The 288358-nt window shown below is 42.9% G+C and overlaps 2 protein-coding genes across 2 annotated transcripts; both read left to right on the forward strand.

The window, feature by feature from the left end:
• The first annotated feature begins 2733 nt into the window (after positions 1-2733).
• Positions 2734-231653, forward strand: LOC144773925 (nicotinamide N-methyltransferase-like). The gene is made up of 3 exons (XM_078658984.1): positions 2734-2881; positions 37965-38172; positions 231218-231653. Exons 1-3 carry the CDS (start codon positions 2734-2736, stop codon positions 231651-231653), a joined length of 792 nt encoding a protein of 263 aa, XP_078515110.1.
• LOC144773243 (uncharacterized) lies at positions 63877-67386 on the forward strand. Its single transcript, XM_078658147.1, has 2 exons — positions 63877-65107; positions 67184-67386. The coding sequence occupies exons 1-2, from the start codon at positions 63877-63879 to the stop codon at positions 67384-67386; spliced, it is 1434 nt and encodes a 477-aa protein (XP_078514273.1).
• Positions 231654-288358: the final 56705 nt, after the last annotated feature.

Raw genomic sequence — 288358 nt, forward strand, 5'->3', positions numbered from 1 at the left:
AAACACATCTGAAGTGTTGGAATTGACAAACAATTAAAATGTTACTTTCATTTTCTACTTTTTTTACCTGACATTTGATTGGTTATGTACCTGAATATATATAAAGAAAGAGAGAGAAACACAGCCATTTTGACTACTACTTCCTGAACAACATTGCAAGATCATTTTCACTGACAACTTAAACTTGTTTTTAAAAGGTAAGATGTTATTTTATAAATTTGAAAACATTTTCAGATAGTTATATACTATCCCTCTGTAAGAGTTAGACATTGAGAAAGGCTTGTTTATTATAATTATGGATTGATTTAGGTTTCTGTGGTATAATTATGAATTTACTTAGGCTTTTTCACAGGCACTTTTTAATAGTACTACTTCACGCCTGAAAAGTACCTGTCTGAACTGAAACCCAACAGTGCCCTATCTCTACTGATATATTTATTTTTTATGCAAATTTCAGCACAAAAATGGAAGGAGAACAGAACGTTTCCTTTGAAATTGCCCTAGAGATGAACAATGAGGAAATCATTGAACCCATTGACTTGGAATTCATGGATGAATCACGAGACCATGAACTTCTACAATGTGTAGAATCTGTGGATTTCTTACTTCAATATGAAGACGGTCAAATGTGGGAAGTTATGTTCAGTCAAAAAGAAGACATATCGGACAGTCAAATGTTAGACGTTCTATTAAATTTTGAAAAAGAATCAGAAAAATAAATGTATATTTAATAATCAAAAATTGTTCGAGTCTTTAATCATTTTTATATCTAATTCATAAACTAGTACCAAATTGATTATAATGTAAAGTCAGACTTATAGTATACTGTGGAACTTTATATTATCTCCAATGTGTATTTAACATCTCTTTATCATCTCCTGCCTCCATATTGTTTCTGCTTTCCTGACACACTATGGTATGAATTCCATATTCCACAATAACTTCTGAAACAACATGCAAGATATCTACAAAGGAGACGGTGTATATTATTTTTTTGACTCTGCATTGGTACCTACATATTGCTACTTAAATAAAAGAAACGAAAAAAACAACAACAAAACGAACAATCAATAAACATACAATATTTAAAAAGTCTATCATTCTTTTTTCCTTATAATACGCTCCCCGGACCGCTTCCCGGTGTGCGTACCGGGCGCTCCCCACGCAAAAAAAACGAAAAAAAAATAAAATTATTTTCCCCGCGGGGCCCTTTTAAAGCCTCCACATCAAACCTAGGGGGTCAGGGAGGATCTGCTATGCCCCCTTATGGTCATTTACCCCTTTGTTTTGGCCTCCTCTTGTCTCTCGATCCTACCGAGAGACAAGATGGCGGCCGCTCCGGACTGTTTAGAATGTTGACAGACACCGGAGAGCCAATCAGCTTCGCTTCGCGAAGTTCCGTTACGTGTCAGGTACGCGAACCGGGGCGCTGCCCGGAGCGCGCTTACAGATATATATATTTTTTTGAACGTTAATTTCTCAAAATCCACTGGAACACATATATTGAGACCTAGCAAAGGCACATCGGGCTACCAGTCCCTACAATTTTGCCAAGTTTCGTGGAAATCCATTCAGCCGTTCGAGCTAAAAGTGAGGCCAACCGCCCTATGGAAAATTGCATGGGAAAAACGCGTTTTGGGACCCCCCTTTTTTCTCGCCCCCCCCTTGACGAAACCCCCCCAAAGTTTATGGGGCTGCTCAGAAACAAAATATTCCATTTTCCTGAAAATTTCAGCCAATTCCGTCCTCAAACGCCAAAGTTATTCGACATAGAATTTTCAAAAATCCCATAGAGAAAAAATCCTAACTATATATACCTACTGGCGACCGCCAGTAGGTAATATATATATATACATAAATATATGACAAATACGCTGCACACCAATATTCCATGAAACACTAAGCACTTTAATAATGAATATCAAAGTGTGTAGCAGCTCGTCCTGTCACATTTCGGCTTGGGGCCTTGTTCAAAGGTGACCATTGTAAAGCGAGGCCCTAGAAACACAAGAATTTAAGAACCTCAGTGGGCGTGTCCGAGCCTCTACCACAATGGCACATAGAAAGAAAATAATGGAATTGATAAGGCTGAAATGTGGTAAGGTCACAGTCCAAATGCACTGAAGTCCAGTATTATATTCAATCTTTCTAAAATGCACAGTGTTCAATGCCCCTTATTTAGCTATTCCGCCACACAAGTACAAATCAGAATAAAGAAACTTTATTCTGAATCGTCAAAAAGGGATACCAATCTCCCTTCTCGCTTCTTTGCCGACCTCCAATAGTCATTTGTGATTGGATAATCCTCTTAGTGATCCTAGGAGGCACGCGCCCCCAAATAGAAACTCCAAGCATTTGCCCTGGAGAGGGGGCCCCAGTCTTTAACCTCGCAAATGCATGTTTTTGAAGGACTTTTACAAAAATCCTATTCAGTGTAGCAGCACTAGTACTGTTGTACCTTTTTCAATTAAGTGACAGAAAATTATTTCTGTTTGTCTCAACCAGTTGGGGGCATATTTGACAAGATGACCTCTTGCAAACAGGATGAAAAATGTTTAAGCGCTTCACTCAGCTGACATCAAAAGAGAATAGAATTTGAATGGAATGAGGTTTGAAACAAATGCAAATCAAATTGGCTTTTGTATGTCAATAATTTAAAATGTAAATTATTTAGTATAAATAGCTGCACACACAGAGAGGGGAAACAGCAATTACAATTTTGCATCATTGAAAATGGCATCAATGTCTGAGCTGAAAAAGATCCATGATCAATACTTAGATGCTACTATGGCAATTGAAACATATAAAGTAAAAGAATCTGCCTTCATTGATGATGCGATTACACGTATGCTACCTATTTTCAACAAAATCTTTATGACAGGTATGTAATGTTTATATTCATGTACGTGTGTATTCATGTTATGTTTTCTATAAATTCTGTTATACTTGTTGAAAGTGTGGAGAATCATTACTATTTAGCAAATATACTGAACTCTGAAAATATTTGGTGAGAGCTGTTTTGCTTTCAGTGACTGATTTGTTTTATCAAGTCTGGTTATTTCAATACAGGTAGGATCGATGTTTTGAATACAAATGCATGTTGTTAGTAGAATTGGAAGCAGCAAGGGAAAATTTACAGAATGAGCAAATGTAAATTCTTGTTTCTTCGGCTAAAGCGCATTGTTGATGAAAAGTGCATGATATACTATCTAATATTTACAACCATTCCAAAATCTGTCATAGATTGTGTATTGATTGGCAAGTAAGTGGAAAAAAATAAAAATCTTTTCTCTGAAATGGCACAAAATGGTAGACATATTGAGATAAGAAAATGAGAATGCAACATAGGAGATGGCTTCTGCAACTCACTATCCAGTATGCACTAGAGACTGAGATGGTATCAATTGATTTGCAGATCAAGTTCCATTAAATACTAGTGACATTGAAATCCTGCAGATTGTATTGGAATTTAACAAAATATTCCCCATGTTCTTTTTAATGAGTGTTTTATATTTCATTCCTGAGTGCAGAAGCACAGTTACAGATATTCTACTGTAGATTACATAAAGTAAACCAATTGCGCATCAGACATAACACTTAGCCCCACATGTCTTTTTTTGCCTACCCTCAGCATAAATAGTGCATTGTTTGAGGACTGCATTAAAATAACATCTTCCCACCACATTTCTGTAGCTGACAGTTGAATTTCTACTGTGGTCATTTAAATTGTGTGCTAAATTGGCATACTGTGGGCCTATTAACAAAGGTAAATCTTCACATATAGATGTACTACTAATAAATTTACTCTCACACATTTGAGTAATTTTACTACAGTGAGCCTATTCACAAAAGCCACATTTATGAGTTTAAAGTTACTACTGCCACAAAAAAAGCATTAGTAATGATGGTAGTGTATTAAAATAATGCACCATAGTAAACAAACTGATTTAAAATAGTCCAAAAATATTAATATTTTGTATTTTAAATACTTTCTATTAAAAGTATCCCAAAATAAAACATCATTTTATATTAGTTTACCTTTTAATACCATTTTATCATTTAAAAATTAACGTAAACTCACTTTTTCTTTAGAATATGATTTAAATTACTTTTAATTATTTATATACATCACTTTTAATCATTATCAATACATAAGAAAAATGTATACATAATTTACTCCAGGTGGGATTTTCTTTCAATATAACTCGAAAGAAATATATTATTACTGGAATTTTATATACTTAACGTGTGGAACATTGTATCCACCAAACTGACAGTCTGGACATCCTTTTTAGGGTTGGAAGGAACAAACAGAGAGCTATCTTGAACAGACCCAAAATGTAGAAGACTGTCAAATGGAGCACCTTACGCAGCTGCCCCAAGTTACTGTGAACTTTGTGAGGCCTTTTTTCTGCCTCTCACCGTCAGTCAACACCTGGTGTGGGGACAGAAAAACATGAATATTAATAATGACCTTACACCAAGGAAAACATTCCCTGGAAATGGGGATAATTTTTCTTTGTTTTTGTTTGCTCCGAAACCACTGTGGTGTGCAAAGTTCTGCAGAATCTGGCATGCATGGAGCCTGCTGGCACTGAGCGAGGAACAGTGCCCTGCCAACAAGTTTCAGGTGCCACAGGGGTATTTCAACTCTTCAAAACAAAGCAGATACAGATTTGAGGAATGCTTACAATTTTTCTAACCACTGCGTAGCATTCCAACCTATTCTTCTTCTGCCTGCCATGCCACTTCTGATTTGTCCAATCTATAAGCAAATCAGTCTTTTTCCTTCTCTAATAGGTACAGTCCAGTCGTAACTGCCAAGCTAAGTCCTCTCTAAAGTAGAAGAAAAGCAACCCAGATGCAGCATGAGTCCAGAGACAGTGAGCAAGGGATCCATTTTTGGACATACCCATGCCAACTTAGGGTGTTACAATAGACAGAAAAGAGTTGATGGCAGGAATGCATGTGGTTTGTCTATCCACTAGGAAACACTTGGGGGAGTGTTCCAACCCATTGTCATTTTACCTTCAATGCTATCTCAGAAATAAATCCAGCCCTATGCAAATTAGTCTTGGTACTGCTCTAGTAGGAATAGTCCAGAACAAATTGCCAAGGCAGGTCCTCTGAACCAGTACAAAAGCTGTATTGTGTGTGTAAGGATGTGTGAGTGGCTGCACTGGTGTGTCGCTGGGTGTGCGAGTTGCTGTATCGGTGTGTGGATGGGTATGTGAATGGCTCTATCAGTGTGTTGCTGGGTGAGTGAGTATCTGGATCACTGTGTCCCTGGGTGTGTAAGTTGCTGTATTAGTGTGTGAGTGTCTATAGGATTGTCTTAGTGTTATTATCAGTGTGTGAGTGTGTGTGAGAGTAGCTGTATGGGAGTATAAGTGGGTATCCGACTTTCTAAGTGAGTGTATGTGAAACAAAGTATAGGTGAGTGCTTGGCTATATGAGTGGCTGTATGTGCGAGTGAGTATGTGTTAGTGTCTGTATCAATAAGTGTACTCTTGAAAACCCTGGGAACTTAATCTCATGCTGAAACACTGATAGAACTAATTAGTAAATCACATTACTCCAATAAATGTTGCCATTTATTTGTATAAAAAGAAAAGTAAACATATATGAATTAGTATAACAATTTATAAAAAACCATTTAATTAAAAAAAATGCATAATTTCAAAATTAAAACAAATTAATACAAATTTCTAATGCTGTGCCAATATGTTGCAATAAAAATAAGAATTTCATTTTCCTTTCATTTACTGTTCTTAGCTTTTATACTTATACACCATAAATGTAGTACTGTATAAAGAATCATCCTTGAACAGTGGGTAAAATCATATTGACTGTATAAAAAATGGTCATTATGTCACTGCAAATACGGAACACTGTGCATTGCACTCAATATAAATTTTTTAAGCGATCCTTTGACCTATACTTGCTCTACTTAGCCAAAGAAAAATATGCTGGAATTGAGAACATTTTCATTAGAAGTACTAGTACATATATAAGGCTCACCAGAATAGGAAAAACGTTATAAAGACATCACCCTTTGTTGGCCACATCATGTCATAAATCCTAATAATGCAACTACAATAGCAAGACTATTTCACTTTTGAAGCTGTAACACTCCTTAGAACTTTGGTTCCAAAAGCAAAAGATAGGAATTTGCTAACTTCCAAGGCAACATTTACTTACATTTTAGCTTGCTATCATTGCATTTCTGTCCATCCACTTTTACTTTTTAGATAGACAGCTTAATGACCAGATGTAATACTAACTCCTTCATGAAAAATGATAGCACTGGTAGTATATATTTGACCAGAAATAGATATTTGTCCAGCTGTAAAGTTAGTAATCTATGCTTCTAATTTAGTGTCATCTGTTCTGCATCATTGTAGCATTGAAAAAACATATTTGCCACTTCTTGCTACATGTAAAGTTCACAGAAGATCTATTCGACAATTTGGGCATACAGTGTTTTGTGTAGCATGTTTCAGCAATCTGTCAAAAGTCACAGCTTTGCAATCTTGTATAGTTAGATAACTAAAACACTTCAAATCTATTTCTGTAGTTGATGTGTAAGCGACCTTCACGTTCTAGTAACTACGTTCAAATAATGCATCAAAACATACTTCCTCTTCTTCAAAATCTCCAAAGATCACCATTAGAAACTCCTGTGCCTCCTCTTGAGTGTTTTGAGTAAACTGTACAGATTGAGTACACACATCTACAATGTCTTAAATTGCTGATACAGAATGTACTTTAGTTCTCTCACTACAAAGAAGCTTGAACAGAACAGACAGTGCGGAAGAAAATACCTTCTATTGTTTTTCTTCAATTGAACTATAACACGGGGAAATGAAAGCAATGCATTTCGTACAACATTAGCACAGCAGTCGACACCAGATGGATTTGACAACTGGTAACCAGCAAGATTTCCCTTATTTTCAGTATTTTAACAACTTCCTTTTTGTCTTTCAATTCCTTCTTTCAAACAACATCACTACACTGCTTTGAAAGTTTCACCTTTGGACAGATGGGACATTTCTCATAAACTGGAGCATAACCACTTATTAATCGGTTGTATTCATTAACACAACTTGAATGTGCATTTACTCTGCTGTCATCAAATGCAAACAGATACAAACAAGACAATGTGCTAACTTGAGACAAAGCTACATATGGCATACGTTACTTGAATACTGGACTATCAATATTAATGAATGCTGCAATTGAACTTAAACCTTGAGATGTAAGAATAGTAGCAGCATATGCTAGATAAACTTAAAACTCTTTCCGCAAAGCATGTAAATATTTCACAAGCAAAAAACATGCAGTATATTATGCAATTTGCCTAGTGTTGCCAACCTGATCAAATATAATCGGAAAGTATTCCACCTCATGACCATTAGGAAAATGTATAAAATCAATAACTTTACCCATAGCACATTAACCAAAGCTACTTTAAACTTACATTTTGACACAAAATCACCATACAGTTATTGCATGGACATAAAATTCTTTCCAATCCTCCAGCTTGCAGAACACATTTTTCTATTGAATCCAGTTTTACTTGCAACTTTTCATTTAGCAATACAGTCAAATCCTGGTGTTTCATTTTATCTTTTACCTTCATTTGTAAAATATCTTCTTTCTCCAATTCAAACAATTGTTTGTTGAAAGATGCACACTGCTCCAATATAGGCATTAGACACAAAATATAATTGCCTTCTTGTATAAAAGTGAACATTAGTTATGCTGCTGTCTTCGTTGTTGGATACAGTGTTTTAAGAAGATGATTTTCTAGAACATGCCTTCCCTCTTTTGAAAGACGTCCTACTCTAATATCTTTCAGAATATTACCATATTCAATGTCAGATACTTGTAGCATATTCCTCATTAATACTTTGCATTTGAGGCTGACCCTTCACTGGGGTAAGTTGCAGTAGATCTCCAAAAACAATCAAATGTTTTCTACCAAATAGGACATCAAAATCCTTTCTCAGAATCTCTTGCTTTCTTAAATGCACAAGGGCAAGTATTAAGTTTGAGACCATGCTCACATCATCAAAGATTAAAAGTTTAAACTATTTTAACTCTCTTGACACTTCATGGCAAGCTTCACCAGATAACGTTTGGCATTGCAGTTTATTGTCTTGTTCCACAGGCAGCATCAGAAGACGAAGTAAAGTAATACCTTTGATATTGTGTGCAGCCAACCCAGTAGGTGCTGTAACCAAACATTATAAATTAGAGTTAGTAGTCAACTGTAGAAAAGCAGTAAGAACTTGTATCAAGAAGCTTTTACCAGTCCCAGCTTGACCGCTTATATGCAATAGTATAGGCTTAAATGTTGAACACTCACACTCTTCCTTGTCACGAAGAAGTCCATGCTTAACTGTAGCTTTCACTTCAATATAAATTTCCATTTGCTCATCATTTAGTTGTCCAAATAAATCTGTCAAATCAATAGTTTCCTGTCTTGCTTGTTCCATGGTAGTCTCCATCTCATTCATTGCAATAGCAGCCTCATTTGGAATGATTAGTTCTCTAAGTGGGTCCTAACTTTGAGGACCTGTACTTTGGCTGCTTTGTAATTTCTCCTTATCGACCTCAGCAGCCGATACATCTTCCTGTTCAATTACATCCTTCAACATTTGCAAGTAGTTTGGAAAGAGTCTTCATAGCAGTCAAAGTCTCCTAGTAATTCTGTTTCAGAGGGCCAAGGTTTAAACAATTGAAAAAGTGCAAAATAGAAAAATATTCTTTTTTCGGCAGTTTGGCAACTCAGCTTTCTTTGGCTAATTCGACTGGCCTTGCCGTGTCGCACCAAATGCAACCAACTACTGCAACACATTGTTTCTACATGTGTAATACTGGAGTACTTCATATATACAGACATTTTCAAGATGTACACTCCTTTTTGGGAAGTTAGTATACAACATGTTTGTTTTCACAATGCATGTACTGTCTGGCTCAGACTCTGCAAAATATTCAATTTCCTGGAAAAGATTTTGAAGCTCAGTTCTGACTTGATTCTAGGCCTAGATTCACCTAAACAATTCCTTTTGACTAGGAACGTACACTAGCAGAACTCAAATGGTCACCATACTCATAGGATTACATTTCCCTGTATGAAAGCATCTTTAAACTTAAGCTGTACACATTTTTTGTAAGAGACTTTTCAGCAGAAATCTCTTTCCACACATCTTTCCTCTCTGTCTTCTTAGATTTCATTATGTGTGAAGCAACATAATGAGCAACAGCTATAGTGTTGTAAGCCACAAACTGAATATACATATTGGTATTGCACATTTTCAAAATTCCAGGATTGTAGTCAATATTATATTTTGAAGCCTCTGTTCTCTTGAGGTTGTACATGTTGGTGGATGATTTAAAAGTAAGTGTATATCTCATGGCAGACGTACAACTGTTCACTCTTCTTTTTGAAATAACAGGTCTTGGAAATCCAAAACGACATTTTGTGTAAAAACTTTCCTTTTCCTCTGTAATTCCACCAACAGTACGTTCCACATCTTTGTGGTTGAAAATGCAGTACTTGCTGCTTTAGGCCTGTTCTCTCATTTTATTTTAGAATAGCACATGTAACATACTGTTTGTGAAAGAAAGTACAGACTCATCAATGTCTGTTCAAAATGTAGGTGCATCTTTCACCTACAACTTCATATGAATATGAGGAGCCCTTCTTGCTTGGTAATCTTTTCATCAAATGAAATCAGATACTTCTCCAAGAGGTAGATTTATTTTGTTGTAGATGAAGGATGTTAGAACTGGGGGTCTCTAGTTGGCAATGGTATACACCTTTGACCAAATAGGGACCCTTTCTTCTAAGTCAGGACAAGGGGATTACACTCCTAGATAACCCCTGCTCACCCCCTTGGTAGCTTGCACGAGCAGACAGACTTATCCCAAAGGCAGTGTGTTAAGCATTTGTGAATATACACAGTAATACAGTTAAAACACCACACAGGTTTTTTTTAAAAATAAGTATTCTTTATATAGACTTAACACAAGACCACAAACAACAAAAATCCACAATACTGTACTTAAAGTTGACTTAAAGATGGTAAAAGTTACTTACTTCAAGTTGGTGATAAATGAGACACAGCTCTCACAAAAGTACCTGGATGTGTAACGCAAAACAAACAAAAGGCTTGCAGAGTGGGAGATGCATCGGTTCCGTGCTTCGGGGGGAGATGATGCGACGTGTCTCAATGCTTGTGCAGAGTAGGGGATGCGCCTCGATCCTTACCGGAGCGGAGATGATGCGTAGATGGCGCCTCGATGTGATGCGACAATCCTGGTGCAATGCAATAAGATGGCCTCCTGGAAGCAACGACGTGGCGTACATGCCCTGTCAGCCTTGCGATGACTCTGTATTTTGGAGCCGCGACAGGCCCAGCGACACGCTTCTTCGGTGATGTGACAACGACACCCTCGATGGCGTCACGCTTATCCGGTGATCCGACAGCAGACAGCTGCGACGAAGACACGCTTCTGGGGAGATGCGTAGGCGGCACACCTCTCCGGCGATGCGACGACTACAGCTGCGGAGGCGACTCGCTTCTTCTCGTTGCATTGTGCTTCCAGCTCCCTGCGACACACAGGCTTCTGTGGATAGAATTTCCAGCAGGAAAATTCTGTGGGGAGCTGGTGGTGAAGTCTTTTGTCCCTGAGACTTCAGCAGGAGGCAAACACAAGTTCAAGCCCTTGGAGAAATATTCTGTAAGATGATGAAAGTTCTTTGAAAGTTCCGCCTCCTTTTCTTGGCAATAAAGAAACAACTGTAGGCCAACCCAACAAACAGCACACTGGCAGAGGGGCAGTCCAAAACTCCTGCAGCTTCCTTAGTTCTTCTCCTAGGAAAAAGGTTTGTCTTGTTCCCAGAAGTGATCTAAAGTTTTTGGGTCTGGGTCCCGATATTTATACTACTTTTCCCTTTGTTCTCTGAAGGCAGAGAGGCCTCTGTCTAGTCCCAACCAGTTCTGGAGCACTCTGTTTACAGGACTCCTTCTTTCCTTTCACAGTGCAGGGCAGATACATCAGACACCCCACAGGAGGTGGAGCCAGCATTGTGGAGGGAAGGCACAGCCCTGGAGTACTTTGTTGACTTGACTCATTATTTCCTTTCACAGTGCAGGGCAGAGACATCAGACACACCCCAGGAGGTGGACCCAACATTGTGTAGGGAAGGCCCAGCCCTATTCAGGTACCAGGTGCAACTCCTCCCTCCCATCTAGATGCAGAACTCTCTATTCACCACTGGGCTGATTCATCCTGTCTCCTGGAATCCCCCAGCCCTGCCACTCAAACCCCAGACAAGGAATACCTAGCAGAGGCAGGCTTGGATAGTTAGACAAGAAAATAACTACTTTTTGGCCCATTCTGACCAATGGAGAACAGGTAGGCTTGCAATAGTGAAAAACACAAATGGCTGTAATTCACTATTAGGACATGCTACACATGCCAGGGCATGTCCTTCCTTATACTTACAATGCACTCTGCCCTTGGGCCTACATTAGGGGTGTCTGATATGATGAAGAAAAGGGAAGGTTTAGGGACTGGCAAGCGGGTGCACTTGCCAAGTCGACATGGCAGTCACAGACTGCACACGGGCCTTGCAATGACAGGCCTGAGACACACTTTACAAGCTGCTTCTGTGGGTGGCACAACCAGTACTGCAGGCCCACCAGCAGAATTTGATTTACAAGCCCTGGGCAAACATGGTGCACTGTACTAGGATCTGACCAGTAAATCAAATAGCCCGATCATAGAGTCACTAATTAGTACATTCATTTAACATAGCGAGCACTTGCACTGTGGCACTGAATAGCAGTGGCACAGTGCCCAAAGCATATAACCAGCGAAACATATCAAAAACAGAGGAGGCAATCAGTAAAAATGGAAGGGAGACTCAAGGCAATGATGCCAGGTCTAACAAATGTCCCTCCGGCTAAAATGTGGGGAGAACTACCCTTCCCCTTGGGAGTTCTCTTCACTAAGGTGGAAAAATCTGAACAGACCATCAGCGTTGCCGTGTTCTGTACCAGGGCAGTGTTCCACCGTAAAGTCCATCCCCTGTAGGGAAATGGACCACCTCAACAACTTTGGGTTCTCACCCCTCATCTGCATCAACCATCTGCCAGTACCGAGACGTCAAATCAAAGGTGCTGAGGTACCGTGCAGCCCCTAACCAATCAATGAGCTCATCAGCTCTGGGGATGGGGTGCGCGTCAGTCTGGGTGACTGAATTGAGTCCTCTGTAGTCCACACAGAACCGGAGTTCAGGTGTGGCACCAGGTGCGGCAGCCTTTGGCACCAAGACCGCTAGGCTGACCCAAGGACTATTGGAGGACTCAATCACCCCTAAAGCAAACATCTTGGGGACATGCTCCTTGATGTAAGCTCTGACCTTGTCAGTCACTCAGTAAGCCTTGTGCTTCCCAGGGGGACTGTCCCCAGTATCCACATCATGGACGCACCACTCAGTGACACCAGGAACTAATGAAAACAAATCTGAGAATTGTCCCAACAGTTGGCAACAATCTTGCTGCTGATCAGGGGTCAGTGTGGCAGAGAGGCTGACACCATCCACTGACCCATCTTGCTCTGTTGCAGATAGGAGGTCAAGAAGAGGCTCGGTCTCCTCCTCCATTCCATCATCTGTCGCTAGGAGCATGCCCACTTCAGACCTTTCTAAGTGGGGCTTCAGGCGGTTCACATGTAGGACCCGCAAAGGGTTCCTTGGAGACCTCAATTTCACCAGGTAGGTGATATCACTCTTGCACTCCACCACCTCAAATGGACCGGTCCACCTGTCCTGGAGCGCACAAGGCTCTACAGGGGCCATGACCCAAACCTTCTGTAGAGGCTGAAGCTCAATCAGAGTGGCATTCTGATCGTACCACCGCTTCATCTCTTCCTGGCTGGCTTCCAGATTCACCTGAGCGAGCTCTCTGAATCGCTGAGTCTGGTTCCTGAAGGCCAGCATGTAACTGTATACATCCTGGGGAGGTTTCCTGGGAGATTGCTCCCAGACTTCCTTGACCAGACTCAAAGGTCCTCTTACCGGGTGTCCATACAACAGTTCAAAGGGACTGAATCCTAAGGACTTTTGTGGCACCTCACCGTAAGCAAACAGAAGGCATGGCAAGAGAACGTCCCACTTACGCCTCATCGGTTCCTCAAGATCATGCCTTTAACGGTCCGGTTGAATCTCTCAACCAGCCCATTACCTTGTGGGTGGTAAGGAGTGGTGAACTTATAGGTAACACCACACTCCTTCCACAGAGACTTCATATAACTGGAAATGAAGTTTGTACCTCAGTCAGACACCACCTCTCTGGGGAACCCCACACGAGAGAAAATCCCCATCAGCGCACGTCCCACCACAAAGGCCGTCACTGTCCTGAGCGGGATGGCTTCCGGGTACCGGGTAGCATGGTCCACCAAGACCAGGATAAACCTGTTGCCCATGGCTGTCTTAGAGTCCAGTGGCCCCACAATGCCAATGCCCACCCGTTCAAAGGGGGTACTGACTACAGGGAAAGGTTGGAGAGGAACCTTGGGCTTCCTTCCACTTTTCCCACCTGCCTGGCAAGTTTGACAAGTCCTACAATGAGTATCTGAACTTTTCCGCATCTGGGGCCAATAAAAGTGTGTGACAAGCCTTTCAAAGGTCTTGTACTGCCCCAGATGTCCAACTAAAGGCATGTCATGAGCCAACCCCAGAAGGAAGGCTCTGAAGCGCTGGGGTACCACCAGCAAACGGGCTGACCCAGGTTCAGCAGCCTTAGGTTCGCTATACAGGAGGTCTTTCTCCCAGTAGATCCAATGTGATCCTAACTGATCACCTGCTGCCTGGTTTGTAGCCTGTTGCCGCAAACCCACAAGAGAAGGGCAATTCTTCTGCTCTGCACAAAATTCCTCCCTGGAGGGCTCTCCTTCTTGCTGCCAGTGGGTCAGCTCAGGTAGGTCCCTAGTTCAGAAACTTGTTCCCCTGTATTTTCCAGGGCATCCCCCTCAAGGTCTGCCTCCTCCAAGACCGTGGGAACAATGGGGGCTGGCTTCCAGTACCCCCACCTCTTCTCTTTACAGCAGGTTCCTGGGCCATACTTCCAGGCTCCAGGATCTCTTGAACACCCTTAGCTGCCATAGACCGAGTGGTCACACACGCAGACTCAGGCAGACCCAAAATCTCTAAATGAGCCTTCTTCTCCACCTTAGCCCAAGGGGAGCTTTCCAAATCATTGCCTAACAAACAATCAACAGGCATGGCGGACCTCCCAGCTACTTTAAGAGTACCAGCGAACCCCCCCCCCACCCAAAGGGAACCTGAGCCACCTTGCAATGGCTCTCTGTGTTGTCAGTGGCAACAACTGGGAAGAATGCATTGGGACCAGCTGCTCTTCAGACATCAAGTGACACTTGACAGCTGTCACACTGGCTCCGGTGTCTCTAAGAGCCTCCACTCTATGGCCATTGATGGTCACCCACTGCCTGTACTTTTTAGGGTTATCAGGCAGCTGAGTTTTAGGGACCATCCCAAAGTCTTCTAAAAAGACAAGGGACATTTCTGTGGGACCCCACCCACCTTGGGCACCCATCTCCTCCCCACCCAGGGCTACACTGGCCATCTGAAAGGGTGGTGCACGGGGTGGCACATACGGACCCCTTTGGGGACACTGGGGATCATACCAACGGTGTCCCACCTGCTTACACTGGAAATAGGTAGCTGGCCCCCTGTGAACAGGTTTACCTGTCGGGGTATCTGACTTCTTCTCAGGGGGAGGCTGGGGAACCCTTACTTTGGTTCCCTTGGGAATTACTTTGGGGCCCTTTCTGGAACTCCCTCTGTTTAAAAGGGGGTGGTGATGGACTGGGCATCTGAATCAATCAAACACTCACACCTAGTCAAAAGATCTGGGTTTAATCCATCACCGTTCTTTAGCCCACTCTGCCACCCCAGTTCAGACATGGCTATATGCAAATCAGTCTGACCCTGTGCCTCATGGGAACAGTCCAGCCCGAACTGCCAAGCCATTTCTTCCCTGGGCCGGAAGCAAGCTTCCTAGGACCGGTTTCTGGCATTCCAGCCGTCTTCAGCCCGGCTTGCTTGAAGCCAATCCACTCCCTCTGTTTACCCTTGCCCCCCCCACTCTTCTGCTGGGGACCCCGCCCACCTTTGGTGGAATCTCCCACATGACCCTTGTGGACCCTGGTACTGACCCAGTGGTCCGCCTCCTCAGCAAGCTTCCTAGGGTTAGTCAACTTGATATCAATAAGGTGCTGGCGTAACTCTGGTAAACAATTAGCAGTCATGTGCTCCCTTACAATCAAATCATAGAGTGCTTCAAAAGTATCCACTTTGCTACCCTTCACCCAACCATCTATAGCTCTGTAAAAGAAAGATACATATTCTACCCAAGTGGTTCCCTCCAGATTATTACAATTCCTGAACCTCTGTCTATAGAGTTCTGGGGGCAAACCATATCTTGGCATCTGTGTTTCCTTCATGTGGTCATAAGACATTCTATTCTCACTGGGTAGGTCTAACAAAGTATCCCCCCCTTACTCACAAAGCAGCCCCACAACACCGCTCCACAATCCTTGTCAGGGATCCAGTGGACCAACATTGCTATTTCATAGGCTGCAAACCACTGCCCAATATCTTAATGCTTATGGAAATCTATGATGACATCCTTGGGAATATATACCCTGCCTTCTGAAGGCACAGATGGTGCGCTGCCACCAGAGGGATTGGATCTCTAAGCCATTTGCCTTGATCTCTAACTCCCTCAACATCCTCTCAAGTTCCATTCTCATTCTCTCTCTCTCCAAGGACAGTCTGTTATCCTCTGCTTCCCACTGACCCTCCATCTTAAGCTTAGCCATCTCCAGCTTGTGTGCCCTATTTCTCTCTCTGTCTTTCAACTCTCTGGGAGACAGGTCATTGGTAGAGATACTACTATCAGGTGGGGACGGTACCCCTCCCCTGGCTGGAAACACTGGCCTATCTAGTTGCCCATATGCATCCCCAGCTGGCTCCACCACAAGATCTGGGGCATTTCTTGCTTTTAACCAGGCCCTCAGCACCTTTTGGTAGTCATCCTTTTTAGAAATGCCTGGTGTAGCAACTTTCATGTTCTTGCAGATATGCTTGAGCTGTCTCAAAGTGTAAGTTTCCAATCTCTCTTCCTCAAAATCAAGATCCATAGATGCAACAGATGCTGGTCTACTCATGCTAGTAAGAATTAGGAGTTGTCAGAAAAAAATAACAGTCCAAGGAAAAAAAATTTGACCAGAAAAAAGTAGGTGGTCGCGTTTGGTCTGCACTCACTAGTAGTGTACACCAATTACTGTATATTAGTCACAAATGCAGGTCCAAATCCTTAATGCTGCCCACCAATGTTAGCACTGGGGGTCTCTAGTTGGCAATGGTATACACCTTTGACCAAATAGGGACCCTTGCTTCTAAGTCAGGACAAGGTGATTACACTCCTAGATAACCCCTGCTCCCCCTTTGGTAGCTTGGCACGAGCAGACAGACTTATCCCAGAGGCAGTGTGTTAAGCATTTGTGAATATAGACAGTGATACAGCGAGGCATATAACCAGCAAAACATATCAAAAACAGAGGAGGTAATCAGTAAAAATGGAAGGGAGACCCACGCCAATGATGCCAGGTCTAACAAAGGACAACATGGCTTGAAATCTATGGTTAAAATACCTGCAAGCATTTGCAGAATCCAAAGACTAAGGTTCTCCTGGTGTTTCCCATGCATACTCTGCACAACTCAGTGTTACAAACAAAGTTGGTCCACCTAAATTTTGAAACTTACTCTTGAGCTCACAGTATTCAGTGGTCATACACTGGGAAGTCTTATGCAGACACATTTTTTGCAATGACTCCTGTCTTAAGAATATGGTTAAGAGCATAAGACAGACCTGATAAATCTCTTTCAAAGAAGAGATTGAATACATGTCACATTCTTTGTCAAGATCTAGGGACTTCTATAAATACCCTTGTCGACCTATACTCAGGTGCGGGTATTTGCACAGGGCAGTCATCATACTGCCCATCTAATCCACTCGGAAATAGTTGAGGAAAACATCCAGCTTCTAAACCTTTCTCCCACAAACTCATTGCAGCCTCCTTAGCTTATTTTATCTAGTACAGTTCAATATCACCCCTCAAACCTCTATTGAATGCAGTGGATGGATTCTTTGAGGCTTTCTTCAGATCTGCTTTTATCCACTTTTTACAAACTGTCTACTTAAAGGCAACATTTCTTCCTCCATGCAACTTCAATGTGCGGCAACACCTATATCTTTACAGTACACTTGTCTTTGAGATAGAAAATAGTTTTCTTCCACTGTTTACATCCACTAGTTTTTGCCACATTTGTATTGTTTTTGTGGGCACACCATTTACTAGAATACCAAGTGGTTCTTCAAAATCACTTTCTACACCTAGAGTTGCAATGTTGTTTTTAAAATCTAAAGGTAAATACACAACTCTATATCACACAAATAATCTGCGGGTCTATCAGGCTTAAAACAGCTCTAGAACGCAAACAGTACAAGCAATGGCTCATACTCAAATACTGGGGAGTCCTTTAAAGAGGACAGAATCCCATCACCAACTGAGGTGGCATGCTTCATCATATGGGATCTCCTCTTGGTTGTAATTCCTAGTTCAACCAAGGGCTACAAACCCTTCACTGTGTGGAAGGAGCTCAGGGATGTTTGCATTCTAGAGCTGTTCTAAACTCAATAGACCTGCAGATTATTTGTGTGACATTGTATTGGTTGTGGGGAATCAATCCGCGCTGGTCTTTAAACCTTCCCTTAAACCCTCCACCCACGATTTTGTGTAAATACACAACTCTACCTTTAAGGCCTTTCTGAATCTCAGTGGCTGGCATTTTTCAAGTCATTGGTTCCATACAAACTACTGCTTGAAAAATGTGAATAGATTGTAACAGTATTGTCTCATAAACATTTAAATGTCAAAGTTTACTGGAATTTCAAGCACCTCTTACTTATTGTGCATTGGTCTGGCAGGCATTTTGTTGTCCTCTAATTTGTCATAGCAATATTTGCACTTGATGTGGCGTGTTGACAAATCAAAATGTTCTTCCACAAATAAATACACTGCAAATGTTGGCCATTTTTCGCTGTTTTCTTCTTCAGCTTTTAAAGACACATCAATATTTAGAAGTTGACTTTATAGTGGGTGCGCTGACAGCAAATAAAAACCTAGGGCCTTATTCGACTTCCACTGAAGCAGTCCGACCGCTGGATTCTGATCCTGCAGTCTCAAGCATTGGGTAGAGGGACAGCACGCTGCTTTTCCCATAGGCTCCTTGAACCCATTGGGGCAGTGGGGAGATTGTAATCTCTGCAATAGGGGTGGTGCACCGCTGTAGGGATTACCATATCCGTTTTCCTCTGCCTTTTCATTGCAGTCTAACCGCTAGGAAATGGCTGCCAGAAAGGGACTCTGGGGGTCCCTAGCAGGGCCTGTCCACTCTGGGCCTCCGCTATGGGGAATGGGGGACGCATGTGATACTCCCCCAAACATCCATGCACTGTGTGACAGGCACCACATGGTGCCTGGCAAATGGTGAATGGATGTTTCAAAGGGAGAGGAACCACCTGACTAGCAGTCAGCAGTTCCACCCCTGTATTCCAATGCGACCACCATCACAGCGTTTGGAAAAATGCCTTTTTCAATTGCAGATTGTCCTGTTGCCCTGTTCCAGGCCACAGCACAAGCTGCAATTGAAAAAGGCATATTTCCAAACGCCGTGCTGGTGGTCACATTGGAATACAGGGGGTAGAACCCCCAACTACTAGTCAGGTGGTTCCATTCCCACTGCGATGTCAGTCAGACACTCGCCTGACCGGCATCGTGATGAGCCCCATAGTTTAGTTTCTCAGTAGAAACTGCATTACCCATTGCTATTACTCATCTAAACTTATCAGTACTAATATCTAAATACCAACTTCTCATTTTGGCCATACTGCACTTCAGGACTAAAGTAACGTCAATGAATATCTTCACAAACTTTTTCAACCTTTGATAATGTATTATACCTTCGAACTAAATATTACTTCTTTGAATGATAAACAGCCAACATTAAAAAATGTTGAAAAGTATGTTTGCGTACTTTCTTCGATAAGCACCCCAATGAATGTCCTCGTGAAAAATACTGCTATTGAAGTTCAAAGAGTTTTGCTACTTCACACTCCACTACCCCTACCTTCAATAACTACCCTATGAGAGTTGTCTCTCTTTCATTTTTGTGCCTGAGTTATGCTAGTAGCGAGTAGCATCTCTGGCTGCCAGGCTGCAGCCCGTCCCTCTTCTCTTTCTCTGGTTGCACCAGCTGTACACTGTGCGTGTGCCTCCGCCTTGCACCCTTTTTAATGCTAATGGCATGTGGCATCCCGGGGGAGCTAGGTGTAAGTTAAGCAAAACCCCTCTAGCTGTGCAGCATTGTCTGGCTGGGGACAGCGCAGGACTCAGGATGCTCTAGATAGACAAGGCGGTGCAAGGAACAAATATCTTGTTCTCTCAAGAGTATCACACAGTGTTGCTGCTCACTGTGATAATGCCCTGCAATTCTGTAAAATGTCTCTTGTGCACATTATGCACTGCCACCGACCACCTTTCACACTCAAATGTAATTACTGTGGGTGACAGTGGTAATCTGTGCAGTATTTCATATTGGCTTTGCCAGCGTTAACTGTAATGATGGGGGCCCTGGACCCTCATGCTGGAAAGAAGTGACGCAGACGCAGTGGGCTACATGGTACAACTGGCCCAGAGCACGTGGGCTCGGCCTCTTTTATTCAAGCTGTGTCACCTGACCAGTGACATCAGTGGTGGGTGGGTGCTTAGTGTAGGGCATACAGAAAACGCTACACTGCTGACTGTGACTCTGGGTCACTACATCCCTCCCAAACTTGGGGGAAAATGAAAACAAAAGAAAGTCCAAACTGTGGGAGAAAAAGTGCAGTTCGCAAACCCCACGACAAAGTTCAAACCTGTGGGAAAGAAAATGTATATACAATATAACACTGGACTCCATGATTTGAAGTGAGTCTCTTTGGCGGATTGCAGGTCGCAGATGGTGTAGTTACTACATCCAGGACTCATGAGTCACTGTGGCATGGTTTGCCGTTATTCGGCGGGTCCTATCTTCTGTATGCGCCGCCTGGACGTTGTTCTCGGTCTTGCCTTTGCTTGGCACCACTGGTGACAGTTGGTAGTTAGAGAGAAGGATGACATGATCTGAGTATTGTTTATCTTCTCGGTTCTCCTCTTCAGTCCTGGTCGTTGGTGATGTCTCTGGGCAGGCTTCAAAGTATTTCTGGGCAGATGAAAGGAGTAGGTGCATACATCCCTCTCACTAGGATGCCCCTCTCGCCGGTATTCCTCTCTCACAAGATGTCCGGGAGGACCTCTTTGCCAGGTTTCCACTGGACTGGTGTTTTCGGTCATGTTGCTCCACCATAGCCTTCGGGCCGTGAGCGGGGCGCTCCACGATCTTCACCGTTTTGTCCTAGTTCCACCTGAAGTTTACGCTGTCGACTCTTTTCTTGCACGTGAAGCTTTCCTCTCCATGGGTTTTGCAGATGCACCGCTGTGGACCTGTCTCTCTTGTGGGACTTGCTGCCACCAGAATCCCTTGAGGCCTTTGTTTCTCGGGCTGCCACGGGTTGGTGTGGAGTGGTCAGTTCCTCAGCCGGATGTGTGAGCACTCTCGCCATCCAATCTTCCGCTCAACCCCAAAGGTAGATTGTTGTCAACAGTCCAAACTTGCCCTCTTCTGCGATCGCCACCTGGATGGATGGCTCGTAGGTGGATATCTTTGACTGGTGCCGCCGGTGTTCATGCCAGGCCTTGTTCTCCGCTGCACTCCGGTGTTCTGGTGCATGTCACCATCTTCTTCTGATGGGTGTGTGAGTTGACTGGTCACACCTCCTCTCATCTTGTGATCTTCTAGTGGCACCGTGGCACTCACTACCCTTCTTCTCCTCCATTCCTTTCACGACATGGTCGGTCCCTTTTCTTGGCTTAACTACCCAGGCCATCTCCGTGTGGCGTGCACTCCACACGTGTCTCCCTGGTTGCGTCCTACCCTTAGGACACGCCTTCTCTTCTTCCGATGACCAAAACCAGGCATTGCACCTTTCTTCCTGTCGCTCCTCCTTTCCTTCGGGTCGGTGTTATCAGACCTCTTCTGGGTCCCATCCATGGACCTCTTCTTGAACTTCACGTCAGTCTTCATGTCAGACTATTCAGTTACTTTAGCTTTGACTTTCTGGCAAGTCATCTTCGCAGTCGTGACCTTCTGGCAGGTCATCTTCTCCTTTTCTTTCCGGGCGACCATCTGACTGGTCATCTTCTCCTTTTCTTTCCGGGCGACCATCTGACTGGTCATCTTCTCCTTTTCTTTCCAGGTGACCATCTGACTGGTCATCTTCTCCTTTTCTTTCCGGGCGACCATCTGCCTGGTCAGCTTCTTCCTTTCCTTTCGGGCGACCAACTGACTGGTCCGCGTCTTCTTTCCTTTCTTTTCCGGGTGACCATCTGACTGGTCCGCATCTTGCGGTGACTTTCTGGCAAGTCATCTTCGCTGTGACCTACGTGACTCGGTCGTGGTGGCGTGGAATTCCTTCACTCCTTGCGTGTTCCTGCGCAGTGCTGTTCGGTCCTGAGGTGTGGAGTTCCTTCACTCCTTGCGCGTTCCTGCGCAGTGCAGTGTTGTCCTGTTGTGTGGAGTTCCTTCACTCCTTGCGCATTCCTGCGCAGTGCTGTTCTATGGCGTTGGCGTGTCGCTGTGCAGCGTCACTCTGGCACTCTTGATTCCTGGCGCTCCTGGCACGTTCCTGCGCTGTCCTGCGCGGTCCTGTCGTGCGGGTGTGGGGTTCCTTCACTCCTTGCTCGTTCTGCGCAATGCTTTGCTTCTGGCGCGTCCCGGCGCTGTCTCCTTGTGTGTTCCTGGAGTTTCCGGCGCGTTCCTGCGCTGTCTCCTGGCGCGTTCCTGAATGTTCTGGCGCATTTCTGCGCTGACTCCTGAACACTTCTTGCGCTTCCTGGGGTGTACATGCGATTGGTCAGTCTCCTTGGGTGTCTGCTAGGTAAGTGTCTTTCTTTGCTGCTGTGGTATGCTTGTTTGTAATTGGTTGACCCAAGGCTTGTTCCCTTCTGTGGAGCTCTTCCCTTGCCTGTGAGCGCAGTGAGGCAGTTTGGCCAGTAGATGGCTCTGCTGTCCAGGCAGCTCTCTGATGCTTGTTTTACTCGTCCCGGCCGGGAGGCGAGGAGCAGGCTCTGGAGCAAGGAGGCAGGCAAGTGGAGAGGTCTTTATTTATTTATTTTTTTGAGGGCTTGCTCAACTCCGATTCATTTGGGGGCAGCGCTAGTCGTACTGTGATCTTCCCCGTTTGTTACTCTCCTCAAGCTTTCCGCCCGCAGCAGCTTCACATTTCTCATGCTGCGCGGGGCGGAGGAGGGCTGGCTCTGCTACCAGAGACTGTTTGCTGTGTAGGGGCACGGGTGCGGGGGAAAAGATTGAGGCACAGACACCAGGCTCCTGTTTGGTACATCTACGCCCGGCAGCTTGGCACACGCTGCGGGGCTTATCATTAGGTGCTGAGTGTGTGTGATTTTCTGCTACTCTCCCCTCGTTACCCCCGCCCGCAGCAGCCTCTCATTCACATGCTGCGCGGTGGGGGAAAATGGCTGGCACTGCTCCTCTTGCTGCGAGGTGGGCACTCATATCCGTCGGCCTCTGTTGCTGCGCGGGTGGGCTCCGCTGCAGTTCCTGATGTCGGGCGCTCCTTTGGGGATCAGTCACCCCGCCGCCACAGCCTCAATCACACGCGGCACGGTGGGACAGGGGTCGCTGTTAGCAGGCCGCGGGTGGGCTCCACTTCATTTACTTAGGGCCCGGCAGCTCTCCGCACGCTGCGGGCTCACTCACCTCACCGCCGCACTTCACCTACGCTGCGGGAAGGGAGATGCTGCAGGCAGGCCGCGGGTGGGCTCCGCGAGTCCTGCGTTATCAAAGGGCAATCGCTGGCGTCGCTCACACTGCTGGGGGCACAGTCAATGTTCGCAGCTTATAGCGGGTGGGCTCCGCTTTCGGTGCTTGACTGTAGGCTCACCTTCGGCCAAAGGGCCTCCTTTGCCACGCGGGTGGGCTCCGCTTCAGTCACCATGCGGTGGGGCCTCACTTGCGGCCGACGCGGGTGGGCTCCGGTCGAACCGCTGCACTTTCTCCTCACGCAGGGAGGCTCACGCTGGGCACGGAGGTGCGGGGTGAGCTCCCAGTCACCTCCTCCTGGATGTCTAGGCCCGGGGCAAGGCACATGCCCCCCGGGCCTCAGGGCGGCCGGCGCCGCCTCCCCAGGGGTTTGCCCTTCTCATGGGCAGTTCCCTTCTTCTTTCCGGGGTTTTTCCTTCTTTTATATGTGGCACGCATGGCTAGCGTCCGCCCTCCTCGTCGCCAATGTAATGATGGGGGCCCTGGGCCCTCATACTGGAAAGAACTGACGCAGACACAGTGGGCTACATGGTACAACTGGCCCAGAGCACCTGGGCTCGGCCTCTTTTATTCAAGCTGTGTCACCTGGCCAGTGACATCAGTGGTGGATGGGTGTTTAGTGTAGGGCATACAGAAAAGGCTAGACTGCTGACTGTGACTCTGGGTCACTACATTAACATCAGGGGATATGTTTCGCTCAGCACGTGCGCAGACCGAAAACAGAGCTCTCTTTCAGTCTAAAGCAAACGAAAAAAAAACGATTTGGACGGAGAGCTGATTTTTTTCTAACAGTTTTCTGTCCTGGTTTGTAATGAGGGCTCCTAGAGTTAAAGAGCAATGGCTTTCATGAGTTTTGCAAGGTGGTTTATACTGACAGTAAAAGGTAACGGGAAAGGATTTGGTTATTAAATAGAAAGGGCATTGTGCAGCAGTGTGTATAGCAGCTCCGCCGGTGAGCAGAACTCTGCAAAGTAGAGCACAGTTTTGGGGGTTATTTCACGGAATCCTGAATAGCTGAACTCCATGAACTCCGCCCACCTGTAGTAAATTACTGCATTTCCTTACTTTACTTGGATCTAATCCTTGCAACATTGCAATTTTCTGCTTTACACATTCACATGGAAATTCAAGAAAGGTTCTTAATGTTTCAATTGATTCCCGATGAATACTACAAATATTACTGCAACTGTCCCATTTATACAGAGGGCCATGTTATGTTATGTTATGTTATCAGCATTTATAGAGCGCATGGCTGCCCCAGCAATGGGGCGTCCCATCGCTAAATCAGATAGAGGAGGACAAAGAGGCGGTTGGCTGAAGATTGGAGAAAAGCCACGTCTTAATCATTTTCCTAAAAGCCCAATGTTATGCCTATGTCTTCCTTGGACCTCTTCAGCAATCTCCTCTTCTACATTTCTAGGAACCATCTCCTGCTTTGCAATAGGAGTACCGTCTTTTACTTCATAGCATTAGGCAGTTGTTTCAACTGCATGTGCTAATTAATTCTCTTGTAAGTAGCTTTCCTTACTAAAGAAAGAAACAGTGATGGACACATACTTCCACTCTCCATTGACTATTTAGAATTTTCTTTATTAATAATCTTTTTTGTCTAGTTTCTTCAACAACAACACTACTTATTTCAGTGTTCTCATTCTGTTTAGTTTCAAAATAACTAGTTAACCAAACTCTCAATATATTGTTTTTGTCTGAGTGCTGCTCTTTTCATCTTACTCTCCTTCATTTTTCACACTACATTCTGCAGTACCCAACTTCTAAACGTTCTAATTCCTTTTTCTTTAAATTGTTTCTGCCTCCTCGCCAAATTTTTATAACATGTTTTATTTATATGCTGACATGCTTCTCCATTCTGAGTCATATGTAAACCTCATTTTTTATTTGAAACTGTTTCCACATTTTGCATTTTACCATATACATGTTTTAACAAACTTCTTAGTACTCTTACCAGTAGCTCTTTTTTCCTGGTATGTTCTCCATATCATGTGCTTTTTCACTCTCACTTTGAAGCATATAGTGCTGTTTTCTTCTCCTTTCTGTCTTTTTCATCATTATAAATCCTCCCTTTAAACACAGGTGGATATCTGAAAGGCGAATACAGAAAACATTTAACTTTATAATACATACTATTAAATTGCAAACCATAAGCAAGTGAGTAGCTAGACAAGTGGTTATGTCAGTTTATAAGACACTGTTTAAGTGTCTCAATATGGGTGTATAAATGGGCATTTAAGTAGTTGTTTAGGAAAGTGAACAGGTTTGTGAGTGCTTCATTGCATATGTGAGTGACTTTCAGTGTCTGGGTGTGTGTCTGGGTGTGTTTGTCACGATATGGGTGTTTAAATAGGTGTATAAGTGGATCTATGGATTGGTAACTGACTGTGTTAATGGGTGTTTTGGTGTGGAACTGTTTGTGCGAGTGACTCTGTTACTAGTGGATACATAAGTGATGTGTGAGTATGCCAGTGGATATGAAAGTGCCTCTCTCGCTATCTGACTGAGTGTGTGAGTGGCTATATAGTCTTTTATATAAGTATCTGAGTGGCAGTATGAGCAGGAGACTGAGTGTAGAACTAGGTGTTTGGGTGTGTAAGTTCATGTATAAGTTACTGTCTCACATGTAGAGCTGAATCAGTGATTGGGTATGACAGTGCCTGTATAGACGTGTGAATGACTATGTAAGTGGATGTATAACTAAGTAATTAGGTGTGTGAATGCTTTTATGGGTGTGAGACTCAGTATTTCAATCACTGGCTATATGTGCCTTTGTGTTTGTCACTGGATGTGTAAGTAGCTATCTGGGTGGGCACCTGGCTGCGATAGTGACTGTATAGTTGTCTAAATAGGTATATGCTTCATGGGTTGGTAATTGACTATGTTAATTGGTGTTTTGGGTTGTAACTGTTTGTGCAAATGGCGCTTTTACTAGTGGATACATAAATGTTGTGTGGGTGCATCAGTGGATATGTAAGTGCCTCTCTCGCTGTCTGAATGAGTGTGTGACTGACTCTATGGTTTTCTAAATAGATATGTAACTGGTTCTATAGGTTGGTGACTGGGAGTATAACTTGGCCTAAGGGTGTGTAAGTGCCTGTGTAGCTCACTGTCTGACTGCTGGGCACATGTATAGCTCTATTAGTCAATCAATCAATCAATCAAGAATTTGTAGAGCACACTACTTACCCGTGAGGGTCTCAAGGCACTGGGGAAAAAAAGGGGGGCGCTCCTGGTCGAACAGCCAGGTCTTGAGTAGCCTCCTGAAGGTCAGCAGGTCTTGGGTCTGTCGTAGGCTCAGTGGGAGGGTGTTCCAGGTCTTGGCGTTGAGGTGGGAGAAGGATCTGCCGCCGGTGGTTGTTCTATAAATGCCAGGGACGGTGGCGAGGGCCAGGTCGGCGGAACGGAGCTGGCGGTTGGGGATGTAGAAGAAGAGTCGTCTGTTAAGGTAGGCTGGGCCGGTCTTGTGGAGTGCCTTGGGTGCGTGGATGAGGAGCTTGAAGGAAATCCTCTTGTTGACGGAGAGCCAATGCAGGGTTCTCAGGTGGGGGGTGATGTGGCTGTGACGAGGGATGTCGAGGATCAGGCGTGCAGAGGCGTTCTGTATGTGTTGCAGTCGTTTGATGAGCATGGCCGGGGCTCCCGCGTAGAGGGCGTTTCCATAGTCGAGTCTGCTACTGACGAGGGCCTGGGTGACTGTTCTTCTTGTATCTGTCGGGATCCACCTTTAGATCTTGCGGAGCATGCGGAGGGTGTTGAAGCAAGAGGAGGAGATTGCGTTGACTTGCTTGGTCATGGAGAGTGATGAGTCGAGGATGACTCCCAGGTTGCGTGCGTGGTCGGTGGGTGTCGAGGCTGCTCCCAGTGCTGTAGGCCACCAGGAGTCGTCCCATGCTGAAGGGTTGGAGCCGAGGATGATGACCTCTGTCTTGTCCGCGTTCAACTTCAGTCGGCTGATCTTCATCCAGTTGGCGACGGCCTTCAATCCTTTGTGGAGGGTGGATTTGGCGGTGAGGGGGTCCTTAGTGAGGGAGAGGATCAGTTGAGTGTCGGCGGCATAGGAGGTTATGTTGAGGTCGAGCTGTCGGGCGACTTGTGCGAGTGGGGCCATGTAGATGTTGAACAGTGTCGGGCTGAGGGATGATCCCTGGGGTACGCCGCAGATTATCTTGGAGGCTTCGGATCGGAATGGGGGGAGGCGGACGCTCTGGGTTCTGCTGGAGAGGAAGGAGGTGGTCCATTCCAGGGCCTTGTCTCTGATCCCTGCGTCATGGAGGCATGTGCATTGTGTGTGGTGGCCGACGGTGTCGAAGGCGGCGGAGAGGTCCAGGAGGATGAGGGCCGCGGTCTCACTGTTGTCCAATTAGTGTGTGACTGAGTGTGACAGTGCCTCTATGGATGTGTGAATGACTATGCAAGTGGATGTATAGATGAGTAAGTGGGTGCTTGAATGCTTTTAGGGCTATGTAACTGAGTGTATAAATAGCTGTCTGGCTGTATCATTAGTTGGAAAATAAATGATTTTCTGGGCTTGTAACTGGGTGTGTAAGCCCCAATCTGAATGAGTGAATGCATACAAATTAAATACTATTAAATTACATACTACAAGTAACCATCCACATCTAATATCCAAACCAGTCATTCATACTGGCTTAATAAAAATAAGTATACTTTCACTAGCAATGAAATGAAATGAAATGAAAGGGGTTTTGTAAAGCGCGACTGCTGCCCGAGGGCGTCCAAGCGCTAATTAGATAAAATAGAACTCTGAGGGACAGGAGGAGAAGCCAGGGGGGTACTAGTTTCTGAAGAGGAATGTTTTTAACTCTTTACGGAAGGACAAAAGAGTAGGGTTGGACCTCAGGGAGAGGGGAAGGGAGTTCCATAATTTAGCAGCGTTGAGCGTGAAGGACCTGCTGCTCTGGACCTTTTAACCCTAGGAACTGCAGCAAGGAATGCGTTCATAGATCGGAATGATTTACCGGGACAATAGGGAGTGAGAAGTGAGTGGTTAATCTCAGGACTAGCTCTATGGAAGGCTTGATGCGATATGCACAGGGTTTTGAATTTTACTCTTTCCCTGACAGGGAGCCAGTGGAGTGCCCTGATCCCTGACTTAGCTGATTCCATGCGAGGGATCTGGAGGAGCGTGCGAGCTGCACAGTTCTGCGTGTGCTGAAGTTTGTGCAGCATGTATTCAGGTGCTCCTAAGTAGAGGGAGTTGTTGAAATCAAGTCGGGACTGGATAAGGCCCTGAATAACAACCTGCTTAGCTTCCAAGGGAAGAATCGACAGGATCTTTCTCAGCATTTGGATAATCCCGAAGCAGGTTGCTGCTGTTTTGGTTGCCTGAGTATTAAAGGTGAGGGTTTTGTCCAGCCAGCTTCCCAGACTTTTAATGTCCTCCTTCGGGGTTGGAGGTGGGCCCAGACTGGAGGGCCATAGCTGGACAATGGAGGTGGGGGAAGGGGGGCCGAGGAGCATGATCTCGGTCTTATCGCCGCTGAGTTTTAATGAGGATGCTGTCATCCATCTTCTAACATCCTCCATGCAGGCTGCCAGGTTGGATTGAGGGAGCCCGCTGTTCTTCTGTGCCAGAGAGACCACCAGCTGAGTGTCGTCCGCATACGAGATGATCTTGATACCGTATTCTCGGACGACCCCAGCCAGCGGCCTCATGTACACATTGAACAGCGTGGGGCTCATGGATGAACCTTGGGGTACCCCACAGTTTAGAGGTCTGCTAGTAGAGCAGGAGTCACCATCGAAGACCTGAAAGGTCCTTCCGCTCAGAAAGGAACCCAACCAGCCAAGAGCGTCTCCGGAGACTCCCAGATCGGCTAGTCGAGACAGCAGGGTTTTATGGCACACCGTGTCGAACGAGGCGCTTAAATCGAGGAGGACCACTGCCACTGATCCCCCTCGGTCCAAGATCCTCCTGTATTCTTCCGTCACGGCTAGAAGAGCTGTTTCTGTGCCATGTTTGGGACGGAATCCTGTTTGGGTGGAGTCCAATAGTAGATTCTCCTCGAGGAATTTAGTAAGGTGGAGATTAATATGCTTCTCCAGAATTTTACTTGCCCAAGGCAACAGGGAGATTGGACGGTAGTTGTCAGGGGCCGTAGGGTTGAGATTGGGCTTCTTAAGTAATGCTCTCACCATTGCCTGTTTCCAGGAAGGGGGGACCACTCCTGTTTGCATGGAGCTTTTGAGTAGGTCCATGAGGGTGGCGAGGATGACTTGGTTGGCCATATTCATCATCTGTGGGGGCGCTGGGTCGAGGGGAGAGCCTGATTTTATCTGATGTGCAAGGGATTTGAGTGACTCCAAGTCTAGTGGTGGGAATTCATTCAAGGAAACTTGCGGGGGGTGTTCTGCGGTGCTTGGAGGTGGTGGTTTGGCAGTGATAATCTTTGAGCTGGGGGTTGTGAAGGATAAGTATATTTTATTGACCTTTTGAAAGAAGAATTCAGCCAGCTTGTTGCATCGAGCTATGGGATTGTCGGTTGTGGCTGTGGAAGGGAAGATCTTAGAAAGGCTTTTAACTACTCGGTATATTTCTCTTGGCTTAGATCGGGCTGCCATAATTTTCTCTTTGTAGTAATTGGTTTGGGCTGAGTTTATTTCAAGTTTGTATGCCCTAATAGCTTCCCTATACCTATTTTTTTCTGTGATGGCGTATCCTAGGCGCCACTTCCTTTCCAGCTTTCTACACTGACGTTTTAACTCCCTGAGCTCCTCCGAATACCAGGGGGCAGTTTCTCGTCCTCTTTTCACCCTGATTTTCCTGGTGGGGAGGATGGAGTCGATGGAGTCCTTGATCCATTTATTGAATGTCCTACTATCGGGTATGGGACTCTGGGAAAGAGAGGGTTTGGAAGTGGAAAGGAGGCTTGACCACTGCTCTAGCGGGAGTCTCGACCAGTTCCTCATCTTTCGTGAGGTGGGGGAGAGGGGAGTGGGTCTGAGGGTGGACCAGTTAAGGGGATTGAGAAAGTGATCAGTCCATGGGAGGTGAGTAATGTTACCAACCGTGAGGTTGGGTCAATTGCTAAAGACCGGGTCGAGCAGGTGGCCTTTGTTATGTGTGGGGGACCTAATTAATTGTTCTAGTTGAATAGCGGCTAAGCTAGAAACTAGCTCATTAGCGGTGCTGTCAGTGCTGTTGTCAAAGTGAATATTGAAGTCACCCAGCACCGTGAAGTTGGAGGAAGACATAGCAGATTCGGCCGCTATCGAGGGTAGTGAGGAGTGGAAGTGGTTCAATGGGCCTGGGGGGAGATATACAAGTGCCCCTGTTAGACTGTCGTTGAGGGTGAGTTTGAGACAAAAAGACAAGCTTTCGCAGTCTGGGATTGGATCCAGGATACAGTGACACTGGTATGTGGATTTATGAATAATGGCAAGGCCTCCTCCTTTTCCGCATGTGCGGTCCCTACGAGAAATTTGGTAGCCCGGTGGGAGGGCTTGAATCACATCTGGGTCACAGTCTGGGGTTAACCAGGTCTCGGTTAGGAAGATGGCGTCAGGAGTCCGCTCATCTAAGAGCAGGAAGATTTGTGCACTAAGTTTTGGCAGAGACCTGCAATTTAGGAGCAGTAGGGTGTAGTTTTGCTAGGCCGGTCTGAGCCGTGCGGTTTGGAGGTTAGTCTTGCAATGTTGACAGTAGGTGGGGAGGTTCAGGGGATGATGTTGGTGAAAGCAGCTAGCTTCCGTGGGGGGTTGAAGTGTAAGGAGGGCAGCAGTACTATATTGTAATCTAGGATGAGGGCCAAGGGGAGTAGCCCCTTTCCCCGGCCGGCCGCGGACGGGGTGACAGGCTTGCCTTTGGCGCACCTTCGACGCGCTGACGGCGCGCCTGCTGCGTGTCCGGTGAATGCACATTGATGTAGGGGGTGCGGGCGTGGCCTAACTTGAGTGGGCGTGGCCAAGGGTTTGTCGTGGAATGGAGGCGAAGGCTTCCTCAACCCGCAACAGTGCTACGATCCGCTGCGTGGGGGAATTTTGGCAGGAAATGCAGGGGGAAAGTGCCCAGAAGTAGGTAACAATCAGTTAAAATTACAACAGATACAGTGCTTTTAAAAACAAATAGCGAGGGCTTCTACCGGCTGTGCCTCAGGAGTGTTCAATATCCTCATCCTCATTTGCGGCTTACTATATTTTTACCTAATGTCCTCATCTCACGTCCATTCTATGTTGCCTTATAGCTCTTGTGTCGAGAAGCTACACATTTTCTTTCAGCCTATATTTTTACATATATTTTTAGTATACCCTAATTCACATACCTGTAGAATCTCTTTGCTGTTCTCTAACTTTTCTATTAATATCAGTTAATATCTCTTTTCAGTGCAAATCACAAGATAGTAATATAGTAATGCTCTTCCACTCTGAGTACCAAAGTACCAATAATGGCTCTCCTTTCCATTGTGCTTTCGCTCAAAATCCTCTCCTTAGCAAATCCCAGAATACCTTTCATTTATTAATTTTGTTATACCACTTCTAAATGGTCACTGGTTTTTAATCATTTCCATGATTTTTGTAACAAAGCACAATTTGGTAGGGTTTTTTGGGATCCGCAGATCCACCATGGTGCTCAGCCCAGCCCCTGATGAAAATTTGTGGTAGATCCACGTGGAAACCCTTACAAGCATTTTACAATATTTAGGTAATCCTTTCCATTTACGTTTTACTTTTTAAAAAATAGTCAATTTCAAGCCAAAACACTTCCTTATGAGCAATGTGTGTACACCACTCTACTTTTGAGTTTCAGACTACAGTCTCTTCTATTCCCTTCCCCAAAACTCTTTCAGATCTGTTTACATGGTCACTAGGTTTCCACCAGTCTCTGGCTACCAGTAGGTCAAAAGTTCACAATTCTTTCTCTTTGCAGAATTCTAGCTTCACATTAACTGTAGCAGGTGTGATTAATTGTTTGCAATTCCAAGTGCATCCCAAACCACATAACTTTTTTTCCAAAGCCATTCACAGAGGTAGTTACTTTTCTGCGAGCATCCCTTCCTAATGTAACTTTCTTGCACATCTCCACCATCCAATCAAATATGTTATTTTGTATTTTAGATTCTGGCCTCACTTTTAACTTCCTTTCATCTTCAAATGTGCCTCATTCTGCTGCAGCCTTTTCATGTGTGCTACTTCTGCTTGTCTCCAAACTGGTCAGAGTCTGAATTGTGGGCCATAGTTTTGTGCGTTGGGCCGGAGAGATTGCTAGCAAGATTGCTAGAGAGGGTTACAGCAGCATCAATTTCTGCCTTTTCCTTGAAAGCATTGTGGATTGAAAACATTCGGCCTCCCTATTGTGCACTGGTATTGTGGTTGCAATGACCTAGCCAAATTAAGAAGACAGGACATGGTAAATGAATGTCACTTTTCCCTCATACTGCCTTGATGTACTCCAACACTTGCCAAAGATGATAGTGGCAATGGTCAACCAAATTCAATCCACAGATAGAGAACTAAAGTAAACATGCACATAAAACTGTTTCTGCATTCCTCCAAAACCACAACGTGAGCTCTATATAGCATAGTAACTTACACTTTGATATAGATAGAATATATCGAAACAATGGAATTCATTTAATAGCAGCAGGGTGTTTCTGAACAACTTAAAAACCTGCATTATGTTCTATGCGTAATTAACATCTACATATCAGAAACACAATGGCTCTATTCAGAGCCAACCTTTTCCCTAACACTATTCCTTTTTTTCAAATCCTTTTTTTATTAATTTCTCACTCAGATCTGTGAACCTGTGGTGGATCTGCAAACCAAAAGCACACTTTCATTACAAATAAGAAATTGTAGGATTCATGGCTGATCTGCAGATCAGTTCCCAACCAAAAGCACTTATTCAAAAATATCAGCACGTTTAATGCCTGTGAGGGGCTCAATGGGTGTGTGCGAGAGTGTATGAGCATGTGTATGGGTGTGTAAGTGGGTATGTGAGTGGCTGCTTGGGTTTATAAATTGATGTGTGTCAATGTATGTGTCTCTGAGTATGTAAGTGGCTGGCTGGGTGTGTGAGTGGGTGTGTCAGTGTCTGAGCGGGTGTGTGAGTGGCTGTGTGGGTTTGTGAGTGGGTATTTATGTATGTGAGTAAGTATGTGGGTGACTGTGTAGGTCGGATGTATGACGTTACATTGCATACTTTTACAACGCCTACCTTTACAATGCATTTTTTACACCGCAACATCCATTAAAACGCACACCTTTACAACGCATGCCATTACAACGAATTCTTTGAAACTACCCTTACAACGCATCCCACTACAACGCATACTACATTTACAACGCATACCATTACAACGCATTACATTACATTGCATGTAAGGTAAGTGTTGGATAGTGTAGGGGTAAAAATTACTATTCTAACTCCAGGGGGTGCAACAGTAGGGTAAGTGTTGGATAGTGTAGGGGTAAACATTACTATTCTAACTCCAGGGGGTGCAACAGTAGGGTAAGTGTTAGATAGTGTAAGGGTACTATGTGTTGTAATGCTATGCGTTGTAATGGCATGCGTTGTAATGACTGCCTTTGTAATGGCATGCATTGTAGTGGTGTGCGTTGTAGTGTCATGCGTTGTAAAGACTGTGTTGTAAATGCATGTGTTGTAATGGATGTTGCGTTGTAAAAGTTTTGTTGTAATGGTAGTGCGTTGTAAAAGTTGCGTTGTAAAGGTTGTATACCGTGTAGGTCTATAGGTTGGTGTGTGAGTGAATGTGTGGGTGTTTGGATTTGTGAATGGGTGTGTAAGTGGGTGTGTGGGTGATTAGCTGTGCGGGTCTATACATCAGTGTGTGTAACTGTATGGGTAGGTGTGTGAGTGTTTGTGTTGGTGTTTGTGTTGCTGTGTGGGTTTGTAATTTGTTGTGTAAGTGGGAGTGTTGGTGTGTGAATGTGTATGTGAGTCTATGTGTGGGTGTGTGAGTGGGTGTATGAGTGTCTGTGTGGGTGTGTGAATGGGTTTGTGAGTGTCTGTGTGGGTATGTGAGTAGCTGTGTGAATGGGTGTGTAGGTGTCTGTGGGTATGTGCATGAATGTGTGAGCCCCTAGATGGGTGTGTGACTACCTCTGTGGGTGTGGATATGTGACGGCCTATGTGGGTGTCCGACTGTAGGATGAGTGGCTGTATGGGTGTGTGAGTTTGTGAGTGTCTGTGTAGGTGTGTGAGTGGATGGGTCAGTGGCTGTGTAGGTGTGACAGTAGGTATGTGAGTGACTGTATCAGTGAGTGACTAGATATGTAAGTGGCTATATCAGTGTGTGAGTGGGTATGTGAGTTGCAGTATCAGTATGTGAGTATATGTGAAAGTATATGTGTGGGTGTGTGTGAGTGGGTTTGTGGGTGTCTGTGCTGGTATGTGAGTGGGTGTATAAATGGCTGCATTAGTGTGTGATTGGATATGTGAGTGACTGTATCAGTGTGTGAGTGGGTGTGTGAGTTGCTGTATCAGTACATGAGTATCTGTTTGGTATGTGAGTGGCATATGGGTGGGTGAGTGTCAGTGTGGGTTCTGGATCCATGGATCCATCACAGATTCACATGAGTGGTTGTTATTATCGCCGTGATGTATTTGTGGATCCTCACAAGTGTTAAAAAAGGTATTGAGTAATCTTTTGCCCATCAGGGGTCCCTCACAGACAACTCTATTTTACCCATGGGGTCAGGGTACATCTACCCTGACCCTTTCTATTATTTTTCACTTCTATTTTTAGACCGTGCCCTGATATCTAAAATCGCGGCCACAACTTTCCTATCAGGTTGCGGCCAGCCAATCACAGCATTGCTGCTTGCACATGGATCCATAGATCCACCGCGCTGAATCTGCATCCCTAGATATATTTAAATCTCTTTTCTTTAATATAACCAAAAGTACTGAACACATTTACACCACATTAGAAAAAGAGTGTTTTCTGGACCAAGGTATACCCTTTTCCCAAATTTGGTGTATTTCCGTTCATTGGTTTGGGCTGTAGTTGTATTCAAAATCCCTATATGCAATTGAATGGGGAAAAGTTGTTATGGAACTCCCCTTTTTCTCAGCCCCCACTTCACAAATAACCCCAAAACTTTCTAGAAACCAGTTGAGGTAAATGTTGTACTGGTTTTGATGATTTCTTGAATATTTTTCAAATGGTGCCAAAGTTATTTGAAAAACAAAAATGCTTTGTCTAAAGAAACTAGGTCCTAACGATAACTACCTACTGGTGACCATCAGTAGACAATGTCAAATATGCTTTCTGTATTTGGGCTACAGTTTGGAGGCTATGTAGGACTTGGTTAGTTGGAAATAGGAGTGCTCTTTTAGTTTAAAGTGGTAGGCATTTGGCAGGTTTGGATTGATAGCTTAGAGCATAATGCTTGAATAAGGACATTTTACCTATGCAGGTTCCAATAGCTGTGTTCTTTTTTTAGTCTTTCTATAAATTGGTCAGGGCTAGTGTGGCTTTTCCCAAAAGTTCCTTGGAAGCAGTAATTCTTCCATCCCTTCACACCATTATTGTTGTTGACTTCACGAGCGTTAGTGCTGTTGTACACATTCCACCAGGGAATGTGGAGCTTGATTCGGTTCCTGTAACATGAGCAGAGCATGTGCCCACATAAGTGTCCTTGAAACATTCCTAGAGGAGAGTTCATTTTTCCTTACTGGCATGCTAGAGAAGGGATTCCAGAAGCAAGTTATAATGTGTAAGTGGGACATACGGTAGGACAATTCCTTTCCTTGTTTCCAAATTCCAGTTGGGTGTTTCTGTAGTAAACAATGATTAAAGTGTAGTTTGCCTTGTATTGCTCGGTGAGGAAATACTTTAAAGATAGTTTGAATCAGTCAATGGACTCTCACCCAGTCTTAAAAAATGTGTTTGTCCCTAATTTCAGCTTTTATCCAGAAATTGTCCTCTTTATTTAAAAGGGCTCTCGTACACACAAAATTGGGTTGCATGCTTCATCCTCAAGTTTAGAAACGTCACAATTTTATGTGGGTTTCTGATTTGTCTATTTCTCTGTCTATTGGAATAGCACCATCCTTCCTTTTGTCCATCTTCACACCATATGGATCAATCTGTTCCACCCCGACAGAGGGTCTTTCTTCATTTTTGAAGCAGCGGGATCTCTGCTCCTGTAAATGTCCCTGCAGATTGTTGAGAGGTTACATGAGACATATCAATTGTTGCATCTTACAGGTAGTCCAGGATTAGTGTCAAATCCTCTGCCTCTTCACTTTCAATGTCCAGAGTGGAGAATTTATTTTGTTTCGTGATAGTCTGTTTTAAGAAGTCTGCATCAAAAATAGATGTTGTATTTTTGAAAGAAGAATGGGTCATTGTGTTTTTTGGCTGATTTGATGACCTCTCCTGCCTGCAGGTGCTTCACAAAATAAGCCATTATGGGTCTCAGATGTTTTTGCCATCTAAAATCAATGGACTGTTATATATGTGCCCTCAGAAACTCAACTGGCAGGGGGAATTCACACTGCAATACTTCTTGAAGGAAAGTGGTCAGGGCTCTCACCAAGTCTTCCTGCACTGGACCTTTTGGCACCCCCGTGATAAATACATTATTTTATTTGCTTCCATCCTCCTGGTCCACCATTTCCTCCGCATTTTATGGACTCCCTGTCCTAAGTCTGTTCCTCTGACAGGTTCTCTATTCATTGTTTTGCAATGCCCAGCTAAGATTGGAGTTTGGCCACGTCTGTACACAAAGGCTTTAACTTAACAGCTGTTTCAGAGGTATTTTTCCATACCAAACAAAAGGAGGATTTAATTAAAGTTAGTTTTTGATGGAGAGTTGCCTGGGAGATGGGGGAGAAGACTGAATGTCATTAAGGTACAGATGATCCTGGAGTTGAAAAAGGAGACTGTGGGTCTGATTTAGCGTTCAGTAGAAGGGTTACTCTTCTCACAAATGTGATGGATATCTTGTCTACTATATTACAAGTGCCACTGGATATAATAAGGCAGACAGGATGTCCAACATGTTTGTGATGAAGTAACCAGTCCTCCAAACATTAAATCAGGCCTTCTGTAACCAGGGAGGGGGCAAATAGGAATGAATCCAGTACTGGCTTGAGGGTACACCCAGGGTAGATGAGAGAGAGTGGCAACTTTTTTTCCCACTGCTGGATTGCGAGCATGCTGTCATTACTCATTACTTGGTAAGAGATGCTTGACAATTATTTTCAATGCCCTGGACTCAATGGAAAGACATTCTGCACTGCAGTATCCAACTACCACTCATTATGGAATGTTGTCTCTGTTTATTATTTCATACAGTTTTGTATGCCATAAGATCCCTGATTCTCCAATTACAGAATCACATGAGGAACAAGCCTGTAGTGCCAGAAAAGTAAGCAAACACAATTATTTACTCCCTTAATTAAAGTATCACCCGTCCAAGGCATTGAGTGGAAATAATTGACTTTTTTTCATTAACCCTCTATATGTCCTACCTTAACAAGATAGATCTCTTCATCACAGAAGGCTCCAAATTTCAACAGTTCACTTTCTAAGGTCTTACCCATTCTTCATTGCATTCCCATATTGTTCTCCAACTCTTATGCAAGTTTTACAATTTCAAATTTTTAATTTGTTTTAGCTCTGTTTCATGCAATTATATACTAAAATGTATTTCCATTTTGCTAGTCAACTCATGTTTTAATGCTTCTTGTGCAATGTTTATAATTTTAAATTGTAAACCTTTTTGTGCTCAGTTTATATAATTTTGTACTAATTGTTTTCTAAATTATGTTGAGACTGGGACTAAATTCTAATTTAAAAGAAAATTAATGGGGGAGAGTTCACGCCTTTGTTATTCTCTTGAGTAATCCAGTGTTCAACATTTTTCTTAACAGGCAATTGTAAAGGTGAGATGCTGATGTGTCTGTCCTATGCTCCTTACTTCGAATGGACTTTTGCAGCAAGTGAATATTTTTCAGACATCATTCTTGGAGGCTCAACTGATAAATGCATTGCAGGGATACAGAAGTGGTGGAAAAATGAACCTGGATGTTTGGACTGGAGTCATGTAGGAGAGGGGCTTTGTGAGCTTCAGAGCACGGGGTTTGTATTCTTTTTCTTCTTCTTTAGTCCTTTTATCACCTGTAGATACAAATTATAAGTGATTACCTCTGTACATTTGCCCATATCAGGCCTGAAACAGACCTTATCTGATTTGAGTTTTGCTGCTGCCTTTACCCAGATAACTGGGTAAATCTAGTAATAATGCAATCATTGGGCAATATTGGGCAATATTGGAATTTCACCAATCTTGATACCATTGCAAATAAGGTATTTCTTGATTTAGTGTCTTTTTTTCTTTGTCAGTTTTTATGGTGTAGACAATTGATGTAAGCCATTCACCTGTGGGAAATCAGGTTACAGCAAATGTTTACCTATTTTTCTTCTGGCAAATCGGAGCAGATAAAAAGGAAGTAGCCTCTATAAGGGTTGCATGAATGTACACTAGCTCTGTTTGAAAGAGTATTACAATTCAGCTTACCTTAACATTTTGCAAAAATGCAGATAATGTTGCCTCTTTCCAAAATTGACTGAGACCTGGGCAAATCACAAACAGGTTCATCATTGGCCTTACTTAGCTTGCATCTCTTACAATATGGAACATTAGGGTTAGATAGTTTGGGTACAATATATCTTTTTCAAGGTAAACATAAGTTGTTTTGTTTTCACGATGCAGGTTGATTACTGCTGTTAGGCCTGTCAGCCTTAGTGTGGTCTTCTACCAAACAGTTTGTCTATTTGCCTCCCATTTGTGCAGGTTTTAGTGCTTCTGCTAGCCTTAGAACTCTGTGCACTTTACCTGTGCTAACCAATAATAAAGTGATTGTGTTCACTCCCCTTATCATGGTTTGGTTGGCACATATCTAATTGTCATTTTTAATATTCTACTAAAACCCTTGTAAAGTGGTGTACCATATACTCAGGGATTGTAAATTAAATTCTACTAGTGGGCCAGCAGTACTTTTAGGGCCACCCACCTTAGTAGCTCTCTAAAACTTGTCCCAGGCCTACCATTGCAGCCTAAATTCAGTCTCAAATTGCCATGTCGACTTGGCGTTTAACCCCCTTTCCAAACTATAAACTCTCCTTTTATTATATATAAATCACCGCCTAAGATAGGCCCTGTTGGTTTTTTATGCTGTATTTTTTAGGGATTATACACTTGTTTTTTTATTCGGATAGAGGGTAAAGTTTTGGACAAACAGAATTGTTAGAATGCAAAGTTTGTTAGGCCGTTATCTGCAGAACTTCAAAATGTGGATTGAGTCTTTCTGTCTCTTGGGAGATTCTAAATTGAGGAGCAGCTTCCAACCCACTGACCAGCAGTCTAAGCTTTCTTATTGACTCCCTACTTCCCAAGCAATCCTGAGCCCTCCTCTCACACATGCCCAGCGTCCTTAAGGGTTTGTTGAGTGTACTCCAAAATATTCACCTCCATTTTGTTAGCTGCAGTTTCCTTGTGCCCAAGATTGCAGTGTGTCAAGGACCAGGTGGTGGTAAGCAGGCAGACTTGTGCTGTCTCTTTCTTAAAATGTAAAAAGTGATTTTCCTATACAAGTGATTGCATCATTTTCACCTGTTTTGCTTGTGGTTGTTACAGTTTAAAAATGTGAGTTTTTACCTGCCCGTGATTGCGTCATTTTTCACTTGTTTTGTTTAGAAATTTGAAGTTTTTACTTACCTGTGACTGTTTTATTTTACTTGTTGAATTGTGGGCTTTGCAGTCCAAAATCAGTTTTTTTTAACATTGCCCATGACTACCTGATTTTCCCTCCTAGTTTTTCCCTTGATCTGTGTTCAGCCTGTGTGTTGAGCAATCCACTCCATCTCCTATTTTGTCTTAGTAAGTGAGTGCAACCAGATTAAACCCCCCATTTGCCATTAGCAACAGAGATATTATAAATCAGAGACTGAACAGAGGGTACTCTGAGACATCAGTAAACTGCTGTTAGTTTTTAAGCTATGTTTTTTAGGGATTGTAAAAAAAAATTGGGTAGGAGAGTGAGTAAAGTTTTGGACACACAGTATTGTTAGAATGCAAAGTTTCTTAGACCCTTACCTGCAGAACTCTAAAGTGTGGATTGAGCCTGTCTGTCTCCTAGGAGATTCTGAATTGAGGAGCATCTTGCAGCCCCCTGGCCAGCAAACATTGCCTGACATTGCAGGGACCTTATATAGGGTGCTATTGGATGCTACATTTGTGCACTGATTGGTGGTTGTATCTGGTGTTTCAATTAGATTAGGGTTAGTGTTCTCATTGGTTGAGTATTTGAGGATGCTGATTGGTTACTGGGTCAGTGGTTCTATTGTTGTGGGGATTAGGGTTGGTGATCTGATTGGTGGATAGATTTAGAGTTTCTGAATGGTTCTTGGGGCTGGGCTTTCTATTGGACATAGGGTTTAGGGTTTCCTGTATTATTGGCTGCTGGGACTAGGGTTTGGACTTGGGTTGGGAATAGGGCTGGGGTTAGGCTTTCTATCTGATGTAGGGCTTAGGGTTTCTTACCTGATTGGATGGTGGGACTAGGGCTGTGATTGGCTGCAAGAGACTGCTGTCCTAGAGGTTCTACAGCTTAGGGCTAGTGTTGTGATTGGTTGGGGTTAGGGCTAGGGTTCCCATTGCCTGGAAGGATCACCTGATGACCAGGGCTATTTAACCTCTTCCGTTCGGCCCCGATTCCCCCCCCCCCGGTGCTGAGCCCTAATGAAAACGGGCGTGGTCATGACGGAACGGTTCCGTCATAAGCACAGCTCGACCGATGCTCATGACGGAACCGTTCCGCCATGAGCATCGAAGGGGTTAATGCCAGGGTTCAGGGTGTCTTAGCCTGGGCCTTGAGGCTAGGGGTAGAGAGGAAAACGTCAATTGCCTGTTTAGCCTGTTCAAGACTGGTCAAGAAATGCTGCCTAATTTCATATGCATCAGCACCCACCCTACCCCATCCACAACCAGAGTAACACACTCACAGCACCAGTACCCTACTAATTCAGTATAAACTAACCCAAGAAAAAGATCAATGCCTCACCACCCACTACAAAACCCAAGAAATCAAACCTATACGCCCTTCTATCCCAGCTACCACACATTTCCACCATTACCAACAAACATTACATAACTCTATTCTATACCACTAACCTATCCACTGATAACTAACACAAACCAAATCCACACCATATTTAAATATATTCCATCCATACACACACTCTCTGCTCTAATCACTCCTAACAGACCCCTTTTTGTCACTAACAAACCTTTACTCAGCATTCCATCATTTCTCCAACCAACAACCTCCGCTTTTTTCTACCACAATAACACAACCACAGAACACGTACACTCCACTGTACCAAACATATTACCTCTTGCAGATACCAAGTATAAGACAAACACTCTTAACTCTACTTCATCCCCTCTTACACTCAAAATACACTCTAGTCACAAATACATCAACACTCCCTTTACCTTACAACATCCACTCACAAACAATACTATACAAACAAATCCATTGCATAAAACAAATGCATCAGCACCTCATTTCACTACTCCTCAAAAACAAAACATAACACACACCAGCACAACTAAATCTCTCAAGCGAAACACCTCATAATACTTTCCATCACAAACTACAAACATACACCCACCTTTACGACTACACAAATGAACACACTCCACTGCCAAGCTTTCGCTCCACTACCACACCTAACATATATACAGCAACACAGCAACTCTCTTTTAACTGCCTCTCATCCATTGAACAATTTAGAACGTTACTACATGACCCACATGCTGCACCACCACCCCTAACTCATACACCGTTCACCCATGACAGGTGCAAACAAAATAGGCAACATGCCATACCTCACAACTTCACCTTTCCATGTCTACTGCACAACAAGGTTATACAACAAAAACAACACACCAACTACCTCTCAACCACCGTCTCCACCACCTACACACACAGACCCATCATAATGCATTCTTAGCCTGCTGGATGAGTAACATGATAAAGAACAGCTACATAATTGCTATCCTCATACAACTAATACCAACATTAAGGACACACCTGCTACAAGCCCACAAAATACTGCTCACTCTTCTGCAAAACAAAGTCACACTATCGCCAAAGCACGTTCTCTATTCTTTGTACTAATAAATGCACAATCGCTGTCTAAACATAAACCTCACATCTACGATCTTCTCACTGACACAAAAACTGACATACTATTCACGACCAAATCATGGTTGGGAGATAATATGGCTCCAGTCCTGCATGAATCCCTTCTTGTAGGTGATCAAACTATCACCGAAAATCGTGTAGGCAAAAGAGGAGATGGTCCAGCTGTTGTGCATCTTTCTCCAGTAGCTTCCTGCTCTTTTACAGACATCCACCTAGCAATGCAACATTCCCAGACACACTTCTAAACACGGTTTCAAACCTGATAACACTACACTCCAACCTTTGCGTTCATGGTGACCTCAACATTTGGTTTGATAAACCCAATATGCCCCATTCGAAAACAATCATTGCCTGCCTAAATGCACTGAATCTGCATCAGAACATCGAGAAACCCACATGCATCACTGGCCACATCCTAGATGTCATTTTTGAAAATACAGAACTAGTTACCTTTCAAACAATGACTCCAGTAACATGGTCAGATCACCATTTGCTTGCTTTCCAACTTATAACAAAACTAAGCGATGCACCTGAAACCACCTTATGTGTATCCACCTATCGACCAAGAAACAAACAAAATTTGGATCACTTAGCAACACTTCCTTAACTACACAAAATATTTCAAGAACTAAAAAGTCATACATAGGCCCAGTACTGAAGAAAACAAACTTGCACCCTCTGAACCCTGGCAACTACAGACACATTACAAATAGACCTTTCCTGGGCAAGATGATAGAAAGAGCAGCATTCACCCATATTTCACAATTCATTGAAGACAATGTCATACTTTCGGACTTACAAACGGGATTCCATTCAGGAAGAAGCACAGAATCTCCCCTCGTTGCCCTCTAGGATAACCTAAAGAACACAGTTGATCGCAACAGGGTTGCTGCGCTACTTCTCTTAGAACTCTCAGCTGCCTTTGACACAGTTGACCATGACACTCTATGAAGCCAGCATAGAGGGAACTGCCCTAGATTGGATCACATCCTACCTTCACAACAGAACTAATGTCATCCATACCCCCCTTTCTCATCCAAACCGTACTTCACAAAAGCAGGTGTCCCTCAAGGCTCTATTATCTCACCCATGCTTTTCAACATCTACATGAAGTCATTATCTCTTATTCATCTCAAACCCATACCTGTACTATGATCCCCAAAATAACTCTTTCTAGACTCTTCCTTACTCTAACCCTCCTTGCATCATCTCATATCTCTTTTACTATTCAGATCTCCCAAACAAGCCTTTCTAAACCCTTAACCTCTGACACTTCTCCCTCTATCTCCCTTTTGCTCATCCCAAGCCTCCTCCTACTGCTATGAGCTCCCAATAAAATCTAAATCCTACCCTTTTCTTTCCCTCCACTATTCTTTTCAATCCAAATAGTAGACTAACATCTACATGAAGTCATTATCAGCACTGATCAATCAATTTCACTTCATATGTTATAACTATGCAGATGAAAGGCAAATACTCCGTCAACTGGAATGCCACAAAGATATTGGAAACTCCCCAATTTTCAGTTGTCTCAGAGCCGTGGATGAATGGATGACATGGAACCATCTCAAATTGAATGCTCCCAAAAAGGAAATACTAAGTGTGGCAATTGTAAAAATTATTACCCACTCGCCGCCTAGCCTGATAATCTGTGAACACCGCTTAAAGTATCGAAGGAAGTAAGAAACCTCAGAATGACCATGGACTCCAAGCTAAACTAGCAAGATTAAGCTTTGTTACTATAAAAACTCTGCAACAAATCTTCCCCCATTTGGGATTTCAACACAAGGTCCAGGCTACCATCTCTCTTGTTCTGTCCATACTGGATTATGCCAATAGCCTCTATCATGGATCACCTTTAACAACTGTGAAAAGACTACAATGGATTCAGAACTCGGCAGCCAGACTACTCTTACATACAACGCCGCAAGACCACATTTCCCCTTCCTCGAAAGCCCTGCATTGGTACTTACCAGTTGCCAGAATATCCTCGTCCAAGCTGCTTTGTATCACCCACAAAGTGATACTTGAACAGAACCACACTTCATCAGGAATAAAATCACCAAACACATTCAACAATGGAACCTCCACTCTAGAGTGGCACCTCACTTCAAAATCATAACATACAAAAAAAATCATGGGTGGCATATCCTTCTGTGTTCAAGCAGCCAAACTATGGAACTATTTATCCCCAACATAATATCCATGGATAAACACCTCATCTTCAGAAAACTACTCAATTATTGACTCTTTCTATCATAACCACTATATTCAAACAGAAATATACAGCATATCCCTCTGCATATAAACATTTATTTGGAATATAGATATGTAACTATATATATGTATTTGGCTTGTGTAAATGTGTATATTAATTATGTTTTTAAAAATATAGATATTCATTATTTCTGCTTAACAAATGTACATATTACTGATAGTAACATTATTCTAATTTTTTTACGTATATAAATGACTGCATAAATAAATAAATATTTTATCATAACTATTTAACTACAATTGCTTCACCATTGAAATACAAAAAAAACTTAAAACATGGATTTAAAGAACAACATCCCGAGAAGCTTTAAATGCATCTTTAATCTACATACTTCCTTCCTTATGCATATATATACCTTCCATATACCTATGTATCTAGAACAAATACTCTGAACACATGCAATATTTTTAATGTGCTCAGACATTATTTGTTCTTTTTGCCTATTTTTGGGGATGAAGGCTGACATCCCCACTCTGGTAGCACTGCTTACTTTTAAGATTACAAATATTTTGGTTACAATGTCCTTGTGCGCCTGATTTCTCTTATTCACCCACAGTACTTATGTATCTATATTTTTTTTACATTTCTTCTAATTCAGCATATCAATGCACTACCATATTTCTCGCCCTATACATCTCTCAATATATCCTCTACCTCAACTCTCTCATTCATCTCAAACCCCATACCTTTACTATGATCCCCAAAATAACTGTTTCTAGACTCTTCCTTACTCTACCCCTCCTTGCATCATCTCATACCTCTTTTACTATTCAGATCTCCCAAACAAGCCTTTCTAAACCCTTAACCTCTGACACTTCCCCCTCTATCGACCTTTTACTCATCCCAATCCTCCTCCTTCTCCTACTGCTATAAGCTCATCTCAAACCTCATTCTACTACTCATTCCAATGTGCTACCCTACTTCTCACACTATACCTCTATCAATATATCCTCTACCTCCACTCTCTTATTCATCTCAAACCCCATACCTGTACTAGGACCCCCAAAATAACCCTTTCTAGACAGCGCGGCCAGTAGTGGGAGTACCGGCCGGGCAGTGACGTGGTGGGGGAGGGGCAGGGTGGGGTGTAGTAATGTATGGATTACGGACTTTACAGAAAGGAAACATAAAAATAAAAAAACAAATTTCGTTGCGCGCACTGCATTGCATTTTGTGATACAGTGCAAGCAACGAAATTTGTTTTATTTATTTTTATGTTTACTTACCTGTTAAAGTCCGTAATCCATACATTAGTACCCCCCACCCTTTCCCTCCCCCTCCCTACGTCACCGCCCAGCTGGTACTCCCACTACCGGCCACGGCTGTTTCTAGACTCTTCCTTACTCTACCCCTCCTTGCATCATCTCATAACTCTTTTTCTATTCAGATCTCCCAAACAAGCCTTTCTAAACCCTTAACCTCTGACACTTCTCCCTCTATCTCCCTTTTACTCATCCCAAGCCTCCTCCTACTCCTATGAGCTCCCCAAAAAATCTAAATCCTTCCCTTTTCTATCCCTCCACTATTCTCTTCAATCCAAATAATAGTCTAACATGTCCACCACTGAAGTTAATTTCATATTTCACTTTACTAATTAACCACTAATTCTTTATGGGTTCTGGAGTAGCATACTACTGAGCAAAAAAGCACTTCAACACCTCATCGCGGGTAGCAAGCGCTGTATAGATGAAAACCTTTCCCTCTATCCCTCCACAACCCTTCTCAATCCAAATAACTGGCATGCAACCTGAAAAATACAACACAATACAACGAAGGCTCGACTGATGAATGCTTTGCATAAATAGAGGGTCATGTCACTTTTGAAGTCCAACAAAAATCTACTTATTCTGCCTCAGAGAATTGCAATCATATTTGTTTAGAAAAGTTAATAGAATGGAATTAAACAAAAATGTCAGTTTAAGAAGAATTTACATTTTTATTAGGGCCCTTCATCCATTAATTCTTAATAGGAATGGTGTCAATTTATTTAGCAGGACCTCTATGTCTTTCATAACTTTGTTCACGTTTTAATCTGGTGTCTTCTCTATCTCTTTAGTGACGCCCAAATATCTTACCTCTTTTGTAGTTCTTAAAGTTTTCATAGTCTAGGTTCCAGGCCACTATATCTGCCGTTGTTTTGTTAATCTGGTAGCCTGATAATTTGCTAAACTTTTCTACTAGTGTCTCTACTCACGACATGAATATAAAATCTGTGTAAAGAGTAATTGTATGGGTTAGTTATTGAAACACATAAGGGAATAATTCTCTATTGTTCCTAAATAGCTGTGTGAGGGGTTCTCTGTGCACACTTAATATTAGAGGGGATGAAGGGCATCCCTGTCTGTTCCTTCTTTAAATATAAAAATTATCCATCAGGTTCTCATTTACCATGGTCTGAACACAGGGAGAGGTATACAAGGAATTTGCTATGTTAATACATTTGTTTTTAAGCCAAAATAGGTCAAGTTCTCTCATAAATATGCTCAGTTTAGCCTATCAAAGGCTTTTGCTGTGTCAAGGGGATGTCTGCTAGCAGATGCCCAAATGTCCCTGTTGTGTAAATGACCCCAATTATCTGATGTGGTAAATCTCGAAGGCACATCGTGAGACAGATATCATCTGATCCCTTTGTACAAGGTAGGAGACAACTCCTGCCAATCTGTTAGCCAGGAACCCTGTAAAAAGCACTATTGAGGGCTCATGATATGTTGAGGGTGGCTCACTATTATTACATTATATTTCAGTATCTTCTAGAAAGGTATTTTGGCCTTTTTCTGTCTTGCTATTATTTAGGTAAAGCCCCATTTTTTCCTCTGTATTCTCCTTGGCTAGGGCTGATGTCTGGTCGAATGTTAGCCTTGGAAGGCTTTTACCCTTTAGCCAAGATTAAAGTCTTTGTGTCTCTGTGCACGGTTGACTAAGCGGCTGATTTTGACTTCACCGTTGTGTGAGCGAACCACCATGCCACCACCCTGCTCTCACACTGCCAAAGTCGTGCGCTCACCACCCACCAGATTAGGAGTTTCCTCCTGGTCTGGTGGGCAGTGCCTTTGCAGTCCCACAGTGGTGCCATTCTAAGGCTTATATGTGAGCCTCAGCAAGGCAGCGCAGTGAGAGCACCAAAGCCCATTCCTGCACGGCTTGGGCTGGTGCACTCCATGCCAGGCAGGAACTGGGGTGCATGCACACAGGGGGCACAAGATGTGCTCCCCTGCACGCACCCCATGGTCCTGAGTCAACAGGGGGGACTGTAGGCCCCTTTAGTTTCCTCACTGCCACAGTTTTCATGGCAAGCTAACATCATCAATTCCTCTCTTTCCACAGGCTTTGTTCCCGCTTCCCTTCAGCTAGGCCAAATCTCACCCATCGTCAAAAACACCTCCGCTGACCCTAACACCTTAACAACCTACATCCCATCTCTAACCTACCTTTCCTCTCAAAAGCCCTAGAAAAATGTGTCCTGACCCAACTGGATAACCATATCACCTCATTCAATCTCCTAGACATATTCCAATCTGGTTTCAGAAAAGGATGGAATACTGAAACGTGTAGGAAAAGTACAGTTATAGCAAACATTCAATTAATAAGTGCCATATCTCTCAAAGTGATAAACATTTATACTGTATAAAAAAGGGGGACGAGCGACCTAGCTGCTACTCTTATAAGTATTGCAACACAAATTACTTTGATATAAACATTTTATTTCATATTTTAAAGTCAAACATAGTTAATTTTTAAATATTTTTTTCATTTTGCAGTTCATTAAATTGTGAGATCTACAAGCATAGCAAACAATTGACAAATTACATAAAAGCAGACGAAAAAGACACACAAAAATTACAGAATGTCACACTGGACCGGTCTATATTCTATTGTTGTAGGCAAAGCGGTTGGATTTTACTACGCGCGTTTCGGCAATCTGCCTTCATCAGGTGACCGTCATTCGCACATACATTGGACAGGACATAAACTGAAAGAAAAATACAGAATATATATATATATATATATATATATATGTACATTTTATACATCAGTCGCATATTGCAGATTCTATTTACAAATATCAACAAGAGAGACAAGGTCACTATTTACATTGAAATCTATGTAAAAAAACAGTCGAAATATATACAAACATAGAAGCTCATATATTGTAGTCCAGTTGTTTGATCAAAAGTTATTGTTTTTTAAGTTTAAACAGACACTCCAACCCATTTCCATATACATATTATCCTATCATATCTCCTTGCAAAAGACAAATGCTCAATATCGCATATGTATACATCCTCAGTTTATTGAAAAGAAGGAATATAATAAAGACTGGGTAGACCATGTTATGTCCTACAGTGGTTGTATCTAGTTCTATGGTATTTTTCTCATGTTGTCAATAACTCACCTATGGTTACTCCAGGAGGGTGTGAGAAACATGAAGCGTAAACGAAAGATGAAAACAAGAGGAAATACAGATCAAAAGACCATATCGCATGTTCCACATTTAACTAATAAATGTATTTGTCACAGATGTTAGAACCTAGGTCGTAAAAAATCTATTATAACATATTTTGAAGATACTTACATAGACATGGTGTTTAGATGGATAATGAGGCAACTGAAATTCCTTCTTTAGTGTAGCATCTAGCAATTATATATCTATTAATTCTTGTTGCGACATGTGGTTTACCTGTATATGATCAATAGGGACACAGTTTTAATAAATAGTACTTGTTTATTAGTATAGAACTAATTAGGTGGATCTCTTATTATTTCCATTGCTTATTGGTAGGTAGCTGCTAGCTACGGATAATGTTGATGGAAAATAAGATGGTATTTGCACTTGCGACTTTTAACCTGAAGGTATAGCATTGTTATCTACCGGATATGACGCAAACTGTGGCTTGAATAAAGTCGATGACAAATATAGCAGAAATAGAAGACCATATACGGTTCAGACAGGTAATTGCGTGTTTGATCGGAGACCCAAATGGACCTAGATAGGCAAAACAAATGAACATCTCACTAGAGTATCTGGCCGTAATTTGCACTAATCTAGCATGTATGGGATTCAGATAGTTATTTTTACCTTATAATGATGAAAGAAGAACATTCAGATATGTAGGTCCGAAGAATAAACAAATGTATCCAGATCACGTGATGCAAGCAGCAAATTGCTGCATAAGGAGAAATGCAAACACGGACACTTATTCAGTTTAACCTGAACATAGTTATAATAATACTATGTATTCCTGGCTCTAGTTGAAATAGTAAACATGTTCGGTACCTTTTTCAATTCTACGTATTCTGAGCGGGAGACTGGTCGAGTTCCGAACAGGGCATACAGAGACTTTTTGCAGCGATAATTCAATGCTAGACAGCCCAGAAATAAAGAAAACAGCTGTTCAAAATGCCACTACTTAGCTATAATGTGCCGAAAAAAGAGAGGGACCGCCTTCCCGATGCTAGTCTTACCTTCATGATGGTTTATACAATCGAACCACCAGACCTCTCGATAGTCTTCCGTGTTGTAGGCTCCTCGCAGTTCTATGGGGAACTCGGAGTGTGTATTTATACCGAAACTTTCCCGCGTTGTTACGAACCGATTGCGAACACCTGTGTGCAAGCAACAGCGCACTACTGGTGACGTATGTGTACTGCGACAAATCGGCATGAAAATAGAAAACAGATATGCCGATAAATAAGTACAACACATTTTGATATTTATTAATCGTTTCTATCCGGCTAGATTGTATCCAAAGGATTTAAACAATATTTTATATAAAAGCGACAACACTAGCCAAAGTAAAGCAGGGAGAATTGCCGATATGTAAAGCGCCAGAACATGCTAGATAATACTGAATCGGCATCTAGAATTTGCCCTCCAACATTATTTATTATGACCATTTTATGTTTACAATTTCATATTTCTTTAGCGGTCACCAGGATTGTAAAATTTCACGTGGAATTGACTCAAGAAATGAACCGAGGTTGCCAAAGATTACCCATTTGATGGTTCGTAGAGTCCATATGATAGACATATATGTTTTCAAGATAGACCATGACAACCATGATCTGATAGTTATTGTATTTGCATATCTAGTTCAATATGTAGAACATATATGTACTCGATGACGAGAGATAGTTACTCAAATACAGTTCAGCTATTCGAAGCAGTATGGGGACCTAATATGGGTATCAATTAAAACCAAGGTTTTCAGGTTTTAATAGAGACAAAAATCCCATTGTTTTATGTCCTATATGATCGCCTGCTCCCATGGAATGTCCAAGTTAAGACCTCTGTTGACAGTATCCAGAGAGAATATCCAGAATACCTCATGTTTCCTACGGATCTTGTCCGGGCATAGACCATCTCTTACTTGAATTCGTTCCAGAATTATCCAGCGGATATCTTCTGGTTTATGGTTGCATTCTATGTAGTGGAATACCATGGGTGCATTGCGTTTTTTAGTCCTTATTGCAGATTTGTGTTCAGTTACCCTAGTGTTAAGGGACGTAGATGATTCACCAACATAGCCCAAATTACATGGGCATATTAATAGATACACAACGTTTTTGGTTTTACAATTGGTCATACCTTTGATCTGAATTTTTACTCCATTGTGTGTCAGTTCTTTTGTTTCAATAGCCTGAGGACAAACTTTGCATACTCCACATTTATAGTTACCAACAACGGGACTCTGAGTTGTAATGCTTCTTTGAGTACATTCCATGGTTGTAGGCATACGCGATCTAACTACCAGATCCTTAATATTACTGTTTTTTCGGTACGCAAAAAGTGGTTTTGGAAAACGATCTTGGTCTGTCTTGTTGACATTAAGAATATGCCAATTTGAATACAGAATCTGCCGTACTTGATTGTTTAACATGGAGTGTCGAGAGACGAACACCAGGTTAGTTTCTTGTTTCGATGTTTTGCCAAGTAGTAAATGCTGGCGATCATAGAATCTAGCTCTTTTAAAGGCTTGGCGTACCAATCTGTGTGGGTAACCACGTGCTTCAAATTTATTGCTCATTACTATAGATCTTTCATCGTAATCTTTTAGTCTCGTACAGTTTCTCCTTAGCCGTAAAAATTGGCTAAAGGGGATGCTGGTTTTCTGTGTGACCGGATGAAAACTATCATAATGAAGGATGGTATTGCGTGCTGTTGGTTTTACATAAAGGTCCATAAATAGCTGGCCTTGATCGTGTTTAACAGTAACGTCCAGAAATTCCATTTCTGAATTGCTTATATGTGCAGTAAATTTCAGATTGGTGTCACAAGCATTGAGCCAAAGAATGAATTCATTTAAAGTGTCTTCTGTGTCATCCCATATAAAGATGACGTCATCAATATATTGTGACCAATAAAACACAGTTTCGAAAAATGGTGACATTTCGTTAAAGATGTTAAATTTTTCGAACTGTGCCACATAGATATCAGCAATGGTACTCACGCCTTTTGTTTGTTTGTAGAGAGTGCCTCTAAATTCAAATACATTGTCCTCCAGGACAATTTTGAGGCAGCCCAAAATGAAGTTGATATTGCAATCAATGTTATACGTTTCAATGAACCATTTTGTGGCATCTATTGCCCCTAAACATGGAATGTTGGAATAAAGACTTTCGACATCAAGTGTCACAATCCATTGTCTTTGGGCATTAAAGGCAGTACCTTCTAATTGATTGATGATGTGGCATGTATCCCGTACATATCCTGGTATACCTGAAATATGAGGGCGCAAAATTGCGTCCAAATATTTGGATAATGGTTCCGTTATACTGCCTATAGTTGTCACAATGGGTCGAAGGGGGGAATCCAATTCATTTTTGTGCACCTTGGGGGTGCCATATAGACTGGCCATCCTAGGATGCTCCTTATGCAGCAATTTACCGCTTGCATCACGTGATCTCGATACATTTGTTTATTCTTCGGACCTACATATCTGAATGTTCTTCTTTCATCATTATAAGGTAAAAATAACTATCTGAATCCCATACATGCTAGATTAGTGCAAATTATGTCCAGATACTCTATAGTGAGATGTTCATTTGTTTTGCCTATCTAGGTCCATTTGGGTCTCCGATCAAACACGCAATTACCTGTCTGGACCGTATATGGTCTTCTATTTCTGCTATATTTGTCATCGACTTTATTCAAGCCACAGTTTTCGTCATATCCGGTAAATAACAATGCTATACCTTCAGGTTAAAAGTTGCACGTGCAAATACCATCTTATTTTCCATCAGCATTATCCGTAGCTAGCAGCTACCTACCAATAAGCAATGGAAATAATAAGAGATCCGCCTAATTAGTTCTATACTAATAAATAAGTACAATTTATTAAAACTTTGTCCCTATTGATCATATACAGGTAAACCACATGTCGCAGCAAGAATTGATAGATATATAATTGCTAGATGCTACACTAAAGAAGGAATATCAGTTGCCTCATTATCCATCTAAACACCATGTCTATGTAAGTATCTTCAAAATATGTTATAATAGATTTTTTCCGACCTAGGTTCTAACATCTGTGACAAATACATTTATTAGTTAAATGTGGAACATGCGATATGGTCTTTTGATCTGTTTTTCCTCTTGTTTTCATCTTTCGTTTACGCTTCATGTTTCTCACACCCTCCTGGAGGAACCATAGGTGATTTATTGACAACATGAGAAAAATACCATAGAACTAGATACAACCACTGAGGGACATAACATGGTCTACCCAGTCTTTATTATATTCCTTCTTTTCAATTAACTGAGGATGTATACACATGCGATATTGAGCATTTGTCTTTTGAAAGGAGATATGATAGGATAATATGTATATGGAAATGGGTTGGAGTGTCTGTTTAAAGTTAAAAAACAATAACTTTTGATCAAACAACTGGACTGCTATGTTTGTATATATTTCAACAGTTTTTTATATAGATTTTAATGTAAATAGTGACCTTGTCTCTCTTGTTGATATTTGTAAATAGAATCTGCAATAATTCATATGCGACTGATGTATAAAATGTACATATATATATATATATATATTTTGTATTTTTCTTTCAGTTTATGTCCTGTCCAATGTATGTGCGAATGACGGTCACCTGATGAAGGCAGATTGCCGAAACGCGCCTAGTAAAATCCAACCGCTTTGCCTACAACAATAGAATATAGACCGGTCCAGTGTGACATTCTGTAATTTTTGTGTGTCTTTTTCGTCCGCTTTTATGTAATTTGTCAATTGTTTGCTATGCTTGTAGATCTCACAATTTAATGAACTGCAAAATGAAAAAAATATTTAAAAATTAACTATGTTTGACTTTAAAATATGAAATTAAATGTTTATATCAAAGTAATTTGTGTTGCAATACTTATAAGAGTAGCAGCTAGGTCGCTCGTCCCCCTTTTTTATACAGTATAAATGTTTATCGCTTTGAGAGATATGGCACTTATTAATTGAATGTTTGCTATAACTGTACTTTTCCTACATTGTTCACTTCCCTACGTATAGCAAACCTATTTTTGTAGGGGTCCCCTGTTTTTCAAATAGTGCAATACTGAAACGGCCATGCTCAATATTACAGATGACATCCATCGCTCCTTAGACAAAGGCGAATCCTCACTACTAATCCTCCTTGACCTCTCGGTTGCCTTTGATACTGTCCATCATCCCACCCTTCTTAACACCCTTGAAGTTCGCTTCGGTCTCGAGGGCACCGTACTCAAATGGTTCTCCTCATTCCTTCAAAATAGATCCCAACAAATTAAGCTCAGCCACTGCCTCTCCAAGCCCCAACCTGTCTCACTTGGTGTTCCGCAAGGCTCCATCCTCTCCCCTTCCTTATTTAACCTATTCATGGAACCTCTCACCCTCATCCTTAAACAAGCTAAAATATGCTACCACCTTTATGCAGATGACACCCAACTATACTACGGGATTAAATCTCACAATGACATCCTTCACATCAACGAGACCCTGATTAAAATCCAAGCTTGGTTCCATCTTAATCATCTCAAACTAAACCCAAAACAAACTGAAATCATCCTTTTCACTCCTAAAAGCAACTCCCTCCCCATTCACCTCTGGATCAAGGATATTACAGCTCTCAATTGCCCCCTCTCCCCCTCGAACACTGTCAAATCCCTAGGCATCAGCATTGACCATAACATGAGTCTCATCCCACACATCAAAAATGCCGCCAAGGGTGCCCTCTTCACCCTCCACCACCTCAAAAATCTCAAACCTTTCATACCAGCAGACGACTTTAAAACCGTTGTCCAATCGCTTGTCCTTTCCCGTATTGACTATGGTAACGCCACACTCGCTGGCACCCCTAAAGCCCACCTAGCACTGCTCAAATCTGTCCTCAACCTTGCCGCCAGACTTATCTCCGATTGTAAAAAATTCGACCACATCTCTCCGGTCCTAAAAAACCTCAATTGGCTCCCAATAGAAGGTAGATCCACCTACAAGATTGCATGTATCACGCACAAAGCCCTTCACCTAAACACCCCCTCCTGCCTGGCTGAGAAACTGCAAAAAGCTGGATGCTCCAGGTCCCTGAGGAGCACCAACTCCCTTGTCCTAATCCCTCCCAGACTCAAGCACAAAAAAAAACAATCTTGTGCTTTTTCTGGGAACGCCCCCACGATCTGGAACTCTCTCCCCAAAGATCTTCGATGCAACCCCTCCTACCCTCTCTTCAAAAAAAGACTGAAAATACTCCTTCACAACAAATATTGGACTGAACTTCAACACCCCCTCCCCCTATTGATCTCTATCGCCCCTAAACACCCAGCACATTCTATCACCCTATTTTATGTAACTCATGTTTTAATTGCACATTGTTTTACTTTATTGTAATTGTTTACCTATCTTGTAAAGCGCTCGGATACCCCCGGGTCCCGTAGCGCTATATAAAACCTTGGAAATAAATAAATAAATACCATGAAAACCATGGCTGTGAGCAAACTCAGAATATGCTTGGCAGTGCCACAGCGGCACCACCAGCATATTGCTGGGCTAGACCTCTGCAGCACTACTGCGGGATCACGGATCCCCGACAGTTGCGGCAGTCCTGTGGCCGTGAAACCGATGCACTCGTAAAGTGCAGCGGTTCCCACCACGCCACCACGAGTTTGGCGGTCTGATGGACAACCAAACCCATAATCAGCCCCTTCATGTTTTACCCATCTGTGCTTCTATAGCTCTAAAATTGCACTTCTCCCTCCCTGTGTTCATATTGAATAGTGAGTCTATGTATATTTGTTTTCCAACCTATACAGCACCACTTTTTCCTCCATGTTTAAAATGCTGTTGTCTTCTAGCTTGCCAACATACTTGGAGTTGCTTTTCTAGCATCAAATTTTGCCTATTCAGTTTTTTATAATTTTTGATGTCTTACATCATATACAATAGTAGTAAGGTTTAGACTAGAATATTCTGTAATGCATGCCTCTGTGAATCTTTTTCTAAGAGACTTATTTCTTGTTTCAACCTATTTTCTTCTTCCATTTCAGAGAGTTTTTTTTCACACATGCTGTTTATATAAGAGTGCCATAATATAGTTAAAAGAGGCTGTACCTGTATTTGTTTTTCAGAAGTTCTTGGAGCTTTGGGAAATGTTTTTTATAACTTCAGAATCTAGAAGTAATGTACAATTAAGCATCCATCTCTGCTGGGCTTTTAATTGTCGAAACACTAATTGGATGTACACTGAAGTGTAATCTGAACAGTGTGGAAAGATAATTTTTATATCTTTTACTCTATTTATTAATGGTCAATCCAATAAAAAGTTAACTAACCTTGAGAAAGAACTATTTTTTTGCTGTAAAATATGTATTTGCTCTGCCTTCCTGCCATCATTCACCATATGTCATATAACTCAAGATCTCTTATCATGGTCTTTCATGCTCCACACCCATTTGGGATATTGATATATTGATACTTTGTTGTCCTATCTACTTCTTTATTGGGAATTTCATTAAAGTCCCCCTGACCGTCATGGGAAAGGGTGTTCCAAAATATGCTCGCTAACTTCATTAAGAAAAGTAAGATCATCCCAATTTGAACCATAGTAGCATATACATGATCATTTCACGTGGCCCACTGATATGCTAGCAAGGACCTATCTTCTTGAGGTGTCAGATTCAAAATCAGCTAAATTGATCCCAAAGTTCGTTCTTCTTTAGTAGGAGTGCAACTCCTTGAGAACAACCTTTCTGGTTTGAAGTCATTACCTGCTGTATCCAGTTGTTTTTCCTAGAAAATGTCTTGCATTTTAATCATGTGGAATGAATTTCTTACAATATGAATAGTCTTTCATACATAGGATTATTCTCTGTTTCCTTTTTGTGCAGAGGCCATTAGCATTTCAATTGATTGCCTTTATTTATTTTCTTTTACATTATTATTAACTACTTTTTTGATGTCTAGGTTTAACTGTTTCTTATCAGCATGAGCCTGACTTCTTCTTTACTTAATGTGATAATGTTTCCAATGTGATCAGAACTTTATTTTCATGTTATGTTTTCCCTGCATGCTACCCACCCAGTGATGTGAAAGCCCCTGACGGGGAAACCTTCCCTTTCTTTTCTGACATTGTATTCAAATGCTGATTTCAGATCTCCTTCCCCCGGAACAATAACAGAATGAGAGTAGAATAGTACATTTAAAAAAAACGTTATTTTCTCCAACCCATCCTCTGTCCTCACCCCTGCATCTTACAATTTACTGGCAGTAGCACTCCCTCTTGGGGTACCTTGCATCTATTTAATCAAGTCATCTACAACTTCTGTTTTTCTCAGAATATGCATCTCACACCTTCACATAATCCTCCACATAGCTGGAAACCTTAAATGGATTTTGCCCCTAGTCTTTGTTTCTATCATCAGTTTATCCATGTCTCTGTGATATTGCTTGGCAAATTGCTGATATTTCTTTAATGCAAATGTGTTGTGTGTCAATGCCTTAGCTTTTAATGCAATTATAGGTACCTTCTCTTTAGGCGTGTATGATAACAGTTTCACTAAAATCTTCAATGTTGTCCTATTGAGCTTGTGTTTAAAGAGTCTCTATGTACCCTCACAATCTCCTTTTCTACCGTTGCTCCTGTATAATTATTTAGGACCCCCTCTTTTAACAATCTTTTTATGAAGTGCCTCAAATCACTACCCCCTGCCATTCTGAACATCAAATATCCTCACAATATAGTGCCTTGGGTGTTTTGCAATCTTTCTAGACTCATGGTTTGGAGTTTAAATTGTTTTATGTCATCAGCATTTATGTATAAATTGAATTTGACTTTCATCTGCTCACTCACCTCATCCAATTTAGCTGCCAGGGCCTTTCATGATCCGTGGATGTCCCTTTGATTTAAATAAACAAGTCTCAATCTTTGCATTTCTGATTTTAGATCCTATAAGAATGAATCCAGGGAATTTCCCACTTCACTTTGTGCTATGCCTCCTGGAACGGTTAATACAAGTGCCTTCCCGGCAGACCCAGTAGTTGTTAGGTCTGTGTTCTAGTTCCTCTATCATTATGTCGAGCATTCAAGACCTCTTCTATATACTTTAGTATATACTTATATGTGTATGTACTTTGTGAGCTTCTGAGATCAGTCCTAGGACTTGTCTGCTTCCTCTTAGGGACTTTGTTTCTGTTCAACTGTCTCTATTTAACTTTCTTAATAGAAAACGACAAGCAGAGGTCAGTAAAATACCAGAATTGCTTTCTGCTTAGGGAACTTCTTTATTTTTTGTCTGGCAACTGCCTCTATTTAAATTTCTTGATAGAAAACTACCTGCAGAGGTCAATAAAATATCAGGATCACTTTAGTATTCTCTGGATTCCAGTCTATAGAAATTGGCTTCCATGAGCACCTATAGACAATAATATTTTTTTCAAATTTTGTATTTTTCAGTGATATGACCACCGAAGGCCCTGATTGTATATTAAAAACAGAGATTTGGACTATACTGTTTCCCGCTGAAAGGCAATATTTCTCTCCATGGTTTCCCATACCCAGCATGTCATACAGTTTGGTGCTTATTTTTCCGCCATGTTAAAGAAGAGTAGATGTTTCAGCACCCAGGTTAAACTTGCTGCAGAGCTAAATATATATAAGATCCCAAAGGCGAGACCGATTGCATTGTAAATGCTTGTTTTTGATTTATTTGTACTGGGGATGTTAGCACCATATGTTATTGCTGTTGTTTTGGGGCTCTCACCTAGTATGTCATGCATTGTATTAACTGTTAAATCCTCTTGTGGAGCTGAAACTCAGTCCAAATTCTCTGTCTGTTTTTCCTATTAGGAAGCAAGTTTAGTTTCACCTATATCGGGTTGTAGATGCATATTTTTGTCATGAAACTGTGTTTGTAATAGCTAATCATTCTTCCTTCACCACTTTGGTGTGGAGGATTAAGTAATGGTGGTTATTGACTGCTTTCTGTTAAGGGTGACAGGTTTTGGCTTTACCTTGTCTTGGTGTGTTTCAAGCCCTTTCTTCATTAAGTTAAAGTGTAGGGAGTATTTATTTCTGTCAATTAAGGGGAGTCATTGTCCTAATACTACATGCCTCATCTTTTGCATGCACAGCGGACTGTATTCCCTTCTACTCCTTACACACAGTAACCCTGTCCTACCCATAGCTTATATACTTCGGGTTCCTTCAATTGTATTGACCCTTTTCCATGCCTCAGCGGAGTCCCTTTTATGAAGAGAAAGATGTTTGTCACTCCCACCCCTATACCGTCTTCCCTGAGTCTGACTTCTCTTTGGGGTCATGTTGCTCCATGGTTGCGTTGGGACTTTTGCTGGCTCTGCCAATGCCGCCTCGGAAGGAGATCAGAGCAATCGTGTCTCTCCCCATTGCATTCATGCCAACAATTTTATCCTGTAAAGGGAGAGAATTTCAAAACCAAATCAAGAGAATGCCTTTTCCCTATCGACTTCTAGTGAAGCAGAGGCACTTTTAGGTGGGAGACAGATAAAAAGAAGAAATTTTTCGTTTAAAAAATCCGGAGCGTACCTCCTGAATCGGGTCTGTTGGCATGTATACCCTGTACTTCAGACATGTGTCACGGCTACAGCTACAGTGCATCTCAGGGCTTGTCTCCTGCATTCCCCAGGTATGTGTTCTGCACCAGATGAGTATTTCGAATGCCTCCCTTTGTTTTTTATTTCAACAGTGGTGGCTAGAAGGCCAGCAGGTGTACTTCATAACACCAAGTTTAAACATTCCAAAGGAGCTCAACATATTTATCTCATTACTACTATAAAACTAGTGAATTGCAAGGCCTTCAACAACATTCTCTCCATCTTTAAACCTCTAAGTGAGCAAACATGAAAGATTGGCTCTAAACTTTCCTTGAAATGCTTCAATCTATCAATCAAGAAGTTAAAAATGATTTTTCTGTTGTAAACCCTAGCGCTTTGCCATTGATTTTAAACTCAATTTGTGTAGGGTTTATTCGTCAAGCGGGGGCTAAAAAAAATGGGGGACCTAAAACACGTTTTCCCATGCAATTTCACATTGGCTTTTTTGACACAACTACAGCCCAAACATCTGGGCGGAACTACACCAAATGTAGCACTTTTGGTCAAGAATGTGTGATTCTTGTCATTTGGTGTAAATCCGTATAGTAGTTTTTGGAGTTATTATTGAAGAAAGAAATGTAGCTATCTGGGCAGAGCTGAAGCACAGATCTAATGGGAGGATCTGAATGGCTGCCAGCACTTTAACCAGGAAGTGCCTGCAGCCATCATGGGACTCAGACTTCGCGGTGTCCCAAGAGGACCGGTGGTGGTGATCGGGCTGCTGCGCTTGTTTTATATATGCCCCCAAGTGGGCCTGATCCCGGTGTGTAATAATTTGTATATGATTGCGTGAGAGTGTTGGGAAGTGTCTGGGTGGAAGTGGGGAGACCCAGGACACGAGCTTGCTTTTCAACAGTTTTATCTGCGGCTTCGAGCCACAGGGGAGCCTGATGCAGACCAGCACATAACTGTCCAATGACACAGCCACAAGGGACCTGAAGAGGGTCAGAGGAATGTTTATATCAGTCATGGATGTGCCCAGCTGAATGCCTGCGGTTGTGCAGCAACCCAGGTACAGTACATGTAAGTCCTGGCAGTTGGGCACTAGTGCCCTGTACACAGACCACTGCATGGCACACTTAACTTGGTTATTTTGGATCAAATTAAACCTGATATCAAGAATAGGGTGTAGTTGCACGTGTCATGCTTATCCAAGAAGAACGGAAGCTGAAAAATGCTGTCCTACAGCTGCTAACTTTGAAACTGGAAATGGGCTTAGAGTCTCGGTATCGGTGTAACATAATGTTATTCTGGCTAGTCATTTAATTTCCACATGCCTAAAAACATGAATGCAACTTTGTGTAATGTAACTGATGCTTATGTAGCTCATTTAAGATGCTCCAATACCAGGGGTGAGCAGCAAACTCCGCTTTGCTGGGGGAGTTTGCCGAGAGTGGCAAAACTCTGCAAACTCTGCCGGCAAAGCGGAGGTTGCCACTTACCGCCATCATACGTCTGGGTCAAGTCCAAGCTACATAAAGATGCCAACCTCCTTCCTAATACTATCTAGAGTTATATTAAGTGGCTGGAAGGTTTATTGATATTCCCCAGCAATTGCACAGGTCCTTCCAAAAGGCTATTACAGTGGCGTAACAAAACTTGAGGGGACCCCCCCCTTTAAAGTTCATAGAGGTCACTGTAGTGTCCTGCTGGACACGTTCTAGTGTTCTGCCTATGTTTGCACCCCACACCATGCACCCACCCATCACAGGCGCCACCTGTCAGGTGTTCCTGCTAATAAAAGGAACCGGGCGCCCTTGCCTTGGACCAGTTCTAGTCGCACACCCACTGTGTTTGCCTGATTATTACCCTAGCACATGGGCCCAGGACCCAGAACACCACATTGGCGATGAGTGGGTCTAACCCCGTGATGGCTGTCGTATCCCAGAGCCCCAAGGATCACAGGACACGGTGGCTGGTATTAAGGTACCTTTATTCTTTCTCTTAGTACAGCATCTATGCATGTCTTGCCCCTTGCCCTGCTAGTCATCTTCTCTCCCTGCCCTCATCCCTGACCGGAAGTGGTGTCCGGTGTCCCCTTCCCTTTGCTCCAGTCCCAGGGTCCTAGCGCCCACTGTCTGGGCACGACAATGTCTGCTGCTGAACTGCTCCTTGTGAAGGGGGAAATAATCTTCAAACTATGAGGCGCCCCGCACCTGCTATGAGCACGATGTAAGGTGCATGCCCCCTTCGGCAGCCTACCATACTGACTGGCTGTGAGGTGGGAGGGAAGAGGTTTGTTGTCTCCCTCAGGCCGGTGCTTCCGTTGTCACCCCCCCAGGTAGGTCGCGGCATGACCAGGACAGCGTAATAAGGAGGCATCCATGCCAATGAGTGGACAAGGCTCGACTGGCCCTCGAGGTATGGCAAGACCCCAAGGCTCGACTGCCCCTCGACCTTCGGCAAGACCCCATGTACTGAGGCTTCCGCAATTTGTCCCTACCTGCCCCTGTTCTGTCCAGTTGAGGAGGGGAGAGAATCGCGTTCCTAATGAGGCACGTGCCAAGTGAGCTCAGAATGCAATGAGAGGGACACTGGTACTTGATTCGCAGCACCCCACCAGAGGGTTATACAACACTATGCCCGTATCAGCCCCACATCAGCTTTTCCTGCCCTGCTCTTCCGGGAAACAGCATTTACATCATGGATTTTACTATCAATTAATTATAAGAATTTATCATCAACGGGATAATGATTTTCTTATTACATGTATATAATTGTTGGCTAATGAATCTTTGTAACAAAATGAATTGTTATTCCAATAGATCAGTGGTGAAACCTATGTAACTGTGGTACATGGGGCACATTTTTGCAAAAGGATTGTAAAGCCTAATCATGTTAAGATGGCCACCACGTAAATGCAAGTCAGGAAACTGTTTTGAGAAGTGCTTTGTTTGTGTTAATGTAAATCACTTGCTGACGAATGAAGTAACTTATTATTTAAAGGTTAAAATTCACTGAGTTAACTAACACTGACGAAGGCCAGGGTGCCAGAACGCGTGTGTTAGCCTTCCTCGTTCTCCTGGACCTGAAATAAAAATGAATTTGCACAATCGAGCCTGAGTGTGCAGCCATGTTTTTTTCTACGTGGAGAAGCTGTAATGCCAAATGTTTTCGTGTGCTGCACCCGCACTTTTGAGAGCGAGAAAAGTTGGGCGGTTTCTGTGTTTAGTTTGCAAATCAATCAACTCGCTCCGCCGCCACCGGGAATTGGCAGTTCGGCAAGGAACTGCGGGGTCGACAAGTCGCTGAGGAGGAGCACCGAGACGCAGTGGGACCAAAGGTTGATGCTAGCATCTTACCGACGTGACAGCTGCCCTGGTGAATGCCTATTACTGTAATTCTATGGCAGGACAGGAGGCTCAGATTATGCTTTCTCGATTTCTTTACTACTAACAGCAGCCAATAGGAACACAGTAAAGAAACGAAAAACTACAACTCCCATGAGCACTTAGATAACCATAGAGAGCATAACCCTATATAATGAACCATAGAGGGCAAGACTTCCTCTTTCTTTGCTGCTTCGCAGCCAGTTAAGTCATTTATCCTACTTTATTATTCTCTTGTGCTTATTGCCTTGTTTTGCGTTGTGCCTGCTTTGTGCGCGCCTATTACCTTTGCTTGTTTGCTGCGAGCGTCTGTTGCAGTCTCCTGCTGCTACGCTCCGTGTCTTTCGGCTTGTTTCTTCGCCGTGTGTGTTAGAGAGCGCGGTGTCGCCTCTCTTTTGGCTCGGGCGCTTTCTGTGCCCTTGTCTCTGGTGGAGTGGGACTGGGGACTGGAGCGGTCGCGCGTTTCCATCGCGCGCCGCTCCCTTTCAGCATTCACTGGCAGGCGGGCGTCTGCGCATGCGCGACGACCCATTGTTTACATTTCCGTGTACCTCACGGATTAGTTGACACGCTGACGGCGGCGTTTCTTCAAGCCTGTGCCCACGGCCTGCCGAGTGCTCCCCTTTGACACCCTTCCTTCGTGAAAGTTGGGGTTGGATAATTTGTAGAGGCTTTTGCCTAGAGTGGCTTTTTGCAAGCCTGTCCCTCCACATTGTATTTTGTTTCTTGCGTGGAGAGTGTGTTGCTCTCCATTGTTGAGGCTTGCTGAGGGGTTTGTCACTCCCCCTGACTGGGTCACTTCGGTGTCCTCTTTGTATCTTTTCAGTGTGGGCTATTGTCTGTCTGTCCTTATCAACCTTGTTATTGCAATGGCTGGTTATGAGGAAGAAGACGCATATTATTATGACGAGGAGCCTGAGGACTCCTTTGAGTACGATTTAGTTGACGCACTTGATCAAGGGGTGCAGCATTCTGTGAATTCTGCGCTGGTCCGTGCCATTGGGCCACTGAAGCGTCACCTGACGGATTATGCTCATCAACAGGGCTGGATTCCTTCTGCTTCTGCCAAGCGCTCTTCGAAGTCGCCAGGGAACCCCCACAGGTCGGACTTTGTCAAATTGGCGAAAACTTTATCCAGTTCCAAGGGTACTAAGGTGGCTGTGTCTTCTACCCCGGATACTGAGGATGCCTCGTCCTCTTCGTCCTCTTCTGGTCCATCTGCTCCTCCGGCTAAGAAGTCGAGGAAGGAACATTTTGTTGACGCATCGGCGCATCCACCGGTGCTTACCTTTGAGCCTACCGATATCGTACATCCCAGTTCAAAGTCCTGGCTTCCAGCTCCTGAGGTCGCGGAGTACGTCCAGGACCATATTCGGCATTCCTTTGACCAGGAGGAGCGTTCTCGCCTGCGTTCCGAGTGTCCTCGCCCGGATTTGGCGGATAAACTCGCAGACACTCCTGAGGTAGATCCCACGATCCTTACTTACCTTCGGAAGTTCACGAAGGATCCCAAAAAGGGCATTGATCGATCCTGGCGCCTGTGCCAGGATAAATTGTTGGATCTCCTTGGTCCGCTCACTAAGATCCTGGATTTGGGGTACCAGGCTCAAGGGTCTGCTTCTGGTATCGACCCGGACGAACTGATTGGTTGGGCCCAACGGGCTATTTGTCAGTTGGGCAATGCGAATTGTGCTCTTTCTACGGAACGTCGCAGTTCCATCCTTCTTAAGATGGACCCACGTTTGACAGAATTGGCCTCTTCGGAGTCGGGGCCCCTGGCTCAGGGTCTCTTGTTCGGCCAGCCGTTCCTCAAGGAATTGACGAAATTTGTTTCGACATTTAGTGGCCTGGACAAAGCACAATCTCAGCTACGCAGGGCGTTCCGCCCGGTTTTTGGCAGGGCCGGACGTTCACAGGGACGTTCGTTCGGCCGTGGTTCTGGCCAACAGCGTGGCAATCAGTCCCAGCAGGGTGGAGGTCAACAATCCGCCTATTCCGGTTCCAAGTCCAAGTTCTACCCCTCCCGCAAAGGCCGTGGGCAGGCCTCTAAAGGCGGTTATGGCGGACAGCAAGGTGGACGACAAGATTTCGCAAACTCAGGTGAGCCTAATTCCTTACGATTCAGTTGTTCTGGGGGGCAGAGTGCAATATTTCCTCCCCAATTGGCGTACAATCTCCAGCGATGCTTGGGTGTTACAGACGGTTCTAGGTTACCGCATCGAGTTTTATCATCCTCCCTTTCAAACTCTCGCCCCTTCTCCCCTTGTTTTTTCCCAACGAGATCGGGCCGTCATCTCGGTGGAACTCGAGTCCCTTCTGGTCAAGGGAGCCATTGTTCGGACGTCTCGGCATCCTCAGGGGTTCGTCAGCAATGTGTTCCTGGTGGAGAAGAAGGGGGGAGGTTCTCGCCTAGTGCTCAATCTAAAGGAGTTCAACAACGGAGTGGTTTATCGCCATTTCAAAATGGAGGGAATCCATCTTCTCAGGGATCTCCTTCGCAAGGGCGACTGGATGGTTCGTCTGGATTTGAAGGACGCTTACTTGTCCATTCCCATCTTTCCGCCTCATCGCTGTTTCCTTCAATTCCAATGGTCGGGGAGGTGGTTCGAATACACGGTTCTCCCGTTCGGTCTCTCGTCCGCTCCGTGGTGCTTCACGAAGCTCCTACGACCGGTCATGGAATCGCTGAGGGCGCGCGGGGTGCGTCTGATCGTGTATCTGGACGACATTTTGTTAATGGCTCAGTGTCCAGTCCTTCTGCAGTCCCATTTGGCGTGGACGGTCGATCTGTTACAGTCTCTAGGGTTTCTAGTGAATCCTCAAAAATCTCATTTAATTCCCACTCAGTCGATCGAGTTCCTGGGTTTCCTGGTCGATTCAGTCTCTTGCCAACTTCTCTTACCCTCCCAGAAAATCAGGTCTATCAAGAGGGAGTTGAAGTTACTGTTGTCCACACAGAGTGTGTCCTTACGATCGATCGCTCGGATTGTCGGGCTGTTGGCCTCCTCCATTCAAGCGATCTTTCCGGGTCCCTTGCATTATCGGGCCCTGCAACGACTCAAGATCAGACATTTGCAGAAGGGTCTTCGCTATTCCGATCTGATTCCTCTGTCACCGGAAGCGCGGTCGGAGATGAGGTGGTGGCTCAACCACATGGAGGCATGGAACGGGAAAGCCCTGTTCGGCTCCACTCCGGATATGGTGCTGGAATCGGATGCGAGTCTTTGGGGCTGGGGAGCCCGGTGCGGGGATGTAACGACGGGAGGCCGTTGGTCACAAGACGAACTGGGTCTTCACATCAATTGTCTGGAGCTCCTGGCGGGATCGTTTGCGATCCGCAGCCTTGCTCCTCAGGCTACCAGTTGTTGCATACTGCTCCGCATGGACAACATTTCTGCGGTGAGGTATGTGAACAAGCTGGGGGGTACGAGATCGAAACTTTTGGCCGAGATTGCGAAGGACTTCTGGCATTTCTGCCTTCAGAAGAAGATCACTCTTATTGCAGAGTATCTTCCGGGTCGCCAGAACCAGGTGGCCGACTGGAACTCTCGCCATCTGCTGGACTTCAGCGATTGGCGACTTCACCCCCGGGTTTTTCGGAACCTGTCTCGCCTTTGGGGTCGGCCTTGGATCGATCTGTTTGCATCTCGCCTCAATGCCCAGTTGCCCAGGTTTTACAGCTGGCGTCCGGATCCGGAGGCTCTGGCCACGGATGCCTTTCTTCAAACGTGGCCCCCTCATCTTTGCTATGCGTTTCCCCCGTTCGCGATGATTCCGCGACTCCTGGCACGAGCAAAGCACTTCCAGTCAGAAATGGTTCTCATTGCTCCTCTTTGGAGGGCTCAAGCATGGTTTCCGGATCTTCTGGAGATGAGTTGCTCGACGCCGTTCCTGCTTCCACAGACGTGGAACTTGTTGTTGGATCCTCTACTCCGCCCGCATCCTCTGGTACTGTCCAGTCAGCTCCGACTGGTTGCGTGGCGCCTTTCGGGGAACGCTGGCAAATCCCTGGCTTATCTGGAGACGCTTCGCGATTTATCTCTGAAGCTTGGGCCCCCAACACGCGCAAGCGTTATGCATCAGCTTGGCGCCGATGGTGTGGTTGGTGTTCTGAACGACACTTGGATCCCGCTTCAGCGGATGTTACTTTAGTGGCTAATTTTCTTGCTTCCATAGCTTCTTCTGGTTCTGCCTACCGGACGGTCAATTCCTTTCGCTCCGCTATATCTGCGGGCCATGATTTTGTTGATGGGAAACCTATTGGGGAGCATCCAATGGTTTCTAAATTGCTTCGTGGTATTCGGCTACTTAAACCGCCTTGTCCGAAGTATGTGGCACTTTGGGATGTTTCCATTGTCTTACGTTTTTTGGAAGCTTAGCCTCCCAACTCTTCCTTGTCTCGCAAGCAACTTTCAGCGAAGTTGACTATGCTTCTTTGTTTAGTGTCTTGTAAACGCCTTTCGGATGTCCGAGCATTAGACCTCGCAGGGCGTTCATTTTCTCCGGATGGAGTCACTTTTACAATTTCCCGACGCACCAAAACTAATATGTCCTCTGTTTCTTACCCGGCCTTTCCTCAGAACCCACAGTTATGTGTGGTACAATGCGTGAAGGATTATGAGGTAAGTACTGCTCCTTTTCGGCAGGATTTGTCTGGACAGTTGTTGATTGCTTTACAAAAACCATTTCGGCCAGTAACGCCTGCTGCCCTGGCCCGTTGGGTACGTTGGCTCATGGCTGAGGCTGGTATTGATGTCTCCATTTTCGGAGCGCATTCCACTCGGGGTGCCATGGCCTCTAAGGCTTTTGCTGTTGGTGTGAGTTTGTTGGACATTATGAAGGCCGCAGATTGGTCTTCTGATACTGTGTTTAAAACCTTCTATTTCAAACCTGTTGTGGATATTGCTTCTGTGGTGGTGAACCAGCTTTGAACAAGCATAATCTGAGCCTCCTGTCCTGCCATAGAATTAAAAATTTGCAACATTCGTGACAAGAATTTTCAATTCTATTAAGGACACGGAGGCGAGGATTATCCCACCCATCTGTAATTTACTGCATGTATCATGTATTTTATCATCGTTATGACTCTATGACATGTTTTCTTGCACTGTTTCCCTACCCTTTTGTATTTTGCCTTCTGGTACTGGGAATGTGTATTACGGCTCTGGTTTTCTTTTAGGTTCTGACCAGAAGTGAGCTTCAGTGGTTTTCTCCTGCGTCGGTCCCGGTCTTTCGGCTTCTGGACCTGTGGAATTCTGCTTTTCCAGTCTCCTGTTCCTTGTTTTTCCTCTGGATTGTCGTTGGATGCTCCTTCTCCTGCTGCCTACGGATGTTTCTCCAGGCTGTTCTGCGGTTCCACGTGAATTGACTTTTTTTCTATTGACTTTTACTTACTGACCAAAGAAAGAGGAAGTCTTGCCCTCTATGGTTCATTATATAGGGTTATGCTCTCTATGGTTATCTAAGTGCTCATGGGAGTTGTAGTTTTTCGTTTCTTTACTGTGTTCCTATTGGCTGCTGTTAGTAGTAAAGAAATCGAGAAAGCATAATCCTCGCCTCCGTGTCCTTAATAGAATTGAAAATTCTTGTCACGAATGTTTGCAAATTTTTAATTGTCGGCAAGTGCGTAGAGCTCTGGCAATCTATGCTGATATCTCAAGACTCTATTTAGGGAATTGTCATTTCCAGGAGGGGAGATGTTTATCAACGCCGAAAGACAAGAAGCGGCGGATTTCGTTTTTAAAGGCGCCGCGTTTGCACAGCAAGTGGACGGAGGCGCGAGCACAAGTAAAGGCCACTTCCCTTCAGAGGTATTTGGATGTGGGACGCATACCTAGGGGGCTTACCCCTAGATGCATCATTGTTGCCGTTTGCGATTGCAAAATTGTGAAAATTAAGGAATCGCAATTTAGAAATCGCAAACGGCAATGCATGAACAATTCGCATTTTTTTTGCGATTCGGTATTTTTCCTTAATTGCGATTCACAATTTGCGAATCGCAATTAAGGAAAACCCTTCCCATTGATTCCTATGGGCCAAAAGGCCTTAGGAATGAATGGGAAGGCAATCACATTTTGCGAATTTCAAATTGCGATTCGCAAAATGTGAATGCAATTTCAAGGGTGCAGGGGGGGTCCAAAGAACCCCTCCCTGCACCCCTGAAATGTAACTTTAAATGCAATTTACACACCCACACATGCCCTTGGTGTGTGTGTGTAAATTTAAACTTCCAAAAATGCAATTTGTGCATATTTGATAGTTTTAGGTAAATTAGCATGAAGTTCAATTTCATGCTATTTTACCTCTTCCAAACTGCGAATTCGCAATTTAAAAATAATCATGCATTGCATTTAAGAAAGCTCTAATTGCGATTTCTTAAATGCAATCGCAATTTTAGAAATCGCAACATGGTTGCGATTCCTAAAATTGCGAAATGCATGATGCATTCCAAATTAGTCAATTGCATTCGCAAATGGACGAAAATTGCGATTCGCACCGTTTGCGAATGCAATTCTGTTTGATGCATCTAGGCATAAGAATCTACACCATCCCTTCTTATGAGAACCCGGACCACAATCTAATAAAAGATTGAGTAGACCATACAGTGACATCATCTAAAGGTATGGTACAAATTCTGATAACTTATGCCAAGAGCGATAGAGTGAAATTATTGAATGAGATCAAAGACATTGAAGGGCAAATCACAACCCTCGGCAATCAGACAGAGATAGATTATCTCAGAGCAAAAATGAAAACCAGACTCATCTCATATGTAAATGACATAAAACGACGCAAACAAAATAAGTTTGCAAGAGACCAGCAGGACTATGAGTCAGGCTGAGTGCTAACCTTTGCCTCAAAATATGATGCACCAAGGAAAGTATTACAGACAACAGCATCATAGGCGAAGCAGCAGGACCCAAGAGATACATCTGAGACAGAAACTTAAACTGATCTGTCTGAGGCGCAGAATCCCAGAAGGGATAGGCAATAGCCAGCACCAGTCAAGAAACACATTTTCAGAAGGAATACAAATTGATGAAGGAATCATGGAGAAGGTATCCCCAAAGGAAAACACCAGAAAACCAGAAGAGGGGGGAAAAACAGGAAGAGCTGGGTTTACCCCTCGGATGACAAGGAGCAAAAGGGGTGGCAACAAAATGTAAATTAGCTGGCTGTGATCAATCTGTCTTCCAGAACGTTGTCGGATATGGAAATTAAAATCCTAGAAATGGGTCTCACATTCTGTCCAACAACAGATTGGGACTATGTGCAGACACAAATTGATCTTTATCATTTTGTACGGAAGTTAACATTAAAAAATACTTTTATCCTACATCCAAGACATCCTGGATCTAGAACAACACAGGATGTGACAGATGATCTCACGGGACATGACCTAGAAGAGTTGCAAACTCGACATGAGCTACAAATGGATACCACACAAAGAGAACACAATGAAGAGAATAATGGGAACATGGACTGTCTGGGGATTGAGCAAACAAGTGGTAAAAGCAGGTTCTAAGTCAAATCCAAGTTCATCCCCAAGATGCCCTTCGATGCCATTGACTGTTTCCATGTGACAATGATCAAGGATTTAAATAACTTGAGAGCTGGTAATTTACAGTCAAGTTACAAACGCAAATTCAATCTCTCAAAATCTCAATAGTTAGCAGTCAGGCATTGAAAGAGCACACTTCCACCACAATTAAACAGTCTGATTAAGGTGGCAATGTGGTGGTTATATCAAAAGCACTATATAAGGAGGAAGCATTACGCCTTTTAGGAGACAGGACGAGCTACATGAAAGTCAGAAGAGACAGATATAACACCAGTGTTTTATCGTTCTATCACCGACTTGAGAAATGGAGGGCAAGTGGCATTTTGGAAGAGGACGAGTTTCAGTTTATGAAGTTGGACTGTCCTGTGTTTCCTACATTTTACCACTTGCCGAAGTGTACAAAGACGCCCTCTAACCACCAGGGCATCCCATAGTTTCAAGTAAAGAGAGCCTGCTAGAAAAGGCGTCTATCTATGTGGACAATTTTCTTTTTCCACTAGAAAACGATCTTAGCTCTTTCATTCAGGACACAACCGATTTTATAGGACGTATCCAAGACATCCAATGGGAACCAGACTTTCTCCTCATCATTATGGACATAACCAGCCTGTACACTGGTATAGCACATGATGGAGGCCTAATGGCTCTCAAAAACTTCCTGAAAACCAGGCCCTTGAAGTTTCAGATACAAAGCAGGATGTTACTTGAGATTGCTGAATTCCATCTATGTAGCAATATTTTTCTTTTTGTGGGTCAGCTCTATTTACAAACACAGGGGACCACGATGGACACGTGCTTCACCCCCAGCTATGCAAATTTGTTTATAGGCTGGTGGGAGAAGCACATGGCCCGGGCAGAAGACAATGAAAGGTGGGTCAAAAAAATTTCCCCTTGGGCACGTTATATTGACGACCTCTTCATTGTCTGGAGAGGCACCCCGGAAGAGGCAGAAGAATACATCAGAGTTCTAAATGACAATGCACTCAACCTCAGGTTCACAAGCTATATGAGCAAAACTGAAGTGCCTTTTTTAGATCTCGCAGGTTTCGTGGCAAATGATAAGATATGCACGAAACTCGGGGTCGCGTCCGAATCCTGTGATTCTGGGCAAATCACTTAATCTCCCCGTGCTTGAATGTGTAATGTAAATACGGTGCTCATGTAAAGCGCTCCAATACCTTCGGGTCGAGTTCTAGCTATATAAAATATGCACAAAAAACAGTCAACACCCCCGGAACTTGATCCATAGCATTCCCTATGAAGAGTTGTTGGGTCTAAAGAGGAACTGCACACTCTCCGCAGATTATACACAAGCTGCTAGTGAGTCTATAGGGAGATTTAGACAGAGGGGCTATCATAATCATCGGTTGCATGAGACAGCCATGAGGGTACAAGCAACAGAGAGGCAGACACTGTTGGAATACAAAGGTGCAGAGAAGTCTCAAGAAAGTGAAGATGCAGTGAGACTGATTTTGGGATCCCTTAGCAACTCTGTGCTCACCTGTGTGGGACCGTTGTGAAACCTCCTACCTCTCGCCGCACCCGCTATGCGGGTGCCGCTTCGTGGCGCTAGGTCAACGAGAGCCGCTGGGAGCCGTCGCAGCTCGCTGCTCTGGACGCCTGAGGTTTGCTTTGGCTGTTTGTGGATGGTGAGGAGGCCCTTTGGAGCGGCGCTGCAGGGACTCGCTCTACCAGGAGTCCCTGCTCGGCAGTCCACCTGGTCCGCCCACAGGACACCGCCTGGTTAAAGGCCCTGCTTCCTGTGAGACAACTGGGATCCCTTAGCAACTCTGCGCTCACCTGTGTGGGACCGTTGTGAAACCTCCTACCTCTCGCCGCACCCGCTACGCGGGTGCCGCTTTGTGGCGCTAGGTCAACGGGATCCGCTGGGAGCCGTCGCATCTCGCTGCTCTGGACGCCTGAGGTTTGCTGTGGCTGTTTGTGGACGGTGAGGAGGCCCTTTGGAGCAGCGCTGCAGGGACTCGCTCTACCAGGAGTCCCTGCTCGGCAGTCCACCTGGTCCGCGCTGCCTGCCTGCCCCGCCCACAAGATGGTTATTTAATAGAACGGTAATCCCGCTGCGCGGGAGTGCGCCGGGCTAAGCCCGGGCAAAGGGCGGGCAGTCTGTGGCAGTCCGGGGCTGTAGAATGCTGTGCTGGGCCACGGACCCTGGCAGTACTAATTCATCATCTTACAGTGAGACTTTTAACGTTTTAAACTTAAAGGACGTTGAGTTCTTGACATTGATTTATTTGTGTGCTTCATGATTGCTTTGGTACTTTTATTTTATTTCTGTTAAGCAGGCTACGTTTAAAGCTCTGAGTATGTCTAAAATTAAACCCACTAAAACCCCTTCAGTACCAGCAACTCTAGATAACTACCTAGTTAAAGTAGTTAATAAAATTATTAACGAACGACGACGTTCTTTAAGTCGTGTTAGCCCCCCCGGTTCTCCCTCTACTCTGTTAATTTCTTTGGATACACCAGTTTTAGACAATACCCAAAATTTTGGAACAAAGGAGGTAATAAATAATGATATACCGTCATCACCGGCCCCTGATCAGGTTGTGCTGGATGTTTCCCCTGATACCCCTCACCAACACTCACCGGTTCGAAGAGTAGTCAGCGCGTGTCGGAAGTTACCAATTAAGCGAGGGGGGAATAGAAAGACTAAGAGACCGTCAACACCGCCTAAAAGCCTAGTTGGAGAAGATGTCTTGGAAGGGGATGGAATGACTAAATTGAATTCTGAGCAATTTGATATGTTGGTCAGAATTATTGATGGTAAATTTGATAAACTGGTCAAACCCTTAATGGCAAATTAGACCAGATGTCCAAAGAAGTAGTCAGATTGGGTGACCTCTTGGATACACATATTACTTTGGCTGTGAGGATATTAATAAACCTGTCACTGGAAACATTAAAGATATAACGGTCTCTGGGTTAGCCAGGGAGGTGAACCCTTTTTTGGTACATAACTGCGGGGCTTTATCAAGCGGTAACCATAGGGAGGAAAATAGCCCTAATGTAATTACGATACCAGATAGGACTAACATAGGGGTTAATGGGACCTCTATTGTCAGCTGGAACGTCGCAGGTCTAAAATCTAAGGGGAGGGTTCTGGGCTGGCAGAACTTTATCAATGCCCATGACATTCTCTGTTTTCAGGAGACTTGGTGCAGGGAGGTAGTCATTTCATTTGCCTGCGGAGGGGGCTGGACCGGGTAGGGCAAAAGGGGGTTTACTGATATTGGTTACAATTAATCGCCCAATTATAGTAAAAAGGCACACAACTGTAGGAGAACATGCTCAGATTCTCTGGTTGCTAGAGGAACCAAATCACAATATTCTACTGGTAAACTATTATACACAACATTTTTGATAGTACCAGGGATGTAGTGGTTCACGATCTGGCCAGTACCATTGAAAATTTGAAGCTAGAGGCTAATGTTTCTTTTGATATGATATGGGTTGGGGACTTCAATATTCCTTTGTGTAAATTGCCAACAGGAAAAGTATGTGGATCTAGTGATGAGTCCGGGGTGGACGACCTGCCTTTTGGCCATAACAATTATGGAGAGGCATTAAACTATTTTATGGGCTGTTATGAGTTGGAAATTTTAGGCCTCCCTAAAGATGAAAATGGACATACCATCCCGACCTTTAAGAATCAGCAATCCAGCTCAGTTATTGATCATGTGATTATTTCCTCTAGTATTATTTCTTGTTGTGCTCCTCCGAGGATTGAAGTAACTACTATTAGTGACCATAATTATGTTATATTGGAAACTACTCTATGGGGTGAATGTCATGTTAGAGTGGGTAATACGGTTTCCAATGTGGAACCGTATTAACCAAATGGAGTTCGTTTAAGATGGGCAGGGGAACAAGCCAACAAACTAATCGGTTCTATTGTCAGGGACTGTCTAACAGACATTTCTTTTATCCTTGACAATAGCACAGATTTAAAGCAGGTTGTAAATGCTTTTAATGATATTAATAAAATTATTAATGCCAGGTTCACTAAACCGATAGGTGGCCAATGTAGAATGGACCGGGGTGGTTCGACCATTTGTGCACCAGTCTACTAACTAAATTAAAATTAGCACTTGCTAACAAACCGATGGACACCAACTCTGTAATTAAACTGAAATCAGAATACAAGCTTGCTTTAAAGCGGAGGAAAAGTGAGCTACAGCAGTTGGCATGGGACTCTTTAAACCAGGCAGCCGAACTATCTAACAGCACCCTTTTTTGGGTTACTGTTAAATCTCCTTTTCTTAAGGATGAAAACATCCCAGCCCTAACCTCTAATGTCCCGAGTGACGGCTGGATTGCCCATTTTTCGAATATATTTGATTCTAACAGCAGTATGGCCACCAACCCGGATAGATGGCCTGTTTTACTTCTGGATATTACAGCTAGTGAGGTTGAATCTGGCATACACGCTAGTAAGGGGGGTAAAGCCCAGGGCCCGGATGGGGTGTCCATAGACGTATATAAAACAGCGCCCGAGAGGTGGAGCCCTCTCCTAGCCTTAGTTTTTAATGCTGCCATATGTACCGATGCCCCCGATACATGGGGGGAATCCATTATTATCCCGATACATAAAAAGGGTAGCAGGTCGGATGTAAAAAATTATCGACCTATCTCTCTCCTTGACTCCTCAGTTAAGATCATGAGTAGAGTTATGTTAGTGAGGTTAGAGGAATGGGCTGAACAAGAGGGTATCCTCGCCGATAGCCAGTATGGATTTAGAAAGGGCCGGGGCACAATCGATCAGTGTTTAAATTTAGATTTACTGATCGGGAAATATACTGCAGCCAAAACCGGCTCACTCTACCTCTGTTTTGCAGACCTTAGTAGTGCTTTTGATATAGTTGACCATTCAATTTTATGGTCAACCTTGATACAGTTAGGAACACCAGAGGGTATAATTTATTTTCTGGCTAGGCTGTACCAGAGACAAAAACATGTCTGCGTTTTGGCACCAAAGGAGAATGCACCCCAAAATTTAATATTAAAAGGGGGATCAGACAGGGCTGTGTACTGGCCCCCTCCTTTTTATTTTATTTATTAACGGAATCAACAAGATTTTAAAAAGTGTTAAAGCAGATGCCCCACAGGTCAAAGGTTCCCCGGTACCGGTGTTATTATACGCCGATGACGCTGTCCTGCTCTCTAGAACACCAATAGGACTACAGCGCCTGATCGATCGGTTTTCTACCTTTATTAAGGATAGGAAATTGATTATCAACAAGGGGAAAACCTATACAATGAATAAATTCTTGCTTTTTTATTGACAAAGAAAAGGTGCACCAAGTAGATACCTTTTGTTACCTAGGTATCACCTTCTCTAAAAAAGGAAAGTGGCATAATGAATTGAAAAATATCTGTATTAAAATGGCAAAAAATGCCCACGGTGTTTTCAGGTTTGCAGCGAAGGTCGGGGACCGACGAACCAGGGATATGCTCAAGATCTATCAAGCTAGGTGTATTAGTATTGCACTATATGGGGCAGGTGTCTGGGGACACAATTGTGCGCGCACTCTGCAGCTGGAGGAAAATACTTTTTTAAAAAAGCTTTTGATTTTGCCATCCTCTGCTGCCACCGAGCTGATCCACCGAGAATTGGACATTAATTTTCTGATTGAACAACTATCCTTGAGGCCACTTATGATCTGGCGTTCAATTTGGCTTCAAGAGGAAAAATCCTTCTCTAGATCGATCATTGAGGATTGTTTTTCGTTGGATAAAGTTTTAAATATTTCCTGGTTAAAATACATCGTTAGATGTTTTTCTGAGATTTTTAACTTGAACATCTTGGTTGACCCTAGAGAAGTTTTGCTAATACCTAAACATGAGATGAAAACAACATTTTTATCCTTTGCTGCAAGGAAACGGGCAGTTGCCAGCGGATCCTTATCCACTGTCATGTTTTACAACAACTATATAACTGATGAAGGTTTTCCTATCTATCTAGTTTGGGTGACGGTGACTAGGCCAACTCATAAGTATGTGCTGACTAGACTGAGGCTTGGTATAGCGCATCACTTAGTGGCACTGCCTACACTGAAGAAACATTCGCAGGGGCCATGTATGTGTGATGGCGTATCCAAACAGAGCACTTTGCACTTTCTTTTAATCTGTAAACTGTATACAAATTTTCGTATTGCATTTTTAAAACCTATGTTTGTAAAATATGGCATACGTACAGTAAATCAGGCTATGAGATTAGTTTTTAATCTACAATATGTCGATATCTGTTTTTTTACTGCTATGTTTTTAACCCAATCAATTAGGGCCAGGAAAATTATGTGTTTTTAAATTATTTTGTAAGTTATATTTGGTTGGTTTCCCTTGTCTGTAATCTGCTGTACTTGTTATATTATGTATGTATTTTTGTGCTTTTATGGTCATTTTATATGTACCGAATAAAGCTTCATGAAATGAAAAAATGGGTTTCTCTTCAGAGTCAGGGACAAGCAGGAAGTTGGTAAAAAGAAATTGGAAAGTGCTGCGGACAGACAGCATTATTGGAAATTTGGTACCAAGCAGGCCCGATATTACCTATCGGAAGAGCAAATCTTTAAAAGATCTGCTAGTACCCAGCCATTTTGTAGCGACCATACAAAAAACATCAGTGACAGGATTCTTTCCTTGCACTTTGTGCAAGACTTGTAAAAGCAGTGTTAAAGTGAAAGAGTATCCAATCCCAGGGAAAAAGGGGAAACGTAGCATTGAGAAACTGATGAATTGCAACACAAGCTTTGTGGTCTATTGCTTGATATGCCCGTGTGGTCTCCAGTATGCTGTTAGCAAGTATGTTAGCACACGTTGCATACAGATAAATTGCAGGTATGCAATTAGTCCCAGGATCAGGGGAAGTCCGCCAAAAATCGAATGGACGAAATCTGGAAAAATACCCAGTATGGCTTTGAATGGTGTTAATGCCATCGAAAATACTGTCTTAAATACCCCTGAGATCCCATTGGTATCAGAAATATTTAAGATTTCACTCAGGATTTCCGCGAAATGTACGGGGGAATTAGTTGATAATAATGTATGTATCTCTGCAGTCGTCCTTGCGACTTGTAGATCATACATTTCTTTTGATGACGTGAGCCTTGTAGGCGTCTGTAGAAGCACTGTTTTCATTCTGCTTAAAGTATCTATTCGAATAGAAGTAATTTTCAAATTGGGCCATGCCCTTGCCTCCCTGTCTGGAAAGGAGCTGGGGAACAAAGAACGTCCACAGCACTTGACCTTCGCTGTCGTAGTGACTAGATAAGGAGTCCCGGGCATAAGACTACAACATCTGCGGTCTACAATAAGAATGTAACTCCCATTATAGAGTCTTTGAAAGAATGGTTCTATTTCAGTTGCAGGTGCGCCTTGCTGGTGACATGAAAGGTTGTATGAATTCCCTTCACAGGCTCCATGCAAACTAATTCCGTTACACAGAAGCGTGCCGCTTAGTGACATAGCACAATTGTTGCCACTAAGAAACACTTTCTGTCCTTTATTACTGACACATGCATGTGAATAGGGTAGGTTCCAAGTTGTTTTAAGGTACCCTTTACCCAATTTCTCGTACATGCCAGCCTGTATATATTTTTGGCAGTGTTGAAACCTGAAGGTTGAGATTGGAATATTTATGATTCCGTGTATTATCCATTCACTGACAGGTCGTTCTGACATTGTCATTGGTAATCTTTCTAGTTTTTCAATGCTCAAAATTGTATAATCAGCACCCTTTTGCGCCATACCGATTTGTCTATCAGTAAGGTTAAAGATTTGGAATAGTGACGTTGTGTTGATTAAACGCCAAGGCACATAGCCTGAACGCAGATTTTGTAACGTCCAGCCAAGCTGTACAATAGAACGCAATTGTGACTGACCATGTTGTAATAACAGTAAGTCTTGCGATAATATATCGATTGCTGAAGACACAATGCTGTCCAATGAAAAAATTCTGGAGTACAGAGTCATTAACCCATTGTCCACTACAGAAAGTGATTTTTCCAAATTGATACGGTAAATTTCCCGTATTCTTTCTGCTGTTTCAATTTGAGTAACCTTCCAGGCCTCATTGTATGCTGCATATACAGAGGCTGCTATGAAACGCTTTTGACGCTGTTTGCGTGGTCCCAGAATGAAATCACGCAAGTCAGCACCATCAGTAAGTAAAGTTAGGTGTTGCTTAATTTCAGGCAGTGTGGAAGTTTGAAGCCATTGAAGGCATAATTTGCCCACACTGTAGGTTGTTATTATCCCTGGGTGATGTCTTTGGGGATATCTTGGGTCTGGCCTGGTCATTCTGAACCCCTGTGTTTTATTCAGGAATCTGTCTTGACAGTTATTTGTATCTGTGGGCCAGATCAACCATTGTTTCCAATCAGGATGTGTTCTGTTTTGGTTTAATATATGGTTTACGTCTATCTCTTCATCTGTATCAGAGCTATTGTTAAACATTGTTGGCTTTGGAATAGACAGTTTATTTAAATCTTTGATTTTGGCTAAGCCAAGACAGGTGGTTTGTTGAACAGTGTCATTTAAAAATATCATTTGTTCTGGGATCATGCAGGCTCTAAACAAGGCTTCTATACCCTGTACTTGCCATTCTTTTGTACCCCAAACACTTTTCAAACCAACATTTTTGTCCCAATAATCAAATCCAAAAGTATTCATTTGTTCAAAGAATGAGTCTGAATAAATCAATTTTGTGTTGGTTATCATGGTTTTCATCCCTGTCTTGTTTGACAATTTAAAATAAAATGTTTCAGCATTACTTGTGTTAAAACCTGAAAAATATGAATATTTGTCATACACGGTTCTAGAGCTCCCTTTTGGAGGTGTAGCACAATGTTCCCATTGATTATAATTTAAAACATTTCTAGGTTGTGCAGATTTATGTAAAAAATGGTTACCATAATGGTTATAGCAATACATACTATCATAATTTGTAGAACCTTGCAAATAATCATGTTTTGTAAATTTAGCAGACATTACTAAGTCAGACATCATGTTGTTAATGCTTTCGAAGTCCCAATCATCAGCAAATGAGTTTGGTTTTGCAAAATCACTCAAGGAGATCTTGATTTGGTGTGGATATTTCAGGATCTCGACCGGACCATAAATTTCATAGTCAGTGTTATCCCAGGCTACCCCACCAGGTATCGGATTGGCTGTGAAGTTGGCTGAAGAAAGTTCTCTTTTCTCGACGTGTGAAGATGTGTGTGGTTTGAGGATCAAGTTGATGTTCTGACTTGCTGTGTCCATTTTAGCATATTTTCCCTCAATGAAGCGTCCCAAAGTAAATACCATGATGAGCCAAAGTATGAGGATAAATGCACCAAAACCCACCCAAAATTCAATCCATGGAGAAATCAGATATGTTTCTTTCAGTTGTTTCAAAAGTTCCTTAGCTTTGTCTTTAAAGGATTTTGATGATGGCTGTGTCTTTGATTCACTGAAGCCGTCAGAGGAATCATCGAAGTTGATGAAGTAACCGGATGCAGTTCTGTCAATTGTTCCAATTGGTTCAGGATTTTTGTTTTTTGCATTTTCACTTGGTACTTCAGTATAGATTGGTGTGTCTCTGCTAAATGTCTTTATTTGGGTTTTCAGAGGTCTGAGTTCTATTGCATTGTTGCATAGTCCTTCTTGTTCTTCTGTAGGCGTTTCGAATGTGATGAGCCTTTTTGATAGGACCTCTGTACTGGTAGCAAACCTTGGTGTTCTGCTACTTATTGGGAGTCCACTTGGCCTACTGTTTGTTATCGGCCACATGTTGTGGTTTTACCAGGTCGATGGATACAACTCGGTTCTCCTTTTTTCCAGCAAGTGGCGGTAGTACAACTGATCTTGTCCCGTTGACAGACAAGACAGGAACTGATTTTCTGTAAGAAGGCCCAAATTCCTTCTTTACCGCGATCTTCTCCCTGACTAGATCCCCGACTTTTGGAATCCAGACAGGTCTTGCTGGGACAGGTGGTGATTCTTCAGTGGTTGTCGGCTGTTGTTTCAACTGTATGTTGCTCAGGTCTTTTCTTGTTTTGTTTAAGTCCTGCAAAATAGCCAAACGGTCTTTGACATCAAAGGTTTTTTCTTTCACCACTGAAGTCTGACTATCAAGGTCAGAGATCATCATCCTAGTTCCAAATAATAATTCGTACGGACTGAATCCCTTCAGAGAATTTCTTGGCAAGTTATTTAGACTACATTGGACACTTATTAGATGTTTGACCCACCCAGCTCCCGAACCTAATATCCTTTCCATTATAGATTGCTTTCTGCCTTGGTTTTTTCTTTACACCATCCCGTACCCTCAGGAAGGAAGTGAGAAGATTCCCGCTGGACTGTGCTCATTTGGCCATGTTTCCCCCCAGGCCGGTATGCCTGAGTGAAAACAATGGTCAAACGTAACATGCTCTTAGCGTATATGCCATTTAGACTCGCAAATCTTGTATAATAGTCCGGACGTCAGCCGAGTGCTGGTGATCTACATTATAAGTGGAAACTAGCCTGTATATGTTAATCGCCAGCCATTCTTTTTGCTGGTAATATTATCTGCCTTGATACGACGAGGTATTAAACTGCTTCTCTCCCCACTGCGATCTCTGTTGCAGTTTGGGCAGTTTTTTACAAACATGGTGTAGTGCAGGCTCATGCCTGGCCACCAGTACCGTGATTGTAATTCTTCCAGAGAATCTTTTAATTTAAGGTGTCTGAGACCCTCGCCCATGTGTGCGTCTGCGATTAACAAGTTTCTCCTGTCCATGTTTGGAATCACTCTATCCCCCTGTGGTAAATAAATAAATAATACCCTATTTTTGACTAGGCATATAGCATAACAGATAGCTCAATAAATAAGAGTCAAGATTCGAGGTAGTAGGAGTTTCTGCAGGTTTATTACAGCATAAGGACAGGATCAGGACAACCTGCATAGGAACAGAATGGCAGGGCTAGAGTGGCCCGGCAGCTGCCGGGGCTGGGTCTGGGATGAGCGCGCTAACTTTTAATAACAATACAGGAGCATTTATACATAGCGCAAACACATAGCATTACATTGCAGTAGGCGTAGCAGTGGGTGGAGCAGAAGGCGTGACGCGTAGCAGTCGCGAAAGATAACAGTAAAAGTAGGTGTAACTGGGCGTATACATAGACATGTGGTGCAAACGTAACAGAATATGTCATGAATGGGGCGGAAACATAGGAGGGGGCTACCTAAGGAGCCGGGACCTCTAACCTGGTGGTGCACGCAAACTGGCAATGACGTATTATTAGGAGAAGCTGGGGGCTATGAACTCTGTGCTAGGAGCAGAGACTAAAGTCTGGAGGGTCAGAGCGACATGTACCTAAACCCTATCTAGTATCTGATGTTTAGGGAACATGTTGATATAAACTAGAAGTCATGAGGGGAAAAACTAACTTGACTCTAAGACTGGACCATGCATTATTCTACATGTAGTGTGTGATGAAGAATACTAAATGACCATTAAATACAGTATTTCTCTAACGTGGAGCCGCATAGGCTAGACAATGACGGGAACTATTGATGCAGTTCAGTAGCTTAGGAATGCAGAGAAGGAGGACTGAACTGATAACTGGAACTATAACATACTTTTGGCAGACTCAGAGGCAGGGCCAAGCTGCACCGGGCACTGCGAGGCAGGAAGTAAGTGAAGGGTCGAGGATACAGGTGGGGGCTGTATCGCTCCTCAGCGAGACTTCAGGAGACAGGAGCTGAATCTGTGGTCCGGGCCCTTTTGAGGCCTGGAAACGGGGACTTTATAATGGAATAACGTGCACACTGAGAAACGTGGCAACGTAACTTTACATAGGCCTGATATTCGTAGTATTCACGAGGACTGGAAACTAGCATACTAAAGGTGGACACAACTGTAATTGCGTCATTAATCGGACATGGGGAATAACATATGCATATTGGTCATGCACACATAACATATGATGGATGAGGCGTAGGGACACAGAACATGGCAAAATTTACTTTTCCACATTCCCTCCTTGTCACTACGTTTCCATCAGGAAACATCAATTTTCATGATACCATCTATCATTTCATACAGTACCATTTGCTCGTCTCGAATTATCTTGGAACGGGACTTAGAACGGGGCTTAGGACTAGGAATACAAGAGGTAGCACACATGCTGCAAATCGCAGGGCCACATTGTATACAGAGGCAGCAGCTAAATATGATCGCTACTGCAATACTTAGAAAGGACAGGAATTTCCATCCCCATGCGGAAATTATATTCCAGAACCAACCGGACCATGTCCAGGTGCCTGGATCTTGATGTAACAGATGGGCAATTTTATGGAGTCTGGTTATAGCTGAATAAACAGACGGCGCGTTATTTGGAATGAAAATGCAACAACTAGATCCGAGGACTCTACAGGCCCCGCCCCTATCGGCCAGTATGACGTCAAGGACGAGACGATTCTGTAAAACGACAATTCTCATAAAGGATTGCTCTTCAGTTAAGTTACCTAGAGCGGAGGCAGTCTCATCTACTACTGCTTCAAGGGTTCTTGTTAACCTACGAATTAGCTTACTATTTACAACTGTGCCTAAATAAGGGAAAACACCTTTATCTATATCAATGAATTGCTCTGCGGCAGTTTCAGTATAATCGACAATCGGGAGATTTCTCTTGTGTCTAGTATGTAATAGGAAGGAATTCCTATGGTAGTCAGGTGGGGCTAGAAAAACAGGTGGCAGTAGGAAGGCAATGTAACAGGTTCCCTCCCAATCGAGGGGCAGATGAACATATGCAGTTTGACCACAAACAAAATAAGAATGACGTGAGGCTTTAAAAATAGATTTCCCACTGTCACTATACTTGATAACAGTAGTACATTCACTATGTCCTACGTGTACAGAACCATAATTACGGACACATAATTCGCCTTTGACTGGTAGTACTGAAATAGCAGGTGAGTCTGGAGTAGTATCAGACTGAACATTCAGGACCATGAAATTCGACGAATAATTACCTAAATTATACACTTCATTTTCTAGTTCTAACCCGGTTCTGTGGGGGAGACCTTGCTTGTCTGGGAAACATGTACTGTTAAGAAAAGACATATCTGTTGCGGATGACGTTAACGTGGACCATGCTCCACACGAACCATTATGTGAAAAAGGATAAGGAAAGAGTGGCAGAACTCCCTTCGGTGTCTGGAAAGGGGGGAGTCGACCACACACCCAACAATTAGTAGCATTGCTGGTCTGGTGTGAATAATGTAACATACGGATAAATGAATTATTACGCATAGCGAGGCGGTAAGAATATTCGTGAGGAGGCAGATCACTAAACGTGTGCTCTACTGTAGCATTAGCAGACTTATTTACATGAGAAATTGGAAAATACAGGAAAAAGGCATAACTGGTGCAGGAAATCATTAGGCTGATGAATAATATGAAACTTAGAAAAACGATACATTGAATTGAGTTTTTACTGACTCTCTCACTATGGGGGTCTATTTTATACATGTCAGAAACAATCTAACCGTTTCACCTAGGGGAGGACTTATACAATCAAACTGACTGACTTACTAGACCGTAGTTTTTGCTTATACTCCTGTTGCGGAGTTTTCTCTAACAGGGAAGGGGTTGTAGCAATGTCTTTTGCGGGAAAGTCCTTAGGAACAATATTTCGGCAGTCTTTAAAATCCTGGGAATCCTTGGAAATGTTTTTAGAAACGGGTTTCAATCCATTGAAAAGTTTTACATGAGAAAGGTGGACCCACCCCTTCCTGCCTTCCAGCTTGACGGCAGTACGGGTGGTCAAGAGGACCTGACGTGGCTCCTTCCAACGAGGTTCCAGCGGACTTGATCTGTCAAAATTCCGGACCATCACAAGGGAACCTGGAACGATTTCATGCGGTGCCACCTCGGTATTGTCTGGAAATGCGGCGGCAACCTGTGAACGACATGAGTTGAGGGCAGACATCAAGGAAGCTAGGTAATCTGTCAACATATTACATGAAACATCGGTAATACTTCGGGGTCTAGGAGTACCCCACATGTTAGGGGGGCGGCCGAATACGACCTCATACGGGGACAGACCTGATCTGGAATGTGCGACCATGCGCATATAAAATAGAGCAACTGGCAGAGCTACTAGCCAGTCCACACCTTTTTCTTTACAAACTTTTGCAATACGGATTTTCAGGGTCTGATTATGTCTCTCGACTAGACCGGCTGCTTCAGGATGGCGTACACAATGGAACTTCCACTGGTACCCTAACAACAGGGAAACATGTTTCATTAACTCTGAGGAGAATGGCTGACCGTTATCAGAATATACGACTCTAGGGAGTCCATATCTAGGGAAGAATTCACGAACCAACTGCTTGGCAGTGGTCGCGGCTGTGTAATCTGGGACTGGATATGCTTCTGTCCACCTGGACAAAGCGCATACTACTACAAGGACATACTTGAAACCTCGACATCGCTCCATTTGAATATAATCCATCTGGAGGACCTCAAAAGGGTGGTCAGGGGGCTGGAAACCACCTTGTTCCACCGGGACACTTTTACCTGGATTAAACTGACAACATATCATACAGGTACGGACTTTCTGCTTGGCTGCAGCTCGTAAATGCTTGTTGAACCAAATGTTCTGGATACTGTCTAACATAGCTTTTTCTCCTAAATGTGCTGGACTATGTGCGGTATTGATAATGACTTGAACCATAGAGTCGGGGAGAAACCATGTGGTTCTACCCTTTGTTAACCATCCTTGATCTGTCTGGACCCCTCCTTGTTCGGACCATTTCTTGATTTCCTCGGGAGTAGCATGTAACTGGATATCTATGACATCTTGTGTAGGGTCCTTAACTGTCATGCATGTAGTCGGATCTGGAGTATGTGTCTGATTAACTGGAATGTCTAGAGTCTGTGCTGTAAGCTTGGCTGTGCGGTCTGCTAGATCGTTACCCTGGGAAATAATGTCAGTAACTTTCGTATGTGCTTTGCATTTCATGATAGCAATGGATGTCGGTAAATGTATGGCATCTAACAGAGCTTGAATAAGGAGACCATGCTGAATCTTGGTTCCATGAGAAGTCATGAAACCTCTCTCCTGCCAGAGCACTCCGAAGTCGTGTACAACTCCGAATGCGTAACGTGAATCTGTATAAACATTAACTTTCAGGTTCTTGGCGTGTATACAGGCTTGTGTCAGAGCAACTAGCTCTGCTGCTTGAGCGGACAGGGTATCAATACGGTGTGTTTCAATAACTTCGGTGTCAGTAGTCACTGCATACGCGGCGACTAGTTCTCCTGTACTAGTTCTCATACATGAACCATCCACATAAAGTGTCAGGTCAGGATCTGGTAACGGAATGTCTGTCAGGTCTTGTCTTGGCTTTGTCGTAATGTTAACTACTTCCACACAGTCATGTGGGTCAGGGTTCAAACTGACTGATGGTAACAGTGTAGCAGGATTCAGGACGTTGCAGCGTCTAATTTCTATGTGTGGCTGGAACAGTGTCAATTCATAACCTGTTAAACGTGCAATTGTCAAGTGCTGAGTTTGTGTTCGGTTTAAAAGAACTTCCACGGAATGTGGAACTTGTACTGTCAGGGAATGTCCTAAAACTATGGAATCACTTTGTCTGATAGCTAGTGCGGTGGCTGCAACTGACTTAAGGCACGCAGGCAACGCCTGGGCGACTGGATCTAGTGTGCTAGAAAAGTAAGCACAGGGCTTGGATTGTCCTGCTTGATCTTGTGTGAGAACAGATAATGCTGTACCTTCACGTTCAGTAACGAAAAGTGTAAAAGACTTATTGTAGTTCGGTGTAGCTAGAACTGGAGCTTGACATAGGGCTTTCTTTAACTCGTTGAAACTAAGTGTATGTTCAGATGTCCAAGGGAGGACAGTCGATACGGCTGCCTCCTGTGTCGTTAACTGTATCAGTGGCTTGGCTAAAAATGCATACTGGGGAATCCATTGTCTACAATAAGAAGTAAGGCCGATAAAAGCACGTACCTCCTTCTGGGTTCTGGGCTGGGGAAGACTCGCTATTAACTGGATACGGTCGGGTGTCAACTGCCTACCCCTCTTGGACAGTAAGTGTCCTAAGTAGACCACTTGCTGGACACAGAATTGAAGCTTCGAAGGGGACACCTTGTGCCCCATCTCGGCTAGAAAATACAAGACTGTAAGTGATGCTCGCTCGCAAGCACGTTCAGAACGGGCTGTGATCAGTAGATCATCGACATACTGGAGCAGGGCAGTGTCAGTTGGCATGTGAATGTTGTCTAGTTGTCTCTTAAGTGCCTGACTGTAAATACTAGGACTTTCTGTGAAACCTTGAGGAGCGCGTGTGAACATATAGCTCCTTCCATTTAAACAAAATCCGAAAAGAAACTGGCTGTCTGGATGAATGGGAACACTAAAAAATGCATTCTTGAGGTCTATGACAGTGAAGAACGTAGCTTCGGAATCAATGGCTGTTAATAGGGAAGAGATATCTGGGACTACTGGGTACTGAGGAATAATACATTTGTTAAGCTCTCGTAAATCAATCACTAATCGATATACTGGGGGTGCATTTGGATCAGTACGTTTCATGACTGGAATGATCGGAGAATTACATACATTGGAGTCAGTTTCTACAACTACTCCTTGAGCCATGAGCTCGTCAATAATTTTGGATAAGGCTGCTACAGCCTCGGGTGGCAATCTGTACTGTCTGATTCGTGGTAACACTACACCTGGTTTGAGAGTCACACGATAGGGTGTGATTTGCATATAACCTACATCTGTTGGACCTTGTGCCCATAGATGCTGCGGAACATTAGACAGTCTGGAATCAAAATCTCGTAATATATAGTGACCCTTAAAGTCACGTAGGAACAGATGTATTCCCTCTGGGGAACAGCAAATGACTGCACCTAACTCTTTCAGTGTCTTAATGCCTAATAGATTTTCTGGACATGACTTAGTAAGTAACAGATCAGTAGTGCGGGACAATGGACCTACTTCTAGAGTAACTGGCTTTGAGATCTCATTTATAATGGGTTTTCCTGAAAATCCAAGGGAAACATTTCTTGAGCCTGAGAGCGGAGCCCCTGGAACTTCGGCATGACTAATTGTGGTCCTACTTGCCCCTGTATCGATCAAAAACTTTCTGTCTTTCCCTAATACTTGACTGTGAACATAGGGACCTTCTTGATCTACAGGTATCTCGATGAGAGGCAAGCCTACCTCCCTCTCTAGGCTGTTTCATGAAAATGGCTGATACTCTGGATACTCGGACTGTGCATACTGGTACATCTGTGATGTGACATGCTGTGTTGCAGCAATAGGCTGCGGTGCTGTAACTGTCTGTTGTGCATTCTGTGACTGAGGAGTCTGTGAAACTTGTTCTTGTCTAGGCGGACGTGGTCTTTCTTTAGTCTTACCAGTAGCTATGTTATGTTTCAGAACTGCACACTCGTTTATAAAATGACCTGGCTGTTTACAATAATTGCAGTTCCCTTTAACGGGAGCTGCAGGATGACTGGCTTGATTCGGACCCCTCTTCTGACTGTCTTGAGGAACAGATTGTGCAACTAGCACTTTCATTTTCGTGTCTTTCATACGTTTTCTTTCGTGTTCTTGCTCTTCTCTGATTCTATTCTGGTGGTATTGGAGCATCTGGAGCATCTGGGACGGAGTATTTGCTTGCCAGGTGCTTTCGACTTTCAAAACTCGATTTTTAATTTGAGGACTTGAATTCTCGACTAATTTAGTAACGAAAAGGTGAGGGTATGACTCACTACTTGTCTTGAGACCACTGTTGATACTGAAACATTTTTCAAATCTAGAATAAAAATCACTAATATCTTCGTCTTGTTTCTGTTTACAGGCTGAGATTGCATCCCAGTCTTCCTTTCTCGTTGTCAATAATCTGGGTAAAACTTGAATCAATAATTCTGGTAATTCTTTACATTTATCTCCAAGACCGGTACCTGGTACTCGAGCCTTGTCTTCAGCTTCTAGAGCTGTCCAATCGATCTTTTTCTCTCCCACCTGCCATTCTTTTTCCTTTAGCTTTTCATACACCCCTGCGGGTAACAGGACCTTTAACATTTTAATGATATCTGGGTAAGTGTATTCTCCCATACGGAGCATGTCTTTTAATTCTCTATGGAACCCTGCTGGATCTTTGTCATGACAGGGAATTAATTTCTTCATTTCAAGAAGTTCCATCTTTGTTATTGGAGTGTATACAAACACTCGTTGCATTTCGCCACCCGTCCCTCTGACTGGGTGGACTTCTCGTAACGGATTCTGTCGGTCTATGTAGAATGATTTACTTTCTGGGGGTGAGACATGAACAAAATGTGGGTTCAAGAACGTTCTATATTTGTGGCGTTGTTCTAGAATGACACTAATTAAATCGGTACCTAGACCTCTCCATCTGTACTGGAGTAACTCGTTCAGGATATCATGTAACGGACCTGGATCAGAGTGTTGACCCTCATACAGAGTAATGAGGTGCTGAATCATATACATACCCACCAGTCGTTGCTCGGCTGGGGGCATTTTCAGAAACATTTGTGCTACTATTTCGTCTGGAAAAGTGGTAGAATCAGTAATCCATCGGACTGCTGATCGGGCTAGTTCTTGTTCATGCATGGTACTTAACTCACTATAACCGATTCGTGATTTCAGAATATGATCGGTAGCTTGAAATACTTGTTCTAGAGAACCTTGTTCTGGTGCTGAATGATGAAAAATAGACTTGGGTTCTAGGCGTAAATGGCGATCTGGAAATCTAGATTTTCCTACATACGCTATTCTGGCGGGATTCTCGTCCTCTTCTTCTTCGGGATCAGAGATACTTTCTTTCTCGCTTACTTGTGCTGCTTTACGCTGTTCGTGTATCTTTATTATCTCTTTACGGATTTTCTTGTACATACTCTCCATAGCACCGACGGTCTTGTGCTTACCCTCGGCTATATTATCACTCCACCTTGTCAGGATTCTCATTTCGGCGGCATCTTTAGACGGGTAATCTTGTTCTCTTATTAGACAATTGATCAGGAACTTTAATATCATGAGCTGGATCTCGGCTTTCCTTTGAGACATAGTCTCGCTAATACTTTCTGGATCATCCCCTGTACGGATGAATCGATATATTCTGTCTAGATCTTCTTTCATATTCGGTAAGGTGACTAGATACTCGGCCACCTTTCTTACGCGAAATGAATATAAAACCATATTATCCTCGCCTGGGACTGGATCATAGCAACATTCGGCAAGGGATTTTCTTATTTCTGCAACAGACTGATACCTAGGCGTACGCTGTGATGCTTGTGCATGTAATTCGGCTAACGTTAAACGCTTGTGTGGCGGCGGGGTTTGAGGAGGACCTCCTCCTGCGGCCCCTAAACTGGAGTCGTCTACTGAGGCTCTACGTCCTGGCAGAGTGGGAAATGGAAATGTAGGCTGGACTTGTATGACGGGCTGGACCGGGGGTACCGTAACAGGTACTCCGGTGTCTGGAAGAGCGGGAAGTGCCTGATTTACAGGGACTGGCGGAGCGCGAACAGGATTTGCATATTCTGGGACTGTGTCGTCCAAATAGGACGAAATAAAAATATCAGCTGCGGTCGGTTTGTGACGTAGCTTGGTCGGAAGTAATGGTGGCGGGAAATTACTGGATGCCTCTGGGGTCGCTTTTGGCAAGCCCTCGGCAAGAAGAGGATACATACCCTTAATGAGGGCATGCCTCTGTCTGTCTGACTGTTCGGCTTTGACTCGTTCACCTATCTCGATTAATTCTCTTTCTTGGGCTCGTTCTTGGGATTCTCTACCTAACTCTGACTTTCTGACTTCCTTTTCGGTTCTTCTATGCGCTTCTTTACGCCATAACTCGATGGCATCTTTCTGTGACTGTCTGGCTTTCTTTTTCCATAATGCTTCTTCTACTCGCATGATACATTCGGCATCCCATGTACCCGATACGGGCCATCTATACTTTTCTTCTAACTGTTTGGTATACTTTACCCATAAATCTAGATACAATATGGCGCTTATGCCATGTTTCTGATACATAAAGTGACCTGGACTGTCCCTAGGCGGGACAGGAACTGCTTCTTCTAATAAACCCTTTCTAGTTTTTAGCTGACGTAATCTTGAAAAGAGCGGCATTGTAAACTTGAATCGGAACACAATACAATACACGAAGAACAATAACAATTGGGAAAACAATTCAGGCATACCACGACATTGGAATTACATTAAACAATATCATAACATAACAGTTCGAACAGAATATTACCTGGAATACTTGAGAACAGAAACAGAACAGAATTTCTCGAGAATGGAACAGACTAGAATTATTGGATGCACTGCTGAAACAGTACGGAACATACCGGTCCCATAAAGGAACGCATCAAGACCCGTATCCACCTAGGTGAACACTTCGTTTGTGAGTCTGGGTACCACCAACCCACGGACCAGGAGTCAATTTAGATTGGTCCTGTCTAGATACTACCCCAGCAATGGTACTCACCGGGCAGCAAGAACGGAAGGCCTCGGACGGGACTGGGCTGACGACGACGGACTTCGGACTTCAGTTACGGGTGGGCCTCCGGATACCTCGGACCTTGGACTCTCGGCTTGGGCTCTGGTCGGGACTCGCCGCGTTCCTCCACCGTCTCGTTCAGATGCTGGACCGCCTCCTCCGTCTCCTCCGTGGGCCTGAGGGATACTTGAGCAGAAATATCTGCCACTGCGCAGAAGAGTTCCGTCACGACTGTAGAGGGTCAGGGGGTCGGCGTGGCTTCACCGACGCGTGGGGAAAGGGCGAGTCCCTATTCGGGCGCCATTATGTGGTAAATAAATAAATAATACCCTATTTTTGACTAGGCATATAGCATAACAGATAGCTCAATAAATAAGAGTCAAGATTCGAGGTAGTAGGAGTTTCTGCAGGTTTATTACAGCATAAGGACAGGATCAGGACAACCTGCATAGGAACAGAATGGCAGGGCTAGAGTGGCCCGGCAGCTGCCGGGGCTGGGTCTGGGATGAGCGCGCTAACTTTTAATAACAATACAGGAGCATTTATACATAGCGCAAACACATAGCATTACATTGCAGTAGGCGTAGCAGTGGGTGGAGCAGAAGGCGTGACGCGTAGCAGTCGCGAAAGATAACAGTAAAAGTAGGTGTAACTGGGCGTATACATAGACATGTGGTGCAAACGTAACAGAATATGTCATGAATGGGGCGGAAACATAGGAGGGGGCTACCTAAGGAGCCGGGACCTCTAACCTGGTGGTGCACGCAAACTGGCAATGACGTATTATTAGGAGAAGCTGGGGGCTATGAACTCTGTGCTAGGAGCAGAGACTAAAGTCTGGAGGGTCGGAGCGACATGTACCTAAACCCTATCTAGTATCTGATGTTTAGGGAACATGTTGATATAAACTAGAAGTCATGAGGGGAAAAACTAACTTGACTCTAAGACTGGACCATGCATTATTCTACATGTAGTGTGTGATGAAGAATACTAAATGACCATTAAATACAGTATTTCTCTAACGTGGAGCCGCATAGGCTAGACAATGACGGGAACTATTGATGCAGTTCAGTAGCTTAGGAATGCAGAGAAGGAGGACTGAACTGATAACTGGAACTATAACATACTTTTGGCAGACTCAGAGGCAGAGCCAAGCTGCACCGGGCACTGCGAGGCAGGAAGTAAGTGAAGGGTCGAGGATACAGGTGGGGGCTGTATCGCTCCTCAGCGAGACTTCAGGAGACAGGAGCTGAATCTGTGGTCCGGGCCCTTTTGAGGCCTGGAAACGGGGACTTTATAATGGAATAACGTGCACACTGAGAAACGTGGCAACGTAACTTTACATAGGCCTGATATTCGTAGTATTCACGAGGACTGGAAACTAGCATACTAAAGGTGGACACAACTGTAATTGCGTCATTAATCGGACATGGGGAATAACATATGCATATTGGTCATGCACACATAACATATGATGGATGAGGCGTAGGGACACAGAACATGGCAAAATTTACTTTTCCACACCCCACTCCAGGGATTCGAGCAAAAGGGACGGAGTTTGCATCGATTATGTATGTATAATTGAGTGGATAGTTGATCGGTAGTGCTGAGCAGTCGCCTTTTGATGACGTTTTCACCGCCAGCAATGTTTCACCGTCAATGTATTTTAATGTACGCTTTTTTCGAACTACGGGAGCCGAGTTAGTGGCTGCCGCTGTGGCTGTTTCAGCCAATGAATTCCCTGCAACGTGAACGCCATCACGCTGGTGACTCAGTGAGTGTGTCACGTGAGTCTTTGGTAGTTCTTTTTGTAAAAGAGCTATTTGTTCCCAGAGCAGTTTCTGCTTTATTGGTGCATCTGTGTCATCTTTGTAACCGTTTTGAATCCATGTCTGCAAATCCTTGTTGTATGATTTGACGCAGTAATATGAATCTGACACTATAAGTGTCGGGAATTCGCGATCCGCATTATCTAGCGCCATTTTCAATGCTATTATTTCAGTTTGTTTTTCTGAATTAGTTTCTACTGAGTGTGATTTTGTTAATAGAGGTCTCAGTTTACCTCCGCGCCACACTTCTTTTGTAATCTCACATGTGGGGTTGTATGCTTGTTCTCCCCAAACGGAGGGTTGAGCATGTCCGTCTGTATAGATTACACAGGCGTAATGTCGTACAGGCAGAATGTCGATTGGCAGAGGATATGTTTTTTTATATTCTAGATTTTCCATTTCTTCTAGTTCTTAGAAAATTGTCAGCCAGGCTATACTTGATAATTCATATCCTACGTACTGGACATTCAGATGGGCAATTCTGGATTTTTTAAAGTTGAATTTGTAACCCTCTGTAGCGAACCCAAGTATTATGGTGTTCACTCTTTTCAAGTGAGTCTCCAAGTCATCATCTGTTAAGTAAATGTCATCGACATAAGATAATGCTTCATCATCATATAGTTGTAGTAATTCTGTTACTCTCGCTGAGAATACCCCCGGGCTGTTCTTGTACCCCTGGGCTAACCGACAGAATTGTTTTTGAGTGCCATTTACTGAGAATGCAGTTAAATATCTGCTCTCTGGTGCTATGTTTTGACAAAAGAATCCATTGGAGATGTCCAAGGTTGTTTTGTATTTTTTGCGCACTATGTTATTCATTAGTGCAGCACTGTGTGAGTTTTGCACTGCAAAAGTTTTGCAACATGTGTTAAGGTGTCGGTAATCCAAAACTAGACAATATGAATTGTCTGGTTTGGAGACCGGAAACAAAGGATTGTTCATTTGTGAGGTGCAAGTTTCAATCACCCCCTGGTATTCTAGCTGATCTAGTATTTCATTTACCTGTTTTTTAGCTTCCTGCTTAATTGGGTACTGCCTTTGTGCAGTAGGTTGCGATTTTAACTGGATTTTGTGAGGAGGAGAATCCTCATCCCATCCTACATGATTTTTATATAAAGCAGGTGCTAAGGCCACTGCCCACTTTCTAGCAAGTGTATATTTTTTATGAATCGGGATTTGATTCGAGAAGGCAGGCATAATTACTTCTTCGCCATGAGGGCACTCCCTGACAAACTCAGGTGGCCAGTCTTTTTCAGCTAGGAGGATGTCATAACCCTTAGAGAGATTATCCCAAAATAGTCCCCTTATTTTCCTAGTCTTATCTCCCTCTATACGTAATGTTATCTCGTATATCTTGTGGGGTTTGCTAACTCTGGTGTCTGCAGTTTCCACTTGAAGATATTCATTCGTGTCCACTGTCTCCAGATGATTCATAAGGACTTTGCGAGCTATGCTCACCTCTGCTGCGCTGTCTAGCATTGTCTGAGCCCACTCTCCGTTTTTCAGTTGTGTCCTCAGTATTCTCGGCATTGTTAACTACCTTGATACTGGCTACCTTCTTTTTTGGAAATTGTAATTTCTTTTTTAGCTGAGCAGGTTCCTTGTCTTTGGACTTGGCGTGCTCTTCTGATCGTCCTCTTCTTTCCGATTTCTGCGAGGAAGTCTGAAAAGATTGAGAGGGACGTGTATCAATGTCTTGATATCTATCAGGTTTTTTAATATTATCCCTATTTCTAAGGTTATATCTATTCCCAGAGGGGTCACCCTGTCTTTGGTTTGGAGATTTCTCTCTTCGCCTGGGAGACCTCCCTCGGGACTGGAATTTCTTTTCTTTAGGATTGGATTGTTTGTTTCCATCCCAGTTCTTTTTTGGTGAAATATTATTAAAAAATATTTTTTCTGGACTTGTAGTCAGTTGCGGTTTTACTGGTATTCCACCTAGACTATCTCTGCCTAGTTCTTCATAGGATTTTTCTATGATTCTGGCAATTTCAGCTGGTTGGTCTGCTATATCTGTCTCTTTTAACCTCTGGCGGATCGCCACGTTTGCTGCTTCTCCTTTTATGTTGGCTAATAATATAGCCGAGACCTGCTTGAAGTCTTTTAGTAATTTCATACCAAGAGTTAAAGCAGGTTCTGGACCGTATTCATCTTGAATTTGTTTTAGCACATCTGGTATTACCGAAATGGATGGAACACCGTGCGTTTTTGTGTAGATGGAAGCAAAGACTGTACCCCAAGTGTCACAGTCCTCAATGTGTGGTGCGATTCCCATTGGGAGACATATAGTCAGAATCCTGTGTTTTTCTAATGGGGTGGTGTCAGGAAACACCGCCTCTATTTGGGTAATTTTCTGTGCCAACCAGAATGGTATTTGTTCCCGTTTAGCTGGAACTTTACCTAGGCAGGATTGGATGTTCTGTGGTGTAATTTTATTTGTGTTCCCCTGGTGAGGGGTCAGCTGTGGAAGTTTAATCGCTGGCTGAATTGTTGAAGTCCGCATTACATACTGAACTAATTGTCTATGAATTTTTAGTAGTTGTTTTAGCTGTATTAACAGCTCTGCTGCAGGCATTCTTTCGATGTCTGGATGTGGTGTGTATCCGGCTAAGACCGGCCACGTTGCTCCTGGTCTTCCTAAAGGACCGAGCCTTGTAATGTGATTGTTATGTATTAGGGCGCCATCAAATAAGAGCAAATGCTCTTGGAATTTGAGTGGTACTTCCACCTCCTCGAAAGGAGTGTACTCATTAGGAGGTTCCTCTACTTTGTAATAGTGGAAGTACTTTGTTACAGCATTAGCTGCTGGAAAATGTATCCATGAATAATATACCTCTGTCTGCCGATATTCGTGTGCCTCGATTACGAATATGACTGTGCCACCTCTAGGTGTCAGTCCATTTTCTATAAGTTTTAAGGTTATAGATCTCCTTTTAATGACCGGAATGAGTGTTATATTCGGGTCTGCTGCTTGCATGGTAGCATCAGCATCTGCGAGTTCAGTTGCTAATCTAACTGCCTCTCTTTCATCATCACTTTCAGTCATTTTACTGACCGGATGGTATTATATTTGTTTGCAGATCAGGTTTCTTTATGGAAACAGAGATTAGATGCACAATATTTTGGAACAGTGTATCCTTCAACGTTGACTATACCAAGAACCATACATAGGAGTTCCCTCCTGCGAGGTTTTGGAGGATATAACCTTTCACCCACTCCAGACGTCTTTGGAGTATAATGGGAAAAGGGGTCTGAGTGAGAAAGCACGACTGAGTTACTCTAAATGTCTTACGTTAGTTTTATCGCCCTTTCCAAACGCGTTGGGCGCCATGTAGTGTAGCTCCTATTTTCCCAATAGGCTCTGCGCATTGGAATAATACCTACAGCAGTAAAGGCCTAGACCAGACGTTAACTAGGTCTACTACTGTCGATACTAGACTTAATTTTTGGGTTTGCCAGCGTAGCTCAGAGTTCGCTAGAAACTTTCTCGAATGTTCAAGGAGGAATTAACTTCCCTGATTAGACAAGAAGGGATTTAGTTTCTGACAACCATAGAACATGACAACTTTGCTCTCCCCTAATCAAGAGTCAATCTCGAGAGTCGTGTGAGCACAAGGCAATTATTTTACTCAGTCAGTACGTGCATTCTTAGTCTCATCAGATTGTAGAGAAAAGGAAGAGACGGGCGTGTTCAATAAAAGATGCTATTTATTGATCAGTCTCTTTTCTCATACATGAGAAATGGATCGATATTATTGCAATACTTATAGTTAAGTAAAGTGCATACATTAAAAGCAATAGTATAAAATAATACTGTAAAAACATTGATATGGTTTCTGAGCCATATGATGTTTTAAAATGATTAAAATATATTTACATACACATATACATTTGACTAAACGTACTCAACTGGTGTTTCTAAATACGCCTACCCCGTGTACCTGACCTAAGTCTAATGCGTGGGCGGGAATAGAAAGTTACAGTTTAAGTTAAGTTTGTTTTTGCCAAGTGAATAACTAAAGAATTCTCTATGAGGGGTTATTCAGTTCTGTACCTGGAAGTTAGGATGAATGAGGAATGGTATCTCTTTCTCTGCTCTCGATATTCCAGGCTGCCTGCGAGGGCTGCCCGAAAGCGCCGGTGCTTTCCAACAGCCCGTAAAACAATTCAACATCGGCTAAAGTCATTACTGCTGAAGCCGCAGCTTCTGTTAATTCCTTATCGTAGGCTGTGGGATTCTTACGGGGATCGGGAAGTTGTGATTTTAAGGCCAGAACTTCACTTCTCTTCCATGGAGTGTATACCCATTGCTCCTAAAACCAAGCCTCTACTCTATCTCTCATTACTACATCCTGATCATTACGTAGTTCGGGTACTTCGGGATGGAAAATGGGATGCACTTCCCTCATGGGATGTTGAGAATCCCAATTGGGGCATTTCAAAAACATTCTACTTCAGTATTTTACCAATGTCTCTACATTCCTGTACATTTCCTCTGGGCTTAGATCAAACTTATGAGTTCGGTCCATAATGTCAAACAATATCTGAGGAGCCAACTCGTTTCGAAAACATTGCTCCCAAATTTCAATAAGAGAACGAGACATTTGATATAATGCATGCTGTTGCATGACGGGTACAAGATCCCTTATGGTACTCCATAAGTCAGTAACAGTATATAAATTTTTCCGCATCCATTTAACTACCTGCTCTGCTATTGCCTCTTTTTCACTATATCCAACTGCTGCCCTAGTGAATAGTCGCCTAGCGTTTAGTCCACTTGTGTTCCCTAACGGAGTCTGGTCCCTTACTTCAGGTGTGGTACCAGCTGACTGAGAAGTCCATATAGGACTTGGGGATGCTAAAATTACATAATAACTTCCTATGGGTTGCTGTATACCGGGAATTAGGGTAGCTGTATCTCTTAGTGAGGTAGATGTGGCACTCGAAGTACCAGCAGTAGCTAGAGATATGACTACAACGGGGCTGGCGCTAGGGGAGTAGTGGGCACCTCAAGGGTAATAGCAGGATACACGCGCTGCGGCGCATGCGGTGGGGGAGGTTGAACGGCCAATAAATCCTCTATTTCGTCTTCAGCTTTATTTTGAGTAACATAACTCTTGTCTGTCTGCAATCTGAACTGTCTATTCAAACAATTAATATTCTGTTCAGTCTGATTTTTGTCATAAGCTACAGCTTTCTGGGTAACAGTCTGTCCTGCTTTTATCTTGACTAACTTCTCTGCTCTGATGCGCCTGCGCTTTGCTTCTTTCTGCCATATATTAAGGGTGTCAAACATGGCTTGTCTGCTTCACTTAGAAAATCGACGATCTTGTAAATATTGAATCTTTTTCTCATCAAAAGACCCTGTCAACGGCATTGCAGTTCTACATTGTCCTTTGTATATTTGTGCCACAAGGTATTAAACAGGAGGGGGGTAATCCCGTGCTTGCAATACATATCATGACTAGGGCTCCCTTCTGGAGAGGCCGGCTGACACTCATCCAATCTTGTGCCTTTCCGACAAATACAGCCGAAACATAACTTACTGAAGCACGGCATTTTTCTTTTTAGAGTCTAATTTCCCTATCTGGAAAGAATAGAAAGTTAATTACAACACTCTCATACACATGGCCATGTCCAAGCAACTTCAACTATTCACATACAAGGAACATACAACAATCTTCTGACAACATAAAAGATGAGGAACTGTTCAAATCGACATGTCTTTACCAAACAAAAGGCGGAGCCCGTCGACTCCTGCTCATGGAGAACTTGTGTATTTTCCAATTCTTAACAAAAAGAAACCCAAAGTCAAGAAGTCATATCCTCAGACTACCTAGAGATAGCCACACAGGTTTTCAAACCACAGACCGACCTACGGACCATCCGACAGCCTTCCTGGTTCACCTCCTGGACTATTCTGGCTTAGCCCGCTGTTTAAGCGCCGCTCCAGATCTGCCCAAGGGCTACCCAATCCTAACTGCCAGCATTTCCGAGAGCAGTCCGGCCGGGTGCAAACTATCACAAGTCACACCTAGGCGTCTGGTTCATATCTCTGTTACTCAACAAGATGGCAAAAAACAGGAGCGTCTGCCCGTGCAGTCTCAGTACTGCCCCGTCAGACCTCCACCAAGTTCTCCGTGGTCTCAAACCACCAAATACCGATATCCAAAATCAAAGTGTGTCAAACACAAAACAAGACGAATCACTCACCTGGTGCCCTCAGGTTCGATTGCAAGTTTCTCCACTGCCAACTCCTGGAGACCAACACGGTCTGCTTCTGGGTTACACCCGTAGGTCTCCGGCATGGTGCCACTAGCAGCTGAGGCTCCCTGATTGGGAGAGCGGATTAACTCCCATACTTCGGTCAGTCCACCCCCTCGACCAAGATTACCTTTTCTAACGTCCCGATCTTTTCCGATTACGGAGGGATGACCCCAACGCGGAGTCCCGGCGGAGTCGCCAACTGAGGTACCGAAAATAAATAATACCATATAGAGCTATACTTACTGATAGCCCCCAATACCAATTACCAATAACCAGTCAGTTGGCAGTGAAGAAGGTTCAATCATTTATTATACAAAGACTCTGCCAGAGGAGCTTCTCGCGACCTAACCCCTCGAGGTCCACCGAGAAGACTGCTGGCACATTATCAAGAGATCACATATATACTGTTACATTTCAAAACCGTTACCTAAGAAGGAAAAATACAAGTTGGTACAGGTTGCTGGAAAGGAAGAACCATATATGGCACACAAAGCAACTTCAGTTCAGCTCAGCTCATTATAGCAAGGTCGATGAAGGTGACTCCCTTCTGCCTATCATTTAGCAGGGCTCGCATAGCGCCTCCTGGAATGTGCTTATCCGGCCTACCCCCACCTATAACCTTGACAGGCCTAACATGCAGGAGCAGCAGTTTGTTACAGCTGTTACGCTATTTCTTGAAGGAGCAAACCTTACTGACTAAAGTGTGATGGGTTTTGCTAGTGCTACAGTCAGGCTAGGCCACAAAATGGCGCTGGTCGGGTTAAGTTATAATACCCGTTAGAAGGTAGGGACTTATATAGCGAGAGTAACAACCACTAAATATTGAATTATGTGATACCCATTAGTGCATTAGTGCTTATACAGAACTAAATAGATACATCACGCTAATTTCTAAACGTGCCCGTGTGTTCACGACTTACTCATAAGGCCTAATTTAGACTTCAGTTCCTCAAGGTGCATCAGATTGTCACGTGGACGATGTCATCAGTGATGTCATTTGAGAAATAACATCAGTGATGTCATCAGTGGTGTCACTGACCATGTCGTGAGGGATGTAATATATGACATCATCAGCAGTGCATTGCGGGGGCGCGAGTTATAGTTAGCCCAACTAACTATAAGAGCGAAATTTCTATAGTTTTGTATGAGTAAAATGTCCAACTAACTATAAAGTCCCTGAAACCTAAGGTATTTTCTGCGAATTTCTAAGGTTTTTTTAAATGCTAATTCCTAACTATAACGTCTGTAAAACCTATGATTTTTTCAGTGAATTTCAAAGGTTTTTTAAATGGTAATTTCTAACTATAACGTTCCTGAAACGGATGTATGACATTACAACGCATGCTTTTACATCGCATGCTTTTACAACGCGGTTTTTACAACGCATACAATTACAATGCATAGAGCTTTTAGGCGCTGGATAGTGAATTGTTTAATTTACTATTCCACTCCAGTCCCCGTGGATAGTAGGGAAGGTGTTGGATAGTACATTAAACCTATTCCCTATCCTAGAGCGTCCCCCAGCGCAATGCGTTGTAATGGTTTGCGTTGTAAAAGTTGCGGTGTAAAGGTTGTTTACCTCCTGAAACCTATGGTTTTTTCAGTGAATTTCAAAGGTTTTTTAAATGCTAAGTTCTATTTATAATGTTCATTAAACATATCTTTTTTTTCGGTGTTTTTTAATTATCATCTCATTCTCAACCTGGTGAAAACTGCAAATCTCACCACTCTTCTATCGATACCTTCTGCCAACAAAATCTCCACAACGAGAGCCACAACTAACGCTAATGATATGCAAAGTAGGCGTTCCCATACAAATAAAACACGAAAACACCACTTCCCCATATTTTAAACAGCCAGCCAAATCTGCAATGCAATCCAAAAAGCAGATAACAAGCCAACTTACCAGTAACAAATTAACATCAACCTTTAACTGGTGTAAGGAGGTCGACTATCTACTACGTGAATTAGACCCAATTCTCAGCCACATCTAAATACCAACACGTGATAGAGCTACTGATCATGGAGCTCTGACACCCAACAAGGCCCAACACCCAGTGCCACCACCACCAGAACCTCCCCCTGGACCACCCCCGCTACTACCACAGAGGCAGGGCAAAACAGGACAACAGACCTTCCTAAAATACCATGGCCCCTCAGCCGCACAATAGCTGAATGTTGGGAGATGTGGCAACCAGTTATATATGAAGAAAGCAAGTCACCCATCAATAATAATGCACACAATGCCAAGTGTAACAATGATGTGCTGCACAGACCTCATTATGCAAACCACAAACCTCTCCATGTGGAGATATACTAATGATACTTGTAGTGTAGTGCACAGTGGACGCAACCATGCTACCTCAGGCAGTGGGGAAGATCTCAGTCATGTAGCTGTGTTGTTCCCCCCTGGAAGCGGAAGCGGAGTGGTCTGATTCAACGTATGCCACTCCAGTGTAGGAGTATGAATAAATAGGCCAGGCCCTAGGCGTGGTTCACTTCTGGAAAGACCAACGAGTCTGCTAGAGCAGTGGCTCTCACCCTGGCATGTGGCTGCCGCATTGACCGTGGGCCTCCTCCACACAGACCCCCTGCAAACCCAGCGGCACAGCACAGCAGACTTATGTCTGTACCAACTACTGCCTTCGATCTACACTGTGGACAGCATAGACTTGTACTCTATGTCCTCCGATTTTGTCAAGAAGTGACAAAAAGCATTCCTCGATGTCTATGCTAACTACTGCCTTCAATCTACACTGCGGACAGCAGGGCTCACAATTCAGATGCAGTGGCGATTGCAGATGACATAGTCCAGTTCGCAAGAGATGTTGCTCCCAGTGGAGCCCGCCGGGACCATGTATCATCACAGAATGCACACACGCTGTGTGCTTCAGGTGCTACTAACTCACTGCACCATAAGTCATCTCCACGTGGCCTTATCGAGGCAAGACATTGTTCCCAGTGTGGCTCGCCGGGACCACGTATCATCACTGGGTGCGCACACACTGAGTGCTCCAGGTGCCACTAACTGTGCAGCTCAACTCAACGCCACAAGGCTGTGCGCCCATCCTGACCGCTGCCTGTGCCCTACACTGGGGTTACATGGTTCACAATTCAAGATTAATAGTGACGCAAATTGTGTAAGAGACTATAATGGGTTAAGAAGACCAAATGCTCCCAATCTGTGCAGCTCCAGTCAACGTCACCTGCCTGTGCGCCTTTGGTGACCACTGCCTCCGGTCTGCACTGTAGAAGACCGGCGACACATGGTGCCAACTAACCCTGTTCAACGCAAGCCGATCCCACATGTGTAACTGGTCCCTGAGTCCTGAATGGCAGCGAACCCAACTTCTTTGCAGCAACAATAGCACCAGACTCCCTTTAATCAGTGAGGCATATTTGCTTATGAAAGGCAAGCGAAATGTGGTGCCACAGAACCTGCACTATGCAGGTCGGTGGGGCCACCAACATATGCACGTGACTGTGGGCCCTTGCTCACCGCTACCTCTGGCCTACAGTGTGGAACACCGGCGACACATGGTGCCACTAACCGTCTTCTATACTAGCCAATCACACATGTGTAACTGTGTCCTGAGTCCTGAATAGCAGTGACTCCCAACTCTGTGAGACAACTTCAGCAGCAGACTCCCTTCAATCAGTGAGGCATATTGCCATATGGAAGGCTGGCAACATGTAAGGCCACTAACTCTGTTCAACACAAGCCAATCCCACATGTGTATAAGTGTGTCCTGGGTCCTAAATGGTAGTAACCCCAAGTCTGTGGCAGCGACCACAGCACCTTCGATCAGTGAGGCATATTTCCATATGCAACGGCGGCAACACTTAGTGCCACTAACTTTGTTCAACACACGCCGATCCCACATGTGTAACTGTGTCCAGAGTTCTGAATCTCACTGACCCCAAGTCCATGGCAGCGACCACAGCACCCCAGCCCTTCGATCAGTGAGGCATATTTCTATATGAAAGGCCGGCGTCACGTAGTCCCACTAACCCTCTTTAACACAAGCCGATCCCACATGTGTAACTATGTCCTGAGTCCTGAATTGCAGTGACCCCCACTTCGTGGCAGTGACCACAGCACCTCACTCCCTTTGATCAGTGAGGCATATGTCGATATACAAGGCCGGCGACACGTAGTCCCACTAACCCTCTTTAACACAAGCCAATCCCACATGTGTAACTGTGTCCTGAGTCCTCAATTGCAGCGACCCAAACTCTGTGGCAGTGACCACAGCACCTCACTCCCTTTGATCAGTGAGGCATATTTCGATATACAAGGCCGGCGACACGTAGTCCCACTAACCCTCTTTAACACAACCCGATCCCACATGTGTAACTGTGTCCTAAGTCCTGAATTTCAGTGACCCCAACTTCGTGGCAGCGACCACAGCACCTCACTCCCTTCGATTAGTGAGGAGTATTTACAGATTGAAGTCTGCCGACAAGTGGTGCCACTGAACCTGCACTATGCAGGCCGGTGGAGCCACCAACGTATGCACATGGCTGTGGGCCCTTCCTCTTTGCTACCTCAGGTCTACACTACGGTCAGCAGAGCTCAAAATTCAGATAGAGTCCTGATTCCACATGACGCAGTCCAGCAGTTCACACACATTACTCCCAGTGAGGCCGTCCACACCAAGCACCATCACAGGCTCATGCAGTCTCAATGCTTCTGGTGCCACTAACCCTATTTAACACAAACAAATCCCCCATGTGCAACTGTGTCCTGCGTCCTGAACGGCAGTGACCCCAACTTCGTGGCAGCGACCACAGCACCAGACTCCCTTTAGTCTTATTTGTTGTTCTTTTCTTTATATAATTTGTTTCATATGTAAATCTATACATGACTAAGATTCCTCTTTCTCCTACCACACAGGGACACTTCTGGGCCCAAGAAGGTTGTTGGGGGTATGTTGGTAATGTGGTGAGAGGGAGCGTTAAAGGGGTATCACTCAAAGAAATAACTCCAATATCTTTTCACAAATGCCTCAGACAGATGTCAGCTGACAGACTGAATCACAAAATGGTTTTTCAATACTTATATAGTGTGAGTTATCAACAGTTCGGACCCAGGCTCACAGAGGGACAGCTGCGGCCTGTCCGCTTGACTCCCAGACGCATTACTATGAGCCGTTCGCGTCATTGTGTTTATCCCTGCCCTGTTCCGTCATATGCCATGCCACCCCACATCACTCCGATTACGTTTCTGACATTAGCCCCACATAGCTACCTGTCGCAGGTGTACTCACTGTTGGTGTGCAGGTCAGTGGTCTTGTTCTCAACATCTCACAGCCACTCCCTGAGGACAGGTTTGCACACACATCACACCCATCTGGTACATGCGGCACAGGCCATGTGACCATGCAAATGTAATAGATCGACAATGTCACATCCTTTATTGCTGGTGCTGACTAGCCGGCGAATGCTCCATGGGTCTAAACCATAAAGAGTCCATGAAAAGTTGCGCAGAAGGTTAGTCGCACCCTCAGCTGTATGGCTGTCAGCAGCCTACCATCCCCCTTGGCGGGGACTTTATATGCATAGGGTTAGTGCCACCCCAAACTCATGTGGCCATCAGGAGCCTACCACCACGTGGCAAAAACTTGAGTTCCACAGACTTAGCGGCACCAAACCCTGAGGTGGTCTCCCCCATTGATGACTCAGAACTCAGCAACATGGCTGAGATCTGCCGGGCCGCGGAGAAACTGAAGTGGTCTCCACCATTCGGGACTCAGCGACATCTGTCACTTCCGCGGAACAGCAAATGTGGTCTCCGCCATTCAGGACTCAGGACTCAGTGACATCTATAAGATCCGCACAGAATCTGACGTAGTCTCCGCCATTCAGGACTCAGCAACACATCTGAGATCAGCGGAGTATCTGATGTGGTCTCCGCCATTCATGACTCAGGACTCAGCAACACATCTGAGATCGGTGAGATTTTGATGGGCACGTGCAGTCCGCCCACTGCTGCTCAGTCCGCCGGCACTATGTAATTATTTGCTTATGGATAAGCAGAGGCGATATTCTGTCTCTCTCTCTCTCTCTCTCTGTCTCTCTCTCTCACTTCCCTCTCTTCTCTCTCTCTCACTCTCTTCAATCCTTTCCTTCTATATCTCCCTTCTCCCTTTCTCACTCCCTTTCTTTCCTTTCCTCTCTTTTTCTCTCTGGCTTGTTTTTCCTTCTCTGTTTCTCTCTCTCAGTCCTTTGATATTACACACGTCCTTATTTTGTGCTTTATTTTTCAGGCTCTGTCGTCAACATCCATGGTCCCCACAGGAGTCTTCCACCTTGTTTTATTCTATTATGTTTGTAAATTTTGTTTATTGGTTTATTTTTTTAATATATAATAATACAAATAAAAAAATAAAAAATAGTTTATGGTTTTTAGAAAATAAAGTTTGACAAAAAAAAGATTAACCTTTTCGGTTGTTTTCTTAACTGCTGTGTGACTTTCTTGTTCTTATTACTGTTATTTACTGGTATCCACCACGGTGTTAAAATTTGGACCACTTATTGCGGGAATGCTGGTAATCTCTGCAGTTTGCACCAACTTCTGAATACTTTGTTAGAGTTATCTCAACTTAAGTTGCATTAAAGTGCTGATAATGAAATGCAGAGTAGCCGTGCCCATGCAAAAAGACACGAGGTGCTGTCGTGTATTCCTATAGGTTCTGAATCGATCCCCCTATTCCTGACCCTATTCTGGTTAAACTAACTATCAAGTTAACTAACAGTCAGCCCATGAGGCAAGACAAGCCCCCATGATGCAGATACCGTTATCTGACGCAGTCACACTACGGCACAGGAACGTGTTATCTGATTAGGTCATAACGCTTGAGATCTAATTAGACAAGCGACATTCCTCCAGCCCCTGATAAGGCATACGACGTTCTCATAACAAATCAAACCTATGACAACCTGGGAAAAACCCTGCGGCCATTGTTTTGATTTCACCGAGAACTTTAGTAAAGAATGTGCTAACGAGCAAGTCGTATGACATCTTTATTGACGTATCTATGTCCATCCTTACGTCAATCTCGGCACCTTTAAGGTATAAATATTACCGATCTTGCCCTATGCAAACACACGCGTGGTGACGAGACGGAGCAGCCATACTTGCCGAAGCCGAGAGCAGAAGCAGACCCCGCTGGCGCAGCCCCGCCTTCCTGACGCGCTGAGAGATGCGCTGCTATCTCAAGCCGAGAGACCCAGCACCGGCGCTTTCGGGCAGCCCTCGCAGGCAGCCTGGAATATCGAGAGCAGAGAAAGAGATACCATTCCTCATTCATCCTAACTTCCAGGTACAGAACTGAATAACCCCTCATAGAGAATTCTTTAGTTATTCACTTGGCAAAAACAAACTTAACTTAAACTGTAACTTTCTATTCCCGCCCACGCATTAGACTTAGGTCAGGTACACGGGGTAGGCGTATTTAGAAACACCAGTTGAGTACGTTTAGTCAAATGTATATGTGTATGTAAATATATTTTAATCATTTTAAAACATCATATGGCTCAGAAACCATATCAATGTTTTTACAGTATTATTTTATACTATTGCTTTTAATGTATGCACTTTACTTAACTATAAGTATTGCAATAATATCGATCCATTTCTCATGTATGAGAAAAGAGACTGATCAATAAATACCATCTTTTATTGAACACGCCCGTCTCTTCCTTTTCTCTACAATCTGATGAGACTAAGAATGCACGTACTGACTGAGTAAAATAATTGCCTTGTGCTCACACGACTCTCGAGATTGACTCTTGATTAGGGGAGAGCAAAGTTGTCATGTTCTATGGTTGTCAGAAACTAAATCCCTTCTTGTCTAATCAGGGAAGTTAATTCCTCCTTGAACATTCGAGAAAGTTTCTAGCGAACTCTGAGCTACGCTGGCAAACCCAAAAATTAAGTCTAGTATCGACAGTAGTAGACCTAGTTAACGTCTGGTCTAGGCCTTTACTGCTGTAGGTATTATTCCAATGCGCAGAGCCTATTGGGAAAATAGGAGCTACACTACATGGCGCCCAACGCGTTTGGAAAGGGCGATAAAACTAACGTAAGACATTTAGAGTAACTCAGTCGTGCTTTCTCACTCAGACCCCTTTTCCCATTATACTCCAAAGACGTCTGGAGTGGGTGAAAGGTTATATCCTCCAAAACCTCGCAGGAGGGAACTCCTATGTATGGTTCTTGGTATAGTCAACGTTGAAGGATACACTGTTCCAAAATATTGTGCATCTAATCTCTGTTTCCATAAAGAAACCTGATCTGCAAACAAATATAATACCATCCGGTCAGTAAAATGACTGAAAGTGATGATGAAAGAGAGGCAGTTAGATTAGCAACTGAACTCGCAGATGCTGATGCTACCATGCAAGCAGCAGACCCGAATATAACACTCATTCCGGTCATTAAAAGGAGATCTATAACCTTAAAACTTATAGAAAATGGACTGACACCTAGAGGTGGCACAGTCATATTCGTAATCGAGGCACACGAATATCGGCAGACAGAGGTATATTATTCATGGATACATTTTCCAGCAGCTAATGCTGTAACAAAGTACTTCCACTATTACAAAGTAGAGGAACCTCCTAATGAGTACACTCCTTTCGAGGAGGTGGAAGTACCACTCAAATTCCAAGAGCATTTGCTCTTATTTGATGGCGCCCTAATACATAACAATCACATTACAAGGCTCGGTCCTTTAGGAAGACCAGGAGCAACGTGGCCGGTCTTAGCCGGATACACACCACATCCAGACATCGAAAGAATGCCTGCAGCAGAGCTGTTAATACAGCTAAAACAACTACTAAAAATTCATAGACAATTAGTTCAGTATGTAATGCGGACTTCAACAATTCAGCCAGCGATTAAACTTCCACAGCTGACCCCTCACCAGGGGAACACAAATAAAATTACACCACAGAACATCCAATCCTGCCTAGGTAAAGTTCCAGCTAAACGGGAACAAATACCATTCTGGTTGGCACAGAAAATTACCCAAATAGAGGCGGTGTTTCCTGACACCACCCCATTAGAAAAACACAGGATTCTGACTATATGTCTCCCAATGGGAATTGCACCACACATTGAGGACTGTGACACTTGGGGTACAGTCTTTGCTTCCATCTACACAAAAACGCACGCTGTTCCATCCATTTCGGTAATACCAGATGTGCTAAAACAAATTCAAGATGAATACGGTCCAGAACCTGCTTTAACTCTTGGTATGAAATTACTAAAAGACTTCAAGCAGGTCTCGGCTATATTATTAGCCAACATAAAAGGAGAAGCAGCAAACGTGGCGATCCGCCAGAGGTTAAAAGAGACAGATATAGCAGACCAACCAGCTGAAATTGCCAGAATCATAGAAAAATCCTATGAAGAACTAGGCAGAGATAGTCTAGGTGGAATACCAGTAAAACCGCAACTGACTACAAGTCCAGAAAAAATATTTTTTAATAATAATTCACCAAAAAAGAACTGGGATGGAAACAAACAATCCAATCCTAAAGAAAAGAAATTCCAGTCCCGAGGGAGGTCTCCCAGGCGAAGAGAGACATCTCCAAACCAAAGACAGGGTGACCCCTCTGGGAATAGATATAACCTTAGAAATAGGGATAATATTAAAAAACCTGATAGATATCAAGACATTGATACACGTCCCTCTCAATCTTTTCAGACTTCCTCGCAGAAATCGGAAAGAAGAGGACGATCAGAAGAGCACGCCAAGTCCAAAGACAAGGAACCTGCTCAGCTAAAAAAGAAATTACAATTTCCAAAAAAGAAGGTAGCCAGTATCAAGGTAGTTAACAATGCCGAGAATACTGAGGACACAACTGAAAAACGGAGAGTGGGCTCAGACAATGCTAGACAGCGCAGCAGAGGTGAGCATAGCTCGCAAAGTCCTTATGAATCATCTGGAGACAGTGGACACGAATGAATATCTTCAAGTGGAAACTGCGGACACCAGAGTTAGCAAACCCCACAAGATATACGAGATAACATTACGTATAGAGGGAGATAAGACTAGGAAAATAAGGGGACTATTTTGGGATAATCTCTCCAAGGGCTATGACATCCTCCTAGCTGAAAAAGACTGGCCACCTGAGTTTGTCAGGGAGTGCCCTCATGGCGAAGAAGTAATTAAGCCTGCCTTCTCGAATCAAATCCCGATTCATAAAAAATATACACTTGCTAGAAAGTGGGCAGTGGCCTTAGCACCTGCTTTATATAAAAATCATGTAGGATGGGATGAGGATTCTCCTCCTCACAAAATCCAGTTAAAATCGCAACCTACTGCACAAAGGCAGTACCCAATTAAGCAGGAAGCTAAAAAACAGGTAAATGAAATACTAGATCAGCTAGAATACCAGGGGGTGATTGAAACTTGCACCTCACAAATGAACAATCCTTTGTTTCCGGTCTCCAAACCAGACAATTCATATTGTCTAGTTTTGGATTACCGACACCTTAACACATGTTGCAAAACTTTTGCAGTGCAAAACTCACACAGTGCTGCACTAATGAATAACATAGTGCGCAAAAAATACAAAACAACCTTGGACATCTCCAATGGATTCTTTTGTCAAAACATAGCACCAGAGAGCAGATATTTAACTGCATTCTCAGTAAATGGCACTCAAAAACAATTCTGTCGGTTAGCCCAGGGGTACAAGAACAGCCCGGGGGTATTCTCAGCGAGAGTAACAGAATTACTACAACTATATGATGATGAAGCATTATCTTATGTCGATGACATTTACTTAACAGATGATGACTTGGAGACTCACTTGAAAAGAGTGAACACCATAATACTTGGGTTCGCTACAGAGGGTTACAAATTCAACTTTAAAAAATCCAGAATTGCCCATCTGAAGGTCCAGTACGTAGGATATGAATTATCAAGTATAGCCTGGCTGACAATTTTCTAAGAACTAGAAGAAATGGAAAATCTAGAATATAAAAAAACATATCCTCTGCCAATCGGCATTCTGCCTCTACGACATTACGCCTGTGTAATCTATACAGACGGACATGCTCAACCCTCCGTTTGGGGAGAACAAGCATACAACCCCACATGTGAGATTACAAAAGAAGTGTGGCGCGCAGGTAAACTGAGACCTCTATTAACAAAATCACACTCGGTAGAAACTAATTCAGAAAAACAAACTGAAATAATAGCATTGAAAATGGCGCTAGATAATGCGGATCGCGAATTCCCGACACTTATAGTGTCAGATTCATATTACTGCGTCAAATCATACAACAAGGATTTGCAGACATGGATTCAAAACGGTTACAAAGATGACACAGATGCACCAATAAAGCAGAAACTGCTCTGGGAACAAATAGCTCTTTTACAAAAAGAACTACCAAAGACTCACGTGACACACTCACTGAGTCACCAGCGTGATGGCGTTCACGTTGCAGGGAATTCATTGGCTGAAACAGCCGCAGCGGCAGCCACTAACTCGGCTCCCGTAGTTCGAAAAAAACGTACATTAAAATACATTGACGGTGAAACATTGCTGGCGGTGAAAACGTCATCAAAAGGCGACTGCTCAGCACTACCGATCAACTATCCACTCAATTATACATACATAATCGATGCAAACTCCGTCCCTTTTGCTCGAATCCCTGGAGTGGGGGATAGAGTGATTCCAAACATGGACAGGAGAAACTTGTTAATCGCAGACGCACACATGGGCGAGGGTCTCAGACACCTTAAATTAAAAGATTCTCTGGAAGAATTACAATCACGGTACTGGTGGCCAGGCATGAGCCTGCACTACACCATGTTTGTAAAAAACTGCCCAAACTGCAACAGAGATCGCAGTGGGGAGAGAAGCAGTTTAATACCTCGTCGTATCAAGGCAGATAATATTACCAGCAAAAAGAATGGCTTGCGATTAACATATACAGGCTAGTTTCCACTTATAATGTAGATCACCAGCACTCGGCTGACGTCCGGACTATTATACAAGATTTGCGAGTCTAAATGGCATATACGCTGAGAGCATGTTACGTTTGACCATTGTTTTCACTCAGGCATACCGGCCTGGGGGGAAACATGGCCAAATGAGCACAGTCCAGCGGGAATCTTCTCACTTCCTTCCTGAGGGTACGGGATGGTGTAAAGAAAAAACCAAGGCAGAAAGCAATCTATAATGGAAAGGATATTAGGTTCGGGAGCTGGGTGGGTCAAACATCTAATAAGTGTCCAACGTAGTCTAAATAACTTGCCAAGAAATTCTCTGAAGGGATTCAGTCCGTACGAATTATTATTTGGAACTAGGATGATGATCTCTGACCTTGATAGTCAGACTTCAGTGGTGAAAGAAAAAACCTTTGATGTCAAAGACCGTTTGGCTATTTTGCAGGACTTAAACAAAACAAGAAAAGACCTGAGCAACATACAGTTGAAACAACAGCCGACAACCACTGAAGAATCACCACCTGTCCCAGCAAGACCTGTCTGGATTCCAAAAGTCGGGGATCTAGTCAGGGAGAAGATCGCGGTAAAGAAGGAATTTGGGCCTTCTTACAGAAAAGCAGTTCCTGTCTTGTCTGTCAACGGGACAAGATCAGTTGTACTACCGCCACTTGCTGGAAAAAAGGAGAACCGAGTTGTATCCATCGACCTGGTAAAACCACAACATGTGGCCGATAACAAACAGTAGGCCAAGTGGACTCCCAATAAGTAGCAGAACACCAAGGTTTGCTACCAGTACAGAGGTCCTATCAAAAAGGCTCATCACATTCGAAACGCCTACAGAAGAACAAGAAGGACTATGCAACAATGCAATAGAACTCAGACCTCTGAAAACCCAAATAAAGACATTTAGCAGAGACACACCAATCTATACTGAAGTACCAAGTGAAAATGCAAAAAACAAAAATCCTGAACCAATTGGAACAATTGACAGAACTGCATCCGGTTACTTCATCAACTTCGATGATTCCTCTGACGGCTTCAGTGAATCAAAGACACAGCCATCATCAAAATCCTTTAAAGACAAAGCTAAGGAACTTTTGAAACAACTGAAAGAAACATATCTGATTTCTCCATGGATTGAATTTTGGGTGGGTTTTGGGGCATTTATCCTCATACTTTGGCTCATCATGGTATCTACTTTGGGACGCTTCATTGAGGGAAAATATGCTAAAATGGACACAGCAAGTCAGAACATCAACTTGATCCTCAAACCACACACATCTTCACACGTCGAGAAAAGAGAACTTTCTTCAGCCAACTTCACAGCCAATCCGATACCTGGTGGGGTAGCCTGGGATAACACTGACTATGAAATTTATGGTCCGGTCGAGATCCTGAAATATCCACACCAAATCAAGATCTCCTTGAGTGATTTTGCAAAACCAAACTCATTTGCTGATGATTGGGACTTCGAAAGCATTAACAACATGATGTCTGACTTAGTAATGTCTGCTAAATTTACAAAACATGATTATTTGCAAGGTTCTACAAATTATGATAGTATGTATTGCTATAACCATTATGGTAACCATTTTTTACATAAATCTGCACAACCTAGAAATGTTTTAAATTATAATCAATGGGAACATTGTGCTACACCTCCAAAAGGGAGCTCTAGAACCGTGTATGACAAATATTCATATTTTTCAGGTTTTAACACAAGTAATGCTGAAACATTTTATTTTAAATTGTCAAACAAGACAGGGATGAAAACCATGATAACCAACACAAAATTGATTTATTCAGACTCATTCTTTGAACAAATGAATACTTTTGGATTTGATTATTGGGACAAAAATGTTGATTTGAAAAGTGTTTGGGGTACAAAAGAATGGCAAGTACAGGGTATAGAAGCTTTGTTTAGAGCCTGCATGATCCCAGAACAAATGATATTTTTAAATGACACTGTTCAACAAACCACCTGTCTTGGCTTAGCCAAAATCAAAGATTTAAATAAACCGTCTATTCCAAAGCCAACAATGTTTAGCAATAGCTCTGATACAGATGAAGAGATAGACGTAAACCATATATTAAACCAAAACAGAACACATCCTGATTGGAAACAATGGTTGATCTGGCCCACAGATACAAATAACTGTCAAGACAGATTACTGAATAAAACACAGGGGTTCAGAATGACCAGGCCAGACCCAAGATATCCCCAAAGACATCACCCATGGATAATAACAACCTACAGTGTGGGCAAATTATGCCTTCAATGGCTTCAAACTTCCACACTGCCTGAAATTAAGCAACACCTAACTTTACTTACTGATGGTGCTGACTTGCGTGATTTCATTCTGGGACCACGCAAACAGCGTCAAAAGCGTTTCATAGCAGCCTCTGTATATGCAGCATACAATGAGGCCTGGAAGGTTACTCAAATTGAAACAGCAGAAAGAATACGGGAAATTGACCGTATCAATTTGGAAAAATCACTTTCTGTAGTGGACAATGGGTTAATGACTCTGACCTCCAGAATTTATTCATTGGACAGCATTGTGTCTTCAGCAATCGATATATTATCGCAAGACTTACTGTTATTACAACATGGTCAGTCACAATTGCGTTCTATTGTACAGCTTGGCTGGACGTTACAAAATCTGCGTTCAGGCTATGTGCCTTGGCGTTTAATCAACACAACGTCACTATTCCAAATCTTTAACCTTACTGATAGACAAATCGGTATGGCGCAAAAGGGTGCTGATTATACAATCTTGAGCATTGAAAAACTAGAAAGATTACCAATGACAATGTCAGAACGACCTGTCAGTGAATGGATAATACACGGAATCATAAATATTCCAATCTCAACCTTCAGGTTTCAATACTGCCAAAAATATATACAGGCTGGCATGTACGAGAAATTGGGTAAAGGGTACCTTAAAACAACTTGGAACCTACCCTATTCACATGCATGTGTCAGTAATAAAGGACAGAAAGTGTTTCTTAGTGGCAACAATTGTGCTATGTCACTAAGCGGCACGCTTCTGTGTAACGGAATTAGTTTGCATGGAGCCTGTGAAGGGAATTCATACAACCTTTCATGTCACCAGCAAGGTGCACCTGCAACTGAAATAGAACCATTCTTTCAAAGACTCTATAATGGGAGTTACATTCTTATTGTAGACCGCAGATGTTGTAGTCTTATGCCCGGGACTCCTTATCTAGTCACTACGACAGCGAAGGTCAAGTGCTGTGGACGTTCTTTGTTCCCCAGCTCCTTTCCAGACAGGGAGGCAAGGGCATGGCCCAATTTGAAAATTACTTCTATTCGAATAGATACTTTAAGCAGAATGAAAACAGTGCTTCTACAGACGCCTACAAGGCTCACGTCATCAAAAGAAACGTATGATCTACAAGTCGCAATGACGACTGCAGAGATACATACATTATTATCAACTAATTCCCCCGTACATTTCGCGAAATCCTGAGCGAAATCTTAAATATTTCTGATACCAATGGGATCTCAGGGGTATTTAAGACAGTATTTTCGATGGCATTAACACCATTCAAAGCCATACTGGGTATTTTTCCAGATTTCGTCCATTCGATTTTTGGCGGACTTCCCCTGATCCTGGGACTAATTGCAGGAATTCTATTCTTAGTCCCTATTTTTCGTTATGGCAACCCATGTCACAGATCAAACTCTCGCGACAATGGAAGATACGATCCTAGCCATTGGATACCGGGACCGGATATCAAAAATCCTGGGACTCTCCCGGCTTAGAGACCTGAACATGACTTGGTTTCTATCATTTCGACCAATGTGGCAAAGGTGTGTTTTACCTGTACTAAGGTGTCTGCTATGCGGAGAAGAATGCGTGTTAGACACCTGTCTGACGCTACAATCGGATGCGCCAGTGGATGCAGATACACTGTTGGTTCCTACCAAGGTTCACGCTTTGTGCTGCCCTCAAAGGCTGCCAATCCTGATGACGGCATTCCTGGAATCTTCACCACTACGATTGAAGAGTAGTGAAGTTCAAGATGAAAGCAGCATCGAACAGGTACGACCTTCTGTCAGTGATGCAAATCAGAATGTCAATGGAGACAATCATGCGCATGAATGCATGGTTACACCTATTTCCGACTTAGAGGAACTTTCCCATGAAGCTGTTGACAGTTTTTTCGAAAGCCTGAATGATATGATGTTCTCTCCAGAACAGAAATAGAGACTTTTGAGTAAACTCGCACACGGCGTTCCCTGAATTCGGCCTTCAACTTTAAAAATAAAGTCACATGAACAATTACAATCCAGTTCACGGACAGCAATTTTTCAGCAACCCCCTAAAATATTTTCCCATATTTTTTCCGGGACACTGATCTTCTGCTTAAAGTAAGAAACTATTCCTAGAGAACTAAGATTTCTATTTTTAGATACTTCATAGACTTTAGCTGCCCGCTGGTATGTTCACAAATGTTTTATTATGTGATGAAATGGTCTCGAACTTTCTTTCTGTATAGCCATATTAAGAGCCATTTCATGTGTATTTCTCAAATACCAAATTAGCAATAATGCATACAAATGCGTGTTTACTTTTGCATTTAATTCATAGCTTAAGTGCATACAATATATATGACTGCAATTTTTCAGTATATTTGAAAATTTCAAAATGCATTTATGTATTTTGGGGTGGTAAGGTATACACTATTCTCTATAGTATGTTGTACTATGTTATACTATGCATAGATTAGTAAATATGACCATAGTTAGAGTGGAGTGGGTGTCGTGTATTCCTATAGGTTCTGAATCGATCCCCCTATTCCTGACCCTATTCTGGTTAAACTAACTATCAAGTTAACTAACAGTCAGCCCATGAGGCAAGACAAGCCCCCATGATGCAGATACCGTTATCTGACGCAGTCACACTACGGCACAGGAACGTGTTATCTGATTAGGTCATAACGCTTGAGATCTAATTAGACAAGCGACATTCCTCCAGCCCCTGATAAGGCATACGACGTTCTCATAACAAATCAAACCTATGACAACCTGGGAAAAACCCTGCGGCCATTGTTTTGATTTCACCGAGAACTTTAGTAAAGAATGTGCTAACGAGCAAGTCGTATGACATCTTTATTGACGTATCTATGTCCATCCTTACGTCAATCTCGGCACCTTTAAGGTATAAATATTACCGATCTTGCCCTATGCAAACACACGCGTGGTGACGAGACGGAGCAGCCATACTTGCCGAAGCCGAGAGCAGAAGCAGACCCCGCTGGCGCAGCCCCGCCTTCCTGACGCGCTGAGAGACGCGGATACTGTTAGCAGGTATGCAACGTGTGACACAGACTGTTGGCAAGATTGGCGATTGAGGCTTATTCACAGGACCTTGGAGTTTATATATATATATATATATATATATATATATATATATATATATATATTACCTGCTGGCGGTCGCCAGTAGGTATATATAGTTAGGATTTTTTCTCTATGGGATTTTTGAAAATTCTATGTCTAATAACTTTGGCGTTTGTGGACGGAATTGGCTGAAATTTTCAGGAAAATGGCACATTTTGTTTCTGAGCAGCCCCTGAAAATTTTGGGGGGGTTCGTCAAGGGGGGGCCGAGAAAAAAGGGGGGTCCCAAAACGCGTTTTTCCCATGTTAATTTCCATAGGGCGGTTGGCCTCACTTTTAGCCCGAACGGCTGAATGGATTTGCACGAAACTTGGCAAAATTGTAGGGACTGGTAGCCCGATGTGCCTTTTGTAGGTCTCAATATATGTGCTCTAGTGGATTTTGAGAAATTAACGTTTAAAAAAAGATATATATCTGTAACAGCGGACCTGGCAGCGGCCCAGGACGCGTACTTTTCGCGCAACGGAGCTTTGTGAAGCGAAGCTGATTGGTTCTCCGGCGTCTGTCAACATTCCAAACAGTCCGTAGCGGCCGCCATTTTGTCTCTCGGTAGGATCGAGAGACAAGAGGAGGCCAAAGCGAAGGGGCAAATGACCATAAGGGGGAATAGTAGATCCTCGGTGACCCCCTACGTTTGATGTGGAGGTTTTAAAAGGGCCCCGCGGGGCAAAAAAAAAAAAAAATAATAATAATCGAACGGCTGAATGGATTTGCACGAAACTTGGTAAAATTGTAGGGACTGGTAGCCCGATGTGCCTTTGCTAGGTCTCAATATATGTGCTCTAGTAGATTTTGAGAAATTAACGTTCAAAAAAAGATATATATCTGTAACAGCGCTCCGCTTCGCGTACTTTTCGCGTTACGGAGGTTTGCGAAGCTGATTGGTTCTCCGGCGTCTGTCAACATTCCAAACAGTCCGTAGCGGCCGCCATCTTGTCTCTCGGTAGGATCGAGAGACAAGAGGAGGCCAAAGCGAAGGGGCAAATGACCATAAGGGGGCATAGCAGATCCTCCCTGACCCCCTAGGTTTGATGTGGAGGCTTTGAAAGGGTCTCGCAGGGCAAAAAAAAAATATACCGTTTTTTTAGTTTTTAGGTTTTTTGCGTGGAGTGCGCCCGGTTCGCGAACCGGGAAGCGGTCTGGGGAGCGTACTTTCTTGAAAATTAGTGAAAAAAGTTAGAGTAAAATAATAATTGTGAGTGATCAGATGTAGGGTAGCTCTGAGAAGAGCTTTTGGGTTTATGGTACATTTAGGTACTTATAAGTAGGTACCAATGCACAGTCTTAAATTCAGAGTGAAAACTCTGTTGCCCTCATCTGAGAAGTGAACTCCATCTGCTCTGTAGATATCTTGCATGTAGTAACGCAAGTTATTGTTGTACAGGGAGCCCATTCCATGGTCTCTCATGTAAGCTGAAACAGATTTGTTTACATGCTTCCTCGATTTCTCAATTTGTGGACAAAATTGGTTCGACCACCTCCATTTCTGTCTTTGGCATATATTTGAATATACCAAGGCAGTCTGAGGAAAAAGTGCCATCAATTGCTCAAAGGTGTCCTTTAAAAGCATTTCCAGACCTACCCCAGTCAAAGTGCCCAAATCATTACCTCCACAGTGCACAATTAACAGGTCAGGTTTTGGCAAATGCATAAAGGTTTTCACCAATGGTATCAATTGGTGACATTTTAATCCTCTGTGGCCAAACCACTTAATTTCCACATCTTGTAAATTGAGGTTAGGTAAATTCCTGTTTTCAGCGTACCTTTGAGCCCAATAGATGTAGCTATGTCCAACAATCCAGACAGAAAACATGGCGAGAGAAGGTTCTCCTGCAGTCAGATGAAGTGTGGCAATGAAATGGCAGTTGAAAAAATGAGAGTGTAAAATGAAAAAAACTGAGGAGTTTCTGTGTTAATGAAGCAGTAAGAGTGATTGGTGGATTTTGATTGCTGAAAACAGAAAGTTAGTGTGCATGGATGAGTTCGTTGAAAGATGTATTTTGAGTGGCGAAGAAAAAATCATTAAATGAAAGAATGCTCTGGATATGCAGGTGCACTGAGAGTTCAGAGTTCAATTGCAACATTGTTGTGTGAGAGGTCTTGCAAGAGGTGGTTGCTATGCAGAAAAAGCAGAGAGGGGGCAGAGGGGGGAAGGGTTTTGCTTTGAAAAAAAGTGAGGGAAGAGTTTTGATTGGGTGACATGAGAGATCTGTGTGAGGAATTACAGCATTTCTGTGCTTTTGATAGCTGCAGACTCTGGAGTGCATACCTTTTGCTCTGCTGAAGACAAATTGGTGTGTTTCTGAGACTGTTTTGAAACTCAAAGTATTTGCTAAGGTGAGAAAAAATTTCTTTAATTTAGATAGAAAATAGTGTGCTTTAAGGAGAAAATTATGAAGAAAGTTGTGTTTTTCAAATGTTGCTTTGTCTCAAGTGTTTCACAAATAGATTTTGTTTCTTTGAGAAATTGTAATTGGATAAAATGTGAAGTATTAGTACTGACAGGGCTTTTATGTGCATAGGAGTTGTGGAGTGTTTTCAAATTATGACTTGTAAATCGTTTTTGAGAAAAAGCAATGGTTTTAATATTGATGAGAAGGACATAATGGTGTCTGCTTCTTTATAAGGTAATTGAGAGTCTCTGATGTTATTTTTCCCATTTCAATGTAAGAAGTTTGTCTGTGGAGCAAATTGCTTGTAAATATGCTCCCACCTGTGCATGGCAAATTTAGATTTTGAAAGTTTCCGTTACATAGGCATGTTAAAGGTGACTGAAATATGCTGCAAAGGCAATCAAAAAATGCTTTTATGTGTCTTAAGGACATTTTAAGTCATTTCCCCATGTGCAGTGTTTTCAAATTATGAGTTGAAAATCGTTTTTGAGGTAAAGGAATGTTTTCAAAATTTATGTGCGCCATATGACCCCAAATTTCTTTTTCAGGGGTGCAGCAGGGTGTTCTTGAGACACCCCTGCACCGTCGGAAAAATTCGTAATTTGCGATGAGGTAATTGCTAATCGCAAATTGCACCTTCATTCCTATGGGCCTCCTGCTGCATGGAAATGAATGGGTAATCTTGCTGAAATGCAAAGTCGAATCTGTATTTAAAAGGGTCTGCACCTCTGTACGGGTGTTCGCTATGTGAAGCACGAAAGTTTCACGGGCCGAACTCAAGGCCACCTCTCTCTGAGACAAAAGAGCTCTTATTCTTGCCATGCCGTTGAAATGTGCTCCCAAGGTTGGTATTTGTGGCCAGATTGAAAACTCCCTATGTTCATGTGTGGGAGGAAATAGAACATTCCTGCAGCAAATAACCCGTTCATTTACTGTTACGATAAAATGAATACTTTTAATTAACCCAGAACAATCTTCATTATTGAGCATCAAATAACTACCATTTTCCAAGAACTTGAACGTGGGGATGATAGCAGGAACTGGTGTGCCTTGCAACACGCAAGCCATATTTGGTCGGTGTTTGTTGCATGAACCGTGTAACTGTATGTGCCTACACATTAGTGAATGATCTGGCGTCTCAGTGCATTCCTCTCCATTCAGATAAAGTTCTTGATCATCTTTGAAAATCTGTATGTGTATGGAAGCGACCAGACCTCATGAAGAAAACCACTACCTAAAGGTTAATAACGACCTATTGGTATATATTTCATACAATTTGAAAACTTATATAAAGGAAAAGGCAGCGTTATTAAACCGTGGATAAGGCACGTTGCCAAAGCAGTCAACCTTTTGGATTTATACTGGAAATGTTAAAGGAAGAATTACGGAGTAGGGCCTGTAAATCTTTAATGGACAACGAGTAAAATTACTCCAACCATCATATTCCTCTAACTCCGGGATAGTAGGGGTGTTTAATTTTTTAGAAGTAGCCAATCCAAAGCATTTGGTCTGGGAAATTGTTTCATTCACAAACAACATATGATTTGGGATGAGACATGCACGGTGGAAAGCCTCAGTGCCTTGTACCTGCCAGGTTCGTGAACCCCAAACTGATGTAGATCCTGGATATTTTTACTCTGTGTTACGTTAGCATGGGCTCATTACTGGTTTAAACGCCATTTTTCCTTTTTTGTAACTTCTGCACACGATACTTAGTTGTTGCTTTAGCTTTCAGCCTACCTGCGTCAAGATCTATGCCTGCTTCAAGCAGGCGCAGGGTTTTGATGTAGCTTTGTCCTATCTGATTGTAAATGCGGCACACCGTGGGTGGCAGAGCAGTGGTGCACGTTAACTGGTGCATCCCTGGGGATGTGCTAGTTAATATAAATCTGCCCCTTTACATTTAGTTATGTGCAGGGGACACAGAGTAGGTGAGGTTTATCCAAGGTTAAGAAGAGATGAGTCTTGTTCAGTGAAAAATTGGAGATAGGCTTCAGTATATTATATACTTAAGTAGTGTGTTAAGTTTTTGATGACTGTTATTAATTTACTGTTGGGTAATAGTGGTTAATAACATTTTTTATTATATTTTACCACAGATTCAACTGCAGATTATTTCAAGATTTTAGGATGCCTAGCAAAGAAAGAGTAAGAAAGGCTGCAAAACGTCAAAGACAGCAGGACCATGGAATAATGCAGCAGTCCTCTAACAAAAAGATTTGTCAAGTCACCAAGAAAGCACCGGGTAAGAGTCGAAAAACGCCCTAGCGCAGAGACGCTTTTAGAAACTCACAGCGGCACTTTGAAGTCTACAGCGGCATTCTTCGGGACTCAGCCTACCTCTCGCCGCACCCGCTCCGCGGGTGCCGCATCGATTGTTTGGTCACCGGGGCATAGCTGAGGGTCAGCAGCAGCTTCACCGGGTGAGTGCGGTCAGCGGGGCTGCGAGCGTGCAGGGGACTCCATTGCCCAGGAGTCCCTGCTAGACCATTTGCCAACTTCCGGTCCGCTCTCCCCGCTGCCGCCCCCCGCCTCTCTGCTGTATTTAAGACCCTTCCACTCCTTCACCTACGGGACGCCCTAGCGCAGAGACGCTTTTAGAAACTCACAGCGGCACTTTGAAGTCTACAGCGGCATTCTTCGGGACTCAGCCTACCTCTCGCCGCACCCGCTCCGCGGGTGCCGCATCGATTGTTTGGTCACCGGGGCATAGCTGAGGGTCAGCAGCAGCTTCACCGGGTGAGTGCGGTCAGCGGGGCTGCGAGCGTGCAGGGGACTCCATTGCCCAGGAGTCCCTGCTAGACCATTTGCCAACTTCCGGTCCGCTCTCCCCGCTGCCGCCCCCCGCCTCTCTGCTGTATTTAAGACCCTTCCACTCCTTCACCTACGGGACGCCCTAGCGCAGAGACGCTTTTAGAAACTCACAGCGGCACTTTGAAGTCTACAGCGGCATTCTTCGGGACTCAGCCTACCTCTCGCCGCACCCGCTCCGCGGGTGCCGCATCGATTGTTTGGTCACCGGGGCATAGCTGAGGGTCAGCAGCAGCTTCACCGGGTGAGTGCGGTCAGCGGGGCTGCGAGCGTGCAGGGGACTCCATTGCCCAGGAGTCCCTGCTAGACCATTTGCCAACTTCCGGTCCGCTCTCCCCGCTGCCGCCCCCCGCCTCTCTGCTGTATTTAAGACCCTTCCACTCCTTCACCTACGGGACGCCCTAGCGCAGAGACGCTTTTAGAAACTCACAGCGGCACTTTGAAGTCTACAGCGGCATTCTTCGGGACTCAGCCTACCTCTCGCCGCACCCGCTCCGCGGGTGCCGCATCGATTGTTTGGTCACCGGGGCATAGCTGAGGGTCAGCAGCAGCTTCACCGGGTGAGTGCGGTCAGCGGGGCTGCGAGCGTGCAGGGGACTCCATTGCCCAGGAGTCCCTGCTAGACCATTTGCCAACTTCCGGTCCGCTCTCCCCGCTGCCGCCCCCCGCCTCTCTGCTGTATTTAAGACCCTTCCACTCCTTCACCTACGGGACGCCCTAGCGCAGAGACGCTTTTAGAAACTCACAGTGGCACTTTGAAGTCTACAGCGGCATTCTTCGGGACTCAGCCTACCTCTCGCCGCACCCGCTCCGCGGGTGCCGCATCGATTGTTTGGTCACCGGGGCATAGCTGAGGGTCAGCAGCAGCTTCACCGGGTGAGTGCGGTCAGCGGGGCTGCGAGCGTGCAGGGGACTCCATTGCCCAGGAGTCCCTGCTAGACCATTTGCCAACTTCCGGTCCGCTCTCCCCGCTGCCGCCCCCCGCCTCTCTGCTGTATTTAAGACCCTTCCACTCCTTCACCTACGGGACGCCCTAGCGCAGAGACGCTTTTAGAAACTCACAGCGGCACTTTGAAGTCTACAGCGGCATTCTTCGGGACTCAGCCTACCTCTCGCCGCACCCGCTCCGCGGGTGCCGCATCGATTGTTTGGTCACCGGGGCATAGCTGAGGGTCAGCAGCAGCTTCACCGGGTGAGTGCGGTCAGCGGGGCTGCGAGCGTGCAGGGGACTCCATTGCCCAGGAGTCCCTGCTAGACCATTTGCCAACTTCCGGTCCGCTCTCCCCGCTGCCGCCCCCCGCCTCTCTGCTGTATTTAAGACCCTTCCACTCCTTCACCTACGGGACGCCCTAGCGCAGAGACGCTTTTAGAAACTCACAGCGGCACTTTGAAGTCTACAGCGGCATTCTTCGGGACTCAGCCTACCTCTCGCCGCACCCGCTCCGCGGGTGCCGCATCGATTGTTTGGTCACCGGGGCATAGCTGAGGGTCAGCAGCAGCTTCACCGGGTGAGTGCGGTCAGCGGGGCTGCGAGCGTGCAGGGGACTCCATTGCCCAGGAGTCCCTGCTAGACCATTTGCCAACTTCCGGTCCGCTCTCCCCGCTGCCCCGCCCCCCTACCCCAGTTGGCCGCCTATTTATTGCTCCAACACTCCCGCAGCGCGGGACGCAGCCCGGGCGAAGACAGGGCAAAGACTGGGCCGTTTGAGGCCGTTCGAGGACTAAGAGGGCCGGGCTGGGCCACCCCCCCTTGATTTTAGTTTAGTTATATTGTAATCTAATTATTGTACAGGGTGGCACATATTACAGTCTTATAGTTGTATGTATATATATTTATTGTCTTGTACTCTGTAGTATGTGTACACGGGGTAGCCGGAGTAAAACCCTTATGGCTGCTAGTAACTCTAATAGGTCCATAGACGATTTCCTGGTCAAAACCAATTTGGCTATTGACCAGGAGATCTGTAAAATGCAGCATAAGGTCTCGCTAGAACTTGATGCCGCACGCAGGCTGTCAGCACATATTGCCAACACCAAAAAATCTTCTCTGGGGAATATTGCATCAGCCCGTACTCCTGATCGTTCTGCTAACCTACAACCCCTGCTAACATCGGTTGTGGTTCACCCCGTTCCCCCCATTATCCCTCTACACTCTCCTCCAACTTCCCTACCTAACCCAGTAAATCAAAATATCGGCCCTGTTCCTCTGTTTAGCATTGCTGGCCCTTTTCCACCTTCTAAAGCTAGACAAGCACTTAGCCACTGTAATGCTAAAAAAGCAGCAGCACACAAAAAGAAATGCCTTGCGAGAACCTTACAAGCAAGGGAAAAAGCTAGAATAGCAAGGCTAAAGTTTTTTAATAGTAGGCGGGCAATGGGGTCTCCTGTGGTGAAAGATGTTAACCCAAAACCAACACATAGTGTCTGTAATGGGGTAGATACTTCGGAAATAGCTAGTATGGCGGAAGATGACATTCTTATCATCTCCCCTAGTCAGATTAACTTGAACAACTCGGATGGTCAGGCTAGTGGTCCCGGGCAGGCCAAGGAGGGTGACAGCGAATTTCTCCAACTAGTCTGGGGAACTCTAAAGCAGTTACTTTCCCCCCTAGAATTAAGGCTCTCTCGTATAGAGAACAACCTCCTTGAGATGGATAAGACCATAGTTACTCTGGCTAGTTTGAGCCTCAAGGAAATGGATGCTAGGCAATTGTGTATGACTGCACCCACACCACAGCCCCTAGAAATAGAACCTGTTCATCTACCCCCACAACCAGCCCCAACCATCCCTGTGACTCTACCTATTCCTAAACCTATCCCAAAACCCCGTACTACCATTGTAAAAACTAATGTACCTGCCCCTAGTCTAGCGGTACCTAAACTCTTCCCTCCGCATAAAGCAGCATATAGGCTGAATACCATCACTAGGGCATCATCCAACCATACCCCTAGGCTGCCCTTGACACGCAACCCAACACGCCAGGTTAGTCGCCATAACTTTCGCGGAGGGTTCATTGACCTTCCGCCAGAAGCAGGGTTGTATGTTATTATATTAGCCGGTGTTCCTGAGTTGAGCCAAGATTCCCAGGAGAATGACCTTTCATTAAAAAACAAAGTCATTCACTGGTTGAATTCCAATAAACAGCTCCCCGATCAACTAAGAAGTAGTGTACTTATGGTTCGGAGAGTTCCTTGGATTGGCCGCACCAATAAGTCGATAGCTGGTGACTGTGTAGTGGTTTCATTTTCTGATCCCCACACTGCCCAGTGTCTTTGTGCATGGCCATCTTCTGAGACCAATTCTACAATAGTGGTGAGGCCTCTTACCTTTTTTTATCCTCCTAGGCAACAACTAGCGAGTGAGAGGCCTTGGACCACTGTTAGGAATGTTAGTCACCCGACCCATAGTTATGTTGGACAAAATCAACCTAATTGGTGGCAAGGGTTTCCAACCTCCAATAGGTTTGGATGTTTGGAAGAGGTGGATTGACTTGCAAGGTCTGGACATTCACCGCTTCCTAGGTCTCCTCTTTACCAACGGAGACCTCCATCTCCAAACCTATCCAATGTTGGGTCCCCGTCATTTAATAATCCGGGAAAAACATTAGACCCGCTATACATTCCTGCTCTGGCCAATAATGTAGCCAAGGGTATGTCACTGCTTTCATGTGCACCGACTAGGGATTGCCCACTAAGAATGATTTCCTGGAATATTGCAGGGTTACGGGGACGCCTGGAGAATGACGATTGGGTCAATTTTATTGACTCATATGATATTGTCATTTTCCAAGAAACTTGGTCAACTACTCCATTGTACAGGTTGGGTTATCTGAATTTCTCAAAACCAGCAATTAAGAGCCCCAAGGGTAGGGCCTCTGGTGGTCTTTCTATCTGGATAAAAAACAGCTTAGGCTTTCATGGTAGGGAAATACTGGTGGAGTGTGCGGACCTTTTATGCATTACACTGTCCAAACCTAATACGACTGACATCCTTTTAGTCGATGTCTATGCTCGTGGCCTTCAGGGCGGGAAAAAACAAGCTGTCCTGGACGATCTGGATCTTCTATTCAAGAATCTTGGGACTGCCCAGATTGTAATAGTAGCAGGAGATTTAAATACCCCCATTGAGCCCATCTCCACTTTGGCAGAAGATGTTGGCTCCGAGGAAGACATTGTCTGGGCAATTCCCCCACTTACTATTGCAAAGGGTGTCAGGGGCACTGAGGCAGCCTTACATTGGCTGGGCTTTTGCTTAGAATGGGGCCTTAGGGCCACCAATGGGCGTACACGTTCTGATTGCCTTGGGGCCAACACTTTCGACAACGGCTTATCTTCGAGCCGTATCGATTATATATTGATTAACATACAATATTGGTCCATTGTACAAGACATGGTGATAGAGTCTCGCCCAGAGAGTGACCATAATCCCCTCTCGCTTGAGGTTTTGGTCCAAGGTATGGGGGTACCCATTAGGAGCACTAATAGTCTAACATCTGATGTTATTTTGTGCGATAACAGGCGCCGCGTGAAATGGCCCAGGGTGTTGGAGGATCCCACACTTATTTCATTGATTGAGGATAAGGTTCGGGATGTATGGAATAGAATGCTTCTGCTATCCCCAGCTGGTAACCCAGACTCCACAATTACCAATCTTCATGAGGAGTGTTTTTCGACCCTAAAGAACCTACTCACGAAACCATTTAGGTCTGCTAATACCAGAGTACAAAAAAAATGGTATAACAAGAAATGTAGAGCCGCCCACAGTGACCTACTAGCTGCCATAAAGGCCAGGAACCATGATGCCACAAGGATAGCAAGGCGATGCTATAAGCGCACCATCCAGGTTGCTAAACGAGAGTGGGATGACTCCTTTTGGCTTGACCTTCTTGGTGCATGTGATTCCCCTAACCCAACCGATTTCTGGCTGATTATAAGGAGGGGAAAGGATCCTGCTGCCCAGATCCCGGTAAACTATGTTTCTGCTCAATTATGGGTGGATTTTTATACCGCTCAATTTAATGACCCTAATGCTGCGGAGGTAAGGTCGATAAAACCCGCTGTCCCACCACAACTAACATTGTCAGGAGACAGACTCTTGTTTTCGGAATCTGACACCGCACTTGCCCTCGAGTCAGTCCAGTCGGGTAAAGCCCCTGGTATCGACACTATTCCTGCTGACCTTTTTAAACTTAAACCAGACCTATGGATTCCTTACATTACCCTACTGGCAAATAATATAGCTTCAGGGGCCGAGATTCCTTTTTCATGGAAGGGGGCAGAAATTTTGCCAGTACATAAGAAGGGTGACCGCTCCCTCCCCAATAACTATCGGCCCATTAGTTTGATCGACTCAGTTCAGAAAATCGTGTCGAGAATGATCTTGGCTAGAATTCTGGACTGGATCGACTCAAATAATGTACTTTCCCCTATGCAGGCGGGTTTTAGGTTTGGGACTAGTACTGTGGATCAAATTTTTCGTTTTACACTACTTTTTTGGAAGGTGGTCCTGTTGGGCGGTGGTATGCTATTTGCTGCATTCGTCGATCTTAAGTCGGCTTTCGACTTAGTACCAAGAAACAAGCTGTGGGAGGCTCTTAATCACATGGGTTTTCCGCCTGAGCTTTTGATTTTAGTCCAGCGACTCCATGAGGACAATTATGCCCAGGTTAGGTGGGGTAGTCAGGGGCAGGTGACCAAACGATTTCCAGTACAACGAGGGGTGCGTCAAGGCTGTGTCCTTGCCCCTACATTGTTTCTTTTATTTATTAATCAGGTCACACATTTTTTTCTCAACACCCAGTCGGATGCTCCCAAGTTGGGTGGCCGGAAGTACCCCATGCTGATCTTTGCAGATGACACCCTTCTGCTTTCTAAAACAAGAGCCGGACTCCAGGTAGCCCTGAATAGATTTTCTGAGTTCTGCACTTCGAACGACTTGCAAATAAACGCGGACAAAACCAAATTTATGGTTTTTTGCAAGAAAAATCCCCCTAAGTGCACAGTCTCCTTAAATGGAGTCCCCATTGAGCAGGTTATGACCATGACTTATCTTGGAGTGACCCTAGACCATCGTCTCACTTGGAATCCCCAAGTGGAAACATCCAAACTTAAATTTAATAGGTTGGCTGGCAGCTTGATTCTTGAACAGAGGAATTCGTTGACTAGGTGTGTTACCCCTGTTCTAAAAATTTACGATGCGAAAGTTGTCTCTGCCTCCCTTTATGGAGCCGAAGTATGGGGTCATAAGAATCTCTCCAGTTTGGTAACTGCTCAGAATAGGTTTTTACGGAATCTGGTTAGCCTCCCCCAGTCTACCCCTACTAAACCCCTACTATTGGACCTTGGTTGCAGACCAATCGACGAGATGGCCCAGTATCGACTGGTGGCCTTTTGGCGCCGTCTCTGGTCCACTCCCGAGCTTGGTCTGTTCACCCAGGAGTTGGAGGAAGTTAAACTGATGTGGGGGGCACAGTCATTACAATGGTTTGGGGTAGTGAAAAATACATTGAACCTAATGGGCCTTCCAGAGCTCTGGTCTAACCCAGGGGGGTCCAGATTCCCTTCTAAACTTGAGTTCAAGGCACTTTTTTGGGCCTGGAGAAAATCCATTCTTGTAAACCAATCATGTGATGTTAATCTAACTGGCTCCTTTTTGGTGCACAAGGCTGTCCCCTCGTTAGAACAGTACTGGGACCTAATCACAAGTGTATTGGATCGAAAACTTTATCACCAGTTTCGAGTTGGCACTTTGCCCATCAACACCTTTAGAGCAAAATGGGACAAATGTGTGGGAAACAACTGCCCCTGGTGCCCCGACCAGGAAGAAAGTGTGGGTCACTTCTTCTTTGGTTGTCCTATCTATGGAGCACCAAGAAGTAAGTGGTTAAGACCGATTTGCTTGACCCTTAATAGTAGAGGTTATCAGGATGCACTCCTGAAACTCCGTACTATTAGATCTGAAACCGTAGTGGTATGTGTTGCCAAATTTTTGAAATGGGCATGGCTGATTCGATCCAAAAAATTGGGTATCCCCGTATGTTGAAAGCCTCTTTTTTAGTTACACACAGTATCCTGTATGTTCTTCTAAGCGTTATCCATTTCTGTGCATTAATCTGCGTCCTATCTGTCTTAGTATACACAGTTATGAAGTATTTTTTATTGTTCTTATGAATGAAATGTGTATATTAATATCTTTTTGCAAAATGTTTTTTAATATGTATGTATGATTGCACACTGTCTTTTATGAATCTTTTTATTCGAAATAAAGACTTATCGAATCGAATCGAGTCGAAAAACAGTCATAAGAAATATGTGTAGTAAAAAAAATATTACTACAGAAAATGTTTCAGTCCAGAGAAGGAGAAAGAATTCAAATGGTAAGGAAAGGCCAATGAGAAATGTTACTGCTAGAGTAAGAGATAACTCTATGCATGAAAGTAGAAGGAAACAAGAGTTTAGGGATATTCGTAAACGAATGTTCCGCAACAGGATAATTGGGAATTTGTTAAAAAATATTAAGAAAGGTCAGCAGAAAGTGGTTTTTTATAAGAGAAAAAAAATAGTTGAGAAAGTTATTGATCAGGCATTTGAAATTAAACGTAAGTTATTTATTTTGACAATCAATAGAATTAGGAAGCTAAACAAGGTAATTTATGATTTCAAAAGAAATAGTAGATGGAAGAGAATAGTTAATCGTAGTAATTTTTGTGAAGTTTTTTCTGGAGAATGGATGCATAGTTCAAGCTCTGAGGCATTTTTTAATGAGGAGAGTTATTTCCAGGATAATGATTTGGTGCATGCAGTTGACACCAGTGGTCGAGCTTATGAAGTGAAAGATGGTTGTCCAGTTGAACAAGAAAAACTTGTGAGAACAGAGATAGAAGAGGTGTTAGGTAATGAGGTTTTAGGGAGACGTCCTAAGGGTCCTGTGTACACCTGGAAGTGTAGTAGTATTTGCAGTGTACGACAGGATTCCATCAATTTGCTTTGTGATTTTATACGGTCATTTAGTAAGAACAGTTTGAAGCAGAAAATGAAGTTGTTGCAAGAATTAGATCCTTGCAGAGTGAGAGAAGTGATAGGTTTGCATGGTCATTCACTGGCTTGTCTTTCCAGGAGAGTATGCCAGAGTGTTTTTCATCATTTCAGGATGCTAGCAGTGCATCATAATAAAGTGAGGAAATTAGTTAGAATGTTGTATTATGCTAAGAGTCCAGCAATTATGCTTAAACAATTATGCGCTGCTCTTTTGCATGGTTCTGAAATAGATGTGAAGAATATATGTGAAGAAATTGAGTTTTGTTACTTTGGAAGTAAAGAGGAGAATGTTGAAATTGACCAAGAAGAAGAGAGTAATGTGGAAGATAGTGTACAGGTTTCCAGTACAGATAATTTCCAGAGGGAAATTGCGACGTTTGAGGTGAAATCAAGTGAGAGGACAAATTTCACTTGTGTGTGTTGTCGACGCACTTATTATAAGAATCAGACTAAGTTAGTGGATTTATATGGAAAAAGTGAAAGGGAAAATAATAGTGAATGGAAGGATTTTACAACATACTTGATGGTAGAAAATTGTTTTGATTTGGGATTGGATCAACGTGTGTGTACTTATTGTTGTAACAAATTAAATCAAAACCAGATGCCTGCTAGAGCAGTTCATAATAATCTGGAATTGGTTGAGATTCCTTCTGAATTGAAGGATTTAAATACTTATGAATCTATTTTGATTCAAAGTATCCATCCCTTTCAGGCTATTGTAAGAATGGAGCCAAAGACAGGGAAATTGCCTCCATCAGATTTACAGAGAGGATTAAAGGGAAGAGTTGTTTATTTGCCTCTAGATTTGAAGAAAAACATTAACACAATTGGAGTAGAAAAAGTGGAAGAGGAACCTCTTGTTATCTTAGTTAATGGGGTTCCGACAAAGAATAAGAAAATATGGCAAGATTTAGTAGATGTTAGGAAAGTCAAAAGGGCAACATTGTATTTGAAAAAATATAATAAGTACTATAAAAATGTATATGTTGCAGAAGAGGAAGTAAGTGAGGAAGAGGATAACGATTTGTGTGCTGGTCAAATTGAGAAAGTAGAACCCTGTACTAGTGAAGAAATATATGAACATTATAGTGTTCATCCTTTGCATTCCAAGGAAGTCATGGGGAATGCTATTGAGTTGTTTCAAATGAAACAAGCGAAAAGGAGTCCCATTAGTGTTTGGGAGGAAAGTTTGGAAGCTCGGTGTTTCCCACAGCTTTTTCCAACAGGTCAGGGAGGAAGATATGATGAGCGACCTCATCAAATTCCTGCTTCTGAATACCGGACTTTGCGATTGTATGCAGGAGATCCTAGGTTTCGACAATGCATTCCTTATTTGTTTCATCTCCTGTTTGAAAGCGATCTGTCTGGACTGTCATATGCAGTGAACCACATCTTGAAAAGTGGTATACACATGCAAAACATCTCGGCAAGTGACTTTATGGATAAAGTCAATGTCCAAGACAGTATTTTGGATTCTCACCTGATTAATCTCATGGCGTGTCAGCGTGGTACTAATGAGTACTGGTACCGTCGTCATGGTGATTTAAAATGTATGCTAAGGAACTTAGGAACTCCCACATGGTTCCTCACTTTGAGCTGTGCTGAGTATGGCTGGGAAGACTTACTTGAATTTCTACGAGAGGCAAATGCTAACGTAGAAAACATCGAATTCAAGACACCCGGAGAACTGTGCTCTTTGGATCCAGTCAATGTATGTAGGTACTTCAATCATAGATTTGAAGGTATGATGTCTTTCATCATGAATAAGAAGAATCCACCTCTTAGAGAGGTGTTGGATTTCTTCTGGAGGAAGGAGTACCAAGCAAGAGGTGCTCCTCATATACATATGTTGCTGTGGATCAAGGATGCACCTAAATTTGGAACGGATGCAGACGACTCAGTGATGAGTTTCATAGAACAGTATTCTACGTGTGCTGTTCCAAACGCAAAGGAGAAAAAAAGCCTAAGAGAAAAAGTTCTACGTTTCCAAAGCCATCGATGTGGAAAGTACTGTCGTCGTAAATTCCGGAACAAAGACAAGTTCTACACCAAATGTCGTTTCGGCTTTCCACGATCGGTGATTTCTAAAGGAAGAGTGAACAGTTTGATGTCTTCGCTGCGACATAATGTGATGAAGAAATCACCTAAAAACACATACAATTTGAAGAGGAACGAAGAGTCTAAGTACATTAACGACTACAACCCGGTGATTTTGTCCATGTGGAATGCTAACATGGATATACAGTTTGTGGCTGATAACTGTATGGCTGTGGCTCGGTATGTGACATCTTACATCACCAAAAAAGAGAAGACAGAATTGAAGGATATGTGGGAGGACATTTCCCATGAAAAGAGCCTCAGCAAGAAGTTGTACAGTTTCAGTCTGAAGATGTTGTCGCATCGAGAAATCGGAGCTTACGAATGTTCTGACCGGTTGTCTTCAGCAAGTCTCTATGCCAAGTCCAGGAGTATCGTTTGGGCGAGTGTTGGTCTTGCTGCAACGCGTAATCGAGTTCTGAAACCTGTGCGGGAAATTGAGTATTTGGCGGAAAAGGAGCCAAACAGTACCGACATTTTGAAGAGCAACATGTTGGATACATATTATCCAAATCGAAGCAGTCACCTCGAGAATGTTTGTCTGTATGAGGTTCTGCAAAATTACATATTCAAGAGGAACATCAAAGAAGATACTGAGAAAGGAGTGTATGCTGTAATAGGAAGTGAGGGATGTCTGGTCAAGCAAAGAAAATGCCACTTGATAAACCATCGAAAATTGAGTGGCGAATCTCCTGAAAAAAAGGAGTTTTTCTATTTAGCACTTTTGCAACTTTTTAAGCCTTGGCGTGCAGAAGAGGAACTGCTTGGAGATTTCCTTTGTTACGAAGACTCATTCAATGCTGCTAAGGAGACCATAGAATGTCCTGCTTTTCCCAAATATGTAGAAATGTTGAATGTGGAAATTGAGCAGGAAGCAACGATTGCAGCCGAGATTGCCAGAGACAGTTCTCAGGACAGTCAGAGTTCTGCTTCATTGAGTCAGGATCCACTAGGAGGACCTCTTATCGAAAATGAAGCTGCCACTGCTATGAATGAAGTGGAAAGAGCCATGGCACATGCTCAGGAGGATGCGGTTAACTTAGAAGAGTTGGAAAGACAACTCAACGTTGAGCAGAGGAAAATATATGACGAACTTACCATGCAAATTGATCATGGATTAAGTCATGACAAGAAAGAGTGCTCATGTACGTCGTTGAAGCCTGTCCGACTGTACGTGAGTGGAGAAGCGGGAACTGGAAAAAGTTTCCTTATTAAAGCAATTTCATGTTATTTGCAGGAAAGGACAGAGTCATCGCTGTCTTGTGTTGTCACCGCTCCAACTGGACTGGCAGCACATAACATTAAAGGGATTACTTTACATCGTTTACTGATGCTGCCAGTGGAGCATGACAACAAATTAGAATATCACAAGCTATCTGGAGATGCTTGTTTTGAAGTTTCAAGAGTCTTGAGGAAAATGAAACTTCTTATCATTGACGAAGTAAGCATGGTTTCCAACGTCATGCTTGCCTTTGTGCATTTGAGAATGCAAGAAGTTCTCAAAACAGAGTATGATGTGTTATTTGGTGGCAAACACATCATTGTTTTCGGAGATCTTCTGCAGCTGACACCAGTGAAAGGGCAACCTGTGTTCAAAATGCTCACGCATGAAGATACCAGGAAGTGCTTAGGGAGTATTGGCAACGTCAATATATGGTTAAACTTCAATTATGCTGAACTGCATGAAAATATGCGTCAGGCAAAGGATGAAGTTTACAAGACTATTCTACAAGATGTTAGAATTGGAAAAGTGACCGAGCATGGGAAAGAAGCTTTACATGCACGATTACTGACAAATTTATATCCAGACGAAGATGTTGTGCCTGAGAATATTTTTCAGAAAGTTACTGAGAAAAAATCTGGAATATGTTTGATGCCAACTCTTGCAGAATGTGCCAAATTCAACAACAAAATGTTGCATTTAGAAAAGCAAGAGATTGTGAAATTGGAAGCTATTGACAGAGTAGAGCATATGGGATCAACAATTATTTTGTCTGAGAATCTGAAAACAAAATTGGATTCATTAGAGAAGAGTATATCTAAAACTGCGGGTTTTGAAAAGACTCTGAATGTGTGCTTGAACTGCCGTATAATTTTAAGAAGGAATTTACATGTTGAAAGAGGTCTGGTAAATGGATCAATGGGTAATGTTGTTGATTTTGTGAAATACAGAAATAGAGATGGAATTGAATTTTTAAAAATTAAATTTGATGGCATTGAGGAAGTACAGCTAATTGCTCGTTGTTCTGCTAGATTTTTGCTTGTAAAAGACTTATATGTTCGTCGTAAGCAGTTTCCTGTTTGCTTGGCATATGCGGTGACAATCCATAAATCGCAAGGTTTAAGTGTAGACTGTGCATTGGTGAATATTGGCAGTTCTGTGTTCAAGGAGGGTATGGCATATGTGGCATTGTCACGAGTTAGGACTTTATCGGGATTGTACTTGATTGAGTGTGATGTCACAAACATTTGTGCGGATCTAGATTGTGTTAAGGAATACAATAGGTTGAGAAGAGAGTATGCGCCACATTTGCCTCAGTATCCTTTGTTTGAGAAACGTGTGGTAGGCCGGAAACGAAGAAATGTGACCAATACTGGGGAGGTTGTAGCAAAAAGACGAAAAGTCGATGAACCTGAAATTATAAGCAGAAACAAAAAGGATTCTGTTGAAGATGTTGTTGGTTTTCAATTTGAAAACAGTTCTGGTGTCAACTGCTATGCTAATGTAGTGATTAATGTTTTGTTTTCTCTACAAAATGTAAAAGAAGAGATTGTGGTCAATTCTGATCAAAGATTTTGCAGTTTGTTAAATTCTGTGTTAGAGAAATGTAGCACTGATAGAACAAACATAGAAAGTGTGTCTGAAATTCGAAATCTGTTAGACAGATGTTCAGGCCAAACACAATTCTCTCAAAATAGTCAGCAAGATTGTCAGGAGTTTTTAATGTATATGCTTGATGTATTGTATGCTGAAGGTGTAGATGTAGATCATCTGTTTGGGCTTTCTTATCAATGGCAGCATGACTGCGAGAACTGTAGGGTATCAAGTAGTACTAGTGTAGACTCAGAAAGATTTATATATTTAACTTTGCCAGACAGTAAATCAGTCTCTTTTAATAAGCTAGTAAAAGCAGCTGATCACAATATGGAGTGTAGGCAATGTAAATCTGAAATGATGTCCACATTATTTATACGAACATATGGCCAGTATGTCATTTTAATGTTCCAACGATGTAGGCCTGATGGAACAAAATTGACAACTTTAATTAAAAATTTTGTGGCTTCACAGTTGTCAATATCAGGAAGGACTTTTGTAACTGTAGCAATTATATATCATGATGGTTCTTCAATAACATCAGGACATTATACAGCTTATTTAAAGTGTAGAAATGGCTGGTCATTCTGCAATGATTCTGTTTTAATTTTCAAAACAAAATTGCCATATGACCTTAAAAACTCTTACCTGGTGTTTTTAAAACCAAAATTTTAGGGAAAGAATCTCGGGATGTGCTCTGAGGAATTTCAAGAAGTTCTCATGGCTCCTACGCTATTTGGCCTTGAAGATAAGTGTAGTACAGAGACATAACTTTTTACCATAACACTGGACGTTATTGAGAAATATGTGCACTTTGAATGAGTTCAGAAAAACTATTTCTTTTTATAAGCTAATTGAAGCAGCGAATCAAAACATGGAGTAGAGGGAATGTAAGTCTGCAATGATGTCTACTGTTTTACATTGCTTTGTGATTAAAAGTGATGTAGAGAATTAAATAATTGTACTAGTCATAAAGGTAGTGTAAGTCTGCTTCATAGTAAGCAGTATCAGTGTGATAGGAAATGTAGAACATGATTGAGCAAGAAGGGGAAGATATTACTAGTCCAGGATTGTGTAAATGATCTTCAACATTTTAATTCTGAAAGTTGTGGAAATGCGAAAAGACGGGATTGGCTAACAAGAAATCCAAGAGTTATACATGGCTCTGACAAGATTTGGCCTTGTGGAATCTTGTGGTAGAGAGCAAGAAGTCATTTATTGTATGTAACATGTTTTTGAAAACGATGGAGGTTTTCTTTCAGAAAGTGGCGGGTTGAAAGTAATAACAGCACAACAGAGTGTAAGCTGTTCATAGGACATCCTTGGCCGTCATGGAAAGTAAGTTAACTTTAAGGAGTTCTGAATTCTGATTTCTAATGTTGTATGGGTTTTTTAAACACAATCATTTTGATTGTGTTTTTTTTCCCCCGCTGTTATATGATGAATACCTTCAAGTCACTGTTTTAGTGAAATTTGATACATTCTGAGAACAGCAAAAATAAACCATTTAACATGTATAATTAATTCTGTTCTGTTTGCATTTATGATGTACATGTAGAACTGTGTAGGAGGCATGGAGAAGGTGAGGCTTCTGTAAGTGTCAAAGTTGTTGCATACAGTGCTCATATTCTACGTAGTCTTTTATATTTCATTACTTTCACTGTTTCTGACTGATCTAAAAATTTTTTTTTAAAAAGAACAGTAAGTATAAGGGAAGGAAACAGACAGTTATGTTAAAAGAAACACAGCTATAGGGAATAAACTAGGGATACTGTTACCCGCAATCCTCTGCTGATGATGTCACTGAGCATGTCATGAATGATGTAATATGTGACATCATCAGCAGTGGATTACGGGTAATAGTATCTCTAGTTTACTCCCTTATAGCTGTCTTTCTTTTAACATAAGTGTCTGTTTCCTTCCCTTATACTTACTGTTCTTTTTTGCAAAAAATTTTTTGGGTTCGCTTCCGGTTCGCGTACCGGGGAGCGAACTGGGAAGCGAACTAAGAGAAATAGAGGTTGGCACAGTTGCAAATATTGTACCAATTTTTTAATAACGGGGAGGTAGTTCTGAAAAGAACTTTTTTTTAAATTGTTTTTGTTGTTTTATATTTTTTTTATTATTTTTCTGAACATTTTTTTACTTTTTTTGAATTTTTCTGAACAGTTTTATATTTTTTTTGTTTTTTTTTCGGAGGGGGCAACGAAAACGATTCATTGTAAAGGGCTCAACAGGAGCAAGAAAACAAAAAAAAAGAATTTATTGTTTGGGGAGTTTCGGACAAACATGAGCATGATTGTCAATAGCTCTGTTGATCAGAGTGATGCTACTTTCTGCGTAGCAAATGAATCCACTGCAATGTACACAGACTTGTTTTACTTCACGAAATCTCGTTTGTATATTTGGCACCATCTCCCTGCCCTCTGGTCCCGTTACTTCCGGTACAACAGATCTTCTGGCCATAATAGGGAGATTATCTAGGTCGTCCTGTTCCTCTTCTTCCTCTTCTTGCTGAATTATAACTTTAGCAGGTGGTCCACTCTTCCTTGGATGTGGTGGAGGTGGTGGGGAAGCACCAGCTGAAGCTAGTAAAGAAGCCATTGCTCACTGGTAACAAAGGGTCTTTCTCTCACAATGATGAAAGTCAGAGTGAGGAAAGAAGGAGGGATTTTCACCATTTGGGAAAAAAAATAGTTCTCAACCAATGAAAAGTGTTCATTTTAGATCATATGACCTAGTCTTACATCATTAGGAAACCGAAAGTGAAATGAACCAATGAAAAGTGTTATTACCAAGTCACATGACCTGCTGTGTGTATGTTACGCGCTTTGCAGGGCCTCCCGGTTTGCTTCCAGAAACCTGTGCTTTGCGACTCGGTAAGCGTACGAGTTCGCTAACGTAGCACGTCATATGACGTATCACGCGACAACGCGAAACGTCATGCGGACGGGAGGCGTCACGATGTTGTTTTCTAACGCGGCAGTTGCGGTAAAGAAACGTTTACCGGCTCGCGGTCTATTTCGCGGCATCAAGGTCAGCTAACGGGAAGCTTCCCGATTCGCGAAGCGGGAACGAAGAAAAAAAAATATAAAAAAAAAAAGTTATTAATAAACATATAAAATATATTTTTGGATTTAAAGAAGAATACATTTTACAGCTACAGATATTAGCTGTTAAAAAACCAATGAAATTCACTGAAAAAACCATAGGTTATAGACCATATATAGTTAGGAATTAGCATTTACAAAACCTTGAAAATTCACTGAAAAAACCATAGGTTATAGACCATATATAGTTAGGAATTAGCATTTAAAAAACCTTATTTTACTCACACAAAACCATTGAAATTCCATATATAGTTAGTTGCACTAACTATATATCGCGCACCCGCAATCCACTGCTGATCATGTCACATATTACATCATTCATGACATGGTCAGTGACATCACTGATGATATCACTGATGACATCTCAAATGACATCACTGATGACATCTCACTTGACATCAATGATCACATCACTGATGATATCATTCATGTGATAATACAATGCATCTCCTCACACTCTAATATAACCTCCGTTACACCCAGTGTTAAATAGAGAGTATCATTTTTGAAACCATTGACACACCAATACTAGTTACTACATACGCACTCACTGATTCCTATGTCTACACACACATTCACTCATACAATCATTCATACATACAATCACTCATCTTTACAACACTATCATATGCACTCATACACCTATACAGACACTCACACTCTGCCACTCATCCATGGAGTTACTCACACACCTAGTCAGTCCTGAAAAGAATCAATCACACTTCCATTTTCTCATCTATACAGTTAAACACAGAACACCTTACATTTTTGAAACATATACTAACACATAGTTACTCTCTTATAGAATCACTGATACAAGTACACATTGATCTGCACAGAGTCACACACCTCCCAGCCAGCCATACACACACTCAGTCTCCCATACAAATACTTGTGCAACCAATCAATAACCCATATAGCTACTTATATAGCTACTGATTAACACGTGCAGCAGCTTGCACAACAACAGACATAATGATGCACAAATTAAGACAGTTTAGTCACTAACCCATGCACTCAGTGAGACACATTTAATCACTCACTCATAGTCAGTCATGCACCTACTAAATCCTTTGTTCAGACACTTCTACATCCACTCATTCTTCAATATGTAAGACATATTTTAACTTTACAGAAACATACAGTCACTGGATGTTGTCATCAGTGATGTCATCAGTGATGTCATTTGAGATGTCATCAGTGATGTCATCAGTGATGTCATTTGAGATGTCATCAGTGATGTCATCAGTGATGTCACTGACCATGTCATGAATGATGTAATATGTGACATGATCAGCAGTGGATTGCGGGTGCGCGATATATAGTTAGTGCAACTAACTATATATGGAATTTCAATGGTTTTGTGTGAGTAAAATAAGGTTTTTTAAATGCTAATTCCTAACTATATATGGTCTATAACCTATGGTTTTTTCAGTGAATTTTCAAGGTTTTGTAAATGCTAATTCCTAACTATATATGGTCTATAACCTATGGTTTTTTCAGTGAATATATATATATACATATATATATATATTACATACTGGCGGTCGCCAGTAGGTATATATAGTTAGGATTTTTTCCCTATGGGATTTTTGAAAATTCTATGTCTAATAACTTTGGCGTTTGTGGACGGAATTGGCTGAAATTTTCTGGAAAATGGAACATTTTGTTTCTGAGCAGCCCCTGAAAATTTGGGGGGGGGTTCGTCCAGGGGGGGCCGAGAAAAAAGGGGGGTCCCAAAACGTGTTTTTAACATTGAGTTTTCCATAGGGCGGTTGGCCTCACTTTTAGCCCGAACGGCTGAATGGATTTGCACGAAACTTGGCAAAATTGTAGGGACTGGTAGCCCGATGTGCCTTTTGTAGGTCTCAATATATGTGCTCCAGTGGATTTTGAGAAATTAACGTTTAAAAAAAGATATATATCTGTAACAGCGGACCGGGCAGCTCCCCGGTTCGCGGACCGGGGCGCGTACCAGAACTTCGCGTAGCGAAGCTGATTGGCTCTCCGGTGTCTGTCAACATTCTAAACAGTCCGGAGCGGCCGCCATCTTGTCTCTCGGTAGGATTGAGAGACAAGAGGAGGCCAAAACAAAGGGGGAAATAACCATAAGGGGGCATAGTAGATCCTCCCTGACCCCCTAGGTTTAATGTGGAGGCTTTAAAAGGGCCCCGCGGGGCAAAAAAAATAAAATATTTTTTTTGTTTTTTTTCGTGGGTAGCGCCCGGTCCGCGAACCGGGAAGCGTTCTGGGCAGCGTACTGCAATGAAAAATGAATGAGAGACTTTTCAAATGCAGTATGTTAATTGATTGTTGGTTTTGTTGATTATTTTTTATTTTTTTTAGTTTTTTAAGCAATTATTTATTATTGTGATTGTGGTTGAAAATTTAATAACATTTCTAACATTTAACTAGTTTATTAATTACATATAAAAATGATTAAAGACTCAAACAATTTTTTAATATTACATACAATTTTATTTTTCGGATTGTTTTTCAAAATTTAATAGAACGTCTAGCATTTGACTGTCCGATATGTCCTCTTGTTGAGTGAACATAAGTTCCCACATTTGACCGTCATCATAATGAAGTAAATGATCCACAGATTCTACACATTGAACTAATTCATGGTCCCGTGATTCATCCATGAAATCTGAGTCATCATTGTCCTCAATATCTTTTTCTGTGTTGTTCTCCAGAACAATTTCAAAGGAAACATTCTGCTCACCTTCCATTTTCTTGCTGTAATTTGCATAAAAAATAAATATATCAGTAGAGATAGGGCACTGTTGGGTTTAAGTTCAGACAGGTACTTGTGAGTTTATAACAGAGAAGTAATCTATGGGCACTGTATGGTTTCAGGTGTGAAGTAGTACTATTAAAAAGTGCCTGTGAAGAAGCCTAAGTAAATTCATAATTATACCACAGAAACCTAAATCAATCCATAATTATAATAAAGAAGCCTTTCTCAATGTCTAACTCTTACAGAGGGATAGTATATAACTATCTGAAAATGTTTTCAAATTTATAAAATAATATCTCACCTTCTAAAAACAAGTTTAAGTTGTGAGTGAAAATGATCTTGCAATGTAGTTCAGGAAGTAGTAGTCAAAATGGCTGTGTTTCTCTCTCTTCCTTTATATATATTCAGGTACATAACCAATCAAATGTCAGGTAAAAAAAGTAGAAAATGAAAGTAACATTTTCATTGGTTGTCAATTCCAACACTTCAGATGTGTTTTGTGAAGTAATTTACCTCAGGGTATTTAGAGAGGTCTACAGGCTAAATGACTAAATGGAATTCCAATCAAATTTGTGAAAATGGTAGGGATTGGTATGTAGTATGAGCTAATCTATATTTGGTGAAATTGTCTCCAGTGGCTTTTCTGTGAACTACTTTCCCACCTTTTTTGATGGTGCGCTTCCAAGGGAGCTACCCGGTACGCGAACCGTTGAGCGCCTCGGTTCGCGGACCTTAAGCGTTCCGGGAGTCCACCATTTTGTGTTTCGGTCGAATTAAGATACAAGATGGAGGGCAAATAATGTTCAGAATGGGTAGAAGGGGGCACGGTAGACTTATCTTGACCCCCTAGGTTTTGTGAGGGTGGCTGAGGAGGCCCATATGTGCGAAAAAAAAAACATTTTTTAAAAAAATTTCGCGAGGTTAGCTCCCGGTTCGCGTACCGGGTAGCGCCCCAGGGAGCGTACTTTGTTGAAAATTAGTGAAAAATGTTAGAGTACAATAATAATTGTGAGTGATCAGATGTAGGGTAGCTCTGAGAAGAGCTTTTGGGTTTATGGTACATTTAGGTACTTATAAGTAGGTACCAATGCACATTCTTAAATTCAGAGTGAAAATTCTGTTGCCCTCATCTGAGAAGTGAACTCCATCTCCTCTGTAGATATCTTGCATGTAGTAACGCAAGTTATTGTTGTACAGGGAGCCCATTCCATGGTCTCTCATGTAAGCTGAAACAGATTTGTTTACATGCTTCCTCGACTTCTCAATTTGTGGACAAAATTGGTTTGACCACCTCCATTTCTGTCTTTGGCATATATTTGAATATACCAAGGCAGTCTGAGGAAAAAGTGCCATTAATTGCTCAAAGGTGTCCTTTAAAAGCATTTCCAGACCTACACCAGTCAAAGTGCCCAAGTCATTACCTCCACAGTGCACAATTAACAGGTCAGGTTTGGGCAAATGCATAAAGGTTTTCACCAATGGTATCAATTGGTGACATTTTAATCCTCTGTGGCCAAACCACTTAATTTCCACATCTTGTAAATTGAGGTTAGGTAATTTCCTGTTTTCAACGTACCTTTGAGCCCAGTGAATATAACTATGTCCAACAATCCAGACAGAAAACATGGTGAGAGAAGGTTCTCCTGCAGTCAGATGAAGTGTGGCAATGAAATGGCAGTTGAAAAAATGAGAGTTTAAAATGAAAAAAACTGTGGAGTTTCTGTGTTCATGAAGCAGTAACAGTGATTGGTGGATTTTGATTGCTGAAAACAGAAAGTTAGGGTGCACGGATGAGTTATTTGAAAGATGTTTTTTGAGTGGTCAATAAAAAATCATTAAATGAAAGAATGCACTGGATATGCAGGTGCACTGAGAGTTCAGAGTTCAATTGCAACAAAGTTGTGTGAACTTGCAAACACCAGAAGTCTTCCAAGAGGTGGTTGCCATGCAGAAAAGACAGAAAGGGCATGGGGGGAAGGGTTTTCATTTGAAAAAAAGTGAGGGAAGAGTTTTGATTGGGTGACATGAGAAATATGTGTGAAGAATTACAGCATTTCTGTGCTTTTGATAGCTGCAGACTCTGGAGTGCATACCTTTTGCTCTGCTGAAGACAAATTGGTGTGTTTCTGAGACTGTTTTCAAACTCAAAGTATTTGCTAAGGTGAGAAAATATTTCTTTAATTTAGATAGAGAATAGTGTGCTTTAAGGAGAAAATTATGAATTATGTGGCGCAAATTGCTTGTAAATATGCTCCCACATGTGCATGGAAAATTTTGATTTTGAATGTTTGTGTTACATAGCCATGTTAAAAGTGATACAAACATGCAGGAAAGGCAATGAAAAAATGCTTTTATGTGTCTTAAGGACATTTTAAGTAATTTTGCCATGTGCAGTGTTTTGAAATTATGATTTGAAAATCGTTTTTGGGGAAAAGGAATTGATTTAAATTTATGACAAGGACATAATGGTGTATGCTTCTTTATACGGCAATTGACTGTCCCTGATGTTATTTTTCCCATTTTAATGTAAGACCTTTCTCTGTGGCGCAAGTTGCTTGCAAATATGCTCCGACCTGTGCATGGGAAATTTAGATTTTAAATGTTTGTGTTACATAGCCATGTTAAAAGTGACCCAACCATGCTGGAAAGGCAATCAAAAAACGCTTTCATGTGTCTTAATGACATTTTAAGTCATTTTCCCATGTGCAGTGTTTTGAAATTATGATTTGAAAATCGTTTTTGGGGAAAAGGAATTGTTTTTAAATTCATGACAAGGACATAATGGTGTATGCTTCTTTATAAGGCAATTGACTGTCCCTGGTGTTATTTTTCTCATTTTAGTGTAAGACCTTTCTCTGTGGCGCAAATTGCTTGTAAATATGTTCCCACATGTGCATGGAAAATTTAGATTTTGAATGTTTGTGTTACATAGCCATGTTAAAAGTGACCCAACCATGCAGGAAAGGCATTCAAAAAACGCTTTTATGTGTCTTAAGGACATTTTAAGTAATTTTCCCATGTGTAGTGTTTTGAAATTATGATTTGAAAATCGTTTTTGAGGTAAAGGAATGTTGTTAAAATTTATGTGCGCCATATGCCCCCAAATTTCTTTTTCAGGGGTGCAGCAGGGTGTTATTGAGACACCCCTGCAGCTTTGGAAAAATTCCTAATTTGTGATGAGCAAATTGTTAATCGCAAATTGCACCTTAATTTATATGAGCCTCCTAGCCCATGGAAATGAATGGGTAATTTGCAATTAGCAATTTTCTCATCGCAAATTTGGAATGGTAAAGAATCGCTATTTATTCCTTAAAATTCGCTTTTTTGGAAATGCAAAATAGTTATATGATACATATGGCGGTTGATGTCTAACAAGATAAGAAGCTTAGGGATACATTTATGATGACTGGCGCAATGAAGTAGAAATCACTTACTTCATTGGTAGAGCTTTACATGTATTATCTCCTCTGTATTCTTCATCAAGCGTAACTTTAATCTGCAATCCTGAGTAGGCCTCACTTTAAACAAACCTCTGGATAGGCCACATCTTATTGTTATCCTGAATTAATCATTTAAAATGCTAGGGACAGATTTATGATAGGTGTATGCCTCTTTTGCGCCACTTAGAAAACATTGTCCATGGGGAAATGACTTAAAATGTCCTTAAGACACATGAATGTGTTTTTTTAAAACGTTTGCAATTTTTTTGGGTCACTTTTAACATGGCTATGTGACTCAAACAGTCAAAATCTAAATTCGCCATGCACAGGTGGGAGCATATTTACAAGGAATGTGCTCCATGGGGAAAGGTCTTATAATGTAATATGGGAAAAATGACATCAGAGACACTGAAATGCCTTATACAGAAGCATACACCATTATGTCCTTGTCATAAATTTGCAAACCATTACTTTTCCCCAAAAACGATTTTCAAATCATAATTTGAAAACACTGCACATGTGGAAATGACTTAAAATGTCCTTAATTCAAAATTTGCGATTCCTTAAATGCAATGTATCAAACAAAAAATATGTAAAAAATGATATTAAGGATTTGGAAACTACCACCAACTTCTAGTTTGTGGTAAATTGCGAATTCTTTTCAAAAAGCATTTTTTTCCAAAAAACAAAAGGTCCCATATGACGCCCATACATGCCCTTAGGGCATGTAGGTGTGCCATATGCCCCCAAATTTATTTTTCAGGGGTGCAGCAGGGTGTTCTTGAGATACCCCTGCACGCTTGAAAAAATTCCTATTTTGTGATGAGCTAATTGCTAATCGCAAATTGCAACCTTCATTCCTATGAGCCTCCTAGCCCATGGAAATGAATGGGTAATTTGCAATTAGCAATTTGCTCATTGCAAATTAGGAATAGTAAAGAATTGCTATTTATTCCTTAAAATTTGCTATTTAGGAAATGCAAAATAGTTTGATGGTACATATGGTGGTTCATCTGTAACAAGATAAGAAACTTAGGGATACATTTATGATGACTGGCGCAATAAAGTGCACATTACTTACTTCATTGGTAGGCCTTTACATGTATTATCTCCTCTGTATTCTTCATCAAGCGTAACTTTAATCTGCAATCCTGAGTAGGCCTCACCTTAAACAAACCTCTGGATAGGCCACACTTTATCGTCATCCTGGATTAATCATTTAAAATGCTAGGGACAGATTTATGATAGGTGTATGCCTCTTTTGTGCCACTGTGCGTCACTTTTATGATGCAGCGGTGGTGCAAAAGATTTGCTATGAGGCGACAACATTACAAATTGATGCATTTAGGCAGATATGTCATGGTGTAAAAAAAACGTACCACATGAAACCGATGCAGCAGTGATGCAAAAGATGCACCATGTCGTAAGACAGGCCTCACTTGGGGCCATATGTATCAAGCTAATTAGCATTCGCAAAGATCAAAATTCTACGAATTTTGGCCTTTGCGAATGTTAATTAGACAAATGGTATGTATCAAACAAGTTTGATGCAAAATAAGGAGTAGCAAAATTTGCTATTCCTTATTTTGCAATTGCACTGAAGGATTTGCAAATTTTGTGACTACTTAAATGCAATGTATCAAACAAAAAATATGTAAAAAATGACATTAAGGATTTGGAAACTATTGTGGTAAATTGGTGGTAATTTGTGAATTCTTTTCAAAAAGCTTTTTTTTAAAAAAACAAAAGGTCCCATATGACGCCAACACATGCCCTTAGGGCATGTATGTGTGCCATATGCCCCCAAATTTCTTTTTCAGGGGTGCAGCAGGGTGTTCTTGAGACACCCCTGCACCCTTGGAAAAATTCCTAATTTGTGATGAGCAAATTGCTAATCGCAAATTAAACCTTCATTCCTATGAGCCTCCTAGCCCATGGAAATGAATGGGTAACTTGCAATTAGCAATTTGCTCATCGCAAATTAGGAATGGTAAAGAATCGCTATTTATTCCTTAAAATTCGCTATTTAGGAAATGCAAAATATTTTGATGATACATATGGCAGTTCATCTCTAACAAGATAAGAAGCTTAGGGATAGATTTATGATGACTGGCGCATCACCAGGGATGTGCCAGTCATCTTGCGCCGCTGTTCCGCCACCCATGGTGTGCTGCATTTACAATGCGGCACAGCATGGGGCAAAAATGGCACAGATGCTTGACGCATCTGTGCCGTTAAGGTGGCGCATTGCTGGAGTTGTATCGCAAGTGCGATGCAGCTCCAGCAAGGCTCAGGGGTGCACCATCTCCACAATGTTGCGTCAAGACCTATGCCTGCTTCAAGCAGGCGCAGGGTTTTGACGCAGGTTTCTCCTATCTGATTGTAAATGCGGCACACCATGGGTGGCCGAGCAGTGGTGCACGTTAACTGGTGCATGCCTGGGGATGTGCCATTTAACATAAATCTGCCCCTTTACATTTAAGTATGTGCAGGGGACACAGAGTCGGTGAGGCTTATCCAAGGTTAAGAAGAGATGAGTCCTGTTCAGTGAAAGATTAGACATAGGCTTCACCTGCTCAGCATCGCTGGACATGGCTAAATAATAGCTGCAAAATGTTACTCTTGTTAAACAATTTTACTATTATAATCTGTGAGATTTGTCTCTTACTCTGCAACATCTCATTGTTGTTATCTTTCTTTAAAGATAAAGACAACCTCAACATGAGCGACAATCTGCAATCAGTTGATTTTGACCTCATCATTGAACTTGTAATTGAAACATCAGTGGATGTTGATCCCTTGGATGATTTAAATCCTGAGGATGAAGAAGAGCGTGATGAGGATGCAGATTTGTCCGAATTATATGATATAGGATGGGAAGCTGACCTGCTTGAGCCTTTGGAACTATAAACATTTATTTTAAAAATTTATAATTAATAAAAAGTAAAAAGGTAAACCGTTTAATTTAAAAATAAAGACACCTTCAAAAGCAGGTTATGTGTAGTGTCTTCAATAAAATATTAAAATATGCTCATAAAATTAGATCAGATTCACATATAAAATAGCATAGGTAACATAAATATAAATGTCATTTCTTTTCTGGTATTTCTGTATTGTAAATTTGCCAACGACTAAAAAATCTTCTAATTAAAATGTCAAGTAGTGTGTTAAGTTTTTGATCACTGTTACTGATTTACTGTTTAGTAATAATGGTTAATAACATTTTTTATTATATTTTTCCACAGATTCAACTGCAGATCATTTCAAGATTTCACCATGCCTACAATAGAAAGACAGATAAAGGCTGCAAAACGTCAAAGACAGCAGGTGAAAAAAAATACGCAGCAGTCCTCTAACAAAAAGATTTGTCAAGTCACGAAGAAAGCACCGGGTAAGAGCACAAAAGAATTTATAAGAAATATGTGTAGTAAAAAAAATATTACTACAGAAAATGTTTCAGTCCATAAAACGAGAAGGAAATCAAATGGAAAGGAAAGGCCAATGAAAAATGTTACTGCTAGAGCAAGAGATAACTCTGTGCATGATAGTAGAAGGAAACAACAGTTTAGGGAGATTCGTAAACGAATGTTCCGGAACAGGATAATTGGCAATTTGTTAAAAAATATTAAGAAAGGTCAACAGAAACTGGTTTTTTATAAGACAAAAAAAAAGTTGAGAAAGTTATTGATCAGGCATTTGAAATTAAACGTAAGTTATTTATTTTGATAATCAATAGAATTAGGAAGCTAAACAAGGCAATTTTTGATTTCAAAAGAAATAGTAGATGGAAGAGAATAGTTAATCGTAGTAATTTTTGTGAAGTTTGTTCTGGAGAATGGATGCATAGTTCAAGCTGTGAGGCATTTTTTAATGAGGAGAGTTAATTCCAGGATAATGATTTGGTGCATGCAGTTGACACCAGTGGTCGTGCTTATGAAGTGAAAGATGGTTGTCCAGTTGAAAAAGAAAAACTTGTGACAACAGAGGCAGAAGAGGTGTTAGGTAATGAGGTTTTAGGAAGACGTGCTAAGGGTCCTGTGTACACCTGGAAGTGTAGTAGTATTTGCAGTGTGCGACAGGATTCCATCAATTTGCTTTGTGATTTTGTACGGTCATTTAATAAGAAAAGTTTGAAGCAGAAAATGATGTTGTTGCAAGAATTAGATCCTTGCAGAGTAAGAGAAGTGACAGGTTTGCATGGACATTCACTGGCTTGTCTTTCCAGGAGAGTATGCCAGAGTGTTTTTCATCATTTCAGGATGCTAGCAGTGCATCATAACAAAGTGAGGAAATTAGTTAGAATGTTGTATTATGCTAAGAGTCCAGCAATTATGCTTAAACAATTATGCGCTGCTCTTTTGCATGGTTCTGAAATAGATGTGAAGAATATATCCGCTATATGTATCAAGCTATTTAGCATTCGCAAAGGCCGAAATTCTGCGAATTTCGGCCTTTGCGAATGCTAAATAGACAAATGGAATGTATCAAACAAGTTTGATGCAAAATAAGGATTAGCAAAATTTGCTAATCCTTATTTTGCGATTGCACTTAAGGAATTGCAAATTTTGCGATTCCTTAAATGCAATGTATCAAACAAATAAAATGCAAAAAATGCCATTAAGGAGTAGCAAATTACCACCAACTTCTAGTTGGTGGTAATTTGCGAATTCTTATCAAAAATCTTTTTTGATAAAAACCAAAGGTGCCATATGACGCCCATACATGCCCTTAGGGCATGTATGTGCGCCATATGCCCCCAAATGTCTTTTTCATGGGGGCAGCAGGGTGTTCTTGAGACACCCCTGCACCCTTGGAAACATCCCTAATTTGCGATCAGCAAAGTGCTAATTGCAAATTGCACTTTCATTCCTATGGGCCTCCTGGCCCATGGAAATGAAGGGGTAATTTGCGATTGACAATTTGCTAATCTCAAATTAAGGAATGCTAAGGAATCGCTATTGGAAAGCGATTTTGTACATACATACCGTTTTGCATTTCCTAAATAGCGATTCCTTAAAATTCGCTATTTAGGAAATGCAAAATGGTTTGTTGATACATATAGCGGTATGTGAAGAAATTGAGTTTTGTTACTTTGGAAGTAAAGAGGAGAATGTTGAAATTGAGCAAGAAGAAGAGGGTCATGTGGAAGATAGTGTACAGGTTTCCAGTACAGATAATTTCCAGAGGGAAATTGCGACGTTTGAGGTGAAATCAAGTGAGAGGCCTAATTTCACTTGTGTGTGTTGTCGACGCACTTATTATAAGAATCAGACTAAGTTAGTGGATTTATATGCAAAAAGTGAAAGGGAAAATAATAGTGAATGGAAGGATTTTGCAACATACTTGATGGTAGAAAATTGTTTTGATTTGGGATTGGATCAACGTGTGTGTACTTATTGTTCTTGCAAATTAAATCAAAACCAGATGCCTGCTAGAGCAGTTCATAATAATCTGGAATTGGTTGAGATTCCTTCTGAATTGAAGGATTTAAATACTTATGAATCTATTTTGATTCAAAGTATCCATCCCTTTCAGGCTATTGTAAGAATGGAGCCAAAGACAGGGAAATTGCCTCCATCAGATTTACAGAGAGGATTAAAGGGAAGAGTTGTTTATTTGCCTCTAGATTTGAAGAAAAACATTAACACAATTGGAGTAGAAAAAGTGGAAGAGGAACCTCTGGTTATCTTAGTTAATGGGGTTCCGACAAAGAATAAGAAAATATGGCAAGATTTAGTAGATGTTAGGAAAGTTAAAAAGGCAACATTGTATTTGAAAAAAAATAATAAATACTATAAGAATGTATATGTTGCAGAAGAGGAAGTAAGTGAGGAAGAGGATAGCGATTTGTGTGCTGGTCAAATTGAGAAAGTAGAACCCTCTACTAGTGAAGAAATATATGAACATTATAGTGTTCATCCTTTGCATTCCAAGGAAGTCATGGGGAATGCTATTGAGTTGTTTCAAATGAAACAAGCCAAAGGGAGTCCCATTAGTGTTTGGGAGGAAAGTTTGGAAGCTCGGTGTTTCCCACAGCTTTTTCCAACAGGTCAGGGAGGAAGATATGATGAGCGACCTCATCAAATTCCTGCTTCTGAATACCGGACTTTGCGATTGTATGCAGGAGATGCTAGGTTTCGACAATGCATTCCTTATTTGTTTCATCTCCTGTTTGAAAGCGATCTGTCTGGACTGTCATATGCAGTGAACCACATCTTGAAAAGTGGTATACACATGCAAAACATCTCGGCAAGTGACTTTATGGATAAAGTCAATGTCCAAGATAGTATTTTGGATTCTCACCTGATTAATCTCATGGCGTGTCAGCGTGGTACTAATGAGTACTGGTACCGTCGTCATGGTGATTTAAAATGTATGCTGAGGAACTTAGGTACTCCCACATGGTTCCTCACTCTGAGCTGTGCCGAGTATGGTTGGGAAGACTTACTTGAATTTCTACGAGAGGCAAATGCTAACGTAGATAACATCGAATTCAAGACACCCGGAGAACTGTGCTCTTTGGTTCCAGTCAATGTATGTAGGTACTTCAATCATAGATTTGAAGCTATGATGTCTTTCATCATGAATAAGAAGAATCCACCTATTGGAGAGGTGTTGGATTTCTTCCGGAGAAAGGAGTACCAAGCAAGAGGTGCTCCTCATATACATATGTTGCTGTGGATCAAGGATGCACCTAAATTTGGAACGGATCCAGAAGACTCAGTGATGAGTTTCATCCAACAGTATTCTACGTGTGCTGTTCCAAACGCAAAGGAGAAGAAAAGCCTAAGAGAAAAAGTTCTGCGTTTCCAAAGCCATCGATGTGGAAAGTACTGCCGTCGTAAATTCCGAAACAAGGACAAGTTCTACACTAAATGTCGTTTCGGCTTTCCACGACCGGTGATTTATAAAGGAAGAGTAAACAGTTTGATGTCTTCGCTGCGACACAATGTCATGAAGAAATCACCTAAAAACACTTACAATTTGAAGAGGAACGAAGAGTCCAAGTACATCAACGACTACAACCCGGTGATTTTGTCCATGTGGAATGCTAACATGGATATACAGTTTGTGGCTGATAACTGTATGGCTGTGGCTCGGTATGTGACGTCTTACATCACCAAAAAAGAGAAGACAGAATTGAAGGATATGTGGGAGGACATTTCCCATGAAAAGAGCCTCAGCAAGAAGTTGTACAGTTTCAGTCTGAAGATGTTGTCGCATCGAGAAATCGGAGCGTACGAATGTTCTGACCGGTTGTCTTCAGCAAGTCTCTATGCCAAGTCCAGGAGTATCGTTTGGGCGAGTCTTGGTCTTGCTGCAACGCGTAATCGAGTTCTCAAACCTGTGCGGGAAATTGAGTATTTGGCGGAAAAGGAGCCAAACAGTACCGACATTTTGAAGACCAACATGTTGGATACATATTATCCAAATCGAAGCATTCACCTCGAGAATGTTTGTCTGTATGAGGTTCTTCAAAATTACATATTCAAGAGGAACATCAAAGAAGATACTGAGAAAGGAGTGTATGCTGTAATAGGAAGTGAGGGATGTCTGGTCAAGCAAAGAAAATGCCACTTGGTAAACCATCGAAAATTGAGTGGCGAATCTCCTGAAAAAAAGGAGTTTTTCTATTTAGCACTTTTGCAACTTTTCAAGCCTTGGCGTGCAGAAGAGGAACTGCTTGGAGATTTCCTCTGTTACGAAGACTCTTTCAATGCTGCCAAGGAGACCATAGAATGTCCTGCTTTTCCCAAATATGTAGAAATGTTGAATGCGGAAATTGAGCAGGAAGCAACGATTGCAGCCGAGATTGCCAGAGACAGTTCTCAGGACAGTCAGAGTTCTGCTTCATTGAGTCAGGATCCACTAGGAGGACCTGTTATCGAAAATGAAGCTGCCACTGCTATGAATGAAGTGGAAAGAGCCATGGCACATGCTCAAGAGGATGCGGTTAACTTAGAAGAGTTGGAAAGACAACTCAACGTTGAGCAGAGGAAAATATATGACGAAGTTACCATGCAAATTGATCATGGATTAAGTCATGATAAGAAAGAGTGCTCATGTACATCGTTGAAGCCTGTCCGACTGTACGTGAGTGGAGAAGCGGGAACTGGAAAAAGTTTCCTCATTAAAGCAATTTCATGCTATTTGCAGGAAAGGACAGAGTCATCGCTGTCTTGTGTTGTCACTGCTCCAACTGGACTGGCAGCACATAATATTAAAGGGATTACTTTACATCGTTTACTGATGCTGCCAGTGGAGCATGACAACAAATTACAATATCACAAGCTATCTGGAGATGCTTGTTTTGAAGTTTCAAGAATCTTGAGAAAAATGAAACTTCTTATCATTGACGAAGTAAGCATGGTTTCCAATGTCATGCTTGCCTTTGTGCATTTGAGGATGCAAGAAGTTCTCAAAACAGAGTATGATGTGTTATTTGGTGGCAAACACATCATTGTTTTCGGAGATCTTTTGCAGCTGACACCAGTGAAAGGGCAACCTGTGTTCAAAATGCTCACGCATGGAGATACCAGGAAGTGCCTAGGCAGCATTGGCAACGTCAATATATGGTTAAACTTCAATTATGCTGAACTGCATGAAAATATGCGTCAGGCGAAGGATGAAGTTTACAAGACTATTCTACAAGATGTTAGAATTGGAAAAGTGACCGAGCATGGGAAAGAAGCTTTACATGCACGATTACTGTCAAATTTATATCCAGAACAAGATGTTGTGCCTGAGAATATTTTTCAGAAAATTACTGAGAAGAAATCTGGAATATGTTTGATGCCAACTCTTGCAGAATGTGCCAAATTTAACAACAAAATGTTGCATTTAGAAAAGCAAGAGATTGTGAAACTGGAAGCTATTGACAGAGTAGAGCATATGGGATCAACAATTATTTTGTCTGAGAATCTGAAAACAAAATTGGATTCATTAGAGAAGAGTATATCTAAAACTGCAGGTTTTGAAAAGACTCTGAATGTGTGCTTGAACTGCCGTATAATTTTAAGAAGGAATTTACATGTTGAAAGAGGTCTGGTAAATGGATCAATGGGTAATGTTGTTGATTTTGTGAAATACAGAAATAGAGATGGAATTGAATTTTTAAAAATTAAATTTGATGGCATTGAGGAAGTACAGCTAATTGCTCGTTGTTCTGCTAGATTTTTGCTTGTAAAAGACTTATATGTTCGCCGTAAGCAGTTTCCTGTTTGCTTGGCATATGCGGTGACAATCCATAAATCGCAAGGTTTAAGTGTAGACAGTGCATTGGTGAATATTGGCAGTTCTGTGTTCAAGGAGGGTATGGCATATGTGGCATTGTCACGAGTTAGAACTTTATCGGGATTGTACTTGATTGAGTGTGATGTCACAAACATTTGTGCAGATCTAGAATGTGTTATGGAATACAATAGGTTAAGAAGAGAGTATGCGCCACATTTGCCTCAGTATCCTTTGTTTCAGAAACGTGTGGTAGGCCGGAAACGAAGAAATGTGACCAATACTGGGGAGGTTGTAGCAAAAAGACAAAAAGTCAATGAACCTAAAATTACAAGCAGAAACAAAAAGGATTCTGTTGAAGATGTTGTTGGTTTTCAATTTGAAAACAGTTCTGGTGTCAACTGCTATGCTAATGTAGTGGTTAATGTTTTGTTTTCTCTAGAAAATGTAAAAGAAGAGATTGTGGTCAATTCTGATCAAAGATTTTGCAGTTTGTTAAATTCTGTGTTAGAGAAATGTAGCACTGATAGAAGAAACATTGAAAGTGTGTCTGAAATTCGAAATCTGTTAGACAGATGTTCAGGCCAAACACAATTCTCTCAAAATATTCAGCAAGATTGTCAGGAGTTTTTAATGTACATGCTTGATGTATTACATGCTGAAGGTGTAGATGTAGATCAGCTGTTTGGGCTTTCTTATCAATGGCAGCATGACTGCGAGAACTGTATGGTATCAAGTACTACTAGTGTAGACTCAGAAAGATTTATATATTTAACTTTGCCAGACAGTAAATCAGTCTCCTTTAATAAGCTAGTAAAAGCAGCTGATCACAACATGGAGTGTAGCCAATGTAAATCTGAAATGATGTCCACATTATTTATACGAACATATTGCCAGTATGTCATTTTAATGTTCCAACGATGTAGGCCTGATGGAACAAAATTGACAACTTTAATTAAAAATTTTGTGGCTTCACAGTTGTCAATATCAGGAAGGACTTTTGTAACTGTAGCAATTATATATCATGATGGTCCTTCAATAACATCAGGACATTATACAGCTTATTTAAAGTGTAGAAATGGCTGGTCATTCTGCAATGATTCTGTTTTAATTTTCAAAAAAAAATTGCCGTATGACCTTAAAAACTCTTACCTGGTGTTTTTAAAACCAAAATTTTAGGGAAAGAATCTCGGGATGTGCTCTGAGGAATTTCAAGAAGTTCTAATGGCTCCTACACGATTTGGCCTTGAGGATAAGTGTAGTTCAGAGACATAACTTCTAACCATAAGACTGGACATCATGGAGAAATAAGTGCACTTTGAATGAGTTCAGAAAAACTATTTCTTTTTATAAGCTAATTGAAGCAGCCAATCAAAACATAGAGTAGAGGGAATGTAAGTCTGCAATGCTGTCTACTGTTTTACATTGCTTTGTGATTAAAAGTGATGTAGAGAATTAAATAATTGTAGTAGTCATAGAGGTAGTGTAAGTCTGCTTCATAGTAAGCAGTATCAGTGTCATAGGAAATGTAGAACATGACTGAGCAAGAAGGGGAAGATATTACTATTCCAGGATTGTGAAAATGATCTTCAACATTTTAATTCTGAAAGTTGCGGAAATTCCAAATGACGGGATTGGCTTAAAAGAAATCCAAGAGTTATAAATGGCTCTGACCAGATTTGGCCTTGAGGAAACTTGTGGTAGAGAGCAAGAAGTCATTTATTGCATGTAACGTGTTTTTAAAAACGATGGAGATTTTCTTTCAGAAAGTGGCGGGCTGAAAGTAATAACAGCACAAAAGAGTGTAAGCTGTTCATAGGACATCCTTGGACGTCATGGAAAGTAAGTTAACTTTAAGGAGTTCTGAATTTTGATTTCTGATGTTGTATGGGTTTTTTAAACACAATCATTTTGATTGTGTTTTTTTTTCCCCGCTGTTACATGATGAATACCTTCAAGTCACTGTTTTTAGTGAAATTTGATACATTCTGAGAACAGCAAAAATAAACCATTTAACATGTATAATTAATTCTGTACTGTTTGCATTTATGATGTATATGTAGAACTGTGTAGGAGGCATGGAGAAGGTGAGGCTTCTGTAAGTGTCAAAGTTGTTGCATGCAGTGCTGCACTTCTGCGTATTCTTTCATATGCTAGACTACATCTGCACAATGAGATACCTAAGCAAAGGAAACACAAGTGATGTGATTGTGAAATGAGCAAAATAAATTGCACGTATTTCAATTACATCACCTGTGTTTCCTATCATTACGAATCACATTGTGCAGATCAAGTTTAGGTCTGTCCAGGGAAACATAGGAGGTTTGTACTTTGTTGAAGAGTGCAGTGGACATGACTCACTTCATTGGTAGACTTTCACAGATATTATCTCCTCTGTACACTTCAACAAGTGTAAATCTCATCTGCAACCCTGAGTAGGCCTCACCTCAAACAAACTTCTGGATAGTAGACATCTTATTGGCATCCTGAAGCAATTATTTAAAATTTTAGTGTCTTGCGACACTTTTCTGAAACAACAGCAATGCAAAATATGCACCATGTTTTAAGATAGGCCTCACTTCATCTGCATCAAGATACTGTTAGTTTAAAATGTATATCTTTAGGACTGTGTAGGGGGCCTGGAGAAGCAGAAGCTTCTGTAAGTGTCAAAGTTGTTGAAAAACTGTTTGTCCTTCAATCTTTGCCCTTGTCTTTTGTAATTTTTAAATACATGTTTTAATATTTTTCAAATGTTTGTTCTCTCTTTCACAGATTGAAAGTATAAAAACAAAAAGTGAGTAATTTAACGACAATTATAAGGTAAATATTTTGTACTCTTTTCGTTACATTTCTATCACATTGAACTACTATTAGTTCCACTGCTTCATTTCTTTAATCCTCAGTTTCCTACCTTTGCTACTTCCCTCATTCCTTTCTCTATTACCTACTTACTCAACTCCTTCCACTCTTTTTCTCAGTCCCTCTCTTCTCATAGTTCCTCACTCTTGTTCACTCACTCCGTCTCTATTACTCTTAGTGTCTTTGACTGATCACTGTATCACTATTTGTTCATAATGCTTTCTCTGTGTAGTTGAAGCACACTAAGGGGCATATTATGAACACAGCCAATAAAATTATTGCTGTTTTTATTGGCAGAAAACTGGTGCAAAAGTAGTTTTAGTGGCAGTTTTCTGCCGCAAAAGCAGCTTTAGCGACACATTTCTGCCAATAAAAGCTGCAAAACTTTTATTGCCTATGTTGATGATATGGCTCTATGTTACTTACATTTCTTTGCTGTTTCAATTAATCTTTTTCTGTTATTTTTTGTTTTCTGTTTTCTATTTTTTCTCTCTGTTATTCCCCATGTTTTAATCTTATTTTGAACATTCACTCACATTCTCCAAGAAACTCTTCTTTGTTAATGTTATACTCTCTTTTTTAGGTCGAGCGACCTATCTCAATGCGCATGTGCGCGGGAGCTCGATCTATTGCAGCTTAAACAGAGCTTACCGAGATCAGGCGATTCCCAGGCGATTTCTTCCAGTGCACGTGAAAGCGCGTGCACAATGCCACCAGCCGCTTGCCTCGCATTACCACATCAAAGGCAAGGCGGCCTCGTCTCAGGCCCCTGCTGCTTCACACCCTCATGCCGCTCTCCCCGCTCCGCCCCCTCCCCTGCCCGCCGTGTCGCATTTCTCCTCCGCCGGCCGTACTTTCACTTTGACGGCCGCAGGCCATCTCTCGTGTTTCTCCTTGTTATTGTTCGAGTGTTTCCCTGGCTCAGCGTGGTGCCCGATTCATGGACATTTACAGACGCTCTGGTCTCTGTTATTGTATTTCCAGGACATGGTGCCATTCTGCCGCAGCAGCATTAGGGCTGTACATAAAATGCCATGCGATAATTCACTCTAGTTTTACTTAGGCTCTCACAATGTTTTTAAGTAACGTGACAGCTGCAACATATTTAAGTGCCCAGACAACCACACTTGTGAACAGCATTTCTTACCCCGCTCGGTAGGCGGGGTCATGACTTCACTCAAATGGTGAACAATGGCATGGGAGTCAAGAACATCGCAGAGTAGGGTTATGAGCTGGCCGGTGCTTGTTCTACATTGGCATGCAGCTCTCCCTTTGAAGACTAGATTCCTGTTTGTATTCCCCAGTCTAATATAAACAAGCATTTTTTATACTGCAACCAAAATAAAATAAAGCGGAACAGGACCGTAAATTACGTGTGACGTACATTGCATACAAACTGAGGATTCACGCGTGTTTGTCTATACACTCCAGCACCCGCTTACACATACAGTGGTACCTACACAGCAGCACACACACACTAACAAACATAGATAGATACACAGCACAGCGTGGGACACGCACACAAACACAGTGGCTCACACACGCACACTCACAGTAGGCCACATACAGTAACTCGCTGTACACACACGCGCACACACACGCAGTACATCACGCTCCACATACACAGGCACTCAAGGTTAAATGCACACGCATAAAGTGGCACAGACACAGAGTGAGTCACACACAACTGCAAGGTCAGTAATTGTCAGGTACAAACCCACTCGCAAACAGCGTGACTCACAAGCGCAGTAGTGCATACCCTCACACTGTTACATGCTTAAAGTGGCACACAGTCTAAGATGCAGTGACACATAGACTATTACTATGAAGCACACACACTTAGATAGACATACCTAGGCACGTGCACACGAGCACTCCTAATTTCAGATTTGGACGTAGCATTCGCTCCGTTTTGTAGTCTGAGAGGCATCAGAAGGTGCCAGCACAGGGCTCCCTCCTATATCCGCCTTAATGCGCTCTTGTTCTGCCAATTAATTAGCCTCCGAGGGTGGGAGCGGTCGCTCTTGTGATCCCCCCGCCTGCCGGGAGGCTCGGGCACATTACAGACGGAATAGCAGTGGTCCCCACGCCACCAGCTGCCTAATAACTGAGCTGCCTGCAGCCCGGCAGAGCACAGCTGGGACCTGCCCCACCAGGCTCGGCACCAACAGCTCCCCTAATCAGCCGGGCCAGCCGGCCACTGCGAGCCGCTCTTTAGTGGGCAGATGGTGTGACTTTGGACACTTTTACCTGCGTTAAAGTATTGCATGCCTCCCTCGCCCCCCCCCTCACTCCCCTCAAACTATACACCCCTGCTTTCAAGTGGAGGCTGGAGGGCATCTTAATCATTCTAGAGACTAATTACAACTCTGATTTCTAGTGTTTATTTGGAAGGGGCACAGAAGTTGCAATTGTGTGTTGCATTATTTCTTATCAAGCACGTAGCAGCAAACACCTGGGTAGGTCAAATGCATGAGAGTATTTTTCTAGGGTTTATCCCAAGCTCAAGCATTTAAAAGTACTTTGAGATGTGATAAATGTCCAAGATCACACAGGGTGTGCCTGCAATGACACTGTAATTGTGCCCAGCTATCAGGTTTTACAATTTGCACTTCAGCCGCTGGATGGTAGGTAGGATTTGTAAAGTGTGCCCAGGATCACATAGTGTGGTCATGCAGCAGTTTAATTGTCTACTGGACCAATAAAACTAACATTGTCCAGTATACCAATCAAAATTGCTCTCCAAAGACACCAGGCAAAGCAGACGCTCCCTCAAACAGATCACCAAGCGCAATTTACCCTACTTACAGCCTAGCCTGTTCTCTGTCGAGACTTTAGCAATCTTTAGAGCACAAGATAAGATCTTTTCACATGGAAGAGTCAGACGTATTGCAACACTACTTAAGAAACAAGCATTGGCATAGACAATAGGTCTCGCCTTTGGGACCTTATACGTGTTTAGCCATGCAACAGTTGATGTTGCTGCACCAAGGATATTATGCTGCATAACTAAATACTTAGAAGGTCCCAAAGGTGAGACCTATTCGCTATGCCAATGCTTGTTTTTCTTTCACTTCGTTATCTATTTTGTTTTTCACAATTATACCCTCTTCTGTCTTTTCTTCGGTAAATAGATCTATTAAACAGTATCTCTTCTTTACTCCCTATAGCTGTCTTTCTTTTAACATCACTCTCTGTTTACTTTCCTTATACTTACACTTTAAAAAAAAAAAAAAAATGTTTTTGGTTAGCTCCCGGTCCGCGTACCGGGAAGCTAACCCGGGAGCGAACCAAAAGAAATAGAGCTTGCCAGAGTGCTAAACATTGTAGCAATTTTTTTTGAAAGGGAAGGTAGTTCTGAAAAGAACTTTTTTTTAATATTTTTGTTGTTTTATATTTTTTTTTTATTTTTTGAACATTTTTTGTTTTTTTTGTATTTTTTGAACGATTGTATATTTTTTTTGGTTTTTTTGGGGGGGGGAAACAACAAAAAACAGGCGTTGAAAAGGGCTCAACAGGAGCAAAAAAAATTACTGGGGGCGGTTAGGGCAATCATGGTGTTCATATGCAAGGTTGAGTGCATTGATGCTCATGTTGCCGCAAGCTAATAATGCACAACAGTGCATACATAAATGTATCATATGCCCAACATTTTGTTGGATATTTGGCACAGTTTCCCGTGCCTCCTCTGGTGTTAAAGAAACCGGTATTGTTGGTCTGGCCACAGGAGTTGGTCTAGGATTGTCCAGCATATCCCTTAATTCCGCCCGGCTGTAATTTAGGGGATGTTTCCTCGTCATGTGCCTATGCATGGTGTGATTACCATAACTGTATTTTTTGTCCGTCCCTCTGGACAATTGTTCCTTGCATATGAGGCAGGTGACATACCTCGCGTTGACTTTTTTTTGTCCACGAGGCATCGAAAAAAACTGCCAGATGAAACTGGCTTTCTTTCTGGAAACCCGGGGCAACTCTTCCAGGAATTGTGGTTCTTCTCCCTCCTCATCCATTTCTTCATCTTCCTCCTCAGTGTTGGTAATCACCTGGGGAGGTGGTCCTCTCTTCCCATGAGGAGGTGGAGGTGGTGGTGGGGGTCCACCAGCTGAAGCAACCAATGAAGCCATTTTCACACAAGCAAAATAGGTCTTCCAACAAGCAAAATAGGTCTTCCTCTCACAATGATGAAAGTCAGAGTGAGGAAAGAAGGAGGGGTTTTCATCATTTGGAAAAAACAATACTTCTCAACCAATGAAAAGTGTTATTTTTAGGTCACCTGACCTAGCCTTCCATAATTATGAAACTAAAAGTGAAATGAACCAATGAAAAGTTTTATTAACAAGTCACATGACCTCTCACGCTCATGTTACGCGCTGCGGAACGCTCCCCGGTTAGCTTCCGGGTCGCTCCGCTTCGCGCCTCGGTCCGCGCCCCGGGACACTTCCGGGTGCGCTAACGCGATACGTCACAAGACGCATTTCGCGGCAACGCGATACGTCGCGCTTTCGCGCCGCGGATCGCTTCCGGGGAGCTGCGTTTCGCGCCTCGGTCCGCGCCCCGGGGCACTTCCGGGTGCGCTAACGCAGTACGTCATAAGACGCATTACGCGGCAACGCGATACCGTCACTATGTTGATTTCTTACCGGTTCGCGGACCGGATCGCGGAATCAAATTGAGCTAACGGGAAGCTTCCCGGTTCGCGGACCGGGAGCGAAACAAAAAAAAATATTTAAAAAAAATTATTAATAAACATATAAAATATATTTTGGGATTTAAAGAAGAATACATTTTACAGCTATAGATATTAGCTTTTAAAAAACCATTGAAATTCACTGAAAAAACCATAGGTTATAGACCATATATAGTTAGGAATTAGCATTTACAAAACCTTGAAAATTCACTGAAAAAACCATAGGTTATAGACCATATATAGTTAGGAATTAGCATTTAAAAAACCTTATTTTACTCACACAAAACCAATGAAATTCCATATATAGTTAGTTGTACTAACTATATATCGCGCACCCGCAATCCACTGCTGATCATGTCACATATTACATCATTCATGACATGGTCAGTGACATCACTGATGACATCACTGATGACATCTCAAATGACATCACTGATGACATCTCAAATGACATCACTGATGACATCACTGATGACAACATCCAGTGACTGTATTTTTCTGTAAAGTTAAAATATGTCTTACATATTTAAGAATGAGTGGATGTATAAGTGTCTGGACGAAGGATTTAGTAGGTGCATGACTGACTGTATGAGTGAGTGGTTAAATGTGTCTCACTGAGTGCATGGGTTAGTGACTAAACTGTCTTAATTTGTGCATCATTATGTCTGTTGTTCTGTAAACTGCTGCATGTGTTGATCAGTAGCTATATGAGTAACTATATGGGTTATTGATTGGTTGCCCAAGCATTTGTATGGGAGACTGAGTGTGTGTGTGGGTGGCTGGGAGGTGTATGACTCTGTGCATAGATGTATGGGTTCAAAAGTGCATGTGGAAACAGCTGTATGGGCGGTTGACTGTGTGCATGACTGTATTGGTGAGTGAATAGATATCTCAGTGCTACATGTCAAAGTAAGTACATATGTAAAATACCGTACATGTGAGACTTGACATATATAAATAACTGTCCATAAGAGCCAGTGAATGTGTGAGTGGCTGTATGCATCATTGTGCACTTGTATCCAGGATTGTATAAGTGAGTAAATATGTTTTAGTATATGTTTGAATAAGTAAGGTGTGTATAACTGTATAGTTGTGAAAATGGAGCTGTGATTGATTCTTTGCATGACTGACTAGGTGTGTAAGTAACTCCATGGATGAGTGACAGTCTGTGAGTGTCTGTTTACACTGAGTGTATATAAGGTTATATTAGAGTCTGAAGAGGTTCATCGTATTATCACATGAATGATGTCATCAGTGATGTGATCAGTAATGTCATTTGAGATGTCATCAGTGATGTCATCAGTGATGTCATTTGAGATGTCATCAGTGATGTCATTTGAGATGTCATCAGTGATGTCATCAGTGATGTCATTTGAGATGTCATCAGTGATGTCATCAGTGATGTCATTTGAGATGTCATCAGTGATGTCATCAGTGATGTCACTGACCATGTCATGAATGATGTAATATGTGACATGATCAGCAGTGGATTGCGGGTGCGCGATATATAGTTAGTACAACTAACTATATATGGAATTTCATTGGTTTTGTGTGAGTAAAATAAGGTTTTTTAAATGCTAATTCCTAACTATATATGGTCTATAACCTATGGTTTTTTCAGTGAATTTTCAAGGTTTTGTAAATGCTAATTCCTAACTATATATGGTCTATAACCTATGGTTTTTTCAGTGAATATATATATATATATGTATATATATATATATATATATATTCACTGAAAAAACCATAGGTTATAGACCATATATAGTTAGGAATTAGCATTTACAAAACCTTGAAAATTCACTGATATATATATATATATTCACTGAAAAAACCATAGGTTATAGACCATATATAGTTAGGAATTAGCATTTACAAAACCTTGAAAATTCACTGAAAAAACCATAGGTTATAGACCATATATAGTTAGGAATTAGCATTTAAAAAACCTTATTTTACTCACACAAAACCAATGAAATTCCATATATAGTTAGTTGTACTAACTATATATCGCGCACCCGCAATCCACTGCTGATGATGTCACATATTACATCATTCATGACATGGTCAGTGACATCACTGATGACATCACTGATGACATCTCAAATGACATCACTGATGACATCACTGATAACAACATCCAGTGATTTTATGTTTCAGTAAAGTTTAAAAATGTCTTACATATTGAAGAATGAGTGGATGTATAAGTGTCTGGACAAAGGATTTAGTAGGTGCATGACTGAATGTATGAGTGAGTGATTAAATGTGTCTCACTGAGTGCATGGGTTAGTGACTAAACTGTCTTAATTTGTGCATCATTATGTCTGTTGTTCTGTAAACTGCTGCATGTGTTGATCAGTAGCTATATGAGTAACTATATGGGTTATTGATTGGTTGCCCAAGTATTTGTATGGGAGACTGAGTGTGTGTGTGGGTGGTTGGGAGGTGTATGACTCTGTGCATAGATGTGTGAGCAGTTGATTCACTAGATGTATGGGTTCAAAAGTGCATGTGGAAACAGCTGTATGGGCGGTTGACTGTGTGCATGAGTGTATTGGTGAGTGAATGGATATCTCAGTGCTACATGTCAAAGTAAGAACATATGTAAAACACAGTATATGTGAGAGTTGACATATATAAATAACTGTGCATAAGAGCCAGTGAATGTGTGAGTGGCTGTATGGATCATTCTGAAATTGTATCAGGGATTGTATAAGAGAGTAAATATGTGTTAGTATCTGTTTGAATAAGTAAGGTGTGTATAACTGTATATTTGAGGAAATGGAGGTGTGATTGATTCTTTGCATGACTGACTAGGTGTGTGAGTAACTCCATGGATGAGTGGCAGACTGTGAGTGTCTGTTTACACTGAGTGTATCTAAGGTTATATTAGAGTCTGAAGAGGTTCATCGTATCATCACATGAATGATGTCATGAGTAATATCAAATGAGATGTCATCAGTGATGTCATCAGTGATGTCATTTGATCTCCAGCAATGGCTGCAAGAGAGTCATCCAGCAGTGATTCAGATGGATTTTTAGATGAGGACCCTCCTCAGCAAAAGAAAAAAACCCATTTCATCTGGAAATTTTACGACATCCCTGAAGGACAGAAAAAAGTCAACGCTCCCAAAGTAACCTGCAAAATATGTGGGAGTAGTTTATCCAGAGGCAATCCTCTGAAAAAATATAGTTTTGGGAATGCTAATTTGATCAGGCATGTGAAAAGAAGACACCCTAACAACTTTGCCAGGGAGAGTGTCAGAGAGCTGGCACGGAATGTACCAACAGATGGCGGCAGCACCTCCACTGGTGGAGCAACACCTTCGGGACCACCCCGTGGAAGAATGGTCCCTAACATTCAGCCGGTGTTTGCAGGCATCACATTTTTGTGCACGGAGTGTGACGAACTGCTCTGCTATGGGGAGCAGAGTGTTGAACTCATTGCCCTAAAGAAACAGCAACACCGCTGCTCTGCCAGTCCCTAAATTTTCAATTTTTTTTGCTCCTGTTGAGCAGTTTTGGAATCCTTGTTTTTGTTTTTCCCTTGACAAAAATCCCAAAAAAAATATAAAATTCTTTTAAAAAGTCTAAAAAAAATATAAAACAACAAAAACAAAAAAAATATATAAAACAACAAAATCAAAAAAAAAGTTCTTTTCAGAACTACCTCCAATTTATAAAAAGAAGCTTTTTTTTTAAAAAAAAAGTCTGTCATTTTTTATCTCCATGGTACGCTCCCCCGTACGCTCCCCGGTGCGCGTACCGGGCGCTCCCCCCCGCGAAAATCGAAATTTAAAAAAAAATTTTTTTCCCCCCTTTGATTCTTGCCACCTCTTGTGTCTCAATCCTACCGAGACACAAGATGGCGGCCGCTGCGGACTGTTTCGAATGTTTACAGACACCCGAGAACCAATCAGCTTGCCGTGCGCAAGTCGCGTGGCGCGCCTGGAGCGCTCCCCGGTACGCGTATATATATATATATATATACCGCCAGTAGGTAATGTAGGTAAAGGGGCAAATGACCATAAGGGGGCATAGTAGATCCTCCCTGACCCCCTAGGTTTGATGTGGAGGCTTTAAAAGGGCGCCCGGTACGCGTAACGGAAAGCGGACTGGGGAGCGTACTACAAGGAAACAAGAATGATTGACTTTTAACTTATTGTATGTTTATAGACTTTTTTTTTTTTTTTTTTTTTTTCTGCTGAGTGACGTCTCGGCCTATCTCCACGGGATGCAGTCCCTACCATCTCGGCGTTTAAGCCCAGGGGGACCGGTAGTGTGGGAGAGATAACGTCTGTTAACGTTCGATTCGAAGGAAATCAGGAAGTGTTGATAAACATTGTCTGCGCCATCTTGCCTTTTTTCAAATGCCACACTTTTGTCGTGCACGGCAGCCATTTTAGATGCCTTGACCAGACCCACTCTCTGCACGCTGTCGATCCTTAGCATGGCTCCCCACCCTCGCAAGCATCTCCCCCAGGCACTGGTCACCCCGCTCTCTGTCTTATGCATGGGCAATAAACCTCCCCCCATCTGCGCTGCTCTTCCCTGAGAATCACACCCTGTGCCCGCCCGACACCTCCCTTATGCCCTATTCACTACCGCACCCTCTGACACTCCTCTTCCTCTGTGTCCGATTGTCCAGGCCGGTCCCAGGCTATCACCTAGCCCTGCAGATTTAGTTTATGGCCCCAGCTGTAAAGAATCACCCCTCTTCAAAAAGGAGTTACAGTAGATCAAGGCCCCCACCCGATGAGATCCGTCACACCACACGCGTTCCTACTATCTGAAAACCATCCTGTATTGTGATTGGGGAGGGGACCGAGCCTGAAGCGGAAGATTCCAGGGATGCCTCTTTGTACATCAAAGTTTTTACAATTATGTGTCACATTAAAAATATATAGCACTCCAACAAAGTAGTAGGATTATAAAACTTTAATAACTTATAAATATATACAACGCAACAAAAACAGTAAATACATTTAAACATTTTTTTGAAAAAAGAAGCAACAATGGTCAGTAGCTGTGTTTTGTGCGAATAGTCCCAAGGCAGCACAACGTGCTGAGTTCTGGACGGCACCCAGGTGATGTTACCTGGGTGCCGCACTGGTTTTTGGTATCCTACAATGCAGCTCCGAAAAACGGCGTGGGGCGTCCCGGGGGGTGCGGGAGGAGGCCTCGTCAGTAGCGGTCTGTTGTGCGAATAGTCCCAAGGCAGCAGAACGCGCTGAGATGTGGATGGCACCCAGGTGATGTCCAGTAAGTTGCCGCACTGGTTTTGGTATCCTACAATGCTGCTCCGAATAACGGCGTGGGGCGCCCCGGGGGGGGGGGGGGATGAGGCGGCGTGAACGGGCCTCCCCAGGTGGAGGCTCATCTGCTGTAGTGGGGCGCCCCTTTACCGTTTCAGTTGCCATTCCGCCCGCTTTTGGTACACTGTGCCAAAATCCGCCATTCAGCTGAGTTGCGCCCACTCTTGCGGTGCAGCGATAGGCGGCTGCCACAGGACTCTCAAAATGGTGGCAGGCTCTTTCCTTTTTGGGCCTGGTCCACTGAAATGGCCCTGGGACACCTTGGAACTCGGACGCTTGTCTGCTAGGTCTTGGACCCCATTCTCGAAAGCGTCCCCTCAGCCTTGAAGATTCTACAAAAGTCTTGGGGGCCCCCGACTCCTGCAGGCTTCCGGTGGGGAGCGGCTGCCATGATTGCTCGCGGAATGACCACGACGGAGCCACGAGATGGTGGTGCTTTCATGCTGACGCCAGCTTCAGTCTGAAACATCCAGAAACAAGGTGGGGCTTTCATCGTTTGGGAAAAAAAAATGTTTTAATCCAATGAAAAGTGTTATTTTTAGGTCATATGATCAAGCCTTCCATCATTAGGAAACCAAAAGTAAAATGAACCAATGAAAAGTTTTACAAACAAGTCACATGACCTGTTATGCGGCATAGGGCTATAAAAAGCGTAGAAAATCCGTTGGCACGTGAGGCGGCGTCAGTAGCGGACCGATGTGCGAATAGGCCGAAGGCATCACAACGCGCCAAGATCCGGATGGCACCGAGGTGGTGTCCAGCAAGTTGCCGCACTGCTGTGGCCATCCTACAATGCTGCGCCGAAAGTCGGCGTGAGGCGCCCCGTTGGCCTGTGAGTTCGCGTCAGTCAGTGGGGGCTGTCTGAGGATCTGATTGCATTGGAAAGCAATGTGATGCTGTGCGTCGCCCCCAAGATGGAGGTTCCTCGGCTGCAGTGGGGCGCCCCTTGGTGTTTCACTCGCTATGCAGCTGAGTTGCGTGCACACTTGCGGCGAATAGGCCGAAGGCAGCACAACGCGCCAAGATCCGGATGGCACCGAGGTGGTGTCCAGCAAGTTGCCGCACTGGTGTGGCCATCCTACAATGCTGCGCCGAAAGTCGGCGTGGGGTGCCCCGTTGGCCTGTGAGGTGGCGTCAGTAGCGGACCGATGTGTGAATAGGCCGGAACCAGCACAAGGCGCCAAGATCCGGATGGCACCGAGGTGGTGTCATTGTTGAGAGTTCTGAGAAGCGGGGGGGAGGCGGCGCAAACGAGTCTCTCCCTCCATGTGGAGGCACTTCATCTGCAGTGGGGCGCCGAGATCCGGATGGCACCGAGGTGGTGTCTAGCAAGTTGCCGCACTGGTGTGTGTTGAAAAGATGGAAGGTCCACAGCAAGTCTATGTTCCTTCAGTGGAGCGCCGTCTAGCTGAGTTTCGCCCGCTCTTGCTGCTACAGCGACAGGCGGCTGCAACAGGACTCTCAAAATGGCGGCCTGTTCTTTGGATTTGGGCCTGGTCCACTAAAATGGCCCTGGGACACCTTAGAACTCGGACGCTCGAATTTTTTTTCCTTTCCTCTACATGCAAAAAAGGTAAATGCCCGGTACGTTACCTGCCTCATCTGCCATGATGTACTCTCCAGAGGAACCGAAAAAAATATAGTTATGGTAATTGTGGCAAATTAATTTCATGTGGACAGATGAGTGTTACTCTAATTAATACAGCATATGAACATCATCATAGTCGATGGTTGGTGGAGACATTTTGACTATATCCTGGACCTGCTCGTCCTCGCCCAAAATGGCGCCGGAATAAATGGGACTCGTAACTCCTTGTTGTGTACTGGTTGCACAACCTTGATATCACGAGATACGTATGCAGTTTTGAAGCACATGGCGGGCGGGGACGAGAATTGATTGAATATTTCGACATCCCTATTGATATTAAGTTCTGATGTGTTATTGATTACTGTACTATTGAAAGTTCGAATTAACGTCACCCATGGTACTTGCCCGCAAATGTACATCTAGATAATTTTATTGTAACTGGCCCTGTCGTATTTTAATTATAAAATGTACGTCCACCGATTCCGCAACTGTTAGACACCTTAGTTCTTGCAACCTAATGGCCCGCCCGTTACGTTCCTCTACAGTGTAAATGTCTCCTCATCATATACGATTACAGTTTGCTCCGTGGCCGGCCCACGTGGTTATAGGCCCGTATTTGTATACTGACATTTTCACAATAAAGGTTTTTAAAAGAAAACATGGTAGTAGTATTTACATTGGTAAAGTTTTTAATAATAGTCACTGTTTTCGAATCAGTAAAAGGCAAGTGAAATAAAGCAGTCCAATTACATGAAGGGTAAAAGGTATAATACGCAGGAACGCAGTAAAGATAAATGGTCAAGGGCTGTTGTGTTTTCTACTCCTGCAACATAAAGTGATCGATAAGAATCTGATATTCAGGCGTATCGGCGACTAAGACAGCAGGCCGAGCCTCTTTTGCTCGACGGCTCCGTCATGGGACGAAGAAACGCCCTTTTTCTCGAAAAAGGAATATATTTTACTTGCAGGACAGTTGTAAATTTTCCGGGAAAGTACATTAGCCTGGAACATTATAACATATATGTTTAAGAAAAAATAATGTTCGAAAGCAATAAAAAGCGTAATTTTTAGGTCATATGACCAAGCCTTTCATCATTAGAATAAGAAAAGTAAAATGAAAACCAATGAAAAGTTTTATTAACAAGTCACATGACCTGTTATGCTTACGTTACGCGCTGCGCGCCGCGCCCCGGATCGCTTCCGGGAAGCTGCGCTTCGCGCACCGGAGCACTTCCGGATGCGCTAACGCGGCGCGTCATATGACGCATTACGTGACAACGCAGGTCCAGAATATAGTCAAAATGTCTCCACCAACCAGCGGTCGGAACACAACCCCTTTCAGCAGGCTAAATAGTTCTGTTAAATGACAACAGAAGGGACAGGCAACAAGAACCATCAGTTAAAGAGGGGAGGGCAAGTTCTTCTCTACCGGGTCACGTTGGGGCGCTACCGGAACTGATCGAATTGGTAGTCTACAGTGTTTCTGGATGTTTCAGACTGAAGCTGGCGTCAGCATGAGAGCACCACCATCTCGTAGCTCCGTCGTGGCCATTCCACGAGCAATCATGGCAGCCGCTCCCCACCAGAAGCCTGCGGGAGTCGGGGGCCCCCAAGACTTTTGTAGAATCTTCAAGGCTGAGGGGACGCTTTCGAGAATGGAGCCCAAGCCCTAGCAGACAAGCGTCCGAGTTCCAAGGTGTCGCAGGGCCATTTTAGTGGACCACGCCCAAATCTGAAGTGCCGGCCGCCATTTTGAGAGTCCTGTGGCAGCCGCCTATCGCTGCACCGCAAGAGCGGGAGCAACTCAACTACATGGTGAGTGAAACGCTGTAGTCGCAAGAGCGGGCTGAATAGCGGAAGAGGCACAGTGTAGCAAAAGCGGGCGGAATGGCAACTGAAACGGTAAAGGGGCGCCCCACTACAGCGTGTCTTCAGGTCAAACGGATTGTGGGACAAGGTCCAGAATGGAAGAGTCACCAAAAGGCAAAAAGTTCCGCTTGACCCCGGGAGCCGGCCACCTATGTCGGGGGCGATCTCAGGCCACACCAGGGCAACACGACTTGGGGAGGGGGCCGGAGCCAAGCGCCCCCTCCGAGTCCGCGCCATCACACCGTCCCTCGGGGGCCTCCGTCAAGCGGTTCAGGGAGGCACCGCATCACATTGTTTTCAAATGCAGTCACGTCCTCAAACAGCCCCCACTTACATTGAGAATAGTGAAGCTGTAGCAGGTGCAAATAAGCTTCAGACAGTCTAACAAGCACTCCTCAAAACTTTGAACTATCAGAGTGCATGAGTTTCATGCTCGATCGATTGAGCTAGCCGGATCGGGCGACAAAAAGTATAAAATAGTTATGTAAATAGTTATTTAATAAAATGTTTTACCCTGTTACTTTGCTGGTGTGTTGTATATATTTGTAATATTTGCATAGAGTTTATCGTTATTTTGGGCGGGGTGGGTGGCGGAGCCGAGCTGTCTTGCAGCCATCATGGTGTGGAGCTCAGTTCATCTCACTAGTTTTGTATTTCTCATGAGGGGTTGTTCCTAATGTTTCTATTTTAGCGAGGTCAAAAAGAGATCCCATTAGTGGCCTACTGATTTTGCTCGATTCCTTTTGTTTTTTTACACGATTTTTCACTATCTGCAAAGACTAAACAGAGTATTGCGACTCTGTGCTTGTTTGTAAATAGAGAATGAACCAAAGAGAACCAATTCTAAAACAGTAAATGCTTGGATAACAATCAATCAAATGGAGAGAGAAGCAGGCACAACGGATTACAACGGGGGCAAAGGCCTGCGTTAACTACCCTTCACTATCTGCAAAGAGAGAGTACTCCTAATAGAAATGAGGGGGGGGGGGCAGCATTCAAAGCAGATCAGTGTGCATAAACACGAAAATGTTTTTACTTACCACGTACTTGACATTCGACAGCTTATGATATTTGCTATTAAAAAACCATTGAAATTCACTGAAAAAACCATAGGTTATAGACCATATATAGTTAGGAATTAGCATTTACAAAACCTTGAAAATTCACTGAAAAAACCATAGGTTATAGACCATATATAGTTAGGAATTAGCATTTACAAAACCTTGAAAATTCACTGAAAAAACCATAGGTTATAGACCATATATAGTTAGGAATTAGCATTTAAAAAACCTTATTTTACTCACACAAAACCATTGAAATTCCATATATAGTTAGTTGCACTAACTATATATCGCGCACCCGCAATCCACTGCTGATGATGTCACATATTACATTATTCATGACATGGTCAGTGACATCACTGATGACATCAGTGATGACATCTCAAATGACATCACTGATGACATCACTGATGGCATCTCATTTGACATCAATGACCACATCACTGATGATATCATTCATGTGACAATACAATGCATCTCCTCACATTTTAATATAACCTCTGTTTCACCCAGTGTTAAATACAGAGTATAATTTTTGAAACCATTGACACACCAATACTAGTTACTACATACTCACTCACTGATTCCTACGTCTACACACACATTCACTCATTCACCCATACAATCATTCATACATACAATCACTCATCTTTACAACACTATCATATGCACTCATACACCTATACAGACACTCACACTCTGCCACTCATCCATGGAGTTACTCACACACCTAGTCAGTCCTGTAAAGAATCAATCACACTTCCATTTTCTTGTCTATACAGTTAAACATAGAGCACCTTACATTTTCAAACATATACTAACACATACTTACTTTCTAATACAATCATTGATACAAGTACACATTGATCTGCACAGAGTCACACACCTCCCAGCCAGCCACACACACACTCAGTCTCCCATACAAATACTTGGACAATCAATCAATAACCCATATAGTTAATCATATAGCTACTGATCAACACATGCAGCAGTTTACAGAACAACAGACATAATGATGCACAAATTAAGACAGTTTAGTCACTAACCCATGCACTCAGTGAGACACATTTAATCACTCACTCATACATTCAGTCATGCACCTACTAAATCCTTTGTCCAGACACTTATACTTCCACTCATTCTTCAATATGTAAGACACATTTTAACTTTACAGAAACATACAGTCACTGGATGTTGTCATCAGTGATGTCATCAGTGATGTCATTTGAGATGTCCTCAGTGATGTCATCAGTGATGTCACTGACCATGTCATGAATGATGTAATATGTGACATCATCAGCAGTGGATTGCGGGTGCGCGATATATAGTTAGTGCAACTAACTATATATGGAATTTCAATGGTTTTGTGTGAGTAAAATAAGGTTTTTTAAATGCTAATTCCTAACTATATATGGTCTATAACCTATGGTTTTTTCAGTGAATATATATATATATATATATATATATGTGTGTGCACCAAAATAGTCAGACTGCAGCCCCAGGTCCCAAGGACGGAACAGACGACCAAACGAATCCAATTTGAGGCAAAGAAAATTTAATGAGGCAAACTGAGCAGCAGTGAACTGACGCGTTTCGGGCGGATGCCCTTGATCACAGTCAAACGTTTACCCATAATGCCTGGATTTTTAAAATGCTAGTGCACACCATGTGAATAAATTCGACATAGAAAAAATACTACTACGTTTCTAAGGCACATCAGAGTACAGAGGTAAGTGATAACCCAATCCAATGTTATTATCACACGGATACAAGTTCTTAACTGAATAAATTCATAAAAAGTGGCAAGATTGTTTCTGCATAAATGCTTCAATATGGTCAACACAGTATAATACTATCAATAAACATCTAGTGTAAATCATCGAAGTTTGTAAACATCATATTCAGTGCAAAAAGACAGTTTGGTTTAAAAGTATGATATAAATACTTAAAAACATTTTAAATACAAAATGAATTGTTATTCTAAAAACTTATCCTATATTGATGTGCAATACTACGCAATGTAAACATAACATTCTGTGCAAAAGATGCTAATAAATACTGTACTGTTGAGACCATAGATATTATTTACAATCCTGCGGGGACATCAAGAATTGATGGCAACCCCTCTGTTCGCAGATATAGAGCCTACGTCTAGTAAAAATCTATTTTTAAACTATATGTGCCCCTTAACACCTATAATAACGAGTGTAAAATTAATTGTGTAGACTGGTAAATCAATCCCTATCTACATTCTCTACAGGTCAAAGAAAAATGAGGGTGAATAATGGAAAATATAAAATGAACAGCAAAGGAAATGACCTTTGGGCAAAGTGAACAGATGTTACAATGTGAGAGCGGCCTCAATGGTTGAAAATATTACAATTCAGTGGGTGAGAGCTAGGGTGCAAAAATGTATCATGATAAATTCATAAGTCAACCCTATAAAAAATGATATAAATCTTCTGTGGTGTTCAGCCCATTTGGCACCTTAGTATCCAGTTCAAGTATCATTTTGGACTCCAGTTGACGCAACATCTTGTCTCTGTCCCCTCCCCTACGCGGTTGAGGGACAGATGTCAACACGAAGTAACTGAGACACTCCAAGTTGTTGTTATGCACACTCCTGAAGTGCCTCGCCACTGGATAAGAGTTGTCATTATTTACAATCGCCCGAAGATGCTGTAATATCCTGGCGTGCACCGCAAGCCGAGTACTGCCAACGTACCTCAGGCCGCATGTGCACGCCAGGACATAAACAGCATATTCTGTCCTGCAACTGTAATTGCCCTTAATCTGCAATGGCACTGGACTGAAAGGGGTCATGTAGGTGCTGGTGTTAACACCGAATTTACACGCCCTGCAACTTGAGCACTTAAAGAACCCAAGCTGTTGCGGAAACCAGGATTTTTTCTTTAGTAGTTCAGGGAATGAATTGGAGACATGATTACGTAAGGAGGGTCCCCTCCTAAACGTGATTTTGGGATTATCAGGGAGTTCAGTAGCCAGAACACCGTCAGTTTGGAGGATAGGCCAACTTTTTGTTAAGATGGATCTAATCTTTCTATTTGGCAGCTGTACGGTGTTATGAACCTGATAGCTGAATTTTCAGGATCTTCACTGTTCCTAGTGATCTCACTATTCTGCTCTAATAGGGAGTCCCTGGATCTTTGCTTCATTTTACTGAGTGCCCTTTTGAGAATGTCGTCACTATACCCTCTAGCTTTAAATCTGGTAAGAGCTTCCACTGTACATTTCTCCAATTCCTCCACACTACTGCAAATTCTTTTTAAGCGGGGCAATTCCCTGTAGGGGATATTCTCAATTATGTGTCGCGGGTGAGCACTACTGGCGTGCAGGGTGGAATTACCCACGGTATCCTTTCTGTAAAGGGTGGTTGCCAAATTGCCCGATCTAGGGAAAACCCTAACATCCAAAAAGTCTACTGAGTTTTTACTAATATGATGAGTAAACTTTAGATTGAAGTCATTGATGTTGAGTTTTTCAACAAAGTTCACGGCACTGGCTTCATCCCCCCTCCAAATTAAAAACACATTATCTATGAAACGTGCCCACATTTGCACATGTTCTGAAACAGTGTCATGGTGTTCACCCATGAGGACCTGCCTCTCCCAATAGCCCACGTGCAAGCACGCGTAGCTAGGGGAAAAGCAGGCCCCCATGGCCACACCCCTCTTTTGCAGATAGATATCCTTGCCAAACATAAAATAGTTATGGTGCAGGCTCCATGACACTAACTCTACCAGCATTTTATTGTGGTTATAGCAATCTGCCGGTCGGGTGCTCAAAAAATATTCTAGAGCCTTTAGTCCAGTGGAATGTTCTATGCTCGTATACAGAGCCTCGATATCTAGCGTTATCAACAATGAGTTTTCAGTCCATGTGGTATTTTTAATTTTGTCCAAGAAATGCCCCGTATCCTTGAAGTATGTGGGCAGACTAGTGACCAGGGGTTGCAGGAAATAGTCTATATATTGAGCAAGGTGTTCCCCAACACTATTGATGGCCGATATAATGGGCCGTCCTGGAACTGGTGTTACTCCTTTGTGGACTTTGGGTATGAGATAAAACCGTGACATGACTGGCAGCTCGACGTGAAGAAATTTAAATTCTTGGATAGAGATCAAACCCTCCCTCTTCTATTGAAAGAGGAGTTTTCTTAGTTTCTCCCTTGCCAAGTCATATTGTTTCAAACACATTTTGATGTAGCATGCAGCATCTGAAATTTGTCTGGTAGCCTCAGTAATGTATTGTGTTTGTGGCCAGATCACAATGTTACCTCCTTTGTCAGAGCTGCAAACCACGTTCTGATGATCATTTTTCAGCTTAGTTACCAGGGCCCAGTATTGTTTCTCTTGATCTTGCTTAATTCTCCCGCGATGTTTCACCTGGTGATGTAATTTCTCAAGGTCTGCAATCATCACATCATGAAATGAGTCTATGGCGTCCCTGGGCATAGTCGGCATGAAGCTAGATGATGGTTTGAAAGGACTTGATCCTGCTCCGATTTGTTGAATTTCAGCATCCCTTAGTTCCTCCTGTGTGGACGTGTCAGTATTTGTATCATTACAGCTCTCACCCAGTTGACATAAGGTTAGTAGGCCTCTGATGTCACAAGCTTGAAGAGCTGATGTGATATATATAGATACATATACATATGTGACCAAGACCACGGACGTGGTCGAAACGCATTGATCATGTGGGCGCAAGCGAATTCTTCTTCGGATTTCTATTCCTTTGGAAATACATATATATATATATATATATATATATATATATATATATATATATATATATATATATATATATATATATATATATATTATATGGTTTGTTCCTGTTATCATGCCGGGACGGAGCGCATACAGGTGATACCCTCATCAATCACCGTCATCTTAGACCCCTGCTTAAGGAGTTTGTGGCTACCTGCCCTTCTCGCCCCTACGGGTTTTTTTAATACATACCTTCGCTTAGCAGCTTGCCGTGTACTGCTACATGTGACTGGATTACGTTTGTTGCAGCCAGTCAGTCGGCATCCATTGGATTAAAGGCCCCTGTGCCTGTTTTGCGCCTCTACTAATTTTTAAGCTGTTTGTTGCATTATTAATGTGTCGATCATAGTTACACATTTCGTTATCCGCTGGATTGAAGACTCTTTGTGCCTACTCTGGCACTGATTAATTCGAAGCCCTGACGAAGTTCCAACATGAAGCGAAACTCGTTGGTTGTTTTTCGATCTTGGTAAAAGATTACCGAAATAAAGAAAACTTTTTTCTATGGACTCAACGCCCCTGTGTTTGATTACGAGTGCGCCTTCTATTAGAATCAGCTCCTTACATCTCAGCTCAGCGCGCCGCGCCAGCAACGAGGGAGACGGACCAGCTAGGTACAGCAAGATGGTAGTTTTTATTTCACAGAGAATAGCTACGTGTTTTGAGCCAACTCGCCCTTGTTCACACTGTATATGCATATATATATATATATATATATATATATATATATATATATATATATGTATGTGTTACCTACAGGAAGTCGCCAGTAGGTAGTTATAGTTAGGACCTAGTTACCATCTTTGCGATATTTTCAAACTGATTCTTTGATGATATCAGCTCCTATGTTGAAAGTTCGTGGGAGATTCGTTAAGGGGGGCCAAGAAAAAAGGGGGGCCCCAAAACGTGTTTTCGCCATGTTCATTTCCATAGGACAAGGGTACAGGACGAACATGTAAATGGAATTACCATAAATTTGGCAGGAAGAAGGGTCTTGGTCTAGAAAGCACACTTTTGTTTATTTTGTGTAAATTCATTCAGTAGTTTTTGAGAAATATTTGGGAATTCTGCCATCTGATTGGCTGAGGCATTACAAGCACAAGCTTGCTGCTGATTGGCTGCAAGCGGTGCGAGCGGTTGCAACTAGGAAGAGTTGGACACCATTTTGTGATTCTGTTGACGCGAGTAAGGGGAAAAAGGGGGGAAATATGGGAAATAGGAGGGTAGGAGCACTATAACCTCTGTGGGGTGTTTAGGGTGTGTTATAGAGGGGGGTGCAAAGCGAAGTTTTCACCCCTACTGGTGTGTAAGTGGTGAGCTATCAGAAATTAAGTGAGGTATTGCGTAGAGTCTGATGCGGGTAAGGCGAGCTGGTGCGGGATTTAAGCGTGAGCCCAAATTGTGTGTCTTATGCTGTCATGTGCTGTGGCCGCTGCACTACTGTTGTAGTGTCAGCATGTGTTTATATCTACTAGGACAAACTACTGACCCGTACTGGTATGAAAGTCCTGGGGTATGGAGTATATGTGAGGTATTATCTAGAGTCTCATTCTGCTAAGCTGAGCTGCTGTCGGAGTCGGGGATTAAAGCGTGAGCCCAAACTGTGTGTCATATGCTGTGAAGTCATGTGCTCTGGCCGCTGTGCCACATCTGTGCAAGTAGTGTCAGCATGTAGTTATAGCTACTTGGATGAACTTTTGTTTAGAACATTGTAGCTTGTGTATGGTGCTTAGGTGGTGTATAGGGAGTGCGAAGGTAAATCAATACGGTATTTGTAAAGTGCAAACTACTCACCCCTATGGGTGAGTAGAGGTGGGATTCAAAGCGAGAGGTCTGTGCTACAAAGTGACATGGTCCGGAGCTGCGCCACAGCAGTGTGGAGAATACATTTTGGCGAGGGTGCAGGAGTTGGTGTTATATGGCCCTAAAATAGCGGGCCTAAGTTGTAAGTTATAGGGTGGCTCTAAAAAGAGCCCTTGTGTTCATTAGTTGGAGCTACATATAAGTGCGGATGCACATCTTCAAGTTATTCAGGAAAACTCGGTTACCCTGATCTGTGAAGTGTACTCACTTCTGTATATATCTACCTTATCAAAAAGTATGTTGTTGTTGTAGATGTAGCCCATTTTGTGGTCTCTGAGGTATGCAGATACAGCTTTGTTGACTTTTTTCCGAGATTTTTCAATCTGAGGATAAAATTGTTTGGACCATTTCCACTTCTGTCTTTGGCATATATTGGAATATGCAAAGACAGTTTGAGGCAAAAGTAACATCAATTGTCCAAAGGTGTCCTTCATAAGCATTTCCAAACCTACCCAAGTCAATGTGCCTAGGTCGTTTCCACCACAGTGCACAATTATGAGATTAGGGTGTTGGAGATGCAAAGAGGTTTTAACCAAAGGCAACAATTGGTGCCACTTCAATCCTCTCTGTCCAAACCATTTAATGTCCACATTTTGTAAACCTAGGTCTAAGTCAATACGTCTCTGTTCTGCATACCTCTTGCACCAGAAAACATAGCTATGTCCTACAATCCACACTAGCATTTTGAAGATATGGCTGGAAGGTATGGAAAGATGTCTGTAGCTCATGCAGTTCCTTCGTAGAATAAGAGATATGTTTAAAGATGGGGAACTAGTTTCTTTTCGCATACAAAACGGTACCTGATTGGGAGATGAAAAGCATTGTTTTTTAAAAGTAGAGTGCACATTCGTTTTGTGGAAAAGTATCTTTGTGATTGGTTAACAAAAAGCAGTTTGCACGTGGAGTACATATTATAGGCTAACATTTGCTCAACTCAACCACACCTGCTACTTGCATTTGGAAGGCACTGTTCCAACTTAAAACAATTGTGAAGTTTTAACCTGCGTGTGCTGTTAAATGTATGAGAAAATGTTGCATAAAATATTGGTAGGTTTAAAAAAAATTCGAAGAACTTTTAACCTCCACGTGTTGTAGAATGTTCTAGAAAGTGTGTTTATAGAATACGTTGCATTTCTGACTTCGATGTGTACTTGAATATTTAAAAAACTGTTTATATGGAAAAGTAGAAAGACAGTAATAGAGAGAAGTTTTGAAAGCTAAAAGAATCAAGCAACTATTGTAATTTGTTCTTGAATACCTACTGGCTGGCGCCAGTAGGTAGTTATCACTGTTATCGGTCTGAAAGTGCGGTGTTGCTCAGAGTGGCATGGTGCTGATATGATATGGTGCTACACTCAGGTATGAAACCGAGAGTCTAAACAGTGAAGTCATTGCTGTAAAGTGATGCGGTCTGGTGTTTGTAGCATACATGTGCAAGTAGTGTTAGTAGGCGTTTATACCATACAGGGAGTGGGAAACGAACTACTGACTGCTACTGTGTGTTGATAGTACACGGGAAGCGGAAAGCGAAGTAGTTACGCCTACCAGTGTGAAGACTTGGGGATGAAACCAAGCTGATTGTTGTAAAATGATGAGTTCAGCACTGTAGGATACTAGCCGCTGTAGTATAAGTGTGTAAGTAATGTTAGTATGCGTTTATAATATATAGGGAGTGGGAAGCGAACTACTCACCCCTATTGGTGTGAAGACTCAGGGATTAAACTGTGAGCCTAAATTGTGAGCTCATTGCTGAAAAGTGATGTGCTCTGGGCGCTGCAGCATACCTGTGGAAGAAGTGTTAGTTTACGTTTATACAATACAGGGAATAGGAAGAGAAATACTTACTCCTACCGGTGTCAAGACTCGTGGATGAAACCATGAGCTCATTGCTGTAAAGTCATGTGCTCTGTGTAGTATTCCAATGTAAGTCATAGTAGAATGTTAGTATGTAATTCTACTAGAATCTAAGTATGTAATGTTAGAATGTAGGGCTGTCATGAGGGGAACCTTGCGAAGTTTGTACAAAGTGCTGGATTAGACGGTTGCTTTGCTGTCTGCTCCTTTTGGTGGTTGTTTCAGATATCTTGTTTTCTTGTAATAAATCTACTTATTGGATCCACTGCTATCTGCCTCTTCACTACATAAATTTGGCGACGAGCGGGAGAAGGCAAAAAGAAGGCACCACTCACCAATATTTTAAAATTGCTTGCGTTGTGCTGAAGACCCGTTTTCTTCATGTAGCTGTATCTACTCGTGCCAGGGTCGTCGGCTCATTGAACTATGTCATCCTACTTCTGATAGGATTTATATTTTTAGGATTTGCGTTTCCTCTGCTTCTTCACTACATTCTGGTCGTTGTACTACACGTGTGTAAGTAGTGTTTGTATGCGTTTAGACTAACAAATGCATCATGGTCCTAGTGAATTCCTATAAAAGCCCAGGTTCTGGTGTGAACCTGGGCTTCTATGGGAATTCACAAGGGCACATTATCAACCCCTTATCACCGCTTTAGCTGCATTTCCCTGCCGCTAAAGCGGTAATAATGTTGATAATATAGTTCTACATTATTAGCTACAGGAAAATCGCTTGCTGCACCCCAACCCCTTCCCCTGCACTGTGCTCAATTGTAGGTGTTGCACACTGAGGCTTCACTGTTCACCTGCCACCACTGGTGTGTCCCACGATGTGTTGGTGCAAGCTCCTAGTCCGGGGTACGTTTGTACGGTAGGCCAGGTCTCCGGTCGGGGACGGTGTCTTGATATCACGATGGAAGGTTTCACAATGCGACGGCATCATTGCGGGGTAAGCTCCCTCTCCGCCCTTCTTGAGACAATCAATGGAATTTCTGAAAAGGGATAAATAATTTAATGGTGGAAACGTCTGGAGGTAAATGAAGGTTTATTTCAAGCTTGATTGAAAATAGGAGTTGAGTGCATCCTTCGTTTTTGAAGTACAATCAACCAACTGTTAGTGGTAATCGTAGTTCAAAAAGGAGTTGTAGTGCATGAGAATACACAAGGTTAAATAATAATATGTTATACCAACGTTCACATACAAAGGAACAGAGCGCATGCTAGAAGCATAATGTGCGCGTGTAATGCAGTGGCGGGAGTCTGTGTGCATGTACACTTAGTAAGGAGCTCACTACAGTGTCCTAAAAGCCAAAGCCACGTGTCTGTAGGGCAGCACTGCCCGCTGGCTCAGGCCTACAGTACGGTCCAGCAGGTCCTTAAATGAGACCGATGTGACTGAATGAGGACAGAGATCACATCATTACGTACTGCAATATCGCTTTTTCGCACGTGCGCACTCAGGGTGATGCACCCCACCCCTCCCACAGCATCACGCTCAACAGGTGTCTGTAGGGCAGCGCTGCCCGTAGGCTCAGGCCTACCTTATGGTACAGCAGGTCTTTAAAATGAGACAGAGATGTGACTGAATGAGGTCAGAGATCCCATCATAACACATGGCAATATCGCTTATTCGCACGTGCACACTCTGGCTGATGCATCCCACCCCTCCCGCAGCACCTCGCTCAAGAGGTGTCTGTAGGGCAGCACTATCCGCTGGCTCAGGCCTACAGTACGGTCCAGCAGGTCTTTAAAATGAGACAGAGATGAGACTGAATGAGGTCAGAGAACACATCATTACGCACTGCAATATCGTTTGTTGGCACCTTGCGCAGCCAGGCTGAAGCACCCCACCCCTCCCGCCACACCGCCGCTCTGCTTACCTTCTGTCATTGTTGTGTGAGTAAACACTACGGGCAGCAGTGCTCACAATTCAGATGGCATGTTGATTGAAGGAGAGTGTACACCTCATGGATCCCTTTCGTAGACGATGGGCAGTAGGGCTCACAATTTATAGCCTGTGTTGATTGCCAGGATGATGTACACCTCATTGATCCATTTCTTTTTTTTATTGGGCATTGTGATATGTGAGGTGGATGCGGCATATCATTTGAGGTAGTGTGGAAGAAGAGGAACGTGTGGCGTCGTGGTTATCCTATTTATACGTACGTAAAGTGGGCTGGGCTAGCATAGGCCAGCATAGGGATGTGAATAATTATTCCGGGGACCTGGGCATTGTTCAGTTCCTGTCTGGCCAGGAAGTGTACGTATGTGTATATCTTTTGTAGTTTTGACCTTGCAGAGTGTGCAATTTAGATTAGTGTAGCATGTATCTGGAGGGCGGAAACTATTGTTAATGAGATGGCATGTGATCCAGGATGTGCAGTCTGCCCATGGCTGATGATACTCCTTAGAGACACCAATACCCAGGCCGAAAGGCAGCACAATAATGTGCACACACACCCACTAGGGGCATCGTGTAACACATATTTGTTTTTTGATGGAACGTTTGAGATGCATGGAAATCACACATGGAAGGCTAGTGTACAGAGCATGAGTATTGATCAAGATGATCGTTGCATGTTGTGTGTAGTATAAGATGTGTATACAGGAAAACACTTTTCAAAAAAGCTTTCTAAGCAGAAGAGGTGTCTCTCATCAAACGCTGTAGAGAGAATGAGTAAAATGGGTGGGGTCGTCCAACTGGGAAATATTATGAACTAACCAAATGCTTTTTTAAGGTCACATGACAATCGCGCACCGAGCACGCAAGGAGGCCGCACCCAACGCGATATATATTTATCATACTATAAGTTTATTACAGTTAGAAATATATATATGTTTAAAATATTTTAGATTTTTGCGTGCTCTCATATACTGTTTAAAGTTATTTAGATATACTTTTGAGACAAAAAAAAGGGATTGGCGCGATACTATACGTCTGTCACGTAACACAGGGCCTGGCAGCGTGTACTCATCGAATACACAAAGCGCAGCGGGCGCGAGCCCATACCTACATGACGTAACGCGTGGCTTGGTACTACGGATACCAAAGTAGCACCTGGGCTGACTTCATGCGTATATGATGTTGCGCGGGACGCGGTATCATGAACCCGTTGGATACGAAATGCGCATTATTTACGAGTTTATCAATATGGCGGATAGGATTCGTGTGGTGATGGAGCTTGGTACGCTACCGGTATTGGAGTGAAGTTTTCTCCCCAACAAAAAAATATATATTTTTGGGGAAGATATAAAACATTACATATTTTTTAAGTTAAAAAAAAGAAGTATAATAGAATTCCAAAATATTTAAAAATATAATAGAAAAAATATAGGTTTTATAAACATTCAAATATTAAATTAACATTTAAAAAACCTTTGAAATTCACTGAAAAAAACATAGGTTTTACAGACGTTATAGTTAGGAATTAGCATTTAAAAAACCTTTGAAATTCACAAAAAAAACATAGGTTTCAGGGACGTTATAGTTAGTTGAACATTTGACTCATATAAAACCAGAGAAAAACACCTGTTATAGTTAGTTGAGCTAACTATAACTTGCGCGCACGCAATGCACTGCTGATGATGTCACATATTACATCACTCACTATGACATGGTCAGTGACATCACTGATGACATCACTGATGACGTCTCAAATGACATCACTGATGTCTAAAGCCCCCCCAAGCCCCGGGAACCGTAACCCCCGGGGCTCTCATTAGTTATATTCATGAGGGCACACTGCCCCCCCACAGCCCCGGGGACTGCTAGCCCAGGGGCTTCTTTAAAAAAAAAATGTTTACCTGTGTGGGGGACCGCCACCTCCCCGGGGCTCTAATATGCAAATTCTGGGGTAAGCGCCACAGATCTGTGTTGCAGAGTGGTGTAAAAAGGGGCATGTCCTGGGCCACCTTTCTGCAACACAGCGCAGTGGCGCTTACTGAAGGTACCTGGTGGGACCCTCAGGATTGAAGAAGAAGAATGAATTCTCCAACTTAAAACGCGCCACAGGGCGTGTTTGCACACATGTCACCTAAGGCCCTGCCCCCTCCCTTCACCACTGTGCAAACTCGCCCCCTGGCGCGTTGTAAGTTAGGGAATTAATTCCCCTGGAATACTGAGGGTCCCTGGGCACCAACTAGCCCACCAGGTACCTCCAGTATGCGCCAGGGAGGTGCGTTGCAGAGAGGTGTTCAGAGGCCACGCCCATTTTTACACCTTTCTGCAACACATCTCTGTGGCGCTTACTGGAGGTACCTCGTGGGCTAGTTGGACCCCAGGGACCCTCAGGATTCAAGGGGACTTAATCTCCCAACTTAAAACGCGCCACGGGGCGTTTGCACAGTGGTGAAGGGAGGGGGTGGGGCCTGAGGTGACATGTTTGCAAACAAGTTTTAAGTTGGGAAATTAATTCCTCTTCAATTGTGAGGGTCCCTGAGGGCCAACAACCCCACCAGGTACCTTCAGTAAGTGCCACAGAGCTGCGTTGCAGAGAGGTGGGCCAGGCCACGCCCCTTTTTACAACTCTCTTCAACGCAGCTCTATGGTGCTTACTGGTGGTACCTGGTTGGCTAATTGGAGCCCAGGGACAGTCAGGATTCTAGGGGACTTAATCTCCCAACTTAAAACGGCCAAGGGGTGTGTTTGCACACGTCACCTCAGGCCCTCCTCACTTCACCTCTGTGTAAACGCGCCCCATAGCGTGTTTTAAAAGGTAGTTTTAATCCCCCTCCCCTATTATGTACTTACAGAGGAGGTCATTCTAATCACAGGGTACCCCAACCCATAGTGTTCCCTAGTGTATGTAGGTGTGTTCACTGTATTCTAAGTGTCTTTTAGCATAGCACTGGCTCTAGGCCTTGTTAGTCAGAGTCAGTTATCACCAGTACCCGTCTGAAAAAGTTGTGGGCACAGGATGATTTTGGAACAAGGCCTCTTTCTGCTCCTCTGTTGGTTCTTACTGCACATGTCTTGCTTCTTCCTGCACTTTTCTTCATTTTTGTGGATTTCTGTTGCTTCTTTCAGTGCATTTTTTCTTCTTTATTCACATGTCCTACCTCTGTAGGCATAGTTAGAAACTAACACTTGAAAAAGCTTTGAAATTCACTGAAAATACCATAGGTTTCAGGCACGTTATAGTTAGAAATTAGCATTTAAAAAACCTTTGGAATTCACTGAAAAAAACATAGGTTTCAGGCACGTTATAGTTAGAAATTCGCATTTAAAATACCTTAGAAATTCTCTGAAAGAAACATAGGTTTCAGGGGTGTGAGCTAGAAATTTCACTTGTACAAAACCATATAAATTCCGCTGTTATAGTTAGTGCTGCTAACTATAACTTGCACCCCCGCAAATGCACTGGTGATGACGTCACATATTAAATCACTCATGACATGGTAAGTGACATCACTGATGACATCTCAAATACATCACTGATGACATCACCGATGACATCATCCATGTGATAAATTGATGCATCGTCTCATACCCTAATATAACCTTTGCCACACCCACTCTAAATTACAGATTGCCATTCTCAAAACCATAGACACTCCAACAGCAGTAACTACATATACACTCACTAATTCTTAGGTTTACATACACAACCATTCACTCACCCGTACAGTCACTCATACTTATGGTCACTCAGTACAGGACTATCATATGCACTCATACACCTATATAAACACTCACACACCACCACTCATCCAAAGAGGTACTCACACACCTAGTCAGTCATGCAAATGATTAATCACACTGCCATTTACTCACCTTTACAGTTATACACACACCAGCTCAATCACTCATACGAATACTAGCACATTCCTACACTCTTATACAATCACTGATACAAACACACACTCATCCATACAGCCACTCTCAGCATCACACACTCTCACTTATAGCCATTTAAATACTCCAACACACATATATACTGCCTTTCACATATGTAGTTACTCACACATGTACCACTGAGATATACATTCACTCACTAACACACCCATACACACACTCACCCACCCATACACACTCACCCACCCATACAGTCCATCACAGATGCACTCTTGAAACCATGCACCCAGTGAATCACCCACTCACACATCTATGCACAGTGTCACACATACCCCACCCACTTAAACACTCAGGCACCCATACAGATACTCAACCAATCAATAACACATATAGACACTAATCATTACATTCGCAGCCCTTAAAGAGAAATACGGTCTACCCCTACGTCCAAATCAGACATGCCCTTCAAAGCGCCATCCCCCGAGGGCACCGCACTAGTCGAATCATCGCCCCTATATGACAGAATCCTTACAGACCACATGGATAAAAAAGCCATATCACAAACATACCGTACATTAGTTAATTATCTCTACGACCCGATGGTCGTTTTACGTAGCAAATGGGAGGTGGATTTGGGAGACATAGAGGACTCGGACTGGAGGGACGGTCTAGCATTGGCCAGGGAGGCAGCGATCCCATCTCGCTTAAAGCTAGTGCAACTTAAAGTGCTGCATCGTATATACTACCCCCGCACTACGATACACAAGCTCGGGCACACGGCCGATCCACTCTGCCTTAGGGGATGCGGTCAGATAGGAACATATTTCCATATAATATGGGACTATCCACAAATACAACTTTACTCCTGAATGCGATTTCGGAGGCAAGTGGGGTGGTCCAGCGAGATCCTGGGTGCTTCCTATTAAATATATGGCGACCAACGGACCTAAATCTGGGACTACGAACTTGGGCTACACTTGGGTTTGCGATGGCAAAAAGGAATATAGCCAGAAACTGGGGATCCGGGGAGGTGCCCACGCAAGTACAATGGGAGAATGATATGGACGCAGTGATGGTAGCTGAAAAAGCAGTCTATACGCACTGGGGATGCCCCAAAAAATGGTCCAGAATATAGGGGAAATGGAATGAATCACAAGGGAACATTTGTGAACCGCCAGGTACATCCTCTACCCCTGAAGACAGTCCATAATATTCAGAGATACCCGCTGTCACATTTGCAACAATCATGCATGGAGGGGAGGGAGGGGTGTTATATGGGAGTGTTGTCTTCGATACATACCTAGAATGTACTGATAACTTTTGGTCTATATAGACAGAAGTATGCACAACATTGACCCATTACTAATGGAGATGATTGTTGTTTGATAATGTATGTAAACTCCTGACACTGAAATGAAAATAAAAAAGTTTTTAAAAAAAAAAAATAACACATATAGACACTCATGTAGCTAGTCACAAATCCATGTAGCCGGTTACACACCAACAGACAAATGGATACAGACATTCACACAGTTTAGCCACTAACCCATGCATTCAGTAAGATACGTTTAATCACTCACCTATAGAGTCAGTCACGCACCTACTAAATCATCCATTCAGACACTTATACACCCACTCATTCTTCAATACGCCTTTCGCTATTTATATTAAACATATTTAACCTTTACAGAAACACACAGTCACTGGATGATGTCATCAGTGATGTCATCAGTGATGTCATTTGAGATGTCATCAGTGATGTCACTGACCATGTCATGAGTGATTTAATATGTGACGTCATCAGCAGTGCATTGCGGGGGCGCGAGTTATAGTTAGCAGCACAAACTATAACGGAGGAATTTCTATGGTTTTGTACTATGAAACGTCCAGCTAACTATAACATCCCTGAATCCTATGGTTTTTTCAGTGAATTTCTTAGGTTTTTTAAATGCTAATTTTTAAGTATAACGTGCCTGAAACCAATGGTTTTTTCAGTGAGTTTCAAAAGTTTTTTAAATGCTAACTTCTAACTATAACGTGCCTGAAACCTACGGTTTTTTCAGTGAATTTCAAAGGTTTTTTAAATGCTAATTTCTAACTATAACGTGCCTGAATCCTATGTTTTTTTCAGTGAATATATGTATGTTAGGCCGGTAGCAAGCTCCGGTTTTCCGTAACCCTGGGCGGAGAACTACGCTCCGTTCGCGGAGTTTGCGAATTTTTGGCAACTTCGCACTTTGTGGCGAGCGCGAAGCTGTCGACTACTTCGCAATCTACAGCGTAGCGTAGTAGTTTTTCTTCCTCGCGCGCTCACTAGCATTTTCGCGTGCGCGGTAATGACTTACCGTGGTTCTGCGTTCGCTTTCTCGCTTTTCTCTCCCGGTCGCGTTCGCTACGATGTTTGGAATCCAGCCGCACAATCCCATGCGACTTTGAGCACACGATTACGTCATTCGGACGCGCGAACATGTCATTGGGACGTGTGATCCTCCTTGCAGCGCCATGTTGGTAAGATCGCGTTTCCGAACACGCAGAAACTGCAAACTGGCACAGAATATCTCCCGAGCATGTTAAAATCTTCTCAAAAATGTTCATTTAACCCCTCAGATTGTGATTTGGCTGTATTTGTTTGGGCTAGGAGTCCTCTTTTTGTTTCTACTCTTTTTTTCAAGAGAAAGGAAGTGCCCCTGAGTCTCCAACTTCCTGTTCCTGTCCACCAGGCTCCTCCCAGTGCTTTGTCCATGTGGTGTTCACTTTCATTTGGAATTGGAGCTGGAAGGTTCACTCTTTGTGTATGTCTGCTGCATCATAGCATTCAATTGGATTTATTGAGGAATTTTGGATTTGAACTTTTCTTTTACAAGTAAGTTTGAGAATTGAGAATTGGTGTACTGTAAATGTTTGTTTGGTTTGGGGGTTTTTAAGTACAGTTTTCTGTGCTTCTCAATCTTTCTTAACAATTATTATTGAGGGAGGCCTGTACTTTCATGAGGGGTCAAGTTGTATGTGTTTGAAATTTCATCCAGTAGGCCTAGAGGTACCCAAGGGTCCACCCATGTTTCTGTTGTGTCTGTAAAACATCATGGATGGCATTGGATTTAATTGCATACTCTGTTGTAATGGAATTAAATTTTTTTTTTAGTAAAATTAGGTAACCCTAGTAGTTCATGTAGTTAGTGTAGGCCTGCTTGAGTTCATTTACTTTCTGTGGGTGGCTTGGCCAGGTGGTGGTGGCCATTTTGTGTTTGTAGCCACTGTGTTTTTGCCATAGGCCTCCAAGCTTGTGGTCTACTCTGCCAGTAGGCCGAAGGGTACTACTAGAGTCTTCATCATGGGTGCATGAAAGTTGTTCAACTGATTTTGGGGTTTTTAAGTTGTAAGTGTAACATCATAGGTCATGGATGGCTTTGTATTGATTAGCAAAATGTGTTTTTGGTGTTGAATTGCAGGTTTTGGGTGTGTGTTGAATAATATGGCTTTTTCTGCGCACTAGGTAACCGTAGAATTCAGCTCGCGTAGTTTTGGTAACTTTGCACAGTGCTACAACGCGACCTTACAGTTTTTGTCTTCTTCGCGCGCTCAATGTGCATGCTCGGGCACGCGCTAACGACGTTTTGTACAGTTCGCACTGCCGAACATGCCGAATTTGCATTCTCGCGAGCAATATCTCTCGAGTTGCCTAAAACGTTCCCGAAAATGTAGATGATGTTCATTTTGCTAAAAGAAACTCCTCAGGTTGTCATTTGCTTGTAGTTTTTGGAGCATGGACCACTTACTGTTTCTGTCCTCTATGTACTTTGTTGTTTGAGGGTGGCCTGACCATGTGGGCGGCTTGGCGGCCATTTTGTCAAGCCAAGCATTGTCCTTTTGCCATAGGAATGTATTTTCTGTCTTCTCTTTCTTTTCATGTATTTGGGGGTGGCCAGGCCATGTGGGGGCGGTCATTTTGTGTGACCTTCCATCGTGGTTTAGTTTTTTTGCCGCAGGCCTACAAACTTGTGTGATTTTTTCTGCCAGTAGGCCTAGAGTCCCAGAGATAGTCAGCGGGATGCTTGATGTAGCGTTGTCCATTTTGTCTGTTGAATTTAACATCATTTAGGGCATGGGTGGCAATGCATTGAATTTTCAAATGTGGTGTTTGGGGTGTAGTTAACTGTTTGGGTGAAAACTCCAAATGCCTTTGTTGTTTGTGTTGTTGTGTAACTTTCAAACCTTATAGCCATGGGGATTATCTTTTTTGCATTAATCTGTGATGTGTAACAGGCATCCTCCTTTTTCTGGCTATATAGGGTTATTGATAGACCTGCTTGAGTTTATTTAAATTGTATGTACTTTCTTGTTGGTGGGCTGACCATGGGGCTGGTGCCCATTCCCATTTGGTGAAGCCATGCACATTGCTTTTCCCATAGGCCTGCTTTGTCTGTTTTTTATTTTTATTCCTTTCTTATTTTGTTATTCCTTTTATTTTTTTTATTGTGACCGCCTGTCCATGTCGTGGCGGCCATTTCCTGGTACTAGTAGTAGCCTCTGTGTTTTTGCCATAGGCCTCCAAGCTTGTGGCCTACTCTGCCAGTAGGCCCAAGGGTACTACTACAGTCCTCATCATGGGTGCCTGAAAGTTGTTCAACTGTTATAGGGGTGTTTAAGTTGTAAGTGTAACATCATGTAGGTCATGGATGGCTTTGGATTAATTAGCAAAATGTGTGTTTGGTGTTGAATTGCAGGTTTTGGGTGTGTGTTGAATAATATGGCTTTTTCTGCGCACAAGGTAACCCTAGAATGGGACCTCATTAAATGCCTGACAGAGATGCTACTTCCTTTTGAGGTCTTCACACGTGCAGTCAGCAGGGAGGACTGTACTATGGGTCAAGCTATCCCATTGTGGTACATGCTAGAGCAAGAGCTGAAGGAGGCGTCTGAAACATACGAAGGTGTTGAAGGAAAACTTGAAGCATGTCATTTGGCGAAGTCCTTAGCCGGCCGCTTAGCTGAGAATACAAGGATTCAAAATAAGATTGTGTCACATCAACATTACATTACTGCCACAATTTTGGATCCACGGTACAAATTATTTGTGAGCAGTAATGCAGTAATTCCTTTTTCAGAAGGGGATGTTTCCAAGTACAAAACTGTAATAGCCAAGGTAGCCACTGATTTAGAAAACGAACGGCTCTCAATTAGAGGCCTGCCAGTGCCAGCCCTGGACAGTGCAAGTACTACTGAGCATCCTACAGAGTCAAGTTCTTCTTCACAGCATGCGAGCGGTGCGTTTGCTTCACAGCAGTCACCAACACAAACAATAACAACAACGGCACCAACAGGATCTGATTCATCAGACACAAGCAAAAAAATAGCTGCTTAGTTTCTACATAAAGGGATGGGTAAGTCTGTTGCTGTCACAAAGCAAAAAGAGGACGAGCAAACCCGAGCACCAATGTACATTGAGCGGTTGGTCCAGGCCTATCTGGATGACACCACAGAGGTGTTCATGGAGCAAAGCCCATTGGTGTATTGGTATAGGACAAGAAAGCAATGGCCACTGCTCAGCAGGCTGGCGATAAAGTATCTAGCTTGCCCTGTTGCAAGTGTCTCTTCTGAGCGTGTTTTCAGTGCTGCTGGTGCCATTGTATCTGTGAAAAGGACCAGTCTCTCGCCCAAAAGCGTGGAGAGGTTAACCATGATCAAAATGAATCAACACTTCATACCACCAGACTACAAAGTACGTGAATCAGAGCTGGAAGAGGAGAGCGAGTCGGAAGAAATAACTAGTGGGTTACAGGACCTACTTCTGTCAGAAGACCCACCAGGGTTTGAGGACGAGCTCCTCTTCCCTGACAACTAGGTTTTGAAATTGTTATATTCTCCCTTCCTTTATTCCTCCCTTCCTTATTTGTGTGTATCTGTCTTTCTGACCCAAACTTCAAAACCAACCCCATCTTCCTTTCTCTTTTAATTACCTATTGGAGTTGCACATCTGCGCATTTACTGTGCATTCCACTCATCAGAGTCCTGCTCCATCTTCCTGACTCACCCTAAATACATTTCCATCTTGCCATACTCGTCATCACTTTTAGAAGACTCTGCTGCATCTGTGATCTGCCAGCCACAAAGAAGAGAAAGACAGGTATATGAAATAAATGATGCCATACATTGCATTGGCTGCTTGCTGACTCAGAGCAAATGTGCATGAAGTAGAAATATACTAGTAGTTTATTATAATAACAAAGTACTTGTGTCTCAAGTGATGGTCAATGTTTCCATGTTGTTTAATAATATGTATCTAATTGTACTCCAACTACTGCAGGTGCAGTCTGGACTTAATCGTAGTCACTCAATACAGACTGAGTTGCTGTTGGTGGTCTGTTGGAGAACACGTACACGTGCCACACCGGATGATGATGATGATGACCACCATACCATCTTTGCACGCTGTCAGTCAGTTTGATCAGAGATGATTGATGGAATATGTTCAGGAAGTGGAATACAAGGTAAACACACAACCAATCAACAAGAACCACAGCAGACCTAGGCTACATGTGTGGGCAGTGATGGAATAGAATAGTGGTATGATTGACTGACATTGGCGCATTGATTTAATCACTTGTTTTGGAAAATGCTAGGTTGATGTATATGCCTTTTGTCTGAAACTGTGAAAAATGTAGGTAAATGGAGTTTGGGCCACAGACTCACGGCCCGGTGTTGTGGTGTGGCCCTGTAACTGTTCTGTGCTGGCTCCTATCTTGTTGTTCTTTTCGATGACTGCTGTGCAACTAGAAGAGTAGAGTTAATCAATGTATCCAAGCAGCCTCAGTCTGAAAATCTTCTCGCTCACGGGTCTTGTCTTTTTTGCACTACACCGTAATTGATTTTTATGTTTTCATTTAGTTAACTTATTTTGTAATACCCCATTTCTTCTTTCATCAACACTTACAGGCCGGCCTTTCACCCAGCGCTATTATACGTGGAGCAACAACTCACACTTACCTTACCAATCCTCCTCATCATCATCCAGCCAGAGGCGCCCAAGAATGATATAATCAGTCACAGTGTCCATGGAAGGGAGGACAAAGATGAATGACGAGATACAACTACACATTTGGCCCTGGATAATACATTAACTTTAGTATCATTTTCATATTTTTCTTTGATTCCTTTTTCCTCTTCATTTATTTTACGCTTGTGTTTAGTAATTGATTGTTCACTTAAACTATCTCTTAATTTTCTTTGCTTGCTTTCAGCCCGCTACATCAGGTATTACGGTTTCTCAGAGGGCATACAGCCTAGGCAAAAGTCATATTCATATCATATATAAGAAATACTTCCTTTGAATTGTGTAGTAGTAGTTAAGTAATTACCACTTAATATTAACCATCAAGTTAATAATAAACATTCATCATGCATCCATTTCGTTTTTCTTACTTTACATTTATTGGGTAGTTGTGGATCAGCAATCATCGTCTTCATTGTTTTGCTTTTGTTGTCTCCATGCGTACTGTTTTTCTTTGTCAAACCTTTCCCCAAACCCCCGTTCCCACCATACCATCTTTGCACGCTGTCAGTCAGTTTGATCAGAGATGATTGATGGAATATGTTCAGGAAGTGGAATACAAGGTAAACACACAACCAATCAACAAGAACCACAGCAGACCTAGGCTACATGTGTGTGCAGTGATGGAATAGAATAGTGGTATGATTGACTGACATTGGGGCATTGATTTAATCACTTGTTTTGGAAAATGCTAGGTTGATGTATATGCCTTTTGTCTGAAACTGTGAAAAATGTAGGTAAATGGAGTTTGGGCCACAGACTCACGGCCCGGTGTTGTGGTGTGGCCCTGTAACTGTTCTGTGCTGGCTCCTATCTTGTTGTTCTTTTCGATGACTGCTGTGCAACTAGAAGAGTAGAGTTAATCAATGTATCCAAGCAGCCTCAGTCTGAAAATATTCTCGCTCACGGGTCTTGTCTTTTTTGCACTACACCGTAATTGATTTTTATGTTTTCATTCAGTTAACTTATTTTGTAATACCCCATTTCTTCTTTCATCAACACTTACAGGCCGGCCTTTCACCCAGCGCTATTATACGTGGAGCAACAACTCACACTTACCTTACCAATCCTCCTCATCATCATCCAGCCAGAGGCGCCCAAGAATGATATAATCAGTCACAGTGTCCATGGAAGGGAGGACAAAGATGAATGACAAGATACAACTACACATTTGGCCCTGGATAATACATTAACTTTAGTATCATTTTCATATTTTTCTTTGATTCCTTTTTCCTCTTCATTTATTTTACGCTTGTGTTTGGTAATTGATTGTTCACTTAAACTATCTCTTAATTTTCTTTGCTAGCTTTCAGCCCGCTACATCAGGTATTACGGTTTCTCAGAGGGCATACAGCCTAGGCAAAAGTCATATTCATATCATATATAAGAACTACTTCCTTTGAATTGTGTAGTAGTAGTTAAGTAATTACCACTTATTATTAACCATCAAGTTAATAATAAACCTTCATCATGCATCCATTTTGTTTTTCCTACTTTACATTTATTGGGTAGTTGTGGATCAGCAATCATCGTCTTCATTGTTTTGCTTTTGTTGTCTCCATGCGTACTGTTTTTCTTTGTCAAACCTTTCCCCAAAACCCCGTTCCCATCCATTCATCAAACCCTAAACCTCTTCCCCCGGGCTGTGTGGTTTTATATTGAGGTGTGATGTTACTACATTAAATCTACATCAACAATTGATCACACGCTTGCTGGGGCAGATGTGGTGAAAGCAACACTAATGAAATCAAATGTCAACGAGGCAGGGCGAGGATCTTCTTCTGCTTGCCCACCCAAGCTCACTTTATGTACTAGTGTACACGGCAATTAATTTCCCAAAGTGACCCAACGAATAAATGTAAATCATTGCTGGCATTGTTTGAATTTAATTTTAGAGCATTTACGTTTACGATTTGTATTGTGTTTTTATGACTCCAACGCAACTACAGTTATCTTCTTGTACTTGGCACAGTCCCCGACACCATTGATTTCTTTGAGTTCGTTTAGCAGTTGCAATATTGTTTGTATTTTTTTGTCAGTATTATGTACTGTAATTTTCTACTTCTCCCACACTCTCTTTCAGGCAAATGACTGTCTCTGTGTTTTTGTTTGCCAATGCTAGTGCCCGTGTGTCGAGTCTACTGCTACCATCACACAACCACGGTATATTCTCCGTTGTCTTGGGAAACCATGCAGCCCTTGCGGTGCCAAACTTAATCATCATCAATCACAGGTAAGAAGAGAAGTTTGCTGCGAGGTATAATGGAGTAGAGGCTGGTAGTACTAATAGGACAAATATAACTGAGTGAGGGGTACCGCATCTATCTGTTTGCATGTTACACATGTGGTCAATTATTAAAGTATTTCAATAAAACACTCGCCGCTGCCCTGCATCTAGAGTAAACCTTGTGACATACAACAGTAACCCCACCACAAAACAACATCATATGTGTAAGTTGAAAACAAATAACATTTATTCATGTAAAAAAATTAAATATCCTCCTAGTCCTCCTATCCCACCCCTATCCCCACCCTAACCCCAACCAATGTCCAAGTCCAAAGAATGTCCCACAAAAATAACCCCAACACCCAATTTCCACCCACCAACAAAAGTATTAAAAAAGGGGCAAATCAACAGGGTCCTTTACAATTGGTGGGCTTTGAGGTGTTTGTCCACTATCATCTTAACGCGCTCCTCTAATTGGTCCTCCAGCTTGGCCACCCGGAGGAGAAGTTGTTGCCGAAATGCACGGCACCTGCATTTGTATCCATGCTGTGAGGGGGTGGCAGATGTTAAATGCTGGCGGTGAGCGGCTGCCTGGCTGCGGCGCCGTACTCCTGCAGGTGGGGCCTTGCTGGGGCCAGGCGCATTGGAAGAGGCAGCAGCTGCTGCCGCTGCCTCTTCCTCCTCCTCCTCTGCCTCAGCCACCAGCTGGCGGTACTCCTCCACAATGGCCTGCAGTTTCCTTTGCCGGGCCCTGGCTGCCAACTCCCTCCGTGATGGTTTTTGGGAAGGAGTATGAGTATCTATAAAAAAAGAAATAGAATTGTAACTGAAACTCTTCAAAATTAATTCAACAGTACATTGTGGCATAGTAGCACTACCAAGCGCAGTACATACAACTGGTGTCAACTTTTAGTATCTATCTAATCTATCCTCCTGCTTCCCCTGCCTGTAGCATTAGTTGAAGTTTTTTCCGGCATTATACTTGCCCTAGTACAGGGTGGCCTTGAGTACACAGAAGAACACCAGTCTTTTTTGTATCTCCTTTTTATTTTTTCAAAGTAAGACTCTGCTTCCAGTGACAGTCTTCACCTATGATGAATGCAATACATTTAGGGGGCATCCACCCATTAAAAGTAAATGTCTATCATTCTTTATTATCGGCTTAGCTGGTTTCACTTTTACCAGCAACCACCCATGGGTCCACTCCTTCCTTGCCTTGGGTTTCATTGACACAAACTCCGCTCATGATTCTTGCTATCCACTATATCCATGCACCCATATTGTTTTGTCCAACCAGGCCTGCATTTTCTTTGACCTTCCAGTTCTACCCATCCTTCAACAACCCATGCATCGGATTCATATCAGCCACATGAATGAACCCTCCAAAGTATCCTTCTATGGTAGTTAGTCTTATTATTACATCTCTTTAGTCCTTCCTCCTTCCACCCTAGTTCACTTCTTTCCCTTTTGTTCAACACATCCCTCAAGGTCATCTGATCTGACTTTTAGTCTTCTCCATAACTTTCACAGCTCAGTTGGAGTCTGATGGAAGAGGCCTTGTTTATTTACTCAACTCACACTGGTAATGCTACAAAGGGTGTCTTCTTCAACCATTGTATATTGTCCAGTACAACTTCAAATTCATACTTTCTTAATAAGTCTCATACCAGAGTGAGGGAATATGCCCCCCTTCCACCTAGTAATGCAAATACGTAATGAATATAATTTACCACCGCCCACCGCTGAAGTTTCCTCCCCCACTGATGCTCCTGCAGGTGCCGCAGCCACTGTCCCCTCCTGGATGGCAATCGCATCGCCACTGGCCCCGTCGGCACTGGTGGTTGGTAGTGATTGTGCACCTATAAAAGCAAGTACACCTTTTTATATGCCTGCACACCTCCCCCTATTTTACTAGTTGTACTTTTTTCACCAGGAAGGAAGATTGAAAAAACAGTTACGTACAACATGAATCGTTGTGTAACTAGTCCAAATTGCGTCCTACTGTACAGCAGTCACATTAGACAGAGTTTAGTTTTAATTTATTAGATGGTCCCTAGGGTCATCTAATCTCTACTCCTACTCTAGTCTTTGGAAAGTTAGCCTGAGCCATATAACCATTTTAGATCCGGGTCTACTGCTTTGCCCATGTTACCTCACAGCTTGTTGCACAGTAAGAAAGACACCTTTGAGGCCACATGAGTGTTGCATACAACTAAAGAGGTTGACAAACCAGTATTGTTAGTCCCTTTTGCTTATCCATAATGTTGCACTTTTTGCCATGACTGATAAAAACTGGCATAGTTGTATTCACTGTCTAACGTGCAACATTTTTCTCATAGGCAGATGAGAAGAGAAGATTGACTTCTACGAAACAAGGGATTTGCAGAGCTTTCGAAAGATGCATGTGTATCAGTATACGTTCAACGGTGAGGGGTCTCCCACAATTCACACATTTCTCTATCGTGCACTAGATGTACAAAATGTATAGTATTTAATCTTCTTCATTTTGCATGGTGGAGCAGGATGTTTTTCATGGAAATACTTACAAGTTACAACAATACCAAGTTTTTTATTTAAAAAATAACGTTTTTGAACTTGCACATAGACTCTGTGGTATGTTTGGAGTGTCTGGGGTGTTGTGGACTGAAACGAGTGAGTGAGCGAAAGGGTGCTCTTCTGTTCTGGCCTGGGTTGTGTAATAAAATCATTGGGTATATATATATAATTATCTTCGTGTGGGAGGCGGGAGTCGGACAAATGACTATGACCGAGACACTTAGGTAGGTAGACGGTCATTGGATTGTGGGTTCTTTTGACTGAGTTCTGTGACTAGGGTGTAAGGTCCAACCTCCCTATCACCAACATCAACATCCTATTTTCTTGTGCATAGTTCTGTATGTGTATGTGCGGAGAATAATAACCACAACAACAGTAGTAGTAGTATACTAACTGAACAAAAATTAGTAGGCAAACATCTGGTTGTGCATTTTGTTGGGGGGAGGAGATTACAGAGGACAACGCAAAAGACAGGAGTGGACCCAGTGGCTACAGCTATTCTATCACAGCTTTAATCAAAAGAATACCTTAACTAAAGAGTGGCCAACAGGGCAAGCTTAGCTACACACAGTCTAATAGTAGTTGCACAGAGAGTCTTAGGGCAGAGGCAGTTTGAAGGAACTGAAAGTCAGGGATGGCCTTGGATACCCAAAATTTGGAAAACAAATTTAAGACCTAAGAAGGTTTTGCTAACATTGAATTAGGAAGGAGGCTTAATAGGTTGGAAAAAATAAGGTGCGTTAAAAAGTTAGGGAAATATAATTGTTAATAATATAAGCACTGTAGGACTTACTGGGGCCAGCAGCAGGATCCTCGGTAGAGGAGGGCTCCTCTTGTGGTTGTCCCGCCAACTCGGACCCCGTCTTCTTGCCCTTGGGTGGTGCTGATCATGTAGGAAATAATAAAGAAAGAGAAACATTAAGTGCTGTGAAACAAAGACCTCATTCAAAAATCCTCTCAAACATTTTAGGAAAAACAATTCCAATAAAATTGACTTCGAAGTATAAATGACTACTGGCTTGCAGGATTCACAGACCGTCTACTTATAGAACACTAATCAAATGTTCCATAAACATTCTGATTGCAGAATATACTAACAAAGCCAGTACCACCTGACCTACACCACCTATTCAAGAATCCAGACGGGCCAATTGTTCAGTAAGTCGGCATTTCCATTTTATTTTTGCCCGCAAACATGCATAGATGATGAGATGGAGGACACATGCATAAATTTGTGCATACACGGAATTGTTGGTTGCTTGCGTCATATGAACTGCTACTGACTCACCTGACCATGCTATTGCTGCTAAGCCTACCACTCAGTAAACAAACTTCAAACCGGTTCTATAGAGGGGTGGGGTAAATAAAGAACTAAGCATTCAGTGACAGAGGAGGCGTCATGCAGACCGTTAAAAAAATATGAACTAATACCATCCATCCACCACTATTTCACTAAAGGACAATGTAAGGAAGGACTAGACTCCAGCAATAGCATTAACTAACTTCAGTTCTCTAAAAACTCTAACATGAATAATCACCAGCCCAAGCTAGCGCAAAGTTACAAACCAGTAAGAGAAGTGGCGAGCAGCACCTGTGTCATACAATAACAGAAGATTTTGAGACGGAATTGATCTGCAATGTAACTAAGTGCACCAGTAATAGTGTTACTTTTTCGTCCATGAAATATACACAATACTTATACTACTATATTATATATTAAATATTACCAGCTACTCACCAAGCCCCACGACCTCGACACCTAGCAGGTCCAACAGGTCCTGCTCCCTGTCCAAAATGTCTGCCCACCGGTGGGCCAGCTGCTGGTGGGTGCGCCGGATATCCGAGCGACGGTAGACTGCCCGGCGCACCTTCGCCCACCGGCAGTGATGCTCCTCTGGGAGGTAACCAGAGCCTGGCCTGCCGCCTGCTGCGAAGGTCAAGGGGAGGTGGCGCTGGATAAAAAAAACAAGGGCGGCCACCTCCGCCTCCCCGAAAAGATTCCGGGCCTCCACCCCTGAAGGTCGCATTCTGCCGCAAGGCAGCCTGCTCTTGGGCGCAGGCGCCTTGCCCTTCGAGCCGGTTCTGCTGCTCCCCTTTGCCATGGTTCTGGGGTGGAGGTGGAGGTGGAAAAGAAAAGTTAGAACAAAAGAAAAAAAAGTTAGGGGGAAGAAGTAGGAGCTTAAATAAAGAAGTAAAATAAAACAGTACAAAAGTTTAAAGAAAGGTGGAAAAGTAGAAATAAAATGCAAAATATAATCTTAGGGACAGAGAGAGACAGATGATAAGTAAAAACAGTAAGAAAAACTGTGAAAAAGGTAAAGATTGCACAGATATAAGGTGGATAGAAAACTAGGCCCAGAACCATAGCATAGAGTGTGAAAAACAAGATGGCCGCGCCCATCGCGACCACGTGGGTAAGTTCACGTGCGATTTCACGCGAACACGCACTTAGTCAGCGTGAACAAGTAGTTGTGTTCCCGAACAAGACGTGCACCGCGCGAACACGTTATATGCAACCCGGAAGAGGAAATAGGGGACGTGAGCAGGCGGGACAATTGAAAAAACAAGATGGCCGGTCCCATAGCCCACCACATGGGTAAGGTCGCACGCTACAATCCACCGAACACGCAGACAGCGCCCCAAACACGCACAACGCACTCCCGAGCAAGAACAACGGCTGGCGAACGGGACCAGCAAGCTACTACGCACGCTTGCAAAGCTACGCGAAGCTCGCGTAGTGCGAGAACGTCTTCGCGTAGCTTTGCGTAGCACAACTACACATACTACGCCCAGGGTTAGTTTTCCGACATGCCTTCTCGTTCTGGAGCAACGCGCCTGGCTTGTAAAAGGAGTGGTTTGGTGTTGAGAAAGCACAGCACGTCGCCCCCTCAAGAGGTCTGAAACACTCACCTGAGTCAGGAGCCTTGCGAGGAGAGTAGAAGCAGCAGCGTGCTGCTTTAAGGTGGCAGAGGAGGGAGATGACAACTTGCACCCTACCTACATTTTCGGAGGACCAGTGTCAAATGCAGCCAGTAATGGGACACCACTGTGTGTTTGAAAAGCAGATCACTGTATCCTGCACTCACAGTGTTGACATTGGAAAACCCGAGATGGACCGGATTAGCGGTGGCGAAGTCAAAACTGACAAAGGAGGGGCCGTAAGTTCTTTGCTCCAATGAAGGAGGACTAATCTCTTTTAACATCAAGCCCTGGGCAGAACAGTTCCAACAGTGAAGCGGGCACTGATGAAAGCCGCAATGGCTGAAACGCGTCTGCCCAGCGTTTCACCACGATAACAGGACTGCCTTGACTACGAAGCCTTTTTGTAAATAAATCCCCTTTCTGCCACTGAGCATGTGTCGGCACCTTTTCTTTGAATTGGTATTGGACTGTATGTTAGGCCGGTAGCAAGCTCCGGTTTTCCGACACGCCTTCTCGTTCTGTAGCAACGTGCCTGGCTTGTAAAAGGAGTGGTTTGGTGTTGAGAAAGCACAGCGCGTCGCCCCCCCAAGAGGTCTGAAACACTCACCTGAGTCAGGAGCCTTGCGGGGAGAGAAGAAGCAGCAGCGTGCTGCTTTAAGGTGGCAGAGGAGGGAGATGACAACTTGCACCCTACCTACATTTTCGGAGGACCAGTGCCAAATGTAGCCAGTAATGGGACACCACTGTGTGTTTGAAAAGCAGATCACTGTATCCTGCACTCACAGCGTTGACATTGGAAAAGCCGAGATGGACCGGATTAGCGGTGGCGAAGTCAAAACTGACAGAGGAGGGGCCATAAGTTCTTTGCTCCAATGAGGGAGGACTAATCTCTTTTAACATCAAGCCCCGGGCAGCACAGTTCCAACAGTGAAGCGGGCACTGATGAAAGCCGCAATGGCTGAAACGCGTCTGCCCAGCATTTCACCGCGATAAGAGGAATGCCTTGACTACGAAGCCTTTTTGTAAATAAATCCCCTCTCTGCCACTGAGCATGTGTCGGCACCTTTTCTTTGAATTGGTATTGGACTGTATATATATATATATATTCACTGAAAAAACCATAGGTTATAGACCATATATAGTTAGGAATTAGCATTTACAAAACCTTGAAAATTCACTGAAAAAACCATAGGTTATACACCATTTATAGTTAGGAATTAGCATTTACAAAACCTTATTTTACTCACACAAAACCATTGAAATTCGCATATATAGTTAGTTGCACTAACTATATATCGCGCACCCGCAATCCACTGCTGATCATGTCACATATTACATCATTCATGACATGGTCAATGACATCACTGATGACATCACTGATGACATCTCAAATGACATCACTGATGACATCACTGATGACATCTCAAATGACATCACTGATGACATCACTGATGACATCTCATTTGACATTACTGATCACATCACTGATGACATCATTCATGTGATAATACGATGAACCTCTTCAGACTCTAATATAACCTTAGATACACTCAGTGTAAACAGACACTCACAGACTGTCACTCATCCATGAAGTTACACACACACCTAGTCAGTCATGCAAAGAATCAATCACACCTCCATTTTCTCAACTATACAGTTATACACACCTTACTTATTCAAACATATACTAGCACATATTTACTCTCTTATACAATCCTGGATACAAGTTCACAATGATCCATACAGCCACTCACACATTCACTGGCTCTTATGCACAGTTATTTATATATGTCAACTCTCACATGTACTGTTTTTTACATATGTACTTACTTTGACATGTAGCACTGAGATGTCCATTCACTCACCAATACACTCATGCACACAGTCAACCGCCCATACAGCTTTTTCCACATGCACTTTTGAACCCATACGTCTAGTGAATCAACTGCTCACACATCTATGCACAGTCATATACCTCCCAGTCACCCACACACACACTCAGTCTCCCATACAAATACTTGGGCAACCAATCAATAACCCATATAGTTAATCATATAGCTAATGATCAACACATGCAGCAGTTTACAGAACAACAGACATAATGATGCACAAATTAAAACAGTTTAGTCACTAACCCATGCAGTCAGTGAGACACATTTAATCACTCACTCATACAGTCAGTCATGCACCTACTAAATCCTTCATCCAGACACTTATACATCCACTCATTCTTCAATATGTAAGACATATTTTAACTTTACAGAAACATACATTCACTGGATGTAGTCATCAGTGATGTCATCAGTGATGTCATTTGAGATGTCATCAGTGATGTCATCAGTGATGTCATCAGTGATGTCATCAGTGATGTCACTGACCATGTCATGAATTATGTAATATGTGACATCATCAGCAGTGGATTGCGGGTGCGCGATATATAGTTAGTGCAACTAACTATATATGCGAATTTCAATGGTTTTGTGTGAGTAAAATAAGGTTTTGTAAATGCTAATTCCCAACTATATATGGTGTATAACCTATGGTTTTTTCAGTGAATTTTCAAGGTTTTGTAAATGCTAATTCCTAACTATATATGGTCTATAACCTATGGTTTTTTCAGTGAATTTCAATGGTTTTTTAATAGCAAATATCAAAAGGTTTAAAATGTATTCTTCATTAAATTGAAAAATATATTTTATATGTTTTTAATATAATTTTTTTATGTATTTTTTTTTTATTATTTTTTTTTGTTGCGCTACCGGTCCGCGAACCGGGTAGCTTCCCGTTAGCTCAATTTGGTGCCGCGACTCGGTCCGCGAACCGGTAAACGTTCCGTTTGCGCAACTGCCGCGTTAGAAAACAACATCGTGACGCGTCGCGTAAGCGCGACGTATCGCGTTGTCGCGTAATGCGTCTTATGACGCGCCACGTTAGCGCACCCGGAAGTGCTCCGGAGCGCGAACCGAGGCGCGAAGCGCAGTACCCCGGAAGCGATCCGGGGCGCGGCGCGGAGCGCGTAACGTAAGCGTAACAGGTCATGTGACTTGTTAATAAAACTTTTCATTGGTTCATTTCACTTTTGGTTTCCTAATGATGTAAGGCTAGGTCATGTGACCTAAAAATAACACTTTTCATTGGTTTAGAACTATTTTTTTTCCCAAATGATGAAAGCCCCCACCTTTTTTCTCACTCTGACTTTCAACTTTGTGAGAGGAAGACCTATTTTGATTAATAAGAAATGGCTTCATTAGTAGCTGCAGCTGGTGCACCCCCACCACCACCTCATAGGAAGAGAGGACCACCTCCTCAGGTTATCCTTCATCAAGAGGAGGAAGAAGAGGAAGAAGAGGAAGAGGAGCAAGAGAGGAGGCAGTTTTTGCCTGAAGAGCCAAGGAGGTCCCATGTGAAAGAAAATTACATCTGGCAATTTTTCACATTTCCCCGGGGCCAAAAAAAAGTAAATGCCCGCTACGTTACCTGTCTCATCTGTAAAAAAGATCTCTCCAGAGGGACTGATAAGAAGTACAGCTCTGGCAATTACACCATGCATCGGCACATGGACAGGTGGCCCCCTATAAATTATAGTGCTGCGCAGGTACGTGACCTGCAGGAAAACCCCCCTCCTGTGGCCAGTACATCATCTGAACAGGCAGAGGGAGACGGTCCCAAACATCCAGTTGAAGTTCGGGGACGTGAAGCAAGTGTGCATTTTTTGCGGCAAATTAATTTGCTATAGGGAGAGTAGCATAAATTTGATCAACACAGCTATTGAAAATCATAAATGTCCAAAACGCCCCAGAAAGTAAATTATCTTTTTTTTTGTTGCTCCTGTTGAGCCCTTTACAATTAGTGATTTTCGTTCCCCCCCCAAAAAAAACAAAAAAAATATAAAACCGTTCAAAAAATGTTCAGAAAAAAAATAAAAAAAATATAAAACAACAAAAACAGAAAAAAAAATTCTTTTCAGAACTACCTCCCCTTTATAAAAAATTGCTAGAATGTTTAGCACTCTGGCAACCTCTATTTCTTTTGATTCGCTTCCCGGTTCGCGCTCCGGTACGCGAACCGGAAGCGAAACAGAAACTTTTTTTTTTTTAAAAAGGAAGAGTGAGTATAAGGGAAGGAAACAGAGTAATGTTAAAAGAAAGACAGCTAGAGGGAGTAACACAGAGATACTGTTTAATAGATCTATTTACCGAAGAAAAGATGTAAGAGGGTATAATTGAGAAAAACAAAATAGATAAGGAAGTGAAAGAAAAAAAGGAAAGTAGAAGAATAATAAACAAGAGTTTCTTATAGAATGTGAGTGAATGTTCAAATTAAGAAGAAAAACAGTAAAGGATGTGGAATGAGAGGTAGTGATAGAACCGGACTAAAAGAACAACCCTGAGGGAAAGTGTTAAGAAAACAGTGAGCGAAAGTAAATAGGAATAAAACAAGATGTATGACAGTGACTAAGGTTAAAACATGTGGAATAACAGAGAGAAAAAACAGAAAGCAGAAAAGAAGAAGTGACAGAAAAGGAATGATTGAAACATCAAAGAAATGTAAATAACATAGTGTGCTTGAACTACAGAGAAAGCATAATGAACAAGTAGTGAAAGAGGGATGAGTCAGAGACAGTGAGAGTAATAGAGACGGAGTGAGTGAACAGGAGTGAGGAACTATGAGAACAGAGGGACTGAGAAAAGGAGTGGAAGGAGTACAGTAAGTAAGTAATAGAAAAAGGAATGAGGGAAGTAGCAAAGGCAGGAAACTGAGGGTTAAAGAAATGAAGCAGTGGAACTAATAGAAGTTAAATGTGATAGAAATGTAACGAAAAGAGTACAAAACACTTACCTTATAATTGTCGTTAACTTAGTCACTTGTTATTTTTATACTTTCAATCTGTGAAAGAAAGAACAAAAATTTGAAAAATATTAAAACATGTATTTAAAAATTAGAAAAGACAAGGGAAAAGATTGAAAATCATCCAATTTTACAAAGAAATAAAGTTAGAGATAAACATGCAGAAAAAAAGAGAAAGAAACGGTGATAGACAGTCAGAGACAAAAAGAAATTGTAATAGAGTAAATTACTAAGAGAAAAAAAGGAAGATACTTTCAGTGACAGAAAAGAAGGATAGAAGAGAAAACTAAATTGAAGTTGTGTAAGCTACTAAAAGAAAGTGAGTAAGGTAAACTATATAAGGAAAGGGTGAATAAGGAAAAGAGAGTGAGGGAGAGAGGAGACAGAGGAAGTGAAGGAAAGAGTGTCAGATACAGACTGAGTGAGGCAACAAAGAAAGATAAATGAGTGAGGGTGAGTTATACTAACTGATTGCACCAAAAAAGGAGAACCCAAAACTATTTAATTTAGAGAACAAAGGGAGGAAAGATGGAAAAGACAAGCGAAGCAGAGGGTCTAAAAGCTGGAAAATGGTGCAAGGGAGGAAAGAAAAAAGCAGAGTTGGAATAGAGAAACAAAGGTTGAAAGATAAGTGGAGTCAGAGAACAAGGGTGAAAGAGAATAAAACAAAAGGCAATGTGAGTATGTAAAGAGGATTGATAGAAGGTAGTAAAAGACGAGTGAGCATGAGACAAGACGAGTACAAATTAAAATTCACTATACAAAGTACAGAATTAATTATACATGTTAAATGGTTTATTTTTGCTGTTCTCAGAATATATCAAATTTCACTAAAAACAGTGAGTTGAAGGTTTTCATCATATAACAGCGGGGGAAAAAACACAATCAAAATGATTGTGTTTAAAAAGCCCATATAACATAACCAATCAGAAATCAGAACTCCTCAAAAGTAACTTACTTTCCATGACGTCGAAGGATGTCCTATGAACAGCTTATACTCTGTTGTGCTGTTATTATTTTCTGCCCGCCACTTTCTGAAGAAAAGCTCCATCGTTTTGACAAATATGTTACATACAATAAATGACTTCTCGCTCTCTACCGCACTTCTCCTCAAGGCCAAATAGTGTAAGAGCCATTTATAAGTCTTGGAATTCTTCTAAGCAAATCCCGTCATTTTCTTTTTCCACAACTTTCAGAAAGAAAATGTTCAACATCACTTTCACAATCCTGTACTAGTAATATCTCATCCTTCTTGCTCACTTATGTTCCACATTTCCTATGACACTGATACTGCTTACTATGAGGCACACTTACACTACCTCTATGACTACTACAATTATTTAATTCTCTTGATCACTGTTAATCACAAAGCAATTTAAAACAGTACATAAAATTATATCAAGTCCTAGAATCATTATAGGCCAGTTACCTACCCTAAATTCTCTCTTCTGAAAACACAAAGTAAGAATATTTTAAGTCAAAAGGCAACATTGTTTCATAGTCAAATGGGAATCATTTCCGAAACACCAGCTTTTTTTACATTTTAAATAAGCTGTGTAATAAGCGGAAGTTGTCAAAGGACCATCATGTCATATAATAGCTGCAGTTACAAATGTTCTTCCTAAAACCAACGACTGTGTAGCCACAACATTTGTAATTAAAGTTGAAAACTTACTTTCATCAGGTTTATGTAGTTGGAATTTTAGAATGACATTATAACCAAAAGTTTGTACAAATAATGTGGACAGCATTGCAGACTTACATTACCTCTACTCCATGTTTTGATTGGCTGCTTGAATTAGCTTATTAAAAGAAACAGTTTTTCTGAACTCATTCAAAGTGCAGTTATTTTTCCATGACGTCAAGTGTTATGGTCACTCATCAGTAGACTGATGGATATTGGTATCTCCGATACTGTTTTAGCTTGGATTAAATCTTTCCTTACCGATCGCTCACAAACGGTCGCCCTAGGTCCTTTCCATTCAAAAGAGAAGACGGTCACATCAGGTGTACCACAGGGGTCCATCTTAAGCCCCCTCCTTTTCAATATATATCTTATTCCACTCCTATCTCTGATCGATTCCTTTGGTATACCAGTCACCTCGTACGCCGATGACACACAACTCATCGTGCCTTTAGAAAACAACTCCACAGATGCCGAACTCAATCTTAAACTCTGTCTAACCGAAGTCTTCTGCTGGATGGATCGCAACCATCTAAAATGTAATTCCAGCAAAACGGAGATCCTTCCTATTGGAAAAAATGCGTCCTTCTGTCCTACCATTTGGTGGCCAGATGATTCAGCCGCTCCCCCTCAGACTGTTACATCCGCCAGAAATCTTGGCGTTATCTTCGACTCGGACCTTTCCTTCGACATACATGCAAGAACGGTAGCCGGAAAATGCTTTGGAATCATTAAATCACTTAGAAATTTTTTTAATCTCCTCCCTACCGAAGCTAGGAAAACTGTGACAGTGGCGCTCATCATCTCCCGCCTAGATTATTGCAACGGACTTCTGGCAGGGGCAAAAAAGAACACGCTATCCAAACTCCAAAGTGAGCTTCACTCCGCTGCCAGATTGGTACTCAGGTTACCTCGCAGAACTTCTATATCTGCTGCACTACGTACACTGCACTGGCTGCCTCTCCACAAGAGAATCTTCTTCAAAATTCTTATCATCGCCTTCCGCGCCTTCAATAAAACTGGTCCTAAGTACCTCTCCAGACGATTTCCCCACTACACCCCTAGTCGCTCTCTCCGTTCGTCACAGGATAAGCTCATCTTCCCTATCAAATATAACTTAAAGACCAAGGGCGGCAAAACCCTTAGCTCTCTGGCTATTAAGGCATGGAACAACTTGCCCAAAACCCTCCGCCATCAGACGCTGGAAAAATCCTTCAGAAAGCTTTTAAAAACCTGGATTTTTAACCTCCCTGATGACTACGCCAAAGCAGCTATCTAACCCCCCCCGCAACCTTCAGGTTAGACCAGTCAGAATCTGCAGCGCCAAGATGCTCCCTCCGGAGCGAATGTTGCGCTCTATAAATACACCCTCAATATCAATATCAATATCAATGGTAAGAACACCGTTTGCTTTGGGAAATACTCTGTTGTCCTTTAACTAATCCGTGCCCACCACTTTCTGTAAGAAAACCTTCTTTTTTTTCAGGAACTACTTAAAACTCAAAAATAACTTTTCACTCTGTACTACACTTATCCTCAAGGCCAAATAGTGTAGGAGCCTTTAGAACCTCTTGAAATTCCTCAGAGCAAATCCCGAGATTCCTTCCCTAAAATTTTGGTTGTTAAAACACCAGGTAAGAATTTTTAAGGTCAAAAGGCAATCTTTTTTTGAAAGTTAAAACAGAATCATTGCAGAAAGACCAGCCGTTTCCAGACTTCAGATAAGCTGTGTAATGTCCTGATGTTGTTGAAGGACCGTCATGATATATAATTGCTGCAGTTACAAAAGTCCTTCCTGATATTGACAACTGCGAAGCCACAACATTTTTAATTAAAGTTGTCAATTTTGTTCCATCAGGCCTACATCGTTGGAACATTAAAATGACATACTGGCCATATGTTCGTATAAATAATGTGGACAGCATTGCAGACTTACATTGGCTACACTCCATGTTTTGATCGGCTGCTTTTACTAGCTTATTAAAGGACACTGATTTACTGTCTGGCAAAGTTAAATATATAAATCTTTCTGAGTCTACACTAGTAGTACTTGATACCCTACAGTTCTCGCAGTCATGCTGCCATTGATAAGAAAGGCCAAAATGATGATCTACATCTACACCTTCATCTTGCAATACATCAAGCAGATACATTAAAAACTCCTGGCAATCTTGCTGAATATTTTGAGAGAATTGCGTTTGACCTGAACATTTGTCTAACAGATTTCGAATTTCAGACACACTTTCTATTTTTGTTCTATCAGTGCTACATTTCTCTAACACAGAGTTCAACAAACAGCAAAAACTTTGATCCGAATTGATCACAGTCTGTTCTTTTAAAGTTTCTAGAGAAAAGACAACATTAACCGCTACATTAGCATAGCAGTTGACACCAGAACTATTTTCAAATTGAAAACCAACAACATCTTCAATAGAATCCATTTTCTTTCTGCTTATAATTTCGGGGTCATCGACTTTTTGTCTTTTTGCTACAACCTCCCTACTATTGGTCACATTTCTTTGTTTCCGGCCTACCACACGTTTCTCAAACAAAGGATATTGAGGCAAATGTGGCGCATACTCTCTTCTTAACCTATTGTATTCCTTAACACAATCTAGATCCGCACAAATGTTTGTGACATCACACTCAATCAAGTACAATCCCGATAAAGTTCTGACTCGTGACAATGCCACATATGCCATACCCTCCTTGAACACAGAACTGCCAATATTCACCAATGCACTGTCTACACTTAAACCTTGCGATTTATGGATTGTCACCGCATATGCCAAGCGAACAGGAAACTGCTTACGGCGAACATATGTCTTTTACAAGCAAAAACCTAGCAGAGCAACGACCAATTAGCTGTACTTCCTCAATGCCATCAAATTTAATTTTTAAAAATTCAATTCCATCTCTATTTCTGTATTTCTCAAAATCAACAACATTACCCATTGATCCATTTACCAGACCTCTTTCAACATGTAAATTCCTTCTCAAAATGATACGGCAATTTAAGCACACATTCAGAGTCTTTTCAAAACCAGCAGTTTTAGATATAGTCTTCTCTAATGAATCCAATTTAGATTTCAAATTCTCAGACAAAATAATTGTTGCTCCCATATGCTCTATTGTGTCAATAGCTTCCAGTTTCACAATCTCTTGGTTTTCTACATTCAACATTTTGTGGTTGAAGATGGCACATTCTGCAAGAGTTGGCATCAAACATATTCCAGATTTCTTCTCAGTAATTTTCCGAAAAATATTCTCTGGCAGAACGTCTTCTTCTGGATACAAATTTGACAGTAATCGTGCATGTAAAGCTTCTTTCCCATGCTCGGTCACTTTTCCGATTCTAACATCTTGTAGAATATTCTTATTATCTTCATCCTTCGCTTGACGCATATTTTCACGCAGTTCAGCATAATTGAAGTTTAACCATATATTAACGTTGCCAATGCTCCCTAGGCACTTCCTGGTATCTTCATGCGTGAGCATTTTGAACACAGGTTGTCCTTTCACTGGTGTTAGCTGCAGAAGATCACCGAAAACAATGATGTGTTTACCACCAAATAACACATCATACTCTGTTTTAAGAACTTCTTGCATTCTCAAATGCACAAAGGCAAGCATGACATTGGAAACCATGCTTACTTCGTCAATGATAAGAAGTTTCATTTTCCTCAAGACTCTTGAAACTTCACAACAAGCATCTCCAGATAACTTGTGGTATTGTAATTTGTTATCATGCTCCACTGGCAGCATCAGTAGACGATGCAAAGTAATACCTTTAATGTTAATAATAATAATCCACATTTGTATAGCGCACAATCACCCGTTAGGGTCTCTAGGCGCTAGGGGCCGTCGGGAAGATTAAGCAAGCTATTGCCCAGAGTCGCATGGTGCTGGACTAACCTGCCGCCAGAGCCGGGGATCGAACCCTGATCCCCAGATTCCAGCGTCTGTCGCCCTGTCCGCGGCACCACACCTCTCCCTCAAATGTTATGTGCTGCCAGTCCAGTTGGAGCGGTGACAACACAAGACACCGATGACTCAGTCCTTTTCTGCAAATAACATGAAATTGCTTTAATGAGGAAACTTTTGCCAGTTCCTGCTTCTCCGCTCACGTACAGTCGGACAGGCTTCAACGACGTACATGAGCACTCTTTCTTCTCATGACTTAATCCATGATCAATTTGGTTGGTAACTTCGTCATATATTTTCCTCTGCTCAACGTTGAGTTGTCTTTCCAAATCTTCTAAGTTAACCGCATCCTCCTGAGCATGTGCCATGGCTCTTTCCACTTCAATCATGGCAGTGGCAGCTTCATTTTCGATAACTGGTCCTCCTAGTGGATCCTGACTCAATGAAACAGAACTCTGACTGTCCTGAGAACTGTCTCTAGCAATCTCGGCTGCAATTGTTGCTTTCTGCTTGATTTCCGCATTCAACATTTCTAGATATTTTGGAAAAACAGGACATTCTATGGTCTCCTTGGCTGCATTGAAAGAGTCTTCGTAACAGAGGAAATCTCCAAGCAGTTCCTCTTCTGCACGCCAAGGCTTGAAAAGTTGCAAAAGAGCTAAATAGAAAAACTCTTTTCTTTCAGGAGATTCGCCACTCAATTTTCGATGATTTACCAATTGGCATTTTCTTTGCTTGACCAGACATCCCTCACTTCCAATTACAGCATACACTCCTTTATCAATATCTTCTTTGATGTTCCACTTGAATATGTAATTTTGTAGAACCTCATACAGACAAACATTCTCGAGGTGACTGCTTCTATTTGGATAATATGTATCCAACATGTTGGTCTTCTAAATATCTGTACTGTTTGGCTCCTTTTCCGCCAAATACTCAATTTCCCGTACAGGTTTCAGAACTCGATTACGCGTTGCAGCAAGACCAAGACTCGCCCAAATGATACTCCTAGATTTGGCATAGAGACTTTCTGAAGATAACCGGTCAGAACATTCGTAAGCTCCGATTTCTCAATGCGACAACATCTTCAGACTGAAACTGTACAACTTCTTACTGAGGCTCTTTTCATGGGAAATGTCCTCCCACATATCCTTCAATTCTGTCTTTTCTTTTTTTGTGATGTAAGATGTCACATACCGAGCCACAGCCATACAGTTATCAGCCACAAACTGTATATCCATGTTAGCATTCCACATGGACAAAATCACTGGGTTGTAGTTGTTGATGTACTTGGACTCTTCGTTTCTTTTCAAATTGTATGTATTTTTGGGTGATTTCCTCGTCACATTATGTCCCAGTGAAGACATCAAACTGTTCACTCTTCCTTTAGAAATCACCGGTCGTGGAAAGCCGAAACGACATTTTGTGTAGAACTTGTCCTTGTTTCTGAATTTACGACGACAGTACTTTCCACAACGATGGCTTTGAAAGCGTAAAACTTGTTCTCTTAGGCTTTTGTCTTCCTTTGTCTTTGGAACAGCACATGTAGAATACTGTTCTATGAAACTCATCACTAAGTCATCCGGATCTGTTCCAAATTTGGGTGCATCTTTGAACCATAGCAGCATATGTATATGAGGAGCACCTCTTGCTTGATACTCCTTTCTCCAGAAGAAATCCAACACCTCTCCAAGAGGTGGATTTTTCTTGTTCATGATGAAAGACATCATAGCTTCAAATCTATGATTGAAGTACCTGCATACATTCACTGGATCCAAAGAGCACAGTTCTCCGGGTGTCTTGAATTCAATATTTTCAATGTTTCCATTTGCCTCTCGTAGAAAGTCTTCCCAGCCATACTCGGCACAGCTGAGAGTGAGGAACCATGTGGGAGTTCCTAAGTTCCTCAGCATACATTTTAAATCACCATGACGACGGTACCAGTACTCATTAGTACCACGCTGACATGCCATGAGATTAATCAGGTGAGAATCCAAAATACTGTCTTGCACATTGACTTTATCCATAAAGTCCCTTGCCGAGATATTTTGCATCTGTACACCACTTTTCAAGATGTGGTTCACTGCATATGACAGTCCAGACAGATCGCTTTCAAACAGTAGATGAAACAAATAGGGAATGCATTGACGAAACCTAGGATCTTCTGCATACAATCGTAAAGTCCGGTATTCAGAAGCAGGAATTTGATCAGGTCGCTCATCATATCTTCCTCCTTCACCTGTTGGAAATAGCTGTGGGAAACACCGAGCTTCCAAACTTTCCTCCCAAACACTAATGGGACTCCCTTTGGCTTGTTTCATTTGAAACAACTCAATAGCATTCCCCATGACTTCCTTGGAATGCAAAGGATGAACACTATAATGTTCATATATTTCTTCATTTTTAGAGGCTTCTACTTTCTCAATTTGTCCAGCACACAAATCGCTGTCCTCTTCTTCACTTACTTCCTCTTCTGCAACACATACATTCTTGTAGTGCTTATTGTTTTTCATCAAATACAATGTTGCCTTTTTGACTTTCCTAACATCCACTAAATCTTGCTAGATTTTCTTACTCTTTGTCGGAACCCCATTAACTAAGATAACCAGAGGTTCCTCTTCCACTTTCTCTACTCCAATTGTATTAATGTTTTTCTTCAAATCTAGAGGCAAATAAACAACTCTTCCCTTTAATCCTCTCTGTAAATCTGATGGAGGCAATTTCCCTGTCTTTGGCTCCATTCGTACAAGAGCCTGAAAGGGATGGACACTTTGAATCAAAATAGATTCATAAGTATTTAAATCCTTCAATTCAGAAGGAATGTCAACCAATTCCAGATTATTTAAACCCTCTAGCAGGCATCCGGTTTTGATTTAATTTGTTACAACAATAAGTACACACACGTTGATCCGATCCCAAATCAAAACAATTTTCTACCATCAAGTATGTTGCGAAATCCTTCCATTCACTATTAGTTTCCCTTTCACTTTTTGCATATAAATCCACTAACTTAGTCTGACTCTTATAATAAGTGCGTCGACAACACACACAAGTGAAATTAGGCCTCTCACTTGATTTCATCTGAAACGTGGCAATTTCCTTCTGAAAATTATCTGTACTGGAAATCTGTACACTCTCTTCCACATTACCTTCTTCTTCTGGGTCAATTTCAACATTGTTCTCTTTACTAGCAAAGTAACAAAACTCAATTTCTGCACAAATATTCTTCACATCTACTTCTGAACCATGCAAAAGAGCAGTGCATAATTGTTTAAGCATAATTGCTGGACTCTTAGCATAATACAACATTCTAACTAATTTCCTCACTTTATTATGATGCACTGCTAGCATCCTGAAATGATGAAAAACACTCTGGCATACTCTCCTAGAAAGACAAGCCAATGAATGACAATGCAAACCTGTCACTTCTCTCACTCTGCAAGGATCTAATTCTTGCAACAACTTCATTTTCTGTTTTAAACTTTTCTTATTAAATGTCCGTACAAAATCACAAAGCAAATTGATGGAATACTGTCGCACACTGCAAATACTACTACACTTCCAGGTGTACACTGGTCCCTTCGGACGTCTTCCTAAAACCTCATTACCTAACACCTCTTCTGCCTCTGTTGACACAAGTTTTTCTTTTTCAACCGGACAACTATCTTTCACCTCATATGCTCGACCACTGGTGTCAACTGCATGCACCAAATCATTATCCTGGAAATAACTCTCCTCATTAAAAAATGCCTCACAACTTGAACTATGCATCCATTCTCCTGAAAAAACTTCACAAAAATTACTACGACTAACTGTTCTCTTCCATCTACTATTTGTTTTGAAATCATAAATTGCCTTGTTTAGTTTCCTAATTCTATTGATTATCAAAATAAATAACTTTCGCTTAATTTCGAATGCCTGATCAATAATTTTCTCAACGTTTTTCTTTCTCTTATAAAAAGCCTCTTTCTGTTGACCTTTCTTAATATTTTTTAACAAATTGCCATTTATCCTGTTGCGGAACATTCGTCTACGAATGTCCCTAAACTGATTTTTCCTTCTACTACCATGCACAGAGTTTTCTCCTGCTCTAGCAGTAACATTTTTGAGTGGCCTTTCCTTTCCGTTTAAATTGGCTCTCTTCTTCTAGACTAAAACATGTTCTGTAGTGATACTTTTTTTTCTGGAAATATTTCTTAGGAAAGATTTCGTTGTCTTACCCGGAGCTTTCTTGGTGACTTGACGAGTTTTTATTGTAGAGGACTGCTGCAAGCATGTAGTAAGCTGCTGTGTTTGACGTTTTGTAGCCTTCCTCCTTCTTTGCCTCGAAGGCAAGCTTTAATTTTGAAATGATCTGCAGTTGAATCTGTGGTAAAATATAATAAAAAATGTTATTAACCACTATTACCAAACAGTAAATCAATAACAGTCGTCAAAAAATTAACACACTAGTTGTCAATTCTACATACAATAATTTTTAGTGCATTGACAAATTCAAAACTCACAAATAGTAGCAAAGAAATGGAATGCTTCCACATTTGACCTGTGCTCTTTTATATGTGAATCTGAACTAATTTTATTAGCATATTTCACTATTTTATTAAAGACACTTCACCCAAGCTGTTTTTGAAGTTGTATTTAATTTTAAATGAAATGGTTAACATGGTTACTTTTCATTTCCAGTAACTTAAATTTATTTTTAAAAGTCTTAATAGGTTAATAGGCTCGAGCAGGTCAGCTGCCCACCCTATGTCATACATTTCTGACAAATCAGCATCCTCATCATATTCTTCATCATCCACAGGATGTAAATCATCCAAGGGATCTACTTCCACTGACGTTTCAATGACAAGTTCAATGATAAGATCGAGATCAACAGATTGCTCATTATCACTCATGGTTGATGTTGTTGTTATCTTTAAAGAAAGAGAACAACAATGAGATGTTGCAGAGTAAGAGACAAATCTCAGAGACTATAATAGTAAAATTGTTTAACAAAAGTAACATTTTGCAGATATTATTTAGCCATGTCCAGCGATGCTGAGGAGGTGAGGCCTATGTCCAAGTTTTCAGTGAACAGGACTCATCTCTTTTTAACTTTGGATAAGCCTCACCAACTCTGTGTCCCCTGCTCATACTTAAATGTAAAGGGGCAGATTTATGTTAACTGGCGCATCCCCAGGGATGCACCAGTTAACGTGCGCCGCTGCTCTGCCACACATGATGTGCCGCATTTACAATGCGGAGCACCATTAAGCAAAAACAGCACAGATGCGTCACGCATCTGTGCCGCAAAAGCGGCGCATTGCAGGAATCACGTTGTAAGCGCGACATGACTACTGCAATGCACAGGGGCAAGCCATACATTGCATGGTGCGTCACTCCTTATGCCTGTTTCAAACAGGCGTAAGGATTTGATTCAGCAATGCCATAAAGCTGACTCAGTGAAATCTTGTAAATTTCACTGTGTTAGTTTTACAGGGCTTTCATGCAAGTGAATGCCCATCCTGCAACAAAACGCCCACATGAAACCTGACGCAGGTTTCATGTGGCGCAGGACTTTACAGCGTGACACATCTGCCTAGATGCATCAAGTTGTAAATATGTCGCAACATAGCGCATCTTTTGCGCCGCCGCTGCGTCACAAAAGTGACGCACAGCGGCGCAAAAGAGGCGCACGGCCATCATAAATCTGCCCCTAACATTTTAAATGATTGGTTCAGGATGCCGATAAGGTGTGGCCTATCCAGAGGTTTGTTTGAGGTGAGGCCTACTCAGGGTTACAGATGAAATTTAGGCTTGTTGAAGAGTACAGAGGAGATAATACATGTGCAGGCCTACCAAAGAAGTGAGTCATGTCCACTGCACTCTTGAACAAAGGCCAGACCTCCTCTGTCTCCCTGGACAGGCCTAAACCTCATCTGCACAATGTGATTCGTAATGTTAGGAAACACAGGTGATGTAATTGAAAAACGTGCAATTTTGCTCATTTCACAATCACATCACCTGTGTTTCCTTTGCTTGGGTATCTCATTGTGCAGATGTAGTCTAGCATATGAAAGAGTACGCAGAAGGTGAGCACTGTATGCAACAACTTTGACACTTACAGAAGCCTCAGCTTCTCCATGCCCCCTACACAGTCCTAAATGTATACAGTTTAAACTGACGGTATCTTGTTGCAGATGAAGTGAGGCCTATCTTGCAACATGGTGCATCTTTTGCACCGCTGCTGCGTCACAAAAGTGACGCAACGGCGGCGCAAAAGGGGCGCACGGCCATCATAAATCTGCCCCTAACATTTTAAATGATTGATTCAGGATGCCGATAAGGTGTGGCCTATCCAGAGGTTTCTTTGAGGTGAGGCCTACTCAGGGTTGCAGATGAAATTTAGGCTTGTTGAAGAGTACAGAGGAGATAATACATGTGCAGGCCTACCAACGAAGTGAGTCATGTCCACTGCACTCTTGAACAAAGGCCTGACCTCCTCTGTCTCCTTGGACAGGCCTAAACCTCATCTGCAAAATGTGATTCGTAATGTTAGGAAACACAGGTGATATAATTGAAAAACGTGCAAATATTTTTGCTCATTTCACAATCACATCACCTGTGTTTCCTCAGCTTAGGTATCTCATTGTGCAGATGTAGTCTAGCATATCCAAGAGTACGCAGAAGGTGATGACTGTATGCAACAGAGCAATGTACATTACTCACCTCCCTTGACACTTACAGAAGCCTCAGTTTCTCCATGCCTCCTACACAGTTCTAAATGTATATCATTATCATCATAGTGACTATGAAACTCTAGCAGTACATATTGTGAATCCTAAATGTCTTAAAGTAACGATTTTTTAACCAACAAACAAGTAAATTATTCTCCCAGATTGATGGTGAGAAGTGATAGATTTATTTAAAGAAGCAGACACCTTTTTGTCATTGACATAAATGTAAAAAGCATTCCTTTTCTTTATGAACCATTTTCATGTCATAATTTGAAAACACAGCACAACTCCTATATACAAGTACACCCTGTCAGTATTTAAATTTGCCAAGCACACATGGGGGCGTATTTACAAGAGCCTTGCACCACAGAGAAATGACTTAAATTTACCAAGCACTCATGAGGGCTTATTTACAAGGACCTTGCACCACCTTTAAAGTCACTTTTAACATGGGGAAAATGACGTGAATGTGGCTCATAAGCTTTGTAAATTTGCCCCCATGTTCACTATGAAACTCTTGCAGAACATATTGTGAAACCTTAATGACTTCAAGAAACGTGTTTTTAAACCGGCAAACAATGAAATTATTCTCCCATATTCATGGTGGAAAATGAAATATTTATTTAAAGAAGCATACACCATATTGACCTTCTCATAAATGTAAAAAGCATTTCTTTTTAAAAAAAAACGATTTTCTGGTCATAATTTGAAAACACAACACAGCTCCTATGTACAAGCACACCCTGTCAGTACTTAAATTTGCCAAGCACACATGGGGGCGTATTTACAAAGACCTTGCACCACGGGGAAATGACTTAAATTAAAATGGGGAAAATAACGTCAAAGTGACTCAAAGGCCTTGTAAATATGCCCCAAGCAGCCTATGAAACTCTAGCAGTACATATCAAGAAACCTAATTGACTTCAAGAAACGTTTTTAAACACATCAAGTAAACAAAATATTCACCCAGATTCATGGGGAAGTGACTTAAAATGCCCTAACACACATGAAAGCGTATTTTTAAGGCCCTTGCACCATTTTTACGTCACTTTTAACATGGCTATGTAACTCAAAGAAACAAAATCTATTTGTAAAACACTTGCCACAAAGCAACATTTTAAATACACAACTTTCTTCATAATTTTCTCCCTAAAGCATACTATTCTCTATCTAAATTAAATGAATCTTTTCTCACCTTAGCAAATACTTTTTGAGTTTCAAAACAGTCTCAGACACACACCAATTTTTATTTAGCAGAGCAAAGGGTATGCACTCCAGAGGCTGCAACCAACAAAGGCACAGAAATGCTGTAATTCATCACACATATCTCTCATGTCACCCAATCAAAACTCTTCCCTCACTTTTTTCAAATCAACACCCTTCCCCCCTCTGCCCTTTCTGCCTTTTTTCCATAGCAACCACCTCCTGAAACACCTTTCATGTTTATAAGTTCACACAACAATGTTTCAATTGAACTCTGAACTCTCAGTACACCTGCGTATCCAGTGCAATCTTTCATAAAATGATTTTTTCTTGACCATTCAAATTACATCCATGCACCCTAACTTTCTGTTTTCAGCAATCAAAATCCACCAATCACTGCTACTGAATCATTAGCACAGAAACTCCTCCTTTTTGTTTCATTACAAACTCCTACTGTTTCAACTGCCATTTCATACCCACACTTCATTTGACTGCAGCAGAACCTCCTCTCACCATGTTTTCTGTCTGGATTGTTGGACATAGTTACATTCACTGTGCTCAAAGGTATGCTGATAACAGAAATTTACACAACCTCAATTTACAAAATGTGGAAATCAACTGGATTGGCCACAGAGGATTAAGATGTCACCAATTGATACCATTGGTGAAAACCTTTTTGCATTTGCCAAAACCTGACCTGTTAATTGTGCACTGTGGAGGAAATGACTTGGGCACTTTGACTGGGGTAGGTCTGGAAATGCTTTTAAAGGACACCTTTGAGCAATTGATGGCACTTTTTCCTCAAACTGCCTTGGTATATTCAAATATATGCCAAAGACAGAAATGGAGGTGGTCCAACCAATTTTGTTCACAAATTGAGAAATCGAGGAAGCATGTAAATAAGTCTGCTTCAGCTTACATGAGAGACCATGGAATGGGCTCCATCTACAACAATAACTTGCGTTACTACATGCAAGATATCTACAGAGGAGATGGAGTTCACTTCTCAGATGAGGGGAACAGAGTTTTCATCCTGAATTTAAGACTATGTATTGGTACCCACTTATAAGTACCTAAATCTACCACATACCCAAAAGCTCTTCTCAGAGCTACCCTAACTATGATCACTCTAAACAAATTTTAAATGTAACTTTTTTTTTACTAATTTTCACGATTTACGCTTTCCGGAGCGCTACCCGGTTCGCGCACCGGACGCTAACCGCGCGAAAATTTGAAAAAAAATGTGTTTTTTTCCCCGCATATATGGGCCTCCTCAGCCACCCTCAGAAAACCTAGGGGGTCAGGATACGTCTCCCGTGCCCCCTTATACCCATTTCCCACATTGTTTTTCCTCCATCTTGTGTTTAAATTTCACCGAAACACAAGATGGCGGACATCCCGGTACGCTACCGGTTAGCTACCCAGTTCGCGTACCGGTTAGCGCCTCTACCGCGAAAAAACTGATTTTTGAAAAAAAAAATTTGCCCCGCGGGACCCTTTAATAGCCCCCTCATCAATCCTAGGGGGTCAGGAGGGGTCTACCTTGCCCCCTTTCATTAATTTCCCCCTTCGTTTTTCTTCACCTCTTGTCTCTCGATCCTACCGAGAGACAAGATGGCGGCCGCTCCGGACTGTTTAGAATGTTGACAGACACCGGAGAGCCAATCAGCTTCGCTTCGCGAAGTTCCATTACGCGTCAGGTACGCGAACCGGAGCGCTAACCGGAGCGCTGTTACAGATATATATATTTTTTTGAACGTTAATTTATCAAAATCCACTGGAGCACATATATTGAGACCTAGCAAAGGCACATCGGGCAAACAATATCTACAATTTTGCCAAGTTTCGTGGAAATCCATTCAGCCGTTTGAGCTAAAAGTGAGTCCAACCGCCCTATGGAAAATTGCATGGGAAAAACGCGTTTTGGGACCCCCCTTTTTTCTCGGCTGCTCAGAAACAAAATGTTCCATTTTCCTGAAAATTTCAGCCAATTCCGTCCTCAAACGCCAAAGTTATTCGACATAGGATTTTTTTCCTATGGGATTTTTGAAAATTCTAACTATATATACCTACTGGCGACCGCCAGTAGGTAATATATATATATATATATATATATATATATATATATATATATTTTCTCCAACATCGCTTCAAAGAAGTTGTTTTGCCCACAACATAAAGAGACGATAATGGACCCAGGTATTGTGTCAATCCAATTTTCTTTATTTAATTACGACCAGCAGTCCGCCATAACGCGTTTCAACCCCTATCGGGTCTTGATCACACACACATATATATATATATATATATATATATATATATTTCTTTTTATACTCCTTCCTCTGTACTTTAAAAGAAACGCAACAGACTCCACTTATTTTGCGCTTCAGTATGTTTTTTCGTGCTTTTTGCCACCATGACGCGTTTCTGGCCACCCAGAGCCCTTAATCACATGACATGCTTATGCTTTACTCACATTTTTAAAGTGACACAGTGCATTTTGTGCTGAAATGAATATAGAAAACAGACTTGCCATATGAACTTTGCTTCCACATCTCTCGGCTGTATATAGTTTTGAAGTATCATTTCCTGCTCATACACACATTGCAGCATTAAAATTGTTTTACATTTTAAATTACTAACAATAATGTGCAAAATCACGCAATCATATGTAAAAATAAATATATACATATAAAAATACATTGCTGTATAAATACACGTACTCTTAAAATATTATACATATGATAAAACTGCAATGGACATGTTATTGCATGTTATAACAGCTTAATGCATTAAAGACAGTTGTTTTTTTATTTTTTTAAAACTGTGTAAAATTGTGCTTTTACAAAATAACTGTATAAATACTTTATAAAACGAATCTTACATAGTAAAAAGCAACTAAGATTGAATTTCTGCAGATTTATAATGTCCAAGCGTTTCTTGCACGGAACGGTTCCTTAGTTTAAAGAAGAATCCTAATACATCATGTTACATCATGTTATTGGGTTTCTAAGCCCTATATACAGTGCGAGCATTGTGCAAAAAGTGCTAAAAAGTGCTATAGTGTTTTTGTGCTGTTCAGCAGAGAATTTGCAGTTTAAATAAAAAGTGACACCGTGCTTTAAAATATGTCCAGTGTGCCATGAGCCTATGTGCACTACTGGCAGGAAGCAGGTTACTGGGGGAAGAGGTACAAGGTTACACCTATAATAGGTATGTCAAATGTTTTTACAAAATACTGCATTAGTTAAAGCCATGTGTACAGGTCTTCAGTAGTATTTAAACCGTGTGGACTCTTACTACATACTTGGTTAGCTCAAGGGTAGCGTCTTAACCCATCATTCTTTTGTTCACCATGCCACCTCAGTTTGGACCCACCCATGTGCTAATCATTCTGTACCCTGCTCCTCGTGAGTGCAGTCCAGCCCAAAATACCAGGCCAGGTCCTCCCTGAACTGGAACACAAGAAATCCAGGACCTGTTTCCCCTAGATATAGTTTCAATTGCCAGGTACAGTTTAGTTCCAGTGACACAGTGAGCGTAGGTTGGGATGCTACACTGATCGATTGCCACCGGTTAGACACATTGCAAACATTCCTCCTATCATCCTTTGTGTGTTTCATTTTATCATGTGTTCCACATAGGGCCCAATGTAATTTCCCCTATGTTAGCCTAAGTGTTCAAGACACAGGCTGCATTGGCTTTGCACACGTTGCTATATAAAAATGTTTGCTTTTGTGCTACATATTTTCACACAGAACCTTCTTTCCTGGGATTTAGTCTGAACCGCAGACAAGGTCAAACAACCATGTCCCTTGCTATTTTGTTCTGGTCAGGCACACACTACTAGACAAAACACAGAAATACAGATGGTGTTTATGAACATGTGAACCTTGTCATATAGGTATGTGTAGCAAGATTTTAAATAACAAAGCGAGAGAGTAAGGGATTTTACACTTTATCAATGTGAGTTTGAGAACTCCTGGTCCCCAGAATTACTTACAAAAACAATAAAGGAGTATCCACTCAAAAACAGAGAGAACGTAAAAATGAGTTCCTCTGGATAGGGGCTAGGGTGCTCAGTTCAGCACCATGTGCCTCAGCCTGTTTTCGGATAATGCATATCCTGATAGAAGACCCCTCGCTCACCAACCTAGTTGGTGACATGCTTCATCATCGGGGTCCCACCCCATAGGCCGAATGCCTATAGGGTGTGCTGCAACACCTGATTACAGTGGAGCTGGTTCGTTTTTTTCTTTTATATATACAGGGCGATCAAACAAGTGGTTTAAAAAGGGCCAACACTACTCACTGCAAGTAATTTATTCTTGAGTGCTTGAACCCTTAATTAAAAACGTGTTGCACCTATGCCTAATTAGGTAGGCTTCGGTGGTATAATTAGTGTTTGATAAAAATAGCTAAGTGTGCTATGTGAAGTGTGGTAAATACTATAAATTTAAAAGGGTCTACATGTTTCAACCATCATATTATTCATTGGTTTTCGTCAGGACCATGTGACTGAACTGGGTGGTCCGCACACGCTAAGGTGCGTCCTGCCCTAGTCCAGATTGGAGTGCACAAATTGTGGACTCGTGTAAAATAAGTGCTTATTCTTTTGTTCAAAGAAAAAACGCTTCTTTGCGGTTTTGCCGCTTCATGGGCACCTGCACTTCCAAGACGGCAAGAGTCCGTCTCTTGCTGCTTCTGTTCATCAGGCGGTAAACCTACTTGGTTCCGGCTGGTGGTGCCCCGAGGAGTCACCCCGATGATGAAGCATGTCACCAACTAGGTTGGTGAGCGAGGGGTCTTCTATCAGGATATGCATTATCCGAAAACAGGCTGAGGCACATGGTGCTGAACTGAGCACCCTAGCCCCTATCCAGAGGAACTCATTTTTACGTTCTCTCTGTTTTTGAGTGGATACTCCTTTATTGTTTTTGTATGTGTAGCAAGATAACAGAGAGAGAGACATATATTTCCAGAGAGAAGATCACAGCTGTATCTGAGATGTAGAGCATTCATCTCTGTATGCTAAGGTATGGGGTACGCTATTAATCCTAGATTTCTTTGCTGTATAATCAGTTTGCTTCTGTTAAATGGGAGTAAGGTTAGGCTATTCTCTAAGAATATGACAGGGCTTTTCATTATCTGTTGTTTATTGACAATGCTGATGGTATTTCTGCTCGGCAGTTATATTCTGATTGTGACACGTCTACTGCATTTCAGAGCACGGTTGTTTACATAAATATTTCAAACTTCCTTTGTGTCTCTCCTCGGGGCACCACCAGCCGGAACCAAGTAGGTTTACCGCCTGATGAACAGAAGCAGCAAGAGACGGACTCTTGCCGTCTTGGAAGTGCAGGTGCCCATGAAGCGGCAAAGCCGCAAAGAAGCGTTTTTTCTTTGAACAAAAGAATAAGCACTTATTTTACACGAGTCCACAATTTGTGCACTCCAATCTGGACTAGGGCAGGACGCACCTTAGCGTGTGCGGACCACCCAGTTCAGTCACATGGTCCTGACGAAAACCAATGAATAATATGATGGTTGAAACATGTAGACCCTTTTAAATTTATAGTATTTACCACACTTCACATAGCACACTTAGCTATTTTTATCAAACACTAATTATACCACCGAAGCCTACCTAATTAGGCATAGGTGCAACACGTTTTTAATTAAGGGTTCAAGCACTCAAGAATAAATTACTTGCAGTGAGTAGTGTTGGCCCTTTTTAAACCACTTGTTTGATCGCCCTGTATATGTAAAAGAAAAAAATGAACCAGCTCCACTGTAATCAGGTGTCGCAGCACACCCTATAGGCATTCGGCCTATGGGGTGGGACCCCGATGATGAAGCATGTCACCAACTAGGTTGGTGAGCGAGGGGTCTTCTATCAGGATATGCATTATCCGAAAACAGGCTGAGGCACATGGTGCTGAACTGAGCACCCTAGCCCCTATCCAGAGGAACTCATTTTTACGTTCTCTCTGTTTTTGAGTGGATACTCCTTTATTGTTTTTGTATGTGTAGCAAGATAACAGAGAGAGAGACATATATTTCCAGAGAGAAGATCACAGCTGTATCTGAGATGTAGAGCATTCATCTCTGTATGCTAAGGTATGGGGTACGCTATTAATCCTAGATTTCTTTGCTGTATAATCAGTTTGCTTCTGTTAAATGGGAGTAAGGTTAGGCTATTCTCTAAGAATATGACAGGGCTTTTCATTATCTGTTGTTTATTGACAATGCTGATGGTATTTCTGCTCGGCAGTTATATTCTGATTGTGACACGTCTACTGCATTTCAGAGCACGGTTGTTTACATAAATATTTCAAACTTCCTTTGTGTCTCTTCCATAATTTATTTAGGAAGAGTTTGTTTGAGTGAGTTAAAGGGAGTGTCCTGTCACTGCTGTTCCTTAGAGGGTTGGAAGTGTTGTGTTCTGGGCTGTCCATTCACGTGTTCCTCTGATTTTGAGTAGGAGGGCATGTGAGACACTAAAGCTAGTCAGACTTGGGATCATTGTACTTAGGTAGTATGGTGACACAGTCCCTAACTGCTGATGTTCCACGGCCCCAAGTATAGTCCTGTTCCTGAGCAGAATGCCCACAAAAATTTACTGCCCAAAGTGACATGGGTATGCCCAAACTTAGGTCCCTTGGCATAGTAGGTACCTATACAAAAATACTGATATTGGTAATTAGGTAATTTGTAAGGTAATTCTTAGCATATGGGAAACTCCTAAGGCAACTTTTGAACAAAGGCAAACTCCTTCCAAGTATTTTTTCTCACCACTATAAAAGATCACTAGCTGCCATTGGTGCTTACCCTTTCCATGAAACTATTGCAATCAAAGGACTGGTACTAGAATTTTAAAACTGTTAAAATGGCCTAATAGATGAAAGTACTATATTAGTATGCCAGGTGGCAAAGTTGAAAGTTGAGCAGATAATAATATCTTATTGTCAACATGTTCCAACCACCAAACAAGCCTCAATGCCGGGTTCTGTGGCTTTATTTAGGACCAGGATCCCTATTAAACTACTCACTATCCAAACATTTGTATGTAGGCTAACCTAATGTGTGGTGGTTACGGTGCATGACAAAGGGGAGTGACTGGAAAATTGGGAATACTTACTACTAAAAGGGAGGGGTTATGAAGGAAAAAGAATGGGTTAATGGACGGTTAAGAAGGGGTTTAGGAAGGGACGTGAATCCACTAACAAAGCATTTAGCCCCTTCCTATTTACAAAACTGCCCTTTCTTAAATTACTACATGAAAAGAAAAATGCACACCTGCCCAGAGCTGGAGAACATCCAGTACCACCATGCCCACGTACAAGCACTTCAAGACTATTCTATGGGACAAACCTGAGGTAGGGACGGAAAACAAAAACCCAGAGGATTAATGTTAAAATCCGTTAAAATGTTTAAACTGTTTAAAAATATATTTACATTGTACTTCTTGTTTAAACTTTTTTCTAAAAATTAATATAATTTTTTAGCTAAATTAGAATATATATTTTTTATTTTTTATTACACAAATTCATCTGGCATTAAAATAGCAAAGAAATGCTGCTGCTAATTATTTCTATACATTAAAAGTAATCATTATAAACACATAATGAACAAAATATAATATTTTTGCTTTACATGGTAAATGGTTTCCACTCAAACCTCAAATAAAATCATTATTTAAAAGGTATTATATTCAAATTAATTATTTTTATTCTCCATTTAGAATAATTATTTAAAAAAAGTAACAATAATAATGACCACAAAAGTATTTTTTTCTAAGTTGATTGCATCTTTAATCAACTTTCAAACCTTTTCTTACACTTTACTATAGGCAGAAATCCTACCCGGTGGTGAAGATCTCCGCCTACCTGTGAAAAATTACAAATGGTAACTTTAAGCTCGTAAATTAGGCTCCAGCCACTGGACTCAGGTGGTCGGGATATGTAAGTGTACACTTTTCAGTAACTTTACACTTGTAAATAACCAAAAGTAATAAAGTTACTCAAATGTGTAAGAGTAAACCTACAAGTGTAGATTTACTTACAAGTAACGTTATCTTTGTGAATAGGACCAATAGGTCTGTTAACAGCACTACTGTAGTACTACTTGATGCAACTGCAAAATGCAATTTGTGAATCAGGCTCTTTATCTTTAGGAACTTTAACATGACTACCATAACACAATAGCAGACACAACAAGATGATGTATGGAGTGCTGAAACTTTTCATGCACACACCCAAAAAACTGGGTTTAATACATCATCGTTCTTCTACTCACTAAGCCACCCCAGTTTGGACCCAGCAGTAAATCAGTCTTGACCCTCTTCCTCATGGGAACAGTTGAGCTCAAACTGCCAGGCCATGTTCTCCCTGGACGGGAACCAAGCATCCTGGGATTGGTTTCATGGTTTTACCCCTGATCAGCCGGGCTAGCTTGAACCCAGTGTCAAAGTGAGTAAGGGATCCACTTCTGGGCATAACCTGGCCACGTAGGGCAAACATAGGAAACTCAATAGAATGATGGGCAGAGTGCCCAAACTTTTCAGACACTCACACCCAGTCACAGATTAGGGTTTAATCTATCATTGTTCTTCTGCTCATTAAGCCACCCCAGTTTGGACCCAGCCATTTGCAAATCAGTCTTGACACTGTTCCTAATGGGAACAATCCAGCCCAACCTGCAGGCCAGATTCTTCCTGGCTTGGAAACAGGCATCCTGCAACCGGTTTCAGGATTTCACCCCCATTAACCAGGCTACCTTGAATCCAGTGGTAAAGTGAGCAAGGGGCCCATGTCTGGGCATACCCTGGCCATATAAGGTGAGCATATGAAACACAATAATATTTTGCTTGCTACGCCATTCCAGTTTGGACACAAAAACATATGCAAATCAGCATTGACCCTGTTCCCCATGGGAACAGTCCAGCCCGAACAGCCAGGCCAAGTCCTCCCAGATCTGTGATTAGGGGTGAGTGTCTGAAAAGTTTCAGCACTCTGTCCATCACCTTATTGTGTTTACTTTGTTCGACCTAAGTGGTCAGACGTGGATTCCGTGATCTCTATGCGACCGGTTTCAAGCTAGACTGGCTGATGAGGGAGGATGCCCCAAACTGGTCCCAGATGCTTGTTTTTTGGTCCAGGGATGACCTGGCCTGGCACTTAGGGTTCAACTGTTCCCAAATGGAACAGGGTCAAGGCTGATATGCATATGGCTGGGTCCAAACTGGAATGGCGTGGTGAGCAAAATAACAATGGATTAAACCCAGATCTGTGATTTGGAGTGAATGTTTGACAATGATCAACAGTCCGTCCATCATCCTTTTATGTTGCATTTTCACCCTACGTGGGTAGGGCATGCCCTGACATGGGCCCCGTGCTCGTTACACCACCGACTTCAAGCTAGCCTGGCGATGAGGGGTGATGCCCTGAAACCGGTTCCATGATGCTAGTTTTCTGGTCCATGGAAGACCTGGCCTAGCAGTTCAGACTGTCTGTTCCCATGGGGAACAGGGTGAAGACTAATTTGTGTGTGGCTGGGTCCATACTGGAATGGCGTGGTGAGCAAAATAACATTGGAATAAACCCAGATATGTGACTGGGTGTGAATGTTTGACAATGTTCAATATTCCACCCATCCTCTTTTTGTGTTGCATTTTCACCCTAAGTGGGAAGGGCATGCCCAGACGTGGGTCCTGTGCTCACTACACCACCGGTTTCAAGCTAGTCTGGCTGATGAGGGGTCATGTCTCGAAACCTGTCCCAGGATGCTTGTTTTCCGGTCCGGGGAGGGCCTGGCTTGGCAGTTCTGGATGGACCGTTCCCATATGGAACAGGGTCAAGGCTGAATTGTATGTGGCTGGGTCCAAACTAAAATGGCGTGGTGAGCAAAATAATGATGTATTAAACCCAGATCTGAGACTAGGGAGAATGTTTGACATTGTTCAGCATTCTGTCCATCATCTTTTAGTGTTGCATTTTCCCCTAAGTGCAAAGGTTATGACCAGACGTGGGTCCCGTGATTGTTACGTGACCGATTTCAAACTAGCCTGGCTGATAAGGGGTGATGCCCTGAAACCGGTCCTGGGATTCTTGTTTTCTGGTCCAGGGAGGGCCTGGCAGTGCGAGCCGGACTGTTCTCATAGGGAACATGGTCAAGGCTGATTGGTATATGGATGTGTCCAAACTGGAATGGCGTGGCAAACATAATATTGGTGGATTAAACCCAGATCTGTGGTTGTGTGTAAATGTTTGACAATGTTCAACATTGTGTCCATCATCTTTTTGTGTTGCATACCATAACACAATGTCTATGGAGGGACTTAAATAATTACACACTATATGGAGGCTTAACAAATGACTGTGATTGCACACTATTTCTCTGGGTATTTAAATATTATTATATATACACACTATCACTTTATTGGTTTTACCACAATATTCTCCACACTATGTTAGTAGGGACTTGACAACAACTATAATCACACACTATGCATAGTTTTACACATGCCTGTAATCACACACTGTCTGTGTGGGGGTTTGAGACATCATTAACCTCACACAATATCTGTGTGGATACTTGAACATTATCTTCACACACTAACTTTATGCTGACCCGAATATGCTTACATTTACACACAATCTCTGTGAGATGGTGAACATTCCAATAACCACACACTTCTCCCTATAGGGGCTTGAACATCCCAATAATCACACACTATCTCTGTGTGAACTTCACTATAATGATTTCCTCGCTATTTCATAGGGACTTGAACATCAATATAATCACATTCTCTGTGGAGGTTTTAACATACCTGTAACCACACACTACTCTGTAGGAGATGAGCATCATTAGCTTTATATACTATCACTGTATGAACTTAGACAACAGAATCTCCACTCTAGATGTTGGTAAAGACCTGGACACTACTATAATCACACACTATGTGGAGGCTTGAACACACTTATAATCAGGCTACTGGAATTATGCGACTGTGCGGCAATGGCATTTTTTATATAACAATGGAATTACCACATTTGCAACATAATCCTTCACCTGCTTCACAATCTGCAGATTTAACAAAAAAAGTTTCTACCTCAAATAATGCAAAACTCACCCAAACATTTGTGACATGTGTTGCTGCTGTGGAAAGTCCTTTGCAAAGGTTGACTGGTCAACTTTCTGTTTCCTATTGCTATATTCAGGTGTTATACTGGTACTGATGAGGTGTAGCCTATGCTTGGACAGTGTTAACAAGTTTTAAACATAATTGCAAAATAATGAGATAATAATTTCACATTATGCTGCACAATTTGTTCTTTTTTGCCACATAATTAATTTAACCTTGCTACATAATTTGGACCTCTCCTCCTGCATAATTCCAGTGGCCCTGTCTATAATCATGCACTAACTCGGTAAAGCGTCGAGCATCATTATCTTCATGCACTATCTGTGTGGATATTTGAACATTTGAAGATAATGTTCACACATTATCTGTGAGGGACTTAAACATGCTCTAAGACTTTTTATGTGAGCATCCCAATAACCAAACACTATCGCAGTAACCACACAGTGTCTCTGTGGGAACTTGAATATCCCAACAACCAAACACTATCTCTGTGGAACCTGCATATCCCAGCAACTACACACTTTCCATATGGGGACCTCAACAACCCTATAACTGCACAGTTTCTTTGTGGGGACATGAATATTGCTATAATCACATACTATCTTACTAGATAGTTCAAGGATATTACTTCCACAAATGATTTCTATTGGTGTTCTTTTAGTTATAGATTATCTTTGTGGAAAATTGGACATCACCATCACATGCTACCTATGTGGAGGACTTTTATCATGGTTGCAGACTGCATCTCTGAGTCTATGACACTGCCATGATAACATTTGACCTCTGTGTGCATCAACACACCCCATCCTCCTGCAAACAATGATATTACATGTTATTCTTCAGGAGATCTGGTCTAATAGCTACTTTGATGCAAATGAAAGTAATCACACTGAATACTACTAAACATTACTGCTTGAGTCTATCATCTAATTCATTCATGTATCAGTCCTGTATCTCCTAAGACTTATAGCACTGAGCAAAGAGTTACATAGAGTTTTAAAACCCATTCTGTAGTCCTGATATATGAAATGTTCTGGTGCATTATTAACATAATCCATCTGTTGTGTAACCCTAGATACATGTAACCATTCTATTATGAAACGATTATGATGTAGTTGTGTATTTTGCTGATAAAATAAACATTTAGCCATGTGCCCATGGCCGTATTTAGGAGGAAGATGATGAAAATGGAGCAAGTCCCTACAAAGATGTTAACACATGTTCAAGTCCCCATGAGGATGGTTCTGACCGCACAATTAAATAGCAACATATTTGCAAATCTGAAACAGATCATGTATTATTAGTTTTTCTACATATTTTCCTGTTATTTACATAATTTTAAAACATTAGGAAAAGGTAATTCTCACGCAGTTTCTATGAGGACGGTAAGATGTGTATGCGTGTGCATGTGTGTGTGTGGGTTTGTGTGGAAATGAGTCTCTGTGGTTCTGCTTATTTGAGTGTGAATGGGGACAGTTTTGTGTGTGTGAGTGTGTGGCAAATGTATGTGGAGCATTTCTATACACATGTATGTGTGTGTAGTTCTGCCACCTGTGCAGAGCACACACCGTAGAGACTGGGCTTGTCATTATATTTGTAATATCAGACCATATAAACAAACCCCATCTTTTATTTGGTTGAGAGTCAATTGCACTGTAGGGATGAAACCTCATACATTCATTTGCATTCTAAAATAATGTAATAGTTTTGTTGTTAATGCTTTACATCAGAAACATTTACTTTACTGCTCTGCAGTTATACTCCTGTATCAAAGTAGGAGTAGTGTTAGAACAATGTATGTGCACTTCGTGCAAGTGGATGGTTAATGCATAAATGGAGAGCCCCTCCATACATATTATTTTTATTTATACTGACTAATTTTTCAAACTGCCCACTAACTGAAAGAACCAGTCTAGTCAGTAATGGAACAATATGCATTTTGATTATTTTTTTATTTTTAGGGAAGAATGGCCGGACATGCAGAAAAAGATACAACGAAAAATCAAACAAGTTGTCACATATGATCTCAGCCAAAGCAACCCATTGTTTCCCATCGTCCTGCCACAGGCTGACTGTCTGCTCTTACCACATTGTTTGGAGATTCATGTGACAAATGAAGAGGAGTTCTGCAGTGCTGTAAAAAATCTCTCATCACTGTTAAAAAATGGAGGGCATTTAATAATGATAGCTTGTGTCAAACAGACGTATTTTATGATTGGTAGCTTTAAGTTTCCCCATCTATCTATCGATGAGATTTTAGTCAAGAAAGCGCTAAGTGAAGCTGACTATGTCATTAATGAGCTGCAGTTGTTTCCTAGGACAGAAAACCATTTGTATGATGTGGCAGATTATGAAAGCTTTATTTTGGTTCATGCCCAAAAAAAAATACCTGCTTGATCAACTTATGAATCATATTTATACTAACATTACTGAATTAATAGACAAATGAACTGCAAAAAGGAAATGCATTTGGTTGTCTCTGTTCTGAATCACATATTTTATTTATCTTCCTTTTTTAAGTTCCGTTCTGCTGCCACCACTGGTGCTCTGCTTTCTGCCTCTACTTTCCTTTCACTGCTTGACAACTAAACTTTGCATTTGCTGGTAACACTATTTATTAGGTCTGCCAGGTTCTGTTTCAGTCATTATCACCATGCTCTTACTACAAGGTCAAATGAATTGTATCTCAGTGAATAAAGTGGTGCGATGGGTGATGAATTTACCTTCCATTTTCATTCAATTTTGTAGTCGAAAAAGGATAGTGCATTCTTACAATAACACTATTTTCCATTTTTGCAAAGAATTAAACTTTATTCTGAAATGCTTTAACTTTGCATGTGTGTCCTCAAATGCTCATCACAGATGGTTCATGTGTCGTGTGAATATCTTCCTTTTAAAGATAGGATACAAGCCTCTGTCCACTATCTACCAGTTTATAAATCATGATACAGCTGTAGAAATCACCAATAAAATATGCAACAAACAATATTAGTAATTTTAATCATGTTTACCCAATTAACACTTGGTATCAGTGTTTTCTAGTACACTATGTGGGGCACAGTGAAACAGTATCCAATTCTATAGATTATATTCATTTGGATGGATGGATATCATCAACTCAAGGTCTGTACAACACAAATAACACCAAAACACACACATGCACCCCCACATACACATACATACACACACTCACACACTTACACAACTACTCACGCACCCGCCCACATACATGTAGCCTTCCACATACCCACTCCCAGACCCACAAAACTACTCACACACCCACTCGCAGACCCACACAGCCACTCACATACTTGTACACCCACTTACACACCATACAACTACTTACACAACTACTCACACTCCCATACAGCCACACACACACCCACTCACAGATCCACAAAACTCACATTCCCACTCACAAATCCAACCAGCCACTCATAGGTTCAGGCACCCACCCACACAACCACTCACATGCCCACTCACACATCCATCTACCTATTCACACATCCATACTGCCACTCACACCCCCACTCAGAGCCAAAAAACCACTCATTCACATACCCACTTACACACCTACACACTAGCACCCCTACTCACACACCCACACAGACGTGTATGTACCTACTAACACACCCGTGCGTCTGTGGGTGTGTTTCTGTGTGTGTGTGCATGTTCTCTGTCTCTGTGTGCATGTCTCTGTCTCTGTGTGTGCATCTCTGTCTTTGTGTGTGCATCTCTCTCTCTCTGTACATCTATGTGTGTGCGTCTGTCTCTGTGTGTGTCTCCGTCTGTGCATCTGTCTGTGTTTGTGTCTGTCTCTGTGTGCGTGTCTGTCTCGGTGTGTGCGTTTGTGTGTGTTTGTCTCTGTGTGTGTATCTGTGCGTGTGTCTCTCTGTCTCTGTGTGTCTGCCTCTGTGTGTCTCTGTCTCTGTGTGTATGTCTCTATGTGTCTCTGTGAGTCTCTCTCTGTGTATCTGTGTGTGTGTCTGTGTGTCTGTCTGTGTGCGTCTCTGTGTGTGTGCGTCTCTCTCTATCTGTGTGTGTCTCTCTGTATCTGTGTGTGTCTCTCGATTGTATAGACTAGGTCGAAGAATATTAAACCTCAATTTACAATAGCCATAGTCTTTTATTGCATTTAAGTTCAAAGACTGGGTTCTGACAGAAAAAGACTCAAGAACTTTGTCCTGATGATGAGATTACTACATTAATTATAATGTTGACATCTCAATGTAAAGAAAACAAGCAGACTAAGAGGAAAATGTATTAAAATGTTGACCAATGCAGCAAGCAACGTTGCTCTGATGCATTGCGCTGGGGGAGACAGCATCACAGAAACATATCTACTAAGATATGGAGCTGTTGCACTAGTATGCTGTCTTGTGCCACACGCACACCTTTGCACCACAGTACAAAGGTGTGGGTGTGTTATGTCTAGCCTATGCTCTGAATTGAAAGGGCACATTGCCAATGCACATCAATATGCCCAGACAAGTTAAAACCATTTTACACATTGGATGAGTGCAGTACAGTTTAGCACACATAGGGCCCGATGTAGGTCGGTCGGTAACGGCCGAAAATCGGTATTTTCGGCCGTTACCGATCGGTATCGAGCCCTCGGGATGTAGCAGTCAGAAAACCGCCCGAATCGGTAAAAATTCCGATTCGGTAAGGTAACCGTTTCGGTAGAATACCGAATCGGAAATATCCCCGAATCGGCAAATATACCGATTCGGTAACAAACCGATTCGGTCAAAATCATGGAATCGGAAAAATCTCCGAATCGGTATAATACCGATTCGGAAAAACTCCGAATCCGGATAAAAATACCGATCGGTAAATTTATCGATTCGGCAATTTTACCGATTCGGTATGAAACCGATTCTGTGTGAAAAACTGAAGAGTGAGATGTAGGAAAGCTCTAAAATACCGATTTAGCGTCAAAATCGGTATTTAAAAATCGGTATTTACCATGGATTGGAATCAGGTGGTAACCAGGTGCAACCTACAAAAAAGGACCCAAAATGCATTGCTGCTTGCACCATGGCAGCTTTTTATGTCATAGCAAGACGGCTACGGCTACAGCAGGAAGGAGAGAGGGAATGGCTGAGACAGGAGCAGGTGTATAGACAGCGGATCACCCTGTTCATGCTGACAGATCCAGAGATCCTACAGAGGTACAGGCTGGACCCAGAGACCATAATGGAGCTCATTAGGGACCTCAAACCCCTGTTGCAGCACCCCACCCCAAGGGCACACGCAATCCCAGTGCACGTGCAGGTGCTATGCAGCCTACACCTGCTTGCGTCTGGCAGCTATCAAAGTGTAGTTGCTGTGGCAGGAGGGGTGACCCAGAGCAGCCTGTCAAGGTTCTTCCATAAGTTCCTAGACGCCATGATAGAAAGGATGGACCACTACATTTCCTTCCCTTCAACCCATGCAGAACTGGTACAGACAAAAGCAGACTTCTATCAGATGGCAAGATTCCCCCACATCATTGGCTGCATAGATGGCACACACATTCCGATTTGTCCCCCTGCTGACACAGAATATATATACCGTAATCGGAAGTCAACGCACACCATAAATGTGCAGCTGATTTGTAATGCCAAGTGTGTCATCACTGACGTGGTAGCAAAATTCCCAGGGAGTACCCATGACTCCTACATCTTTCAAAATAGCGGAATTTATGCACGGCTGACGGCAGGGGAATTTGGTGAAGGATACCTCCTAGGTAAGACACAGTGTCAGACCCCCATGACCCAAATAGCTGTGTGAAGTACATGTATGCATGTGAGTAATGTTACCCCTTTTCCTTCTAGGCGACAGTGCATATGCCCTCCGCTCATTCATACTCACCCCCTACCTCAACCCCTCAACACCCAGCCAAAGGAGGTATAATCGTGCACACAAAAGCACAAGGAATGTAGAGGAACGGACCTTCGGCATCTGGAAAAGCAGGTTCAGATGCCTGCACAAGAGCGGAGGTGCTAGACAATATACCCCCATCACCTGCTGCAAGATGATTGCTGTCTGTGCAATGTTGCACAACCTTGCGGTCAAGAAGGGCACAGAGGTAGAGCTGTCTGACTACGAGGACCCTGACGATGACACAGCTGTGCCACTAACACAACCTGCAGGAGTCTCTACACCAAGTGATGGGAGGTACAGACGTGAGGAGATAACAGACAACTATTTCTGAGTGAGTACAGATGCACAAACATGTCGTGAAAGTGAAGAAATGCTATGTTTTAATGTAGGAACAACGTGACAGCACTGATGTGCAACAATTGAACAAGAAGAAAACAATAGGTGGTCAGGAACTGTGCATGGTTGCATCACCCACACTGGCAGTCTTATTTCTTGCTGCGCTTGGCTGACCCACTGGGATGCGCCTCCCCCCCTTCAGCGTGTCCGGCTGCCTCTGCCGAGCGCCTGGTGCTCCGGCGCGGCTCGGACAGTGTGCTGGCAGGACTGCTGCGGCTGCTGCTGTCCCCAGCCTCTGCCACGTCCAGGGCAGGATTGACTACAGTGTTTGAAATAATTAGTGCCTCCATGGCACTGGTGATGCGGGCCATGCCCCTGGTCACCTCAGAAGTGTTATTAGTGAGGCACTCCTCCATATTTGCCCCACGGCGGCATAGCAGGGCTGTTGATGCCGCAAGCCTGTTGATTCCCCGGTTCTGTACTCGGGCATCCCTGCGCCGTATGTGTTCATGTTGGTCCAACTTTGCACACAGCTGTGTCATGGCAGTTGTCATTCTGCCCATACCTGTGCCTATTTCCCGGGTGGTTGCAACTAAGTCAACAATCCCCTTTGTTAACTCCCCCATCTGCAGGTTGTGCTGTCGCAGTTGGCGGTGACAGGCAAGGATGTATTTGGCCTGCATCCGCTGTATCCGGACCATGCTCCCCTCTAGCCCCTGGAAGACGCTGGGCTCCCGTGATGGTACAGCACTGCCACTGCTGGAAGTGCGTGGACGGCGGCGTTCGGTGCTGGTCTGCTGTATGGGCTGCTGTGCCACAGGTGTGACTGGTGTGGGATCTGGTGCCTGACCCGCATCTCCCTCCATGATGGACAATGGGGCCACTATTATCCTCCTGGCTGTGGCTGTGGCAGGTGCTGGCTGGGATCGTGTGGGTGAGTTCTCAGGGGAGAACAGGAGTGTTGGGGATTGGGACAATTGGGGGGAGTGGGGAAACAAGAGGGAATGTCCAGAGTCATCCTCAATTGCAGTCTCGCTGCTGTCCTCCACCTCCTGCGACTCAGGCATGCTGCTTGGCCCTGCCACCACACTGTCTGCTGGTGCTGGTGCTGAGGCCTGTGCAGCTGCTGCTCCACTACCTGATGGTGGCCCTAGGAATAAAGTAGATTTTGTCAACTGAGTGGAAATGTCTTACTGTCACTACAATAAATGCATTGCACATGTGAAGTTCATTACTCAGATCATTTCTTAAGGTGCATTGCTGTGTCATGTGCAAAGTGAAAAGTTCCTACATTAGCTGGCTACATTTCACATCATGCTTTGCACATTTAAATTGCTAGCAGTACTGGACTGGGGTTTGGCTGTACACGGGGGCCAATGGGGAGGTGTCTGGTAGGGTGTGTCATGCTGTGCATGCTTCTTACCTTTAGCTTTGGCTCTGGCTGAGCTGTCCAGGTCCCCGACTCCGACCACACTCTCCCTCTCGATAGTTGTCGATACCAGTTCCTCCAGTTCCGTGAGGGGGGGCGCGGGGTTCCTGCCGCCACCGGTCAGTCCTGCCTGCTTGCTGATCTCCGCAAGTTTCCTCTTGGTGAGGCTCCTGATGTCATAGAACCTCTTCTTGAGGTCATCCAATGTCCTGGGGGTCACACCAACTGCATTCACCCTCTCGCTGATGGCACTCCACAGGTTCCTCTTTGTTGACTCTGGTACACTGAGGGACAGCCTCCCATACAGCTGCCTGTGTACCAACACCACCTCCTCCACTAATACTTTCAGCTCCGAGCTGCTGAACTTCACCTTTCTCTTCCTGTCAGCCTTCTGGCTCTCTGAGCTGCTTTCCATTTTGATTGTGTACTCAGTACTCCCAAATCTCTCTCTGCTGCTCAGTCTCCCTGTTCAGCTCTGGCTTCCTTTCCAGAAAGTTCTGATGAGTTGCACCTGCATGGGTAGCCACTCCCTGCTAGGGTGGGGGAGGGTGCTTCCACCTCATTGGCTGCTTTCAGTAGTTTCACTTCCTTGTTTCCCCGATCACGTGTTTACCGAATCGGTATTTACCGATTCGGTATGTACCGAATCGGGAATTACCGATTCGGTTTTGACAATGCTTTCCTATGGGATGCCATTACCGATTCGGTATCTACCGATTGGGTATCTACCGATTCGGGAAATACCGATTCGGAACATACCGATTCGGTAAATGCCGATTCGGTAGATACCCAATCGGTAAGTGTAGGGACACGATACCGATTGTTACCGATTCGGTAGCAGGAACATCTGGATGTTCCTACATCTCAACCCCTTAGATTTACCGATTTTTAATTACCGAATCGGTATGATTCGGTATTTTAAAATCGGTAATTCTATTTTACCTACATCGGGGCCATAATGTTTGAAAAGTTAGGAGAAATCAAATGTTTTCGTTCTACTTCTCACCTGCTGCAAGAAGGTGTTATTTTTAGTGCAAAACCCTGCCTACCATTGTAAGTAGATGTGGCTTTGTCCACAAATCATGGCTGGCAGAATGTGAACCACCCTTGGGGCATCACCTAAATGGAAAGCATCGCAAGCACTATTTAAGTAAATTTTCTATAAATTTCAATAGCTAATAAAGTTTTGTCCTGGAAAGTTAATAGTTTATCAAAGCTTTGTTATGCTGGTTTGCATCACTTTTTGTGAATTTACACCACTGCGAAGTGTTGACGAATCTGCCCCTAGGTCTTGTCCTGTATTATCAGAGACTGTTCTGTGTGTTTTCATTTTGTGACCACAGCTTTTCTTTGGGAGTACAAATTGCACTGTTCTGGGTGTATATTTTCACTATGGGCACTGACAACCTTATCAGTCATTCTGGGCCTCATTTACAAGCCCCTTGCGTCGCTGCTGCATCACTTTTTTTTTATACAGTCGCAGCAAAATCAGTGCACCACATTGCGCCATTTCTACAAACTGATGCGTTGGGGCCAATGCGTCACTTTGTAGAGCCCTGTGTCACATTATATCTGCACCAGGCATAATGTATGCAGGGTAGGTGTCCCCACGCAAAAAAGCCATGTACAAGTGGAGCACTGAAATTTACATTGCACGGTGTCACTCTATGACTTCACTGCATCAAAATCCTTACGGGTGCTCAGACCAGGCGTAAGAATTTATGCAAGGCTTTGACAATGGGACTCACCTCTGTGTTTTGACGCATTGCTGGAGTTGTGTCAGTTTTAGGTCCAACTCCAGCAATGAGTCCCTTTTGTATTCTGTATCAGAATTTCTGACGCAGCTGTTAATCCTTGCGCCATGGAGCCCCGCATTGAAAATACAGCGTCTTCATGGAGTCGCAAGGACATTTGGTGCCGGTGCAGGGAAACTGACGCATCCATGCTGATGCAGCAGTTTCATGTAAATTAGGCCCTCTTTTTTACTGCCTTGTGAGTGTTTGTAAGTAGATGTTTTTCTACTGGCTAGCTGTGGGTTTAGTAGCATTTACTACATTGGCAATTGAGTCACCAACATTCTAAATTAGCTTCTTTTAGATCTGATATGTGTGAGGCCATGCACTATCTCCTTTTACATCTCTAATTTCAGTTCTGATAGTGATCCCCCTCCTATATCCAATTTTCCTTGAATTGTTAAGCAAGCAAGTAAAGAGCTCTCCTTTTTTCAATTCTCCATCTTCAATGGTTTTACTTTAAGAGTGATGTCCTCCCACAGTGTGCTTCTGACCTTCGGTGGTGTGTGGACCACAAGTTGTCCTGTGAGGCCCAGCTTCTTGTTTACTGTCTCCTCTGCCAAAACCTGGAGCCCTCCTTTATAAAATGTATGCTTCCTCAGTCGCTCTGTAGCCATGGTTATTTGCTGGGTTGGAATATTTTCTACATGTCTGCACTGGTCAGAAGATGGCAATGGATTGTGTAACTCTCTGTTGATTGAGTGTGACCACTGGTACAGTGGATGGAACAGTGGATACTAAGGCATTTTTGCTACCTATATCATGATAACTTTTTACCGCAAGAAAAAAAATTACCAATGAAATGTTGCTAGTGCCACTCCAACAATGGTACATAACATAAGTGTAGTAAGAATACATATCTTGGAATCTCGGCTGCTGTATTCGTGGAGCAGCACGCGGGTGTCTTCTTCTTCTTCTTCTTCTTCGGCAGTGGAAGGGAAACCGCTGTCCTCATTCAGGGGGACCATGGGCATGTCGCTTCCTTCTTTTAGTCCATTGTCTTTCCGGTGTATCCATGCCTTCCTCTTGGCTATCCGGACGGCAGTTGGAGATGAGTCGATTACCACGAAGGGTCCCTCGATCTTTGGGTCTCTCGAACACCTGACGTGCTTCCGGACGAAGATCAGAGTCCCAGGACAAATAAGTGGAAGTTCTGGATTGATGGAGCTCTTCTTCTTCCATTTGGATACCTGGGCAGAAAGGAACTGCGCAGCGTGGGTTAGTGTGCACACAAAATCGTAGAGCTCTGCTTTAACAATCTCAGAGGATGATTCATTATCAGTTTTGGGCCTGGTGGAGGGGACAGCTACATTTATGGATTGTCCGTTGACAAGCTGGTGGGGCGTGAGGTGGTGATCCAAACTTGGGGAGTTTCTTAGTGAGAAGAGGGCAAGTGGGAGGCAGTAGAGCCATTTTTTACCAATGGTGGGGCTTATTTTGCTTATTTTGTTTTTGAGCAAGCCGTTGAGTCGCTCACAAACGCCGTTACTTTGGGAATGGTAAGTGGATGTCAGTTTGTGTCTGATGCCTAGCATTGTGGTCAGGGAGGAAAAGATGGCGTTTGAAAAATGGCTTCCGTTGTCTGTCCTGATGGCGTCAGGAATCAATCCCAAAGCGGGAAATGATGTCACGGAGTAGGAATGTGGCTGCTGCTTTGGCATCGCAGTGGACGCACGGTCCAGCTTCGATCCAACGCGAGAAGGGACATACCACCAGAATGAGATATCGGTAATTTTGGCACCGATCAATCATATCGACATAGTCAAGGTGGAGTTCTTTCAAGGGGCCAGAAGGTTTGGGGATAGTGGAAGTGACTGTTTTGAAATTTGGGTTTGGCGAATATTGTTGGCAGATGAGGCATTTATTAACATAGAGTTGTATCAATTTGTGGGCATTGGGAATGAACCAGTCTGTTTGTAATGTTGTAGACTTGTTATCTCGGGAGACATGTGCGGGAAGGTGGCGTTGGTCCAGTGCCACCTGCAGTAAGGCTTGTTGCATGACAGGCTTTCCAGACATGGTCTGTCTTTATGTGAAATCAGCAGTGTCCTGCTGTACTCCCCTCTTCTTCCATAGCTCTTTCTCTTGATGTGGTGCACTTTCTTGTATTTCTCTGAGATGCAGTTGGGCAATGTGATCGTATTGTTGCATGTGGTCGATAGTGTAGGAAGTATTGGTGTCAAGAGTTTCACCATTCATGTCTGTGTGCTGCGCTGGGGCTACACTATCTCAATGCGTTTTTGGCTGCTCTGCTGGAGCTACAGCTTGGGCCAGTAGGATGGGGGTGTTTTGAGGATTTGGCGCTGTTATAGATAGGGGGCCTCTGGCTGCGGCTTTGGCTGCCCAATCTGCCAGAGCGTTACCTCTGGAGACAAAGTCCTGTTCATTAGTGTGCGCTGCACATTTGACAACAGCTACCTCAGTCGGAAGTGTAAGGGCCTCAATTAATTCTTCCAACAATTGTTTGTGGCATACAGGTGTTCAATTAGATTTGAGAAATCTGTGCCGCTTCCAGCGCAGGATGCTCGAGTGTGTAGTTGTTGTGACATATGCAGAGTCTGAGTATACTGTGATGCGATCATCAGCCCCGAAGTTCAGAGCGGCAATTAGTGCCACTAATTCAGCAGCTTGGGCTGAGTAGTGTGGAAGCAACGTAATTTGCTGTACAATGTCTAGGGAGTCAGAGGAGTCATGCTGTTGGGCCCTAACTACTGCGGCTCCTGTGTACCTGCCCCCTGTCTCCTGGTCAATGGTGGAGGACTCATCAGCAAAATATACAGTGCTATCTGGCAGGGGTTCCTCTTTTGCTGCTCCTGACTCGTCTGGAGAGTATGTGGCACAGTCATGGGTGTCATCGTCTGAGGCTGCAATGAGATGGGCAAAAAACGTGGCAGTATTGACTGTGTGACATTTGACAACTTTCAGAGAGGGCAATGATAGTATGAATTCGTAACCTGACACTCTTTGCTTTGTTAGTGTTGTCTTGCCTTTCTGGATTATAGCAAAGAAGGCATGCTCAGTGTACAGTGTCAACGGGGATCTCATGACAATGGGAGTGCTTTTCTCTACAGTGAAAGCTGCAGCTGCAAGAGCCCGCTCGCAGGGCTAATGACTTTTCATGACGGAGTCTAGCATGCCACTGAAGTACGCGATGGGCTTGTGGCCCATGGGGTATTTGTGGGTAAGTACAGCAGTCATAACCTGACCATTGCAGTGAGTGAACAGGTGGAATTCTTTTGTGTATTCAGGTGAGCCTAACACTGGTGCATTTGCTATTTCATCTTTTAACTGCTTGAAGAATGCTGTCATTTTGGGTGTCCAGTCTATTTTGTTGCATCTGTCTTTAGCTGCTTCAACTGCTTTCAGCAAGGGGGCTGTTATTGTGGAGAAGTCAAAGACCCACTGACGGACATAATTGACTAGTCCAAGGAATTTCTGCATGTCTTTTACAGTTTGGGGCTCTGGGGTGCTTTTTATGGCCTCAACTCTGTCTGGCGTTACTCGTCTCCCTGGTGCTGACAGTAATTGGCCTAGATAGTGTACCTCTGTTTGGCACTACTGAAGTTTGTTTTTGTCCACTTTGTAACCTCTATGAGCTAACGTAGTAAGCAGAGAGATGGTATCTCTTCTGCACTGTTGTTCGGTGGTGCTGCAGAGCAAAATGTCGTCGATATATTGCAGCAAAGTGCTGTCACATTGGAAATTTGATAAGTCTTCTTTGACAACTCTGTTGAAGACGCTAGGGGACTCACAGTACCCGTGGGCTAAACGTGTATACGTCAATTGCACCCTGCGAACGAAAAAGCCAATAGGTATTGACTGACTGTCTGGATGAAGGGGGACACTGAAAAACGTGTGTTTCAGGTCAATCATGGAAAAGTACTGTGCTTCCGGGGGAACATTTGTGAGGATAACAGAAGGGTCTGGGACGATGGGAAACTCTGGTATCACTATGTTATTGATCGAGCGGATGTCGTGTACTAGACACCATTGATTGGTCTTGGCCTTCCGCACCGGGAAAAGACAGGTAGTACAGCAAGAAATACAGGGGTGTATAACCCCCTGATCCAGCAAGGCCTGTATGGTAGGGGCAATGCCCTCTGCTTCCTTAGATAGTGGGTACTGTTTAATTCTGGACAATATTGCGCCTGGTTTCAGTGTTATCTTAAATGGGGCGGCAGAACGAATGAGACCTACATTATTGGGGCCAGTAGTCCACAGATGTGGCGGGACTTGAGCCAAGGCTGCTTCACGCACAGAATCATACTTCGGTGGGGCAGTGGGTGTCCACTGTCACTGAGAGGAGTACCTCATGCTCATAGAGGATCTCTGTTTTAGGATATTCATCAGGGTCACCAAAGAGTTGTTCATCTGAAATGCCGCTCACTAGCTGTCCAGGCTCAATAAAAATAACACAGGCCCAGGTGCACATATTGTCATCACCTGCTAGGAATGCCCTGTATGTAGGTGTTATTTCAAGAGCCTGTATACCTAAGATCATGTATCTGGGAGTCCTGGGACTGTAGACGGAAGAGGGACTCTTTTGGGAGCTGGACATTGCGATTGTGCAATTCCGGGGTACTAGCTACAATGATGTGTACCGCAGTGGAGATCGCTTGCTCATCAACATGACGAGCTCTTATTTGATCTTTCAAGGAGGAATCAACTATGAGCGCCATCATCCTTGCCAAGGGAGTGCCTGGTATAGAGCAAATCATTGTTCCGTTCTCATGGAAGTGGATGGTCATGTTCAATTTTGCCATGAGGTCTTGTCCTAAAAGATTCACTGGAGAATGTGGCGAGTAAAGTAGTCGCTGTTCCAGCACCCGATCTCCTATTTGTATGGGTACTGGCTTGGTGAAAGGGACCCTTGCTATTGCCCCAGAGAATCCCTGTGTGTCCGCTACTTGATCAGAAATAGGCAGAGGTCCGCATGTAATGCAAGAGTACGTGGCGCCTGTGTCAATGAGGAGGCTATATGTTCTGTTATTTATCGTGACCAAGACGGCGGGGTCATCTTCACCGCTCATGATACATGATAAAACTGGGCACACAAGAGTTGTCTGTGGGCTGTCCTAGCAAGTGTATCCTCCTGTTTGGTATTGCTGGATGGTGCCTTGCGCAAACAAATTATTGGGAGTATCACAGCACCACCTTGGGGTGAAGCATTTTGGGCTTGGGGCATGGCATCACTTGGTAGGTGGGTGTCTGCTGCTGCTGTTGCATGGGAGCTTGCATCTGTTGGGGCGACTGTTGTGTTTGGACAATCATAGGCGTTTGGAGCTGTACTGGCTGCATGTTTTGCTAAGGGGCAGGTTGGGCATAGGCATACAGTATCTAGGGTTGCTCTGTGTACATTGGTTGTTGTTGTTGTTGGACTCGTGGTGGCGCTTGTATGGTGGGACCGATAGATTGCTGGTCTTGGTCTCGAAGACTAGTACGACATTCTCTCTGCATATGGCCTACCTTGTGACAATAAAAACAAGTGCGTTGCCCTGGCTGGAACTGGACCCTTTGCTGTCCCATTCCATTACCTCTTCCCTGCATGCCTGAGTTTCTGTTAGTATTGTTTCTGTCATTGTTGTAATACTGTTGTTGGTCCTTACCGTAGGCTGGTGGCACTACTATGTATTGTACTGGAGGCTGCTGTTGCACATACTGCACGGTGGGCTGTTGTTGGGTCTTTACATACTGCACTGCTTTCTGGGGTGGGGTCTGCACGTATTGTATGGCTGACTGTGTTTGCTGTTGGGGCTGTGCCTGCGCATATTGTATGGCCGGCTGTGCTTGCATCTGCTGGGGTGCAGGCTGTGTATTGGTTATGAGTGCGTTCGGGGGATTCTGAGAGAATCTAGTGACTGCTGTCATCTGATTGACAGGCGCTGCCAACATGACTGTGTCTGGGGTGTCCTTTTTCTTGTTAAGTTTCTGTTGTACGAATTTTGCAGCTGCATTCTCTATAGATAGCTGTCTGCTATTTTCCTGTTCTATTTTCTTTTTGCAGAAATGTATAATGTGATCTTGGATCTCAGGCCATGGTTTTGCCTCCATGGCTACTACCCCATCTAACTTTTCCTGTACTTCTTCTGGTAGTCCTCTCTTGACCATGTGGTAAAAACGCCTGCTATTCCCACCAGTTGCGTTCCATGAGTCTCCTAGCTCCTGATGCCATTTCTCTTTCATTCTGGAAATAAAGTTAATCGGGTCCTCATTCGTTTGCATTGTCAGAGACATGAGAGACCCAATATCGGGGACATCCGGGATTTTTTGTTTGCAATTTGGCCCTGACTGCTGACCTTATTTTATCAAAGTGTACTCCATCGTATTGGGAGTCGTTCATAGTTATTAGCCCTCTACTGACACTTATGAAAATTTCTTCTGCTTCCCCTCCCATGAGGGTGATGAGCAAACTTTTCATATCGCCTATCCCTATGTTGGTGCCTGTAGTATTCTTCTCTAGGGCCACTATCCATTTGCTATCCCCCTCCGCGAGGGGTGGGAGGCTCCTCTTAATGTATTCTTTCTCCATGGAAGACCAGCAGTTGTAAACTGGGGGGTCAGTGGCTTTTTTTGTACAAGAGTGGCATCTGATGTGTAATTCCTGCATCTAGACCTTTTGGCCTTGTGAGGTCGTGTTGTCTGGCATATTTCTGCCAAATCTTTAGACTGCCCCTCATATAGGCATCATCCCAATCCTCATCTCCTGCCCCCTGCAGGATGCATTCTACTGCTGTTGCCAATATTCTGTGGATCAAAGGTCCCTTCTCTTGGCCATAGGAGCATCTGCAGTGCCAAGGACTCTGTCCAACCTGCTAAATCGTCTGTGAAAGGGTTAACAGCATAATCAGAACCTTCGCCTAGTATCACTATCTCATTGGGTGTTAGACCATTGTTTTGCAGCGCACATGGTCTGCTGAGGAACATGCCGTTACTCATCTTGCCTCGGGTGTTGCGAATGGAAGCAGAACCAGTCATCATATATCATGCCGTGTGGACGCCTGTGTGTTCCTAATATCCTGAGGCTTTCTAACTCTGTTGTCCTAGTCCTCCTTCTCCCGCCTGTATCCCCTGTACTTCAGAATTCCTGCTGTTCTTGGTAGAATGGGTTTGTCGTGTTTGTGGCACGCGACTGGTGGAATGAGTGGGTGTCTGGGGAAAAAAGCTTGATAGTATTGTCGGTCCTTCCCAACCATTAATGTTTAGCATAAAATATATGTAAAAGACAGTAGGTGTTTTGTATACAGTAGAACTCAATATCCTATTCATAGGGACACTAGTGTATAGGCAATATTGTGAGCCTGTGAGGGGAAGTACTAGTTCTTTGAACAGATGGGTGGGTGTACTCTGCCTATGTATTTCTACCCTAGACGCTGGGAAAGTTGGGGAATCGATCTTTTTTAAGTTCGTCTCCTGCTTCACAAAAAACAATGTGCATGAGTATTAGCCTTAAATCCAATTCGTCAGGTCCCCGATATATATTCCCTCAGCTGAAAAGTCAGGAAATTCAAGATTATAACGGGCAAGGGCAAGGATAATATTACTCTATATGGGGTTTCGGGGCCAGGAAGAAGTAGATGTGGTGGGGATTTCCAAGCCTGGGGATAATAGACGGATATGTATGTGGATCCACCCCGGTGTTTTGAGCGATGAAACGCCTAGTATTCTTTTGTTGAATACTGCATGAAGCGCTTGCATTAGGCTTGTGGCGAATGGGTTGTGCAAATGTATGGGAGTATTCTATTTGCGTTTGTGTTTCAAGGTGTTCGGAGCTGGCTCAAGGGGGCATGAAAATGCTGGTGCGATAAATAGAGTGATCTGTCTAGTATGACTATAGTCAATGTTGAGTGCTTGAAGTATTGTGAGAAGATCCGTGCTGGTGAGGGGCGTCACGTGAATGAAACAAGACAGGCAACTGCCAGAGATGCCCACAACATTATTGTTGATCAGGAACATGGGGATATTGTTATGGGGATTACCATTCATTCCCTTATATGAAGTTGGAACAGTGGGGTGGGCTCTCAAGGTCAGGCAGGGAGCGGGGCCTGAGGGATCTTGCAAGTAGTCGGACAACAGTGCTCTTAAAGAGGTGTTGTATCGTTCTCAGACTGTGGGTGGAAAGAATAGAAGACGGAGACAGAGGGTGTAGGGGAGTCAGGACCTTCACCTTCAAGAGGTGGGATGGAAGCTACTTCATATGAAACAACTGACTGTATGGAATCCACTGAAGAATCTTCGTCAGTGATAAAGATGGGTGAGTTGGCAGGATAGTCAGGGTAACCTCGGTGATCAAAGGGGACCAAGTGGGTAACAGAAAGGGTGGAAGAATTAGAGGCTTCGTCGGTGTATAGCAGGTGAGGGCAAGTAGTGTCTGGAGATGGTGGGGTGAGAGATATATCTGGGAGGGCATCGTATATGTTGTTCATAGAAATTACAGAGATGCGAACTTGGGTGTTTTGAGTGAAGGTGATGCCTAAAATTGCCCAGGTGGCTGTTAGTATTCCGCGGATTATGTCATCAAGGGGAGTGAGTTCACTAATGGTGGTATTATAGACAGCCTCAGGAATGCAGTGAACAAACTGGATAGTGCAATTGATAAGGCGTGGTGGGGCGTTGGACATCACGGAGGCGGGGGGTTAGTGAACATTGCTGTTATAGGAGGTACAAAGAGGAGGTCAAGGGAGCACGAGCAAAGGTATGCTCTATGTTAACAGGGAAGCACAAGGAGGCAATGGAAGAGGCATGTACACAATGTGGCACAGAGCAAGGCACTGGACAGAAAACATAGACCAAAAAGAAACAAATATTAATCAGGAGGATCAATGCATTGAAAAGTAAATGAAAAGGATATAAAAAAGATGCATCTTGATCAAAAAAATGAAAGTACAGTAAGAAGGGACCTAGATATTAAGTCTCACTAGACCCGGGGGAGCAGCATGAAAATTAAGTGTAAAAAAACAAGTGTATAATGAAAAACCATGAAAGGCAAACCATGAAAAACCTGCGAGAGGGAAATCCCAGAGGTGGTTTGGGCGTGGTTAGAAGAAAAAAAAACAGAGGGAACGAGTGACCTGTGGTCACAGAAGGGGAGGGGGGATGTAGTTGTAGTGAAAAAGAGGAGGAGGATGGAATGGGAAAGGAGAGAAAGAGCAACTGGTAATAGCAGTCACCAGAGGCGTGGGTCAAGGAGGGGTGGGGGCGCGTGGGAAGTGCTCTTCAGTGTCAGAGAGGGAGGGAGAGCAGCGGCGCCAGGGGAGGAAGTCGGTGGGTGGGTGTGTTCTGCAAAGAGCACACGTTACTTCCCCTTTCAGTGCATTCACAGGAGCTGACATAGCCCATCAGTGAAGCAGACTAAAAAGGTGAAGCAAAGAATAAATGGAGACACCCAAACCTTGCAAGAAAATATCGCCTGGAGAGCAAAGAAAAAGGGGAAGGGCGTGAAGACAGCCCTCATGGAAGAAGGTGTGCAGGAAGTCCTGCGTGGGGAGGCACAGGCAGGAAACAGGTGGCAGAAGGCGAGGACGGCGCGAGAGATAGGAATTGGCAGAAAGGAGTAAGAAGATGAATAAGAAACAGAGGCGAAGGAATGTAAGGGAGAATCACAAAATGCGGTGTAAAAAGACACCATGTAATGGAAACAACAATATGCAATGTAATGTAAAAGAATCACAATATGCAATGGAAAATTGTACACCATGTAATGGAAAAAACAATATGCAATGTAAAGTCAAACCTTCCGACCTCACATACCACAGACTTGTAGACATACATCTAGAACCAGGAGAGTCAAATGCCGGCCCCGCTCACAGACTTGAACTGTGGGGGGGGGGGCGTAAATCTAGAACCAGGAGTCTCAAACACCGCCCCCGGTCACAGACTTAAACTGTCAAGGGCACATACAATCTAGAACCATTGACCTTAGAATCATCCCCTCCTGGAACCGGCAGGGCAAACAGGAAAACCACGGCACTCGAAGGCACAAGATGTACACAATAGAAACCGACACTGTACGTTGGAACTGTCACAAAAAGCCGATAGCGGCATCTGACAAGAAGCTGACAAATCGTGACCACACAAAGAACAGAGGGTTGTTAATCATGACCAGAGACAGGGGGTCAGTTGCTCAGCCAGAGCCAGCCCAAAGGAGTCCGCCACACACCCAGGTAGCAAAGACCAAGGAAATTCAAGGGAAAAAAAGCCTTGTCTTACCCGTGGTCTGCAATGGGCGGAGGTGGGACCCTCTTGGAGGTGGCTCGTGGATGTGCACCAGATCCACCACAGAATGGAGGTACGATGAATTTCGGTGGTCGCCAGCTGATAAAGGGGAAACTGGAGCCCCCTTTGGGGTGTGGTCACCTCAACAGTGAGTCACAGGCCACCGGCGCAATACTTCACTGAGGAACAAGGGAGAAAGATATGAGATGACGCAGAATCATATTGGAGTGGCACGTTTATTCGTTAAACACAAAGTATATCAAATAAAAGCATTTCATTTCATGTAGTTAAGCAAAAACCATTAAGATGATCGGACTTCACTCCGTCCGGAATAAATGCTTGATGAAAATGCTCAAAATTCTATTAGGCAAGCTGGAATGAGTATCTTTTAAAAGGCATAATTAAAACCAGCTATAGATCCACAGATATAAAGTACATTTGTTATAAAATTCTAGTGCCTAGAAGCAAGCCTTTCTGATGAGAACTATAAGGCAAGCTGGAGGGAGGATCTATTTAAAAATCACGTTTAAATCAGCTATAGACTCAAAATGTCACAGAATATATTCTGTGAAAGCATAGTGCCTAGAAACAAGCTTGTCTGAAGAGAATTATTCATGCAGGTGTAACATTTTAAAGAGACCCAAAAATGCAAAAGACTGGGGTCCTTAAAGAGGCATAATTGAAGTTAGTCAGAAAATACAGAACACATATCTATATCAATCCTGTGCCTGAAGGTGCCTAACTAGGGAGGCTAGCCATACCAGATCTATTCATTTAAAGAGCCCTTAAATGCAAGGAATAGGGTGTGTTTGGAAAAATACCAAGTGCACTCAGAGATTTTAAAATGGCAAAAAATAATATCTAGCTTTAGGAATTTACCACCTGAGAGAGGCTTTGATGTCCCAAGTCAGATAAACAGCCGGTCGGAGAACCCACGCATGTGGTTGCCACAGCAAAAGAGTTCTGGCTTCTAAGTGAGGTGATAGGTCTGATATACCTGAAAATTGCAGAACTGACACTGTGCTGACGCCCTTACTGACGTAGGTGGCTTGACCGCATTTCCTTGGAACATGGAAATGGTCAGATGGCTCAACGGTTGATTGGCCATGCTCGACCGCAGAACATAAACAAAGAACATCTTGTCACGTAAATATCTCTAAAAATATATGTGAGAGCAGATCTTACGACAGGTGTTATTATTGCAAGACGTTGTGGCTTTTATTTCGTGCAAGCTATCTTTCAAAAACAATATTTCAGCAAGAGTCCAGGATGTGCCAACTTATACCAGCTGGGTCTGTGTACGTGTGTGTGGACGTTGGTCTTGAAGCTGTGGACAATTACTGTACTCTGTGATGACCCAATTTACCTCTTTGTTTTCAGTGCAACAGAAATGCATGTTTTTGAAATCATCAGGCCTAGAGGAGCTTAATATGAAAGACTGATATCATAAGATGGTGGCCTTTGGCATTTATCTTAGGCCTATGTATGTTGGGTTAATGGAATCTGTGGTCATTTTAGCATATTTTCAGATCTTGTCAAGTAGGGCCCACATCAGTCCTTCATCCTACCAAGGTCAATAAAAATGCCCTTTCTAGTGACTAGATGGTAGAACGTGACCCTCCATCACTTGGCCATGCACCAGTACTGGCAAAATGGCTGCCTGCCTCCTTCATCAGTGTCAGCTGCCTGAGGTGAGTATCAGGCTGTCAAACATCCACTGAATTATGTTTCTGGGCCTAACTTCCTGCCATGCCTCACAGCACAGGAATTATGCATTTCCAGTAGGTCATGTGATGCTAATGCCTTGTCGAATTCTGTGAATAAATGGTAATTCCACTAGCAAATTTTTCACATCTAGAATTATTAGACAGAGACAAGTGGGGATCTGAACCCTGTCATTCTGATTCCCTGATACTCAGAAAAAACTGCATAATTGTTCAACTGGGCCCTGCTTACGGGGTGTCTATTTACCACAACCAGTAGTTGAAAAACTCGTCGTGAGGGCCTATGCACATATTGTTAGGAGACTGGTGAAAAAAGCTCCAGTGGATCGTGGCGCTGCCGAGCCAGGTCTGCTAATACGCATGGCCTGATGTGTAGTGAGTAACAATGCACACACTGTGGATTACACAGTCACTATGGTTAACACAGTTGAACTTCATAGCTTGACTTTTTACAAATTAAATTCGCGTGGAAGCCCAGTGTTCTGCTTGTAGTGCTATTGTGTGCATTGAGGCCCTTACAGACACTAGTGAATATTAACAAGTGGAAGCCGCTTCTGCTGATTTCTACCCTGGCTGCAATCTACGGGCGGGGGACTACTGTCCCCAGCATTCAACGTGCCAGGAAGGCACCGGCAAGTGCTTTTCATGCCTGGGGGCGCTTAAATTAATATAGCGCTCCCACTGAGCGGGACGCGTGTGGGCGAAGCCCAGGCCAAGGACCGGCCCAACCTTGCCCACCATCACTCGGAGGAGGCTGGGCCCCCCCTCACGGAGTTGGGAGAGGACGGAAGCTTGGACCTTCAGGGTGAGTTTTCCACTCATTGTTCTTACTTGTCTCAAACCTGCTCTGGCCCTTTGGGCAAGTTGGACCTGAAGTCGATTCCGGAATGTAGTTATACCTCATGGCAATTTCCTTTTAATAAATAGACAATTAGAGGATCGTAATGGGAAAGCGTAAAGTGCTGGGCCCTCATTGGCCTAGTATTAAGCTAACAGCACTACTTTGGGCTCTTTTTTGGCAAGAGCAGTAGGGGGTCATTACTATGGAAATTGACTCGGCTGAGCGCAGGCTATCGCTGGAGGTGGGAGGGCTAGTTATTCTTTTGGGGGACCGGTCATGCAGCCCTCACAGCCTGCCCCCCAGGATTGTGCAGCACCCCAGCCTGACAAGAGTCCTTTTCTTTAATTCTCGGTGGCTCTACCCAATGACAACACCATTTCAGAAATTCCAAATACTAGCCTAAGCTTAAAAGGAAGAGGCAAACCAATCAACCACCGAAGCCGAGAAGGGACTGAAGGACCTTTAAACGTGTCTACCAGTCATCCTGCTTCTCAACCCAGTGCTAATAGTTCAATTCCCCTGAGTCTGGCTGCCTTAGACTAGGCAGATTTTCTTGGCAAACTCAAATATGCAATACAACTAAGTATTGCCCCTCTACTCCAAAGAATATCCGCACTAGAGTCAGCTTTACCTAAGCTAGGTGCTGGGCTGGATCAACTTAAGGATGTCATGATTTCTGTTTGCTCCACGGTTGGGAGGGGCACAGGGGCTGATTTGCGACCCTTACTTGGTCAGGATACTATACGAGACTCTTTACCTAAAGGTGAAGCCACAGACGGAGGTGCCATTTCCACTCCCATCCTCCGTCTGCAGCCCCCTCAGTCTCTGGCTTGCCCTGCCATACCAGCTGCAGGAAAAACTGCTGTGGCAGACAGACCTCAAGGGACTCGTGTGGGCCAATTAATTCATGGGGAGCAAGTGGGCAGGCCTGGTAAGTCAGGTGTACAAATCCCACGTCTTAATCTGCCGCCGGACCATTGTCCTTAGACTGCCATCTCGGCTGGGGTCCCGAGCCTATACGATACTGACTCAGAACATTTTTGCCAAGTGAAAAACAAAGTATGCTATTGACTGGCCAATAATGTTGACTTTAACTATTCTGATTATGACAATATTTTGTTTGTCAGGAGGGTAGGGTGGGTGGGACTAATGCATAAGTCCTTACAGGGGGATTGTGTTGTAATCAACTGGTGGTAGCCTGGCTTGGCTAAGCGCTTACTCTACAGTTCTGTATCATCAACCATTTGGGAAGTCTGCATTAACATCCTCCTGTTGGGTTTCTTCAATCAAGGTTTGCAGGCCAACCCCATTCCCACGGATAGTTTGATCCACTGCTCCCTGAGACTCCCAGCCATCTCTCCCCTAACCAAATGGTGATCCCCGTGAGTAACAGATTCGACCCTCTAAGCACCATGGATGCAAATGATTGCCTCCAGGTTCCATCTTCTCCCGGGATCAACTGTCCAAGCTTAGAGATGGGTCTCCCTAATTCACTACCTGTAGAGCCAGCACCATCAAGTGCTTCAGGGCGCCCATTATAAATTATAAGCTGGAATATGGCAGGTATTAGGGCTAAGCTAGCAGATCCTAATTGGCTCAATTTTACTTCTGAGTTTGACATCATTATGTTACAGGAGACTTGGGCTCTTGACTAGGTTGGCTGAGATGGCTATGCAAGCTTCTGTGTGCTAGCAACTCATTCCCTTGGCCGATGGCCAACTGCCACACCGGGGCTTAATCACCTTAATAAAATTTGCTGCTAATCTGAGAATTTACCCAATCTCCGTCAAACATAGTGGCATTAAGGTCCTCTGGGTGTGTATTTCTAAACATTTAATTTTTTCCTAGTGAATTTTTATAACTGGGGGGCGCTAGGGGGCGCACAGCGGAATGGCTGTGTGATGCACGGCTCCGCCGGGCGATCACTAACGATGTGATCTGACCCCGCCACAGACCCCGCCATATCGCCTACCGGACAGGCCCCCATGAGCGGGAAGGTACAGTGCACCTGATGGCGTGAAGTTGACCGCATAACCCCCGCAGGAGAGGAGTTAATTAGCGGCGAGCGAGGAGAGATACGGCGCGCCTGACAAGATGGCGGACTGCCGACTCGCCGAACGGCTGAAAATCACAACAACCGCTTGATCTGTGGATGACATACGGCTGCAATAAGCACTAAGAGCGGGTAAGAAGCGCCCTCCCTGGCCGCCAACTTTGTCTTTGGGCACGTCGTAACACAGGCACCACAGCATAATTAACGCGCGGCTCCCGGCCGCGAACCCGACAAAATGGCGGCGCCCACGGGACTAGTGTTATTGCCTGCACCCTAGCGATCCGGGCACTCCATTCGGAATAGCCGTAGCGCCCTGCCTGCCCCGAGTGCTACGCGGAGGGTAACCACATCGCCGGCGCGGCTGCCACCGCCACGAATTTCTGCAAGGGAGACATGACGGAGCAGTGAGGAACGGCGATAACGCCCGGGCTGCACCCGCATTTGTGTCGGTCACCACTCGTCCTGGGGTGGGGGGTGAGAATCCATCTTCACCGTGACTTTTGCATAGGGTTTTCCACCTGCAGGAGCTACCCCCTTCTAATCTCCAGTTGCTCTACCAAATCTAAAAACGACTCGAGATTATTGATGTGACACCTGGGAAATTCCGGAATCCTCCAGCCACCACACTGACACATCGTTGGGTGCGGACGCGCCTGGACCGAACAGCTCGCGACATTTACCATCCACACGTGCGCATAGTCATTATCAGCGTCCCACACCCCCGGGGGCACCACGGCGGCTGCAGCGAGAGCAACGAGGGCATCGGGCCTTTCCTCCAGAATGGCTGCACCTCAGGCTTTGGCAATGGGGAAGCCAGATAAACAACAACCAAAGCTATCATTCGACAACAAAAAAAACACCAAAACCTCGGAGGACATGGCGGACGCCAGTGGCGCAGCCGAACCAATGCCGAATAGCAACATGGAGAAAATATTGCTAGCCATCCAGGCGAATTTACAAGACATCAACGGTAAATTGGATAATCTAACATGTAGCATGGATGGTATGGCGGCGAGGCAAGAGAAACACGGTGAGCGCTTGGACGAGGCCGAAACGCGCATCTCAGCTGTAGAGGACGAGGCACACACTTCAACCGCCAAATGTACTGGCATGGAACGCATCCTGGAGGTAATTAAGGCGAAGGAGGAGGACTTGGAAGCGCGCTCGAGGCGCAATATTGTGCGCATTGCAGGTTTACCGGAGACGACCAACACCGGACGTATGGAGATATACGTTGAAAACCTATGCAAGGATCTCTTTGGTGCAGAAGCGTTGTCTCCGGTATTTATTGTGGAACGAGCCCATAGATCACTAGCGCCTCGACCACCGCCTCGACCGACGCCGAGACCGATAGTGGCGAGAATACTCAATTACCTGGACAGGGACACCATCCTCAGGCTGGCGCGTGAAAAGGGAAAAATCACTCACCAAGGTAACACGCTGGAGTTTTATCCGGATCATACTGTTGCGGTTCAGCAGGCCAGGAAAGAATACACGACCGTCAAGGCGAAATTGAGGGACCTAAACATCAGCTATTCCATGCTCTATCCTGCCAGACTCCGAGTTACGTGGAAGGAAAAGGCGATTGTGCTCCCCTCGCCCAAAGCGGCCCAGGACTTCGTCAAAAAAGTGCTACGGGATGGTAGATCCAATGTACAGGGGGAACTACATCAAGACTCGGACTGAAGACGCCGGTGAGACCCACCAACATTTGGCGGTAAGACTCTCTCTGATTGTGAGCTGACTGTGCAGGATCCTGAGAACCACCTCTAACAGTAGACCTTGGATGGGGTATGACTGAGGATATACACACTAGTTACTGCAGCCAAATATTGTATGCCCGATGCGGAGGCCCGAATCACTCCCATTGACTTTTCATACAACTGCGGATATGTGGATTGGGGGTGCTTGGAGGGTAGCCGCATTCTGCGAACTAACACACATTGTCCTGATGACACCGGCTGAAAACTCTACTACCACACACACTACCCTGTTGAACATTGGGGATCCAATCACTGAACAGTACGGTTACACAGTGTCCCAGGTGGCCCTTCCCCACTGACGCCTTAACAAAGGGCTATGTACAGAACAAATATGTCACTGTGACAGACGCCAGAACTTTGATGCTATATCACACGAACTCTAACATCACACATATATGCCTATGAGTATCTATTACTGTATATTTAAGGTGCGATTGGCCTGACAGGGGCGATGGGCTGTATCTTGTGGATGCTGCAGAGTGGCCTGCCTTGAAAGTCACATTGCGTACTTTAACACGCATTATCCTGATGCTACAGGTCGGACACGCCGATACCAGGCACGCCACTCTGTTAATCATCGTTTGTCTCCTCCTTGACCAGTCCAGATGTACGGTGTCCTCAGAGTCCCCTCCTCATTATGGTCACGTGCGCACCGTAATCGCGCCTTAACAATGTATTATAGACAGCGCAGATACTTGACTGTGGATGGCTATTGATATATGCTGTATTGTCGCGAGACTTATCTCAACGCACATATGAACCCGTGAAGCTATGTTGCTTTATATTTAGTGTGCGCTTTGATCTCTGGGGACGGAGGGCTGTATATTATAGCCGCTGAAGAGCAGCCTGCATTTTCTGTTGCAACAAACTAAGGTATGAAAGGCGGTCTAGATGACTACTGTTGAACTGAACTTTGCTCTATGCCGCTGCTGTCGCTGGCGGGGTGGGGGGTGGCGGGTAATCTGACACGAAAAAACTGCATTTGTGATAGCTATTGAAAGAATCGCCCACACCCGATGCATCGGGTGCAGAGCTGTGCTCCTAGCGGACCTTCACTAGGATAATACCCAACACCAGTTCCACAGTATGGGTAATGGTTTGTATGGTTTAGGTTTGTGGGGTTTATCTTCGAAGGGAATCTGGCTTCGGCATGTTTGGGTTGCTGGAGTGGGTGGGATGGGTGGATTGGGGGGTTTTGATTGTTTAGAAAGACCAAGAGCATTGGAACTGGACATGATTCTTGGTTCTCCCTGGCAAAAGACTGATCACACTAGTGTATGTACTCATGATGCAATGGTTCGGACTTCACCTCTGATTGTTGTTTACATTTGGATAGCTCACTATGACCCGTGGGATGACTCAGGGTACTGGACATACAGGTAGGACACACTTGAACTTCCTCACTTGGAACATTAGGGGCTTCACCCAACCACGGAAAATCAGGCAGATTTTTGCCTGTCTCAACAGATGGGATATAGATATTGCATTATTGCAGGAAACCCATCATGCACCTAACTCACACTTACATCTGGGGGCACGTTGGGCAGAATCAACCTATAGGGCTTCTTATTCATCTTATTCCCGGGGAGTGCTCATACTGATTCGTAAAGGAGTGAATTTCACGTCACATCAAATTGTACACGACCCCAATGGCAGATACGTGATAGTTTCAGGCACAGTACGTGGCCAACACATAACACTCCTTAACGTCTATGGTCCGAATACGGATACACCGGAGTTTTTCCGTGAGATATGGGGTCACTTACAACCACTCACAAACACACATATAATATGTGGGGGAGATTGGAACGTAACACTTATGGACGGGTTGGACCGCTCCTCCAATTCTACTGAACAGCATAAGCAAGCACGGACAATGTTGGGGCATATGTTGAATGATTTGTCATTAACGGATATTTGGAGACTTCGATATGCTAACGAACCAGGGGCCACTCACATCTCAGCGTCCCATGGCAGTTGGTCCCGTCTGGACTACTGGTTAGGTACGAATGATATTGCTTTGTGGGTAAAGGGGATGCAGGTGTTACCACGCACATTGTCAGACCACAACCCTGTCTTGCTACAGCTCAGTCTACCACAATACACACCGCCTCCATTTCAGTGGAGGTTCAATTCACAGGCCCTATCAGATTCTGTCTACACAGATACGTTGACAAAGGCAATCAGGGAATACTTCCAAATTAACTCACCAGTTGTGGAGGATCCAGGCCTATTGTGGGAAGCCTTCAAGGCCACAACAAGGGGGGTATGCATCAGCACCACTATAGGGGTTTTGAAAGACATTAGACGTCAGATTCAGCGCTGCGAGACACGCATAAGAGACATAGAACTGGCTTTTGAAAACACGCAAGATGTTTCAGTGTTGGCGGACTTGCGCGTATTACATACTGAACATCATGATTTCATGACTGCTGAAATCAAATATTTAGATCGCAAACACGTTGCTAAGACCTTTGGGGAGGGAGGCAGACCAGGGGGGACACTGGCGAGGAAAATATGCGAGGGGAGGGGTCACTCGGCTATACTTCGCGTTAAATCAAGGGATGGTCAGATACAGACACAATCTGCGGACATCCTACATAACTTTGTAGACTCATTCAGCACGCTATACAAATCTCAGCCAACAGCGCCAGCAGAGGAGATTTACCATTACCTGCATAATATAACAATTGGATGGCTGTCGGAAGCCCAGAGGGAACATTTAGCAATGCCCATTACAGTTGAAGAGGTAACTGCAGTAATTAAATCATTACCTAATGGCAAGGCACCGGGCCCCGACGGGTACACTAATGAATTTTACAAACACTTTACCGACATTCTGGTGCCTTACATGGTAGACATGTTTGGCGCCTCCTTCGAGAAATCAATACTTCCGCCTACACTCCGTGAGGCGTTAGTCATTGCCCTCTTAAAACCGTCCAAGGACCCGGAGGAGTGTGACTCCTACAGGCCCCTATCGCTCATTAATGTAGACTCAAAAATACTTGCGAAACTGCTTGCGGTCCGATTATCCCCTCTGATGACGCATCTGGTTCTTCCGGATAAGACTGGATTTATCCCCACTAGATCAACCTCCCACAATACAAGATCCTTATTTGCTCTGTCTCACTACCTCCGACCTTCCGTTAAAGCCGTGGCAGTCATGCTTGACGCCGCCAAGGCGTTTGACTCCATTGAGTGGAGTTATATGACTGCTATTTTACACAGGATGGGCTTTCCCAAACGTTTTGTCCAATGGGTCTCCCTACTGTACACCCAACCATGCGCCAGAGTCCGTATCAATGGTTACATATCTGCACCCTTTAGCGTGGAACGTGGCACCGGACAAGGGTGCCCTCTCTCTCCCTTGCTTTTTGCGTTGGCGCTAGAACCCCCGGCCTGCATAGTGAGACAAAACTACAAACCATCCGCTTTACAATTTACAGCCAGACCACTACACATATCTCTATACGCAGATGACATGCTGCTATATGTCCGAGATCCCGACATTCATCTGAATAATTTACTTAGAGAATACATTAGATTCGGGGGTCATTCAGGACTGGCAATCAACTGGTCCAAATCTTCTATAATACCCTTAAAAGATGCTACCGATCCCTTTGACACAGAATACCCGCTGGAATGGCAGACGGATCCCATTCGCTATCTAGGGATCATGTACCATAGAGATCCTGAGGAAGTCATACGATCTAACTATGGGGTAGTAATATCCAAGCTAGAGGACAAAGTCCAACGCTGGATCCACTTACCGCTGTCTCTGGCGGATAGGATAGCGATAGTAAAAATGAATATCTTACCTAAACTATTGTACCTCTTTAACAATATTCCTATTACACCCTCCGGAGAAATATTTCGCCGCATAAAGTCGCTAGTACTGACTCTGATTTGGGCTGGCAAACAAGCCCGTATCGATCTCCAGACGTTAACACTCCCATATGTAAAAGGCGGTTTTGGAGTACCGGATTTTCTCCTCTATTACCTTTGTGCCCAAGCGCAGTATGCGGCTTATTGGTATCATGAGATACCATATCTCACCCACACGGCCATAGAAGAGGGAGACGCAGATCCTTTTCCCTTGTCAGCGATCGTAACATATACTAGAACACCACTGCATGCGAAAGACATTAACACCATAAACACCACAGTGAAAGCCTGGCATAAACTTGGACAACTGGCTCACAAGCTCCCGTTATATGCACCAGCAATGCCCTTACATCACCATCATGCGCTGTCTGTCACTAACGAGAGGGTAGGCATGTCTCTCCTTCGGAGAGCTGGCATAGATAAGATGGGGGATCTGTTTCAAGAGGGCGCATTTATGGACGTCGACCACTTAACATATATTCAGAACAAGACCCCCATGTTCCGCTTCACGTATTATAGATTGACACACGCACTGAAAGAACACTATTCGTCATTCCCTGTGGAACCAGATTGCTTAGCGCCACTACAGCTAATTATTACCACACAGGACTTATCGCACTTGGTATCTAGATTATACGCAATAGCACAGTCTGAGATAGCACGAACCACTACAAAGGCTAAAGCACGGTGGGACTCGGAGCTAGAGAATCCGTTATCGGATGAGGACTGGCAACGGACCTGTGCATTGACACAAATACTCACACCTAATGGGAACCTGAGAATTATACACTACAAATTCATTCATCAGGCATACTATACCCCCACAAAACTACTTAAATTCGGACTTCAAGACGAGGATCGATGTAAAAGATGTAACAGGGAAGGTGCGGACTTTACACATCTAGCTTGGTACTGCGCCAAGATATCAGATTACTGGGTAGACGTTACCTCCACGCTCACTATAATGCTAGAAGAGGAGGTGGAATGCACAATACAAACCTGTCTCCTTGGTATTGTCCCACAATTTCGTGCACTAAAGCGTAAGTTCTGTGTTATTTCTTTATTACTGGGTAAAAGACAGGTTGCACAGTGCTGGCATAGTCGCAAGGTACCCAAGAAGTCCACATGGTTACATGACATGTCCGTCTGTAGAGACAAACTGATGGCATACGAGGAGAACCTCCCTGAAAAATCTAGGCCCAAGGATTTTTGGTGCTTCCTATCGGACTACATCAACTCACTAGAGATAGACAGAGAAATGTGAACCAGATGCATATACAGTCAAGGGTGTTCTTTAATTATGTACAGGCTGAATACGTCTATTTAATTGTACTGAGGGGAGGACTGAGACAGTTATATTGATCGCAAGTTCTAATGTACATGTTCTTAATGTCAGGTCTTTAAGTTGAGTTCTTACGCTGTTCACTGAATATAAAATTACAAAATGCAAGACTCATGTTACGATGCTAGCCGAGAGACCTGTGGAGATTGACAAGGGGGGGCGGTTACAACTGTTCTGATGTGAATGATCTTATTATTATTGTCATTTGTATACTGCCTACACATACTTTGCCAGCCGACCCCCCGGTTGTATACTCACGGCTGTGTGAAAATGACTGTTGTTGAATAAAGATCTTACAAAAAAAAAAAAGAATTTTTATAACTCGATTGAGTATCCTGGGTGCCAGATCGAGGTGCTTTTTGAAGTAGTATCACGCTTTGAGTTTAGATCATATGCTCATCTTTAATCCTTTAGCATAATTATAGGCAATGACTTTAACGCTAAGCTGGGCCACATATGTCACAAAGGGAATCCCTTTGTGCTAGAAGACCTTGAGATCAGTGATTTCACTCCGATCAAAGGGGCCGTAAGTTGTCGGAGGCTCTTGGTTGGTCAATGTTAAGAAACGTGATGCCTGGGGGTTCTATTCTGTCCAGGGGACTGCCCACTTCTGTGGGCTGGGGAAAGGGGGCCATTATAGACTATATTTTTATGTCCCGTTCTCTCTATAGTCTGGTTGGCTCCGGAGTGGTACATTAACCCACCTTTAGGGACCATAACTCAATAGAAATAGTTTTAAAAGTTAACATTGGCCAGGGTGTAAACCCCGGACCATGGCCTGACTGGCCTAACCACCAAGTACAAGGGTTTGAGGGTAAAGTGGCATCATCTCCTAATGGCCAAAGTGAATAAACATGTGGTGACACGGAATATTGCCATCATCTTGGAGCCCCTGTTAGCTTTGGAAACATCACCCTCCCTAGTGGTGGCAGCCTTCGACCAGCTAAACTAATCCACTTTTATTACCATAAAACATTTGGCGATTGGCAAGTGAACCCAGGGGCCCCTAGCTGGTTCAAAACAACATGTGGGTCTGCGGGAAAGTATTTGCTGGAGGTCCTAAATACAGTGCCCCATAACAAAGATAATATTAAGGAGGCCAGGATGGCATATAAACTTGCCCCAGGGAAGAGGAAGGCAGAGCTCAAAGAAGCTTCTTGGGACCAACTGGTGTCTGCATGCTACGTCAGAGACTCCAGGAGTTTCTGGGCTGTGGTAAACGGAAGGCAACGTAATGTGGCCGCTCAAGATGACATAGGCTCATCCATTCCTCCAGCTGCATGGGTTACACATTATCAAAAGGTGTATGCACTGGATAAATACATTGCTCCTACCCAGGGTGATGGGGATAATCTGTACCCCTTGGAGATTAGGTTTGAGTACACTGAGGTATATAAGGCAGTCATGGGTAGCCCTTCTTTTTTTTAATTATTTTTTTTATTTGAAGAGAGTATTAAAAGAAAAAATATTCATTCATAAATACAGATAGAGCCATTTTGGATATCAGTTTTCAAAATGTCGTACATTTTCATGTATATACAGCACATAAGAAAAACAACTGTCAAAACAAGCAGTGTAGAAAACAATGAGAGAGGTAAAGGAAACACAAAGGAAGGAAGGGTAAGATCCAATACAGTACAATATAGGTTACAAAGCAATGACTGACCTAATAAAACATGACATCACAGAATTTTTTTTATACAAATAGATAAAAATTCATCCTGCACTATCATACGTGAAAGACTCCAGCTACTATATTACCCATCCTTACCCATTATTTTACCTCCCCCTACCTATGCCAACCAATCCCTCCGTGTCCATTAATATTTTATATATATGCTTAATTCTTGTCTGGGGGTGAGAAATAGCCTCCACTAGGGGGATTCTATGTGCAGAGATCTTTTCCCTCCTTATTTGGTTTAAGAAGCTAGTGATCTGTTTATACTTAAATTAAGTCCCTACCATTATTCCATACCTCTGCTGCACATCTAGAAATGACAACCTCTGATTGGTTGAGAACAGATCCCCTACCTTTGTAATGCCCCTTCCCTCCCATTGCCTACCCAGATTATCATATATTGTATCAGGGAATAGAGGAGATCGCCACAAGGGTATGTATCTATTATACTAATGTATTTGCTTAAGTCCGACCATTTTCCTCCAGATCTTCCAGATTGTTATGATTATCTTAAACCTCGTCTTCTTATACTACTTGCCGAAGGAGTACTCTCTGCGCTGCCTTCTCTATAGCCAACTCATATATGGAAGGGATGTCCATACTGCCCTCTCAGTTCCTGGTATTCATATTTCTATTTCCTAATGAAACTAATAACGTCACCTGCTGCAGGAAGGTGGCGTAATAGTAACATCTTAAATTAGAGGCCGCCCAGGCTCCGCGTTCTTGTGATTGGGATAACAATTTAAGGGATCGCCAAATTTTCTTTTATCTCCAAATGAAGTTGCTAAAATGGAGTCTAATGTCTTTAAGAATTGGCCTTCAATTTCTAGTGGGATAGATCTCTACAGATATAATATCTTAGGAAGGATCCCCATTTTAAGTATGTTGCATCTTCCTATTACTGAAAGATGGAGTCTATCCATATATCTTAGATCCTTGCTGATTTTGTTTATCAAGGGGACGGATTTATTTTCCAAATGGAGTCAACACTGTAATTGATCTTAATCCCAAGATAAACTGCTACCTCCTGCCTTCGGGGATCCTCACAAGGGGTTTTAGAATTACAGATGAACTGCGTTTTCCCCCCATTCAATAGGTAGCCTGATTTCCGGCCGTAATTCCCGGGCACATTTTTGTATTTGTATTATCACTACTTCAGGATCTGTGGTCACTACAGCGATATTGTCGCCATAAGCCATTATCCTAGTGTCAAAACCGTTACAACAGACTGGTTTAATTGTCTGATTTTGAAGGATTTGTTGGATAAATAAATCAATGTATATGGCAAATAAATAGGAGAACACAGACAGCCCTGCCTTGTCCCCCTGGTCACCTCAATACGACTTGACTCCTGGCCCATTATTTGTAATCTCTCATAAGGTCTAAAGTACATTGCCCGTATCACTGTTATAAAGCCTGGCCAAACCCTTTCTCTGAGATTATCCCCCATAGATAATGCCAAGACACGCGATCAAATGCTTTCTCGGCATCCAGGAGGATCATAGCCATCTTCTCTCCTGTTACCTCAGTTATGTCAAATAAGGCAATAGCACGTCTGATATGGTCTATGGTGCCGCTTCCTGGTATAAACCTGTGTTGCCATAGTGAGACTAGATGGGCTACGATCCTCCCTAACCGAGTCGCCAAGATTTTAGAATAGAGTTTGGCATCCAAATTCATAAAGGATATGGGCTGATAGGATGCAGGGCTATCTGAAGGCATCCCCTTTTTTTAAAAAAAATCACTATATCTGCTCCCTGCCAGGATTCTGGGGGGGGGGCCTGCTATATTGTACTCCAAGAAACAGGTCCAGAAATAAGGAAGCAATCTCTTCCTGAATAGCTCTATAAAATTCCAGGGGAATTCTATCGAGACCTACCGCTTTTCCTGAGGCCATTGAGTGTAGAGCCTGTAAGACCTCTTTGATTATTATCTCTCTTTGCAACTCCTGCCTTGTTTCCTCATCTACCCTACGTAAATTCCCCATAACTCTTTCAATCTCACCAGAAAGAATAGGGTCTATATTATCTTGTCGGTATAGTTCTTGAAAGAATCTCTCAAAGACCTTGATTATATCTTTTAAATCTCTGACCTGCCCACCGCCCTTTCCTTTAACCCAAGTGATGTCAGTCCTACTGGTCCTCTGCTTAGTAAGTTGGGCCAGCAGCTTAACCACCGACTCCTCATACTCATAATCAGTCAGTTATACAATCAATTTTAGAAACAAAATCATTCATTTAGACACTTATATACCCATCTATTCTTCCATTGACCTTGAGATATACATATATAAAAAATATTTAATTTTCAGAAAAACACACATTCACTGTATGATGCCATCAGTGATGTCATTTGAGATGTCATCAGTAATGTCATGAGTGATGTCACTGACCATGTCATGAGTGATGTAATATGTGACGTCATCAGCAGTGCATTGCGGACGCACAAGTTATAGATAGCTCAACTAACTATAACGGGGTAATTTCTATGGTTTTGTACGAGTGAAATGTCCAACTAACTATAACGCCCCTGAAACCTATGGTATTTTCAGTAAATTTCTAAGGTTTTTTTAATGCTAATTTCTAACTATAACGTCCCTGAAAACGATGTTTTTTTCAGTGAATTTCTAAGCTTTTTTAAATGCTAATTTCTAACTATAACGTGCCTGAAACCTATGTTTTTTTCAGTGAATATATATCTATACTAATATTATAAAGAGAGAGCCCAAACATTTGAGGCGGGTAATCTCAGGAACCACTGCACCAATCACAACACCCAATACAGCGTTGGAAAGGGCAGTGGCAGCAGAAGGACATAGGCTATGCAGACGCCCACCATATACATTTAAAAGGTAAAAGAACCGTGCTAGCAAAGTAGTCCCTTGTGGGCGTGTCTGTGTTGTGCTGTGGGCGTGTGCTGGGTGAATGACAAACGCTGGGGGCCTGTGGTACGTTCCGCCCTTCATGCCATGTCTCATATCGTGTGCTAATCCCACCCTGCTCCCTTTAAATACCCCTGCACCGCATAATCTTGACCCGCCCTTACTCCTTAAAATACCCCAACACCCTTAAACACTAGCCCATCTTAACCCTATAAATATACCCTGTACCCCAAAACCCAAACCTATCCCTAAACCCTAAAAATACCCCTGTACCCCAAAACCCAAACCTACCCCTGAACCCTAAAATACCCTTGTACCCCAAAACCCAAACCTAGCCCTGAACCCTTTAAATACCCCTGTACCCCAAAACCCAAACCTAGCCCTGAAGCCTAAAAATAACCCTGTACCCCAAAACCCAAACCTACCACTGCACCCTAAATTACCCCTGTACCCCAAAACCCAAACCTAGCCCTGAACACTAAAAATACCCCTGTACCCCAAAACCCAAACCTAGCCCTGAACCCTTAAAATACCCCTCTACCCCAATACCCAACCTACCCGTGAACCCTAAAAATACCCCTATACCCCAAAACCCAAACCTAGCCCTGAACCCTAAAAATACCCCTGTACCCCAAAACCCATACCTATCCCTGAACCCTAAAAATACCACTGTACCCCAAAACCCAAACCTACCCCTGAACCCTAAAATACCCCTGTACCCCAAAACCCAAACCTAGCCCTGAACCCTTTAAATACCCCTGTACCCCAAAACCCAAACCTAGCCCTGAAGCCTAAAAATAACCCTGTACCCCAAAACCCAAACCTACCACTGCACCCTAAATTACCCCTGTACCCCAAAACCCAAACCTAGCCCTGAACACTAAAAATACCCCTGTACCCCAAAACCCAAACCTAGCCCTGAACCCTTAAAATACCCCTGTACCCCAATACCCAACCTACCCCTGAACCCTTAAAATACCCATATACCCCAAAACCCAAACCTAGCCCGAACCCTAAAAATACCCCTGTACCCCAAAACCCATACCTATCCCTAAACCCTAAAACTACCCCTGTACCCCATAACCCAAAACTATATCTGAACCCTTAAAATACCCAAACACCCCAAAAAATACACCTCAGTACCCCAAAACATATACCCCTATACCCATACTTACCTTATCCAAACATTAAAAAAAACATGCTTTTACCATTCATGCATTTACAACGAATTTCGTTGGAAATGTATGCATGGTAAAAGCATATAAAGTGAAATGCCATGCGTTATAATGGCATTGCGGAGTCATGGTACTTTCGTAATGAAAGTATGCGGAGTGATGGTATACGGAAAGAAAGTTGCGGAATAATGGGTGTTTACTCTCCCCCGGTAAGTACATTGGTGGCACGGCAGCCCACATCTCCAGCAACCTATTCATATTCTTTCACCACCCATTTGAAAAATGCACAGGCCTCTCTCATTGATGGGCAGCACCGACATACACTTTTAGACACACCTCCCGCCACAAGTTCTAGAATTGCGAACTTTAGAGCTGGGGAGCTACGTTCGAATCTCGGCATCAGCTCAACATCCTGTGATTCCAGGCAAATCGCTTTGTCTCCCCATGCCTACCACCAATGAATGTGTTCTTCTGTAATGTACATTGTGCTCATGCCATGTTGTCGAGTTTGCGCTATATAATATTGCAGGGAAAAATAAAGTAGGGAAACTCGAGTTCACACACTACTGAACGCGCACTCTTAAGTGCATCAGCAGTGCACTGTGAATCGGAGCGTTTCACAGGTCTGTCACAGATAAGAAATGCTATCAAAACAAAATCCTACAAAACAATGTACTATGTCGGGATGGGCTGCTAGTATATATTACCTACTGGCGGTCGCCAGTAGGTATATATAGTTAGGATTTTTTCTCTATGGGATTTTTGAAAATTCTATGTCTAATAACTTTGGCGTTTGTGGACGGAATTGGCTGAAATTTTCAGGAAAATTGCACATTTTGTTTCTGAGCAGCCCTTGAAAATTTGGGGGGGGTTCGTCAAGGGGGGGCCGAGAAAAAAGGGGGGTCCCAAAACGTGTTTTTAACATTGAGTTTTCCATAGGGCGGTTGGCCTCACTTTTAGCCCGAACGGCTGAATGGATTTGCACGAAACTTGGCAAAATTGTAGGGACTGGTAGCCCGATGTACCTTTGCTAGGTCTCAATATATGTGCTTCAGTGGATTTTGAGAAATTAACTTTCAAAAAAAGATATATATCTGTAACAGCGGACCGGGCAGCGCTCCGGTTCGCGGACTTTACGCGTTACGGAGCTTTGTGAAGCGAAGCTGATTGGTTCTCCGGCGTCTGTAAACATTCCAAACAGTCCGTAGCGGCCGCCATCTTGTCTCTCGGTAGGATCGAGAGACAAGAGGAGGCCAAAGCGAAGGGGCAAATGACCATAAGGGGGCATAGTAGATCCTCCCTGACCCTCTAGGTTTGATGTGGAGGTTTTAAAAGGGCCCCGCGGGGCAAAAAAAAAATAAATAATAATAATCGAACGGCTGAATGGATTTGCACGAAACTTGGCAAAATTGTAGGGACTGGTAGCTCGATGTGCCTTTGCTAGGTCTCAATATATGTGCTTCAGTGGATTTTGAGAAATTAACGTTCAAAAAAAGATATATATCTGTAACAGCGCTCCGCTTTGCGGAGATAAAATTATCTCTGTATTACCTAGCTGTTGCTAACACCAGTTAGCGACCGCTAGTAGGAGATAGCGACCATCTTGGGCCCCACTTTGCATGTGAGTGATATTTATCACTAATGACATGCAAAGTGGGCATGCCAAGATGTTAGCGACTGGAAACAGTCGCTAACATCGCTATCTCCTATTACCAACTTTTGGAAATATTCGCGATAAGCGCGAATATCTCCAAAAGCTACCATCTGCCCTGAGCAGTTCTTAGCCATGTTATCCAATGGGAGGTGGATAACATGGCTAAGAGCATTAGCTCGGTAATGCATGAATATCGCTGAGTTTTCAGCGATATTAATGCATTGCGGTCGTTTTTATCGTATTTGCGATAAACCTTGATAATAGCAAGGTTTATCTGCGATAATTTCTGACGATGCTTAGCGGTAAAAAATTCGTTGCTAAGCATCGTTAGCAGGGCCGGACTGGCTACCGGGCGGTTGTGTTTGCTGCCAAGCTAGGGGCTAATTTCTCTGCAGTGGGGGCTGATTTCGTTAATGCGTTTTGAAATAAAAAAAGCAAAACAAATTCTGTTTAGCGCACGCAGGTCCCCATCAACGAAATCAGCCCCCAGCTCAGCAGCACACACAACCGCCCGGTATCCAGTCCGGCCCTGATCGTTAGGGATAAATATCGCTTAACTTTGGTAATATGCCCCAACGTCTGTTAACGTTCGATTCGAAGGAAATCAGGAAGTGTTGAAAAACATTGTCTGCGCCATCTTGCCTTTTTTCAAATGCCACACTTTTGTCGTGCACGGCAGTCATTTTAGATGCCTTGACCAGAACCACTCTCTGCACGCTGTCGATCCTTAGCATGGCTCCCCACCCTCGCAAGCATCTCCCCCAGGCAGTGGTCACCCCCGCTCTCTGTCTTATGCATGGGTAATAAACCTCCCCCCATCTGCGCTGCTCTTCCCTGAGAATCACACCCTGTGCCCGCCCGACACCTCCCTTTCGCCCTATTCACTACCACACCCTCTGACACTTCTTTTCCTCTGTGTCCGATTGTCCAGGCCGGTCCTAGGCTATCAGCTAGCCCTGCAGATGTAGTTTAAGGCCCCAGCTGTAAAAAATCACCCCTCTTCAAAGGAGTTATAGTAGATCAAGGCCCACACTCGATGAGATCCGTCACAGCAGACGCGTTCCTATTATCTGAAAACCATCCTGTATTGTGATTGGGGAGGGGACCGAGCCTGAAGCGGAAGATTCCAGGGATGACTCTTTGTACATCAAAGTTTTTACAATTATGTGTCACATTAAAAATATATAGCACTCCAACAAAGTAGTAAGATTATAAAACTTTAATAACTTATAAATATATACAACAAAACAAAAACAGTAATAACATATAAACATTTTTAGGGAAAAACAACGAAGTAGCGGTCGGCTGTGCGAATAGTCCCAACGCAGCACAACGTCCAGATTTCTGGACGGCACCCAGGTGATGTTGACTGGGTGCCGCACTGATTTCGGCATCCGGCGTGGGGCGTCGCGGGGGGTGGGTCATCAGTAGCAAACTGTTGTGCGAATAGTTCCAAGGCAGCAGAACGATGGCACCAAGGTGATGTCCAGTAAGTTGCCGCACTGGTTTTGGTATCCTACAATGCTGCTCCGAATAACGGCGTGGGGCGCCCCGGGGGGGGGGGGAGGCAGCGTGAACGGGCCTCTCCAGGTGGAGTCTCGTCTGTTGTAGTGGGGCGCCCCTTTACCGTTTCAGTTGCCATTCCGTCCGATTTTGGTCCACTGTGTCAAAAGAGGCAAGTTAGATGAGTTTCGCCCACTCTTGCGGTGCAGCGATAGGCGGCTGTCACAGGACTCTCAAAATGGCGGCAGGCTGTTTCCTTTTTGGGCCTGGTCCACTGAAATGGCCCTGGGACACCTTGGAAATCGGACGCTTGTCTGCTAGGTCTTGGACCCCATTCTCGAAAGCGTCCCCTCCGCCTTGAGGATTCATCAAAAGTTTTGGGGGCCCCCGATTCCTGCAGGCTTCTGGTGGGGAGCGGCTGCCATGATTGCTCGCGGAATGACCACGACGGAGCCACGAGATGGTGGTGCTTTCATGGTGACTCCAGCTTCAGTCTGAAACATCCAGAAACAAGGTGGGGCTTTCATCGTTTGAGAAAAAAAAAAAGTTTTCATCCAATGAAAAGTGTTATTTTTAGGTCATATGATCAAGCCTTCCATCATTAGGAAACCAAAAGTAAAATGAACCAATGAAAAGTTTTATAAACAAGTCACATGACCTGTTATGCGGCATAGGGTATAAAATGCGGAGAAAATACGTTGGCACGTGAGGCGGCGTCAGTAGCGGACCGATGTGCGAATAGGCCGAAGGCAACACAACGCGCCAAGATCCGGATGGCACCGAGGTGGTGTCCAGCAAGTTGCAGCACTGGTGTGGCCATCCTACAATGCTGAAAATCGGCGTGGGGCGCCCCGTTGGCCTGTGAGTTCGCGTCAGTAGCGGACCGATGTGCGAATAGGCCGAAGGCAGCACAACGTGCCAAGATCCGGATGGCACCGAGGTGGTGTCTAGTAAGTTGCCGCACTGCTGTGGCCATCCTACAATGTTGAAAGTCGGCGTGGGGCGCCCCGTTGGCCTGTGAGATGGCGTCAGTAGCGGACCGATGTGCGAATGGGGCCAAAGGCAGCGCAACAATATTTTCTGAATAGAAGACACCACAAGGCGCTGAGATGCCAAGATCCGGATGGCACCGAGGTGGTGTCTAGTAAGGTGCACTGGTGTGGCCATCCTACAATGGTAAAAGTTGGCGTGGGGCGCCCTGTTGGCCTGTGAGATGGTGTCAGTAGCGGACCGATGTGCGAATGGGGCCAAAGGCAGCGCAACAATATTTTCTGACTAGAAGACACCACAAGGCGCTGAGATGCCAAGATCCGGATGGCACCGAGGTGATGTCTAGCAAGTTGCTGTACTGGTGTGGCCATCCTAAAATGCTGAAACTCGGCGTGGGGCGCCCCATTAGCCTGTGAGATGGCGTCAGTAGCGGACCGATGTGCGAATGGGGCCAAAGGCAGCGCAACAATGTTTTCTGAATAGAAGACACCACAAGGCGCTGAGATTCGGTTACCACCGAGGTGATGTCTAGCAAGTTGCCGCACTGGTGTGGCCATCCTACAATACTGCTCCGAATAACGGCGTGGGGTGCCCGAAGGGGGGGGGGGAGGCGGCGTGAACGGGCCTTCCTAGGTGGAGGCTCGTCTGCTGTAGTGGGGCGCCCCTTTACCGTTTCAGTTGCCATTCAGCTGAGTTTCGGCTGCTCTTGATGCTACAGCGACAGGCGGCTGCAACAGGACTCTCAAAATGGCGGCCTGTTCTTTGGATTTGGGCCTGGTCCATTAAAATGGCCCTGGGACACCTTAGAACTCGGACGCTCGATTTTTTTTTCCTTTCCTGTACATGCAAAAAAAGGTAAATGCGTTACACGCTTCATCTGCCACGATGTACTCTCCAGAGGAACCGAAAAAAAATATAGTTATGGTAACTATACCATGCATCGTCATATGGAGAGGTGGCACCAATTAATTATAGTGCTGCATAAAAGAGAGATTTGGAGGAGAACCCCCGACCTGCCAGTACATTCATCAAAGAAGTGACACTGACAGCATCAGAGGCAAGGGAAACGGTCCCAAATATTTAGAAGAACTTTGGAAAGATTAAAATGACATGTTTAGATTGTGGCAAATTAATTTCATGTGGACAGATGAGTGTTACTCTAATAAATACAGCATATGAACATCATCATAGTCGATGGTTGCTAGAGACATTTTGACTATATCCGGGACCTGCCCGTCCTCGCCCAAAATGGCGCCGGAATAAATGGGACTCGTAACTCCTTGTTGTGTACTGGTTGCAGAACCTTGAAATCACGAGATACGTATGCAGTTTTGAAGCACATGGCGGGCGGGGACGAGAATTGATTGAATATTTCGACATCCCTATTGATATTAAGTTCTGATGTGTTATTGATTACTGTACTATTGAAAGTTCGAATTAACGTCACCCATGGTACTTGCCCGCAAATGTATATCTAGATAATTTTATTGTAACTGGCCCTGTCGTATTTTAATTATAAAATGTACGTCCACCAATTCCGCAACTGTTAGACACCTTAGTTCTTGCAACCTAATGGCCCGCCCGTTACGTTCCTCTACAGTGTAAATGTCTACTCATCATATACGATTACAGTTTGCTCCGTGGCCGGCCCACGTGGTTATAGGCTCGTATTTGTATAATGAAATTTTCACAATAAAGGTTTTTAAAAGAAAACATGGTAGTAGTATATACATTGGTAAAGTTTTTAATAATAGTCACTGTTTTAGAATCATTAAAAGGCAAGTGAAATAAAGCAGACCAATTACATGAAGGGTAAAAGGTATAATACGCAGGAACGCAGTAAAGATAAATGGTCAAGGGCTGTTGTGTTTTCTACTCCTGCAACATAAAGTGATCGATAAGAATCTCATATTCAGGCGTATCGGCGACTAAGACAGCAGGTCGACCCTCTTTTGCTCAACGGCTCCGTCATGGGACGAAGAAACGCTTTTTTTCTCGAAAAAAGAATATATTTGACTTGCAGGACAGTTGTAAATTTTCCGGGAAAGTACATTAGCCTGGAACATTATAACATATATTTAAGAAAAAATAATGTTCGGAAGTAATAAAAAGCGTAATTTTTAGGTCATATGACCAAGCCTTTCATCATTAGAATAAGAAAAGTAAAATGAACCAATGAAAAGTTTTATTAACAAGTCACATGACTTGTTATGCTTACGTTACGCGCTGCGCGTCGCGCCCCGGATGACTTCCGGATGCGCTAACGCGGCGCGTCATATGACGCATTACGCGACAACGCAGGTCCAGAATATAGTCAAAATGTCTCCACCAACCAGCGGTCGGAACACAACCCCTTTCAGCAGGCTAAATAGTTCTGTTAAATGACAACAGAAGGGACAGGCAACAAGAACCATCAGTCAAAGAGGGGAGGGCTAGTTCTTCTCTACCGGGTTACATTGGGGCGCTACCGGAACTGATCGAATTGGTAGTCTACAGTGTTTCTGGATGTTTCAGACTGAAGCTGGGGTTAGCATGAGAGCACCACCATTTCGTAGCTCCGTCGTGGCCATTCCGCAACCAATCATGGCAGCCGCTCTTTATCGTTATTTTGGGCGGGGTGGGTGGCGGAGCCGAGCTGTTTTGCAGCCATCATTGTGTGGAGTTCAGTTCATCTCACTAGTTTCGTATTTGTCATGAGGGGTTGTTCCTAATGTTTCTATTTTAGCGAGGTCAAAAAGAGATCCCATTAGTGGCCTACTGATTTTGCTCGATTCCTTTTGTTTTTTTACACGATTTTTCGTTATCTGCAAAGACTAAACAGAGTATTGTGACTCTGTGTTTGTTTGTAAATAGAGAATGAACCAAAGAGAACCAATTCTAAAACAGTAAATGCTTGGATAACAATCAATCAAATGGAGAGAGAAGCAGGCACGACGTATTACAACGGGGGCAAAGGCCTGCGTTAACTACCTTTCACTATCTGCAAAGAGAGAGTACTCCTAATAGAAATGAGGGGGGGGGCAGCATTCAAAGCAGATCAGTGTGCATAAACACGAAAATGTTTTTACTTACCACGTACTTGACATTCGACAGCTTATGATATTTGCTATTAAAAAAACATTGAAATTCACTGAAAAAACCATAGGTTATAGACCATATATAGTTAGGAATTAGCATTTACAAAACCTTGAAAATTCACTGAAAAAACCATAGGTTATAGACCATATATAGTTAGGAATTAGCATTTACAAAACCTTGAAAATTCACTGAAAAAACCATAGGTTATAGACCATATATCGTTAGGAATTAGCATTTACAAAACCTTATTTTACTCACACAAAACCATTGAAATTCCATATATAGTTAGTTGCACTAACTATATATCGCGCACCCGCAATCCACTGCTGATGATGTCACATATTACATCATTCATGACATGGTCAGTGACATCACTGATGACATCACAGATGACATCTCAAATGACATCACTGATGACATCACTGATGACATCTCATTTGACATCAATGACCACATCACTGATGATATCATTCATGTGACAATACAATGCATCTCCTCACATTTTAATATAACCTCTGTTTCACCCAGTGTTAAATACAGAGTATAATTTTTGAAACCATTGACACACCAATACTAGTTACTACATACGCACTCACTGATTCCTACGTCTACACACACCTTCACTCATTCACCCATACAATCATTCATACATACAATCACTCATCTTTACAACACTATCATATGCACTCATACACCTATACAGACACTCACAGTCTGCCACTCATCCATGGAGTTACTCACTCACCTAGTCAGTCATGTAAAGAAACAATGACACTTCCATTTTCTTGTCTATATAGTTAAACATAGAGCACCTTACATTTTCAAACATATAGTAACACATACTTACCTTCTTATACAATCATTGATACAAGTACACATTGATCTGCACAAAGTCACACACCTCCCAGCCAGCCACACACACACTCAGTCTCCCATACAAATACTTGGGCAATCAATCAATAACCCATATAGTTACTCATACAGCTACTGATCAACACATGCAGCAGTTTACAGAACAACAGACATAATGATGCACAAATTAAGACAGTTTAGTCACTAACCCATGCACTCAGTGAGACACATTTAATCACTCACTCATACAGTTAGTCATGCACCTACTAAATCCTTCGTCCAGACACTTACACATCCACTCAATCTTCAATATGTAAGACATATTTAAACTTTACAGAAACAAAAAATCACTGGATGTTGTTATCAGTGATGTCATTTGAGATGTCATCAGTGATGTCATCAGTGATGTCACTGACCATGTCATGAATGATGTAATATGTGACATCATCAGCAGTGGATTGCGGGTGCGCGATATATAGTTAGTGCAACTAACTATATATGGAATTTCAATGGTTTTGTGTGAGTAAAATAAGGTTTTGTAAATGCTAATTCCTAACGATATATGGTCTATAACCTATGTTTTTTTCAGTGAATTTTCAAGGTTTTGTAAATGCTAATTCCTAACTATATATGGTCTATAACCTATGGTTTTTTCAGTGAATTTTCAAGGTTTTGTAAATGCTAATTCCTAACTATATATGGTCTATAACCTATGTTTTTTTCAGTGAATATGTATATATATTGATTATACTATGTATACATGTGAAAATGTCTCGGTCCTCTTATTGCTCCGATGAAATCATATGGTGTCGCGAGTGGAGCCGTGCCATTATGACGTCCTTGTCGACGTGGGAGAGCAAGGAAAGAATTTCTGAGGAATGCTGGTGCAGGGGATATTCACCTAAGTTTCAGACTAGTCCTATGGGAGCAACTGTTTATGTTGCCACTCCAGAAAATGAGGCCCTGCAGATGGCACACACAGTGGGGTGCCCAGTCGTGGGCACCGGTGGGGCAGCGAAGTGACAAGCACTACAACCCACAAAAAAGGTAACAAGGGCACTGAATAACACAGGATCTTCTCTTTGTATCTGGCAGGAACAACAAAGTTGAAATGCCCTAGTACCAAAATGTAGAATTAGTGCTACAATGGTCTTTAAGAGGACCTGCAATGCCGCTTCTGCCTCCCTTAGAGGCGGCACATGGGTCACGCGGTACGGTCATACTGCTGTGGGAAAAACACACTTGTTGACCTCATCGCGCTGCTCCACACTTCAGGGAGGACACTTTCCATTAGCAATGTTTTCTGATGATGTGTTGCGCCAGACCCGTCCAACAACAGAACTCCTTTAGATCCAAACTGACTCTTCCACTCTCTCCCCGGAAGTGAAACCAATTCACGCGGACACTTTCACAATACAACAGCCGGGAATGCACTATTCTGTAAAAAAAAAAACACATTCCTTCCTCCTAATTAATCAAATAAACGTCCTATTGAAGAACAGGGGCCAGCTTCTATCGGTAAACAGCCATTACAATGACTTTTTTACTTCACAATACAATTACAACGCATGCATTACCACGCATGCGTTGTACATCGCAAAGTCATTACTACACATTTTTTTAGAACGCATGGTCATTTATCACGCATGCCTTTACAACTAATTTTGTTGTAACGGTATGTACGGTAAATGACCATGCGTTCTAAAAATCATGTAGACGATGCACGTCGTTGTAAGAAAACAGAGGCTGTTCCGTTTCCTTACAACAACGTGCTCCGCCCCTCAGAGACGACGTGAAGCATGAACCACAAGGAGAGAGGAACCACAAGGAGTGAGAGGTAAGGGGGATTGGGCATGGGGTGGGGCTTTCTTTTGTAGGGTTTAGGGTAGTGCAGTGGTGTTTGGGTAGTGTAGGAGGTCGTGCTGGGGGTAGTGTTTTAGGGTTTAGGGTAGTGCAGTGGTGTTTGAGTAGTGTAGGGGGGTCATGCTGGTGGTAGTGTTTTAGGGTTGAGGGTAGTGCAGTGGTGTTTGTATAGTGTAGGGAGTCATGCTGGGGGTAGTGTTTTATGGTTTTGGGGAGTGCAGTGGTGTTTGGGTAGTGTAGGGGGTCATGCTGGGGAGAGATTTAGGCTTTAGGGTAGTGCAGTGGTGTTTGGGTAGTGTAGGGAGTCATGCTGGTGGTGTAGTGTAGCTCCTATTTTCCCAATAGGCTCTGCGCATTGGAATAGTACCTACAGCAGTAAAGGCCTAGGCCAGACGTTAACTAGGTCTACTACTGTCGATACTAGACTTAATTTTTGGGTTTGCCAGCTAAGCTCAGAGTTCGCTAGAAACTTTCTCGAATGTTCAAGGAAGGATGAACTCCCCTGATTAGACAAGAAGGGATTTAGTTTCTGACAACCATAGAACATGACAACTTTGCTCTCCCCTAATCAAGAGTCAATCTCGAGAGTCGTGTGAGCACAAGGCAATTATTTTACTCAGTCAGTACGTGCATTCTTAGTCTCATCAGAATGTAGAGAAAAGGAAGAGACGGGCGTGTTCAATAAAAGATGTTATTTATTGATCAGTCTCTTTTCTCGTACAAGAGAAATGGATCGATATTATTGCAATACTTATAGTTAAGTAAAGTGCATACATTAGAAGCAATAGTATAAAATAATACTGTAAAAACATTGATATGGTTTCTGAGCCATATGATGTTTTAAAATGATTAAAATATATTTACATACACATATACATTTGACTAAACGTACTCAACTGGTGTTTCTAAATACGCCTACCCCGTGTACCTGACCTAAGTCTAATGCGTGGGCGGGAATAGAAAGTTACAGTTTAAGTTAAGTTTGTTTTTGCCAAGTGAATAACTAAAGAATTCTCTAGGAGGGGTTATTCAGTTCTGTACCTGGAATTTAGGATGAATGAGGAATGGTATCTCTTTCTCTGCTCTCGATATTCCAGGCTGCCTGCGAGGGCTGCCCAGAAGCGCCGGTGCTGGGTCTCTCGGCTTGAGATAGCAGCGCGTCTCTCAGCGCGTCAGGAAGGCGGGGCTGCTGCCTGCGGGGTCTGCTTCTGCTCTCGGCTTCGGCAAGTATGGCTGCTCCGTCTTGTCACCACGCGTGTCTTTGCATAGGGCAAGGTCGGCAATATTTATACCTTAAAGGTGCCGAGATTGACGTAAGGATGGACATAGGTACGTCAATAAAGATGTCATACGACTTGCTCGTTAGCACATTCTTTACTAAAGTTCTCTGTGAAATCAAAACAATGGCCGCACGGATTATCCAGGTTGTCATAGGTTTGATTTGTTATGAGAACGTCGTATGCCTTATCAGGGGCTGGAGGAATATCGCTTGTCTAATTAGATCTCAAGCGTTATGACCTAATCAGATAACACGTTCCTGTGCCGTAGTGTGACTGCGTCAGATAACGGTATCTGCATCATGGGGGTTTTCTTGCCTCATGGGCTGACTGTTAGTTAACTAGCTAGTAAGTTTAACCAGAATAGGGTCAGGAATAGGGGGATCGAATCAGAACCTATAGAAATACACGACACCCACTCCACGCTAACTATGGTCATATCTACTAATCTATGCATAGTATAACATAGTACAACATACTATAGAGTATAGTGTATACCTTACCACCCCAAAATACATAAATGCATTTCGAAATTTTCAAATATACTGAAAAATTGCAGTCATATATATTGTATGCACTTAAGCTATGAATTAAATGCAAAAGTAAACACGCATTGTTATGCATTATTGCTTGTTGGTATATGAGAAATACACATGAAATGGCTCTTAATATGGCTATACAGAAAAAAAGTCGAAACCATTTCATCACATAAAATCTATTGCGAACATACCAGCGGGCAGCTAAAGTCTATAAAGTCTATAAAGTATCTAAAATAGAAATCTTAGTTCTCTAGGAATAGTCTCTTACTTTAAGCAGAAAATCAGTGTCCCGGGAAAAAATATATAGAAAAATATTTTAGGGGCTTGCTGAAAAAAGTTGCTGTCCGTGAACTGGATTGTAATTGTTCATGTGACTTTATTTTTAAAGTTGAAGGCCGAATTCAGGGAACGCCGTGTGCGAGTTTACTCAAAAGTCTCTATTTCTGTTCCGGAGAGAACATCATATCATTCAGGCTTTCGAAAAAACTGTCAACAGCTTCATGGGAAAGTTCCTCTAAGTCGGAAATAGGGGTAACCATGCATTCATGCGCATGATTGTCTCCATTGACATTCTGATTTGCATTGCTGACAGAAGGTCGTACCTGTTCGATGCTGCTTTCATCTTGAACTTCACTACTCTTCAATCGCAGTGGTGAAGATTCCAGGAATGCCGTCATCAGAATTGGCAGCCTTTGAGGGCAGCACAGTGCGTGAACCTTGGTAGGAACCAACAGTGTATCTGCATCCACCGGCGCATCCGATTGTAGCGTCAGACAGGTGTCTAACACGCATTCTTCTCCGCATAGCAGACACCTTAGTACAGGTAAAACACACCTTTGCCACATTGGTCGAAATGATAGAAACCAAGTCATGTTTAGGTCTCTAAGCCGGGATAGTCCCAGGATTTTTGATATCCGGTCCCGGTATCCAATGGCTAGGATCGTATCTTCCATTGTCGCGAGAGTTTGATCTGTGACATGGGTTGCCATAACGAAAAATAAGGACTAGGAATAGGATTCCTGCAATTAGTCCCAGGATCAAGGGAAGTCCGCCAAAAATCGAATGGACGAAGTCTGGAAAAATACCCAGTATGGCTTTGAATGGTGTTAATGCCATCGAAAATACTGTCTTAAATACCTTTGAGACCCCAGTGGTATCAGAAATATTTAAGATTTCGCTCAGAATTTCCGCGAAATGTACGGGGGAATTAGTTGATAATAATGTATGTATCTCTGCAGTCGTCCTTGCGACTTGTAGATCATACGTTTCTTTAGATGACGTGAGCCTTGTAGGCGTCTGAAGAAGCACTGTTTTCATTCTGCTTAAAGTGTCTATTCGAATAGAAGTAATTTTCAAACCGGGCCATGCCCTTGCCTCCCTGTCTGGAAAGGAGCTGGGAAACAAAGAACGTCCACAGCACTTGACCTTCGCCGTCGTAGTGACGAGATAAGGAGTCCCGGGCATAAGACTACAGCATCTGCGGTCTACAATAAGAATGTAACTCCCATTATAGAGTCTTTGAAAGAATGGTTCTATTTCAGTTGCAGGTGCGCCTTGCTGGTGACATGAAAGGTTGTATGAATTCCCTTCACAGGCTCCGTGCAAACTAATACCGTTACACAGAAGCGTGCCGCTCAGTGACATAGCACAATTGCTGCCACTAAGAAACACTTTCTGTCCTTTGTTACTGACACATGCATGTGAATAGGGCAGGTTCCAAGTTGTTTTAAGGTATCCCTTTCCCAATTTCTCGTACATGCCAGCCTGTATATATTTTTGGCAATATTGAAACCTGAAGGTTGAGATTGGAATATTTATGATTCCGTGGATTATCCATTCACTGACAGGTCGTTCTGACATTGTCAACGGTAATCTTTCTAGTTTTTCAATGCTCAAGATTGTATAATCAGCACCCTTCTGCGCCATACCGATCTGTCTATCAGTAAGGTTAAAGATTTGAAATAGTGACGTTGTGTTGATTAAACGCCAAGGCACATAGCCTGAACGCAGATTTTGTAACGTCCAGCCAAGCTGTACAATAGAACGCAATTGTGACTGACCATGTTGTAATAACAGTAAGTCTTGCGATAATATATCGATTGCTGAAGACACAATGCTGTCCAATGAAAAAATTCTGGAGGACAGAGTCATTAACCCATTGTCCACTACAGAAAGTGATTTTTCCAAATTAATACGGTCAATTTCCCGTATTCTTTCTGCTGTCTCAATTTGAGTAACCTTCCAGGCCTCATTGTATGCTGCATATACAGAGGCTGCTATGAAACGCTTTTGACGCTGTTTGCGTGGTCCCATTATGAAATCACGCAAGTCAGCACCATCAGTAAGTAAAGTTAGGTGTTGCTTAATTTCAGGCAGTGTGGAAGTTTGTAGCCATTGAAGGCATAATTTGCCCACACTGTAGGTTGTTATTATCCCTGGGTGATGTCTTTGGGGATATCTAGGGTCTGGCCTGTTCATTTTGAAACCCTGTGTTTTATTCAGGAATCTATCTTGACAGTTATTTGTATCTGTGGGCCAGATCAACCATTGTTTCCAATCAGGATGTGTTCTGTTTTGGTTAAGTATATGGTTTATGTCTATTTCTTCATCTGTTTCAGAGTTATTGCTAAACATTATTGGCTTTGGAATAGACAGGTTATTTAAATCTTTGATTTTGGCTAAGCCAAGACAGGTGGTTTGTTGAACGGTGTCATTTAAAAATATCATTTGTTCTGGGATCATGCAGGCTCTAAACAAAGCTTCTATACCCTGTACTTGCCATTCTTTTGTACCCCAAACACTTTTCAAATCAACATGTTTGTCCCAATAATCAAATCCAAAAGTATTCATTTTTTCAAAGAAAGAATCTGAATATATCAATTTTGTGTTGGTTATCATGGTTTTCATCCCTGTCTTGTTTGACAATTTGTAATAAAATGTTTCAGCATTAGTTATGTTAAAACCTGAAAAATATGAATATTTGCCATACACGGTTCTAGAGCTCCCTTTTGGAGGTGTAGCACAATGTTCCCATTGATTAAAATTTAAAACATTTCTAGGTTGTGCAGATTTATGCAAGAAATGGTTACCATAATGGTTATAGCAGTACATGCTGTCATAATTTGTAGAACCCTGCAAATAATCATGTTTTGTAAATTTAGCAGACATTACTAAGTCAGACATCATATTGTTTATACTTTCAAAGTCCCAATCATCAGCAAATGAGTTTGGTTTTGCAAAGTCACTCAAGGAGATCTTGATTTGGTGTGGATATTTCAGGATCTCGACCGGACCATAAATTTCATAGTCAGTGTTGTCCCAGGCTACCCCACCAGATATTGGAATTGCTGTGAAGTTGGCTGAAGAAAGTTCTGAAGAAAGTTCTCTTTTCTCGACGTGTGAAGATGTGTGTGGTTTGAGGACCAAGTTGATGTTCTGACTTGCTGTGTCCATTTTAGCATATTTTCCCTCAATGAAGCGTCCCAAGGTAAATACCATGATGAGCCAAAGTATGAGGATAAATGCACCAAAACCCACCCAAAATTCAATCCATGGAGAAACTAGATATGTTTCTTTCAGTTGTTTCAAAAGTTCCTTAGCTTTGTCTTTAAAGGATTTTGATGATGGCTGTGTCTTCTGTTCGCTGAAGCCTTCAGAGGAATCATCGAAGTTGATGAAGTAACCGGATGCAGTTCTGTCAATTGTTCCAATTGGTTCAGGATTTTTGTTTCTTGCATTTTCACTTGGAACTTCATTGTAGATTGTTGTTTCTCTGCTAAATGTCTTTATTTGGGTTTTCAGAGGTCTGAGTTCTATTGCATTGTTGCATAGTCCTTGTTGTTCTTCTTTAGGCGTTTCGAATGTGATGAGCCTCTTTGTTAGGACCTCTGTACTGGTAGCAAACCTTGGTGTTCTGCTACTTATTGGGAGTCCACTTGGCCTACTGTTGGTTATCGGCCACATGTTGTGGTTTTACCAGGTCGATGGATACAACTCGGTTCTCCTTTTTTCCAGCAAGTGGCGGTAGTACAACTGATCTTGTCCCGTTGACAGACTATACAGGAACTGCTTTTCTGTAAGAAGGCCCAAATTCCTTCTTTACCGCGATCTTCTCCCTGACTAGATCCCCGACTTTTGGAATCCAGACAGGTCTTGCTGGGACAGGTGGTGATTCTTCAGTGGTCGTTGGCTGTTCTTTCAACTGTATGTTGCTCAGGTCTTTTCTTGTTTTGTTTAAGTCCTGCAAAATAGCCAAACGGTCTTTGACATCAAAGCTTTTTTCTGTTACCACTGAAGTCTGACTATCAAGGTCAGAGATCAACATCCTAGTTCCGAATAATAATTCGTACGGACTGAATCCCTTCAGAGAATTTCTTGGCAAGTTATTTAGACTACGTTGGACACTTATTAGATGTTTGACCCACCCAGCTCCCGAACCTAATACTTTTGCCGTTATAGATTGCTTTATGTCACGGTTTTTTCTTTCAACAATTCCGTTCCCCTCAGGGTGAAATGGACAAGAGTACCGCAATTGCACGCCCATGCTGACCATGGCCTCCTTATAAGCCCGAGAGCTAAAAGCAGGACCATTGTCCGAATGCAGAATGCCAATTGCGTATGTGCCGATAAAGACCCGCAAATCTTTTATAACAGTTCTGGCGTCAGCCGTTCGCTGGGGCCACATCCATATGAATCTCGTGCATGAGTCCACTGCGACCAAGATATATTTATAGTTACCATCCCTTTGTAAGGGACCACAGTGGTCTAGGTAAACACAGGCTAATGGTTTATCCGAGATTAGAAGGGGCGTCTGTGCTGGACGTCTCACAGTTGATACTTTCATTTTTTGACATATTTCACATGCTAGAACATAGTTCCTTGTTTGTCTTCTCATTTGCGGCCACCAGTATCTCTGTTTTAATAATGATACTGTGGCTGAGACGCCAGCATGGGTAGAAGCAAGCCCTTCGTGTGCCGCTATTATTAGTCCTAATCTGTGTTCCATGTTTGGAATTGCCCTATCCCCCACTCCAGGGATTTGAGCAAAAGGAACATTGTTTTCATCTGTTATGTATGAGTACTTTAATGGAAAGCCTTTAGGGAGTGGTTCTATCGAATCCTTTTCAGAAGCGCTGACAGCTTGTAATATTTCGCTGTCTATTTTTGTTTTTGACCGGGTGATGGCAGCTACGGAAGCCGTTTGCACAGCTGCCTTCGCGGCCTCATCAGCCAATGAATTCCCTGCAACGTGAACGCCATCACGTTGATGACTCAGTGTATGTATCACGTGAGTCTTTGGTAGTTCTTTTTGTAAAAGAGCTACTTGTTCCCATAGCATTTTATGCTTGATTGTGCCTCCTTTCGCATCCTTGAAACCATTTTGAAGCCAGATCTGCAAGTATTCATTATAAGATTGAACGCAATAATACGAATCGCACACTATGAGTGTGGGGAATTCTCGATCGGTATTTTCAAGCGCCATCTTGAATGCTAGTAATTCAGCTCGCTGAGCTGTGCAATCTCCTAGAGATTGGGTCTTAGTTAGGGTTGGTTTAAATTTCCCTTCGTGCCAACGACCTTTAACAATCGCGCACGCAGCACTGTAAGCTTGTTTACCCCCTACTGCGGGTTGTGCTGATCCGTCTGTATATATTATACAGCCGTATTGGTCTAGAGGCAGAATTTCGGTTGGCAGAGGACATTCGAATTCATATTGTAGAAATTCTTGTGTTTTTAAGTAAGGATCAAATTCGTACACCACGTCTGTTGCAGCAAGAGAGTTAGCCCATTGTATCCATCTCGGATGGAGTGCTTTCGCATTAGGAATGCTTGCCTTTGTTACCGCCTCTAAGGCTGGTATTGGTGTCACGATTATTATTCGTTTACCTTGTGCCAGGGCTCGTTCTTTTGCTATAGCTGTCTGTGTTGCTGTAAGAATTTTTTCCGTTGGGCTAAATTTCATTTCAGCCTTAGTGTACAAGTGCGATTTGAATGCAATTGGTACCTTATCTCCCTCATTAGAGGTTAGGTATGTGAATCCGCATCTCCCTGGGATGACTCGGATCACAAGGTTGCGTGTATTATCACGGGTTTCTAATTTTGTTTTAATTAGCATGTCTGTTTGTAAGGATCTCAAAATTTCTGTGTGTGCTTGAGTCCAACTGGATCTTTTAAAGTCTGGTTTAATTAGATCGTAAAGGGGTTTGACCCTTTCTGCGTAATTTGCAATATATGTTCTTCCGAAATTTAGGAAGCCTAGAATTGACTGTAGGTTTTTTAGTGTTTTAGGAGCTTGGATTACGGCACATTTCTCTAGGAAATTGTCTGCCAGGCTTTTGCCTTCACTTGATAACTCATATCCTAAGAATAGGACCGTCAGATGGGCAATTCTGGACTTTTTGAAGTTGAATTTGTAACCCTCTGCAGCGAAACCAAGTATTATGGTGTTCACTCTTTTCAAGTGAGTCTCCAAGTCATCATCTGTTAAGTAAATGTCATCGACATAAGATAATGCTTCATCATCATATAGTTGTAGTAATTCTGTTACTCTCGCTGAGAATACCCCCGGGCTATTCTTGTACCCCTGGGCTAACCGACAGAATTGTTTTTGAGTGCCATTTACTGAAAATGCAGTTAAATATCTGCTCTCTGGTGCTATGTTTTGACAAAAGAATCCATTGGAGATGTCCAAGGTTGTTTTGTATTTTTTGCGCACTATGTTATTCATTAGTGCAGCACTGTGTGAGTTTTGCACTGCAAAAGTTTTGCAACATGTGTTAAGGTGTCGGTAATCCAAAACTAGACGATATGAATTGTCTGGTTTGGAGACCGGAAACAAAGGATTGTTCATTTGTGAGGTGCAAGTTTCAATCACCCCTTGGTATTCTAGCTGATCTAGTATTTCATTTACTTGTTTTTTAGCTTCTTGCTTAATTGGGTACTGCCTTTGTGCAGTAGGTTGTGATTTTAACTGGACTTTGTGAGGAGGAGAATCCTCATCCCATCCTACATGATTTTTATATAAAGCAGGTGCTAAGGCCACTGCCCACTTTCTAGCAAGTGTATATTTTTTATGAATCGGTATTTGATTCGAGAAGGCAGGCATAATTACTTCTTCGCCATGCGGGCACTCCCTGACAAACTCTGGTGGCCAGTCTTTTTCAGCTAGAAGGATGTCATAACCCTTGGATAGGTTATCCCAAAATAGTCCCCTTATTTTCCTAGTCTTATCTCCCTCTATACGTAATGTTATCTCGTATATTTTGTGGGGCTTGCTAACTCTGGTATCCGCAGTTTCCACTTGAAGGTATTCATTCGTGTCCACTGTCTCCAGATGATTCATAAGGACTTTGCGAGCTATGCTCACCTCTGCTGCGCTGTCTAGCATTGTCTGAGCCCATTCTCCGTTTTTCAGTTGTGTCCTCAGTATTCTCGGCATTGTTAACTACCTTGATACTGGCTACCTTCTTTTTTGGAAATTGTGATTTCTTTTTCAGTTGAGCAGGTTCCTTGTCTTTGGACTTGGCGTGCTCTTCTGATCGTCCTCTTCTTTCCGATTTCTGCGAGGAATTCTGAAAAGATTGAGACGGACGTGTATCAATGTCTTGATATCTATCAGGTTTTTTAATATTATCCCTATTTCTAAGGTTATATCTATTCCCAGAGGGGTCACTCTGGGGTGACCTTTGTCTCGGGTTTGGAGATTTCTCTCTTCGCCTAGGAGACCTTCCTCTGGACTGGAATTTCTTTTCTTTAGGATTGGATTGTTTGTTTCCATCCCAGTTCTTTTTTGGTGAATTATTATTATTAAAAAATATTTTTTCTGGACTTGTAGTCAGTTGCGGTTTTACTGGTATTCCACCTAGACTATCTCTGCCTAGTTCTTCATAGGATTTTTCTATGATTCTGGCAATTTCAGCTGGTTGGTCTGCTATATCTGTCTCTTTTAACCTCTGGCGGATCGCCACGTTTGCTGCTTCACCTTTTATGTTGGCTAGTAATATAGCCGAGACCTGCTTGAAGTCTTTCAGTAATTTCATACCAAGAGTTAAAGCAGGTTCTGGACCGTATTCATCTTGAATTTGTTTTAGCACATCTGGTATTACCGAAATGGATGGAACACCGTGCGTTTTTGTGTAGATTGAAGCAAAGACCGTACCCCAAGTGTCACAGTCCTCAATGTGTGGTGCGATTCCCATTGGGAGACATATAGTCAGAATCCTGTGCTTTTCTAATGGGGTGGTGTCAGGAAACACCGCCTCTATTTGGGTGATTTTCTGTGCCAACCAGAATGGTATTTGTTCCCGTTTAGCTGGAACTTTACCTAGGCAGGATTGGATGTTCTGTGGTGTAATTTTATTTGTGTTCCCCTGGTGAGGGGTCAGCTGTGGAATTTTAATCGCTGGCTGAATTGTTGAAGTCCGCATTACATACTGAACTAATTGTCTGTGAATTTTTAGTAGTTGTTTTAGCTGTATTAACAGCTCTGCTGCAGGCATTCTTTCGATGTCTGGATGTGGTGTGTATCCGGCTAGGACCGGCCACGTTGCTCCTGGTCTTCGTAAAGGACCGAGCCTTGTAATGTGATTGTTATGTATTAGGGCGCCATCAAATAAGAGCAAATGCTCTTGGAATTTGAGTGGTACTTCCACCTCCTCGAAAGGAGTGTACTCATTAGGAGGTTCCTCTACTTTGTAATAGTGGAAGTACTTTGTTACAGCATTTGCTGCTGGAAAATGTATCCATGTATAGTATACCTCTGTCTGCCGATATTCGTGTGCCTCGATTACGAATATGACTGTACCACCTCTAGGTGTCAGTCCATTTTCTATAAGTTTTAGAGTTATAGCTCTCCTTTTGGCGACCTGGATGAGTATTATATCCGGGTCTGCATCGAGTGCTGTAGTATCAGCTGCTGCTATTTCAGTAGCTAATCTAATTGCCTCTCTTTCTCCATCACTGTCTCCCATTTTATTGACAGGATGGTATTATTTTTATTTGCAGATCAGGTTTCTTTATGGAAACAGAGATTAGGTGCACAATATTCTGGAACTGTTTTATCCTTCAACGTTGACTAGACCAAGAAACATACATAGGAGTTCCCTCCTGCGAGGTTTTGGAGGATATTATAACCTTTCACCCACTCCAGACGTCTTTGGAGTATTTGGGAAAAGGGGTCTGAGTGAGAAAGCACGACTGAGTTACTCTAAATGTCTTACGTTAGTTTTATCGCCCTTTCCAAACGCGTTGGGCGCCATGTAGTGTAGCTCCTATTTTCCCAATAGGCTCTGCGCATTGGAATAGTACCTACAGCAGTAAAGGCCTAGGCCAGACGTTAACTAGGTCTACTACTGTCGATACTAGACTTAATTTTTGGGTTTGCCAGCTAAGCTCAGAGTTCGCTAGAAACTTTCTCGAATGTTCAAGGAAGGATGAACTCCCCTGATTAGACAAGAAGGGATTTAGTTTCTGACAACCATAGAACATGACAACTTTGCTCTCCCCTAATCAAGAGTCAATCTCGAGAGTCGTGTGAGCACAAGGCAATTATTTTACTCAGTCAGTACGTGCATTCTTAGTCTCATCAGAATGTAGAGAAAAGGAAGAGACGGGCGTGTTCAATAAAAGATGTTATTTATTGATCAGTCTCTTTTCTCGTACAAGAGAAATGGATCGATATTATTGCAATACTTATAGTTAAGTAAAGTGCATACATTAGAAGCAATAGTATAAAATAATACTGTAAAAACATTGATATGGTTTCTGAGCCATATGATGTTTTAAAATGATTAAAATATATTTACATACACATATACATTTGACTAAACGTACTCAACTGGTGTTTCTAAATACGCCTACCCCGTGTACCTGACCTAAGTCTAATGCGTGGGCGGGAATAGAAAGTTACAGTTTAAGTTAAGTTTGTTTTTGCCAAGTGAATAACTAAAGAATTCTCTAGGAGGGGTTATTCAGTTCAGTTCTGTACCTGGAATTTAGGATGAATGAGGAATGGTATCTCTTTCTCTGCTCTCGATATTCCAGGCTGCCTGCGAGGGCTGCCCAGAAGCGCCGGTGCTGGGTCTCTCGGCTTGAGATAGCAGCGCGTCTCTCAGCGCGTCAGGAAGGCGGGGCTGCTGCCTGCGGGGTCTGCTTCTGCTCTCGGCTTCGGCAAGTATGGCTGCTCCGTCTTGTCACCACGCGTGTCTTTGCATAGGGCAAGGTCGGCAATATTTATACCTTAAAGGTGCCGAGATTGACGTAAGGATGGACATAGGTACGTCAATAAAGATGTCATACGACTTGCTCGTTAGCACATTCTTTACTAAAGTTCTCTGTGAAATCAAAACAATGGCCGCACGGATTATCC

The sequence above is a fragment of the Lissotriton helveticus genome, chromosome 8 (assembly GCF_964261635.1).
Source record: "Lissotriton helveticus chromosome 8, aLisHel1.1, whole genome shotgun sequence".
NCBI lineage: Eukaryota > Metazoa > Chordata > Amphibia > Caudata > Salamandridae > Lissotriton > Lissotriton helveticus.

Coding starts and splice junctions, on each gene's coding strand:
- LOC144773925 (XM_078658984.1), top strand. CDS start 2,734: ATGGCATCAATGTCTGAGCTGAAAAAGATCCATGATCAATACTTAGAT. Junction 2,882..37,964: donor CAACAAAATCTTTATGACAG/GTATGTAATGTT, acceptor TTTTCTTAACAG/GCAATTGTAAAGGTGAGATG. Junction 38,173..231,217: donor TGTGAGCTTCAGAGCACGGG/GTTTGTATTCTT, acceptor TTTTATTTTTAG/GGAAGAATGGCCGGACATGC.
- LOC144773243 (XM_078658147.1), top strand. CDS start 63,877: ATGGCTGGTTATGAGGAAGAAGACGCATATTATTATGACGAGGAGCCT. Junction 65,108..67,183: donor ACAAGATTTCGCAAACTCAG/GTGAGCCTAATT, acceptor TTGCTTCCATAG/CTTCTTCTGGTTCTGCCTAC.